Below are 273,994 nucleotides of genomic sequence, written 5' to 3'. Positions count from 1 at the left end.
GATGTATGTACATTCCATGTATGTATTATATGTCAAAATACATTCTGCTGTCATGTATGACTAAAAAAATAAAAATAAATCATATGGTAAAAAAAAATTCAACTTGATAATGATTAGTCTCCCACTATTCTTTTAGCTTCCCTGTTTGCTTTATTAAAATTACCGGTTACTGGAAGTACCACGTGATTTTTTTTTTTTTTTTTTTTTTTTGCCTAAAATTAAAGAGAATGGAGCTGGAGAAGATGGTACATGCCTGTAATCTCAGTTACTCTGGAAGCTGAGGCAGGAAGACTGGAAGTTCAAGGGCAGTCTGGGCAACCTAGCCAGACCCTGTCTCAAAAAATAAAAAAGCCTGGGGATATATCTCAGTGTTGGAGTGCCCTGGATTCATTCCCCAATACCAGAATGGAAAAAAAAAAAAAAAAAAAAAAAGGATAGAAGTCACTCCAAAGAAGGGCCAAACAACCCCTGAGAGGATAGGTTTGGGGGATGAGGTGGATGTAGCTCTCCTTTACCTGATTTTCATGGGACCCTGCTGACTTGAGATGAAGTGGCATGGGTATTTTCTATTATAAGAGCACTTTGAAAACACTACATTGTCAAAAAGAAAAGAAAATATTCTACTTCCATCCAGGTATGACCAGAAATAACTGAATTTACCCCCAAAATGGGAAAATGGGAACAGAGGCACTATGTCTTAGTACTGGATAGAACCTGAATTTTCATTTGGATACAATTCCTGTGGTTTTTTTTGTTTTGTTTTGTCTTTTTTGCTGCGGGCAGTGGTGCAAGCCTGTAAGTCCCAGCTACTGGTGAGGTTAAAGCAAAAGGATTACTTGAGTCCAAGAGTTCAAAGCCAACTTGGACAACATAGAAAGACACTGTCTCAAATAAATAAGTAAATAAAATACTTTCTTTTAAGTCTAATGGTTTGCAACTACTGAAAAAAATCAATCACAAGGGATAAAGATGATTATAGATGAGAATTTGGTTTATTGTCTGATTTTTGTTATCTGAGAGATTCAACATTGGGATAATGGTTTGGTTTTTCTGCTAATTCATACAAGACATGTAATAATAGGTGAGTATAATATAGTGCAGTGGTTGAGGGCAGGGACTGTGAAGGTAGATTGCTTCAATTTAAAACTCGACTCTGATATTTATTAGCTTTTGATCTTGAACAAAGTACTTAACCTTTTGTGTCCCAATTCATCTATAACATGATGACCATAAATAGTACCTACTTTACAGGGCTATTATGAGGATTAAAGTAGTTAATAAATATAAAGTACTTAAAGCCAAGTTTGTGATGGTGCATGCCTGTAGTCCCAGCAACTTGGGAGGCTGAGATAGGAGTATCGAAAGTTCTAGGCCAGCCTCATCAACTTAGTGTTTCACTACATTACCGAGGGCCTTGCTATCTCAAAATAAAAAATAAAAAAGACTAGGGGTATAATTCAGTGGTAGAACTCTCCTCAGTTTTATCCCCAGTATAAAAAAAAATAGTATTATTTTATATTGGCATATAAAAGTGTCATATAAGCATATACTATTAGTACAAAAAATGTAATAATGTTTCCCAGGGTCCATTAACTTTCACAAGATTGACTTTTTCCAGTAGTATATACTTACATACTTTGTATATACAAATTCTGCAATATTTTTTTCAGGTGAGCCCCCTCCACCTGCTACTCTGCATGTACTTAAAAACAAAAACACCAACCAACCAATGAAAAGGTGAGGAATCATATATCCCTCATTAGTATTCATTCCTACCTGGTATCACCAGGCTACCAGCAAGTGAATCATTACATAACACTTTGGTTTTGCATATATAGATTCCCCTACTTGAGATCCTATCTAAACTGAAGCAAATATCCTCTAAGTGGAGACTTACAAAACATGTATGATCTTGTAAAATATTTTCCACTCTATTTTCAAAGTGACATGGGAGGCTGGGTCTGTAGCTCAATGGAAGAGCATTTGCCTATCATGTGTGAAGCACTGGGTTTGATCTTTAGACTGCATAAAAATAAATACATAAAATAAAAGTTAATCTACAACTAAAAAAGAGTGACATAGAACCTTTCAGAATGGAGAATAGGGGGCTAAACTAGAGAAATGTGTGGGAAACTACCTCCCTTCAACATAACCAAACCAAAATGACTTGCCTGTGAATTAATTAGGGTTCTTTATCATAAGCAATGGTCGCTGCCCCACCTCAACATTTAAAACAATTCCAAGTAGTACCACCTCAACCTGAATTGAAGGCAGCTGGGAGCTCAGGGCATGGGCAGAAACCAGGGGAAGAAAAGTGATAGAGGCCTGGGGGTGTAACTCAGTGGTAGAGTGCTTGCCCAGCATGAGTGAGGCTCTGGGTTCCATCCCTAGCGCCAGAAAGTAAATAAGTAAATAAAAAGAAGAATAAAATAGCAGGGATAAACAGGCAGGTGTGGTGGCACCTGCCGGTAAACCCCACAACTTGGGAGGCTGAGGCAGGTGGATTGAAAGTTCAAAGCCAGCCTTAGCAAGGCCCTAAGCAACTTAGTAAGACCCTGTCTCAAATATAAAAGAAAAACAGGTGGTGGTGGCTAGGAATGTAGTACCACCTCAACCTGAATTGAAGGCAGCTGGGAGCTCAGGGCATGGGCAGAAACCAGGGGAAGAAAAGTGATAGAGGCCTGGGGAATGTGGTTCAGTGGTAAAGCACCTCTGGGTTCAATCCCCAGTACCAAAAAAGAAAGGAAGAAAGTAGTAGGGATGGTGCCTTTTGCCTGAGGAAAGTTTCAGTTGCTCAGGATGCTCAGGATCAATCAGTAGGCCTCATTCTGAGAAGTCTCTTTTAGCCAAGTTTCAGTTGCTCAGGAACCTCATTGTCCCTATAATAGGAGCCATGACCACACTTTCCAGAAGCAGGGAGCTTGTGAGCAATCCGCACTGACTCCTGTCTTCACAAGTCTGCATTTCCAGGAGATTGCCATATTTTCACAGTATCTCCCGTATCTGCCTCCTCTCTACCTCTGTGTGGACCCTGCCATGCAGGACACTGTCTCCCGTCATTTCTCTGCAGGCCTTTCTTTCTAGATTCCTCACCTTTGGCATCAAGCAATTCTCTTCACAGAAACGCTATCTTTCTCTCATTCCTTTGACCTTGTTCCTCCTCCCTTCATTACGTACAAAACCTAAAATTTTCACCTAATGTTTCAAAGTTATTTTCCAAAATTCCCTTGTTTGTAACTGCATAATGTTCTTTATCTCCTCTTTCTCCACCCGGACCCCTTCCTGTGGTAGATATACATGCTTCATTCAGTAAGCCTCATTCTGAGAAGTCTCCTTTGTGGCCATAACTTATGTAATGATTCTGTTTTCCTCAAAATGACTCCTGAGTGCCTCCCCTTACAGTAGCCAGGATTCCACTTAGATCCCACCTTCCTCATAAGAGAATCTCAGAAGTATCAATTGAGAACCAACAATTTCCTGGGACTCCAGAGCCCATACCTAAAACAACCACAGCTGCTAACAATTCTTTGCCTACAGAATTCATTTACCTTCCTCTACATCCCCCAAATGTGTTTAATTTTTGACACTCAGCTCAGTATCATTGGGTTGGAAAGAAACTGGTAATCTACTCCAATTTCCTGGAATCTGCTCTATGGTAATTCTAGTGAGGGAGTCGATGTATTTTGAAGAGGTCTAATTATTTTAAAAGTTCTTCCTAAAGATAAACTGAAATGTGTCCCCTTGAAACTTGCTCGTGTTTTACCCTGGTCCTAGTTCCATTGTGGCACTCCAGGGAACACATCTAATCTTTCTCATATGTGACAGTCTGTTAAACATTTGAAAGCTACTATGTTTCTCCAAATCTTTTCTTCCACTGTATAAGTGCATGTGCCTATATAGTTAAGTTTTTCTGTTGAATCTACCTAGTCTTAAAATGTTTATGGAGATAAATGGGGAGGAAAAAAATGTTGTCATGTATTGTATAGCATTTTTCTTTAGCTGTTGGTGCATGCAGTACTTTGGGATTTGTGTATGCTTTGTCTCTGCATTGTATTAAATCTTTAAAGGTCTATGGAGTGCCAAGTGCAGTTCTCCTTACAGATCAACATTTTAAATGCTTTTTTGGATGATGATAGTAAAGAGGAAGAAGAATATTCTTATCTGGCTGGGATAGAATAAGTCATTCTCTTTGAAGGTAAAGAGATAGATTAAATGACCTCTTGTTGTTCTTTTTAGTCCCCCAGAGTCTATCATTCAATATTTCTTTGATTAAAAAACCTTATGAATTATTAAGAGACTACATCAAACAATTGGCAAAGTGCTATATAAATGTTACCAGTAGCAATATCTATTCATTTTAAATTAATAAATTAGTACTCACTTCCTTTTCAATGGTAATAATGAAAAAGCTGACTAAACAATCCATTTTACATGTAACCTGTCACTAATTACAGTGTAATGGACTTGGAACTGGCCTGGAATTTCTGTGCAATGCTTCTATTTCAGTTATCCATTGCTGCATAACAAACCATTGGCAGAAATGTTGTGGCTTAAAACAACAGTGATTTACTGCTTCTTGTAATTCTATGGGTAATGGACAGTTCTGCTGATCTCACCTCATGTAACAATATTCATTTGGAGGGCCAACTGGGCTTGAAGGACATGATGGCGTCATTCAAATGTCCAGCAGTTGGTGCTGCTGTCAGCTGGAGTTTTTTGTTGTTGTTGTTGTTGTTGTTGTTGTTGTTTTGGTACCAGAGATGAACCCAGGAGCGCTTAACCACTGAGCCACATCCCCAACCCTTTTTATATTTTGTTTAGAGACAGGGCCCTGCTGAGTTGCTGAGGCTTCCTCTGAACTCATGATCCTCCTGCCTCAGCCTCCGGAGCAGCTGGGATTACGGGCTTGGACCACTGTGCCCAGCAGCTGGAGTTTCTTCTCTGTCAGGCCTCCTGTCATGTCTTGAATTGTATCCCTCCCTCCTCAATTCATATATTGAAGTCCTAACCCCAGTAACTCAATAAGTGGCTGTTTTGGAACAGACTTTCAAATTAAAAGGAGGTGTCGGCAGTATTGGCACACGCCTGTAACCCCAACGGTTTGGAAGGCTAAGGCAGGGGATCACAAGTTCAAAGTCAGCCTGAGCAACTTAGCGAGTACCTAAGCAACTCAGTGAGACCCTGTCTCTAAATAAAACATTAAAAAGGGCTGGGGATGTGGCTCAGTGGTTAAACGCCCCTGGGTTCAATCCCTGATACCACCAAAAAAGAAAGAAAAAAAATTAAATGAGGTCATTGAGGTGGGCCCTAACTAATAGGATTGCTGACCTTATGAAGCAAGGAAATTTAGGGCAGATGCTACAGTTCAGTGGTAGACCAGGTGCCTTCTTTGGTACTGGGGATTGAGCCCAGGGACATGGCATTTTAACCATTGAGCCACATCCCCAGCCCTTGTTTTGTTTTTTGTTTTTGTTTTGTTTTGCTTTGTTCTGTTTGACACGGGGTCTTGCTAGGTTGCTGAGGCTAGCTTTGAACTGGCAATCCTCCTGCCCAGTCTCTGGGGTCACTGGAATTATAAGTGTGTCACTGTGCCCAGCAGCATGTGCCTTTTTGATGCAGTTTTTCTTATCCTCTAGTAGGTTAGACTGATAGTGTTAGTTTGCTAGGGCTGCCATCAAATTGCACAGACTATGTGGTCTAAATGACCACTGGGAGATTTATTGTCTCATTATTCTGGAGCCCAGAACTTCAAGATCAAGATGGTGGCAGAGTTGAACCTTCTGAGGGCTCTGAGAAAGAAGCTGTTCTGTGCCTTTATGCCCTTTGTATCAGGGTACCAGTCATATTGAATTAGGGCTCACTCTGATGACTTAATTTTAACTCAATTAATCCTGTCAAGACCCTGTTTCTAAGAAAGGTTATGTTGTGAGGTCCTGGGTAAGGGCTTCTATCTGGGAATTTTGCATGAACTACAGTTCAGTGTACATCACTGAGCTCTCTCATAGCATGCTGGTCTCAGGATGCTAAGAGGGCCTGTTCAAAAGAGGTCTAGGCTCCAAAACTCTCACAGCATCATTTCTGCCATATTCTATTAGTTACAGCCAGTCACCTCTTGATAGCAATGCTAGCAAAATATTATAGCCATATTTCCAATAAACCATAGGGTTTTAACTTTTTTTTCTTTGATTAACTAGGTATATGGCCTTGGGATAATCAAAAAGCATAGACTCTTAGAATCAGAAGGAACCCAGACCAATCTTTATGCCCACTACTGAATATGTTTCCTCTACTTCCTCCAACCCCAGGTTCCTCTTCTCTTCCCACTCTCCTAATAGTTCTTGGGATAATCACTAATCTCCGTGCCATTGCTTATGCTATTTCCTCTGATTCCAAAGCCAGTACCAGTACTGCACCTAGGGTCTTGTGCAGACAAAGCAAGGACTCTACCACTCAACTATACCCCAGCTCTTCCCCATTTTAAAATATGCAGTATATTCTATTTCTAGGTTTATGTGTGTGTGTGTGTGTGTGTGTATAGTAAAACACATATGAGAAAATATGCATCTTGTAAGTGTACTGATTGATAAATTTCACAAACTACACACAGCCTTGTCATCTCATCAGCATTTAAAAACAAAACATTGCCAGCATCCAGAAGCCTTCTCCATGTTGTATCCAAATTTCTTCTTTTCATAAGCACACCAGTCATCTTGGATGAACTCATTTTAACCTGATTACTTCTATAAAGATGCTATTTAACCTGATTACTTCTATAAAGATGCTAGTACCTCATATTCTGAGGTACTAGGAACTAGGACTTTAACATACCTTTTTGGAAGACACAATTTAACTCATATAGTGGGTAATATTAGAATTCAAAACTCTGGGCTGGGGTTGTGGCTCAGTGGTGGAGCACTTGCCTAGCATGTGTCCAGCATTGGGTTCAATCTTTGGCACGACATAAAAATAAAAAATAAAATAAAGGTATCATGTCCAACAACAACTACAAAATATATTTTTATAAAAAGAATTCAAGTGGCTCAGCAGTAGAGTGCTTGCCTAACACATGTGAGGCCCTGGGTTTCATCCTCAGCACCACATAAAAATAAATAAATAAAATAAAGGTATTGTGTCAACTACAACTAAAAAATATTTAAAAAAAAAATAATTCAAGGGGCTGGGGATGTGGCTCAAGCGGAAGCACGCTCGCCTGGCATGCATGCAGCCCGGGTTCGATCCTCAGCACCACATACAAACAAAGATGTTGTGTCCGCCGAAAACTAAAAAATAAATATTAAAAATTATCTCTCTCTCTCTCTCTCTTTAAAAAAATAATAATTCAAAACATCTGCCATTTGATGCAATAATGTTATAATCTTTTTTCTGTGTGTATGGTTTTGGAGATCAAACCCAGGGCCTTAATTACACAAGGCAAATGCTCTTCCACTGAACTACATCCTCAGCCCTTAAGTTTGAGCTGATTTTCAATCATAATAATTGATGCAAAAAATTCAATCAAAATAAATGCCATAGCTGGGCATGGTACATGCCTGTAATTCAAGTGACTCAGGAGGGTGAGGCAGGAGAAGAGCAAGTTCAAGGCCAATCTGGACCATTTCATGAGACCCTGTCTCGAAATAAAAGTTGAAAAGGGCAGAGGATGTAGTTCAGTGGTAAAGTCCAATACCTAGTACTGCAAAAAAAGAAAAAAGAAAAGAAGAAAGGAGGGGAGGAGAAGGTGTGGTGTGACCAGATTATGCACGTGACTAATGTGTAATTGGTGAATTGGAGAATGGTGTCAGAAAAAGTAAGTTGAGTTGCTTAATATTTCAAAATGATTAGTAAGAAACTTTCCCACTACTAAAGATAAAACTTTAGCAATTTATGGAGACTTAAAAAAAAACACAACTCTTCACATGCAGAGATGCAATCCTTTATTGCAGTGTAAGAGCCTTGCTGAGTAAGTGCCTTTCTTGAGTGACTGAGTGACTGCCTCTTCTCCCATAACAACTACTATGTCTTTTGTGGTGCTGGGGATGGAACCCAGGACTTTGCATATCCACAGAGCTTCAGAAAGCTGCTAGTGCAGATGAAGAAGCTATTTTCCCATCTTTTCCTTTAGGAGGACTGGCCAGACCTTCCTTGGATCCTTACTTCCTCTCCAACTTCATAAGTGTAACTACATCTCTGCTAACAAAGGAAGTTGAATTTATTTGTCCATATTCCCTCTGCTTTCAATGCAGTCCCTGTCTCGTGTGCTGGGCTAACTCCTACCTACCTCCTTTCAGCCTAAACCTTTCTCTGGTGAAAGTTCCCACCTTCCTGATAACCTCGCCTTCACAGGGCTGTATTTGATAGCAACCCCTAACACTTATCATACATTGTTGTAAATACTTGTTGGATGTCTGACTTCCTATAAGCCAATGAGAGGATTGGTCTTATTCATCAGGGTATTCCTAGGAATTAGTAGAGTGCCTAGTATATACAAAGTGTATATGCACAAAGTGCTTATTAAACATTTGTGGGGGTTTTGTTTGTTTGTTTGTTTGTTAGGGGAGATACCAGGGATTGAATCAGGGGCACTCCCAACCACTGAGAAACATCCCCATTTTGTATTTTATTTAGAAACAGGGTCTCACTGAGTTCCTTAGCACCTCTCTTTTGCTGAGGCTGGGTTTGAACTCATGATCCTCCTGACTCAGCCTCCTGAGCCACTGGGATTACAGGTGTGTGTCACCATGTCTGGCTCCTTTTAATTGTACATAGACACACATTTAAGTGTTTATTAAGTTTTATTTTTTCTGAATAAATAATGCATTTCTGAGTAAATAGAGCAAGATGCGGAAAATGTTGATCAATGGGTACTAATTACAGTTAGGAGCAAGAGGTTCTGGTGTGCTATTGCACAGTAATGTGCAATATATAGATAACAATATAGATAATAATAATGCTCTGTGTGTTTCAAAAAGCTAGAAGAAAGAAATTTTAAAACTTTCATCATAAAGAAATGTTAATGGCCAGGCATACTGACATCTTCCTGTAATCCCAGCTCCTCGGGAGGCTGAGGCAGGAGGAGCACAAGTATGAGGTAAGCCTCATCAATTTAGCAAGCCCCTCAGCAATTTAGTGAGACCCTGTCTCAAAACAAAAAGTAAAAATGGCTAGAGGTATAACTGAATAGTAAAGTGCTCTGGGTTCAGTCCTTAATACCAAAGAGAGAGAGAGAGAGAGAGAGAGAGAGAGAGAGAGAGAGAGAGAAATTGACAATAAATATTTGAAGAGATAAATATGTTTAACTTGATTTAAACATTATTCAAAGTATATGTACTGACATATTACATGGTACTCCATTAATAAGAATAATTTTATGTTATTATGTATCAGTAAGATATAAATTTTAAAAATAGACTACTTGGGCAGGGGTTGTGGCTCAGTGACAGAGCACTTGCTTGGCATGTATGAGGTATAGGGTTTGATTCTCAGCACTGCATATAAATAAATGAATAAGAAATAAAATTTCATCAACAACCAAATATGTATGTGTGTGTGTGTGTGTGTGTATATATATATATATAAAATACACTACTTACCCTCATAAGTTCAGAATTAAAGTACAGAATGTAGATTTGAAATGTGATGGGGCCAGGAGAATAGCTCAGTAGTAGTATGCTTGCCTACCATGCACAAGGCCCTGAGTTAGATTCCGCAGCATCTCAAAAAAGAAAAAGGAAAAGACTTTTGTGACATACTCATATTTGGTATTCTAGTCTGGTCTATATCCTTTTGTTTGTTTGTTTGAACACTGGGACAGAGAGGGGCAGCCTCAAATGGGCTGTCAGGGCACAGGCAGGGTAAAGGAGTGGGTGTTGAGCCCAAGTGGGATGAGGAGGGCGTTCCCAAGGAGGGACAGTCTTGCAGGAGCCATGAGCATCTGAACAGAGTGAGAAGGGCAACCACAGGGAAGGAAATTCCCAGGAAAAGAAAAGTCCTAGTGGAGGTTGGGGAAAGGTGTAGAAACCACGAATATCTAAAAAAAAAACAGAGCCTGAGAGCAATACTGCTTTTAGGGCCAACAGGACGCAGCATAAATTATCTGCCTTCTGTCTCCTGGTTGCTACTGTCCCCTCCAATGCCTCAGACTGATGTTTTTTCCACCTTGATTAGTAGTTCAGGGTAACTCATCTTGTTGCTTTGCTCTGAAGGAAGCAATTTAAGCAGGCAATTTACCTATCTTGAAACAATCTGTTTTTGACTTTGCTTGTGGATTAACCAATGTGCTTTGTATCAAGATAGTGCTAGCCTAATTTTTATTATTTTGACCATGTTTTCTGCGAGTTCAAAATCATCAAAAAGAACCATTGCAATATCTAAGCCAGCATGATCTGTATAACATTATAAAAGGAGGCCAAGCAACTGTGTTATTTCAATGATAGATAGAACCCATATAACAGGATTAAAGAGCTGGCTAACCAAATTAAGCATATTGCATGATTTGTAGGAAAAAAATTTGGGATCAAACAGTGAAAGTACTGAGTTGAAGATAATCTCACAAGTTCAGGATGAGAAAGAAAAGCACTTCTACTTCATTGAAAGTCTTTTCATAGCTAGCTGCACATTCCTGTAATCCCAGTGACCCAGGAGGCTGAGGCAATGGAATGGCAAGTCGGAAACCAGCTTAGGTAATTTAGCAAGACCCCTTCTCAAAACGAAAAGGGCTGAGGATGTAGCTCGGTGGGTTAAATCCTAGTACCGTCATAAATAAATAAAACAAACATGTAAATACAGTTTTTTTTTTCCTTAAAGGCTGGGAAGTAACTCAGTGGCAAGGTCCCTTGGGCTCAATTTCCAGCACCGCCAAAAAAAAATGTCTTTTTTCCAATTCCCCAAACAACCCCCAATGCTCAGTCTGAAATAGTTGCTGCTGAATAGCTTGGGCATACCTTGCAAACTAACATGGGTCAATATACATTATTGTATTCATTTCTTGATTGTTCTATGAAGCTGAGTAAAGTTATATTTACTGATTCAGAGGGTGCAACTAAAATGTCTTGGTTGGCAAACAAAAGGGAAATATTTTGATGACAGAAGGGTTGACCCCTTAGTGCAGAGATGATTTTAAGTCCTACCAGCAATCATGCAGTCTTTTAATGATGCCTCAAATCACAGGAACAACAGCAGCAACAAAATGTTCTTTCTAGCTTTTAGAGACTTCAGATTTTAAAAAGGAGTTTTGAATCATCTTTTCCAGTTGGGTGAAGATTTTAATGAAGTAGAGGAACACATAAAATAAAATAAAGATTATTTCTATCTCATCCCAATGCAAACCAGACTTTAGTTATCTGCATATTTAGCAGACAGTATAAATGTGAATATTGGAGCTGGTCACAGTGGCAAATGCCTGTAATCCCAGCAGCTTGGGAGGTTGAGACAGGAGAATCGTGAGTTTAAACCCAGCGTCAGCAATAGTGAGGCACTAAGCAACTCAGTGAGATCTTGTCTCTAAATAAAATATAAAGTAGGGCTAGGGATGTGGCTCAGTGGTCAAGTGCCCCTGAGTTTAATCCCTGGTATAAAAAAATGTAAATATTAGAAAATTCCATTATTAATAAACATGCCTGAGAAAATAAAACTATTCTACCTGCTAAATGTCCAACACTGCAACTTCATACACAACACTGCTTTAAAAAAGATGGGAAATTGATCAAATGGTTATGTGCATATCAAATATGGCACAATGAAACCCACTATTCTGTTTAATTAATATGCACCAATAAAAATTTTAAAGGATACACTTATCCATCAATCAAAACAAAAAAATGTGCATGTTTATATGATTTGTTTACTACGATTTTGAGGCTTTCATAATCACTATAGTCTGAATGCTTATGTTCTCCAAAATTCATATATTGAAACCTAATCTTCAGTGCAATAAGTAGGACCCCACCCTTGAGAATGGTATTGATGCCCTTATAAAATTGGCCCAAGGGAGTTGTTGCCCCTTTCTGCCATGTGAGGACACAGCAGGAAGGCACCATCAATGAAACAGAGTGAGCTCTTACCAGACATGGAATCTGCTGGCCCTTTGATTTGGACCTCCCAGCCTCCAGAACTGTGTGAGTAATAATTTCTGTTCTTTATAAATTACCCAGTTTAGCTGGCATGGTGGCACATGGAGTCACTCCAGTGACTCAGGTGGCTGAGGCAGGAGGATCATAAATTTGAGGCCAGCTGTATCAACTTAGGGTCTCACTATCTTCAAATAAAAAAAATTTAAAAGGCTGGGGTGTAGCTCAGTGGTAAAGTACCCCTGAGTTTAAACCCTGGTACCCCCCCCAAAAAAATTTTAAAAATCACTAGTCTAAGATATTTTGCTATAGCAATGCCAGTAGACTAAGAACACAATAAAGGATTGCGGTGACTTTTCAGTTTCTTTGAAACATGTAAAAGTACGTAAGATTTTTTACTTCTCAGAAATGAAAAAAGATAACCTCTATAGACATGTGTCTATGACTACCATTGTTACCTGCCTTAGAAAAGATCTTAAAATGTTGGCCTTGGGGCTGGGGTGTGGCTCAGTGGTAGAGCACTTGCCTGGCACATGTGAGGCACTAGGTTTGATCCTTAGCACCACATAAAAATAAATAAATAAAATAATAGTATTACGTCTGTCTACAACTAAAAAGTATTTTTAAAAAAATTTAGCCTAACATAACATCATATTTTCAACAAATGTGACAAGAAGACTATCCATTTCTAATTTGAAAATTACATTTAGGATGAGAATGAAGAAAAGGATTATCATTTAGATGTGATTTCTCCAAAACTGATGATCTCAAAAGAGGCCATAAGGAGCCTAAAAAGGAGGAGGGGGAAGGATATATAACTACTCCTGAGTTGTTTACAGTTGTGTGTAGGTTGCCAAAAAAAAAAAAAGTAAAAAACAAATGATTCATTTTTTGGAAATAAGATTGCTTTAGAACTTGAGGGAACGGCTATCACCAGGAAAAGATAGCCAAGTTAAATACAACTTTACGTATTTCAGGACTAAAACTGTAACTTATTCACAATCCAACTTTGATTTCATAAATTCAGAATTTCCTCTGTGCTTTAAAACCACTTTTGCTAAGTAAAGGGTTTAATTTACAAATGACATCCAATGTGCTTCAGAGTGTGTAGTCTCTTTCTCTTCCTTGAATCTAGGCCAGTCCCTGTGGTTTGCTTTGACCAATGGATATAGCAGAATTTACTCTGATTTCTGAGGCCAGGTCAAAAATACCTTTTATCTTGAACCCTCAACACCTGGAAATCTATACACGCTCATATACACATACCCCTGTACTGGGAATAGAACCCAAGGCCTTGCATTTGTTGAACAAGCACTCTCTCTACCACTGAACTAACATCCCCAGCACTTTATATTTAATTTCAAGACAGGAACCTACTAAGTTGATGAGGCTGGCCTCCAATTTAGGGTCTTCCTTCCTCAGCCTCCCAAGTAGCTGGGATTACAGCATGGGTCACCATGCCCAGCTGAAAAACCCCCTCTTAAAACGTAGCTGAAAGATGTTAAACTCAGAAGGCATCCAGCGTACACTTAAGGGAAAACAAACTTCAGTTTCACAATTACTTCATGAAGTGATGAATACAATTAGCACAATTATATATGTTAGTATATAGAAATCTGTTATATAAAGATAGAAGAGATATGGAAGGAGTTAATGAAAAAATAAGTACTCTTTATAAGTTATTCAAGTTAACAAGAAAAAAGGCACTATGAATGCTAATAATAGACTTCGTTTCTTGATATAATTACACATTTAAAAATTAAAATCATGGGCTGGGGCTGTAGCTCAGTGGCAGAGCTCTTGCCTAGCATGCATGAAGCACTGGGTTTAATCCTCAGAACCACATAAAAATAAACAAATAAAATAAAGGCATTCTGTCCATCTACAACTGCAAAAAATTTTTTTTTAATTAAAATCATTTAAAAAATTCTGAACACAGCCAAGCTCTTTCCTATAATCACTGCAACTCAGCAAATTGGTAAGATCCCATTTCAAAAAATGAAAAGGACTAGGGAGGTAACTCAGGGGTAAAGCTAGGTTCAATCCCTAATACCAAAAATAAATTAATTAATTCTGAACTCTTAACTGGTGCAAATTCTTCTACTCAATAAAAGAAAGTAAGGTGGAACTGTGTACTCTTTAGGTATCAGAAAATCTCACTGGAACTCAGTTTCCTCCTGTAAAGGAGAGCTGTGTTTCCTTATTTCTGTCTGGCACTCAAACTTGTTTCTTCATTCTAAAACTCTAGAGTTAAGTATACTAGATTTTCTAAATATACAGTCATAGCTAAAGATAGTTGCCCAATGATTATACCATCTAATTTGCCTGTTTTATTACATTATCTGGAATCATAGACTTTAAAAAAAATTTTTTTAGTTGTTGATGGACATTTATTTTATTTATTTGTATGTGGTGCTGAGAATCAAACCCAGTGCCTCAAGCAGCTAGGCAAGCGCGCTACCACTGAGCCACAACCCCAGCCCCTGGAATCATGGTCTTTAAATTGACATTATTCTTTACAAGAGGAATAATGTGTTCGAATTAGAATTATAAAAAGTTAAAAAAAAATGTAGGGGCTGAGGGTATAACTCAGTGGTAGAGCACATGCTTAGCATGTGTAAGGCCCTGGGTTTGATGCTCAGCACCAAAAAATGGAAAAAAAAAAAATATATATATATATATATACACACACACACATATAGGTATGTGTATTTGAAATGAGTTAATCAGAAGACAGTATTGTGAGAAGTATGAATTCATAATAAAAAGTATAAAGATTAATTCAATAAGAAGAGAGTTCTCCCTAAGGATAACCTAGCATTATGTAGCATTATGAAATATAATTTTTTTTTTTGTACCAGGGATTGAACCCAGGGATGAGCCACATCCCCAGCCCTTTTCATTTTTTATTTTGAGACAGTGTCTTGCTGAATTTCTTAGGGTCTCCATAAATTGCTGAGGTTGGCTTGAACCTGCAATCCTCCTACCTCAGCCTCCTGAGCTTCTGGGATCACAGGCATTTGTCACCATGCCCGGCTGAAATATAAACTTCTAAGAAGATTTTTACCATAATCCTAATAAAAATCCCCTTGCAATAAGCCAACATCTACTTTCATATTTTATGTAAAATTAATAACATGTGTATAGTTTTACATGTATTCATTCATTTGTGGAGATTTCTAGTCTAGCGGAACTCCAGTTTGGTTCTCAAATGTTGTTCCTTCTAGGTTGGCCATCCATTCACTAAGTCATTTTTTAAGCTTTCACTACGTGCCAGACACCATGTCAGTGACTAAGTTTACAGATCCAAAAGGACAAACAAAATTCCCTTGTCTTCCAGGAAACCGACATCCAGTGGAGAATTCTGTCAAGAAAACAGACAACTAGACTATACTGTGTGCTAAGTGCTGAGGCAGGGGAAATGACCTAAGCGCCCAGAAGCAGGGCAGGGGATCTGGAGGACAACTGTGAGTCAGCCAGGGAAGCTGGGGGTGTTGGGAAGAGGGGAAGGAAGACCAGACAGAGACGCCACCGGAGGGAGCTGGGAAGTTGCCTATTCTTTTCCAGCATCCGCAAATACGTGCGCGGGTCTGCTGCGTGCCGCAGGAGCCACACCAAGAGCAGAGACCAACCACCGCAGGGATTACAATCTGGCGGGTGGTAAGGCCTAAAAGCTAGATTTCAACAAAAGAACGAAGCCAAGTACAAGGGAAGGCGTGACATTTGAGATGCAAATTCAGGTGACATTTTAAGCACCTTTGTTCAGGGTTTTTAGGTACTCACGTTTTTTGGTACCAGCTGTTGACATCCTGCCTCTCAGCTTTGTCTCTGCGGGTGTGCACACACTTCCCTTTGGCTGAAACATTTGAAATTGATTGCAGACATCCTCCCCCACTTCTAGATCACCCTGAAATACCTCCTCCTGCATCTTCCTAGATCTGGTACACAGCACAATGCCCTAACCACACCTGGAAAATCACCTTGGACCAGGTGCAGTGGTGAGCACCTGTAGTCCCGGGTACTTAAGAAGCCCAGTTAGGAGGATGGTTTGAGCCCAGGAATTCAAGACCAGCCTGAGCACTTAAAAAAAAAAAAAATAGAGGGAGGAGGAAGAACAAATAATAAAGGAAATCAACATTACAACTTAATCACATCTGCCAACATTCTGTCAACAGATAAATACCCTAAATTGTCCCCCAAATGTCCTTTATAACTATTCTCCTAACCCATCACATTTTAAAGTCCTTCTGTAAGTTGGAATATATTTCTACTGTACCTGGAAAAATCAATATAACCTCCTTGGGTTTGGAAAAGGCTTTGGGATAGCTGAGGCATTAAAAGCAACCTCTAGATGTCCCCCTTGGACAGAGGAAGCTTGTAGTGAGTAGCTACAGGGCAGTCTAGAAATAGCAGAGCCAAGGTTCTGGGCTGGGCTGACTTCAGCACTTGTGTTCTTATGAGTTTGGCTCTAACACAACCGTTTGTCACCTTCACGCGTGATCTGGCAGCATATGCAAAAGCATGAAGTGGCCAAGCAACCCACTTTCAGGTCACTTCCTGCCAAAATTATACTTGCCTTGTGAGTTGCTAATGGGACCTCAGTGTCATGAAGCTCTTAACATTGCAGAGTTTTTTGGATGTACTTTGGTGTTGTGGGCTGAACCCTGGACCCAGTGCATGGAAGGCAAGCACTCTACCACTAACCCCCAACAGCAGAGTTTTGAACAGCCTACACATGTTCTCAGAAAGTAGCTTTTTTTTTTTTTTTTGCAAGGGGGTGGATACCAGGGATTGACTCCAGGGGCGCTTAACCACTGAGCCACATCCCCAGTCCTTGTTTTACTTATTTTTTAAAAAAATTATTCATTTATTCTAATTTGTAATACATGACAGCAGAATGCATTTTAATTCATAGTACACATATAGAGCACGATTTTTCATGTCTCTGGTTGTACACAAAGTAGAGTCACACCATTTGTGTCTTCATACCTGTACTTAGAGTAATGATGCCCATCTCATTCCCCCATCTTTCCTACCCCCATGCCTCCGCCTTTCCTCTCTCTTCCCTTCCCTCCCCTTTACCCTATCTAAAGTCCCTCCAATCCAACATGATGAAGATTTGGACCTACTTTTTCTTCTGTTAGGCACTGGGTCTCTGGTCTAATTCCTAAAATACACACACACACACACACACACACACACACACATATACTTGGGAATCAACTTGACAAAAGAGGCGAAAGACCTCTACAGTGAAAACTACAGAACACTAAAGAAAGAAATTAAAGAACTTAGAAGATGGAAAGATCTCCCTTGTTCTTGGATAGACAGAATTAATATTGTCAAAATGACCATACTATCAAAAGCACTATATAGATTTAATGCAATTCCAATCAAAATCCCAATGACATTCCTCATAGAAATAGAAAAAGAAGTCATGAAATTCATGTGGAAAAATAAGAGACTCAAAAGAGTCAAAGCAATCCTTAGCAAGAAGAGTGAAGCATGTGGCATCACTATACCAGATCTTAAACTATACTACAGAGCAAGAGTAACAAAAACAGCATGGTATTGGCACCAAAATAGATTTGTAGACCAATGGTACAGAATATAGGACACAGAGACAAACCCACATAAATATAATTATCTCATACTAGACAAAGGCACCAAAAACGTATATTGGAGAAAAGATAGCCTCTTCAACAAATGGTGCTAGGAGAACTGGAAATCCATATGCAGCAAAATTAAATTAAGCCCGTATCTCTTTTATATACTTATTATTTTGAGATAGGGTCTTGCTAAATTGCTGAGGCTGACTTTGAACTTGCAATCCTCCTGCCTTAGCCTTCTGAGCTGCTGGGATAATAGGCATGCACCACATGTCTGACAAGAAAGTAGTTATTCCTATCATTACTTCCTCATTCATACTGGAGAAACATTCTCCTCCCACCCACCCCCCCCCCGCTTCTCCACCCCTCTCACTGTCTCAACAGGTATGACATTCAGGTTGCCTGCTGCTATTCTTTGGGAAAAGAGCATCCTTGAGAAAATGAGCTACATTGCCTACATATAATTCAAAGAAATGTGAACCATAAACAACAGGGATAGTCCTTGCCCAGTGTAATAAGCAATTGATGTCTTTCTCCCAATATCCATTATCTCTGGAACTTGCAAATATGTTATCTACATATGGCAAAATAGCTTTGGCAGATTGATTCAGTCAATGATTTATTTATTTGTGGGAGGGTTGAGGATTGAACCTGGGTGCTGTACCACTGAGCTATGTCCCCAGTCCTTTTTATTTTTATTTATTTTTTTATTTTTAGACAGGATTTCACTAAGTTGCCCAAGCTGATCTCAAACTTGCAGTCCTCCTGCCTCCACTTCCCCAGGAGCTGGGATTACAAGTGTGTACCACGGTGCCCAGGAAATGAAGGATTTTGGTTTGGGCAAATAATTCTAGATGATCCAGCTGGGCCCAGAGTCATCACATAGGTCTTACAAGGAGGGTGGGCAGGAGATTCAGAGAAAGAGGATACGTGAGGATGAGGCAGAGGTCAGGAACACAGCAGGGCCAAGGCTAGGAAGGCAGGAAGCCTCTAGCAGGTGGAAAAGGCAAGAAGACATTCTCCCATACAGACTCCAGAATTTGCCACAGCAACAGGAAAATGACACACTCATTATGGGATACATGAAGTCATGCTTGCTGCTCTGTGGTCACAGCGCAAAGTTGACCCTGGAAACCCAATCATAGCATAGCCTGATTGGTGGCAGAGTTCTGTTCTTTTCTTTGGGGGGCGGGGGTTGCTGGGGCATTCAGGGGCACTCTGCCACTGAGACACATCCCCAACACTATTTTGTAGTTTATTTAGAGACAGAGTCTCACTGAGTTGTTTAGTGCCTCACTTTTGCTGGCTGGGTTTGAACTCGTGATCCTCCTGTCTCAGCCTCCCGAGCTGCTGGGATTACAGACATGCACCACTGCACCTGGTTCAGAGTTCTTTTCCTAAGGCCCAATTTTTCTACATAGAGAGGAAACAAAAGCTTCCTAGACCTTTAATTGTGGTCAAAATTCATACTGTTTTTATCTTGTGCCAGGCAGTGTTCTAAGGACATATTTCTATTGTCATGTCATTTAATCCTTGAACAGGTAAGGCAGATGGAAGCACAGAGAGATTGAGCCTGTCTCCCTATACCTCTGCTTTCTTTTTCTCCATAATACTTGTTTTAACCTGGGTTCTCTAGGAAACAGAGTCAGAGGCAAGGATTAACTGCCAATGCTTTCTTCAGGGGCAGCAAATGCAGAGCAGTCAAGGGAAAATGAAACTTTTTGGTGCCGAGATACAGCAAGTCATTTAGACAAGATAATACAGCTGAGCAGTGGCTCTGGCTCCAGAGACCCTGCACAGAGCCACTATTTTATGCCATGCTAGATAAAAGAACTTTCAATACTGTCCCCACAGCTTTGGGTGCTCTCTCAGTGTCCTTGAGTACACATGGCCATGTAGTACATATCCTCTTTTCCTTTTCTTTCTTCTTTTCTTGTTTTTGGTTCTGAGATTGAACCCAGCAGTGCTTAACCACTGAGCAACATCCCCAGCCCTTTTTACTTTTTACTTTTGAGACGGGTTCTCTCTAACTTGCCTAGGGCCTCCCTAAATTGCTAAAGCTAGATTTGAATTTGAGATCCTCCTGCCTCAGGCTCCCCAGTTTCTGGGAGTATAAACATGCGCCACTACACCTGGTCATATCCTCTTTCAAGACTCTGGTGGTCCTTGGGAAACTAGATTTTTATTTATAATCTCCTTCAACTTGGTGCTTAAGCAGTAGCAGTGACTTGAACTCTTTAGGTATAAACGCCATAGCAAGTGTAGGATGGTCACAGAACAGAATAATAGTTGGTGACCAAACTCCTGAGAGAGCAGTTACACCTTTCTGTAACGATCCCTTCCTCCAGGCTTACACTCATCTACCTTATGATTATAAGAATTTGAAGGTTTCCTTTTCTGCCTCTAAAAATTCTCACAAAAGGATGTTGGACAACATCTCATTTAATCTACTTTAGTGATTTTAATTTTTAACTTTTTAATTTAATAAACATTTACATGCCAGTCATCAAAGTCCTTTACAAATTTTAATTCATTGAACTTGGCTGAGGCAGGAAGATCACAAGGTTAAGTCCAGCCTGGGCAACTTGGCAAGACCTTATCTCAAAATTTTAAAAGGCTGGGTATTATTAACCAGTGGTAGAGCACACCAATCCCCAGTACCAAAACAAAACAATGAAAAAATTGTAATTCATTTAATCTTCATAAGAACCCTATCAGGCATGTACTATTAATATTCTCATTTTACAGATAAGGATGGAATGACTTGTCCAAACATGACATGCCTAAAAGTAGCAGAGCTGGGATTTGAACCCAGATAATTTGGCTTTGCATTTCCTCTGCTTGTAAGGCAGCTGGTGGGATGCATCAAGCTATTATAAAGTAATGAGGTCTGATGGATTCATTTCTTTTCTGCAAAGGGAAGCTTATTTACAACATAGTCACATAACCGGAGCAACACAGAATAAAAGGCTGCTTCATCTTCAAGTGCTAGATAAATCCAAATCATTTGAGTCAGTCGAGAAGTTCCCTCTCGAGTTGGTAAAACTTCATGTTACTGTATATATGGACCTGAATATTGAAGTTCTTAGTTAAAGTAGAGTCAATTCCAAATTCTGAAGTTGCTCCTGGAACCAACTCTGGGTTTTTAATGCGTTTGAAGCACACAGGATTCCATCCGGTACAAGCTCAGTGGGGGAAAGGATTCCAGGAAGGTAGAAAAGAGAGGCCTTGGCACAAGGCAGGGTTGATTGAATTGCCATTCATCTGCCTGAATTCATTCCCACATTGTTGAAAATATTTTAAATTCAAAAGTGAAATTCAAATTTACTGAATTTGAAGTCAAAGTCGAATAAAATGCTTTGAACTTCATTTCTTTTCTAGAGGAAAAAGGATAGGTAGTAATTTTATCCCTATCTCTTTCTCACACATCTTGCTCTCAGGCTATGGTCCTCTCAATGGTAGAGTACACTTTTTGGTACTAGGGAATTGAACCCAGGGGTGCTTTACCACTGAACTACATGCTAGCCCTTTTTATTTGTATTTGGAGATGAGGTCTTGTTAAGTTACCTAGGGCCTCTAAGTTGCTAAGACTGACCTTGAACTTGTGATCCTCCTGCCTCAGCCTCCTGAGCTGCTGGGATTCCATGTGTGTGTCCCCATGCCTGGCTCATATGGACATATTCATCCCATACTTAACATCACAAATGCTTTCATACATTCATTTAACAAATACTTGTTATATGATTGATTATTATATGCCAGGCATTGGTTAAGGTAGATGGAACATATCAACAAAGATTACTGCCTTCATCAAACATATATATTGTTTCATGAGTACTACTTGTATTTCTGATTCCCTACTGTTCAAACAAATTTTCTCTGGTTGCTCTTTTACAATGTGTATGGGAAAGTGCCTTGTTTTTTAAAGTGAAATTAAAATAGGGCCTTGAGCATGCTATGCAAATGTTCACCCACTGAACTACATCCCCAGACCCTAAAAAAAAGTGTCTTTCTTTGAAGCATGTGTCTAAAGTGTATCTTCAGTAAGATTGTATTAAATTGACTGACTTGGTTTTATTTTTTATCATTCCAGCCTTGTTCTAATGTAGTGCAACCCTAACTGGATTGCCAGATTGAGCAAATAAAAATGTACATGTCCAGTTAAATTTGGATCTTAGATAAACAACATTTTTAGTAAAATTATTTCCCACATATTGCACATCCCCTACATATCTAGCTTTTCTGGAAACCCTACTTTTACATTTTGCAGAGTCTGGAGATACTTTTGGTTTCATAACTGGGGTGGAAAACTATTGTCCCTTAGTAGGTAAAGGACAGGGATGCTGCTAAACATCCCATGACACACAGGATAGCTCCCCCAACCCCCAACCAAGAATTATCAGACCTAGGAAGTCAATAGTGCTGGGGCTCAGAACCCCTGTTCTTCTGAGTCTATGATTAACAAAAGAAAAGAGATGCATCAAAGTCATCTGAGATTTCCCCTACCTGGGGCCTATCAATGGGGGGGATTTGTACTTTAAAATATCACCCACACTTAGTTTAGATATGCCCTCCAGGGCCACCATTGGTAAATAGTGATCTGAATGGGACTTGAAGACATTTAGGGAACACAGACCTTTCTTTCCTTGTCCTGAAATCTCATTATACGTAATTCTTGCCAGAATTAACATTTTGCCTTGTCTTATGAAGTCAGGATGCTTATCACATATTCTCTGTAGGCTTAAGTATGGAGGAGATATTTAACCAGAAAATGTGAGTCCTGCTTGACTGAGGTTAAGTGCTTTTCAGTTACCTTGCTCACCTTTAGGAGGGCAAAACCTCCACTGGCCTTAAGTGACCTTGTCAAGATCACACACCCACGAAAGAGTAAGCAGAGGCAGTCAGGTTGCTGGCTTGAAAGGTGAGTAGATCAACAGTGTGGGAAAAATTTTTGTGTTTGAAAATTGAAAATAGAAAGTTGCCTGACCTGCCGGGTGCAGTGGCACACACCTGTAATCCCTTGTAATCCCAGTGTTTTGGGAGGCTAAAGCAGGAGGCTCACAAATTCAAAGCCATCCTTAGCAAAAGCAAGGTGCTAAGCAACTCAGTGAGACCCTGTCTCTAAATAATTTAAAGACAAAATAGGGCTGGTGATTCGGCTCAGTGGATGAGTGCCCCTGAGTTCAATCCCCAGTACAAAAAAAAAATTTTGCCTGACCTGTTGAGCCATGATCTTTTGAGAGAAAAGGGCCTGGATCGCAGAGTCTGGAGATACTTTTGATTTCATAACTGGAGTGGAAAACTATTGTCCCTTAGTAGGTAAAGGACAGTGAATATTTCAGCCCAAACTGACTGGGACTGGGTGGTTTCCTGGGAAAAGAGGCTTTTAATACTGACCCCAGGAAAATCTCAGGCATGAGCTGGGATGAGCTGATCACCCCAACTGAAAGAGTCCTCCTGTGGCTTCTGGCTCATGAATTGGTGGATGCCAAGATCAGGGAAAACCAAGCACTAATGGAATCCTGAGTTAGCTTACCACTAAAGGAAGAGAGCCACACTTACTTAAGGGTCTGCTGTGGTCTGGGCTGAGATCAGGGTTAAGAGTGCACCGGAATCCTCTGCCGGTAGAATGAGTGCCGGGGTCATAGAAACGCCTGGTATGGTACCGTGAGACACAGGGGCAACAGTGGGCTGATCAAGTTCAAGGGCTGCCTACTTGGGTGTTTTATTAGTCAATATTATTTATTTTCTTTTTTTAAAAAACTTATTTTATCCCTTGTTTTCCAGTGTTGGTCAATCTTTTTTTTTTAAATATTATTTTTTGGTGTAAATGGACACAACACAATGCATTATAATGTGGTGCTGAGGATCAAACCCGGGTCCCGCCCATGCTAGGTGAGCGCTCTACCGCTGAGCCACAATCCCAGCCCCAACATTATTTATTTCCTTAGACCAGTTGTTCTTGAACTTTAGTGTGTATCAGAATCATCCAGCTTGGGGGATCCCGTCCCCAGATTCAATATTTCTGGGGTAGGACCTGAGAATTTGGATTTTTTTTTTCTTTTTCCTTAATTTTTTTTTTTTTTGTAGTAGATGGACAGAATGTCTTTATTTTGTTTGTTCATTTTTATGTGGTGCTGAGGATCGAACCCAGTGCCTCACACATGCTCCGCAAGTGTTCTGCCACTGAAGTACAGCCCCAGCCCTCTTTTCTCTTCCTTCCTTCCTTTCTTTCTATACCAGGGATTGAACTCGGGCACACAACCACTGAGCCACATCCCTAGCCCTTTTTATATTTCCTTTAGAGACAAGGTCTCACTGAGTTGCTTAGCACCTTGCCATTGCTGAGGCTGACTTTGAACTCGCCAACCTCCTGTGTCAGCCTCCCTAGCCACTGGGATTAGAGGTGTACACCACCATGCCCAGCAAAAGAATTTGGATTTCTAACCAAATCTAAGTCATCAGATGATGCTAATGCTATTAGTCTGGGAGAACCACACTTTGAGAACCATGCCTTAGGTGAATCTTCAAAATTTTAGTGGCTTAAAATACTCTTTCCTCTGCTAATAGTCAAGGCATGTGATCACGGATAGGTGGTTCTCTTGGACAGCTCTCCTCTGGATGGTGATGCAGCTACTCAAGTTCTATCAAGTGGTTCTGCCATCTTCAATATGTGATTTCCAAGGCTGCTCTGGGGGTTATCACCCTCTACATCACAAAGCAAGGGAAAGCATGAAGAATTCCTCCTGAGAGGTTTTTAATGGATCAGGCAAGAAATTACTGTATTACTCAAACACATGGCCACACCTAATTGCAAAGGAGATTAGGAAATGTAGTCTACTAATGTACCCAGGAAGAAAAGAACTCTGTCACAGTTCACACTTCAGGTCATCCAATATCTGTTTTACCCCTTTACCACAAGTAGAACATACTCTTCTCTTTCCTCACCCAGGGAGTCAACCCTAAGTCCCATCTCATCATTGGGTCAAGGTCAAAATCCAGGATTTTGGACTGGAGGCGTAGCTCAGCAGTAGACTGCTTGCCTAGCATGTAGGAGGCCCTGAGTTCAATGTTCATTCCCCAGCACTGCAAATAAATAAATGCATAGGCAGGGCGCGGAACACACACCTGTAAATCCAGCGGCATGGGAGGCTGAGGCAGGAGGATCCCAAGTTCAAAGCCAGCCTCAGCAACTTATCGAGGCCCTAAGCAATTCAGTTAGACCTTATATGTAAATAGAATATATAAAAAGGGCTGGAGATGTGGCTCAGTGGTTAAGTGCCCTTGGGTTCAATCCCCAGTACCAATAAGTGAATAAATAAAAGAAAAATCCATATCTCTAGGGGACATACAGTCTTCTCATTAGGGCTGAATATTTTGGCTCTTGATGGTCCAATAACTTTTTTTTTTCCTTTTTGATAAAGGGGATTAAACAGGAGGCACTTTACCACTGAACCTCATCCTCAGCCCTTTTTTATTTTTTATTTTGAGACAGGGTCTCACTAAGTTGCTTAGGGCCTCACTAAATTGTTGAGGCTAGCCTCAAACTTGCAATTGTCCCACCTCAGCCTCTGGAGTCCCTGAGATTATAAATCAGCACCATAGACTTTTTTTTTTTTTTTTGTACCAGGGATTGAACCCAGGGACATTTAACCGCTGAGCTGCATCCCAGCCCTTTTTTATATTTTATTTTGAGATAGGGTCTTGTTAAGTTGCTTAGAGTGTCACTAAATTGCTGAGGCTAGCTTTGAACTTGCCATACTCCTAAGTCTCATGAGCCACTGGGATTACAGGCCTGTGTCACCCTAGCAGCACAGACTTTTGAATTAGGAAAACAAACTTTCTGTAAATTGTTCTCCTCTCCCTTGCATACAGTGGTGGAACTAGGACATGCTATCTATAAAATGAAAACAAACAAACAAAACCAACTCCTATTCAGGAAAAGGAAGAATGGGAGATGTATTGCAAGTCCTTAGCAATTATTCAAACCTCCTGGGCAGACTCTCTGTCTCTTCTACCTTGGAGTGGGAGAATTGCCTTGATTACACCGTGATCCTACCTTCGGGAAGAGCTCCTTGCCCCTGGCTCCATCTTCCCAAAGGCTCTTCCTTGTTCATATCAGGATGACCCCTCTGCAGTAGGCCCTGAGGAATATGCTATTTAGGGATGTCTTACTAGTGTGCTTCCTCTCCATGCAAATTTGGAGTCTTGTTGTTTTTAAGTTTCTTGGGTAGGCAAAAGCCTTTATAGTCAGGCTCATGGATTCTTTTCTTTTTGGTGCTGGGTATTGAATGAAGCTCTTGAGTATACTAGGCAAGTGCTCTACACCTGAGCCACACCTCCAGCCCAGGGTTATGGTTTCTTTATCAAAATAGTCCCCTCAAAAAGTTGGTACAAGCCGGGTGCAGTGGTGCATGACTATAATTCCAGCAGTTTGGGAAGCTGAGGCAGGAGGATCCCAAGTTCAAAGCCAGTCTCAGCAAAAGTGAGGCACTGTCTCTAAAAAAAACACAAAATAGGGCTGGGGATGTGGCTCAGTGGTCTGGAGTTCCCCTGAGTTCAATCCCTAGTACCGCTCCCCCATCCCTCCACTTTCCCACCAAAAAAAAGAGTTGGTACATTTCTAACTTATTTGTTTTCAGAAAGATTCAAGTACTCGGAGATACTAAAAAATTTTATTTCTAGACCTAGAGTTGCCAGATAAGATGATATGTGTCCTGTCCAGGTATGATGGCACATGCCTGTAATCCCAGTGACTTGAGAGGCCGAGGCAGGTGGATCACAAGTTGGAGATCAGCCTCAACAATTTAGTGAGACCCTGTCTCAAAATAAAAAGAGGCTGGGGCTTCGGTTAGTGGTTAAACATCCCTGGGTTCAATCCCCAATACATACATCTATACACAAGTATATATTTCTGTATTCTTGTTTGCTAAATTTGACAGCCATATCTAAATTTAGTTCTCATAGCTGACTGACTTCTTTGCTTCTTCACCTCTGTGATTTGTTCTTTCACCTACACCTTCAGGCTTAGCAGAGGAGGGAGCATCCTTAATCTAATTGCTACATGGCTAACAATGTAATTCATTGAGAAGTTTTACTGGTTCTGTCACTTAGGCTTTTTCTGCCTTATCCCTTAATGTTTAGCGGGGAGAGGTAGTGGGGTGTGGCTCAGTGGTAGGGTACTTGGCAGGCACCAGGCCCTGACTTCCATTCCCAGTATTGCCGAAAGAAAGAAGAAAAAAAAAAGGATAGGATGTGGATGTGGTAGTGCACACCTGTAATCCCAGCTACTCAGGAGGCCGAGGAGGAGGATCCCAAGTTCAAAACCAGCCTCAACAACTTAGTGAGGGCTTACGCAATTTAGTGAGATCCTATCTTAAAATAAAAAAATAAAAAGGGCTGGGGATGTGGCTCAGTGGTAGAGCACCCCTGGGTTCAATCCCTGGTTTAAAAAAAAAAAAAGTCCAATACACTTCAGGCACCTTAGCTCATGCTTGTTGGCTTTTAAGAACACGATACATACTTTGCCCACCCACCTACCCACTCACTCTCAACAGGCTTATCAGCCTGAAAAACCAAGTGCATCATTAAAGTCATGACCCTCACCATGATTTAGTGGCTTAGCACTCAGGACAAACAACACAAAGGATAAAACTGTGGAGGAGTGGCTGGAACACCAAGTTCCTGGGACTCTTGTTCCTTGTGTGCTTTGTGCTTTCTTCACTCCCCACCTGTGTGATCTCTCAGCAGCTCATCCTTACTACAAGACAGAGGGGGCTCTATGTCGAGAGATGGCACCTGGGGCTCCAGACAGATACCCCCACCACAAACCTGCAAATAAAACCCTTAGGAAATGTGCTCAACGTCAATTAAAATTCCAGACGCTAGCCTATCCTGCAACTCTCACACACAAATAAAAACTAGCTCCCTTCTTTGTTCAGGGAGCCAGCTGGGCGCTCTCTCAGTCCATCCTGTGTCTCCCCTCTGCTACAGCAGGAAGTCACAATAAGAAGCCACAAGGGTGCCTTCCTTGGGTTCTTTATAAGAACAAACCGAGCTGGTAACATGTGGATGTCTGTCTGTCTGTCTGTCTGTCTATCTATCTGGTCATCCCATGGCCCAGTCAAGTTGACACATAGAATGAACCCTCGCATGTCCTTAAATTTTTCTGTTTGATGCATTAATGAAGATGTATTATACTATATCACTATTTGCTCTTAAAGCATATTTTGGTAAGTATTTTTTTATATAATTGGCTCTTATAGTCTGATGTATTTTATTTTGCACACTAGAAAACATTAGTCTGTAATGTGGACCACTATCTCATCAGATTGCCGGAGGGGCAGAGGACAAAAGAGGGGGTACATTTCTCTGCTTTAGAACTATAAACACATTAACTTAACAGGTATGTCTTCATTCACCTACATTATTTCAAGTGACAATTTATCAAATGTTTGTTACTGTACAACATCTGTGTCCATTTATCTATGTGTGGGTATCTCTTATTTCCCACCGATGATCCACTAAGCTGATATTACAAATTTTAGGTTTCTTTTCTTTTTTTAGAGTACTGTGGATTGAACTCAGAGGCACTTAATCAAATAAGCCACATCCTCAGGCCTATTTTGTATTTTGTTTAGAGACAGGGTCTCACTGAGTTGCTCAGTGCCTCGCTGTTGCTGAGTCTGGCTTTGATCTTCCTGCCTCAACCTCCCTAGCTGCTGGGATTACAGGAATGCACCACCATGCCCGGCCCCAAATTTTAGATTTCTATGATGATTCTCCACTGTAAGATACCAGTGTTTTGGGCTGGGGATGTGGCTCAAGTGGTAACGCACTCGCCTGGCATGCGTGCGGCCCGGGTTCGATCCTCAGCACCACATACCAACAAAGATGTTGTGTCCGCCGAGAACTAAAAAATAAGTATTAAAAATTCTCTCTCTCTCTCTCTCTCTCTCTCTCTCTCTCTCTCCTCTCTCACTCTCTCTTCAAAAAAAAAAAGATACCAGTGTTTTATATTGGTTAAGGTAAACTCTCTGATATAATAAACATACCTGTAATCTTATTGGTACAATAAAAGTGTATTTCTTTTTTTTTATTGTTGGTTGTTCAAAACATTACATAGTTCTTGATATATCATATTTCACACTTTGATTCAAGTGGGTTATGAACTCCCATTTTTACCCCATATACAGATTGCAGAATCACATCAGTTACCCTTCCATTGATTTACATATTGACATACTCATGTCTGTTGTATTCTGCTGCCTTTCCTATCCTCTACTATCCCCCCTCCCCTCCCCTCTTCCCTCTCTACCCCCTCTACTGTAATTCATTCCTCCCCCTTGTATTATTTTTCCCTTTCCCCTCACTTCCTCTTGTATGTAATTTTGTATAACCCTGAGGGTCTCCTTCCATTTCCATGCAATTTCCCTTCTCTCTCCCTTTCCCTCCCACCTCTCATCCTTGTTTAATGTTGGTCTTCTTCTCGTGCTCTTCTTCCCTAGTCTGTTCTTAGTTACTCTCCTTATATCAAAGAAGACATTTGGCATTTGTTTTTTAGGGCTTGGCTAGCTTCACTTAGCATAATCTGCTCTAATGCCATCCATTTCCCTCCAAATTCTATGATTTTGTCATTTTTTAATGCAGAGTAATACTCCATTGTGTATAAATGCCACATTTTTTTTATCCATTCGTCTATTGAAGGGCATCTAGGTTGGTTCCACAGTCTTGCTATTGTGAATAAAAGTGTATTTCTTATTCAAATAATAGTTCTTTGAGTTTGCAGCATGCAGCTTTCCTGGGTAATTCTCCTGTGCAGGGAAATGATCCAGGGATGATCCAGGTACCCAGGCTCCTTCGAGCTTGGATTTGTGTCCCTTCATCACATAGATTCCCAACTAGAAAGAAAAAGAGGACTGTGCCTGAGAGAGTTTGAGCTATAACTTAGTCACTGGCCATACCTACCTGCAAAGAAAGCCTGGAAACAAGGTGGAGCTGCGTGTGTCCAGAGGGGAAATGGGTTTGCTGGAGGATTGCCAGATGAAATATAGAACACCCAGCTAAATTTCAGTTTCAGATAAACAGCATTTGAAAGCTTTTCTGATGGTCCTAAGGATCAAACCCAGGGTCTCACAGAAGGCAAGTGCTTTAGCACTAAGCTGTGTCCCCAATCAGACAACAATTTTTTTTGGGGGGGGGGGACAGGGAGGATACTGGGGATTGAATCTAGGGGTACTTAACCACTGAGTTGCTCAGGCTAGCCTCAAACTTGTGATCCTCCTGCCTTAGCTTTCTGAGTTGCTAGGATTATAGGCATGTATCACCACACCTAGGAGACAATTTTTAAAATGTATATTATGTGTAATATTTGAGTGTTCTGTATTTTTATTTGCTAAATATGGGAATACTAGTGTCTGCCACAGGAGGGATGGCAAATGGACACTTTTGAATTGCTTAAGTTCTTAAGTTTCTGGAAAATTCAGAAAAAGATGGGAGCCTGGAGAGAAAGATACTAGATTTATTGATAATATGAATGGGACCAGCATAATTTATTTGAAAAAATAAAAGAGATATAGCAATATTTGTAGCATGTTCAGGTGGGCAGTTGGTTGCATTACTAAAGGCCTTATCTTGAGAATTTATGACCTTCCATTACCACATACCTGGATTATGGACTCACTGAAATTTCCAATATGGTGCCAAAGGAGAAAATCACAACAATTAGTTTGAAGATCTAATTAGCTTTTATTTTTCTTTAAATTCTAGAGTCAGGCACCACTTCATCCCCTAAAACAGAATAAATTTTCTAATGGGTTGGTCAGAAGAGATTGGTTTTACAGAGAAGGGCTGAGAAAAGCAGAAATAAAGAGCAAAAAGAAGATTGGGGGCTGGAGTTGTAACTTGGCAGTAGAGTGCTCACCTAGTACATTTGAGGCACCAGGTTTGATCCTCAGCACCACATAAAGATAAATAAATAAAAGGAAGGTATTTTGTTCAACTAAAACTAAATCTTTTTTTTAAAAAAAAAGGAAGATTGGGCTTTTAAAAGTTACTTTCTGGGGGTATAGCTCATTGGTAGAGTGCTTACCTAGTGTGTGTGAGGCCCTGGGTTCAATCTTCAGCACTGCAAATAAATAAGTAAATAAACAAATTAATTAAATAAAGTTACTTTCCTTATAAGGCAGAAGACAAGGAGACAAAACAATAGAAAGATAACTGATTGAGTCAGGTGACTTCAGGTTACCTGTTTTTGTGTAAGGATTAAGGCAAAAAGGAACTTCATCATCATGCCGATTAATTAATTTGTGTATGTGCATTCTGGGAATGGAACTCAGGGCCAAAGGAGACATTCTATCACTGAGCTGCAGCTCCAGGCTTTTGTGCCCATTGAAACGAGCCTGTTTGTGATCTCTCCTCAATTCTCTAAAAGTCAGAAAATGACTTAGTTTTAGTTTAATGATCTGGACCTTTGGCCTGGGTAATTCCATTTTGATTTTTAGCCTCGTCTCTTGGAGCCCAGTACAGGAGCTACATCCCAAACAATGGCATCTGTAAGTTTTACTTTACAGTGGGACATATTAATTGTTTCTAGACAATGGCTATCATGCAGATAATAGGCTAAAGTACATGGGTAGGGGTGGACCATTAAAGCACTCTTATTAAAGCATTGACTGGAAAAATCTTGTTGCACAAGAAAACTGTAATTACCCCAAGCCTGGGCAAGCCACCAGAGACATGCCCAACATGGTACATTGCAACAGGCCATGGGAAAGGCTGTCCAGCCTGTGGTGGAAATAAAGATTCCCAGAACCCGTGAGTATCACCTGGGAATGACCTTTCCATTTCCAGGAAAGAAACAAAGTTTTAATCAGGAAAAATTGCTAAAGTCTTACAAAAGAGGCTAATATTACAAGAGAACAAGTGGAGATCAATATAACACTTGAGTGATGGGGCCCTAACAGTTATTGGGGAGCCCTAACGGTTATTGGCAGTCCCTGAGTAGAAAGTGCCTTTAACTAGGGAAGTGTTTGTAGGTCCTTGAAAGTAATCGGGATGATGGGGCTGGGGTTGTGGTTCAGTGGTAGAGCACTTGCCCAGCATGTGTGAGGCACTGGGTTCCATCCTCAGCACCACATAAAGATAAAATAAACAAAATATATTTTAAAAAATTAGGTATGATGATGTACAGTAAAATTCTTTACTGGCCACTTCTATGCTAGAGCCTATCTACGTGGCGGTAGCGCGCTTGCCTGGCATGCATGGGGCGCTGGGTTCCATCCTCAGCACCACATAAAAATAAAATAAAGATGTTGTGTTCTCCGAAAACTAAAAAATAAATACTAAAAAATTCTCTCTCTCTCTCTCTCTCTCTCTCTCTCTCTCTCTCTCTCAAAAACAAACAAACAAACAAACAAAAAAGTGAGTTACTAGGGCTGGGGTTGTGGCTCAGCAGTAGAGTGTTCACCTAGCAAGGGCAAGGCCCTGGGTTCAGCACCACATAAAAATAAACTAAAAAAAAAAAAAAAGTGAGTTATTGTCCGTTTTCCAAATCCCATGGCAGGAACCAAGGCAAGCGTAGTAAGGAGTCTTCATAAATGTAAATAAGGAATATTTAATATTTACATTTAATATTTCTATGGGGCCCAAAGATTCAGAGGATGGTTATGACTCTGAGGATGAAAAATATTTGGTAGCTATTCACACTAAAAATCGATATGCACATCCTTTACATCATGTACCATTTTTTGACTACCATATGATCAAGATGCAGGATAGTTCTATGTCTCCAAAGCACTTCCCTGTCTGTGTCAACCCTTCCCCTACCTCAGCTCCAGCACTGACTGATGTTTTCTGTCCCCATTGTTTTGCCTTTCCTGGGATGTCATATAAATAGATTCATAACTTGGTGAGTCTGGCGTGTTTTGTGTAGGATAATGGCTTTGAGACTCAGTCATGTTGTTATATACGTAAGGTTTTGGACCTTTGTTTGTTTGGTGCTGGGCATTGAACCCAGGGACGCTTTACTAACCACTTTCCTAGTCATTTTTATTTTTTATTTCAAGACAGGGTCTAGCTAAGTTGCTATGGGAATTTTAGACCTTAAAAACAAACAAACAAAATGTTCAGGAATATAAAGAATCATCAAACTTCTCTGGTTTAAATAACTAAAGACTAGACTCCAGAGAAAGAAGAATCCTCCAACTGAGAACTTTTAAGACATCATACACATTTAGAGTCTGTGCTCCAAAATCTCATTCCCAGTGGATGCCATAAGAAAACCAAGCCAGCAGACACTGCTCCTAACAAAGAGCAGAGAAACAGGCTTAACCTGTGAAAACCACATTCAAGATTTTGGAGAAAGAGAAGAAGGAATCTTTTGAAAAGAGCCATCAAGGCCCACCCAAGTGGGGAAGGGATGTAGACAGTGGTAGAGCATGTTCTTGTATGTGTGAGGTCCTGGGTTCAATTCCCAGCACACACACACACAAAAGTCCCATCCTAAGATCTTAACAGCCAGTTGGGAATATTAACTACAGCCCAGAATTTTAAATAATCATCAAAACCTCTTAAAGCCAGAAGGCGCTGTCCAGCCATGGCTATGCTTTTATTTTATTCTGGAAAATATGGGAAAGCTATGTATCATTTAATGATGGAGACAGTTATTTCTTCATTTGTAAACATCATAGCGTGTACTTACACATACTAAGCCAGCCACGATGTCACTAGGTCATATAATTTTATGGACCGACCATCATTGGCCAAAGTATCATGATGTGGTACATGACTGTATTCACAGAGAGCTACACAAAGGAGAACTGTGAAACCTAAAGCATTTTTTCAAGTTATCAGAAAACTAAGGCGAACCTTAAATAGGGAGGATCTTGAGGCTGACACTGAAGTAGGACAGAAGAGGCTGGTCACCTGGGAAACTCTCAGGAAGCAGGATTATTGACTGCAGGGTTCAGAGGTGGCTCACGCCTAAGAATTCTTCCTCTGAACAAAGATTTTGGAAATTCTTTGAACTTTATATCCAGGAGGAGGAGGGCCTTGGAGGTTTTACATAACAAGGGCTTTCTGTTCCATCCTCTAGACCAGACACAGGTTTCACAAGCTTTTACCGAGAAAACAGTGATAATATCTTTTTTTTTTTTTTTTACAACAAGATTGCAGACTCTACTCTGTCACACCTTTTGTGTGCAAACCTGGCATTTGCAAGAAAGAGGAAACTACCAACTGCAATAACCTCTGCAGATGTTCTGCTGATCTGACCAGAGAAGCTTAATTATGGCAATGGTCTTCTGGGTGGGGTTCTCTGGGCAGCTTCAATACCAGCCCACCCTCCCTTTGGGCCAGGAAAGAACCTAGGAGAAAGAGGAGGCAGAAGCCGGATGCTCACAATATAATAGAAAGCAAGCAGCTTCAGGGTTGGCCACTTCCAAGCTAGAATCTAACTGCATGGCTGCTTAAAAGATTAGGTAGCTATTCATGCTAAAAATCCCAGTTTGGAGCTAACTTTGAAAGAGCCATTAAGTCACAGGAAAATGGAAACCTGCCAGGATCCCAATGAAAAAAAGAGAAAAATTATACAGATCATTGGTCCATGAAGTGGCAAATAACTTAGCACATCCTGATTCTGAGGTCCCAGGTCAGCAGTGATCCACAAGGTGGCTGGGCACATGGATGGAAGAAACACTACTGAGCATCCTGCCAGTTCTGTGGTTGAAACTGGAGCAAGACTGGCCCAGCATTCTGAGCAACTCAGCTGCCATTTTGCTGTCAACATTCCACATCATGACAACAGCAGGAAAATGTGCATGCTTACCCTAGATGCCCTACGTCCACACTCTGGGGGAAAGAAGGGCGTGAGAAACCCCAAGCTGAGTGACCAGGGAAGTAGTCTCTTGTTACCTGTGTATTTATAAAATCTCAGCATGTATAGTCTTGCACTCCTCACAATGCTTTCTTTAATTTCTCATTTAATTAAATATTTATTGAATGCTTATGTACAAAGTATTCTTAGGGCCGGTCAAATACATATTAATTCCTCTCATGATACACACACCAGTAATCCCAGTTATACAGGAGGCTGAGGGAGGAGGATTGCAAATTTGAGGCCAGCCTAGGTAATTTATCAAGATTCTGTCTCAAAATAAAATAAGAAGGACTGGAAATGTAGCTCTGAGGTAAAAGCACTTGCTTAGCATGTGCAAGGCCCTGGATTCAATCCCTAGTACCTAAAAAAAAAAAAAAAAAGTACTATCAATAGAGAGACTTATGAAGTACTACTCACAATGATCTAACAAACTATTCCATAATTTCTCTATGAATTATTCAAAAGGTCTGCGATGTAGAACAGTGGTAGAGTGCTTGCCTAGCATGTGTGAGGCTCTACGTTAAATCTCCTGAACTGAAAAGAAAAAAAATTATTTTCCCAAGAAAAATTTAGCCAGGCACCAATGGCTTGGAAGCCGAGACAGGAGGATTGCAAGTTCAAAGCCAGCCTCAGCAAATTAGCAATGCCTTAAGCAATTTAGTAAGACCTGTTTCAAAATAAAAAACAGAAAGGGGAGCTGGGGTTGTGGCTGAGTGGCAGAATGTTTGCCTTGCACTTGTGAGGCACTGGGTTTGATCCTCAGCACCACATAAAAAATAAAGAAAGAAACAAACAAAATAAAGATATTGTGTCCATGTATAACTAAAAAAATATTTTAAATAACAGAAAGGTCTGGGGACTTAGTTCAGTGGTAAAGCACCTCTGCATTCAATCTCCAGTACCAAAATAAATAAATAGAAAGAAAGATTAATGATTTGATAAGATTTTATGTACCAAATGTCAGACACTGGACTGGGCTCAGAGGATACAAAAATGAACAGGTGACCTGCCAAAGGGCAAAATTGCAAACATTTAAGATCTTAATTGGCTTTATTTTTATTCTAGAATCCGGTTACCTTTCATTCCATAAAGTAGAATGAATGTTCTAATGGCCAAGTGGAAAAGATTTGTTTTATAGACAGAGAAGTGTTCAAAAAAAAGAAGAAACCAAACAAAAAGCAAAAAACCCAAACATTACAGAATATCCATCATTATGTACAACCTTTATGTTTTTACATCAGTTAAAAATAAAAAGGAACAAGCTGGGTGCAGTGGCGTGCACCTGTAATTCCAGGGGTTTGGGAGGCTGAGGCAGGAGGATTGCAAGTTCAAAGTCAGCCTTGGCAACTTAGGGAGGTCCTAAGCAACTCAGCAAGACCCTGTCTCTAAATAAAATACAAAAAGGGGCTAGGGATGTGGCTCAGTAGTTGAGCATTCGGGGTTCAATCCCCAGTACCAAATAAATAAATAAGTAAAAACAAAAGGGAACAAAAGCAAAAATAAAGAACAAAAGATGGATTAGTCATTTTAATATTACTTTCCTTGTAAAGTGGAGAGGGGACACAATAGGAAGTAATTGATTGGTTAGTGATTACTTTAGGCTACTTTTGTAAGGATTAAATGGAAGGAACTTCACTGTCTTGCTGGCTGGCTTATGTGGGAAGTGGCTCTCTCGCCTTCTGATTTCTCTGAAGATCAAATAACAACTTAGCTTCGGTTTGGTGATGTGAAACTTTAGCCTCTATGACTCCATTTTGATTTTTAGTCTGGTGTGTTGGGAGTGCAGGAGCTTAATCTGTAACAGTGGCCCTCTGTAACTTTTATTCAATTAGTCTTTTACCCCGTGGAATATGGTCTCATGGATATATATTAATACACATTATATTCATATGCATTGCAAGATTAGAACCTTGATTGTAAACACTAGGTCAGCTTTACAAAAAGGAGGAATGGGTATGGTAAGGATAATGAGATGTGCTAATGCACATTTGAAACCACAAGGATGGCAACTGACATATAATAGGTGCTCAGTAAAACATCCATTTACCCACCAAATGATTTTATTGAAGATATTCTGGTAAAGCCAAACAGAGTGTTATTCACTACTTATGATGAAAAAAAGAAATAAAGCAAAACAAATTTCAACATGTTACAGCCTGCTTCTCACCCTGAAGGGATTTATTTATTTTTATACTATTGCAAATTTTACCTGTAAAAAGATTTTACACCCATTATCAGAAAGGGGAATTCTCATTTATCTCTGTAATTATGGGGAAACTTTTTATTTGGATAGGCCAGTCATACCTGGGTGGGGGGATTGGGTGTCCATGTGGCAAGATTTCTTTGGCAATTCTGTTCCCAAAATGCCCTGATCTCAAAGCTGCAGTGTCTTTGCAATCAGTTCCTATAGGCTCTTGCCTTTAGGTAAAATGTCATTTCAGAAAGTTCCCAGGGTGCAGTCTTAGAGGGAATGGTTGATGACCCACACCTGTTGAAACACTAGCAGTGGTTGGCCTGTCACATCAATTTATAAGGCAATTAAATATCTGTGAAGGGGGGGAGCAGGAAGGCGAGGAGCTTTGTGGAAGTTTTTACTTCTCAGTGGGAATGCACCAAAATGGGGGGGGGGGAGAAGATGCTAAAGACAAACTACATCTACTTTACGATTTGGTTTGGGGCTGCTTCATTACTGAAGGAAGTAACAGGTACTATGCAAAGTTTGTTAAGTGCTGCAGTCTGGCTGGGCACAATTCGGGAGCCACTTGTCAAAAAAAACGAACTTTATTTTTTGAATCACACACGCCAAACAAAACCGCTCCTTAGGAAAACCTTCAGAGCCCAACTGCCACCACTGGTTTCCCACAAGCCTCTCTCACCACCACAAGCCTCTCCACCTCCCACAATCCTCCTGCTCTTGAGGCTGATTGGCTGGGTTGTGTGGGCGGAGCCAAAAAAGTCCCCCAATGAGCAGCTCCGTGGTCTGAAAGGGCTGGGAAATAGCCCAATGAGCATCACCGCAGAGGAGCCAATCAGCTGGCAGCTAGAAGTTTGCTGGGGCCACTGTGAGCCAATCATCAGCTGGCAGCTGGAAGTTTGCTGGGGACCCTTCAGCTGTGGCTCTCAACAGTTAAGAATTAATAAAGGCTAGGGTTGTGGTTGTGGCTAAGTGGTAGAGTGCTTGCCTTGCACATGTGAGGCATGGGTTCCATCCTCAGCACCACATAACTAAATAAAGATATTGTATCCATGTATGAAGAAAAAAAATTAGTAAAGGTGAGGAGGTGTAGCTGCTCAGTGGTAGAGGCTTGCCTGGCATGCCCAAAGGCTGCAATGAAGCAGCATTTAAAACTTGGGTTGAGCTTTGTTTGTTTGTTTGATCTGTAAGGAATTTGAGTAAATGGATGATACATTTTTCTTAATTTTTTCTCAAATAAGCACTACCAAAAAGATATTTTAGGGGCTGGGGTTGTGGCTCCGTTGTGGAGCGCTTACCTAGCATGTGTGAGGCACCAGGTTTGATCCTCAGTACCAAATATAAATAAATGAATAAAATAAAGGTCCAATGACATCTAAAATTTTTTAAAAGATATTTTAGAATATGAGTATTAGAATATGAATATTGGATTCATATTCAGATGGGTTAAAGTGTAGTTTAAACTAACTATTGACATAAAAGAACTACTTTTTTTTCCCTTTTTTCTCTTTTCTTTCTTCCTTCTCTCCTGGTCCTGGGGAGCCACTCCAGCCCCTCTACCACTGAGCTGTACCTCCAGTCCCACCTCTGTGATTCTCTTGGCTCCTTGACTGCCATCAAAGCCAACTGATGTTTATGAGAGCAATTCTGCTGGTGTTGGGGTAAACACTAATCAGTGCCTAGAAATCTTGGAGGTAGGAAGAACTCTGAAGAACTTGATAATGAAGGAGAAGCTGGCCATTTCTGGTTGGGAGTCTCCCTGAGAACTCCCCTGGCCTTTCAAACATGGCAGTGGGCAAATTGCCAGTGGGCGGCTAGAACTCCCTGGGCCTTTCAAATAAGGAGCCCCTAATGCAACATGGCGGCAGGCAAGTTGCCAGTGGGTGGATGACAAGTTGTTTGGAAAATTTTCTAATTGGTCCTCCCGTCTTCCGTGATCGTGGACAGCTCGTGCCCCCCATGAATCTTATGCAGGGTGGACGTGCGTGCACCGTAGGTGATGATCTGACCTTTACTATGATTGGCCCCGGGAGCTTCCTGGTTTAAGATAACTGACTCTCACTTTCTATCTAAGCTAGAACCAGCTTGCAGTACAGTGCTTCATCTTTGTCACTGCTATCTGTGTGTGTGCATTTTAATCTCCAATGACGAACCTTGGCCTTTCAATTTCTGTTATTTCCAATATGTAGGTGGGGATCAAACACAGTGACCTTGGTTATAAGGTAAAAGAATGTATTAATAAAATATCCAAAGACGGGCTGGGGTTGTGGCTCAGTGGTAGAGCACTTGCCTAGGACGGGTGAGGCCCTGGGCTCAATCCTCAGCACCACATATAAACAAACAACAACAAACAAATAAACAAAATAAAGGTTAAATTCTTAAAAAAAAAAAAAGTATCTGAAGACATCCACTGGTGCAGTGGGCATGCAACCCATCCTATGGGTCACTTCTGTCTGTAGGCACAGTGCAGTCCTCCATTGTATCCCAGCTGCTGCCATGGAAGAGTGATTGAGTAATAAAATGTCCAAAACCTCTCTTGGGGTCCTCCAAGTTCTTTCTTTGAGATCAGTAAATAGCATGTGTGGGGCCTTTGTAGCCCTGGGGTTGAACAATGGGCATGGTCAGCAGGATCCCAAATAGAATGTTGACTTGTCTCTGGAATTGGAAAAGGACATGGGGCCTGCAGGAGAATTCCTGGACTGGCCACAGCCTCCATGCATTTGGCTTCCCAATCAGAGGGGTGGTGACTACTGCATGACTACAGGATGCCCTGAAAAGGCAAAGAGGGTGCTACAAGTGTGACAAGTGGCATCCAAAGAAGTCACAGGAAAGCTAAAAGAAACAGAATGTGGCTTGCAGTGGCCATGAGGCCCCCACTGTGTACATTACAATTGGCCACTCATGTCAGCTCCGCAGAGAGTAGGAAGAGCTAAAACTAAAGAAGATGCCTGTTAGCGCAGGCTGATAGCAAGGATCTGCTGTCATTGTGTTTAGAACTTACAAACACCTGCAAGTCATGGCCAGCCTTTATGTTAAATTAAGAGAACATTGCCCAGAGCCTGTATTAGGGCATTAGGACTATTAAAAACTGGGATCCTCAGACATGAGACCCATTCAGGAAGTGCACTAGTTCCAGTGACGCAAAAGTTGAGGAGGAGGGGCTGGGGTTGTGGCTCAGTAGGCAGAGCACTTCCTCACATATGTGAGGCACTGGGTTCAATCCTCAGCACCACATAAAAATAAATAAAATAATAATAATAAAGGTATTGTGTCCATCTATAACAACAACAACAAAAAGGTCAAGGAGGAGAATGAGACTATAGTGGAAGCTGACCTGTAATGACCCAAAAGTTAAAGACCCAGCAGAAGTAGCCTGAGGGGACAGATCCAGATCTGCTCCCTGCTCCAGAGTGACATGTACAAATGACCATGAGATCTTATACCCCACTGGAGCTGCTGGAACTGGGGTCCAAATTCAGGCAGAAAACAAAAGAAAGTCTACTGATGATGCTTAGCTTGTGGGACACTGGGACCTGTGGGATAATGTGACACAGTATAGAATTGTCTAAAGTGGTTCAGTAACTGCCCACCCTGCTTTTCGTCAGTGACTTTATGCTAGTGCTGCCAATAAAAATATGGAGTCAATATTAACTTGGCTGCTTCTTGCCAATTGCAAAAAATGGTCAAATTCCAGAGATATTCCTATGCCCAGAGGCGCCGTCTTTTCAATGAAAGAACTACAGAGATATTTGCAGGAACTGGGGATGAAACATACTATTTATGTGCAGTCTTTTCTGGGAGGACAGTAGGAGTTTCATTGCCAGGATGAGGGATGAAGTGTTACACATGGCCCCTCTGTCCATTTATGATGTCCTGGTATCAATATTATCCCCATTACTAGGGCAACCCCTCCAGCGACTAGCACAACTGATAGCAGATCTAGGAGAGACAGAAGATTGTGTCAGAAAATGGGAGTCGGGGCTGGGGTTGTGGCTCAGTGGTAAAGCACTTGCCTAGCATGTGTGAGGCCCTGGGTTCAATTCTCAGCATGTAATATAAATAAATAAAGTCCATTGACAATTAAGAAAATATTAAAATGAAAGAAAGAAAATGGGGGTCTGTAAAACCCAGGCCAAGCTGGGAGGCCCCCTCTGAGTCTCCCACAAATACATGTGAGTGGACTTAATAGCAATAGTAGTTCAGTAAGAAGGAAGGATGGGACTTGGTGCATGGCAGTGGGTTATAGGGAATTAAGTAAAGTGATACCTGCACTTCCTGCAGCTGTTCCCATCATAGCCTCTGTTCTAGAAGAACTAGTACTAAGTTGGGAACATATCACTGTGTGCTGGACCTTGCTAATGCCTTTTTTATGATAGATAAAGGTCCCTGAGAGTCAAGACCCATTGGCCTTCATGCAGTAAGGCTAACAGTGTTTCCTCAAGGATAGCTCCATCATCCCACCTTGTACCATAGGTATGATAATGAACCTGTTCTCCCCTCCTCATAAAAATGATCATATCTGATTGTCTTTTAGTGCTCACCAAGGTTACCCTATGCACTTGACTCATTTGTAAGGGAGAGAATGGGTTGTAAACCCTGACAAAGTGCAAGGTCTTCCTTATGGGGAAAGTCTTGGATGCTGTATAATCAGGTAAGATAAAGGTTATAACTTAGGCTGTGATAAAACTCAGGTGATTCCATTCCCAATACAGTAAAAGCAAATACAAGAATTTGTGGGGCTACTAGGTTATTGGAGGGCTTTCATTCCTCATCTGGCTCAGTTATCCTAAGCAGTACAGCACTGGACTGACAAGCCTGTGAACCATTTTTTTTTGGGGGGGTGGGGGAGTACCAGGGATTGGACTTAGGGCCATTCGACCACTGAGCCACATCCCCAGCCCTACTTTGTATTTTATTTAGAGACAGGGTCTCTACATTTAGTGCCTTGCTAAATTGCTGAGGCTGGATTTGAACTCGGTACTCTTGCCTCAGGCTCCGAGCTGCTGGGATTATAGGCGTGCATCACCGTGCCCGGCATGCTGAGCCACTTTTATATATTTATTTATTTTTTAAACATTGGAAACAATACCTTTATTTTATTTATTTATTTATTTATTTATTTATTTAAAGAGAGAGAGAGAAGAGAGAGAGCGAGAGAGTTTTTTTTTTTTTTTTGATGGCTAACATCAGATTATTTATTTTGCTTACACAAAATAAGGACAAGGGAACTTCATTATTTCGCCAGTTGAGAATGGCTGTTCTCCCCCCAATCCAGATTTCTCTTGGAGGACCAGATGTGTCAGCTTGGTTTGATTGACTCCATGTTGTTGTTTTTTTTTCCCCCTGGAATATTGTCTCTGTTGAAAAACTGGCTTCACAAAGAAGGTGGCAGCAGGAAAATTTCATAATCCAAAGCTTAAAAATAATTCTTGAGCAGCGTGGGGTTATTTTCTGTCTCTGGGAGGCATCATCCGGAGTCTGAGGCCTGGAGACAGAGGCAAAGTCCCCAGCCGCCCATCCAGGAGATGTCACTCTCAGTAGCCTCTGGTGTCCTGACCTTTGCTCGCCCAGGATGACAGTGGGTAAGGAGCAGCAGGTTACAGGGGCCCCCTGACCCTCTGGGAGACAGAGCTCTCCCTGGGCAGACCCCAGGGCTGAGGGTCAGTGGCCAGGGGAGAATCATATCAACGACTCCCTGCCTGTGGTCCCTGAGGTCCTGGGGCAGGGATGTAGGAGGCTGCTAGTGTCACAAGACGTCCCCATCCCCAGCAAGGTTGGGCGCCTGGCTAAGCTAGAAGAAAGATGGTGGCCTGACCCCTGCGCCTGGTCTCACTTCCTCCCTGGCACCACCTGGAAAGGGAGGAAGTGACACCCAGGGGAAGGCCGGGAAGTGAGGCCACCGACACATTCAAGTTCAGGGTGTGACAGCTCAGACTATCCCCTAATAGGCCCCATACTCAGCTCCCCTTCATGGGCCACGTCCCTTCTGAGAGTCACGCCCTGCCCTTTATAGGCACAAGGACCCAGAAGTTCCAGGGACACGTCCATGTTTAGGCCCTCGGATCTGGAAGTGCCTCAAGCGTGCATTTTAGGCCCCTGGATCCGGAAGTTCCTCAGACATCCATGTTTAGACCCCGGATCCGGATCCAGAAGTTTCAAAGGGGCACGTCCATGTTTAGGCACCCGGATCCAGAATTTCCTCAGACATCCGTGTTTAGGCCCCTGGATCCGGATCCATAAGTTTCAAAGGTGCACGTCCATGTTTAGGTGCCCAGATCCGGAAGTTCCTCGGGCGCACATCCATGTTTAGGCCGTAGCATCCAGAAGTGCCTCAGGTGCACATCCATATTTAGGCTCTAAGGTCTGGAAGTTCCTCAGGTGTCCATGTTTAGGCCCCCGGATCCAGAAGTTCCTTAGGCATCCATATTTAGGCCCACGGATCCAGAGGTCCTCAGGTGCATGTCCATGTTTAAGCCCCCGGGTCTGGAAGCTCCTCAGCATCCATGTTTAGGCTCTAGGATCTGAAAGTGCCTCAGGCATCCATGTTTAGGCCCCCAGATCCGGAAGTTCCTCAGGTGACGTCCATCTTTGGTCCCTCAGATCCGGAAGTTCCTCAGTCTTCCATGTTTAGGCCGTAGCAACCAGAAGTTCCTCAGGTGTGTGTCCATATTTAGCCCCCCCCCCATCTGGAAGTTCCTCAGGCACACTTCCATGTTTAGGCCCCCAGATCTGGAAGTTCCTCAGGCGCACGTCCATGTTTAGGCCCTCGGATCTGGAAGTTCCTCAGGTGCATGTCCATTTTTAGGCCCCCAGATCCGGAAGTTCCTCAGGTGCACGTCCATCTTTGGGCCCTTGGATCCGGAAGTGCCTCAGGCGTCCATGTTTAGGCTGCAGCATCTGGACGTTCCTCAGGTGCACGTCCACGTTTAAGCTCCTGGATCGGGAATTTCGTCGGGTGCACGTCCATGTTTAAGGCCCCGGGCCCAGAAGTTCCTCAGCATACATGTTTAGGCTCTAGGATCCGGAAGTGCCTCAGGCGTCCATGTTTAGGCCCTCAGATTCAGAAGTTCCTCAGGCGCACGTCCGTGTTTAGGCCCCTGGATCCGGAAGTTCATCAGTCCTCCATGTTTAGGCCGTAGCAACCAGAAGTTCCTCAGGCACACATCCATGTTTAGGCCCCTGGATACCGAAGTTCCTCAGACATCCATGTTTAGGCCCCCGGATCCGGATCCAGAAGTTTCAAAGGTGCACATCCATGTTTAGGCGTCCGGATCCGGAAGTTCCTCAGGTGTCCATGTTTAGGCCCCCGGATCCAGAATTCCTCAGGTGTCCATATTTAGGCCCACGGATCCAAGAGAGAATTTTTTTAATATTAATTTTTCAGTTTCCAGTGGACACAACATCTTTATTTATTTTATGTGGTGCTGAGGATTGAACCCAGGGCCTCGCATATGCTAGACGAGCACTCTATCGCTGAGCCACAATCCCAGCCCCCACTGAACCACTTTTAATCAGACCCAACAGACAGTAAACAGGCACAAACCCTTGAAACATGAGACACATGGAAACCTGCTGAGCTTACAATCCATGTCACTGCAGATGACTTTGGATGAGGCTTTGGGCAGCAGATTAAGGGACATAAGACCTCTAATGGGATTTTGGCCACAGTTATGAAAGGGGGTGGAAGAGTGCTATAGCTTGTAGGAAAGACAACTGTGTGCAACTTATGCCATTCTTGCTGTGGAACCTATTACCAGAGAAGGACCGGTCAAGGCTGTATAACTGGTGAAGAAAAGATGGCTACATGAAGCCCTAGCAGAGGAAATCACCACTTAGCTACATTGTAGATTAAAACATGTAAGCCAGGGCTGGGGTTGTGGCTCAGTGGTAGAGCGCTCACCTAGCATATGTGAAGTACTGGGTTCGATTCTCAGGACCACATATAAATAAATAAATTAATTAATTAAAGGTCCATGACAACTAAAAAAAATATTTAGAAAACAAAATAAAGCAACAACAACAACAAAAAAAAAAAAACCATGAAGGCCAAAAGACTTTGTGGGCAGCTGTAACCCTCTGAGGACTGCCCATAAAGATGCCAGATGTTGCTGCTGCGTGCCATACTCCTCTTGCCTACTCTCAGTGACTAGATGCCACTGAGGAGCATATCAAATGCGGGGCAACCCTTTTCAGAGACGGACTACATTGGCCCTCTTCTGTTATCAGAAGGGGCCAAATATGCTTTGACTTGGGTCAACAGTTGCAGGCTTGATGCAAGCCTCCAGCAGCAAAAGAGCCAATCAAAAGACAACCATTAAGGGGCTATTCTGGCTGAGTGCCGTGTATGGCAGCACACCCCAGGTAATTGAGAATGATCAAGGAACTCATTTCACAGGCCATGGCATAAAACAGTGGGCTCAAGACCAGAACATATGGATTCTCCATCTGCCATACAATCTAACAGAAGTTAGGTTAATCAAAAGAATGAATGGCTTGCTGAAACAAGCTCTAATGCCTAAAAATAACTCTATGCAGGGGTGAGTTGCTCTTCTGTCTGAGACACTGAGGACATTAAATAAAAATCCCAGACATCAGTGGCCCGCAGTAATTTCTATATTAACCTGCCCACCAGCATTAAGGTACAGATAAAGCACACATTCACTGAACATTTTTTAAAACTGGCACGGGACACAAATAACAGCTTTCTGTTGCTGGCTTCTCAAGACTTCACATGGGAGACAAGGAGCAGATGTCCATGGAGTGTATAAGTAAGACCCTGATGGTTTGCCCTTCTGACCCCTTGGAGGGAAGGATAATGTCTAAACTTACAAATAAATCCTACTCTGTTGGGAGGCCCTCACAAGTACACACAATGTTACCTTTGGGGTTCAGCATCCAAAAGACACTTGTTTGTTTATTTATTTATTTATTTATGGTACCCAGGATGGAACCCAAGGGCACTTAACCACTGAGCCACAGCCTTTTGTGTGTGAGCGTGAGTTTATGTGTATATGCATGTATACATTTATATGTATATATATTTATAGACCAGTGTCTCACTGAGTTGCTTACGGCCTTGCTAAGTTTTTGAGGCTGGCTTTAAACTTGCGATCTTCTTTCCTTAGCTTCCCTCGCCATTGTGATTACAGGCATGTGCTCCCATACCCAGCCCAAGAGACACTTGTATCAATTCATGGCAATTATATATATTTCAAAGATGTCTTATTCTTTCTATATCCCTGAAGTCAGATAGATTGGTATGGTATACTTGCTCAGACAAGTCTACTGTGCTGGCTACTTTACTAACACAAGATTGTAGAGTAGCCTGAATACTGACAAATGGAGCTAATTTGCCATTATTGGTGCCTATTAAACATATATTCTCCATTGCTTAGCAACAAGTAACCTATTCCTGGACTGGGCATTGGAAGTGACACATCATCCCAACCAGACTTGTTGGATCTGCTCAGAACTCCTTATGACTGCAGCATGAGGACTTCTCTTGATAGTCCAACCTGCAAATGAGCCAAAATGGACTTGGATAAAATGCAACTGGACTAAAAATACAACATCATTCATGTTTTAACCTAAATATCTAAACAAATTAATGCTATTTTGATTACCTTCACATACTTGCTGATATGTTCTTGCTCTTTGTATTGTTGTTGTAAGATATGGATGCTATATGCCTCTGGAGGCTTCCAAGGGCTTCACATAAGATGTGAAGTGGTATAAGATTGCAAGGGACATTAGGGGACTTCCAAGGCACTGAAGAGATGGGTGATTGCCTGGAAAAACTTACAGTGAAATAAGAGGGACTCTAAAGAATATAACAAAGGAAATGGGCGGGCAAACTGGCTATTTCCCTTATCTCAAATCTTTAGGTTAGGATCAAAACAGAGTGGCACTGGTTGTAAAGTAAAAGAATGCATGCATACAGCATCTGAAGAACTGCACCTGTGCAGTGGCATGCAACCTGTCCTATACATTTCTCCTGCTTAGAGGCACAGTGTGGTCCTCCATCATATGTCAGCCTGCTGCCACCAAGAGTGTATGAGTAATAAAATGTCCAAAATCTCTCTGTGGAGTTCTCCAAGTTCTTTCTTGGGGACTGGGAAACAGCATGCTTGGTGTATTTGTAGCACTGGGGTTAAACAGCTGGCTGCTGTGATTGGCATGTATTCCTTTTCCAATCCTTACTTTCTATTGCTATTAATAATAATAATAATTGTTATTATCATTTTGTTTTTGATATAAAGTTACCATAACTTTCTTACTAATAACACAAATGAACTAACAAGAAAGTAGCTGGGTGGGGTGGTGGCACACGCCTGTAATCCCCCTGGCTCAGGAGGCTGAGTTCAAAGCCAGCCTCAGCAATTTATTGAGGACCTAAGTAATTCAGCAAGACCTTGTCTCTAAATAAAATACAAAAAAAGGCTACAGATATGGCTCAGTGGTTGAGTGCCCCTGGGTTCAGTTGGTACCAAAGAAAAGAAAAGAAAGTGTAAGAAAATAAAAGAAAAATAAAGTAAAATATAAATTTTAAAAACATTGCTTAGGTTTACTGGGACAATTGGATAGCCACATGTAAAAGAATAAAGTTTGAGGGGCTGGGATTGTGGCTCATGGGTAGAGCTTTCTCCTAGCATGAGGCCCTGGGTTTGATCCTCAGCACCCCATAAAAATAAATAAAATAAAGGTATTGTGTCCAACTATAACTAAAAATAAATATTTTTAAAAAATTAAAAATAAAAGAATAAAGTTTGATACTGCTATAATCTGAATGTGAATATTGGGAGAACACATATTCTCCCAATATTCATGTATTACAAATGTAATCTCTAATGCAACATGCTAAGAGGTGGGACCTAATGGGAAGTGTTTAGATTTAATGAATTAATACTGCTCTGAAGCAGCCTTGCAGGCATATTTTCTCTCTTCTGTGCTTATGCCATGTTAGGACACTCTGTTGCTCTCCTCTGGAGGGTGCATCGACAAGACACCATCTTGTAACCAGAGACAGACCTGCTGGCATCTTGATCTTGGGCTTCTTTATGTCCAGACTGTGAAAGAATACATTTCTATTAATAAAGTATCCAGTTTGTCCTCTCCTTTCCTCTGCCATCATTGTGTGTGTGGTTGACTCTGTTCCTTGCTGTCTCTTCACAAGACTTTCAGGATCAAGAGATTTCTGGCCAAGAAACTAAGGCAAATTGTCCCTTTCTTCAGTGAATTTAGATGAAATCTAGTAATAAAATCAGGTACAACTCCAAGAAGAGAACTTGAAGAAGAACCAAGCTGGGTGTCTAAGGAATTGCACGTGAGATGGCATACATATTTATGCGAGCATAATTGAGGTCATTATCATCTTACCATATTAAGCTGAAAATATTTTCATTGGGAAGCTAGAGATGTTTTATTAGGAAAATGATTTTTCTCTTTATTTCAATGTTCTTCATTAGTAAGTTGGCTCAGCAATAAGTATGTGGAAACTTCTATTAGATTAAAAAAAAAAATCACTCAGTCTCAGGTATTCCACAAAATGGACTAAGACAGACCCCTTACCTCACACTATAGACAAAAATTAACTCAAAATGGAGTAGAGACCTACATACAAAAGGTAAAACTATATAATTCCTAGAAAAAACATAGGGGTGCACCTTCATAATTGTGGATTTGGCAATAGCTTCTTAGTTAAGATATCAAAAGTATAAATAAGGGGCTAGGGTTGTGGCTCAGTGGTAGGTTGTTTGCCTAGCACATTGGGGCACTGGGTTCAGTCCTCAGCACCACTTAAAAATAAATTAAAAAATAAATACATAAATAAAATAAAGGTACCTGGTTCATCTGCAACTAAAAACATTTTTTTAAAAGTATTTACAAAAAAGAAAAAAATAGATAATTTGGATTTAATCAAAATTAGAAACTGGAGGTTGGGATATAGCTCTGTGGTTAGAGCACATGCTTAGTATGTATAAGGACCTGGTTCAATCCCCAGCACCAAAAAAACCCCAGAATTTTTTGCTATAAAAGAATATTGATCAACAAATGGTGCTGGGAAAACTGGAAATCCATTTGCACCAAAATGAATCTGAATCCCTATCTCTCGCCGTGCACAAAAGTTAACTCAAAATGGATCAAGGAGCTTGATATTAAATCAGAGACACGGCATCTGATAGAAGAAAAAGTTGGTTATGATCTACACGCTGTGGGATCGGGCTCCAAATTCCTCAATAGGACACCCATAGCGCTAGAGTTAACAAATAGAATCAACAAATGGGACTTACTCAAACTAAAAAGTTTTTTCTCAGCAAAAGAAACAATAAGAGAGATAAATAGGGAGCCTACATCCTGGGAACAAATCTTTACTCCACACACTTCAGATAGAGCCCTAATAACCAGAATATACAAAGAACTCAAAAAATTAGACAATAAGATAACAAATAACCCAATCAATAAATGGGCCAAGGACCTGAACAGACACTTCTCAGAGGAGGACATACAATCAATCAACAAGTACATGAAAAAATGCTCACCATCGCTAGCAGTCAGAGAAATGCAAATCAAAACTACCCTAAGATACCATCTCACTCCAGTAAGACTGGCAGCCATTAGGAAGTCAAACAACAATAAGTGCTGGAGAGGATGCGGGGAAAAGGGCACTCTTGTTCATTGCTGGTGGGACTGCAAATTGGTGCAGCCAATTTGGAAAGCAGTATGGAGATTTCTCGGAAAGCTGGGAATGGAACCACCATTTGACCCAGCTATTCCCCTTCTCGGTCTATTCCCCAAAGCCCTAACAAGAGCATGCTACAGGGACACTGCTACATCGATGTTCATAGCAGCTCAATTCACGATAGCAAGACTGTGGAACCAGCCTAGATGCCCTTCAATAGATGAATGGATAAAAAAAATGTGGCATTTATACACTATGGAGTATTACTCTGCATTAAAAAATGACAAAATTATAGAATTTGGAGGGAAATGGATGGCATTAGAGCAGATTATGCTAAGTGAAGCTAGTCAATCTTTAAAAAACAAATACCAAATGACTCCTTTGATATAAGGGGTGTAAACAAGGACAGGGTAGGGATGAAGAGCTTGAGAAGAATATTTACAGTAAACAGGGATGAGAGGTGGGAGGGAATGGGAGTGAGAAGGGAAATTGCATGGAAATGGAAGGCGATCCTCAGGGTTATACAAAATGTCATATAAGAGGTAAGGAGGGGTAAGTCAAGAGAATACAAATGGAAGACATGATTTACAGTAGAAGGGGTAGAGAGAGAAAAGGGGAGGGGAGGGGAGGGGAGGGGAGGGGGGATAGTAGACAATAGGACAGACAGCAGAATACATCAGACACTAGAAAGGCAATATGTCAATCAATGGAAGGGTAACTGATGTGATACAGCAATTTGTATACGGGGTAAAAGCGGGAGTTCATAATCCACTTGAATCAAACCGTGTAATATGATGTATTAAGAACTATGTAATGTTATGAACGACCAATAAAAAAAAAGAAAAAAGAAAAAAGAAAAAAAAAAAATAAAAACTATAATCGGAAAAAAAAAAAAAGAATATTGAGTGGGCTGGGGATGTGTCTCAAGCGGTAGCGCCCTCGCCTGGCATGCACAGGGCGCTGGGTTAAATCCTCAACACCACATAAAAATAAAAAATAAAGATATTGTGTCCACCTAAAAAAAAAAAAAAAACTAAAAAATAAATATTAAAAAAAAAGAATATTGTGAAGAGAGGGAAAAGAACTCACAGAATGAGGGAAAATATTTTCAAGTCACATATCTGATAAGAGACTTCTATCCATATCCAGAATATATAAAACACACAACAGCAATAGACCAACAACCCAATTTAAAAATGGGTGAAGAATTTGAGTAGACATGACTCCAGAGAATATTTATAAATGCCCAATAGACACATGAAACCATGTTCAGTACTATTAGGAAAGTAAATATCAAAGCCCATTGAGATACTACTTCAGGCCCACTAGGATTGCTATAGCTGGGAAAAAAAAAGAAAAGAAAACCAGCAAATATTGTCAGGATGTAGACAATGGAACATCATACATTGCTGGGTAGGAATGTCAAGTACAGTCTGTGGAAGAAAGTTGGGCAGGTCCTCAATAAACTGAACACAGAATTATCACACGATGCACCAATTCCACTCTAGATATATACCCTGAAGAATTAAAAGCAAGTGTTCAAATAAAGCTTGTATAAGAATGTTTGTAATAGCACCATTCACAATAATCAAAAAGTGGAAGCACCAAGATTCCCATCAACAAATGAATAGGTAAAAAAAAAAAATGTTTATCCAGAGAGTGAAATTACATATAGCCATAAAAAGGAATAAAGTTCTGATATATGCAACAACATGGATAACCCTTATGCTAAGACACAAAAGGCCACGTGATCCTATTCATAAAATACATAAAATTTTAGAGGCACAAAGCAGATTAATTACTTGGGAAGCTGAGGTAGGAGAATCACAAGTTCAAGGCCAGCCTGGCATTTAAGTGAGTCTTTGTTTCAAAATTCAGTTCAGAGAGATTCAGAAAATTATTAAACATGTTTTCTTAAACTGTGTGTGGGAGGGAGAAGAATGAAGTTAAAACAATGACAACATTTCTGGGTTTTTCTAATGCTTTTCCTTTGAGAAATAAATATCTATTATTCTGATTCATGAGCCTCATGAAGTAAGCTGTTTAAAGATAGGCAGTTCAGGGGCTGGGGTTGTAGCTCAGTGGTAGAGCACTTGCCTAGCATGTGTGAGGCACTGGGTTCAATTCTCAGCACCACTTATAAATAAATAAAAAGATTCATTGACAACTAAAAATATATACATATTAAAAAAAGATATGCAGGGGCTGGAGTTGTGGCTCAGTGGTAGAGTGCTCACCTAGTATGTGCAAGGCCCTGGATTTGATCCTCAGCATCACATAAAAATAAATAAATAAAATAAAAATATTGTGTCCAACTAAAAAATAAATATTAAAAATAAAAAAGATATGCAGGTCAAACATAAACCCTGAAGTCTTATAAACTGTCATCAGGAAATGTTTCCTGAGATTGAGATAATAGTGGAGTGATCCTTGTCCTGGGTGTCATGCCTAAGATTAGGCCTATTACCCCACACAGAAACAAACCCAGCAATGCAGGGATGGTAATCAGAGAAGGCAGGAGGCAGTGAAGTGAGATACACCCCACAGACCAGCTAGGAACTGGAATACACCCAAGAGAAAAGGCTTTAGACTTAGGATGGGTTAGGACAGAGGGTGGGATGAGCTATAGAGGGAAACTCTGGAGTGCCAGGTAGCCACACCTTTTGCACTCAGGGCTTGCATAGCTACTGAACATTTGGGGAAGTCATATGCCTCCACCGTGTGAAAACCAAGAGCATGTGCTTGCCCACTTGAGCATGTGCTTGCCTAGAGTACCCACTGCAGGTCATATAACAGTCAACTGACTTCCGACAAGCTGGGGGCACATGCATGACCTTGGGAACATGATGCCTGCCCAGTAAATCTACTGGAGAGAGCACCGGTCCTCTTTCTGGAATGAAACATCATTTCTGGAATGTGGGGAAGGATAGGTTCACCTTCAAAGGATAGGTTTCTTCCATAGCCCCACCCACTAAAGAGGAGGGAAAATTGATGTCCTAATGGCTTGGCAAGAGGGATATTGGGTCTTCTGGGTCAGTTGTAGGTCAGGGGCCCTTTTACAACTGTCCCCCTCTTGTTTCTCAATAATGGAAGTATTCCAAACAAAATTCTGAAAGGAAAGGCTAGCTGGTATAATCAATGTCATTCTATTGTACTCAAAGACTTCCTTTAGAAAGGTGTGCTCTTGATGTTAGAAATGTGAGCCATAAATAATGCAGTCTATTCAACTGCAGGCCTGTATGTGGTTTATACTCAAAGCCTTGCAAGAAAAGTAAATGAGAAAGTCACAAACCCCAAATGACTGTATTTCTTAAGTTTCTTTCTTTCTTTTTCTTTTTTTGCTGGGGGTGCAGGGATTGAACCCAGGGCCTTCCACACTCTAAGCATAGGCTCTACACCTGAGCTATCCCTTATCCCCTAGTCTTCTTTTCAATTTTGGCTTAGGCATGTCACAAGCTAAATACCTAAAGAATAGCCAGTAAATCTGGGCATGGCGGTGCACACCTGCGATCTTGGAGTCTTGGGAGGCTGAGGCAGGAGAATCAAAAGTTTGAGGCTCAGCAATTTAGTAACCCCTGTAATAATAATAATAATAATAATAATAATAATAATAATAATAGCTGGGAGTGTAGCTCAGTATAGAGCATCCCTGGATTTTATCTCTAGTACCCACCCCTCACCCCACCCCCCTGCAGAAAATCCTCAAACTAGCCAATAAACAAATTGTATAACATAAAGAACAAACACTTGAATTTCTTGTCCTTACTGGGATTCCTTAAGTGTAGATATTATTTCCAAACTACTTCCTTACACCACATACATGCACATTGTGACCCACTTAGCTACGTAACTGGCCTTTCTGGTTTTTCTTTGGAGTTGTCAAAAGTCAGTATTCTTTAATGTTTGGCCTTTGTCTTTTTTAAAAAAAAAATTTAGTTGTAAATGGACATAATACCTTTATTTTATTTGTTTTGTTTTTATGTGGTGCCAGGGATCAAACCCAGTGCCTCACGCATGCTAGACAAGCGCTCTGCCACTGAGCCACAACCCCAGTTCCTGGCCTTTATCTTGCCTACATTAATTTAAGAGATTTTAAGTGATGGTAAAATCTCATTGACCTTGCCCTTCTGTTCATTTTATAACACAATTCCCAAGTTTATGGACATACTGAGAATATTCTCTTATAGGATCCTGGAGAAAAAAAAAAGCTTTCTTTCTATTTACATGTGTATTGTACAATATATTCATTTCACATTTAGTAAAAATTTTATATATATATATATATATATATATATATATATATATATATATATAGTAAGTCATTATATTTACGTTGATTATGATCATGGCATGATAGAATTTGTTCCATGACCTTAGTGGGGATAGCTGTAAGGCTGGGACTTGTCTCTCTCTCCCTGGGGTTTCTCATCGCTAGGCAGCCTGCTTAAACTTCTGGCCTGGCAGTGTTGTTTTAAAAGGGTGAAGGCAGAAACTGCCAAGAATCTGAAGGCAAAGGCTCTGGAATTCACATAGCATCACTTCTGCTGCTTTCCATTGGTCAAAGCAAATCATAAGGCTAGTCCAGACTCCAGGGGGTTGACTAATGGAATCCACTTCTTTTCTTTCTTTCCTTGTGTGTGTGTGTGTGTGTGTGTGTGTGTGTGTGTGTGAGTGTATGTGTGGTACTGGGGGTTCAACCCAGGAACACTCTACTACTGAGCTAAATCCCTAGCCCTTTTTAGTTTTCCGGACAGGATCTCATTGAGTTGCCCACTCCGGCCTCGAACTTTGATCCGCCTGCTTCTCCTTCCTGAGTAGCTGGGATTACAGGTGTGCCAATTTTTATTCTTTACGAAGAAAAATAGTATGAATTTTCGACACAGTGAATTTTCCTCACATCTGTTCTTTTTTACTTTTCATTGAACACATTGGCTCATCCTATACTTTGTGATATATTGGGAAATAATACCTGCATTTGTTTTGAGATGCTGATGACTTTCAATTGTCTCAGTACCTGCAGATGCTTATGATTATTTTCTTTATTTATATTTCCCTGAAGCTACAGTGAGGCATTACTGGGTTCTGTGTAGCAAATTCAATCTCAAGTTTTCTTAAATTAGCTTAAATTCCAGAAAAGAATGAAAATTCGCTTTGCATTAAATGCTTATAAAATTATTTGGAAATATAAAGCATGATGAGGATTTTAGGACTGTAAGGCACTTGGAATATAATGACTGGGATATTTCTGAGTTCTGGCTTTTTTTTTTTTTTTCCTAATGTGGTGCTAGGATTGAAACCAGGACCTTGAGCATATTAGGCAAGCACTCTACCATGGAGTTATACCCCGCCCCTCTTTCTTTCTTTCTTTTTTTTTTTTTTTTTTTTGGTACTGGGGTTGAATTCAGGGACACTCAACTACTGAGCCACATCCCTAGCCCTATTTTGTATTTTATTTAGAGACAAGGTCTCACTGAGTTGCTTAGCTCTCCACTTTTGCTGAGACTGGCTTTGAATTTGTGATCCTCCTGTCTCAGCCTCCCCAGCTTCTGGAATTACAGGTGTGTGCCACCACACCCAGCTTTTTTTTTTTTTTTTTTTTTTTTGAAGAAAGAGAGAGAGAGAGAGAGAGAGAGAAAATTTTTTAATATTTATTTTTTAGTTTTCAGTGGACACAACATCTTTGTTTGTATATGGTGCTGAGGATTGAACCCGGGCTGCACGCATGCCAGGCAAGCGAAGCACGCTACCCCTTGAGCCACATCCCCACCCCACCCCCTTTTTTTTTAAGGCAGGGGTCTAAATTGATCAAACTGGTCTCTGGCCTCCCAAGTAGCTGAGATTACAAGCATGCACCACTGCGCGCACCTTTTCCCTTTCTTATGATTTCTGTAGATTTTATTTTCTCCTCATTTCATTAATGGTAAGATGTTAAGTACAACAATATAAGAATTAGTTTAAACATCTACAAAGTGCAAGTTTGCACAAGGTAGTCTCTTTGATTCTATGGTTTTCTTTGCCATCATGGGAAACATTTGCGATTTATCCAAGTGAGTTTATTAAGTTTAATGTTGAAGAATGTTAAAGAATGTTTTGTGAAAAGTTTTCTTTCCTAACTTCAACTAGAGAAATGTTATGTGGTTCTAGTTATAAGATTCTGATTCTGCGGTTGGGGTCTTAGCTCAGTGTTAAGTGCATGTACACTGTCCACAGCCCAGTGCAGCAGGCCAGTGGGATAAGTAGTCAAGAGACCAAAGAAGATCCCAGAGGTGGAATGGGAGACATAGGGTTTACTGAGAAGTGCTTGCAAGGAAGATCCAGTGGCAATGGGCTGGCCAGGTGCTTTACCAGAAAGTGTGGTGATGATGGACTGGCCATTTCCTGGTCACCAGGAAACAGTGCCTTCATCCTTCATGATGTTTGGTTTGGGAGTGGCTGGAGCACTGTCCTCTCCATGGTGCTCTGCTCCACACCGGTTACTGCAAAGAGAGAGGTTTCATAAGCTTGGCTACAGGAGAGGTGACGTCATGACCTTACCTCGCTTTGTTCCATTGCATGACCAGCATCTCAAGGAACTTGGTATGCACACAAGCAAGCAGCTTTCTACAGATAACACTAATTTACCTAATTCCCAGCATACACAGGAGAAAGTCAGTGTTCTTAGAGAGAATACTTATCTGGGTATTCTGGCCCAGACTCGCTCTTAATGTTCTCTTAACCTGACTAGGTTCTTGGGAGTGGAAAGGGGCATTATAGGGACATAGTGTGTTTTTCTGTCCTTTTCTCCAAAGATGGCATAGCATGCTTAGCACGCCTGAGGTTCTGGGTTTAATCTCTAGAGTGCGCATGCTCACACGCGCACACACACACACACACACACACACACACACACACACATACACAGAGAGAGAGAGAGAGAGAGAGAGAGAGAGAGAGAGATGCTAGCTCCAATTCTTTTAATACTTTCTTAAAAATATCACTACCTATGAAGCTGGGTAGTGTTCAGCTGTAGTCCCAGTTACTGTGTAGGCTGAGGTCAAGAAGGTCACTTGAGTCTAAGAGTCTGAGACCAGCCTAGGCAACAGGTATGTTCCTGTTGCAAAAATAAACAAAACCTCACACAATAATAATTACCTATGAAGAGACAAATTTTTCTAAAATTTAATTATAATAATGCCAGAATTATATAATTTATTATATAATTATAATGCTGGAATAGTTTGTTCTTTAACCCAGAGTGACTTCTGTAAACTTTTTTTACCAAAAATATTATTTTCTTGCCTTCTATAGAAATGAGTAATGGGGAGGACTTGCTTTTCTGTTACACTTACTTAGAATAGCCCTAAGGTATACTAAGGTACAAGATCCAAATTGTTCTGGAAAATGCAATACGCTGAGTTAATCACACTGGAGTGTAAAAGCCTGACATTATAATGCATTTTTGATAGGGGGTAAAGTGGATCCTGGGAAATTAACATATTAGTTTGTGCCTTTTCTAGTGAAATGTACCACTGCGTTTGACCTGCATGATGACATAGCATCACCTTTCATTTGTTCCATATGTACTTTCTGGATGCTTTACAGTACATCCCAGCCAAGTATGTGAAGCTGGCAAGTGGGATCATGTCACAGGTTAGGGCTCATGGGTGTGTCTTATTTGGCTCCCGCTTCCATTTCACATTGTCCTTGGCTGTCCAAATTCAGACTTGGAATATAGGTATTGTGGGAGTTAAGCACTTGGCATCTCAAAATATGCCAACCCAGCATATTAATTATTTTGAGTGAAGTACTTGGGAAGCAGCAACTACAGGAAGGGCTATCTGAACTGCCTTTTGCTTACTCACAGTAAATCATAAAATTCCTGTGGGAAAGGTGCCTTTCTGGGCCAAGGGAAGGAAACAACCCTTATCACCGATGACCGGGATGGGTGCTGCAAAGGATTCGCCTTGGTTTGGACATGGATCGGGAACCCCCCAAAGTCCATGCATTGGGAGCTTGATCACCAGGGTGGTGGTATTGGGGAGATGGGAAGCCTTTAAAAGATGAAGCCCAGTGGGACGTCTTGGGTCATGGGGGGGGGGCATGCCCTCTAAAGGGAATAAGATAGTTTCCAGGCAACCCCTTGATAGTTCTTGAGAGGCTGCTTATAAAAGAGCAAGCCTGGCTCCTCCGGGCTCTCCAGCTTCCTGTTTGAGATGTGATCCTGTTATGCCAGATTCGTGGGACCCCAATAGACCTGCAGGAGCTGAATCCGATGCAATCACACAAGAGTCTTTATTGCAAGCTCGAGCCTGGACTCACAACCATTCCCAACGCAGCAGGAAGTGAGTGAGTCCTGGCCCTTTGTTCAGTGAGATTTTATAGGTTTTAGGGGTACTCTATGTGTCACAACATCACACAGCAAATCATTCCATACCGCAGGAAAATCAAACAACAACTCTTAACATTGATTAGCACATTCACTGGTGGGAACAAGTTGGGTAGAGGTGATTGGTTAGTACAATAGGGGGATTTGTTTGAACTGATTGATTTAAGCCATGAGGGGTGTACATGCTAAACTACTTGGTTTCCCAACATGTTATCAACCACCATAAACTACTGGGGGTCATCTGGCATTCCAGGATTTTCCCTGTCTCATGCTGATTGGAGGTTGCTAGGGGGTTGCTATGGGTCCTCTCCTAGCCTGAGTCAGGGACACCTGGCGCCACAGACTTCTCCTGTTATTTACAGACAAACAACTCAGCAGGGTGAGTATGTGCTTAGGAGTGCTCTGTGGGTTTTTCCAAGGACAAGGGTCATGCCCCCTTCCTTGGACAGGCTTTGCTCTGAGGTAGAGGCTGGTTTCTCAAAAATGGAGTCACATTAATTTCTCAATCCCTTCCCCCTCCACACACCCTCCTGCCAGGTCCTTATCAGAAGTCAAACCAGTGGGTCCTATAATCCTGGACTTTGAACTTCCCAAACCGTGAGCTAAGTAAATATCCTTTTCTTCATAAGTTAGCCTGTCTTTAGTATTTTGTAGTGATGAAAAGCTGACTAATAAGGATCTGTGTAAATTAACTAAAATAACCCATGGGCTGGGGTTGTGGCACAGTGGTAGAGTGCTTGCCTAGCATGTGTGAGGCCCTGGGTTTGGTTCTCAACACTGCATGTAATAAATAAAATAAAGGTCCATTGACAACTTAAAAAAAAATAATAATAATAATAAAAAAGAACTAAGATAGTTAAAATAGCTAGAGATGGTCATTGGCCTCCCTTAAAATATGGTAGGTTAATGGAGCTGGGGTTGTGGCTCAGAGGTAGAGTGCTCACCTAGCATGTATGGGGCACTAGGTTTGATTCTCAGCACCACATAAAAATAAAATAAAGATATTGTGTCCACCTATATCTAAAAAATAAATATCTTTAAAAAATGGTAAGTAGAGGAATTTCCAAAGAAAACTGGGCTTATTTTCAATAAAATATTTCATTGGTTTCTCAAAAGGAGGGCTCCAGGTAACCCTGGAAAATATTTGGAAAATAAATGGATTAATTTTGGTTTTGACTATACAAATTGTATGGCCCTCCTAGAACTGAAAACAAAACTCAAGGCAACAATAACAACATGAAAATTAGTCAAAATTAGTTGAACCATTATGTGTAAGATCACTAAGCACACAGGTTTCTACACATTAAAAAATGTGAAGTCTTTTGGGATATATTAACTTGGATTTTTGTAAGTTTTTTTTTTTTTTTTTTAGTTGGCGGACACAACATCTTTGTTGGTATGTGGTGCTGAGGATCGAACCCGGCTCGCATGCCAGGCGAGCGCGCTACTGCTTGAGCCACATCCCCAGCCCTTTGTAAGTTTTTTTATTTCTGGGAATCAAACCTAGGCCTTCACACATGGCTAGGCAAGTGCTCTACCATCTCCTCACCCCAAACCAGTATTTTTAAAGTCAATTCATCAATTAATTTATTTGTTTTGTAGTACTGGAGATAGAACCCTGGGCCTTGGGCATGTGAGGCAAATGCTCTACTGTGAGGTGCATCCTCAGTCCTTGAACCTGGATTTTTGAACTAGTGTGTAGTATTAGAGAGGGCACTTGATTAAGAGTCAAGAGTCCTGGTGTTCAAGTGCAATCTATTTCATTAACTATTTGAATGACAGACATTGAGCAACCCACTACTTGTTTTCAGTTTCTTCACCCATAGACTAAAAAGGCTGGGTGATCTCAGAGGTGTTTAAGTACTACAATTCTGGGATGCCATTCACCAATCTTGCCTTTAGCTCTAAATTCTATTTGGACAGTGGAATGAATCTAAAATAATTTTTCTATGTACTTATATGAATACACCATAATGAATTCCACCATCATGTACAGCCATAAGAATGGGGTCCTAACTAAAATAAGATATATTCCATGCTTGTATATCAGAATGAATTCTACAGTCATGTATAATGAAAAAGAACCAATTATATGTATATAAATAACCAATTACACACACACACACACACACACACACACATATATATATATGTCTAAATTCTAGCTTGAAATCTTTGGGTTTTTTTAAAAAGATATTTGCCTTAGAATCAACCGGCTTATGCATTTAGCAAAAGGACTCTTTGCATTTCACAACTGCATAAGCAAATTAAGAGAAGACAATTAATCCTTATCGACATATGTATGTGTCAGGTTATCCCTCTATAAAAAGTTAGGAATAGATTTGCTGTTTTAATTAGGATCACGATTTCTTCAGAATGGCCAGAGGCAAGGCTTCCGAAGCTCTGACATTTGTACAGGTGGTTTCTCACTTCTCTTTCTTCACCTCCTCCTATTTCCTCATATTACCTTTGTCCTCCTGACCCCAAGTGTCTCTGCTTTCTCAATCATTTTTTTTTTTTTAATGGTACTGAGGATGAAACCTTCATGAATGCCAGGCAAGTGCTCTACTACTGAGCTATATCCCTTGACCTTTTTATTTTAAATTTTTATTTATTTATTTTTTTGGTACCAGGGATTGAACCCAGAGGTACTCAACCATTGAGCCACATCCCCAAACCCCTTTATTTTCTATATTTTTTAAAAATATTCTTTTAGTTGTAGATGGACACAATACCTTTATTTATCTTTATGTGGTGCTGAGGATTGAACTCAGTGCCTCACACATGCTAGGGGAGTACTCTACAACTGAGCCACAATCCCAGCCCTTCTATTTTTTATTTTGAGACAAAGTCTTGCTAAGTTGCTTAGGACCTCACTAAGTTGCTGAGGCTGGCCTTAAACCTGTGATCCTTCTGCTTCAGCCTTCCAAGATGCGGGAATTACAGGTGTGCATCACCATGCTGGCCTATTCTTTTTTTTTTTTTTTTTTTTTAATTTTGAGACAGGGTCTCACTAAATTGTGGAGGCTGGCCCTGAACTTGCCATCCTCCTGACTCAGCCTCTCAGATAGCTGGAATTATGGATATGCACTACTGCCTGCATTACCTGCCACTTTCCCTTACTTGCAGGGGTCCAATATCCACCTCTTAATTCCCTCATGCCTACTTTTATGTTCACCTCATTCTTAAAATTCTTCCTTATTTACCTATAAAATTAATGTTCATTCTTAATTAGTTTCTAACTCAGTGGATATGATGAACTATTTGATTAAAAGAATTAGTATTAAGCTGGAAATAAATTGGCAGATTGTCTCATACAAATATTGGTAAAATTTCAGATAGCAGCACAGTGAAAGAACTTTAGGGAGTGGCAGGAAATCTGGGAAGGTAGAAGACACATAAAAGGCCTTTGGCTTTACTGCCTTGCTGCTGAAAGCCTGGGCCTAGGAGCAGCAGCAACCAAGCCCACTTGTCATTTGCATTTTAACAAGATAAGGAGGTGTTAGTAGTTTGCAGGCACCTTAAAGTTTGAGAAACACTCGTTTAGAGCATTCCATACAGATAAAGGCTTTCTCTCCTCTGTAGGGAAACATTAGGTCAACTGTTGTTTGCGAGAATTTTTATTCTATGACGCCCAACTTTCTGTTTCTAAGCAGCCTTTCTTGTAATTACAGACCCAGGGGCGTAACTGCCACTAATAGACTAATTTGTAATTTAATACAGTTGGACAGAAGGAGGAATTATAAAAAGCTTTCATTTAGGATTCTAGCTCAGGGGCGCATGCCTATAATCCCTGCCACTTGGGAGGCTGAGACAGGAGGACCACCAAATTTGAGGCCTGCTTTAGCAATTTAGTGAAACTCTATCTCAGGAAATAAGAGCTGGAGACCAGGCACAGTGGCACATGCTGTAATCCCAGCAGCCTCAGGAGCCTAAGACTGAGTTCAAAGCCAGCCTTAGCAAAAGTCAGGCGCTAAGCAACTTAGTGAGACCCCCTAAATAAAATACAAAATAGGGCTGGGGATGTGGCTCAGTGGTTGAGTGCCCCTGAGTTCAACCTCCCCGCCCCCCCCCCCCCCAAAGGACTGGAGATGTAGAGATGTAGTTCAGTGGTAGAGCACCTCTGGATTCAATCCTCAGTACAAAAAAAAAAAAAAAAAAAAAAAGTTTTCATTTAATGAATCATTGAAGGGAAGTAAAGCAACTGGAAATTAGAGCACTATCTATACCGGTGCAGTGATAGAGTGGCAGACAATGATTGAATAAAAGATTCCAACACATATGACTACTGAAAGAGAGTATCACTGTTAAACAAAATTTATGGGAGACCATTGTTTCAAACTGCATTCCTCAGCCCAACAGACCAAACCAAACCAAAGTAGAACCATTGGTGCTGAGTGTTAAGTAACCCACCTGAACTTTGAAATGGGCCAGCTTTCCCAAACAGAACAAAACAGGAGATTCACAGTGATACTGCCGGTTGGTTATTGCTGACATGTTGAAGTTTGATTAGGGAAGCACACCGAGGCAGGAAAAAAGGGGTAACAGACTTCTCCCGCGAGGAAGAAGGGGGCCATAGCTGGTGTCCTGGTATCCCAAGAAGCAAGGTGTTCTGCCCTTTTTATAAGTCCTAGGATTCCTTTGTTCTCTTGCTCTCTTCCCCTATCTTTCTCCTTTCTGCCTGCAGACTAGGCCCAGGGAATGCTCGGTGGGGTGGCCAAAAGGTGGGAACCAGGTGGGCTGAACCAGGAGAGGCAGAGTGGAGTAGCCAAGACTCATTAACAACCTTATAGCTCCCTGTAGGGAGGGGAAATTCCTGGAACAAGTTACCTTGGCAACAGGTGAGAAGCGGGCAGGTTTTTGATAAGATCCCTCAGGGGACAGTCTCCAACTTCCCAGACTCACTCAAAATTGGCCTCCTTGATCCGACCTGACTCGATTTACACTGACTGCCTGTCTAATTCTGGCTTCAGTAATAACCATTGGAAGGATCTTAGTTTACCTGAGCTGCATTTTAAGAAAATTCCATTTTAACCCTATGAGGGAAATCTGCTTATTTCTTCATTCTACTGTCTTCAGGCCTTCTCTGACTTTAAGCCACCCCCTCTGCCAACTCAGCAGAACACCCATTCTATTTTTTGTAGGGGGAGGGTATGGGGGTTGAATTCAGGGGCACCTGACCACTGAGCTACATCCCAAGCCCTGTTTTGTATTTTATTTAGAGACAGGGTCTCACTGAGTTGCTTAGCACCTGTCTCTGCTGAGGCTGGCTTTGAACTGGTGATTCTCCTGCCTCAGTCTCCCCTGCTGCTGGGATTACAGGAGTGTGCCAGGGTACCTGGCACACCCATAGAATTTTATAGAATGCGATTTGATTGATTGTAGAACTGCAAAAAAGCCATTAGATCTTTAAACTAAATTTGTTGTAATTTTGTCTTTTGACACAAGAACAGGATCACTACATGGTTGCCAGGCTATTATTGAAGTGTGGAGGAGGAGATTTGGTTGTATTTTTGTTCAATGTATTAATGAAGGTAGCCAAAAGAATCCAACTAATTCTACAAGTTTCTTTTCAGCTTCTGTCTCCTGTCCTGGATGAAGCCTTCTCTGACTCTTCTTATATCCCTGCCTTTGCTAGGTGACCAGCTGTTCTGATTTGTCTGCAGGGATCCTGGTTTTCTCATTGAAGGTTCTACATCCCTAAAAGCCTCTCAGTCCCCAGCAAATGCACGCCAGGACAGTTGCCCACCCTACCTACACTCCAAGATGGAGGTACCATTCCCTAATTTGAACTTCTTTAGCTCTCTGACCTTTCACCATTTATTTGTCACTTACCATATTCTGCTTTACATAGTTGACACTTTCATACAAGAAGGGTCTCCAAGAGTTGTTTATAAATTGCTTATGGAGAGAAAAGTGCCTTTCATTATTTCTTTTATCCCATACACTATCACCAGTGGCAGGCATATAGGAATCACTCAAAAGATTGAAGGAAATAATCCATTTGAGGAAAAATAACTATTGCCAATTGGAAGTATGTTGGGCATGGAATTTCAATCCACTGAATCACAAAAGTAAAACTTAGGCAATCTAAATATTCTATATTTTTACTTTTGCACTGAAGACTGTTTTAAATGTGACTTCAATTTACCTTTTTAATCTAATCTCTCACTCCACTGTGTTACTTAAACTATGAGTGATGCAAGCATGTTCAGGGGATAAAAGAAGTCATCAGATGAGCATGGTATATTTTCCCAGAGATGAATGTTTATTTAAAGATTATTTTGAATAGTCATGGATGGGGCATGTAAACTTTTTGCAACTAATGTGCTTTGTCAGATTTTTGTTTCAGGCATTATGACAAATTAGGTGTTCAGAGAACTCTTTCTGGCATCATGGAACACCTAAGAGTGCTGAAACACACACACACACACACACACACACACACACACACACCACATGCACTACATGCACTACATGCACACACAAATACATACAGACTCTTTGTGTGTGTGTGTGTGTGTGTGTGTGTGTGTGTGTGTGAGATGCTGGGGATTGAACCCAGGGCCTTGTGCATGTGAGGCAAGCACTCTACCAACTGAGCTATATCCCCAGCCCAATACATACAAACTCTTAAAAGATAAACTTAGACATGTAAAAAAAATTTTTTTTGATACCGTGGATTGAACTCAGGGGTACTTGGGGACTTGGCCACCGAGCCACATTGCCCAACCCTACTTGGTGTTTTTTTATTTTTATTTTTCTTTCTTTCTTTCTTTTTTTTTTTTTTAATTTAGAGACAGGATCTCACTGAGTTGCTTAATGCTTCGCCATTGCTGAGGCTGGCTTTAAACTCAAGATTCTCCTGTCTCAGCCTCTGGAGCCGCTGGGATTACAGGCGTGCACCACTGTGCCCAGTGCCAAAATTTTAATAAGTTTATTTGACCATTCAGCAATTCAGGAATTGGGTAGCACCAGTCTGAGAGGGGTTTACTGCTCTACCAAGGGAGGTGAGAGGAAAGACTTTCATAAAGTGTTTGTGAAAGCAAGACAAAGAAAATATATTTGGTTGGCTAAAGTGGACAGTCACTAGTTAGAGGTTAGTGGGTGGTTGGGTAAACTTGAGTTTACTCATGCAGCAATCCAAGATGCTGTGAGCCATCTCAGCCTAATGACCTACCAAATTAAAAAAAAAAAAAAATGAACAGTTTTAACAACACGGAGCTATAAAATGTCTGGCCGAATTGGTAGGAAAACTTGAAACCAGCAATGCCCTCAGGTGTTGATATTTGTTCTGGTGACATCTGTCTACATGGGAGTCCTAAAGCTTGAATTCTGCCTAATGCAGAGAACAGGGGAGAAAATAAGAATTGGCCCTATGGGGAAAGATGAGATGGAAATCCCTACATGGATCTGGGAACTTCCCAAAAAATACCAATTCAGCAAGTAAAATAGGACAAAACACCATGCGAAGGATTCATCAGGCATCCTTGTCCATTTCAATCTAAGCTTTGTTGGGGGAGAAATATGTTTTTTTGTGAAAGTTCCTAACCATGCGAAAAGCAAAGCAAAATCAACATAAGGTTCCCGGTAAAACTGAGTGTGGTAGTGCATGCCTGTAATCCCAGCAACTCAGGAGGCAGTAGGATTCGAGTTTGAGGCCAGCCTCAGCAATTTAGCAAGGCCCTAAGCAACTTAGTGAGACCCTGGCTCAAAATAAAAAATAAAAAAGCTGGAGAGAGTTCAGTGGAGAAAAAAAAAGCCTCTGGGTTTAATCCTCAATTCAAAAAAAAGATTCTGGGTGAGAATTTAACTAATTTTAAAAATTATTCATTTACCTATTTATTTGTTTGTTTAGTTGTGGTTCTGGTGCTGGGGATCAAACCCATAGCCTTGCCCCTGCAAGTCAAGTGCCCTACCACTGAAACTATACCCCCAGGTCAAAATTCAGTTTCAAGTGGTCTTGGTAGTTGCTACTGCTCCACCTGGCAGAGTAAATTCAAATACTTTCTGAAGGAATATACTTTAAATCTGGACCTCAGAAAAATACCAAAGAATATGAGCATACCCATAGTAACTCTATGTTTAACTTTTTGAGGAACTGTCAAATTGTTTTCCAAGGGGCTACATCATTTTTCATTCAGGGCAATAATGTAGGAGGGTTCCAATTTATCTACATCCTCACCTGCACTTGCTATTATTCATCTTTTTATTATAGATATTCTTGTGGGCATGAAATTATATCTTGTGGTTTTGAGTTGCTTTTTTCCTAATGTTTAATGATGCTAATCAGTTTTCATGTGTTCATTGGCTATTGATACATTGTCCTCAGAGAAATGTCTATGCAAGTCCTTAGTCCATTTAAAAATTGGGTTATTGTATTCCTATTATTGAATTAAGAGTTATGGATATGAAAACCTTTTAACAAATACCGTTTTATCTATTTTTTCCTATTGTTACTTGTACTTTTGGTGTCATGAGTTAGAAGTTATATGTAGAGGTATGATATACAAGGAAGCATCACTGACTGCAAGGTCACAAAAATATAGGCCAATAATTTCTCTCCACTGATAGTTTTATCTCTTACTTTTTTTTTTTCCACCAGAGATTGAACCCAGGAATGTTTAATCACTGAGCAACATCCCCAGTCCTTTTTATTTTTATTTTTTATTTTGAGACAGGGCCTTGCTAAGTTGCTGAGGCTGACCTCAAACTTGTGATCCTCCTACCTCAGGCTCCCTAATCACTGGAATTACAGGTGTGCACTACCACATCCAGCTTAAACATTTTTTGGTTTACACACAATAATTGGACATATTTATGGGAAGATTTCTCAATATAAGAAAGCTCAAATAATAAAAAAGTATTGCTGCATATTCTAATCATCAAAATGCACTATTAAGAGAGCAGAGGGTAAGCAACAACCAAGAAGACGTAGCTATAATATTTCACCATGTGCAAGAAAAAACACAATGGGTCACCATGTTCTCTTAAAGAAAAGGGGAACAGTAAAACATCATGTCCCTGAATGTCCTCTTTGTGTGATCAAAAAGCTAACCAAGCTGGGCATGGTAACAATACCTGTAATTCCAGCAGCTTCATGAGGATGAGGTAGAAGGATCACAAGTTCAAAGCCAGCCTGAGCAACTTAGTGAAGCCCTAAGCAACTTAGCAAGATTCTAAATAAAATACAAAAAATGGTTGGGGATATGGCTCAATGGTTATGTGCCCCTGAGTTCAATCCCCGGTACCAAAAATAAGGGAACACTGACAGCAAGCCTGGGTTGGAATGTCCAGATACATATCTTGAAGGACACTGGCTTTGTCTTTTGCACATGGGAGCTAGCTCTGTTGTAGGGACAAAGGAGGCAAGGCACCAAAGATAGCAGGAAACAGTTTTATTTGGCTGCAGCCAGGTTCAGAGGGTACAGCTTTTGCTGTAATCAATCAATCCCCTGAACCCCGAGTTCAGGGAGTTTCAGAGTTTTATACCATGTAAGGGGAGGGGCTCAGAAGTTCACAGTCTGCAGAAGTTCACATAAAAGTAGCTTTTTCTTTCACTGTTTTGGGCATGTTAACTCTTCAAGGACAACACCTGAGAGGGGAGAGCTTCTTCTCCCCTTTTTTTCCTCCCCCTGCCAGCTGTTACCATGGAGCCCATTTGTAACATATCTTAAAAATGTAGACATCTCTGTGAAGCCCAGCTCAAGGCCAGAGGCCTTGTTTGCACATTTCTACAAAGTACTATACTGGATATATTTGTGAAAAACTAGTAAGGGGTGTCCAGCACCCGGAGTGCTGGTACCTTCCTGGCCAGTGGCCAAGTAAAATAGGGCAACATGAGAATAGGAAGTTGATCTACATTGGACTCTTTCACGGAGACTCTTTTGCTGACAGTCCTAAAATCAGCCATGGTGAAGAGGGATTTTCTATGGAGAAAGGGGGTGCCACTTCAGCTCCAGTAAGTGTTATCTGTAGAAAGCTGCTTTCTTACCCCAGGGCACTTGCTGCTTGGGATAGTGGTCTTATAAGCAAAGTAAGCAAACTAAGCAAGATCATGTCACTGATCTTGAAGCTTAATATATAAAACTCCACTCTCAGTGGTGACTGGGGCAGAACTGAGGGCACTGTGCAGAGGATACGTGTCACTTGTGGTCAGAGAGCCACCGCTGAACAAAGAGCTATTAGGAATGAAGGTGCTTTTCTCTGGAGCATGCTTTGAGGGACAAGGCCCTACTGGTTCAGCCTGTGGAGCCACTGAACTCTCCTTGGAGCAGTCACTGATCCAATAAATATTTCCCCAATAAATCATATGCCTTCAACGCCATCTCTGGGCACTTTCTCTGGTCTTTCAGTAACCTACCCTTCTGACCAAGTACAACTAATTGTGGAGTTGATAATCACTAAATACATGAAAATCAGGGAGATTCAAACTAAAACCATGCTCATATTTCCTGTCACATGTGTGAAGGTGTTAAGGGACATCTCTACAGGTACTTCACTGCTAGTTAGGTCTCCCTTACAACCACTTAGGGAAACGTTTTGGTATTTACTGTTCTGGAGTTCTCTGCCTGGCTACAAACTACCCCAAACTTATTTTAACAACTTAAAACAGTGTCTGATACTTTCTGTGGGACAGCAAGTTGGAAAAAACTTAAACAGCTCTGTAATCACTTCTCCTTTTTCAGTTGAACATTTGGAGCTGGGGCAGCTGGGGACTGGCTAAAGTCTCTCTTCATGTTGTCTCAGGGACCCTCCTGATGATCTCTTCACATGGGTTGATAGAGCTCACATCACGTGGCCTTCTGGTCTCAGGGTGGTCAGAGTGCTTACGAGACACCTGAAGTTTTGTTTTGTTGTAGATGGACACACAATACCTTTATTTATTTATTTATTTGTTTGTTTATTTATTTATTTATATGTGGTGCTGAGAATCAAACCCAGTGCCTCATGTATGCTAGGCAAGCACTCTACCACTGAGCCACAACCCCAGCCCCCAGGAGCTGAAGGTTTTAGGAACAAGTATTTGGGTTAACAAAGTAGACCTGCATGACCCTTTATGAAGGAACATTTGTAAGTCACATGAAATGCCTTCTGCCATACTCTCTCGGTTGTAACAGTTGCAAAGTCTACCCAGTTAGAAGAAAAAAAGGTGTATAGACTCTACCTCCTAATGGAAGGTGTGGCAAAGTCATCTTATAAAAAGTATACATGGGATGGAAGACATTTTTATGGTGCTATAGCTTATATCTGAAATGCCCCCAAGGACCATGTGTTAAAGGTTTTTCCCCAGCCTGTGACTATTGGGAAGTAGTACGATGACAGGTGGAAATAAGTTAGGTCATTGAGGGTGTGTCCTTAAGGATATTGGGACTTTGACCGATTCCTGTTTTTCTCTTTTTGCTTTCCAGCTGCCAGAAGGTAAACAGTTCTTCACTACCATGCACTCCTGCCACAGGGTATTGTGCTGTTACAGACCCAAAGATATACAGCCAAGCAACAGTGGGCACAAACCTATGAAACTCAAGGCCAAATAAATCTTTTCCTTTATTAAGTTGATTATCTCAAGTATTTTGTTATAGTAATGGAAAGTTAGCACAGTAACCGTCTTTAGAAAATATGATCTGCCACAAGAATTGTGTATTAAAATTGAAGATTTATATACCTTTTTGGGGGAGGGGTACCAGGGATGGAACTCAGGGGCACTTTCTCACTATGCCACATCCCCAGCCCTGTTTTACATTTTATTTAGAGGCAGGGTCTCACTGAGTTGCTTAGCACCTTGCTAAATTGCTGAGGCTGCCTTTGAATTTGTGATCCTCCTGCCTCAGCCTCCTGAGCTACTGGGATTTCAGGAGTGCGCCACCTTGCCCAGCAAGATTTAAATACTATTTGACTGTAATTTCACAGCAGGTATTTGCCCTAGGGAAATTCTTTCCTATGTGCACCTGCAGACACAACACTTTGTAACTACAAATAGCAAAACAACCAAAATGTCCAGCAAAATTGGAATGGACAAATACAAAAGAATATTGTTCACAAATAAAAATGAATGATCTTCAGCTACACACATATTGATGTGGATAAATCACAAAAGCAATGTGCAGCTCAAAAGGCACATATAATATATACACTCATATAAATAATATAGAGGTCACAAATAAGTGAAGATATTTATACTACTTTATGATGTATAGTTTAGGAAGATTTACCTTTGAGATAAATAAACTATAGAGAAAAACAAAGAAATGATTGCTCAAAGGAATTTTGAGACATTGATTTTAGGAAGGGAGAATAGGCCCAAGCAGCAATCTGGGGGAGGGTATACTGGGAGCTTAAAGTTCTAAGATATTCTATTTGTTAGGTTGAGTGGCAGTTATTTAGTGGTCAGTTAATTATTAATTTTAGAAACATGTATATGTTATATGTACTCTCATATTTATAATTTCTCAAATATGAAAAACAAGTGCTTATATGAAAGACTCAGTCATATTTATGAATGAATAAAACCAGCAGAAACCTATTTATTTTATTTTATTTTATTTTTGGTACTGGGGATTAAACCCATCCACTTGGGTCACTGAGAGTAGAGGAATGTGCTAGAAACCTACTAACCAAAGTCTACTAACCAAAAATAGAAAAGTCCTCTAATGATATAAAATAATCTTATTTATTTTATTATTTTTCTTGAGGTACTGGGATTGAACCCATGCCCTCAGTTTTGCTGGCAAGCACTGTACCACTGAGCTACCTCCCCAGGCCTGGAAAACATTATTTTCATATAGTACTATTGATATGACAGAGTAGGAGGCAAAGTTTACATTCATTTTAAAGATAAAACATGAGACTTCAAAGATTGAGTGAGGGATGGGGCCAAATGCCTGAATTCTGGAGTGAGCATTCAGTTTTATTCTTTCTCTAAGCGACATGTTGACAGAAACTGTTGAGAAGCCTTGGGTTTTCTGACCTACTTGATGACTCAGTATCTCCTGAACACATCCTGTTTCTTCTTACTCCATGATATTGTTCCTGCCCTTATCTCTACCACAAACTTTTCAAGTCATAAAATTGCTTTGATAAGGCCACTGTTTCTTGCCTGGAACTAGCATGATTTCAGCCTACATTCTGTGTTGTCACAAAAGGGAGACGATCTTCTTAGGTTTGTGCAAGTTTGCTTTGATCCGAAATTGAGGACAATACGAATGTTGATCCATCCTGTTCTCGAAATGCTATAGCCTATGAGGGAACTATTTCCAGTTCATAGCTGGAATTTGTCAATCTAATCCAATCAATCAAATTAATGGAATTGATTAACTTGAATTAATCAATTGATTTGATGAAATTGCTTGCCACTTAAAATTATTTTTGTTATTTAGAAAAAGGAAAAATTATTTTCGTTACTTAGAATTATTTAGCCCCAGCAACTTAGTAGGGAATTTTAGTCAAATTTCTAACAGATGGCGGCTATTCCTTATATTGCTAAAATCAACAGAATTGTTACTTGAATTTTTACTGGTAGTTTCAACACTTAGATGCTAGTGGCATTGGAAGGTGGACTGTTAGAATATTGCAAAAAGGAACTTATAATATCCCTGAAGTTTAATGTCTCCTCACCTCTCACTCTAAAAATCATAGCAGGAAGATGTATGTCTTGTTACCACATACCAGCCAACCCAGAGTCAGTGAGTCTCTCACCTATATAAATTGCTCATTGTGTCAAAGGACACTCACTGATGGAGCAGACTGGGTGAATGGGTTCGCTATTGCATTTGCTTTCTGTGTCCTGAGGACAAGAGACTAGAGTTTCAACACCTGTCACTCCTGCTTGCTGGGTCTTGAGGCGTCCCTCCCCCTTCCCGTGTATGTGATCTCTGACATTAAAAACCTGTTTATTGAGTGCCTACCATCACTGTGCTGGACACCACACAGTGGAACCAGGAAGGGATAAGATAATATTTGCATTTAAGGAGCTTTACAGGATGGTGAGTGTGTTTGTGCATAGGTGTGTGGGAAGATAAAGTCGAGGGAGGTCAGAAAGTATATAAATAACTGGAACATAAGGCAAAGCACACATGCTGTATGTAACATTTTTGAGATTAAGAGATGAGGACAAATTGAGACCCACATGCAATTAAATCTTTAAAAGTTAAAATCAAGTTAATGACACTCTAAAAATATACCTACATAACTCAACAAATAATCCTTCATAACAACTGTCAGGTCAATGGAGGTGACTAAGGAACAAAGCACCAAGCAACTCTCCCTCAAAAGAAACACCTCTCAGGCACTGACAGAACTGCCTGTCAATCATCGGTTTTTTGTGTGTGTATGTGGTAGTGGCTATGGAATCCAGGTGTGCTCTACCAGGGATCTCCTGGCCAATCCTGGAGCTTAGCCAGCTCCCCCCGCCCCACCAACTCTAGTAGGACAAGGGACTCTAAAAACCTATTTTCCTGTTCCAAGCCCTCCTTTCCTGCCCTAAGCCCAATAAAAATTCCAGTCTGGTCACTCGCTTCTCCTCAAACCTTCTTCCCACTCTGCTGGTCTGAGAGTTCTGCCCAGGAGCGAAATCTCAATAAAGCTTCATTCAGTAGTCTTCTTAAATTTGCCTCCTTTTGGTCACCACTGCCTGATCTTACAACAACCAAATATATATATATATATGGTTTTTTATATGATGGAAAGAGAAGTGAAATGTTAAAAATGACAGAATTCAAATATTATGGCATGTTTTGGCTAAAGATTCAGTGATGTTTGGATGAGGAATAAGATTAAAACATGTAATGCATATATCGACATGTATTTATTATATAACTTATTTTGCCATCATTTCAACAACAGTCATTAATTAGGTTATCATGAAAGCTTTTATTTATCTTCTATCTAAAGCAATCATCTAAAGGATTAGTATGAAAAATGTAATAAAACTTAAAGTGTACAAACCTGAATATGTTATATTTTTTATTAAGAATGTCAATCTCAAAAAAAGAAAAAAGAATGTTGATATCAAAAATGTAAAATAAGCCAGGCATGGTGGTGCACACCTGTAATCCCACTGATTTAGGAGGCTAGGGCAGGAGGATCTCAAGTTCAAAGCCATCCTCCACAAAAATGAGGCACTAAGCAATTCAGTGAGACCCTGTCTCTAAATAAAATACAAAATAGGGCTGGGGATGTGGCTCAGTGGTTGAGTGGTCCAGAGTTCAATCCCTGGTACCCCCCCCCCAAAAAAAAAGTAAAAAAAATATTATTTTCATATCTTTTAAAAATAATCTTTTGTTTGTATGTGGTAGTGGCTATGGAATCCAGGTGTGCTCTACCATTGAGACACACCCCAGCCCTTTTTATTTTTTATTTTGACACAGGAGCTCCCTCAAGTTGCCCAGACTGGCCTTGAACATGTGATCCTCCTGCCTCTGTCTTCTGAGTCACTAGGATTGCAGGTGTGTTTCACTGCACCTACCTTAAAATATTCTTATCTATTAAAAGCTAACAAAAGAATAAAATTTTAATTAACTAATATTATTTTTAAATAAAATTATTTTTAAGTAAAGCTGACATTTAAAAATATTTTTCTTTTTGTTCAAAGTCTTAAATATAGTAAAGCACACAAATCTTAAGTTGGAAGAACTTTTACATGTGCATATAGTCATGTAATCACCACTTAGAGTGGGACACTGAATATTTATTTTTATTTTTTGGCAGTATGAATTGAACCCGGGGCTCTGTACCTGCTAAGCATGCTCCCTACCACTGAGCATGCTCCCTACCACTGAGCTACACTCACAGGCTTCCTCATGCCAGTACTTCCAGCTCAAAACCTGCAAAAGGCAACCACCGTCCAGGCTCCATGGAGCACACCTATATTCCCAGAAGCTCCGGAGGCTGAGGTGGGAGGATTGTAGTTCAAAGCCTCAGCAAAAGCGAGATGCTAAGCAACTCAGTGAGACTCTGTGTCTAAATAAAATACAAAATAGGGCTGGGGATGATGTGGCTCAGTGTCTAGTGCCCCTGAGTTCAATCCCCAGTAATCACCCCTCCCCCCAAAAAAAGTAACTACCATTCAGGACTTTATCATCATTTAAGAGGCTTTTTCTATCTTTTAAACAAATTTATTTAGATATAATTCACAAAGCATATGATGCACCTACTTTAAGAATACAGTTCAAAAATAATTTCTTTAGTATAGTCACAAGGTTGTGTAACCACAACAATCACTTTAGAACATTTTCATGACCCCAAAACGAACCCTGTATCTATGTGCAGTCACTCTTGATGTCCCTGCAGTCGTCCCAACTCTAGGCAATTGCAATCTACTGTCTGTCTCTGTAGATTTACCTATTTGGGATGTCTCAGATAAGTGAAACCATACCACAGGTGGTCTGTTGTGATAGTCTTTTATTTTAATGTATTTTTTTAGTTGTAGGTAGACACTACCTTTATTTTATTTTTATGTGGTGCTGAGGACTGAACCTGGTGCCTCACATGTAGTAGGCGAGTGCTCTACTACTGAGTCCCAGCCCCAGCCCCAGCCCCAGCCCCATAGCCTTTTTTTATTTAGCATGTTTTCAAGGTCCATCCAGGTTAGAGTGTGTCGTCACTTCTTTTTATGGGTGAATAATGTTTCATTGTATAGATGTACCATATTTTACCTATTCTTTAGTTGATGGACATTTGGGTTGGTTCCACATTTTGCTATTATGAATAAGTATGGCCTCATATTTTCAGCTCTCTTGGGTAATAACTAGGAGTAGGATTACTGAATTTTATGGTAACTCTAGGTTTAACTGCAAGGCTATTTGTAAAGCAATTGTATCAATTTTATATTTTTTTGCCATAAAGTCTATTTTGTCTGATACAAAATAGCTACTTTTACTTTTTTATGGTTGATTGCTTTTTGTATGACTTTTTTTTTGTTTGTTTGTTTTGTTTTGTTTTGTACTGGGGATTGAACCAGGGGGCACTTTACCCCTGGGCTCCATTCCCAGCCCATTTCCTTTATTATTTTGAGATTGGGTCTCACTAAGTTTCTCAGACTGTCCTCAAACTTGTGATCCTCTTGTCTCAGCCTCCTGAGTTCCTGACATTACAGGTATGCACTGCCACAGTCTGCCCCTTTTGTAAGGAAGTCTGCTAGCATTAAATTCTTTCAGTTTTTGTTTACCTGAGAATGTTTTTAGTTTGTCTTCATATTTTAAAATTTGTTTTAGTTGTTGATAGACCTTTATTTTATTAATTTATATGTGGTGCTGAGAATCCAACTCAGTGCCTCACACATGCCAAGCAAGTGTGCTACTGCTGAGCTCCAGCCCCAGCCCTTGTCTTCATATTTGAAAGAGCTTTTCTGACTGTAATACTTGGTTGACAGTTTTCCCCCACCTTGGTACCTCATTTTACTGCTTTCTTGCCTCTATTGTCTCGGATGAGGTATTAGCTAATAATCTTGAAGGAGTTCCTGATAAATTGTTCCTCTCAAGATTTTCTCTTTGTCTTACATGCTTCCAATATTTTTACTATGATATTGTAGGTGTGGATTTCTTTGAGTTTAACCTCCTTGGAGTTGAGTTTCTTGGATATTTAGGTTCATGTTTCTCAACAAATCTGGAAATTTCCAGCAACTTTTTTTTTTAAATAAATACTTTTTCTGAACTGGAGATATGGTACAGTAGAGCACTTGCTAGCATGTACAAGACCCTGGGTTCAATCCTCAGCAATGAAAAAAAAATTCTTTTCCTGTTCCTTTTTCTCTCTCTTCTCATTTTGATACTCCCATTATTTGTATGTTGGTGCACTTAATGTTGTCATTTCTCTGAGGTTTCATTTTTCTTCATTTTTTTCTCTTTATTCTTTATATTGCATAATTTCTATTATTTTATCTACAAGTTAGCTAATTCTTTCTGCTGCCAGTTAAAATCTCCCACTGAGGCCCTGCAGTGAATTTTTCAGTTGCACTTTTTAATATTGACTTTCCATTTAGCACTTTAAAAATATTTTCTTTTTAGTAATATTCTCTAATTGAGGAGATACTAACATCATAGCTATCACAGCTTCTTCTAATTTTTTCTTTTTTTCAGTGCTGGGATTTGAACCAAGTGCTAGTTCTATCACTGAACTGCATCACAGCCCCGTTTCTTTTTCTTTTCTTTTTTTTTTTTGATACTGGGGATTAAACTCAGGGGCACTCAACTACTGAGCCACATCCCCAGCCCTATTTTGTATTTTATCTAGAGACAGAGTCTCACTGAGTTCCTTACTGCCTCGCTGTTGCTGAGGCTGGCTTTGAACTCGCCATCCTTCTGCCTCAGCCTCCCTAGCTGCTGGGATTACAGGAGTGCGCCATCACACCCAACACTTCTTTTGCTTTTTTTTTTTTTTTTTTTTTTTTTTTTTTTTTTAAGAGAGAGTGAGAGAGGAGAGAGAGAGAGAGAGAGAGAGAGAATTTTTTATATTTATTTTTTTAGTTCTCGGCGGACACAACATCTTTGTTGGTATGTGGTGCTGAGGATCGAACCCGGGCCGCACGCATGCCAGGCGAGCGCGCTACCGCTGAGCCACATCTCCAGCCCCTTCTTTTGCTTTTTAAAAGCACAGTTTCCATTAGTTTTTAAAAACATATTTATAATGGCTGTTTGAAGGATTCATCTGTTAAATCTGACTTCTGGGCCCTCTCACAGGAGACTCTGCTGCCTGATTTTTCTTCCTCTTGAATGAGAGTCATGCTTTCCTATTCTTTCTAAGTCTCATAATTCTTTGTTGAAAAATAGATATTTAATCCAGTAACAACTCTGAACACTGATTCCTTTTCCCCTTCTCCTTGGCCCCCTTGCCCAGAAGTGGGGGAATGCTCTACCACCAAGCTACATTCTCAGCTCTTTTTATTTTTGAGACAGGGTCTCACTAAGAGACTGAGGCTGGCCTTGAACTTTCAATCCTCCTGCCTCACACAGCCTTCCAAGTGGCTGGGCTGACAGGTATGCATCACCACACCCAACTCCCTGGCTTGTTTTTATTGTTATTTAGTGTGAACTATTTTAATAGTCTATTCCCCTCCAGTGTGAAACTTTTTGGGTCACTCCTTAGAGGAGAACTGTCCTGGCAGTGACTTTAGCAGAGCTCTCAGCCTGTCTCTCCCCCAGCCTCTCTGCTAAGCTGCATACCTCTGTGGTACCAGACCCAGTTGTTAGACTTTAAATTACTTTCTACTAATTGTGCTATTGTTTTCAACAATACCCTGGGATATAAACTGCTACACAACCAAATATAATTAAATTCAGGCAGAGATGCTGAAGCCAGTCTTTTTGGTTTGTTCTCCTGCCAGGTAGGTTCCACTTAGCTGGGTTAAGTGGGAATATAAGGTTTTTGAGAAAGAAGTGGTGATAAAAATAGGTCTTTAGGTGAATTTGATTTCTACAGGTAGAGATGTGAGGCTAAAAGTAAACTGCAGACAAGGAAGTAGAATTTTTTAAGGCAGAACTGAGAAATCATGGCATGGTAGTCTCATTTTGACTGGCTTTGAGTATGGGGGTAATAGAAGATTTAAGTGAAAACATATACTTGCACAATATTTTAAATCTTTTTAAAAAATTTTAGAACCCAAATCAGAGTAGGGTAATAATTATAGTTTTATTCTAGGAATACCAGTCTGGTTGCAAAAGAAAAAGTAGAAGTGTGGGTATTTGTTAGGATGCAGTCATACCTACAATTACAGGTGAGAAGTAAGGATAACCTGAATTAGGACAGTGGTATGTGGGATGGAAACAATGTCCTAAAATAAACAAGTCTGGGAAAGGGAGAATTGCAGATAAAAACTTGTTTTTCCAAAAGTCATTGAAAGACATCTGCAGGAGAAGCTATGAAAATTGCTTTTCCCTAGATAAGAAAAAATATTAGAAATAGAAAACAAAAAGTGAGTTGGGTCTGAGTGTCATCCAATATTGTACAATGTGGACATAAAACACAGGGGAAAATTTGGTTTATAAATTACTTTGAAATTTCTGTGTAAACCAGGTATGGTGGTGCATGCCTATAATCCCAGCAATTCTGGAGGCTGAGGCAGGAGAATTGCAAGTTCAAGATCAGCCTAAGCAACTTAGGGAGGCCCTAAGTAACAGTAAGATCTTGTCTCAAAAAAATAAAGAGGGCTGGGGGAGATGTAGTTCTGTGGTTAAGTGCCCAGTTCAATCCTCAGTAACCCCCATCCCACAAAATTCTTTATAAAAATGTATCAATCTGATCAGAATAAAAGAAGAAAAAAAGGAAAAAGGAAAAATCTCAAAAGTTGGGTCAGCCAATTAAAAAATGAACCTCAATGTATAAAAGTTGAAGGAGATAGACCTTGGGGAAATGATACCCATAGCATAACTGGCCTTTGAAATATAATTTATAATACTATAAAGAGGTCTTGGAGTGACTGTGGACTAGCTCAGTGTTTTCTTAAAGGATCCCAAAGCTAATCAATATTGTAAAATTACACACATACACAAAAAATAAAACCACCCCAAAATCTAACCTTATTACTGTACCATTGTGCATCTAACCACCCAACCATCTGAACCTTAAAGAAAACATAATTGTCTACAAATATAGAGACAATCAAGAAAATCATGGAAGCTGGGCACAGTGGTGCATGCCTGTAATCTGAAAGATCTGGGAGACTGAGGCTGCCAGTCTCAACAATTTAGCAAGGCCCTGTCTCAAAAATTAAAAAGGGCTGGCTATGTGACTCTGTGGTTAAGCACCTCTGGGTTCAATCTATGGTGCTAGGAAAAAGAAAGACAGAAAGTAAAAGCAAACTCAAGGAGGACACTAAAGAAGCTGTAGCATGGTAGTTTCAAAAGACTGGGAAAGACTGGGAATTTTCAATACTGAAAGAATGGAAATTTAGAAGGAAGTAATTAAAGTATATGAAATGATGAAGTTTACTAAATATTGATTAAATTACTAAAATTGACTAAGGGATACCTTCTGAACTTTCAAAGAAAGACATACTTGACACAAATAAAATAAAGTTCTAATTTTTTACAGGTAATAAAGTAATTATTTCAAGAAGAGCTTGAAGTCACCAAACAAAGATATCAACATAAAGAATGAGCCCTGGGGCAACCTCTTGGGTCCCCTCTCCCTGTGAGAGTTCTGTTTCTATTCTTGAATAAATCCTACTCCTTTCACTCTTAAAAAAAAAAAAAAGTGAGCCTCAAGATAAATTGTGGATGTTGAGTAATAATCATGTGTCGATGTAGGTTCATCAACTGGGACAAATGTACCAATCTGGTGGGAGTGTTAAATGAGGAAGGCTCTACATGTATGGAGGAAGGAGTTTTTCCAATAAGCTTGTGTTATTTATCTAATAAGGAATAAATCTATTTTCCTTATGGAATTAAAAAATCCAAGTTGGGTGATTAAAGGAAACTAGCCACTGTCTTTTGGAGAATCATGGAATAATCTCTAGTAATAGGGTCAAAAAAGATGAATTGGGTCATGAGCACAGCTGTGTGGCAGCTCTTCTATTTTTACGGAGCGTACTCGTCACCAGTGATGATTCAGGAACTCTTGATGTTGTTTCCTCACGTGCGTAGTTCTTGAACTATATGACATCTATGGGGGTGCCTGGAATGTACTTTACTATTTAGAGGTTTAGACGATCCTTAGAGTCAAGATGGCATCCTACCTAACTGGGATATATGGTTCTTGCCCTTGTATATGAAGCCTTGTCTTTGTAGAAGACAAGTGAAAAACAGCTTTCAAGCTGAGTAAGTCACCAAGGGAAGGAATGAAATTGTGTCTGACCCACACCTTGCAGTCTTATACCTTCAGTTTGTTTCCTTAATTCATTCAATACATATAACACATGACATATAGGTGCTGTGTTGGGTGCTTTGGGAATACTTAAATGAGAGAGGATTCCAACTCCAAAAAATTTTAAGGAACATACCAGGCAAGTTCTGTGTTCTGATTCATTCCATTGCCTCATTCTTACTCAATCTGTTTTCTGTATGTTTGAGTGCCAGTGGTGAAGTTACACATGCTTAGGATGGGATAGAGGTTTATTGCATGTATGGTATCCTTAAGGGGGATGTAGCCCTTTGAAGAACTGAGATCGTTTGTGTTTTGAAATCTGGCTTGGTTCCCCTGCAGTTTCCCTTTTTATCTTCTCTGTAGAAGCCAGTGCCTTCTGACAGTAAAGTTCAAGCCATTGTTCTTTTCCTTCTCCCCATCAAAATTCAGTTGCATCTCTGGGTAGAATACTAGGTGGCCTTTATCTTTCTACTTTTCTTAATTTTTAAAAATATTCTGCAGTAACTATGCACTGTTGACATAACAAAAAAAATGTGAAAGCTGTTCTATTGTAAAAACAAAACAAAACTTGATTGCTTCTTGGTTAGTTCTTCTCAGTATGGACTAATGTAGCTTAAATATTAACTCAAGTAAAGCTTCTTCTTGTTCTTTTTCCAGGGCGTATTTTCTTATCTTAGCCTTAACTCCAGCCACCTAGGTTGCTAAATCCTGAATATATCCTTCACCTCCACATCCAAATGCTAATAATTCAGTTAATTATTCTTTTAATGTCTCTCAGATATGCCTTCTTTCTATCCCACTTGCTACAACTTTAGTTTAGGCCTTTATCATCTCTCACCTCTATTACCACATCACCTTTCCACTTAATCTATCCACCTCCAGTTGCATCTCCTTCAAGTAAGGTCTCCAAAATTATGACTCCCTCCTACTTAATATCCCTCACTGGCTCCCTGCTGTCTGAGAGTCTGAATCAGAATGTCTCATAGACATTGGCCTCCAAATTCAAGTCTGGACACCAGCTTTTCCTCTTGCCATTTCTCAGGAAGTATCCTACCCTTTAAAAATAATCAATCACCTGCATGTCTCCTAGATGGTTCTGGCTCTTTCTTGTCTTCTGGCCTTTGACCTTGCTCCTTTGCTTGGGCAATTCCTCCTCTCTGACAACTAAATTCACACTGGTTCAGAAAGCTGGGCTCAGTTACTCTTCCTCCATTCTGCCTTTTCTCACCAGAAGATAATACTGTCAACAATAATAATTGGTAGTATTAATTGAGTACTTCTTTAATTTTTTTTTAGTTGTAGATGGACACAATACCTTTATTTTACTTATTTTTATGGGTGCTGAGAAGTGAACCCAGTGCCTTATGCGTTCTAGGCAAGCACGCCACCTATGAGTTACAATCCCAGCCCTTTGATTGAGCACTTCTATCTGCCAGGGGGTCTGTATGTGAATCTTTGAAAGCATTAACTCATCTAATATTTACACTGTTAGGTAGGCACTGTTTCTTAAAAATCTCTTTTTATTGTTATACTTATCACATTGTTTTAAAATGGCTCACTTATTTATCTCCCCAACAGACTTATTAATTTTTCTTTGCCTGGAACTAATTATGAACGAGTTCCCTACACATGTTTTTTGGAGTATGAAGAAGTTGACATTAGTAATTAACCAGGACTTGATCTCAAGGATTGAGTGATATGAGATTTTTCAGGCCAGTGGGGGGGACATGCTTGGATTCTAGATGGAAGCTTTTGGATTCCCTCCAATCATATAATATGGTATTTGCCTTTGCACTAAATGATATTGCCATCCTCCTAGTTGCTTAAGGAAACAACCTGGAGTTACCTTGTTTACTGCGTTTCTTCACACCTGTGCCTCAGGGAAGTATCCTGAAATCTTTTAACTTGTAGTTCCATAGCAGCTCCCCTAATCTATCCCATAGATTTGTCCAATAACTTCCCTTTCTTCTCTGGCTTCTCCTTGTTCCATTTCTGCTCCCCTCCAAATTTCTCTATAAAATAGGTTAACTTAAAAAAGAAGTTTGCCTTCCCTTTGCACTTAACCAAATAATCCAAACGATATGATTAAGCTCCTGCTTAACACTACAACCTCAGTCTCATACTTGTGACTCAAAATGCTCAGTGCTCCTGGCCTCCTGTTCCTTTAGCCAGCCACAGTTCTTCAGTATCAGAGCCCTCACTCTCATTGCCCTGTCTGGAATGCTCTTCCTCTCTGTGATTGGCATGCCTGACTCCTCCTCATTTAGGTCTTAGTTCAGGCCACCTCAGAAGGTTACCTACACTTTTGTCTTCACAAAAGCTATGCAATTAACAATTAAATCTAATTTATGTCTTAAATCTGTCTGCTTTATTTATTTATTTGGCACCAAATTGAACCCAGGGGTGCTTAACCACTGAGCTACATACATGGTTTTTTTTATTTTTGAGACAGGGTCTTGCTAAGTTGCTTATGGCCTTACTAAGTTGCTGAGGCTGGACTTGAACTTGTGATCCTCCTGCCTCTCAGCCTCTGGGATCACTGGGATTACAGGTGTGTGCCACCATGCTTGGTTCTCTGAATTATTTTCTCTTTGATTACAAAGCCTCAAGTTTCCTTTTAAATTATTTGTGCATTATTTCATGTCTTTCTCTAACTACTCTGATGTGTTTTCTTCTTAACATTTATCAGTATCTGCAATTGTCTTGTTTGTTTGTTTTATTATCTATCTTCCCTATTAGAAACATAAGCTTCCAAGTGCAAAGCCTGCTTCTGTTTTATTCACTGCTGTATCCCTGGCACCAGGAAAACACAACCAAAATATTTTTTTTTAAATGAATAAATCAAACAATGAATAGACAAGTGTCTTCTTGGGGTATATATAAGATGGATATTGGAATCCCAACAGAAATGAATTCCTGTGTTCCTGTTGCTCTTAAACTGGTGGGAGGGGAGAGGTGAAACACAAAAGCAGAGAGGATCTACCAGATTCTGTTTGCATATAGTTGACAGAAGCAGCAATCCCAATTGTTATAGAAGAAACAAACAAAACTGTGCTGGTCTGCCAATGACAGCCAGTGCCTTTTCAACTCAACGCTACAGTGCTGCCTACTATGGGTGTCCAGGGGAACTTTTATCTATCTACTTTGTTCAAAGGTCTACAGAGCCAGGCTTGCTAGCAGCAAGCCCCTAATCCCAGCTATTCAGGAGGCTAAACAGGAGGATCCCAAGTTGAGGTTGGTCTCAGCATTTTAGAAGACCCTGTCTCAAAACAAAACAAAACAAAACAACAACAACAAAAAAAAAAACTGCATATGTAGCTCAGTGGTAAAGCTCCTGGATTCTATCTCTTCTACTGAGGGGAAGTCTACTGAGATTAGTGAGTTCCAATAAACCTGATCCATTGGTTTAGGGCTTCTGACCTGGAGGAGTGGCCATCTCAACAGTGATTATTCCAATGGGATAAGTTAAGGGAATGATTAGCCAGGCCAAATTGGATGATACTGGTTTGCTGGCTTTGAGTGTGATTCTTCAGTCTCTATTCCTCTTAGCATTCACTTTTAGCAATCTTTACCCTAAATTCTCCCACATCCTTAACTTCATAAAATCTAAGCAATAAACTGTTGGATCTCATCTACGTCCTAAATCTCTCTGCATCATTTTCTCTTTGATTATGAAGTCCCAAGATTCCTTTTAAGTTACTTGATTATCTGTTTATGTGACTTCTTTCTCCTTATCTAGTTCGCATGTTGCTGAAGGGCATTGTCAAGCATGATTTACAGAGCAAAAGGCTATTCATGACAAGGGTTTCTGACTAGAGTTTATATTTTGTTCCTTGACGATCAGTTTCAATGTCAATGATCCACCGTTCCAGGAGTGGCTTATGCGAGTCTACAGAAGCAGCACTAGACTCCCCTGTCCCATGCTACCACGCAGGGTGCCTTTTCGAACTTGCAGGAAGTTGTGTTGGTCACGTTTCTGTCCCACATTTGACCGCTGGGTGGAAGTGGAAAGCAAGCTGTTGTCGCCGGTGTCACGAGCGGCTAGTGCGAAGCACCGCTCGCAGGGCGCCAGCGCCAGCGCCGGCTGAAGGCTCTAGCGCCGGGTACCCGCGCGCCCGGGAAGGGGCGGGGCAGTGGGAGGGGCCTGCGATCGCCGGGACCACCAATGGAGTCCCGAGCTCGAGGACCGTGCGCGTGACGCAGGCGAGCCGGCTGGAGGTTGGGGGCGGAGGGGCGGGCGAGTCGGGCGCTTTATCTTCGTTTGCGGCCGGGCTCGCGGCGTTGCGGGCCCTGGCCCCGGGACATCTTTTGTAGCCGACCTTCCCGCCGCTGTGCAGTGACGGCTTCCCTGCCCGGCCCTCTTTGCCGAAGTCCCCGCAGCCCTGCTGGGCCCCAGGTAATGCCCATGCTCCCACCTTCCTTCTCATTTCCCGTCTGGGTCCCCCCCGCCTCAGCCCGAGGAGAAGGGAAAAGAGGTGGCCGCTGCAACTCCGGCTCTGCGGGCCTGGCCTTGTCCAGGGCTGTCCAGTCCCCGCAGCCCAGAGACCGGGAGGCTCCGCCAGTCTCCGGGAGTTTGGGAGGGGAGGACGGGAAAGTTACGGTCAGGCATCCATCCACGTTACTGGCAGTCGTTTAAACCTCGGATGCTCGTTTGGTGTCCCCCAGCCCTGTGGCATTTCTCAAGCCAGTAGTACAGAAAGTTATAAATTAGAAGGCATTTTATTCTTTAAAAAGCGAAACCACAAACTGCATTCGGGAAGTCATCTTTTTGTTGATTTAGGGGGGAAAAACTGTGAGAAGGGAAGGATGGCGCAATAAAATGTCAAAATCTGTTAGGTTGTGGGTTCGTGTTTTGTTTTTTAAATATTAGGCTGTAGTTAAGTTTTCAATCTTTGACTTTAAATGTTAATACCCATGTAATTTAAATACACGCACATATTTTTAGAAGTTATTTGCAAGAAACATCTATAAACTGTGTTCTCTGCTTTTATGCATAGGTTAAGTCCAGCTATCACTTGAATAGTTAAGTGGCTGCCCCTTGTTTAAACTATTCCCCCATCCACCCCCGAAGAGTACTTATCTTCTTCTTCTCTTAAATACAGAATTCAACTTGAAGATTTTTTTTCCCCCTCCTTGCTTGCCTTGAGCAGCATCATTAATGACCAGTTAAGGAAGTTTGTGCTGCTGGGGGCCTGGGACTGGGTTTTGGAAAGAGGTCTGATGCATGGAAGAGTAAGAGGAGTAATTGTGAAGAAAAGCACGTGTCTCGGTGTATCACATGTTTGGAACCCCTCAAGGGTTTCACATTCTCTTAGGTCTGAGTGAGCTCACTCTTCCTGTCGCCAGCTCATTGGAGCCTCTTTTTCCCCTGGCTCTTCAGACTCAAGCCACACTGGCTTTAATTTTTGTTCCTGGAAAGCCTCCTCTTTGCTTATCTGCTTGGCCTTTAATGTCTCCTTCACCTCTCCCTTTCCCCAGTTCCTAAACGTTCTTTAAAACTTCAGCCCAAATATTGTTTCCTTTGGAAATCAAGCTATCTCCTTGTCTCCCTAGCAGTCCTTAGTCTCCTTACCAATAATTAATCATTAATTGTAATGAGTATGTTAGTTAATTAGATGCTTTAATTGTTCTCTACTAGTAAATTTCATGAAGGCTGGGCTAGTTTATCTTCTTTATGTCTTCTTAGGGTCTAGACCAGCACTTGGCACAATAAAGCACTTGAGTGAGTTAGAGGAAAAAGGAAGGAACTTTTTTTGTGTGTGTGTGTATCAAGGTTTGAACCCAGGGGCATTTAACCACTGAGCCACATCCCGAGCCCCTAATTTTTTCTTTTGAGACAGCATCTTGCCAAGTTGCTCATCTAAATTGCTGAGAGTGGCTTTGAATTTCTGATCCTCTTGCCCCAGCCTCCCCAGCTGCTGTGATTTGTAACAGGTGTGCACCCCCCTGGCCAGCAGGAAGGAACTTTTGAATGAGAAACATTAACTAGGGAAGAGTGGCTGTTTCCTATGGGAAACAAAACGAAAAAGAATTTAACAAAGGCCAGTCAAGCTCGGTTTGTCAAAGAGGAGCCCCTGTTTTGGAATTTACCACAGTGGATAAGTGATTGTACTAACTGTAGAGATGTAAATCAAATTTGCCCAGGTCCTTCAGTTTTGCCAATTGATTAAGTAACCTGGTTCTGCCATATGTAAAAGTTGTGGGGTTGCACTAGGGCAAACTTGTTTGGAAGGAAGAAGGTCAAATATTTTATGTTTTGGATTTAAAATTTTATTCACAGTTGTTTCTCTTTCCCCCTACTTAAGGGTGATGTCGCAGAGTTCTTTACCAGAATAGGTATTCAGTATTTATTTGTAATGTTAGGTTTTTCTGAATGCTTTATTAATGAGAATGCTACAGGCAGCCTAATGTTGACACTTTTTTCAACACGATTCATTTATTTCTCAAACTGATATTATTTGCTTTCTGACGACAAGTTACTTATCACACAGAACATTACATAACTGCAGCGCACAGATTAGTTTCTGAAATTCTTGTTGAATCAATGTGTTGTATTTAAAAATAACTACCTAGTCAACTTTATGTCACCAAGGAGGAACATATTTGCACTTCTACTCACTGGCTGTGACTTTTTGAACAAATCTCCTGCTTATCTGAAAATAGAGTGGACATGTGAAATGGGGTGGTGCCAGCCTGTGATGCCAGCTCTGCAAAGGCTACTGGCTAAGTACACTTGATTCCTTCACTGCTCGACCTCTTGAGAGACTTTCTTTCTTTTTTTGATACTGGGGATTGAATCCACAGGTGCTTAACCACTGAGCGACATCTCCAGTTCTTTATATTTTGAGACAAGATTTCACTAAGTTGCTGAGACTGGCTTTGAATTTGGGATCCTCCTGTCTCAGCCTCCCAAATTGTTGGGATTACCAACATGCGACACTGTACCCAGCTAGCCTGACTTGTCTTATGATCACTGTTTTCATTTCCTTAACTCATTTTGCAACCCACCCCAGTCTATTTGTCATTGTTCCTGAAACTAACTATGCATGTAGTTAAGTAAATCACAGCTATTAATGTTCTCAAATTGTGAAATATCTGTACCCTGGCCCACTCTCCTTTTTTTTTTTTTTGTTATACTTTAATTTCCCTTGACCTTAGATTACTACTTCTTGAATCTTCTAACTTGATTTCCAACATTGCTTGCTCCTGGTTCTACTCTATTTTAGGCCTTTTCTTTTTATTGTTAATTCTTTTTCTCTCCACATTTTTTTGGTTCCTTATAGTTGTACATTATGATGGGACTTGTTACATATTCACTAGTGCTCACAATGTAACAATGTAATTTTGCCAGTATCCCTCCCTAGCAATTCCTTCGGCCTGCCCACCCTCCCTCTTACCCTCTGGTTCCTTTCCTCTTATTCTACTGATCTCCCTTTGATTTTCATGAGATCCCCCAACCCCACTTTCTTTTTTTTTTCTCCACTTTTTTTATTGTTGCATTATAGTTATACATATTGATGGGATTTGTTGTTAAATTTCCCTCCCCTTTCTTTTCCTTTTTCTCTCACATATGGGAGAAAACACATGACCATTGACCTTCTGAGTTTGCCTTATTTAATGTAATACTTTCAAGTTCCATCCATTTTCCTGCAAATGATATAATTTCATTTTTATTTGAGTGAATAAAACTCCATTGTGTTCATACACCACATTTTGTCTGTTGATGGGCACCTAGGCTGATTTCACAGTTGGGCTGTTGTGAATTGTATTACCATAATCATGGGTATGCATGTCTTTCTGTGGTACATTAACTTTAATTCTTTAGGATAAATACCAAAGAGTGGTCTAGCTGGGTCATATGATGGTTCCATTCCTAGTCTTTTAAGGAACCTCCATGCAGATTTCCATAGTGGTTGTATTCATTTACAATCCCACCAAGAGTGTAAAAGTGTTTCTTTTTCTCCACATCCTCTCCAGCATTTATTATTGTTCGTATTCTTGATGACTGCCATTCTGATTGGTGGAGATGAAATCTCAGTGTAGTTTTGCTTTTCCCTGACTACTAATGATGTTGAACATTTTCTTATGTATTTTTTTGCCATTTGTATTTTTTCTTTTGAGAAATATCTAATTCATTTGCCCATTATTTTTTTTTTTGGGGGGGGGAGTGTTTAGTTTTTTTTCTTTATCTGTTCTAGATAATAATTCTCTATCAGAAGAGTAGCTAGCAAAGATTTTCTCTCCTTCTGTAGGATCTCTCTTCACATTCTTAATTGTTTCCTTTGTTGTGCAGAAGCTTTTTAATTTGATACCATCCCATTTATTAACTCCTGGCATTATTTTCTGAGCTTTAGAAAGTTACTGTCTACCAATAAAAAAAAAAAAAAAAAAAAAAAAGAAAGTTACTGTCTGTGCCTATATGCTGGAGTGTTGACTTTTTTTTTTTGGAGTTGCATACTTTATGGTCTAAATTCCTAGGTCTTTGACCTATTTCGCGTTGATTTTTAAAAAAAAAAAAAATATTTTTAGTTTTAGATGAACACAATCCCTTTATTTTATTTATGTATTTTTATATGATGCTGAGGATCAAACCCAGTGCCTCACAGGTGCTAGGCAAGGGCTCTACCACTGAGCTACAACCCCAGCTCCTGTAGTTGATTTTTGTGCAGGTTGAGAGAGAAAGGTCTCTTTTCATTCTTTTACATATGGTAAACCAGTTTTCACAGCAGTATTTATTAAAGAGGCTGTCTTTTCTCCAGAGTGTGTTTTTGGTAGGATCAGATCGTTGTATCTATGTGGATTTGTTTCTGTCTTTGTCCAGAACCAGAAGTGAGTGTCACAGTAGGCCAAGGGCAGGTTCAAGTAGGCTGAAACAAAGGGAGTTTTAAGGGAAAACATGAGGCCTCTAGAAACTGTTTCTATGCTAGTACCACACAGTTTTTGTGACTATAGCTCTGTACTATAATTTTAAGTCGGGTATTGTGATGCCTCCAGCATTGCCTTTTTTGACTAAGAATTGCTTTGACTATTCTGGGTCTTTATTCCAAATGAATTTTAGGACTTTTTTTCTAGTTCTGTGAAAAATGTCATTGGTATTGTGATGGGGACTGCATTGAATGTGTATATTGCTTTTGGTAATATGGCCATTTCAATAATATTAATTCTGCCCATCCATGAACATGGGAGGTCTTTGTGTATTTTCGGGTCTTCAATTTTTTTCTTCAGTGTTCTGTAGTTTTCATCGTAGAGGCTTTCATCTCTTTGGTTAGAGGTATTCCTAGGTGTTTTTTTAATTTATTGTGGATGGGGTTGTTTTTCTGATTTCTTAGCAGATTTGTTGTTGGTATGTATGAAATCTGTTGATTTTTTTTGTAGATTTTGTAACCTGCTTACTGTTAGTTCTTTAAATGCCCCATAATAACTGGAATTATTTAATCACTTATAAGAATCATACTAGTATCTGCTCTATAGGTTGTTAAGAAGTGCTATGTAAATGTTAGCTGTATTATTTCTTAGGTCACCTCCCTGGGAGGCTTCCTGAGTTCATGTGGCTTGTCCTTATCTGTGCCTGTACTATAATTTTAAGTACTATAATTCATTCATAATGAATGAATCCTAGATCTCTGTCTTCAGCCCAGGCTTGTATATTTGGCTGGTCATAATTGCTTGGCTGGCCTGCAGGCACAGATTTTGACTTTACCTACTCCTCTCTCTTCCCCAGGTGTAATTACTTAGCATACTGGCAGGGCTGTAGCTTTAGTCAGTGAGTTATCTATGTGAACAGCTGCCTGGATATCTCAGGGACTCCTCAGGATAATGTTTGTAACTTTATCTCATCTCCCTTATCTCTCCACTCTTTTATTATTTTAATAAATACATGCCATTGAGCCTTACTTCAGGTCTTTATTGTCTTTGGTGTGTGACCTTATTGTGATCCCCATCAATCTCTCCTTTCTCTTGTATATCCTTTACTTAGGTCCTGAGTTTAATTTCCTTCAAGATAAATATGCAGTCAGTCTCTGTTTTAAAAACCTCCACTAGGCATTAGGTCTCCCTCCTTCCCTCTCTTCTGTTTTTCTTTCTGAGGCAGATCACATAGCTACACCCCTGGCTTAGCTGTTTTTTTTTTTTTTTCCTAAGTTCCAAACTTCTTAAAATAGTTCTTAAGGGCCCTTGCTTCATACCCCGTGCTTCAGCCTTATAGCTTCTCTTCCTTGGAGATGTAACCTAAACTTTCCCTCCTTCAGGAAACCTTTCCTTATGGCCCCTAGGCTCCTTGGGAATAGACTGGTGTTCCCTTCACACTCTACACCTCTGTCACTGTCCAGTAATACCAGCAGGTGTGATAAGTATGTTTTATGTCTTTCTCCCATTAGTTCCTCAATCTTTGAGAGCACAGGTTGTTGTAAACATCTTTGTATGCCACACCTGGCTTATGTTAGCTCTCAAGGAAGTGTTTGAGTTAAGGAGTCTAGCACCAGGGCCTGCGCTTTATGGTATGTTTTTCATAGAGTGCTCACTAACTTTCATCCTGTTTTAATGCCTCAAAACTTCTATTCCTTCTTTGAACTCCACTTGGATGCTACCTTCTCCCTGAGGTCTTGTTTTGACTTTCTTAAATTGTTAATTATGACTTCTTTCAGCACATTTTGTGTTTGTGTGCAAGAATAGAGAGGAGTAGGCCTCTGAAGTATTACAACATATTTATCTAATATCACCGAAGATTATGGTGCTTAATATGTGTGAATTTTTCAGTTGATTGATAGATACCTTTTAAATGTTAGAACTTAAAAAAAAAAAAAAATTCAGGGCTGGGGATGTGGATCAAGCGGTAGCGCGCTTGCCTGGCATGCGTGCGGCCTGGGTTCGATCCTCAGCACCACATACAAAGATGTTGTGTCTGCCAAAAACTAAAAAATAAATATTAAAAAATTCTCTCTCTCTCTTTAAAAAAATAATAATCTCAATGCAAATGAAAAATTTCCCCTTGCATTCTGTTTAAACTACCATAGCCTTTTTCTGATGTCCAACGTCACTAAGGCGTAGACTTCAGCTCAGGTCTGCCTTATTACACTGATGTGTTGGGAAACTAAACTTTTTGAAAATATTTTTTAGTTATACATGGACACAATCTTTATTTTGCTTATTTATTTATTTTTGTGTGGTGCTGTGGATCGAACCCAGTGCCTCACATGTACGAGGCAAGCGCTCTGCCACTGAGCTACAACCCCAGCCCGGGAAACTAAACTTTGGTGCTACATTAAAAGGCCTGTTCTCTCTCTTTAAGTGCTGGTTCCTATTTTTAAAGTGTTCTTTCTTTCTTTGTTGTCTTCTGTAGTTGTGCTACTGGCAGTCACTACTTTTTTCTATTTGAAAATGAGGACAGGGGGAGGGGAGGGGAGGGGAGGGGGGATAGTAGACAATAGGACAGACAGCAGAATACATCAGACACTAGAAAGGCAATATGTCAATCAATGGAAGGGTAACTGATGTGATACAGCAATTTGTATACGGGGTAAAAGCGGGAGTTCATAATCCACTTGAATCAAACCGTGTAATATGATGTATTAAGAACTATGTAATGTTATGAACGACCAATAAAAAAAAATAAAAAAATAAAAAAATAAAAAAAAAAAAGAAAATGAGGACAGGATTATCTACCTTGAAAGATTATTATTAGGAATAGAGGAGATAATCTATACAAAGGATTTTTTCATACAGTTTAGCAGACAGTAAATGTTCTCTAAAGAGAACTTATTAACAGTTCTCATTTATTCTAATTGTTCGAATTGTTTCAGTAGGAAAAAAAAAAATTCTCAAGTTTGAGAGATCTTCCAGTGGAGTAAGGGACATGACATTTGCCAATAGACAAACTGTAGGGATGGGTCCTGAATGGCCGATGTTGATGGAAGTCTTAAGCTTTAGAACAGATCATTTAAAATTATATACATATAATTTAAATCCCAGACTCAGCAATAACCTCATTAATTGTTCTGTTTGTTTATTTAAATTTTTTTCTTAGTTGTAGTTTTACACAATACCTTAATTTTATTTATTTATTTTTATGTAGTGCTGAGGATCCAACCCAGCCAGCGCCTCTCACATGCTACCACTGAGCCACAACCCAGCCCTTGTGTGTTTATTTATTTATTTTTGTGGTGCTGGGGATTGAATCCAGGACCTTGTGCATGTGAAGCAAGCACTCAACCAACTGAGCTAGATTCCCAGCCCCTGTGTGTTTATTTTTGAGCTGGGGTCTTGTGGTGTTTCCCTGGCTGTCTTTTGAACTCCTGAGCTTAGGTGATTCGCCTGCCTCAGGCTTCCAGGTAGCTGGGATACAGCCATGGCCTACCACACCTAGCCAGTTGTTGTAGGGTTGTAGTTTTTAGTGTTAGCATATAAAGTTACAAAGAAGTACAGTGTGTCAAGCTCTAGCTTACACCAATGTTTGAATGATGGCTTCAGGAACTTGTGGTGAGCAATCTGGTTTCATGTTCTTACTGTATGTGAAAATATTTGGTAACTATTTGTGAATTAGTTCATCAAACTGTATGAAGTGCAGAATGTGTTCCAGATACATTTTTAGATATTTGTTTAAAAATGGTGAACAAGAGAAAATTCATTTTAAAGGGATTACAGTCCTTTGGGGTAGATAGGAAATAAATAGTATAATGTAATTTGTACACAAGTGCCCTGAAGAAAAATTAAGCAGTGTGAGGGGGTAGAAGAGGAGCAGAATTCCAGGGCATTAATTTTATTTTTATTTATTTATTTTGTGGTACTGGGATTTAGCACACATCTATATCTTCCCCTTTTATTTTTATGTTTTCATTTTGAGACATGGTCTTTCTAAGTTGCTTAGGGCCTATCTAAGTTGCTGAGGCTGACCTTGAACTTGGAATCCTTCTGCCCCAGAATGACTGGGATTCCTAGCCCACTTGGCTCAGGGTGTTCATTTCAGATAGGGTAAAGAAGGAAGTCCAGAGGAGGAGACAGTTATAGAGAACTTGAATGAAGTGAAGGGGAAAGCCTTGAGGGCAGCCTCTGGGGCTTCTTCAGGAATGTTTCCCCCCCCCCCCCCCAAGAAAGGCCTCTGAGGGGGGAGCACAGCTAGTTCAGAAATGGCAGAGCACTTGTCTAGCATGCCTGAGGCCCTGAATTCAACCCCCAGCACTGCAAAACAAACAAACAAAGAAACAAACAACAACAACAAAAAAACACCAAAATCCAGTGTTTGAAGGGTTTAGGTAAGGACAGGACTTAGTCCACTTTAATCTTTTAAAAAGTTCTGTTGGTTTAACAACAAACCCCCCCCCCCAAAAAAAAAAAAAATAAAACCCACAACACTGAGTGTGGTGGCACATGCCTGTAATCCCAGTGGTTTTAAAAATGCTTGGTCTTCTGAAATCTTTCTTTCCTTTAGTCTTTTTACAGGACTGTCTTTCAGTGATTTAGCTTTTTTTTTTTTTTTTTTTTTTTTTGTTTAAGAAAGAGAGAGAATTCCAATATTTATTTTTTAGCTTTCAGCGGACCCAACATCTTTGTTTGTATGTGGTGCTGAGGATCGAACCTGGGCCGCACGAATGCCAGGCTAGTGCTCTATCGCTTGAGCCACATCCCCAGCCCCAGTGATTTAGCTTTTGACATTTGGTTTTCTCTAGAGTAGATTGATTGTTCCTAATTTTAACCATCATGGTTTCCTTTAATGTTTTATTTTTCTACAGGGTACCCAGGTTTAATATTTTTGTGTCGGTTAAACAGCATTTGTCTATCAAACTTTTTTTAGGTTTTTTCTTTTTTTCTTTTTTTTACTTTTTAATGAGCACTTCTAATCAATATGGGATAACAGCCAGAAAAAATAATAATTTATTTATTTTTTATTGTTTTTCTAAAATTTTTTTTAGTTGTTGATAGAACTTTATTTTTATTTATTTATATGTGGTGCTGAGAACCCAATCCAGTGCCTCACACATGCTGGGCAAACCCTCCACCACTGAGCTACAACCCCAGCCCCAATAATATTATTTTAGATAGCATATATAACTTTTCTATGTAATAAAAGTATAATTGTCTTTTTCATTTATTGAAGTGCTTGAAATAGATTGTGAATACTCTCTGGAGTCTAGGGGATCCCCCACCATCAATTAAGAACAATTGTAGGGGACTGGGATTGTGGCTCAGTGGTAGACCGCTCGCTTAGCGTGTGCGAGACCCTGGGTTCAATCCTCAGCACCACATAAAAATAAATAAAACAAAAGTATTGTGTAAAAGAACAATTGTAGGGCACATGAAGCTATTAACAGTGAAGATGATGCGCATTGGCATCCTCCCAGCATGTTTTCCTCTTGGTTCTGCAAGTTTAGGATAATTGGTTTATAGAATGATTCCTCTCCTAATGCATTCCTGTTGTGCCCCAGGTACTTTCCACGAGATTTTGGAAATTCAAGGAGAAAATTCTATAGTCCCTGTTTGACAAATTTAGGTTTATTGTGAGGGACAGTATGACACTGACAGATGGAGAGTGCAGTGGAGCTACAGAGGGGGTGAGATGAGAGTTGGTAGAGGAGACTTGAGCAGAGGTAGTGGGTTGGAGGCAGGCTAGTGGTAGATGGTAGGCTGTAGAATCTGATAGATTTTGTTGTGAATTCCAGTTCTGAAGTTATAGAATTATTATTTTGGGGGGCTGGGGATGTGGCTCAAGCGGTAGCGCGCTCGCCTGGCATGCTTGCGGCCCGGGTTCGATCCTCAGCACCACATACCAACAAAGATGTTGTGTCCGCCGAGAACTAGAAAATAAATATTAAAAATTCTCTCTTTCTCTCTCTCTCTCTCTCTCTCTCTCTCTCTCTCTCTTTTAAAAAAAAAAGAATTATTATTTTTTAACAGTCAGTAAATATTTAAGGAATTTCTCATGTTGTGATTTTTTCTCTGCCCCTCAAGGTCACTGTAGTTCCTCTGATCCTCTGAGATTTATCTTTAAGATAGTCCTTTTTAAAAAGTATCGATGCTAGATTCAATTGTTCCATCAGCCTGAAGTTTTAAAATTTGGACTTCTTTTGTTTCTATTTGAATTATGCACATAGATCATGATGATTTCAAAGTTCCCCATCAGAATCTCTGGGATCAACTTTCTTCAAGAAGCTGACCTTAGGATCACTTTTTAGGGTTGATGGATCTGACTAGTTTTGTTTGTTTTAGTACCAGGTGCACTTAGCCACTGAGCCACATCCTCAGCCCTTTAAAAAAAAAATTATTTAGAGACAAGGCCTCGCTGAGTTGCTGAGGCTGGCTTGGAACTCAGGATCCTCCTGCCTCAGTCTTCCATGCCGCTGGGATTACAGGTGTGTGCCACTGTGGCCTGGCTGCCATGTTCTTAATTGCCACTCTGATCCATCACACTCAGAAACAGTATAGATCTGTGGGATATACCAATGCCTAAGATTAAAAAAATTTTTTTAGGTCTTTATAGTTTTTGTTAACTGTCTTATAATTCCATCCCACCTATTCATGTGAGTAAAGCAAAACGACAAAGTTACTGTATGAGTGTTTTCAACAGATGTGTGGCTACAGGAGAAGCCCTCTTGGGAGAGATCACAAAACTGTTGGAAAATTATGACTTGGGATATATATATTAATCTAGCAATGGTACTTTTTCAAAAGGATTATCTTAAAGATAAATCTCAAACTTCAGCATCAGAGGAACTACAGTGACCTTGACGGGCAGTGAAAGAATTACAACATGTGAAATTCCTTAAATATTTATTGACTGTTAAAAAATAATAATTCTATAACTGCAGAACTGGAATTCAAATATATATATATATATATATATATATATATATATATATATATATATATATATATATATATATATACACATACATATATAATATATATTAAAACACCTCCCTAAACTACATTTTTCTCATCTTTAAAATGAGGAGAGTATTTATCTAAGGTTGTAAATATTGAAAAAATATAAAGGACTTAGCAGCACAGTTCTGGGAGGTACATAGGTGCCCCTTCAATCAGTGCTCTTGTTGATGATATTACCACTGCTGTTACTTACTATTGATATATTGACTTTACATACTTAATGCATGTAAAGCATGTAAACATGCCGAATTGGCTGTTGTTAGTCTGAGAAACATTGCACTATGCTGTATTCTGTCATAGGGCTCTGGTAATAGACTTTAATCTTGAATTTATTTTTCAGTTTTCTTACATTACTGTCTTTTGTATTTTAATCTTTTACTATATATCTTTAAAGAGTGCCTTTTAAAAACATATCTATTTTTTGCAGTGCTGGGGCTCAAACCCAGGGTCTTTCACTAAGCATGCTACCCCTGAACTAGAGTGCCCAGCAAGAGTGCCTATTTTTATTTTTTATTTTATTTTTTTTATTTTTTAAGAGAGAGAGAGAGAGAGAATTTTAATATTTATTTTTTAGTTTTCGGCGGACACAACATCTTTGTATGTGGTGCTGAGGATCGAACCCAGGCTGCACGCATGCCAGGCAAGCGCGCTACCGCTTGAGCCACATCCCCAGCCCAGAGTGCCTATTTTTAATTCCACATTATCTGTTGTAAAATTATTTCCTTTTTGAAACATCTTGTTTCCCTTTACATCTATTTTGGTTTTCTTTCGTGATTTTTGCACCAGAGATTAGTTTTCATTTCTCGCTTCTCATTTCTGATTGAGGATTAGATGCTCCATGGCTTCCTCTACCTTGGTAACACAGATGACTTTTAAGTCTTTACCAGTAGCCCCAGCCAGATCTTTTCTAGGTTCCTCTTAATCAAATATTATTGTTCTTCTGAAATTTCTTTGACATATTCATCTACTGTTTTGCATTCTTTTTCATTTGTATGATTTCAGAAAAAATTAAAAGGGAACTGATCCAGAGTTGTTAGATTTTTATGTTGCCAAACAGTGACAGCTGAAAAAGCAACTAAACTCACCATTTGCTATATTCTATCATTTCATACACAAAAGACATCTTTAAAAGTTTAGGAAGACTTGTCATCCTCCTTCAACCTCCTAAGTCTCTGGGATTACAGGTATGTGCTATTGCACCTGGCTATTTTCCTCTTCTTACTTTAGACTAATATAAGCTTCATCATTTTATTTAAAAAAAATTTTTTTTAGTTGTCAGTGGACCTTTATTTCATTTATTTATATGCAGTGCTGAAAATTGAACCCAGGGCTTCATACATGCTAGGCAAGTACTCTACTACTGAGCCATAAACCCCAGCCCTATTTTTTTTTTTTTTTAAATTCTTTTTAAAAAATTTGTTTTAGGGGCTGGGATTGTGGCTCAGTGGGTAGAGTGAATGCTTGCTTAGCATGCATTAGGCACTGGATTCGATCCTCAGCACCACATAAATGTAAAATAAAGATATTGTGTCCACTTAAAACTAAAAAATAAATATTTAAAAAAGTTTGTTTTAATTAGTTATTCATGCCAGTAGAATGCACTTCAATAAATCATATATGGGTGGAATATAATTTCTCATTCTTCTGGTTGTACATGATGTAAAATCCCACCGGTCATATAGTTATGTATGTACATAGGATGATAATATCTGATACCATTTTTATTCTGATCTTTCCAAAATTTGACATTGACCATGTTTTCAGTACTTAAAATTCTCCCCACTGCCTTCCTAAAAAATTCAAATTTTGTAGGCTTTTCTAGTTTGACTCCTCTCAATCCTAATCTTTTTCCTCATATCACTTTGTTATCAAACTTTTTTTTTTTTTTAATAGTTGCATTTGTAGTTTGGATCTCACTAATGCCACTTCACATCTGGCTCTTATTTATAGACTTTGTGGCCTTGGGCAAGTTACTGTAATTAGAAGAAAAGTAGCCTCTTGCACCCTAGGGCTTCCCTGACACTTTAGCTAGGCCTTGGTGTTACTATGAGCCAACCTGGCACTTAATAGCTAAGTCCTTTTGGTGTTCTGTTGGACACAAACAATTTCTCTGAACACCAACATCAGATAAGATCATCTGGTAACCTTGATGTATCAAGACAAAACCAAGGTTATGCATTAATCATGTCTGAACACAGAGGAAACTAAACATTGCTAAGTTATAAAAGATGAAACATCCCCCTTTCCAGGGTAATGTGAATGATTGTGCTGCTTTACCAATTAACAGTGGTACCGGCTTGTCTGCAGTTTTGTTTTCCATAGTATCCAGTTACCTGCAGCCAACCATAGTTTGCAAATATAAACAGTTCGTAAACTCTACACCATTCTTCATATTCTTTTTTTTAAAAAATATTTATTTTTTTAGAAGTAGTTGGACAACATACCTTTATTTTGTTTATTTATTTTTATTTTTTATTTTTTATTTTTTTTAAAGAGTGAGAGAGGGAGGGAGAGAGAGAGGAGAGAGAATTTTAATATTTATTTGTTTTTTAATTTTATCGGCGGACACAACATCTTTGTTTGTATGTGGTGCTGAGGATCGAACCCGGGCCGCACGCACGCCAGGCGAGCGCGCTACCGCTTGAGCCACATCCCCAGCCCCCATTCTTCATATTCTTGATGAAATCTTGAGCCATACCATCTTTTGTTGCCTGGAACATGAATTATCTCTTTCCAGAGTATCCACCATGTGTATGTTACCTACTTAATAGTCACTTAGTAGCCATCTTGGTTATCAGATCCACTTTTGTTTTGACCTTTACTTAATAATCCCCAATGCAAACCTTTATTATAGTATATTGTCCTATTTTGTTATTACTGTTGTTGAATCTCTTCTAATACCTAATTAAAAAATTTTTTTTTTTTGGTTGTTGATGGACCTTTAATTTATTTATCTGTGGTGCTTAGAAGTGAACCAAGTGCCTCAGGGAAGAGTGCTTGCCAGGGAAGCACTCTACCACTGAGCTACCACCCCAGCTCTTACAATACCTAATTTATAAATTAAACTTCATGTATGTATAGGAAAAAACAAAATATGAATAGTTTGATAATGTCCCTGATTTCAGGCATTCTCTGGGTGGGCGTCTTAGACTGTATCCATTGTAGATAAGGGGGGACTTCTGTTCAGCTGCACTCTGTTTGCGTCTACTAATTGTAGAATTGTCTTTGCTTTCTGACAGTACCTGGGCCAGAGTAAACCCTTGTTCCCTGGGACTCTTCAAAACTCTCCAGCCAGATTCCACTTCTGATCTTCTAGTTTCCTATTGTAGGCCTTCCTAATAACTCAGCTTGTTCAACTGCCGTTGTGTTCCTGGTATGGGTGGAGGGCACTGATGGTAATACTTCTTGAGCCTTTGTTTTTTCATATTAGAGGTAATAACATTTTTTTCCCCCAGAATTGTTATGAAGATTAAATGAGAGAACCTAAAGCACACAGTAAGGGCTTTCCATGGAGTAGACAACAAAGTCTAGTCTCGTTCTCTAGTGGTCTGCTTCAGTTATGGTCCCCTGAACAGGGCTTCTAAAGGTCTTGTTTTAACCCTTTCTCACACATGGAGTGTTATGTTCTCATCCTTCAAGACTCAGTCCCCAAATACCTTCCTTTCTGTGAGACTTTTATGACTTTTTCTGATATCTCCTGACTTTGAACTTCCGAGGTATTGTTTTTACCATGGATTGATTATTAATTATACTCTATCTGTGGCATCTTTGTAGCTGTAATTTGCTGTTTAATTTTTGATTTTTCATATACTTGGTGCCTGTTTGTTCAACTAAACTATTCATAGGATCTAGTTTCTTCAAGTTTGTTACAGTATTTTATACTCAGAAAATGATTAAATGTGATTAAAGGAAAACAAAAGGAAGACCATATCATCAGTTGTCACATCTCTTATGGTTTTATTCTGAAATTCACCTAAGTCAGATGCTTAGTTCAAAGCTTTTATTTTATAATTTTTTAAAAATTGTATTAGTTGTAGTTGGACACAATACCTTTATTTTTATGTGGTGCTGGGGATCAAGCCCAGGGCCTTGCCCGAGCCAGGCAAGTGCTCTACCACTGAGCCACAACTCCAGCCCCTTGTTTTATAATTTTTAATTCTTTTTTGTGTATGTGATTTTGGGAATGGAACCTAGGGCCTAGTGTGTGCTAGGCAAGCACTGTACCACTGAGCTATATCACTCCATATTAAACAATTTTTAATTGACACATAATGATTGTGTATTATTTATAGGTTACCATGATATTTCAATACATGTATACAGTGTGAAGTGATCAAATCAGGCTGAATAGCTTATTCATCATCTCAGTCATGTATCACTTCTTTGTGTTGGGAACATTCAGAACCTGTTCTTCTAGCCATTGCTCAAAGCTTTTTACATCTTCTTTTCCTAGCAAATCAATGGTGGATAAAGAGAAGATGTCTGTAAGAAACCGGCTATCCAAGTCCAATGAAAACTCTGAGAAAGATGAAGACCAGAAAAACCCTACAAAGGAGTCCCTAGAGACTCATAGAAATGGTGAGGCTTTACATTTTTTGGGATGAATTAATGAAATAATAAATTCAGTGTTCCAGAGTAGGGATTACAATTTTGTTTGTTTGTTCTCTATTATAAATGAATATTAATAGTTTTTATATCTGGTAACAAAGACATTACCTACTTTCATTCAGTCACCTAAACTACTAATAATTATTGGGTATCCTGTTATATGTTGGGGTATAATAGTGAGCAATACTGATGTTTGCTCCTTAGAGCTCCAAGTTAAGTGAATGGCAACCCCCCCCCCCAAATCACACACATAATTAGATCATTAAAAAATAACTGATACTATCAAAATTACTAATTACTCTCATAATAGATATAATGAGTAAAACTAGTAATTAGCAGAGTACCTAATCTAGGTCTGTACTGACTGAGTTATAAATCTTAGGAGTGAGGGGGAAATTAGGAAGTTCTATTTAAAAAAAAAAAAAAAAAAATTTTTTTTTTTTACTTAGTTCTTATATCCAAGTTTGCTAAGTACTTGAATACAAAGAGGAATATAACACAGTGCTTGTTAAAGTAAAGGCTTATGATTAAGAATGGTAGACTTGTAAATGTAACTCTGATGTCATCTGTTACATCAGGATATTTGTTTTTGCAGTGACATTTGTATAGGTTAGATTTCAACACGGATTTGATATTTGACCCTTGTTTGGTTAACAAATAGGGTGAAACTTTCTGATATTGTCTTTGGCATCTTGAGACTTTTTATAAAAGTACATTATTTTGTTTTTCCTACTTTAATTTTAAATATCAGTAGCTGGATTCCACTGGAATGTAAATGTTGCTGTTTAAGTTGACATAATGAAGTTTATTGACAGATTGTTGTGTTGATGATTTAAATTACATATTCTTTTTTTTTTAAACATTTTTTACATTTATTTATTTTTATGTGGTATTGATAATCAAACCAGGGCCTCATACATGCTAGACAAGTGCTCTACCACTGAGCCACAACTCGAGCCCCTTAAATTGCTGCATATTCTAATGTTATATAAAAAATGAAATTTATACAACGAAGGAGGAGTTAATATTGGGGAGAAACATTCTGAAGAAAGACAATGAAGATCATTGATTTGGTAACTTATTTACTCATTCAATTTATATACTTGTTAAATAAAAACCCACTGTAGACAGTAAATGCAGGTCTGTAGGTTATGTTTTCCAAAATCCTCCTTTAGGATCTCAGGAGAAATATACAAACAAAAGATTATAATACATAGCAGGGGTATGGGAGCATGGGTAGGGTAGAGGGAACTTTTGCAGAGGAAGTCAATATTTGAGCTGAGGGTGTAGTTCAGTGCGTGGTAGAGCACTTGTCTAAGCCCAACCATCCTGTGGACATAAAGACTATCTTTAAGTGACACTTCTAGATTACTTCTGTTTCTTCATGGAGAGCAAGGTAAAACTAGGATGAAGGTAGTTTAAGACATAATCATTCAGAGTGTTTTAGAAAATAATCAGAATTGTAAATAAATTTGAACTTCTCTAGGCAATAAAATCCTGTTAGTCAGTGCCTACACATTAGCTAATTTGATTCTTGCCACGAGTGGACAAAACATTTGCTGAAAGAACTGAAACTTGAAAAGTGGTAATTAGTTACTGCTTAGGGCTCCTTAGTCATCTTTAAAATTATAGTCACTATAAGTTCCTGACCTGTCTTTATTTATTTTTTTAATGCTTCATGAGTGGGATCAGATGATGTGGGATTTTTTTTTAAGTTGTAGATTGACACAATACCTCTATTTTATTTTTATTGACTTTTAAGTGGGGTGAGGATCAAATTCAGTGCCTCATACGTGTGAGGCAAGCACTCCAGCACTGAGCCACAACCTCAGCCCCAAGATATAGATCACGTAACAGTGTGCACGATGTTTAATTTTTTAAAATGTTAATTTTTTTAAAGAGAAATGATATTAGTTACCTTGCTTTTCTCACTGGGTTACATACGTGTGTGTGTGTGTGTGTGTATTTCTCACTGGGATATAAAGATTAAATATGTTGGGCTGGGGTTGTAACTCCATGGTAGAGCACTTGCCTAGCATGTGTGAGGAACTGGGTTTGATCCTCAGCACCACATAAAAATAAAAAAGGTATAAAAAAAGATTGCCATCATTAAAAAAAAAGATTAAAAGTGTTGACATATGATACATAATTTATTTATTTTAAAATCTTTATTATGTGGTGCTAAGGATCAAACCAGGGCTGCATGTGAGAGGCAAGTGCTCTACCACTGAGCTACAACCCCAGCCCTATATACTTTATTTTTTTAAAAAATGTATCTTTATTGAAGTTGTGCTTCATGGTGTTTGTAGTTACAAGTACTGTGTTTTCTTCTAGGAGTTGTAGAGTTTCTAGACTAATTCCTAGGTCTTTGATCCATTTTAAGTTGACTTTTGTGTAGGATGAGAGAGAGATCTAGTCTCATTTGAATAGTTAATTTTTAAAAAGAGGCCACCCTTTCCTCTGACATAGGAATAATGAAGAAAGAGGTTTACAGATAGTGAAAATTAAGAAATATAGAAGACATTTAAGAATTTGGTACCCAAAGTGAAGAACTAAAGGTTACTTAGTAGGGCTGGGACTTAAAGATACAAAAAAATTTGTTTTGCTTTATTTTTTGTGGTGCTGGGGATTGAACCCATGGCCTCACACATACTAGGCAAGTGCTCTACTACTCACTGAGCTAGCTATACCCTTAGCTCAAATATTGTCTTCCTCTGCAAAAGTCTCCTCTATCCTACCAGTGCTCCCATATCCCTGCCATGTATTATAATCTTTTGATGTATATTTCTCCTGAGATCCTAAAGGAGGAGTTTGGAAAACTTACCTCAGACCTACATTTACTGCCTTCAATGGGTTTTTGTTTAATGAGCAAGCATATAAATTGAATGAGTAAATAAATTACTAATCCAATGATCTTCATTATGTGTCTTTCTTCTGGATAACTTTGGCAGTAGATCTGATGAGGTAATAGAAGTACAGGATTGTTATAACTGAGCATTTCTAGTGAAAATCAACGAAGTAGCTGCCTAACTGGAAAGGTGCATCTCCCTGGTGCAACTATGATAGCATGCAACAGCATGTACTTACTCTCACTTAGCCTATAGCTTAAGTATGTGTGCTATTAGAATAGGATTTTTGACACTTCAAGGACTGCATTTTAAATTTCTGTTAACTGTTACATGCCTTAAAAGTGTTAGTTAACATTCATTCATGAAGATAAATATTGTAGGCCTGATTTCTTAGAAATCAGAGTTAAGGAAATAAACACAAGATTTTGTTTTTTCCTTAGGGATTTATCATTTGGTTCTCTTAAGTTTCAGTTAGAAAATAACTGACTCCTTGTGTTGTTATCAATTAGTGGTATTAGTAGAACCAGGCAGATATAGCAATAATTACATGATTCTCAGTCTTATTAGTGTTTAGTTTTTACATATTGGGGTAGTGCTATGGTTTTATATACATTGTCCCCTTTGACACTGATGTTGGAGGTTAATTCCCATTGTGAAGTTTAAGAGGGTAGAGACTTGATCTATGATGTTTAGAGCAAGGGCTTTTGTGAGCTGATTGGAATTAGATAAGGCTATCAGGGTGGCACCTCCATAACTGAATACTGGTGATTCTAAAAGAAGAGAGTAAAAGACAGACAGATGCACACATGCATACACTCATTTGTGCACTCACTCTCTCACCATTGCCTGTAGTGCCTTGGAACTGTTCCAGCAAGAGTGCCAGTGCCAAATGGAACCCCTTGACTTTGTACCCCAGACCCAGGAGCCAAAAGAAATTTTTGTAAGATTTACCTGGTCTGTGGTATTCTGTTATTAGCAACGGACAATGTGCCTCTGCAGCAAGAAAGTATTTTTCTCTTAAGTATTATATGAAGAGTTACTTTTTTTTTTTTTTTTGTGGTGCTGGGGATTGAACCCAGGGCCTTATGCATGCGAGGCAAACACTCTACCAACTGAGCTCTATCCCCAGCCCCAAAGAGTTACTTTTGGGTAAAAGAAAATTAATTGGGTTTTTAATATTTTTCTTATTCAATTTTAATGTCATTTTCAGTGGAGTCTTCAGACATTCTTAAGTGTGAACAAACTCTCTTCTCCGTTCCCAGTTCCTATTGCTGCTACCCAGTTTGTAATAATGGTTATCATGTTATTTATGGATAGGCAGTTTCTTTTTGGAAGTGATGTACAGGTGTGGGAGTCTCTTACAACGAACGTTTCATCCTTGTCCCTTGTAGTTGAAAAGAGAAGTTTGCATATTCATTTATTTATGAAATACATAGCTTAATATGAAGTGATTGTCTAGTCATAGAACTGAATATAAAGAAGTATATTCTCACAGTTGATAGAAAAATCAAATGAGCTGAACGTGGTGGTACATGCCTATAATCCCAGGGGCATGGGAGGCGGAGGCAGAAGGATTGCAAGTTTAAGGCCATCCTGGGCCACTTAGTGAGACCCTTGCTAAAAAGGGGGCCCAGTGGTAGATTGCATGCTTCTAGACACTCTCAGTTCTGTTTCATTGGCATATGTGTCCATCTTTAAAATTGATAGTGTCTTCCAACTTTGGTTTTCTTCAGGATTCTTCTATTTTGTGTCACTTGATTTTCCAGATGAATTTTAGGATCAGCTTGTCCGTTTCTACAAAGAAGCCAGCTGAAATTTTAATGAGGATTGCTTTCAATTTGTAGATAAATTGGGAAGTATTCCTATCTTAACAAGAATAAGACTTCCAGTCAATGAAGATGGTATATCTTTGTGTCCACTAGGTTTTTTAAAAATTCTGTTTTCTTCATGGCATCTTTCATTCAGTTCAGATACTATAAAGCTTGATGAAGTAAAATTTTTAGATATAATCTTTGACATTCTTTGCAATCTTTCCCATTTGGGGTATGGCATTTTTTTATAATTCTTGACACTGACAATTTCCCTGAGACTTTGTTTTGAACCATTGTATTTCTTCTTTTTTATACCTTTATTTTATTTATTTATTTTTATTTGGTGCTGAGGATCGAACCCAGTGCCTTCATGTGCTGGGTGAATACTCCACCACTGAGCTACAACCACAGCCCTGAACAATTTTTTCTTTATGATCATTTATGTTCATCATAAGACTGTATAACAATAACTCCGTCCAATTTACTCTGCAGAAATTACAAGTCAGAAACATCTGTGTGGACTTGTCACCAAACTTCACCATAGTCCCATTGGTGCCCTTTCCCACTGGCTGTTTTGTTAGATCCCTTCTGTGTTTTAACCTCTAGTATCTTCCATCACTGTTTCTCTGGGCTCTATATTAGATTAAAAACTAACCAATCAACCTACGTTTTCATTTACTACTGTTTCTGCAGATGTGTTTAGTCTATACATTCCAATTGTTTAAATTTTGTGTTTTAAGAAATCTGGTGCCTTTTCAGATCTGCTTGGTTATGTAGTTTCTTGTTCCTTGTTTATATTTTCAAGTTTCACTTTTATTTCCTTATTAAGCATCTTATTTTATATCCTATAACTAATAATTCTAATATCATTAGTTTTGAAGCTCTGAGTATCTTGGTTTTGCTTTCTTCTATTTCTCATTTATGTTGCCTGTTTCCTGGTGTATTTTATGACTTTTAACTACAAATTTCTTTTTTTCTTGGACCTTTATCTGTTGTAATTCTTTAAGAACTCAGTTGATTTTTATGAATAATCTTCCAGGGAGGAATTACATTTGCATCTGTCTGAGGATACAATTTGGGTTTACTTTAAAATAAATATACTTCTTGAGGTTTTTCAGGCCACACAGATAATGTGAATTTAGGCTGCAAATCTAGTGAAGAGTAAGGAAAATCCACCCCCCTTCTGCCTCCAACAGCATTAAAAAGAGACAGGCTCATTTCCTTACTGTTCTCTTTGTTGTTTCCACCCTGTATGGTGAGGATGTAGCCGTAGGAGTCCCAAGCTGTAAGGTAGTGTCCTCTAGACTTCCCATTTTGGGCAGGACCTAGACTTCGTAAGTAAAAACAGAGGACTGAGTGGCTGCCAGTTCTGAAGCTCAAGATTTGCTAGAAACCTTTGATAAGAATTCATATGTTTTTCACATATTTCCTCTTTTTTTTTTCATTTGTGAATTTGTGTCAGCTTGGTAATAAGTTTTAAAAGTTTTTTAGTTTTTAATATTTTCATATTATCTTAGTAATCTCAATTGTAGGATCTATTCAGGGAATCTAACATCTCATACTGTCAGAAGTGGATCTACAGCATCATGTGGATAACATAGGTATCATCTCTGTGTATATATTTAGTAGTTTTTTTTCATATTTAGTATTATTATTATATATAAAGCTCCTTCTACTTACATTGCCCATGCTGCATTTTAAATTTTTATTTGTAAATAGACACAATACCTTTATTTAATTTATTTATCTTTATCTGCACTAAGGATGGAAGCCAGCACCTCACACTTGCTGGACTCCATCACTGAGCTACAACCCCAGCTCCCATGCTGTGTTCTTAAGGCTATGCCATGTTTTGTGGTTATACTGTAGTTTATACTATTTGCTTGTCCCTCGGCCTCATAATTTAAATAGTGCTGCTAGACAGCTTGTATTCATCAACTTCAAACTCACTTTTTTCCCTTCCTTTAGGTCGAATTGACATAAAACAGGTGATAGCTAAGAAGAGACAGTTGGCAGCAGAGGCAGAGGTAAGAAACTTCCTCTTTCAGAAACATAAATGCACAGGTTTTTTAAAATAGAGTTTTATTTAGTAACAGTTTTAATGTTAGATTGTTTTAAGCATTATTTGCCTTTTTCATCAGTTGATATTATCTTGCTAAGGAACAGGAAAATAAGATCTGCCACTTTGACCTGTATAAGAGTGCATATTGCCCTTTTCTTTCCTGTCCCATCCTTTACTGTCATTTTCTGGCTCTAACTGGCAAATCTTGTTTTTTTTTTTTTTTTTTTTTTTTTTTAATAATTGTAGATGGACAGCATGCCTTAATTTTATTTATTTATTTATTTTTCATGTGATCCTGAGGATCGAACCCAGTGCCTCACACATGCTAGGCAAGTGCTCTACCACTGAGTTACAGCCCCAACCCCAAATCTTGTTTTTTAATAAGCCATGTAAAGGCTGATGTAGTTAAATGTAGGAGTGCTTTATGAAAGTATTTATCATGATTCACAGTAAATAGGCCTCCAATAAATATGGAGTCAACATCTAGAAGTAGATTCTCTGTCAGGGAAGTAGAAATAACAAAAAATAACAAAGTGGAGCCATATCAAGCAGGGAAAACTGTTTCCTAAATCAGAATTCAGTGTACCTTCAGGAAATTCTGGGGTCAAAGAATACTTAAAAAAAAAAATTGTAATTTAATACCATTTGTGCCTGAGTGTAAGTTGACTTCAAATCCAAGACAAACCTTTTCCAATGAGAAGATAGCTTTTGAAGTTTGTTAACCAATCTCAATTCATAATTATTATTATGTAGATAAAATAGACTTGTTTTAGTTATTAATTTACTTACATATATATGTGTATGCACATGCCTTTATTACAAATAATTTAGAAAAATTAAAAATATTACATAAAATCATGTGTATGAGATTATTTATATTCACTCTGATATCAGTGTCTTTATTATCAGGCTGGTTTTTCAGTTATCTCCCAAGGCTAAGGGCATAATCATTTTCCCTTTCATCTCATTTGTTTGAAACATAACACTTTCTTAGTCCAGGGATGATGCTTTCACTAGAAATATTATTACAAGAATCTATTTACCACATGAAGAAATTAACCCCGTCATCCTAGAGGGTATTTGTGATGACTACACTATAACCATCACCATATTGCTTTATAAAGTGGTATTCAAGACATGTTTGCTATATTTGAAATAGTAAGTCTAGACGAAGTTAATAAGAGTGTTAAATTTTATTCTTTTTTCCTGATTCCATTAAGTTAACTGTATGAGCCTCTAAAACTAAGGTGAACAAGGTCATTTGTGGAGTATGTATGTCTTTTCTGATTTGGAACTTTGTTGTTATAATATAAGAGACTGTTAAAAGACATGATTGTTAGGCAACTTCTTATCTGAGTGATTAGTTTGTAATTTTGGCTAAGAATATATTTTATATTTATTAAAAATTAAATATATTTATAAAATATATTTTATAATATAAGTCACATGTGTTCTTTTTCTTTTTTGTGGCACTGGGAATTGAACCAGGACCTTATGCATGCTAGGCAGACATTTTCTACCACTGAGCTATATCCCTAGCTTTTTTTTTTTTTTTTTCAATTCAACACCCACACATACACACACACCCACACATGCACATGCTTATTCGTAACTCACAAAAGCTAAATATTTTAGGGTGCAAAGTGTTCAGACATTCATAATCTGGATGAAACTACAAAGATACAAAAGAATCCAAGCTTGAGCTTCATGTCAGCTGTATCCATAGTCTTATTTTATTTTGAGACAGAGTCTTGCAAAGTTGCCCCGACGCTGACCTTGAACTTGGCTGACCTTGAACTTGGCATCGTCGTGCCTCAGCCTCCTGAATAGTTGGGATGCAGGTATATGCCATTGTGTCCGACCCATATTCTATTTTCGAAGGTTTATTCTTATGAATTTAGTGATTAAAATAAAGAATTTTTGTTTTTATAGTTTCCTAATGTGTTTCTGAGTTGTCATTCTTGTAGACAGGACAGACTCCTTGGTGTATGTCTTTTGTTCATTTCCCCTTCCCATCAAGAACAAATAGTCCTTCCCCCCGACCCAGTGAAAACATTCTTTATTGGTGTACACACATTTCAAACTTTTACACATATCATGCAAAACTGTCTCACACTTGTCTAATTATTCATTGTGATGCTATTTTTTAAAGTTACAGCGACTGTAATAGTAAAAATAATTCAGAAAAATGACTCGGCGAAATGAAAACACTGAAGCACATGTGAAAGTATTCATACATTTTGTATGCTTAATTCTAAGGTAAATCTACTTTGGAAGACTATTATACGCAAAAATGGCAGTTATATTTGTATTGCACTCCATGTAACTGATAAGAAACCAGAAGGAAATCTGAAATAATTTTACAAGGTTTGGTTATTTTTCTTTTTAAGAACACATAGTCTTTAGTTATAATTGGACACAATACCTTTATTTTATTTATTTTTTTATGTGGTGCTGAAGATCGAACCTAGCACCTTGCACATGCTAGGCGAGCGCTCTACTGCTGAGCCCCAGCCCCAGCCTTAAGAACATATAGTCTTATGCTCTATTTGTAAAGATTCAAATAGGCGAAGGATCATTCTGTCCTGTTTTTTTGCTACATGCTTTAAAACTCTAGGCACAGGCAGAGTTTGTGCCTGTGCAGGTGAGTTGGCTCATGGGCTCCATCACTGTGGGTGGGCATCTGCTTGGGAGGGAACTGGGATGTCTCCTAAGTACATCTCTGTGTTAAAATTGACTCCAGAGGAGAGAACCTATACACCAATAACAGTGGAAGAAATTGGGAAATTTATTAAAAAGCAGTTCCTCACATCAGGCTCAGATGGAGTTACAGATTAAAAAAATTCTTAAGTAACATGTGGATTCAGAAACTCATGCAAAGAGGCCATTGATCCTGTCATCTTCAAAACAAGATATGTCATAAGTGGTGAAATAAGTGGCACTGCTTGTGTGTCTACTGCCTGGCTTTGAATAATGTACCATAACCTTTCCCTTCAGAAGACCCTCTTTCAGCAATAGCTGTAAAGAATCAAATGGATTTTCAAGCTTGTGGGGCAGATTCTTTAATGCGCTAACATGGGAGATGATGCTGCCGGCACTTACATTTGGTCTATGTGAGGTCCTATCTTGCCTTCGCAAAAAAATATGTCAATGCTCCAACCTTTGCTCCAGCCCTGGTGTGGCTGCAGTGCTGCTGGGATAGCTAGGATTATTGCTTCATTGGACAGAGTTCAGATGTTGCTTCAAGACCACAAACATCAGGACAAATTTTTGAACACTTATCAAGCTTTCAAGTTGCTGAAATGGCATGGAGTTGGATAGTATTATCAAGGCTTGGTGCTCATTCTTTTTCATAATGGATTCAGCAATTTTTTTTGTGGCAGGGAAAGGGGGCAGTTCGGGGACTTCCACATCCCATTAAGGTGCATCTGCCTCCTGTGGTGTTCATGATGCTTAAACCCTTTATTTCACTTGTTATTTTTGTATGTGGTGCTGAGGATTGAACCCAGGATCTCGCATGTGCGAGGCGAGCGCTCTACCGCTGAGCCACAACCCCAGCCCTCCGAGATGCTTATTTGACCAATGATTTTATCTGTGGTGATCTGTTGGGTGCCATCTTATTTTTTTCCAGTTGATGTTATAAAAACCTACAAAGTCTTAGAGTGATGGGGAATTTTTGTCTTTCTCCAAGGTTTTGTTTTGCTTTCTTTTCTTTTTAATGGGACATGCCGATCACTGATCTTTTCAGAGGTGCCCATCTGAGTTACCACCAGTTCTTCATCATTTGTGGAATAATCAGTGTCATAGAACCTTGTTAACCATGATTTTTAAAAATATGTTTATAATGTTTAAGTACCATTTATCAACTGAATAGAGTTATGAAGAATGCAATTTGATCTGCTTCCTAATTGGCCCAAATACAAGTCCAGGCAACAGGGAATTAGGGGAAAAGCTGTTTTCTCTTAAATATCAACAAAAACAGATATCAAGGTTTTAATAGCAAAATAAATATTTTTCCACACAAGGTTACACACGGGTAACGGGAATTGGAATGGGAAGTTGAGGTGGGGGAGAAAGAGTAGAAGGAGATGGCAAGAAAGGAAAGAATGGAGTTCCTGCAAGGATCTAAGCTAAAACTTTTTAAAGTGAATAGTCTGCTTAACTGCTTTATATATTACTGAATAAAACTAGTTTGCTCAGTTAGGAGGAATGGAAGGAAAAAGAATTGAGTGAAGTAAGGGAAAAGTAGCTGAGGGAAAGGTAGACACTGGTTTAACCATATTATTTGTTACTCACATTGAACAAATGGATGCGAGGGGTGCAAAGTTGTATGAGACTTGTCCCTGCTGTTAAGAGAGGGACTGGCCTGAATATAGGTATGGAGCTGGAAAACCTACACTGTGTCTTGGAAATAGCACTTGATGAGCATCTTTGTGTAGGCTGGGGTACAATAGAAAGAATAATATAATGGGGGAAATTGGGGCTAGATTGTAAAGCATGTTCTCTCTATTTTTGAATCCTTTTATGTATAGTTCTACCTCAGATTTTTCTTTAACTTCATATCTTTACCAGTCAAAATAATGTACAGTTGGCCTTTAATTTCTAGTTCAAATCCATGTTTTTCTACAGTTTTCTAAACATTCCTGCTTGGGATTATTTCCTCTTTATACTCCTGAGTACGTACTTTGTATCCTTAATATACACTCTGTATTTAATAAAGAGTACTTTATTCTGAATAAATCACTAAATTGCATTTGGTGAATTTGTAAGATAATGATTTAGATTTGTTATAATTGGCAGTTATTTGAAATCTAGTGAGATTAAACATTCTGCCATTGATTTATTTATTTTACTTTTTTGGTGCTGGGAATTTAACCTAGGGCCATATGCATGCTAAACTACAGGGACACCCCACAACTCTGCCATTCTTTATTAATTAGAATGTTTTAAAATCAGATATAGGACCAATATTCTGATGTCTAAGCTCAAGATAGCTTATTAAGATAGTTTGGAGACAATGAGATAGGGATTATTGTGATATCTTGGTATTCTAGACTGAGTAAACGGGTAGGTAGGAGAAGGGAAGTCCTATTATAAGCCAGTCTTCGTACTAGGTGCTTCACAGACATAGCCTGTGTGTTAGCTTTTCATTGCTCTGACCAAAATACTCAGCAAGAACAACTTAGAGGAGAAAAAGTTTATTTTGGCTCCCAGTTTCAGCAATGGTTGACTGACTCCATTGCTCTGGGTCCAAGGTCAGGTGAAACACGATGGACGAGAATGGAGGAGGAAAATTGATGTCTGCCAGGAAGCAGAGAGATGGTGAGAAACCAGGGATAAAATATATAATCCCCAGGGCATGCCCTCAGTGACCCACTTCCTCCAGCCACACCTTACCTGGCTACAGTTACCACCAAATAATGTTCACGTTATTAATCCATCAACTAGATTAATCCACTAATTAGTTTCCAGCTCTCATAATGTAATCATTTGCCTCTGCCTTAGCAGGTGTGGTAGACATCTCATGTATTAACGGTAACATCATTTTTTTTTTTTTAAAGAATCTTTTTTTTTTTTTTTTTGGTAGATGGACACAACACAATGCCTTTATTTTTATGTGGTGCTGAGAATCAAACCCGGGTCGCACCCGTGCTAGGCGAGCACTCTATTGCTGAGCCACAATCCCAGCCCCAAACTGTAACATCTTATTTATTAAATTATCCTAGTTTATAAGGTCTGTAATTGGTTATATTTTTGTTACTTTTCTTTTATTGGTTAATATTTACTAACATGAAATTAATTGAGAAGACAGGTATATGAACATTGTTCATAGCCATAAAATTTGCTTGTTTTTACATATACTAATTTCTTTCTCAATTTTTTTTTTTTTTTTTTTAACAAATGATTTTTGCACTGGAGATGTGGCTCAGTGGTGCTTGCCTAGCATTCATGAAGCCCTGGGTTTAGTCCCCAGAAAGTCAGGAATCTTTGTAGTCATTGGAATTCAGTGTCATGCTCCACCACTTGTCACACAACTTCATTAGTTGGTCTTCTCCTAATATTTAAGGTGAAGCATTGGACTAGCTGTCCGCAAGGCCCTCGTTGGCACCAGTGGCTTATGTTACCGTCATGTAACTGACTAAAACTTTTGCTCAGAATTCATTGTTTCTTATTGTAAAAGGACCAGGTAGTCTACAAATCTTTTTTTTTATTTATTTATTTATTTATTTTTTTTATTGTTGGTCGTTCAAAACATTACATAGTTCCTCATACATCATATTTCACAGTTTGATTCAAATGAGTTATGAACTCCCAATTTTATCCCGTATACAGATTGCTGTATCACATCAGTTACCCTTCCATTGATTGACATATTGCCTTTCTAGTGTCTGATGTATTCTGCTGTCTATATTATTCTCTACTATCCCCCTCCCCTCCCCTCCCCTTTTCTCTCTCTACCCCTTCTACTGTAAATCACTTCTTCAATTTGAATTATCTTGTCTTACCCCTCCTTTCCTCTTATATGTCATTTTGTATAACCCTGAGGATCGCCTTCCATTTCCATGCGATTCCCCTTCTCGTTTCCTTTCCCTCCCACCTCTCAACCCTGTTAATGAAAATCTTCGTCTCAAGCTCTTCGTCCCTACCCTGTCCTTGTTTCCTCCCCTTATATCAGAGGAGTCATTTGGTATTTGTTTTTTAAAGATTGACTAGCTTCACTTAGCATAATCTGCTCTAATGCCATCCATTTCCCTCCAAATTCTATGATTTTGTCATTTTTAAATGCAGAGTAATACTCCATAGTGTATAAATGCCACATTTTTTAATCCATTCATCTATTGAAGGGCATCTAGGCTGATTCCACAATCTTGCTATCGTGAATTGTGCTGCTATGAACATCGATGTAGCAGTGTCCCTGTAGCATGCTCTTATTAGGTCTTTAGGGAATAGACCGAGAAGGGGAATAGCTGGGTCAAATGGTGGTTCCATTCCCAGCTTTCCAAGAAATCTCCATACTGCTTTCCAAATTGGCTGCACCAATTTGCAGTCCCACCAGCAATGAACAAGAGTGCCCTTTTCCCCACATCCTCTCCAGCACTTATTGTTGTTTGACTTCCTAATGGCTGCCAGTCTTACTGGAGTGAGATGGTATCTTAGGGTAGTTTTGATTTGCATTTCTCTGACTGCTAGCGATGGTGAGCATTTTTTCATGTACTTATTGATTGATTGTATGTCCTCTTCTGAGAAGTGTCTGTTCAGGTCCTTTGCCCATTTATTGATTGGGTTACTTGTTGTCTTATTGTCTAATTTTTTGAGTTCTTTATATATTCTGGTTATTAGGGCTCTATCTGAAGTGTGTGGAGTAAAGATTTGTTCCCAGGATGTAGGCTCCCTGTTTATCTCTCTTATTGTTTCTTTTGCTGAGAAAAAACTTTTTAGTTTGAGTAAGTCCCATTTGTTGATTCTAGTTGTTAACTCTTGCGCTATGGGTGTCCTATTGAGGAATTTGGAGCCTGCTCCCACAGTATGTAGATCATAACCAACTTTTTCTTCTATCAGATGCCGTGTCTCTGATTTAATATCAAGCTCCTTGATCCATTTTGAGTTAACTTTTGTGCAAGGCGAGAGATAGGGATTCAGATTCATTTTGATGCAAATGGATTTCCAGTTTTCCCAGCACCATTTGTTGAAGATGCTATCCTTTCTCCATTGCATGCTTTTAGCCCCTTTATCAAATATAAGATAGTTGTAGTTTTGTGGATTGGTTACTGTGTCCTCTATTCTGTACCATACAAATCTTATTAGACAACTCTTTTAACCCTACAAACTAGAATTGTCAGATAAAATATACTATGTCAAGTTGAATTTGAATTTTAGACAGTGACTACTTTTTAAAACCATCATGCATTATTTGAAACATACCTTAGAGTTAACAAATTATTTGTTATTTACTTGAAATTTGGATTTAACTGGGTGCCTATATTTTTATTTGCTTATTTAGCAATCTCCAAAGAACTCAGTATGACGATTTACGTGAATAAAGGATCCTATAAAGGAAAGGCATAAAAAACATTGTCAAGTGATGAGTAATCTCTTTAGTCAGAAAGGAAGTGGAATGAGGGAGATTATGACATTAGTGGGGTGAAATTAGTTGGGGTCATACAAAATTGTGTAATAGGCCTGAGTCATGGTCTTTTGAAATCCTTAGAATTGTGTTTTAACAAGACTTAAAAGTTCTTCAAAGAGCCCAGGAGATTCAAATGATTAAGCTCCAACCAACTTATATTAATAGATAAATTAGCCTTTTTGTTTGTTTAAATATTGTGTTAAATTGTTTGTTTTAGTTGCAAATAACAGACCACTATGGCTTATTTAAGTATAAAAGAAAATGTATTTGAAAGGTACTAAAATATTTCATAGAAGCCAAGGAGAAGTTGAATACTCAGCTCTGGAAGGGTTAAGTGTTTTAATAGGAAGAGTTTAGATATTTCAAAGCTCAGAAATTCAGATTTATGGAAGAGAATTCCATTTTGGACAGAAGAGCAAGGCCATTTAGCACACTCCTGGCCTGATTGCTGGGTGCCTGTTCTTATCTCTGAAGATGGTTTCTAGAGGAAACTGAGTGTGCTGAGAAGGGCAAAGAGGGTGTCTTTTTTTCAGTAGTGTTCATTTCTCAACATGAATTTTTGTAATTTGAGTTTTCTCTCTTTTCCTCTTTACTGTTAGTATTTGTGGAACTTTTATTAACACACAATTTTATAGAGGGACTGTTAAGTCTAATGTGAAAATTAAAGGGCTAAAAAATCACTTCCTATTTCTGCTTCTTAAAAATGTATGATAGTTGAGGCATATTTTGTTTGCTTTTTTAAAACAAATTTTTATTTTTAATTGTAATTGGCCACAATACCTTCATTTTATTTAATTTTACGTGGTTCTGAGGATCGAACCCAGGGCCTCGCACGTGCTAGGCAAGCACTCTACCACTGAGCCATAACCCCAGCCCTGTTGCTTCTTATATAGCATTTCAGGTATTGTTTTTTCACATCAATACTCTATACTAGTGCTCAGCCATTAAATGAGCAAATTGTAACAATAAGAACCAAACCCAGATGCCAGACCCAGATGGCATGTCTGCAAATGAGGGCTTCTCCAAGTTTTATCACTTTTTTTTTTTTTTTTGGAACTAGCATTTACCAAGGGGTGCCATACTACTGAGCTATATCCCCAGCACCCATTTTTTATTTTTTATTTTGAGTCAGGGTCTTAACCGAGGTGCTGAGGGCCTTACTAAGCTGGCCTTGAACTTGTTATCCTCTTATATCAGCCTCCCAAGTTGCTGGAATTTCAGATGTGCACCACTGCAACAAGCCTCTTTTAACAACCTCTTCTAGAAAAGGTTTTGAATAATGCTGATCTGTTTGATTTATTGGCAGACTGCTGAAGATACAAGTATTTTTTACCCAGAAATTCTTATTATTGAATAAATTAAAAGTTAGGTTTTGCTATAATAATAATAACACAAGTATATTCACCTCTTCTATAAACCTCTTCAGAGGTAGGAAGTTCAGAGGTACATGGTCTGTAGGGACCCTGGCTCCTTCCTGCTCCCTATCTCACTGTGGGTAGGCTGTCATCCTCCTCCTGCAAATGACTGCAGCCATCTCACCTGAGTTGGGGAAGAAGAAGGGCCAGGAAAGGTACCAGCTATCTTAAGGAAGTTTTCTGGAGATTTTAACAAAAGAATTCCTCCTGTATTCTCATTGGTATCTTATTCTGGGTAGTGATAAGCCTGCAATTAAAACCAGGAATTTTAGGACTATGGAAGGGAACATGGGATGAGAAGATGGATGGCTAACAGTGTCTGTTACAGCTGTCCATTTTACTTTGATCTTTTTTTGGGGGGGGGGGTACCAGGGATTGAATTCAGGGTCACTCGACTACTGAGCTACATCCCCAGCCCTATTTTGTATTTTATTTAGAGACAGGGTCTCACTGAGTTGCTTACTGTCTCACTTTTGCTGAGGCTTTCTGAACTTGCAATCCTCCTGCCTTAGCCTCCCGAGCCACTGGGATTACAGACTACATCTCACCTTCTTGAGACTATGCAAATATAACTACATTCTTATAATATTTCCTGTTCCTGCTTTATTTAAATGCATTGATGTATGAGTCTGTATTCTATTTTGGAGCTTTTTGGGAAAGTCAGCTCATTATTCTTGATGATTTTATCACTTGAAAAATTTAGGTTCCTGCCCTGTTGCTCTCTTAGGAGCAGCCCAGTTTCTTTGTCAAGCATTATGTTAGACCTTGGATTTGTCCTCATGCTGACCGAGAATACTATGCAAAAAAAATGGTCGATGAAGAACAATGACTGAACTAGTTACCTTAAAATTGTTCTTTGAAAGTTAAAAAGTGATATGAAAGCAATTTTGGTGTTCATGATAAACACTTAACATAATTTTAGAGCTGTTGAAAACCTTACAGATGATTGCTCCTCTATTTTATGGTTAATGTGAATCTAGAATATCTAAACTGATTAAGTGATGATAATCTGCATATCACTGATTGAGGAATACTCCCTTCCAAATTGCTTACTTAATATCTCTTCAATTAGAACACATATATTATACACTGTGAGGAAGGCACTGTGTTGTGGTTCAGCTAGAAACTTTTTTTTTAATAGATGGACATAATACCTTTATTTATTAATTTGTTTTTTAATTGTAGGTGGACACAATACCTTTATTTTTATTTATTCATCTGTGGTGCTGAGCATCGAATCCAGCACCTCACACACACTAGGCAGTGCCTCACACATGCTAGGCAAATGCTCTACCACTGAGCCACAACCCCAGTCCCTATTTACTTATTTTTATGTGGTGTAGAGGATTGAACCCAGTGCCTCACACATGCTAGGCAAGTGCTCTACCACTGAGCCACAACCCCAGCCCAGCAGGAAACTTTTCTTTCTTCATGCCACACAAAAATCAGGGGCATCTTAGATTAGATAAAATACATTCTTTGGAAAAAAAATGACCAAGATTTAAGAGTTTGTTTTACTGCTGTGCTATCATACAACATGTGATAGATTTATGTAATATTGCTTTAAGAGCAGGGGGAACATGTTTACTTACATAGTCCTCTCCCCCCCCCCCCCATATAGAAGTAGGGGCAGTGGATATAGCTCAGTTGGTAGAGTGCTTGCCTCGCATGCATAAGGCCCTGGGTTCAATCCCCAGCACCACAAAAAACAAAAACTGTACAAAACAAATATAGAAGTAGTATAGTCTCATTACAGAAAAAATCATTTCAAAAAAGTGTGGGTGCTGGGGTTGTGGCTCAGTGGTAGAGCATTTGCCTAGCATGTGTAAGGCACTGGGTTCTATCCCCAGCATAACATAAAACTAAATAAACAAAATAAAGGTATTGGATATTGTGTCCATCTGCAATTAAAGAAAGAAAATAGTTACTACTTCAATGCCCGTCCCCACCAGGAGACAATATTTTGGTTCATTTCCTCCTGATAATTCATTTTCCTTTTTCTGTCATAACATATGGATCTGTGTAGATATACATTGGCACATGTATGTATGTATAAGTATATCAGCAAAGCTAGATTGAATATATATGCTTAGTTTGTATATTTTCCTTTTCTTTCCTTCCTTCCTTCCTTCCCTTCTTTCTTTTCTCTCTCTCTTTTTTTTTTGGTACTGGTGATTAGGGGCACTTAACTTGCTATGTTGCTCAGTCTGGTTTTGAAGTGCTCTACTACTTAGCCTCCCAAGTAGCTGGGATTATAGGTGGGCTAATGCAAAGGACTTATAATTATATAATTCAGGGACCTAATTTTATTGCTGGTTTATCCTGAACCATTAGCCTCTTGTATCAAGGGTTATGTAATAGTTATTTTCGGGATAATTTCCAAGCACTCTGTTGAAAAAATAGGAGTTTATTACAATGCACTGCTTAGTATAAACCATTTCTATATTGATGTTTTCAAATGAAATGTCTGCAGTAGAACTAAGCTAAACAAGACTGTACCTTTTTAAAAAAATATTTTTTTACTTGTAGATGGACATAATACCTTTATTTTTTATTTGTATATAGTCCTGAGGATCGAACCCAGGGCCTCACATGTACAAGGCGAGCATTCAGCCACTGAGCCACAAGCCAAGCCCACGACTATACTTTTTATTAGATATCTGACCATTTTCACGTTAGGTATATCAGTGATTTTTTTTTTCTCTTAGCTGTTTATTTTTGTTTTCTGGGCTTATGGTACTAATTGCATGGAACCTATTTCAGATTGTACAGCTGAAGCAATATGGTGTCATATGAACTGTGGGGTGATACAGACCTGGGTTCTGATCCCTGTTCTACAGCTTACTAGATCTCTACTTGACTTTTTTAAGCCTGGGTCCCCCCTGCATAAAATAGGAATTATAATGGTTACTTCAAAGATTGTTTGAAGACTAGAAATAACACATAAGAGCCCCTTAACAGAGATCAAGAATATAGCAATCATAAAAAATGACAGCTGATAATGAGCAATAACAGTGATGATTTTTAGTACTTTTCATAGCTTCTAGAAAGAAATCAAGACTAGATAGCTTTTAAAATAACTACTATCTGGGCTAGGGTTGTGGCTCAAGGTAGAGTGCTCACCTAGCACTCATGAGGCACTAGATTTGATCCTCAGAACCACATAAAAATGAAATAAAGATATTTTGTGTCCACCTACAACTAAAAAATAAATATTTTTTAAAAAATAACTACTTTCTATGTACTTTATACTAAAAATTGAATTAAGCCAGCAAAGGAGTAAGTAGGAATTTGCTGCCAGGTTGGTTCTAAAAACTGTTTAGAAATTACAAAGTCACCTGCCAATTCCTTTGCTGATTGCTGGACATACAGTTCACAAAAATATGTATTTAAGTCAGTTGGGGAGACAAACAGGAAGAGGCCCAAAAGTAGAAATATACAGAATTTTAAATGGTATTCAGAAAAATGAAAATAATGATATGTGAGAAGAAAGAACAATATAAAGAACTTCAGAGTGAATCATCAGGGGAGACCTTTCTGAGCCGTCAGCATAGAATAAGACCTAAAACCTTGTGTTAACTGTGCCCTTGTGCTACTAGTTTTGCCCAGAAAGGTCAGGTTTCTGGTTCCCAGCCATAGTGAAGTTGAAAGGTTCTCTGTGCAAAGCCAGGCAGTGAGTCAAAAAATTCAAAGGCTAGTAATATGACCGTGTGGAGTCATATTAAAGAAATTGTGATCAAGTAACCTAATTTTTTTGAGAAACTGAAGATTCTATTATGTATTTCTCTCTCAGCCTACTTTTAAATTTTTCATGCCTCTGTACCTTTGAAAGGGTTATTTTATTTATCTATAAATTACCTGCCCTTTTCTTATTTTAAGACTCAGTCCAAAGAAATCTCTGCTTGGAAGTCTTTTTAGAAGGATTTATCTTTCTAAATTGCACATCCAGGACATGTTTATAAGTGTGCTTAAAATGTCATTGGCTTGCAGTTGTCCTCAAGATAAAGTTAAAAATTCTTAAAATGGCAAAAAAGTCTGTTGTAGTCTAGTCCCGTATTTTTTCCCCAGTCTTCTCTCTGATCGCTGGTACCTTTATTATGTATTCTTACCATGGGGTCTTTGCTTCATGGTTGTCATTCCCTCTTATCATAAAGGCTATCTAGTTCAGCTGCTTATTTAAAATAAAATGTTTTGGACTGAGGGTATAGTTCAGTGGTGGTTCACTTGCCTCCCATGTGTGAGGCCCTGGGTTTGATCTCTAGCACTGGAAAAATAAAAAATCAGCTTTCTTTAAACTCCAAATAGTGATTCTGTTTACAAGATTATCTAAGCACCCACCTTTTCTAATATCTAGTTAACTCTTCCTTCCTCCATCTTGGTACTGGGGCTATCATGGTCTATTGACTGAAAGAAATTAATAGAACTAGTAAATCAGAAAGCCTATAACCTCATCGTTTTTAGATTACTTGTATTAGACATTGCTCAGATTTATTGAGATCACTTTTGGTGGTGGGGGGCAGTGGATTACCAGGGATTCAGAAGCCCTTGACCACCTAGCCACATCCCCAACTCTTTTTTTTTGTATTTTTTAAAATTTTGAGACAGGGTTCAGTGAGTTGCTTAGAGCCTTGCTAAATTTGCTGAGGCTGCTTTGAACTTGTAATCCTCCTGTCTCAGCCTCCTGTGCTGCTGGGATTACGGGCATGTGCCACCATGCCCATTTTGTGATCACATACTTAAGTTTTAATTGACAAGTTTCATGTGACTGAACTTAGAAGAAGGCAAAATGGACACCGCTTGTACTGTATTGTTCTGCATTCCATCCTACAAAGTGAGTGACAGTAAAAAGCAGTGACTCTTTATTACCTTCACTATTAGGCTCTAAGGATTAAGGAAATATAATGGTGTCCTCAGCCATAAAGATATTTCTGGTTGTCCCTTTGGCAGCATCTTTCACAAACTTTTAGTTCCTCAGAGAAAGAGAAGAAAGGCCTTAAGAAATGAGCAGTAGGCACCTAATTATACAGGAATGTGGTAGATTTAAATGGTCACCTTGCATTTCTGAACTACCTACAAGTAAATTTTACTGCAGGAAAAAAAGGACAAGAATTAATCCTGGTAAAAGAGAAACCTTACAAGCTCAGGCTAGCTAAGAGATATCATTGTCTGAGGTGCTGGGTGTGAGGGTGTGAAAGAAACGTACAAGGACACTCGAAACCTTCCTCCTTCCATCAGTCTTCACACTACCCAGTGATTTCTTCTCTTCTATATTCTGTCTTCTTTTTGTTTTCCTGTCACTCTGAACTGTCCTTTCTTTGTGGCACTCACTGCACCATTAGTCCTTTATTTAATTTCTCTCCTCATTGTTAGATCAGAGCAAAGGGTGTAATTCATCTGAGGGTAATGGTGAGCTAACATAAATATGTTCACATACATGTACATGTATTGTAGTTAGAAAAATACATAGTTAGGAGTTAGGAATGAGCATCATGTAAATGTAGACATAATGTAGAATGACATGCTATGAAATATAAATGGTGAGTACTTGGGGTAAAGGGATTGCTTTAGAAGAAAGACTTAAATTTATGGTAATTATGTAATGGGGCTACAATATAAAAACTTTGTTTTCTAAATAAGAATGTGAAGAGAAAGGAATAGCCTCATTTTCCTCATTCTGTAATTTCGGTTCTGTGTATCATTTGTAGGATTTTATTTAGTATCTTTGGTATCTTAATTTGTGCTCAAAAGGAGAATACACTTAACAAAGAGTGTAAAATCACTGTATTACTTTTTCAGTAGACATTTCTGGAACTACAAGTCAGTTATAGAAATTATTTTTCGCTTTGACTCCTGTGAATTCATTTACTTAGTATGTCTTTCTCCTGAACCAGCTCTGTTTAAGAGAGCCCTTTAGAAAAACATTAATAACCCACATGCATATGTTAGTTTCTTATTTTTCTTCATGTGTATTAAAATTCTAGGAATTAAAGCCACTTTTTATGAAGGAAGTTGGCAGTCACTTTGATGATTTTGTGACCAATCTCATTGAAAAATCTGCATCGTTAGACAATGGTGGCTGCACCCTCACAACTTTTTCCATTCTTGAAGAAATGAAAAACAACCACAGAGCTAAGTAAGTGTTAGTTATTTTCTTTGAATGCAGATACCTACTCTGGTGAATCTCAGTGGTCAGAGTATAGACTGCAGTAAAAATGCCTGGATTCATACCCTGCCATCACTTCAATTGACTCTATGTTGCATAGGGTACGTTACTTAATCCCTTGAAGGGCAGGTTTTTCCTTCTTAGTGTGTGGATTATAACACATACATACCTGAAGACTACTGACTAATAATAGTTTCGTGCTCTACATGGAATAACCTATTTAAACCGAATAGTGTCCCTCTGAATAGATATTATAACTGTCTGCATATTACAACTTAGGAAACTGAAGCGCAAAGCACTTAAATGTTATTCAAGATTAAACAGCAGGGATTCGATCCATAGTCTGGCACCAGTCCTTGCTCTTAACCACATTATTTCATGCCTTGCCATTGTACTCTATACAATATGTCTTTATGGGGCTGGGGCTATAGCTCAGTGGCAGAGCACTTGCCTAGCATGTGTGAGACACTGGGTTCGATCCTCAGCACCATGTATAAACATATAAACATATGTTGTTCATTGAAATTGGGAAGACAAACTAGTAACAATATCTGACCTGGAATAAAGTATGGCCTGTCCCTGATCTCAGAGACTCTCTAGAAACAGGAAGACTGGTTGCCAACCTGTGTGGCAGAGAGTGCTTTTCCACAGGGGCTGGGTGCTGCACTTAGGTGTGTCTGACATCTCTCCCAACCTAAACAGTTAAGCATATACCCACCTTCACGTATTGTTCAGTAGGAGTAACTGAGATAACATGCACAGAATCTTTAACACAGTACCCAGATCATAGTGAAGGGTAATTAATGTTAGTTGTTGTAGTTAATATCATTTCTCTTGTCCATGGGATTATGTTTCTTATAATATTTGGGTTACTCATTTTATTGTATTTTTTGCTTTTTCCAGAGATTTCAGAGCACCTCCAGAACAAGGAAAAATTTTTATTGCAAGGAGATCACTTCTAGAGTGAGTAGTTTTTGCTTTTGTTTATCATTAGTTTGAATTTTCTAAAAAGCTGCCCTGAGTGAGTCTCCTGATTGTAGATTGCTTACTCTATAAATATTTAATGAATCTTTCTATATCCATATAAGTCATTAGTTTTGATTCTTCTCTTTGTACATTGGGTTCTCTTCCTCCTTCTTGCTGATCTTCTGGTTTTGGATCTAGTTTCACAAGGACAAGGGATAGAGTGAGAAGTTTTGTAATGTAGGTAGACTTCTAGTTTTGGACTTAAATGCCTCTTCTCTTTTTTGCTGGAAGACTTGGTAATTTTCTCATTTATTTTAAAACTTTGATTGCCTAATGCCTTTAAAATAGAATCTATACCATGTAAATTCATTATGGTGACTTCATTTGTGAATTGAAAATTAAAGGTGCATTTTGAGTAGGTGATGAATATTTTTCTTTTATGCCGAGTATATTGTTTACTCATTCAGTAATAGCAAATATAATACTGCTGAAATTAAAATACTGCTGAAATTTAATCTGTGTAGATCATTGAGATAGTTATTTTGTTAAAAAATTATGTTAAGTGTTTTAACATGCCTGTCTTTAAAAATGCACTGTGTTAATCAGTCTTTTATAGTGTCAAATACCTGAGAAAAACAGCTTGGAGGAGGAAAGATTTATTTTGGCTCACGGTTTCAGAGGTGCCAGTGCATTGTTGGCTGGCTCCAAGACAGGAACGTCAGTGTGGAAGGGCACGGCAAAGCAAAGCTGCTCCTCTCATGACAGTTGGGAAGCAGAGGGAGAATGAGGAAGGGGCCTGGGACAAGATAAACCCTTTTAGGGCATGCCCCTAGTGACCTACTTTCTCCAACTAGGTCCCACTGCCTAAATTTTCCACCACTTTCCAATAATACCATCAGATATGTATCCTTCTAATGGATTAATCTACTGATAAGGTCAGAGCCCTCATGATTCAGTTACTTCCCAGAATCCTCACCTCTGAATAGGGTGTATTGGGGACCAAGCCTTCAACACATGAGTCTTTAGGGTATACTTCATATCTAAACAATAACATGTACCTTACACTCATCAAAATTTACTTTATGGGGCAGAGGTACATGCCAATAATCCCAGTTACTTGAGAGACTAAGGCAGGAGCAAGAAAGGTTTGAAGACAGAGTGGGCAACTTAGGGAGACCTTGTCTCAGAATAAATAAGTAAGGGTTGGTGATGTAACTCAGTGGTAGAGCACTACCCATGTGTTCAATCCCCATTGCTGGAGGGGAAAAATCATGAACCAAATTGATCTGTACCTTTTAACTTCAACAAGAAGGCTGGAGTTTTTTAAACATGTAATGAAAAATTCAATTTCAGTGGGTTTTGTGACATGATGATTTGACAAGATTGATCTTTTAAATGATATCTGGGGGAGCTGGGTGCAGTGGTGCACACCTATAATCCCAGCGGCTTGGGAGGCTGAGACGGGAGAATCATGAGTTCAAAGCCAGCTTCAGCAATTTAGTGAGGCCCTAAGCAACTTGGTGAGATCCTGTCTCTAAATAAAATACAAAAATGGGCTGGGGATGTGACTCAGTGATCAAGTACCACTGAGTTCAATCCTCTGTGTCAAAAAAAGAAAAAATTATATATGGGGGGAAATACAGGCTTTTCATGTAAAGGGAAAATAAAATGATTGCTTTGAACATTATAATTATGATTTTAATGTTAGGATTGTATGTACTCTATGGGAAAAATAAAATGCCCCTTAACAAAAAAGAATGTTATCCAAGGAAATAGAATACATTTTCCATGGCTCAGGTGGATTTTTATTAGAATTTGAAGATCCTTATTCTAGAGATTTAATAGTATTTAGATTTCTCTAAAAGTCATTTAAAAGGTTAACTTGCCACTTTCTATAAATAAGGTTAAATGCTTGCTTTTAGTCAGATATAAAAGGTATTTGCTGGGGATAAGTCATCTAGAAGGTATTGCCATTTTAAAAGAAAAAGTTTTAAATATTAGTGAAGAGAAAGGGTGAAGCGTCTGTTAAGTGATTAAGTGTCATGAATGTGCAGGTGGTCGGTGGTCAGCAGCAGCAGCAGCAGCAAAGAGCTCAGATGTGTCAGGTTGAACATCCAGAATAGGTGTATAGCTGAGTGTGGGGAGCTAAGTGTAGTTGTTTCCAAACTCCCCATTTTCAGTGAATGGACTCTGCTTATAATGGAAAACAGTCATTTCTGGTGGGTGTTGTGGAATGCAGACCATTTGTTTAAAGATTTGGCATCATGTTGCCTTCTAGAAGGCAATATAATTTTATTGGAAAGAAAGGTTGAGAATCCATTATAGTTTTACCTTGGTCTGATCATTCATTGTCTCTGTACTTCAGGATTAATATTTTGAGGTATTTTTGAAAGGTGAATTAAGTGTCTTCTAAACCTACTTTAAAAGAAAAGTCTTTACTATGTGGTATTTTAAAATTAGGTACAGATTTCTAATTTGATTTGTTTGAACTACACTTACAGTGAGCTGTTTGAAGTGGACCACATCAGAACAATATATCACATGTTTATTGCCCTCCTCATTCTTTTTATCCTCAGCACACTTGTGGTAGATTACATCGATGAAGGAAGGTAAGAGAAGAAAGTTGCTAGTTGATGTATGAGAAGTTGGGAGTTATCACTATATTTTAGTAAAGGATAGTTTGGCTAAAAAGGGGATGATATTCCTTTCTCCTGAAAAATATAACTAAAGAGAAGGTTAGAAGTTTCTTTGCTTTTACTTTAAAAGTACTCAATTTTAATAGACCACAATCAATAATTACTAGACAACTTTCCCTGGGGATTGGGATATAACTCGGTTGGTAGAGTGCTTGCCTCACATGCACAAACCCTGGGTTCAATCCCCAGCACCACCACAAAAAGAAAAAGAAAAAAAGGACTAGGCAACTTTCCCAAACAGGAGATTTTTGTATATATGATTTATCAGTGTTCTAAGGTGCATATTTAAGACTGTTGCTAAAAATAAGTAGCTTTCTGTTTCCTTTTTTTTTTTTTTTTTTTTGTTGGTGCTGGGGGTTGAACCCAGGGCCTGGTGCACACCAGGCACTCTACCACTGAGCCACAACCCCAGCCCCTTAATATAAAAATCAAGTGTTGGGCTAGGGTTGTGGTTCTGTGGTAGAGCACTTGCCTAGCATATGTGAGGCACTGGGTTTAATGCACCACATATAAATAAAAAAAAAAAAATAAAAAAGGTTCATCAACAATTAGAAAATATTTATTGAAAAAAAATCAAGTGTAAGGGGGTGCAGTGGTGCACACCTGTTACCCAAGCTACTCAAAGAGGCTGAGGCAGGAGAATCACAAGTATTTTAGACAGTGTCTCAAAAATATAAATAAATAGAAAGGGCTGGAGGTATAGGTCAGGATTAATATTTTGAGATGTTTTTGAAAGGTGAATTATCTTATAAACTACTTTAAAAGAAAAGTCTTTACTATGTGTGTTCAATCCCCAGTATACAAACAAACTAAATAAATATTGAATATAACTTAAAAAATAGCAGTGTGGTAGTCATAGATTTTAAATTTGCATGCTTTTTTAAAAAATTCAATTTTGAAATAATGGTAAAATAGTATATTAGTTATCTTTTGGATTATACCTATTTCCTTCTGAAAAATCATCTTTTGTACATAAAAATAATTGTTACTGAATATTTTGCCACCTAATATTTTGGTTTTAAAATACTACTGTAAGAATCTGATCTTCCAGAAGTTCAAAGCCATATCTATCACCTTAGGTATCTTGAGTTCATAGCCAAATAGGGCTTTTAGAGAGTTTGTTGTTGATATGTTGTGAAGCAGAGAGAGGGTTAGACACAGGTCTCTGTCCAGCGAGCCATTATATCCAGTATAATTATGTTCAGTGTATTAATATTGTATTGTTTATGAGGATTGAAAGTTTGGGGTCTGAAAGTTTTGAATTCTGTACATATTAGAAACTAACTTCTCTATTCTTCCTCTCTGCTTTTTCCTCTCCAGGCTAGTACTTGAGTTCAATCTCCTGTCTTATGCTTTTGGTAAATTTCCTACTGTTGTTTGGACATGGTGTATCATGTTCCTGTGTACGCTTTCAATTCCGTATTTCCTGTTTCAACATTGGGCCGATGGCTACAGTAGGAGTTCTCACCCAGTGATCTATTCTCTTGTCCATGGCTTCATTTTTATGGTCTTCCAGCTTGGAATTCTAGGGTTTGGACCAACATATGTTGTATTAGCATATACACTACCACCAGCTTCTCGGTTCATTGTTATACTTGAACAGGTAAGATTTTTAGTGTTACCCAAAAGGGTGCTGTGCTTAGTTAAATAATAATAACAATAATGATATAATAGTGGTATTATTTTTAGCTGTATTAACGTGGGTAAGTTTTCATATGTGGCACTGTGTGCCAGGAGATGTAGAATTTAAGTGCTGAACTATATTATCTCATCTTTTTTTTTTGGGGGGGGGAGACTGGGGATTGAACTCAGAGGTGCTCGATCACTGGGTCACGTCCCCAGCCCTATTTTGTATTTTATTTAAGGATAGGGTCTCAGTTAATTGCTTAGAGCCTCGCTTTGCTGAGACTAGCTTTGAACTTATGATCCTCCTGCCTCAGCCTCCTGAGTCACTAGGATTATAGGTGTGCCCTACCGTTCCTGGCATATCATCTTATCTTTTAAAATTCATTCTAGCTCCAGTGTTCTCTGGATGTTAGTAATTGAAATAAATTATATTGAACAGTTCTGGATGAATTAAATTTTTTCCCCCAAATACTTTTTGTAAAAATCATCTAGATGATTAAATATCTTTGTAATTTAAAACTCCACTTTTGGGCTGGGGCTGTGGCTCGGGGGTAGAGTGCTCACTTAGCATGTGTGAGGCCCTGGGTTCGAGCCTCAGCATCACATAAAAATAAATAAATAAAATAAAGGTATAAAAAAATAAAACTCATTGTCACGTAACTATTTCCTTCTAAGTAAGAGATTTATCTCAATTTTTATTGTTTTTTTTTTTTAGATGGACATAATATCTTTATTCATTTTTCTGTGGTCCTGAGGATTGAACCTAGTGCCTCACAAGTGCAAGACAGGTGCTCTATCACTGAGCTACAGCCTCAGCCCTTATCTCAATTTTTTAATATATCCTTTAGAATTTTCTAACATATATTGTCTGTAGCACTATTTGACTAATAAAAAAGACCAATTCAGAATTTCTTTGAACAGACTTAATTTCTTTGTTTTTTGTATTGTAGATTGAACCCAGGGGCACTCTACCACTAAGCTACCCAGACCCTTTTACTTTTAATTTTGAGATAAGGTCTCGCTAAGTTGCTGAGCCTAGATGGAGATCCTTTTGCCTCAGCCTCCTGAGTAACTGGGATTATAGCATCCACCACTACCTCCATTTGAACAGACTTAATTTCTTAATTTAGATTATTTTAATATTTATATTATATTAATAATGCTGTTAGGTACAGAATAATTTGAGTAATTACATGTCCTTTAGGGTTTGTTTTTTTAATTTGCTTTATTCCATAAAAGTGAAGTTCTTTAGTGTCAATATAATCTAGTTCTGGGGTTGCTTATAGGAGATAAGGCAATGATAGAAAATTCATCTTTTCCCTCTTCCTTTTGTAGATTCGTTTGATAATGAAGGCTCACTCATTTGTCAGAGAGAATGTGCCACGGGTACTGCATGCAGCTAAGGAGAAGTCGAGTACGTAATTCCATTAGAGTTATAGGATATTTCAGCCTTTAGTGTTCACTAGGAAGACATGTTACATTCTGTAGAGATGATACTTATTTTTAAACACATTGATCAGTGCTGATTTGGAAGACTGTTTACTGATTGTCCTTGTACCTACAATTAAAAAAAAATTGATCATTAGACTCTTCCGTAACTTCTTTTTTTTTTTTAATATTTATTTTTTAGTTCTCGGTGGACACAACATCTTTGTTGGTATGTGGTGCTGAGGATCGAACCTGGGCCCCACACATGCCAGGCGAGCGCGCTACCGCTTGAGCCACATCCCCAGCCCCTGTAACTTCTTTTTTTTTTTTTTTTTTTAAAGAGAGAGTGAGAGAGGAGAGAGAGAGAGAGAGAGAGAGAATTTTTAATATTTATTTTTTAGTTCTCGGCGGACACAACATCTTTGGTATGTGGTGCTGAGGATCGAACCCGGGCCGCATGCATACCAGGCGAGCATGCTACCGCTTGAGCCATATCCCCAGCCCCCCCTGTAACTTCTTATTGTGGACTGTTACTAGCCTCATTAACAACTGTGCCTACTGCTGATAACAATTCACAATGAGAAATTACAGAAGAGTCTAATGATTACCAAGCACCAAGAGTGCTTCACACTCTGGAAATTATCTCAGTCACAGGAATAACTTAGATTGGTAATGTTCAGTTAATGCAAGAATAGGTTGTTTTAGGAGACCAAGAGGAAATAACATGGGCTTAGAGGTCATGTTTTTCTTTGTCCTGTACTTCCTTATTTCCCCCTTTTAGTTTTGCTGGGAGAAATCAAAGAGCCTCTGATTTAATACTGTTTTTTCTTTTCTAGGCATGATTCCAATACCCACAGTCAACCAGTACTTGTACTTCTTGTTTGCTCCTACCCTTATCTACCGTGACAGCTATCCCAGGTAATAGCATTATGAAGTAGAACTGTGGTGAGCACTGGAGTGAGATGGGTAGGTAGGCAGAGGCCAGGTCATGTAGGGGTACAGAGATAATAGAAGGTATCCTCATTTTTTTCTCTGATATGGGAAGCCTTAAATGGTCATTCCAGCAGTCTAACTTGGTAATATTAATTCTTGGCAGAATTATATTATAATTTTGTATGATCATAAATGATATTAAGTTAATTTTTTTTTGTTTGTTTTGGTGCTAGGGATGCAAACTAAGCATGTGCTGTACCACTGAGCTACTCCCCCAGCCCATAAATGTTATTCTATGTGGAAAAATACTAATTGTGAAGGTCATTATTTAAATTCAGTTACATACTTTAGAAAACTTGTTTTGTTTCTTCTTTCTTTAGAACTCCCACTGTGAGATGGGGTTATGTTGCTATGCAGTTTGCACAGGTAAATTGTTTAATTGCCTAGGGTGTGTTGATTGGAAAATGGGGATTCATATTTATTATAATGTAATCTATTCAAAATGGTAAATGTGTGTCAATGAGGAGCTTGAGAATGCCTTCTATTGAGACTATGAAATCTTTTAAAACAAATATATAGTATTTTTTTTTTTTTTTGCCAACATCAAAGATAATTTTATTCAGGAAAAAAAAGATAATTTTCTTCAGGAAGAGAAATTATTTTAATTGAAGTAATTCTGTTTGGTTATTTCAGTAAGCATCTATGTTAATTTTCCCCTCTCTGTACTTTGGGGTGGGGAGATATGTTTGTGGGTATGGTCCTTCACTCCATTCCCACTCCACTGTGAAAATCATAAATCCCAGAAGATCCCATTTAAATTGTTTCTAATACCCATTTATTTATTCTTTTGTTTAGCCTTCATGTAGTAGGAAAAACAGTTCTTAGATGATCTTTTAAAATGTCAGAGACTGAGGTTGTAGCTCAGTGGTAGAGTGCCTGCCTTGCATGTGTAAGGCACTGGGTTCAATCCTCAGCACCACAGAAAAATAAAGGTATTATGTCCATCTCAACTAAAAGAAGTATCAAAAAATGTCATTTGGTAAAGGTTAATAAAAATTATGGTAGAGACTAAGCTTGAGTACCTGTTTGCTATTTGTTTTGGTGGTACTAGAGATGGAATCCAGGGCCTCTCATGTTCTAGGCAAATGCCCACCTCTGTGTTACACACCAGTTTTTATTTTATTTTGAGACAGGGTTTCTCTTAAATTGTCTGGGTGGCCTCACCCTTGCAGTCCTGAGTAGTCGGGATTATAGGTGTGCACCACCTCACCCAGCATAGTAATCTTATATACCAGGGCTAACTGAAATATATATGAAACATTGGTTTAAGTGTCGCATTGGTTTAAGGGTCTTTTGGAACAGAAACATAAGCTTTATTTTTTCTCATTAAGTCATCAATTTTCTAATCATCTTTGTTTTGTTTCAGGTTTTTGGCTGTCTATTTTATGTGTACTACATCTTTGAAAGGCTCTGCGCCCCCTTGTTTCAGAATATCAAACAGGAGCCCTTCAGTGCTCGTGTTCTGGTCCTGTGTGTATTTAACTCCATCTTGCCAGGTATAGTGGGTCCTTGTTAATTCATTTGTGCAGAAGGAAAATAGCCACTGCCTCTGAGCACCTTTGGTTTTCCTTCTTTTTCCTGTAAATGTATCTACACACTTCTGCCATCTTAATTAACCTCTTTTCCTTCTATCTCAGAAATGAAGTGTCCTTCAAGTTTCAGGCCAATTTTTCTATTTATCTATTAGCTTTCACTTAAGTTTTGCTTTCTCTGATGGTGGATGTTCCATATTTATTATGTTTTACCTTCCTTTTCACTATTTAGTTCACTATTATCTTGCTCTCAGTCTTACCAGGTTACTGAAATGTCCTTTGTTAAAATCATTAGTAACCTCCTGACTTTTAAACCCAGCACGTGATTTAGCCCTTATCCAATTTGACCTCCATGATGCATGGGATATTCTGACCACATGTTGAAATCTCACTTGGTATCATTTCTTACTCTCCTTTTCTTTCCAGCCATATCTCCATCTCTTAACTTCATTTATTCCATTTATTTTTCTAGAGATATATGAGTACCTACTATATGCCAGATGCTGAGGACTTTGGCAATGAACAAGACATACACAGTCTTTACCCTTTGGGATCTTGCAGTTTGTAGTTTCCTTGACTTCTTCTTTTTCGTTCATTCATGAAATGTTTTGTTTTGTTGTGTAAGTTTTTATTAAACATTGGTAATATTTTGTCATTACCATCTCTCCTCCTTTCCCTTTCTCACAGGCTTCTTCCGGTATCCCTCCCTCACTATGCCCAAGACTTAATTTCAGTGAAGTCCACATTGTCCCTATGATTGGACAAGTATTGCATACTTGGATACCTTCCTCACCAGGCCTTCCTTTAGGAATGTGTCCTAAAGCCAGTCAGTCAATATCCTATTGTCTGGCACATAGTAGATGCTCTATAAATATTTCTTGAATAAATGAATGAGAGAGGTGGACAAGTCAATGGATGTTTTACCATGTAGTGTGTACAGCTACTATATAAATAGGGTAAATAAAGTGCTTTTGGGCTTTGTTTCATACTAGAGATGATATTTAAGGTTGAGTATTGAAAAACAGGTAGGTGTGTGCCTGCAGGGAAGAGGTAGATAGGTCTGTCAGAGAGTAGGGTGGATGCAAATGCTTGGAATGTTTTGCAGTGGCAGAAATTCAGTATGGATGGTGTTTACAACACTGGAAAGTTATTGGAGATAAGTTTAGACCAGGGTATGTTAACCTGTGACCATTAACATTTTGGGCTGGATAATTCTTTTGGGTGGCTCTCTTATAGATTGTCTAGCAGCATCCTAGCCTCTTAACAACTAGATATCAGTGGTACAACCCCTACTCCTCCAGTTGCGACAACCAAAGTAAAGGGAACAAAATCTCCCAGTTTTAAATAGTTGATTTAGGAGGACATCGTGAGGATTAGGTTTTTTTAAAATATATATATTTTTTTAGTTGTTGATAGACCTTTATTTATTTACATGCGGTGCTGAGAATTGAACCCGAGTGCCTCATACATGCCAGGCAAATGCACTACTGTTGAGCCACAACCCCAGCCCCATGAGGGCTAGGTTTTAAGGGGCCCTGGATACCAAGTTAAGCCATGTATCAAGATATTTCTTAAAAATAGACTGAGTCATCTATTGTCTGTTAAACCCACTTGGAAGGAAGTCATTGCTTTTTAAAATTAAAAAATATTAACTTTTTGGGGGCTTGGGTTATGGCTCAGCGGTAGATCGCTCGCCTCACATGTGCAAGGCCCTGGGTTCGATCCTCAGCACCACAGAAAAATAAATAAAAGTTCTTGTGTATAGCTACAAAAAATAAATGTTAAAAAAATATTAACTTTTAAAAGTAAATGTTTCAGGGGCTGGGTCATAGAGTGCTTGCCTAGCATTCGTGAAGCACACGGTTCGATTCTCAGCACTGCATATAAATAAAGATCCACTAAAAATTAAAAATGTATATATATTTTAAAAAGTATATGTTTTCATCTGTGGGATGGGTAAACTAGAATAAGAATTTGTATTTTACAGAATAATTCCGGCTGAACAAATGATGTAGAATTAATGGCTTGGTACGTGAGCTATTTGGAAAGATTCTTCATATTGTCAATCTTATTTTTAGGTGTGCTGATACTGTTCCTTGCTTTTTTTGCCTTTCTGCACTGCTGGCTTAATGCCTTTGCTGAGATGTTACGCTTTGGTGACAGGATGTTTTATAAGGTAATATACATTTGGATTCATCTTCCTCTTCCTATTTTATTTATTTCCTCATTGTTAAGTATTTGAATCAGCTTTTTGATTCAAACATTGTGAAATAATTTTATTTTCCACAAATTTTACCAGTATTAAGTCTGAAATTCTGATAACAGGTTAATTAACATAGCCTCATCTTTTCTTACGCTTCTAACATCTGCTTCCATAATATAGCATGTGGTTTCTGCTGAATCCTCTGAAAATATATTGGTGATTATGGTAGGACAGCATTTGTCCCAAGGGCATTATAAGACTTCCCCTGACTGTTCATTCATTTGAAAATGGCTGTCTCATTCTGTAAGAGTGACCTCAGTCAATTAGTCCTCAGTAAATTAGCCATTTATGAGGGAATTAACTTTTCCCTTCTTTACTTTGAAAGGTATTGATTCTGCTTATAAATATTCTTAATACTTCTGAAGTTGAAGTTAAGCTGTAGCCAGAGTGGTTCACAGTGATCCACAACGATACCCTCAAGTCTACTGCTCTTTTCTTGCATTATGTGTTGCAAATTTTAGATGTCTGATTCTGTTAGTCTGGTCTTAAAATTGGGAATAAGACATATAAAAAGGAAGGGATGTAGTTACAGCTCAGTGGTAGGGTGCTTGCCTAGGGTATGTAAGGTACTGGGTTACATCCTCAGCCCCACATAAAAATTAAATAAATAAATATAGTGTGTCCATCTACAACTAAAAGAATTTTAAAAAATGATATACAAAGGGATACCAGGACTTGGAAGTAAGTACCATGTCAGTTCTTGTGTAATTAAATCTTTATATACCACCCCCAACTTTTATTTTTGTACTGGGGATTGAAACCAGGGACATTTAAAACCACTGAGCCACATCCCCAGTCCTGTTTTGTATTTTATTTAGAGACAGGGTCTCAATGAGTTGCTTAGGGCCTCGATAAATTGCTGAGGCTGGTTTTGAACTTGTGATCCTCTTTTTTTTTTGTTTTTAAAGAGAGAGAGAGAGAATTTTTTAATATTTATTTTTTAGTTTTCGGCGGACACAACATCTTTGTTTGTGGTGCTGAGGATCGAACCCGGGCCGCACGCATGCCAGGCGAGTGCGCTACCGCTTGAGCCACATCCCCAGTCCCCAGCCCGATCCTCCTGTCTTAGCCTCCCAAGCCACTGGGATTACAGGCGTGCACCACCATGCCTGGCCCCAACAACTCTTTAATATTAGCACTCAATCTAGTCTTTGTGACCTTTTAATTCTCTCATTGTTTTAGCAAGATGGGCAAGGGTTTACTAATTGCTGTTTAAATGAACATTAGAGATTTAAATCATTCTGTATTTTCTGTATCTTCCACCATAACTCTAGAATTACTCTAGAGACTTAATCATATGTAGCACTAGAATAATGTCATACTAAACACTAATAAATAATACCTTTTAAGATTTTTCTTTTTTTAAAATTTTTTTTAGTTGTAGATGGATACAATACCTTTATTTACTTGTTTTTATTTTTATGTGGTGCCGGGGATCGAACCCAGTGCCTCACACATGCTAGGCAAGCGCTCTACCACTAAGCCACAAACTTGGCCCCCGCCTTTTAAGATTTTTCTAATGTTTGTATATGGACTAGCAATTTTTCAGAGTATGCTCTGATTCTGTGTCATATTTGCATGTTCCTTGGACTATTCCGGGGTTTTGCTTTAGAGGGGTGTGGGTGTGGGTATGAGTGTGTGTATGTGTGTATGTAATCTTATACCTTTACTTTCCCCCTCAGGATTGGTGGAACTCTACATCATACTCTAACTATTATAGGACCTGGAATGTAGTGGTCCATGACTGGCTATACTACTATGCCTACAAGGATCTTCTCTGGGTAAGCAGCAAGAGTTAGCTCATGCTATTTAAAAAATGGAGATCCTTTCCTACAAAATATTGTCCAGGCGGGAAGAAGTTATACTTAATTGCTCATAATCACCAATAATGGATTGCTTCTAATGAATCTCTTTACCAATAAATAGTCTCCTTCTAGCTCTTTTTCATTTGGTTTTGTTTCTTTGTTATAAATGAAGAAATACCTGTGTGTGGATTTTTCTGTCTCATCAATGACACATGTCTGTGAGACATTCTTGTAGTAGAATGTATTTAGACTGATGAAATGATTTTTTTTTTTCTTTTGTGGTACTGGGGATTGAACTCAGGGGCACTTTACCACTGAGCTACATCTTTTTTTTATTTTGTATTTTGAGACAAGATCTCTAAGTTTCTGAGACTGACCTCAAATTTGCCATCCTTTGTCTCAGCCTCCTGGGTAGCTGGGATTATAGGATGTACCACCATGCCTGGCTGCTGAAATGTAATCTTAACTCTTCTGGTTAACACTAGTATCTATGGATTACAGTTTTTATTATTAAATAAGGGCATCATTTAAGTGACAACCTCTTTGGTGGAAATGGTAGTGTATTTGAGTGCTAGTTCTGTTTTATGTGTGGCTTCATATATGGGATGAGGCAAGTCCCTTCTCCTTTCTAAATTTTAGCTTTAGAGAGGATGCCTGCCCTATTTTCACAGTACATGTTGCTCTAAAGATTGAAATTTGATGTCTTTGTTTACATATGAAAATTGTTTTGTTAGCCATGGTAACTCACAAATGTAAGCTCAATTAATTTAATTAAAAATTAATGTCTTTGAAAGTAATTCAGATCTTTGAACATTAATGCTTTGGAAAATGCATCATTTTAATAAAACAAGTGTTTAAGAGCATGTTTTCTGTATTGATTTTAATAGATTTGGGTTAATCCAAGGAGTAAACTTAGTCAAGTATAAATAAAATTTTGTAGGTGCCCTTAGCATATGATAATGTCTTATGTGGTTCATGCTTAATTACATAAAATTTATTTTAAAATATTACTTTTACATATTTTCTTTGTACCTTAGTTTTTCTCGAAGAGGTTCAAGTCTGCTGCCATGTTGGCTGTCTTTGCCATATCTGCTGTAGTGCATGAGTATGCCCTTGCTGTTTGCTTGAGCTATTTCTATCCAGTGCTCTTCGTGCTCTTCATGTTCTTTGGAAGTGAGTATCTGGGCATGTTTTGAATCCTGGGTATTATGCTGAAAGAGAAAATCAGGAAGGAAACTATAAAATCAATATAGAAAAATGAGAGAATAGTAATGACCATTTCAAGGCAGTGTATATCAGATTATTGGCTTTCAGTAATTCTACAAAACTCTGTTTCAAGGTGTTTACACTTTTAAGTTAGAGAAATAAACTGGTTTATCTCTTGAGGACCATTGATATACTATCAGCATGCACTGCCTGGGAAATTGACCATTTTTTGAGTGGGTATATAGGAAAAAATTAAAATGCTGATAATTTCATGTTTTAGATACTGTTGATTTCCTACTGATTATTGGTTATTAAATTTAGACAATCAAGCTTCCTTTTTATTTATAGAACCAATGACCAGAATAAAATACATATATGAACTGTTGATGCTCAGTGTAATGATTAAATGATTGCAGCACATAACTGAGGCTGCTCATCTCCTGATTTTTTTTGTCATTAATGGATTATGTTTTGATAAGTGTGTATATTTTTGTTTTCTAACTTTAGTGGCTTTCAACTTCATTGTTAATGATAGTCGGAAAAGGCCAATTTGGAACATTATGGTGTGGGCTTCCCTTTTCTTGGGCAATGGAGTCATTTTGTGCTTTTATTCTCAAGAATGGTATGCACGTCAGCACTGTCCTCTGAAAAATGTGAGTCTTCAATTCAGTTAGAATGCAAAAGTAACTTCCTTGTCCTCTGATGTAAGGGTTGGTGGGCAATATTAAGAAGGGTAGTTGTGATTATGTTGAAATAAAGAGTAAACGGTGCTCATTTATTATCACACCTTCTATGCTATCCTTGAAGTTTCTTCCTTCTTGGGTTTTCTTCACATTGAACTCTCCTAGTTCTTGGTTTCCTTTCTTCTTCTTTTCCCTCCTTTACTGCCTTTTCTTCAGCTTCTTCTAATTTTCTTCCTGTCTCCTGAAAATGTAGGTATTCTCCAGGGTTTTCCCAGCAGCATGTATGCCCCTACCATCTAAATATGTTTTTCATCTCTTTCTTCCCAAATAAACTCTTATAAAAAATGTCGGACAATATTGATATGCCTAGAATCCCATACCCCCCCCCCCCTTTTTGTAATTATGTTCGGGCTTCATTGATTCTTAGGGCCTTGTTTTTTAGCTGTATATGGATAACTTCCAAATTTTGAGGGGGGTTGCATTCTTGATATATTAGCCTGGGTGTATCTTCCACACATCTATAGCTGTGGATATCTATAATAAAATTAATCAGCTTTCCTTATGGTTCCTTTTTTTGCAGACTTTGTCTCCGTTATGTAGCTTTAATCCTCCCTTCTTATTTCCTATTGATCCCCTGTGTGCATCTGAACTAATCACTCTTGACTCTAGACTCTACCCTGGTCATGCTGCTCTTTATACTTGGAATCCACGTCAGATTTTATTCTCCTATCAAAATCTAATTTGGAAGGTCTATTTTTCATGAAGCTTCTTCAAATTTTTGTTCCCATCTTATTTCTAAAATTTCATAGTACTTAATCTGCTTCTCCTTTAAATAGTTTAGTACCTTAAAACCTTATATTATGGTCATTTTGTGTACATATTTTATCATCCTTAATCTATCACTATTTTGATTTTAGGACACAAAGTGGGATTTTGCTAAAATAAGAAGGCAAGGTGCTAAAAGGCCTAGTACCTATTTAGAATTTGGTCAGCAGACATGAAATTGTGAAGAGTTTATTGAACTTCAGAGACTTCATGTGAAGCTTCTAAGTTGAATAAATCAGTGCTATAGATGAAAATACCAAACACCTTTGTATTAGTTTCTTATAGCTTAAAGGTTTCTGAATGGCTGGGGGGCAATTTAGAGATGTATACTGTATAACATTACACCTCTCCCACCACCATAATTTATATATATGGTATACACAAATAAAACATTCCTTCTTTTTTTTTCTGTCATAGCCAACATTTCTGGACTATATCCGGCCACGTTCCTGGACTTGCCGTTATGTGTTTTAGAAGCCTGGACTATTTCCATCCTCGTCACTGAAGATAGGATATTCTGCCTGATTTGGGGACAGCTGTATAATTTGGACTATTCCAGGCTTTACAGATGGCTCACTCCATTCCTAGCTCTCCTGGTGCTGGATTGTTGGGAGTTCACTGGAATCTTTTATGCTTAAGAGGACTTTTTTCCCCTTTTTGGGAGAAGGGAGACTTATAGCTGAGGTAATGACAGATTTTTGCTGGGTCATCTCAGCTTAAGCCTTGGTAATTATATCTATTTTATTCCTTCACTTCAACCAATCAGAGACTAAACATACTTGTGTGGCCACTGAGTTAGCCAAAACACTTAGGAAGTATCTCACTTTAAGTATCTCTGGCTTAGAGTTGTTTTCATACATGTTGTTGGAAGGTATTTTAATTAAACATGCAATTGGAGAAGAAAGGAAAATAAAGATTTTTTTTTGATATTTCTTGTAGAAAAGAAAAAAATATCAATTTTCCAAAGATAAATTTGTTATACATTCCATTTTATATTTTTTTAAAAGTTCAGATCTACTCAGTTTTTCTTTCTCTATACAATATTGTGAAGCAATTAGCTGCCTTTCACCTTGAATTCTCGAGTTTATGTCAGTCACAGTATATATTTGAGGGGATCAGAAGTAGCACAAGAAGAACATTTCTTTGATTCCAGAGTAATTTAAAAAAAAATTTCTGAGTCAATGATGTGTTTCAATTATTTTATCTACAATAGAATTACATGGAAGGTTTGTTAACTTTAAGGTAATAACTTCTAAATAAATAACTTCTTTGAAGTTATTTAGAAGTATCCTTTGCTGCAATTATTTTATTTTCTAATAAACAGTGACTTCCCTTATTTTACAGACTAGTGAGTCATATATAACATAATATTAATCTCCTCAGTTAATAGTAAAGTGATCATTAAGGATCCAGAAGCTGGCTTCTGAAGCAGTTGCTCAATGGTAGCCTATTTTTAGATAAATATGTGACTGTTATCCAGGAAATGTACTGTATTATGTGATATTTCCAGGATATAAGATACTCATTCCTAATACAATGTGGTGTGTAAAATAATGTTTTTCTTTGTATGTATGAAATATTATTATGGTTTATAAAGTTTGCACATTGGAAGAGATATCAGATACCATATAGTTCAACTTTCTACCCCCCAAAAGTGAGACTTACATATTATTCAAATGATTATTGTTAGCTGGAGCAGCCACTTGAGAGATTATTGATATCCAGATAGTTTTGGGATGTCTTTTCACCACTGTTCTACAGTCATTTGAATCTCACAAGAAGATAAGGTGGAGTTTCTTAACAGTCACACCTAGTTTGGACCACAGGTCTCCAGCTTAAGATCCCATTTTGTTTACCATACCTTTGAATCAGATGAGTTGAGGCAGTTTTCAAACATAAGACCCAGTTTAAAAGACACAAGTTTACCTCAAAACAAGTTATTAAAAAATTCTGCGTATTTCTAAGAAGTAATGTAATAGGACCATAACCTCTAACACGAGTACTATATCTTGTAATTTCTGAAATATTTCTTGAAAGTTAAGATGAGTCAGTTACTTGAATCTGTCACTGCATTTTAAATATGAGGGTTGCCAGGCATGGGGACTCGCTTGTAATTCCATCAACTTGGAGGCCAAGGCAGGAGGAAAAAAAGGTCAATGCCAGCCTGGGCAACTTACGACCTGGTTTCAAAATAAAAAGGGCTGGTGGTAAAGCACCCCTGGATTCAATCCCCAGAAACAAAAACAAACCCCACTACATGTAATGGGGGAACAGACTGGCCTAAGACTTGGTTCTGAATTTGCCAATCTTTTGAAGCAAGAGAATGAAATTCTTAGTTGTGCATTTCTGTGAAATACTGGAGTCCTGCATTCTTGCAAGAGGACTCTGTTATGTAGCAATTCTGAATACTGTATTGGACTGGTCAAGTTTTTTTTTTTTTTTTAAAGCTTTCCCATTTTTTTTTATTAGTGATTTGTTTTTCTGCCTGAGATTTTAAGTAATAATTAATGATGCATATAGGATTGTAGGGTTTAGAATGCCAGCTGTACTGAGAAACATTCAGAAACACAGACACACATTAGTACTTAAAGGAATGGCCACTTTTTTGAAAGAAGATTCTTATTGCTGGCTACTTTTAGCAAAAATCTTCTTTAAACCACCATCTACATGCTAAACAAAACTAAAACCTCTAGCTAACATGTTTCAGGAAGATTCGTTTATTTTGTTTCCTATTTTGCTAATGCAGTAAGTTATTTTAAGTTATAAAATGGTACTTTTTTTTTCTTCTGAAAAGTAATGAATTTAGAATTCTGTAAGAAGTATTAATGATAATAACCATGATTTTTGTGTGGTAATACAAGAAAACTTTAGTATGTAAAGCATTTAATTTTTCATTAGACCTTTAAGTTGGTCTTGTAGTACCTTTTATGTGTGGGATAAATGTGTTGATACTTTTATTCTGAATCCTAGGTAATGAAAACAATTGTTTTTTGTTGTTGTTGGTGGATTAATGTACTAAAATTTCCTCCGTAAAACTGTTCATCCCATGTTAGAATTTAATTATAAGATAATCAATTGAATCTGCTTTTAACCTGATAGTAACTACAACATTTGGAAGCAAAAGGAACAGGGAAAATATGTGCAAGGTAAAAATTGCTAATATTGGCAAGAAAGTACATTGTAGGCATGGAGATGTAGCCCACTGGTAGTGTGCTTGTCTAGCATGCTCAAGACCCTTGGTTTGATCCCCAGCACTGCAAAAAATAATAAGTAAGATTGCAGGGGGCTGGGGTTGTAGCTTAGTGGCAGAGTGCTCACCTAGCATATGTTCGATTCCCAGCACCATGTAAAACTAAATAAACAAAGTAAAGGTATTGTGTCCACCATCTACAACTAAAAATATTTAAAATAATAAGATTGCAAGTTTGAGGCCAGCTTCAGCAACTTATGAGAACTTGTGTCAAAATAAAAAATAAAAAACTGGGGCTGGGGTTGTGGCTCAGTGCTAGAGTACTTGCCTTGCATGTATGAGGCACTGGGTTCAATTCTCAGCACCACAAATAAATGATTAAAATAAATAAATAAATGATTAACATAAAAGTCCATCAATAACTAAAACAATAAAATAAAAAACTGGGCTGGGGATGTAACTCAGTGGTAGAGCACCGTAGGTTCGATTCCCAGTACTGGAAAAAAACACTTAACTCATTTTTGTCTATATCCCTAAAAAGATGTAGTAGTTGTTGATATCTCTCATGTAAAGAAATCTTTGTTTTGTAAGGGTATAATTTTGAGTTAAGTCCAGTTGTTTTGTTGTGTGGGGGTGACATTATCACAGAAACTAACATAACTAGTAATGAGGTGGCCTGATACAGTACACTTTTGTTTCAGTTTTGGAATGTTACTCTTAAACCCAGTAGATAAAACCAATAGACTAGGGCTCCTTCAGGTTGAAAAAGGGATAGTGGGTCTGGACCTCTTCTTGCTTGGTGCACTCATTCTCTCCTACCCCAGCATACTCAGTTTGAAACCAGTAGTGTGATTTTTGAATTGGCTTTTGATTAAGATAGCCCAGTATTTATTAGCAACATGAGTTGGGGCAAAATTGCTTAATTTATCAGAGCCAGAATTTTCCTCATCTGTAAAATGGGGATAACAACTACCTCACAGAATTGTTGCAAAGCATTATCCCTGGTAGACATATGGTCTCATTATTTTCCTTCCCTAAATTTGAAACCCAGGTCCCTACTGGTGTCTTAAGAATGTGCCTCTTTCTTGCCAGGGACAGTGCTGAACACTGTAACCCAAGGGACTCAGGAGGTTGAAACAGGAGGATCACAAGTTCAAGATTAACTTTAAGAAGACCCTCAACAACTTAGTGAGACTCTGTCTCAAAATAAAAAGGACGGGGGCTGTAGCTCAGTGGTAAAGCTCCCTGAGTTCAACCCCAGTATCTGGGGCGGGGGTAGGGGTGGGTTTTTCAAATGCTGCACTTGTATTTGTCTTTTAAAATAGACCCTCAGGATGATGCGAATTGGTGCTGCACTTTGATAGATTTTCCCATGACGGAATTAACCTGGTCATTTTAAACATGATTGTTACAGGCACTTGCTCTTATTTCCATCTTTCCAATGTTGTTATCAGGTTTATCTGCTTTAGCATTATAAGGTAGCAAGCTTCTAAAAGGAAGTATTGCTGCTATTACTTAAAAAGTTTAGAACTAGTATGTCTATTTTATAGCTAAGTTTTAGAATTTATGGAGGGGAAGGAAACATTAATGAGAACTCATTTCTACCAGTGCAAAGAAAGCTTATAGTCTTGGAAGGCAGAAAAAATTTCTTAATGGAAGACAGCTCACACTTTTTGTTAATGAAGTTTAACAATCTTGTGCAAAATTTAATGTAGTTTATTTAATACTACACACACAAGCTAAGATGTGTCTTCAGCATTGTTTCACATATCTTATCTCTAGGCTTTTAGCTAAAATTAAAGACTGGGACATAAACATTTTGAGGAATACAGTGAATGCCATTAGTGAAGTTTTTATAGCAATTTGATTCATTTTTAACATCACTATCAGCTGAGTGTTGAAAACCTTTGTTGAAATAAAATATTACAGGGGCTGGGGATGTGGCTCAAGCGGTAGCACGCTCGCCTGGCATGCGTGTGGCCCGGGTTCGATCCTCAGCACCACATACAAAGATGTTGTGTCCGCTGAAAACTAAAAAATAAATATTAAAAATTTTAAAAAAATATTACAGATATGCCCAGTTTACAGAGATGATAAACTACAACTAGTCTGGCTGAAGCAAGGAGAGTACAGCCCTTCGCCAACTTAAATTTAATGCCTACTTGAAAATCAGTAGACAATAAAAATAATAGTTACTAAACTTTAGTAGGAAAGCTGTATAATCTACATAAATCTATCTAAATGCAAAGAATGCTTATATAGTTTTTTTTTTTCCTTCTAATTTTGAGATGGGGTCTTGCTCTGTTACCTAGGTGACTTGAACTCCTGGTCTCAAGCCATCTTCCTGCCTTAGTTTCCTCCGTAGCTGGGACTACAGGTATGCACTACTGCACCCAGCAAGAAATTAACAGGGAATTTGGACTTGAGAAAAAGAATGGATTAATATTGGAAGGGATCGTTTTTTTTTTTTTTAATCTAATACTGCCTGTCTTCCTTTTTTTATTTTATTTTTTTTATGTCTTCCTTTTTCCTAAATGTTGATCCTTATTTTTACATTATTACGTTGACATTTCTGCCTTTTCCAATGGAGTGCTGACCTTCAAGCTAGTGGAATTTTGTCTTGATGAAGTGGTAGCTGTACTTTGTTTTTAAAACCTGTTGAAGCGGGCAGTTCATGCATCTAGTTATTCAGAAATATAATTTGAATTTTCTTGTGCCAGTGTGCCAATTCTTGGATGGAAATGAGCCCGGGGTTAAGCTTCTCTCATTTGGGCCAGTGCAGCTGCGTTCTCTCTGAACCTCTCCATTTTAGGCACTCATCCGTAGTGTTCTGAGATAAGCAGAAGGTCACAGAAACCCAAAGTTGTTTTTAAAAGGATTTTCTATAATTAAAGACATTTTTTCTAATTCTTGTTTGCTCTTTTCCTGAATTATTCTTCCTTCCTCTCCTTGCAAGTCCTTGTTTGTCTAATCATTGTGTGATAACTTTTAGTATGCATTGTATTAACATTAATCTCATGTTTTAAACTTTAAAATATATATCTGCACACAAGATGGAAAAATACTGCATATGTGAAGAATGTGGTAAATAAATATATTTGGAAAAAATCTAGTCTGTTTTAAAAGTAACTTCTTATGATATACAAAATAGTTAATATTGAATACATAAGTGCTTTTCATCCTAATCTTAGGCAACTATTGTCTATAGCCAAAAGAGAAGACAAATAACTGAACAGCCTTTGATGTCATTTTCTTCACACTACAGATCCAATCATTTTCCAGATCCCACAGATTTTACTTTCTATGTATTTTTTGAACGTGTTCATTTATTTGTTCCACTATCAGTACTACTAAAATTTTTTCAAACTGGGTTAAGAACATAAATGATGGGGCTGGGGATGTGGCTCAAGCAATAGCCCTCGCCTGGCACGCGTGCGGCCCGGGTTTGATCCTCAGCACCACATACAAAGTTTTGTGTCCGCCAAAAACTAAAAAATAAATATTAAAATTCTCTCTTTAAAAAAAGTGTTGTAGGTGGAGAAACCCTTTGTCTTCCAATTAAAAAAAAAAAAACATAAATGATGGATTACTTCCTTCTAGTACCTAAAGACTTGATTAGCCATATAGTAGATGACACTTCTTTGGGACCTCTGATTTCCCTACTATGGTGGCTATGGCTCCAAACTAAGTGACACAGTGAAGATAAAAGAGGCAAGCTTTGGGGGGAATTACCCTTGCCTACTTGTGCTTGCCTGGCTTCTAACCTGTCACTTGTTTTGATGGTTGCCAATCCTTAACATGAACTATACATGTTCTATGATGCTGTTTTTGTGTATTTTAATTATTTGAAAAAGAAAAATTAGGGGGATAGGGGAGATACGGCTGCAGGCTAAAATGCGCAGACAACCAAGATGTCAGACTAGAAGAGTTAAAAGTGACTATGTTTCTGGTTTTGAATCCTCTGCCCATATTTCTGTTACTCTGGAAACCAGAGCCTTAATTTTATTAATCGGTTGGATAACTGTTTTGTGTTATCAAAGCGCACACTGAAGGCATTGTGCAGGCACTGTAAGGAATATGACGACTGAATACAATAAAGTTTTCTTTCCTTCTCAAAGTTATCTAGACCTTGTCTCCACGCGCATTCATTATTCATCACTGAATCCCCGCTTTAATACAAATGGCCCCTGGTTGGTAGGTAGGTAGGAGCCGAGAAGAGTCTGTCCTGAGAGCAGGTTTTTAAGCGAGAAAACTTGTGTTTAGTTTTGTTTGTACTGGGGATTGAACCCAGGAGTGCTTAACCACATCCCCAGCCCTTTTTACATTTGAGACGGGAACTCTATAATAAATTGCTTAGAGCCTCGCTAACTTGCTGAGGCTGGCATCGAACTTGCGATCCTTCTGCCTCAACCTCCGGAGTGGCTGGGTTTACAGGTGTGCGCCACGAAGCCCGGCAAAAGTTGGGTTTTTAAAACTATTTTACCTGGGTTGGCTCCTTATAAAGTGCAGCACTCCTTTGTCTTCACAAAAGAAAAAAGGAAAATGGACACAGGAAAGCCTTGCGCGTGCTCTGGGAAAGGCCACGCGTCCACAGAAGACGGGGTTACAAATGCCAGGGGCCAGACAGCTTTAGCAAGAAAACCCCGACGGATAGGAACCTAGAGTTTCCGGCTATCCAATTTTCCCGAGCTTAGCTTTTTAAAAAAAATATGCAAAACAAGACAGAATGGAGACAGCGCCGGAAACCACCCTGGCTCGTTTCCGGCGCGGCCCAAGGAGGTCGTTTGGGAGCGAGCGCCCGCCCGACTGACGCCTGCGCACTAGCCCGGTCCGCGGACGTTAGGCCGGTGCAGAGACGCTGTCGGATTCCGTGACAACAGCTCGATTAAACACTTTTGTTCTTAATTGTTAGTGAATCTATGCTGTGACTTGCACTGAAGCTCCGGGAGAGTATAAGGGACGGTTTTCCGGCTGTTTCCTCCTCCGCCGGCACCTCCGAAGGCAGTCCCGATTGAGGGTTGCTAAGGAGCGGGGTCCTGGGTTTCCATGACGATGCGCAGGCGTTCCAGGGGAGGACCGGGTGGCCGAAGGCCTGGCGGGAAACCCAATTTGCCGGTACAGCTCACAGGTGTCCTTTCCTGTGGTTTTTAGTGGAGAAACGCTGCGAGCCGTGCCTGACATTCGAGACCGTGGCGCTGTCCTGCGCGAGGGGCACTGTTTTGGGGAAGCTGGGGACACGAGCGGGCGGCGCCCACAGGGCTGCGGGCGGGCGGGCCGGCTGTGGTGGGGCTAGCGTGTCCTTCCCCGACCCTCCCACACTCGCTGGCTTCTCAGTCACGTTAGAGGACCCTAGAGAACCTCGGGGTCCCCCCCCCCCCAAGAAGGGGAACACTGCCAGGTGGATTCCAACTCCGAAATGAACACAAGCACGTAATAGATCTCTCTCTTTTTTTTTTTTTTGTTGTTCGTTTCTTTTGCCTACAGGACAATGTGACAGCCTGAAAGTCCTGGTACGACGGCCGATTTACTTTTAAATTAATTTGAGGAATATTTCAAATTACTAAAGAACGATAGGAGGCTCGCTCGCGCGCGCCCTCTCCCCTTTTTTTAAAAAACTATGTCTCTTCAGAAAACACCGTCCGCATCTCTGAACTCCTTATCATCTGAGGCCAAAAAGTCAAGAGTCTCTGTAGTCAAGGAGGAGACCGGAGGTAAACTTGAAGGATCCCGCCAACATAATCGCGATCATTGACAGAAATCACCTTCCATTCGCCATTTTTCATCAGACGTTTTCCCCTACCCTTTTCCCCTCCCTTCCTCTGAGCCCAGGGTCTCCCTGTGTTATCAAAGCTGGTCTCTGATGATCAAATGATCAAATGATCCTCAGTGGGCACTAGAGCTGTTTTTCTGACACTCGTTCAAGTAAAACCAAAAGCCATTTTCTTTTATAGTAGTTTAGAACCAGCCCTGTTTAATTACTCCACCTAAAGGCTATGTTTATACTTTTTCCAAATGCTGATGAGTTTTATATTGTTTTAAAAATTCACCCTCCTGTTTTAAATACAATGGCATCTTTTTTGGTAGTTGCTCTCTGACATTAAGGCACTTAAAAAGAATAATGGAGATAAGACAGACACATGCAAATCATACAAATTATGTATTTGTATCAAGTTTTAATATTTTTCTAAATGAGAGCGATTCTGTGAGCTTTTCATTCTTAGATGAATGCAGATCTACACTAGAATAAAAATTGCTGGGCTGGGGCTATAGCTCAGTGATAGATACTTTAGGAGCATGCCTGAGGCACTGGGTTCAATCCTCAGCACCACATAAAAATAAATAAAATAAAGTCATGCTGTCCATCTACAACTACAAAAAAAAAAAAAAAGATAAAAAAATAAACAAAAATTGCTAAAAGCATCCTCACCCTATTAGGATAACACTTTCTCCAGTCTCACCTTCAGGAGTTGTTGGGAGAGATTCTGCTGAAGTCCCACCTAACCTTTTTGTTTCCCCCCTATTTCTTCTGATATTCTATACCAAACCCTTGAGAGAGACTTGGTAGTATAAATCTTAAAAAAGTTTTGATGGTGATGAAAACATAGTACTTCTTTACTAAAAGTTATGAACAGTGACTACCAAACTACTTGACTGATTTCCTGGAAGCCTTTTTCCTGAATTAGCCCTACTACCCATGTTTTTTACTTCTGTGTGCTAATCAAGCTGAGGAGAATACTCTTCACAGTTCTTATTCTATCAGCTTGCTGAGATTATTCCACTTTTCATTTCCAACAATCCTACTTCTGCTTTTACTTTGTGTGTGTGTGCCAGAGATCCAATCCAAAGACTTATACATGCTAGGTAAGTACTCGGAACTGTTTTCCCAACCCCTACTTTTACTTTTAAACTCCACTCAGATCCCTTCCATCCTCAATTTTAAAAATATTTTTTAATTGTAGATGGACACGATCCTTTATTTATTTATGTTTACTTGGTGCTGAGGATCTAACCCAGTATCTCACATGTGAGAGGCAAACACTATCACTGAGCTACAACCCCAGCCCCCATCCTCAATTTAATACAGTCGTTTTACCTTTGAATTTACTTGAGAGAAATTATAAATAATCTGACAGATTGAAGAAAGATTTCTTGTTTTATTTGCATATCAAAGGGAAAATAGTTGATTCCCATCATCTTAAAGCTCTCCCAGTTAAGTGAAGTGAGTTAATTTTCAGCTTGGACTATTCAGGTTCAGCTTTGTATATGAGGTTTTGAACCTGTTGTTTGATGTGAGTAGGGTAGGTAATACATTTATTTTGACCAGATAATCTTTGGTGTTTTAAATATTATTTGTTACTATCCTTTTCAATCAGAAGCAATGTTTCTCTCTATTAGGAAAATACAGATGAGAATTATGAGGCAGTGTGGGAAGCCCCATCCAAAAACTTAGAATAAGAGCTTTTCTTTCCTTTTTCATTCTTAGGACTTCCTGAACTAAGGGAGCAAAAAAGTATGGTGGGTCATTCCAAACCCCTTCCTACTTCCCTTCAGAATGAGTTCATCCCCGAGGAGATTCTGCTTTCTCTGACCTATGCAGCCAATGCTGGTCCCTGTCCTGAATATTTACTGCCTCCTAAGAAAACTAAAACTCCAAAGGTGTGTAAGTTTGCATGTAGACTACTTGGGGATATTATCTCTTTGGTATCCTGTTTATTAAGTGTTAGTTGGGCACAGGTTATATATTCCAAGTGGTCTTAACTTTTTTTAAAGTAATTTTCTACATTGAAAACTCATGTTTTCACCGAAATTTCCAAGGCTTGAATATTTCTATTAATCTGTTTTCATGTTAACTTACCAAAATTACCATTACTTAGTTTTAATATTTGTAGAAATATTCTATTTTCAGTCTTTGCCCATGCTACTGAATAAGAATTCTGCTCTATTCCACAGGGTATCAAAATATAAATATTCAATTACTAAGAATAGATTTTTTGCTTGACTAGAGTGCCCTCTGCTGGATATCCATGTGTTTTTCTTTTTCCCAGGGTACTCTTCCACGCCCTGTAGACCATGTCTGGCAGCACCCTATTCGAAGGAATAAATTCAAATACCTGATTGACCATCCTGTCTCCCTGACAGGAGCTGCAAGGTAAAGAAGGAAGAGGTTCAGATAGATGCAGATTAATAGTCATTTTCTCATTTCATGTGACAGCTTTGGGAGGGGCAGGATTGGAGAACTCATAAAATCATTGATTATAAAACTTGCAGTATCTTTGATAAATCAGAATGCAATCCAAAAGGGTGGTCATGTTTTTGTTTATGATGATTATAAGTATGATAGCTGTAGGTATTGGCTCTGCATATTTTCAGTTTGTTTAAATTTATTTCTTTTTTGCATGTATTTGTATAGCTGTCCTTATACTCTCCTATTCCTTATTGCTACCTACTAAAAGGAGGAAGATCTGACAGGCAGAATGCCTTTAGAGTTTCCTGTATTTGTATGTATAGGTGTTTTTTGAATATCTTAGAGGAAAAAGCTTTATAATGTGGAAAACCCTGTAGAACAAGTGCTTAATTCTGGTTCTCTTCAAAGGGAACCCTTACTCTTTTATACTTTTCTAGGTCAAATCAGCAAATACTATTTATTGTTTTTGTATCATTCCTAAAACTATTGTAAGTGTCAATTTTTTTTCCTGTGAAGATTGTGACCCCATTTTATAAGTAAAATCCATTTATCAGTTTACTTCCTGCATACTGCTTGCTTACCTGTCATTTTTGTCTGAAAATGCTTATTGTACTTGGGTAGGTGATTTAGTCTTTCTGAAGTTAGTTTTCTAGTCTGTAAATAAGGTAATAAATAACTTAGGGCTGGGGTTGTGGCTCAGGGATAGAGTGCTTGCCTGGCACATGTGAGGCACTGGGTTTGATCCTCAGCACCACATAAAATAAATAAATGAAGGTATTGTGTCTGTCTACAACTAAAAAAATGTAACTCAGTTTTGTGTGCCTCTAGGGATGTTGTAAAAGTACAAATGAGATAATGAATTCAAGAGCACTTGTAAAACCATAAGTGCTATTCAAATATAAGTTGTTATTATTCAGTTATGTCTCAGTGCTACAAAGAGTGGCAGAAACTTAGTCTGTTGACTTTTGTGTCCTGGGGCTTTAGTGTCAAACAGCATCTGTATTTCATTTTATGCATTTAGATCATGGATATAATTATTAATAGTAATAATTAATAGTTATGAGATATTTAAAGTACTTTGAAAAAATAGCCATTTTTGAATGCAGCAATAAACTGACATTAAAGTTTTGATGTCAAATGGCTTCTGAGTCAGAATTTTTAAAATGTGAAAATCAGGTAAACAGATAATGTTCCCTTGCCCCTACTAAAATGTTCTTACTGTATTCTTGGGAGCTGTGAATACCTGAGAGACTCTGTCTCAAAATAAAATAAAAAAATTTTGTGTTGCTTAAGCTAAGTTTGTGGTAATTTGTTGTGGCACCAATAGAAATACACCTGCACACAACTAATAATAACAAAACGTAACTTGTCTTGCAACCTCAAATATCCAGAGCACAACAAAAAGATACAAAGTAGTATCCCTGAATCATATTTTTGATGGCTTTGTCAGAGTTTAGTGGAAAAAATAAACTACTCTAGAAAAAAGAATTTAGATATTTTTAAACAGAAAAAGAATTGAATACAAAATTGTTGGACGGGCCAAAGGAGCTGGTATGAAGCAGTGTCTGTTCAAAAAACTCCCAGGACAGGGGAAGCAGGAGGCAGCTACCAGGAAGCAGCTACCACCACAGGAGCTTTGGGTCTACGAGTATAATACCCTGGAATAGATATTTATCCCGAGCATATGCATTTTGATTTATTTATGCCATCTTACTCTATTTTCTCTTTGCATCCTTTTTTTTTTCTTATTTTTTGCTAGCTTAATAGAGTTTTTTTCCTTTTCCCTGCTTTTAAGTGGGTGATTAAAGCACAAGGAAATGATAGCACTCGTTCTCAGAGGTGAGGGCAATAGAGAAGGATGGTGTGTGAAGCTTCTGGAATAACTGGTGAAGTTTGGTTGCTAACTACAAGAATATTGGTTTCATAACAAATCAAAGAGAGTTTAGCAGGATATGGTGGCACACATCCATAATTCCAGCTACTTGGGAAACTGAGGCAGGAGGATCCCAAGTTTGAAACCTTCCTGGGTAACTTGGTAAGCCCTTTTTCAAATAAAATTTTTTTAAAAGAGCTGCTATGAGGCTGGGGATATAGCTCGGTTTGTGGAGTGCTTGTCTCACATGCACGAAGCCCTGGGTTCAGTCCCCACACCAAAAACAAAAGGGCTGATATAAGGTTATCCTTCTGTTTTAGCCTCCCAAGCTGCTGAGGTTGCTGGGTATGTGCCACTATACCCCACCAGGAATCAACATAAAAAGTAATGACAACTTTGACTAGTGATTTGGCATTGGCAAGAGACAAGAGGACCACTATTAAGAGGAGGGTGACCATAGAATTAATAAGTGGTGGTAGATGGCAGAATAGAGAAGTTCACATTCCTGGCTGCTCTGTGGAGTGAAACAAAGAAAACTAATAGGCAGCTTCTCAGCAAGTGAGGTACTGGAAACCTTCAGGGACACTATGAGTATACACAGTGGAAACTGCTGCCTCAGATTCATACTGTTACATGGGTAGACACACAAACAACATGAAAAAGCAAGGGGAAAAAATCACTCCAAGAAAACCAAGATACTCCAATAACAGAATCTATCAACACCACAGAAATGTCAGAGGAATTTGGACTGCATTTAGTTAAACTGATCTGAAAAGTAAAGGATGATGTAAGACAGCAAATACATGTAGCAAAAGATCACTTCAATAAAGAGATAGATTTGGGGAGGGGGGACACAAACAGAAATCCTTGAAATAAAGGAAATAATAGACCAAATTAAAAATTCAATAGAAAGCATCGCCAAAAGAGTAGACCATTTGGAAGGCAGAATCTTAGGCAATGAAGACAAAATATGTAATCTTGAAAATAAAGTGGACCACGGAGAGATGTTAAGAAACTATGAACAGAACTAATAAGAATTATGGGAAAATATAAAAAGAGCCAACAGATAAAGGCATGGAGATACAAACCGAAGGAATGCATGATCTTTTCAATGAAATAATAACAGATAATTTCTTAAATATAAAGAATGAAATGGAAAATCAAATACAAGAGGCTTACAGGACCCCAAATGTGCAGAATTACAACAGACCCACATCTTTATAATGAAAACGCCTAGCATACAGAATAAGGCTAGAATTTAAAGGCTGTGAGAGAAAAATATCAGATTACATATAGGGGAAACCAATATGGATCTCAGCTGATTTCTTAACCCAGACCCACAAAGCTAGGAGATCCTAGAATAACATAAATCAAGCTCTGAAAAAAAATGAATGCCAGCCAAGGATCCTATATCCAGCAAAATTAAGTTTCACATTTGAAGATGAAATAAAACCTTTTATGACAAACAAAAGTTAAAAGAATTCACAACCAGGGCTGGGGTTGTGGCACGGTGATAGTACACTTGCCTAGCATGCCTGAGGCACTGGGTTCAATCTCCAGCACCACAATTAAAAAAAAAAAAAACACCAAAAAACTAAATAAACAAATTAAAGGTATTGTGTCCATCTACAACTAAAAATAGTTTTAAAAAATAATTTGCAACCAGAAAGCCTGCACTTCAGAATATTCTCAACAAAATATTCCATGAAGATGAAATGGGAAAAAAAAGTAAAAACCAATGAAGGGAAGAACTACACTAAAGGAACAGTCAATCAGAGGAGAAACTAATTCAAATTAAAAACTAGAAATAAACCAAAATGACCAGGAACAAATCATATATCAGTAATAACCTTGAACATTAATGGCCTAAACTCATCAAAAGACATAGACTGGCTGATTGGATTAAAAAACAAGGCCCAGGGCTAGGGTTGTGGCTCAGCAGTAGAGCGCTCGCCTAACATTTGCGAGTCCCTGGGTTCTATCCTCAGCACCACATAAAAAAAAAATAATTAAAATAAAGATATTGTGTCCAACTAAAAAATAAATATTAAAAAACAACAAAAACAAGACCCAACAATATGCTGTCTCCAAGAGACTCATCTCATAGGCAAAGATATCCACAGACTGAAGGTGAAAGGATGGGAAAAAACAGATCACTCACATGGATCATGTAAACAAGCAGGGGTTTCTAGCCTCATATCAGATAAAGTGGACCTCAAGCTAAAGTTAATCAGAAGGGATGAAGTAGGACATTCCATACTGCTTAAGGGAATTATACATCAACAAGATATAACAATCACAAATATCTATGCCCCAAGCAATGAAGCATCTATGTACATCAAACAAACTCTTCTGAATGGGCAAGAATCAAATAGATCACAATCCAATAATACTGAGTGACTTTAACTCACCTCTCTGAATCTTCCAAACAAAAACTTCAAAACTATAGAACTAAATAATACAATCAATAATTTAGATTTAACAGACATATAGAATATTTCATCCATTAATGATGGAATGCACTTTCTTCTCAGTAGCACATGGATCCTTCTCTAATATAGACCATGTTATGTAAGCTATCACATGTGTTGGCATACAATTGCAAAATTACCTTAATATATTTTTGGCATCTGTGGGATTATTTTGATAGCTCCCTTTCCATTGGTATTAAATTGTGTGTTCTTATTTTTTCTTTAGACTTGTTAGATTTTTATCAAATTTTAGCTGTATTATTTCTTCTCTAGATCATATATTTCTGCTCCTACTCTTATTTTTCCTTCCTACTACTTAATTTGAAAATAACTTGATTGTTATTCTAGCTTCTTTCTGATACAAGTACTTTAAGTTATAAATGTTAATCTGAGTACTATTTAATCCCAGAGATCCTGGTATTTTAAGTTTTTATTATCACTTTGTTCAAAGCACTTCTTATTTACTTTCCTTGTGCTTTATTCCTTGACCTCAGAAATATTTATAAATGTGCCATTTAATTTTGAAATAGTTGGCATGGGGGTGGGGTTCTGTATATCTTAAGGTAATTGGTTTCTGATATAATAAATCATGCAGGAATTACAGTCTGCATGATGTCAAATTTTAGAAAAAGTAATGTAAATGCTTTTTTGTATTGATTGTTTTGGTTACATACATGCAAAAGCTGATCAAATTGCGTACTTCATATATGCATTTTATTGTACTTGAATTATACCTCAATAAAACCATGGGGAAAAAGAATTAATAAGTGGTAGCAGTAGATTGGATATTAGGTACAAAGGATGGGAAGGGATTGATTATAGATGTTGAGATTTTGGTGAAGAGAGTGGTGGTGTAAATTGACAGTGAATACTAGAGGGGGAAAAGAAGGAACGGAAGAACGATTTAGTTATGCCTACAGGGTAACATCTATGATAATGTGAGATTTGATGATATTGTCAAGGAAGAAAATGTAGGGGAAAGAAGAGTAAGAGGGATGAAGATGCAACTTTGTAGAGTACTTCCATTTAGTAGCAGGAGAGCACAAAGAAGTCTAAGAAAGTAGAAAGGATAAACCAGGAGCATCTAGTACCACAGGAAATTGAGGAGGAGAGTGTTTTTAAACAGAGATGATCAGTCCTAGAAAATATTCCACAGTGTAGTGGAAGATAACTAATAAGAAATTATTTAACTTGGCAGTGGGAAGTATCATTGGCTTTTTGGAGAATGGTTTTGAGGGATGTTTGGGTAGGAAATAGATTGAAGGGAAATTTTAGGAAGTTTGATATTTAACAGAAAGCAAGGGATAGATAGATAGCCAGTCAGCCATATAGAACAGTCATGCACAAGCTGGTAATGTCTGGTCAAGAAAAAGATTTTTAGAGAAAAGACTAAAATTGTAGGAAATACACAGAAATTATGATTGATGGAACAGGAGCTGTGAGGGTATGGGCAAAGATGTAATGAAGGTACACAAGTGGAAGGAATAACCATAGAAACAGTATCTTAACCTGAGATGGAAGGAAAAGAAAGAGTTTATGATGAGAATGAGAAATATCAGATAGAAAAGAGGAAGAATGCATGGCAACTTGTACCTAGTGCCTCAAGAGAGTTTGAGGTAAGGAGATCAGTTTTTCCTGACATAAATGACATTTTACTCACTGGTAAGATATGTGTCTATACTGAATATGTAAGGCTTTTTCTTGTCATCATTCCCTAAACAATTTAGCATAACAACTCTTTTTTTTTTTTAAAGAGAGAGAGAGAGAGAGAATTTTAATATTTATTTTTTAGTTTTCGGCAGACCCAACATCTTTGTTTGTATATGGTGCTGAGGATCGAACCCTGGCCGCACGCATGCCAGGCGAGCGCGCCACCGCCTGAGCCACATCCCCAGCCCCGCATAACAACTCTTTACCATCTGTATTTAGTTAGCTAGAAAGAACAGTTATTTTTTAAAATATATTTTTATATATCTGTATTTTCTATATTTTCTCATTTTTAGGGACATTTCTTTTCTGTATGACATAAAACGTGTAAAAGGAGAGATTAGAGAGAATGTAGTTTGTCCTCCACGTATGGACCGTTCATTAGAGTCACATGATGGTGCCATGGTGCCTCATAAGGTAAAGTATTTGAAAAGTCATCTCTCCTCCTTTGTTTTAAAAATAATTTCCCCCCAATATAAGGCAATCTGACACTATACCACTGCATTGTATATTTGTTTTCATAGAGCTTTCCAATTATTTCTTTAAAAGGGTAGTTAGTGGGAAAAGATCAAAGATGTTTAAGCCATTTTTCAAACCACAGTTATCTGCTTTCATCTAGAAAAGTATGGGAGACTAGGTTTTCCCCTAACAGAAATCCACATGTAATTTTGTAGAATTCTTATCCTTGGTATGTTGCTAAATTGAATTTTAAGCTTCCTACTGAATCAAATAAAAAAAGAGTTAATGAATTTCTAAATGCAGTTGGCCCTCTACACTTGAGGATTCCCCACCTGCATATACAACAAACCACAGATAGAAAATATTAGAAAAAATATTGTCTTTGTGCTGAATATAAGTCCTTTTCTTGTCATTATTCCCTAAACCATTCAGTATAACAATTTTTTTTCCATCTGTATGGGGGCCTGGACCACCCCCTGCACATATAAAGGGATGATTGTACTAGAACTAAAGTTGCTCTCTAACTCATGGCTATTTTTAACATGTGCTCTGCTTAATTTTTTTTTGTCATCTGTATTGACCCACATTGCTAATATTGTTATTTCTCTAGTCAAAATATTTCAATAAATAGTATACCTTTGGGGTATTTGTGCAATTTAATTTTTTTCATCTATTTAGATGGTCTTCATTTTCTTTTCTTTTCAGCCAAAGACATTAACAGATACTTTGATTCCTGAAGAATTTCATATCGTGTCAAGTACAGGAGTTTCAGGTTTAGAGTGTTATGACGAGTGAGTACTATGTTGTGTATTGAATATCTGAGGTGCCCAACCATTGTTCCCCCTTCCCACACACAGAAGAACCTGAGAGCAGTACATCATGTTCATGTAGTGTGAAAATATTTGGGCTAGCCACCTTAATGCAATTTAAGAAAGATGCCACAACTAATGAGAAAGACTTAAAAACGTTTGGTATTTTAGTAATTAACTCTTCTCTATCTTTTCCTGCCATTTAATTTTGAATTTTTTAAAAAATGGAACTTTGGGGAATGAATCTACCACACTGTGTATGACTAGACCATAGTAAATCCCATGTGTGTGTGTGTGTGTGTGTGTGTGTATACATATATATAAAGTTATATATTGATTGAAATAATAATAATAGTAATAATAATAAAAATACTAGAAAGGAGATGAGTAGAATAGATGGATCAGGGGAAGGAGGAAGGAAGGGAAAGGGAAGGTTTTGGGGAATGAGATTGATCAAATTATGTGCATGTATGAATATAGCATAATGAATCTTACAATGTACAATTATAATGCACCAATAAAAATAAATAAAAATGGGATTTTTTCTGAGTGCTTTTTTGTTCTGAATGCTTGACCATGTCCTTTAGGAATGGTTATGATCAATGACCACGCAGACAAAGTAAAGTAATAAAGTCAGGATTTCATAATGCACACTCAGAGATTTGATCCAGACTGCAGACCAGTCATTGATTCCTGTTTGTCTGATTGACAATGAGATCTTGCTTTTATTTTCTGAAGCAACATTTAATTGTTTTATAGTTTAAAAAACTAGAACTTTGGACTATGGTTTTTTTAATAAAACATTCAGAGGATGTCACTCTTTGGATCTTATATATTATATAATAACATGGCATTTCCTTATAAGAACAGTATTTTGAAAGTACAACTATGTGGAATACATTTTTTGGGTTACTTTCTGTTGTTTTTTATATAATTCTGATAACTGATAAAAAAATTACAAAAGTAGGACAAGGAAATCCCACATGCTCTTTATCCTGATTCATTGGGTATTTATGTTTTGTTCTGTTTGCTTTTACATATACACACATACTTTAAATGTATGTTTTTTAATCCAGGCATCAGGAAAAATGGGTTCTAGTTTCATAATAGCTTCTTAAACAGTTTATAACCTGTTTAGTAAGTTAAATTTGTTGACTTCAATATTTTTAGGATAGCCTTCTACCTTTTTTCTTTTCTTTTGTGGTGCTGAGGATTGAACCCAGGTCCTTGCGCATGTTAGGTAAGCCCTTTACCACTGAGCTAAAAACCCAGCCCCTCCTTTCACCTTTGAAATAGCTAAAAAGACATGTTTTTTTTTCTTTTATTGAATTTTATTGAATTGAAATTTTCAAATTTTGACACATCAAGGAATGTGATAAAATCTCCTTTACTAAAATGTTCCAAATATGACAAAGGTCATTATATCTAAATTTGTAGATGTCTGTAGATATTTGGTATTATCTTGTCTGCAAATGGCAGACCTTTATCATCACCTTCAAGCTTCTAAATTCCATGAAGTATTTTTCTTGAACTGGGGATAGAACCCAGGGGTGCTCTATCACTGAACTAAAGCTCCAGCTCTTTTTTATATTTTATTTTGAGACAGGTTGCTAATTTGCCCATGTTAGTCTTGAACTCTGGATCCTCCTGACTCAGCCTCAGAGTAGCTGGAATTACATGTGTGTGCCACTGTACCTGGCTCCATTAGGTTTTAATTTTATCATGTGATTTATTCTGATTTCTTTTAGTAGAGAACGATACTTAGAAACCAAGATTCTGGGTATTAGGTATGCTAATTGATAAACAGGCCAGAGTATTATCTGTACTGGGCCTTGTGCATGCTAAGCTCATGCCCTACCACTGAGCTACATCTCAAAATATTTTCTTAAAATAACATTCACTCATTTTTTAAAATTGTAGCAAATATACTACTCTCCTGACAGATAGTGAAAACAGGCTGTTACTCTTCCCATCCATGTGAGTATAATTTATTTTCTTAAGTATTTTTAGAATAATTAGATACACATATATTTCTTTTTATTGGTATTTTATTAAGTAAAATATTATAACAATAATTGCTTATAATTCTGTCATATAAACAATTTTATATGTCCAATTGTATATTTCAATTTGTTAATTTATCAACTTTATTTAAGTACTGTAAAATTCTTTTATATTCTACATTTAATCTTTAGTATTTCTCCATTTTGCTAGTTTATCTTTCTTTGTTCTTTTTCTTTTCCTACCTTGTGAGGTAACCGATGTTAATCATCCTACACAATAGTTCTATGGAATCTTTGAAGGGATAATTATTTTAAGAAAAAGAAGATCATGCTATTTGCAATTTTCTTATTTTTAATTTTTCACTGTATTACTTATATCCTACTCTATCAGCAGGTGTATGTTTAATGCTTTAAAACACCATTAATATTACATCATATATACATTTTCATTAAAAGTTTTACATTCTTTTTGTCACTTGAGATGGCTTTTTGTAATGCTAATTGTATAAGTCTACCACCTTAATCTTTTAGGAAACCTAATAAAAGAGTAGAAGTGATCAAGCTGAATGATGTGATGGATATTATGCTGGAGAGGGCTGGTATAGAAAGTGAGGAATATAGAGGACCAACCAAGGTAATTGTAAAGATCAGTGTAACCCAGAAGTAGAGCATGTACTCTGGAAGCAGAATGCCTGGGCTGGAATACTGACTCTGCCATTTATTAGTGGGTGACCTTGGGCAAATCATTTAATGTCCTTTTGCCTTAGTTTCCTAACTTGTAAATCATAGTTAATAATAGTATCTACCTCATGGGGGTTAATGTGAGATGAAATGAAATAATAACTATAAAGTACTTGCACATAGTAAACACTATATAATTATTTTTTAGTATAGTTATATATTGCTTAATAATGGGGATATACTCTGAGAAATACATTGTTAGGCAATTTTGTCACTGTGTCAGTATCATAGTGTATACTTACAAAAATCTGTATACACAACCTAGACTACTACACATCTAGGATATATGGCATATCCTATTACTACTGCAAGTTACTGTACTGAATACCATGGGCAGTTGCAACACTATGGTTAATATTTATGTATTTAATTACAGAAAAGGGCAGTGAAAATTAATTAAAATTAAAAGGTGAGAGGAATTTTTCAGCTCCATTAGGGATCATCCTCATATATGTGGTTTGCTGTTGACGGAAATGTTGTTATGCAACAAAAACATGGCTGTATTATTATTATTGTACTTCATTGAACATAATGCATCAGTGATTTTAAGACCTTTGTTAGTTATTCATTTTTACTTTTAATTGGCATAATGATTATGTATATTTATTGGGTAGGTGCAATGTGATATTTCAAAATATGTATAAAATGTGCAATGATCAGATCAGCACCTCCAACATTTATAATTTCTTTTTCTGAGAAAATTTAATATCCTCTCTACTGGCTATTTTGATATATGCATTAATTGTCAATCATAGTTAACTCTACTGTGCTCTAGAAGTCATTTCTTCTAACTGCAAGAATTTCATTCTTTTTAATGAATGAGTAATTTTCAATTGTGTATGTATACAATATTATCTTTTCAGTCATGATGAACACTTAGTTTGATTTCATATCTTGGCTGAGTTCCCCTTTCATTCTCCCTTGGCATTTCCTCAGCATTTGTTATTTTTAAGACTCTCATTATTTTATGTTCCATTAAACATATGTTTTTACCACTTGTCACTTTTATTTGTATTTAATGAAAGAACTCTCTCAGTCTTAGATATAGACTTTTTGGGCTATTTCTTTTCTGTTTTATACATTTTTACTTGCATAGAATTTGAAACAAGGCACTCTGATGTGGCCTTTACCTGGCATCTTCGTCTGTTTTCTGCTGTTATCACAGAGTACCACAATCTGGATGATTTATAAACATTAGTGGATTATTTGACTCATAGTTCTGGAGGCTGGCAAGTCTAAGAACATGGCACCAGCATCTGGTGAGAGTCTTCATGCAGTGTCATTCCATAGTAGAAGGTAGAGGGGCAAGTGATCTCACAGGAAAGAGAGAGAGAGAGAGAGAGAGAGAGAGAGAGAGAGAGAGAAGAAATCGATTGGATTCATTCTTTTATCAGGAGCCCATTCCTCACTTCCTCAATAGCATTAATCCAATCACTGCCTACAGACCCCATTTTTAATTATCACAATGGCAGTTATACTTTAACATGAATCTTGAAGGGGACATTGAAAGCATAGCACCCAGATTCTCCATCCAGTTGTTTGCATTGTACCTTATTTGCTTTATCATTCTCTCTCCTCTATATATGCAGTTTTTTTCCTTGACCATTTTAGAGTAAGTTGGAGATATCAAACCTCTTTACCATTAAATATGTCAGTGTTTACTCCTACTAACAAGAATATTCTCTTAAATATCCATAATCTAGTTATTAAAATCAAGAAATTTAACCCAAAGGACTTAAAATGAGCATACTCAGTGACACAGCCATATCAATGTTTATATAGCAGCTCAATTTGCAATAGCTAAGCTATGGAACCAACCTAAGTAACCTTCAACAGATGAATGGATAAAGAAACTGTGGTATATATACACACAATGAAATATTACTCAGCCTTAAAGAAGAATTAAATTATGGCATTTGCTGATAAATGGATGGAACTAGAGAATATTATGCTAAGCAAAATAAGCCAATCCCAAAGAACCAAAGGCTGAATGTTTTCTCTGATATGCAGATGCTAATTCACAATGTGGGGGTCTAGGGAAGAATAGAAGTACTTTGAATTAGACATAGGGGAATGAAGGAAGGGGAGAGAAGGTATGAGGGTAGAAAGCATAGTAGAATGAATCAGACATTATTACCTATGTGCATATATGATTATATGACCTGTGTAACTCTGCATCATGTACAACCAGACAAATGAGAAGTTATGCTCCATTTACGATGTATCAAAATGCATTCTACTGTCATGTATACCTAATTAGGACAAATAAAAAAGGAACTTAAACCCAAAAAACAAAAAAATGAGGAAATTTAACATAGATATTATAGAATTATCTGATGTTCATGCTCAAATTTTATATTTAATCAATTGTCCTTATAATGGCTTTTTTTGGGGTACTGGGGATTGAACTCAGGGGTGCTTAACCTCTGAGCCATATCTGGAGCCCTTTCTTATATTTTATTTAGAGACAGGGTCTTGCTAAGTTGCTTAGGGCTTCACTACGTTGCTGAAGTTGGCTTTGAACTCACAATCCTCCTGTCTCAGCCTCTTGACCACTGGGAATTCAGGTGTGTGCCACCACACCCAATCCCTATGATGTCTTTTATAGCTACCTTTCCCTCCTAGTCTAACATCCCAGGACCACACAGTGCTTTTTGTTGTCATATTCCTTTATAGACAACTTTTTTTTTTAGTTGTTAATGGACATTTATTTATTTGTTAACTTATATGTGGTGCTGAGAATTGAACCCAGTGTCTCACATATGCTAGGAAAGTGCTCTATCACTGAGCCACAACCTCAGCCTCTTTTTAGACAACTTTAATTTGAAACAATTCTTCAGCCTTTCTTTGTATTTATTGACCTTGGTTTTGAAGAGCACAGGCTTCTTTATTCTACAGAATAACTTATAGAATGTTTCTCAGTTGTGATTTGTCTGATGTATACGCTCATGATTAGATTCATGTTTTGTATTTTTTTTTATATTTATTTTTTAGTTTTTGGCGGACACAACATCTTTGTTGGTATGTGGTGCTGAGGATCGAACCCGGGCCGCACGCATGCCAGGCGAGCGCGCTACCGCTTGAGCCACATCCCCAGCCCCATGTTTTGTATTTTTAGCAGGTATCACATAAAAGTAATATTGTGATGACCTCTATGCACCACAAATAGATGCACAATTAGAGAGGTTTTTAAAAATCATCATTTTTGTAAATGTGTATGAACATGTCAATCAAGGAGTTACTAAAATTTGTTCATGTTTAGAATACTTACCTCCTAAAATGTTTTTTTTTTTTTTCTGGTAAGACTGTGATAATGCTGATTAATTTGCTTATTTTCTGCCAGATGCACCAGCTACTACATATTTTGAAGAAGGAGCAGACAATTTACAATACAGTCTTTCATGAACTTATTCGGCAGGTCAGTGTGGACTGTGCAGATAGAGGAGAACTGCTGTCCAAAATCAGGTTAGAGCTATTATTGGAATGTTCCAACTTTTGGATTTCATATTAGAATTATGTTTATATCTACTTTTGAGAAAGCCACAAAAACACTTCTCCATTGGACTGATAATGAGGAACCTAGTTGCATTTTATTATATTTTCTTTTTTAAAAAATATTTATTTTTAGTTGTAGTTAGACACATATCTTTATTTTATTTTATTTTTTATTTTTTATGCTTTTATTTATTTAGTTATTTATTTATTTTTTTTATTGGTTGTTCACAACATTACAAAGCTCTTGACATATCATATTTCATACATTAGATTGAAGTGGGTTATGAACTCCCAATTTTACCCCAAATGCAGATTGCAGAATCACTTATTTTTTGTTTGGATACAATATCTTTATTTAATTTATTTATTTTTATGTGGTGCTGAGGATTGAACCCAGGGCCTTGCACATGCTAGGCAAGCACTGTACCCCTGAGCCACAATCCCAGCCCCTTATTATGTTTTCTGTAGTTAACTCTTCATGTTGGTGTGAAATCTTGTTAAACGTGTGAGCCTTAGTATTCTCATTTGTAAGTGAAAATAATAGCTACTGTGAAAGTTTTCATTTTTTCTATCAATTCATTCATAAGCCAACAATTTTTATTGAGTACCTATGCTGTACCAAGTATTGAGAGACTTCATAGGAATGCAGTGAGGTTTTTTAAATGAGGATGCTGAAGTAGGTCCTGAATAAATATAATTATTAGCAACAAGGATGACAAATACTATTGTTACTATAATTCTTATAACTGTAGAACTTTCCAAAAAGTTGAAAGAATAATATATATCTATATTGACTTGCTCTGGGGCAAGAGGAAAATTATTAGATCTCTCTGAATATTGGTTTCTTCTAAATGAGGTATAAATCTGCTCACTGTCTGATTTATGGAAGCTGATTTTCTGCTATCTGACAGTACTGAGAAACTCAGAGGAAAGCCATTAAGATTAGATACAATAAAGTAGTTAGAATACCGTGGAAAACCCAAAGTGCCAAATGAGAATGAGGATAGGGACAACTAAGGTCTGAGTTGTCAATCTAAGAAACAAGCCAAGAGTGGTAGAAGCAGCAGGGCAAAGAACTACACAACTAACTGTGTGTAAACAGCGTTGGTCAGCTTTCTGTCATTTTCATGATGATTTATTAACATTAGTATTCTTCATTGTGAAGCTCATACTGGGAAGATCTTAACTGTGGAAACCTCAGGGCATAAGTCAGGGATTCCTTTCTGAAAAGAGAATCTGTATTTGCTCCCTCTGGGACACAGGCTTCCTGTGGCAGTCCTGTGCTTGCCCTGGTCTCCCATTTTGAAGTGGGCCCGAGACCTATCTCTGCATCCCAATGTTGATATTCTTCCTGGGGCAACTTTGATCCTGGGTTTGCTTACTGAAACACAACTATCTCCCATACCACTCGTTTCTTGTTTGTTCTTTTCATTTTCCATCCCTGGAGATTTGTATTCTTTTGGCAGGCCCAGTAATGCTTTGTAAAGTATGCGCCTATGGATATAATGGTGTAACAGTGGGGGGGATCTAGTGGTATTGGAATGGGAAGGACCTTCAGAGTGTCTAGTCCCTATATTACCAGGAGCAGAAGTCCTAAAATTGATACTTTCCAATGTTTGAGCTCTATATTGAACTTATGAGTTTCCTGTTACTTTAAGTGTTTAAATAAGGGCTAGATAATCCTTTCTTTCAGTGGGTGAGAGATTAGTCTAAATGACCAGTTCAATTAAAAGATATTATAGTTATCAGACTTCATGCTTAGGATATAATACCTAGATCACTTTTACTATCAGTAGAAGTAAGTTATAGTATTTATACTTTATCATCTAAGGTGATTTCCAGATATCTCATTTGGTTTTATTTAGAAGCAAAAACAAAAAGAAAAAGAAAAGAAAAAAAGACTTCTTTGAATTAAAGTTCTTTGTTTATTTTTAAACAGGTGTATTTTTACATTTAGTTAGTTTGAGGAAAGTGTTGTTATTTATGAATTTGATTACTTATTAAAAAAACTCACTAAATTCAAGGAACTCTGTGGATGAGTTTCTCAGCACTGTCAGCAGAAAACCAGGTTCCATAAATCAGGTACTCTGTTTGAAAGGGAAATTTGCTCCTGGTAATATAGGGACTAGACACTCTGAAGGTCCTTCCCATTCCAATACCACTAGAATCCCTACTGTTTACACAATTTTATCCATAGGCGCAAACTTCACAAAGCATTACTGGGCTTGCAAAATGAATACAAATCTCTAGGGATGGAAAATGAAAACAAACAAACAATCCTAATATAAAAAATATAAGAGATAGTTCCTTTCCCCACAGCATTTATAATCTGGAAAAAGAAATAAAAACAGGTCCTTATTTTTATTTTACATTTCAGTTATCATATTCCGAATAATTATGGCTCTGGTTATAATTTTCCACAATTATTCATTCACTTGTATGAACATGGCGGGAAAACACAGCCAAGATTCCTTTCTTTCCCTGTTGTTCTTCCCACATATGTTTTATGAATGTCTGTTTATTATTTCTTTTCTTTACTTTTTCTGTCATACATTTTCTGGCTCCCTTTTTCTTTCCTTTTGTGATTTTCCCCCCTCTACCGACACCCAGTCCTCTTCCACTTTGGGCCAGCACTGGCTGCTTTTTACCATCATTGGGTGAAAAATGAGAAATGAACTCTTGGACTCTATGGGTCCTGAATTCTGATCCCTGCTAAGTGTATGCTGGGCCTCACCCTTCCTTTTCCTCATTCTTTAGCTTCTTTGAGCCATTTCAGGATTTTTGGAGCCACTGTGGGCTTCTGCCACTTTGAAAGGGAAGTTTGCATTTTGCTTTTGCATGATATTGTGTTCCCCTTGTTTCTCATTCAGAGAGAGGTATGTGCAAATGCTTGACCAGATTGCCCAGGAGATGATTGACTTCTACAAAGACTTGGTAGCTCAGCGAATGATGGACCAGCGCATTTTAGAAGAATTGTATAATTTCAAGAATGTTATTGAAGAACTGACCAGGTAAAAAGTGTGATTATCCTAAACACACACAAAAAAGTCCAGAGCCATTTGTCTAAAGAGTAAAAAATATTGATGGAGAATAAATGGATAAAGGTGGAAACTCTTGTCTTCTTTCATGTTTAGCAAGCAAATGGAAAGAACTGGATATTGCAATAGGGGTAAGTGAAGAGAAATGAGTCACACAGGTTAATGCAGAACTTAAGATCTACGCATATTTGATAGGGAAGAGACTCTTGCTCTCTCTTCCAAGATACAGATATTTATCTTAATCAGATTTACAGAGCATTACCATAACTATGGATGTTAAGGTTCAAATTTTAAAGAGAATAAATAATATATAGCAATCAAGATTTGTGATTATCTAACCTGGTAACAAGATGACTAGTGGAAAGAATAAAGAGGACAGTATAGGCAGATCAGAGAGTGGGGTAGAGCAGAGTGGTGGCCTTGTCCATCAGCATCTGTCTCCACTTTACTTTAGGGGATACCCCATTATATCTTCTTTCTGCCTTTTCCTGCCAATGTGAGTCAGTTGCTAAACCTCACAAGATTCCATCCAGAATGCATACTAGATTTCTTGATTTGCAAGTAGATGAGAGAGCTCAGCTGGAAAAGCATTAAACTGAAGATTTCTTGATGTTATGGGATGGAAAAACTAGGGCAATACACACAATAACCAAGAAGAAAATACCTGATTTCCTGGATAGAAACTTTGTGGAAGTTTCCAACTGTGATTTTGAATTTTTTTTTGCTTTATTTTGACAGGGAACTGTGTCTGGTTCGGGCACAGGATATTAAATTAACAGAGGAAGCAGAGAAAGCCCACAAAGATTTAGCACAAGCTCTTTTAGATGCTGAAAAGAATGCTAGGTAAGTTGCTTAAGGTATATGTAAATTATGTAGGGGGAAAGGGAGAAGATTCTGTAGCTTCTGAAATAACATATAATGCTAGCTAAATTTTTAAATTCCCAAAACACATATAATTTACTTTATCTGAATTGGGTAATAGGTGGAAAGAAAATGTGATTTTTTTTTCCTTGCTGGGGATTGAACTGAAGAAAATGTGATTTTTCTCTTGTAGGCATATTGTTTGTTTTAGCCTTAATCATTTTGTTGAATGACATTTGAAGGTTATTCCTTTTTGGTTTTCTAGTAGAAAGTATAGAGAGGCAGTGTGCATAGCACAAATTCTGGAACCATACTATTTCTTTGCAACTTTGGGGAAGTTGCTTTATTTTCTTGAGTCTTAGTTTGCCCATAAAATTGGGATTATAATATCACCTATCTTTTGGGGGTTATTATGAGGACTAAAGGTATTAATATAAATAAAGCACTTGGAATGGTGCTTGGCACCTACTCAGTGCCCTGACAGTACGATATATTTTTATTCTGTTTTCCTTTTTGTAAAATTTTATAAGTTATGAAATGTTCAGACATTCAGAAAAATAAAGCATTATAACAAACACTCATGCACACTCCATCCTAATTTTCAAATGTTTACTATCATGTGATACTTGCCCCATATTGTTTTTGTTTGGGGATGTAGCTTTCTTCCTGAGCTAGGTACATCCCCAGCATTTTTTATATGTTGTTTTGAAACAGGGTCTTGCTGAGTTGCCAGGGTTGGCTTCAAACTTGTGTTCTTCTTGCCTTGCACTGTGGCATTATAGCTGTGTGCCACCATGCCCAGCTTCATACCTTTTTTTTAGGAAACAAAATATTTAAAAATTTTAAGAGCTATATCCATTAACCTTTATAGAAATATTTAAAAAATTTAAGAGCTATCTCCATTAGCCTTCTTTACTCTTCAGAATTAATTACTAGTCAGCAGTTATGTGACTTTCCTGTTTTTATGTTTTCTACATCTTTATATATTAAAACCCAATATATATTGTCATTTTATGTTTGTAAAATTTGCTTTTACCAACCAATACTACAGTTTTGAGATTTGTCCATTGAGATTCATACAGAATAAATAAATTTATTTTTACTGCTGTGTATATTAAGTCATATGACTAATAATTTATGGATCCATTCAATAGTATGAATTGATTTTTCAGTTAATAAAATAATAATCCCTAGCATTTGTTGAGCGTATGTAGTGACATCTCGGACACTATTCTAAGTTGTTTACATATGGCATCTCTTCGAGGCATTGTTGAAATGTACACTTTATAAATGTCTTTTTTGTGAGTGACTTTTCGAGAGATGTAAACCTACAAGTGGGATTACTGAGTCACAGGATGTGCATAGCCTTGCTGTGCTAGATGCTGCCAAAAGTTATACCATGTCGTTGTACCAGTGTATCAGGATATGAGAGCTCTCTCTTGTCAATATCTTTTATCAATCTGCTAGGTAAGAAAAGGTATTTGTTTTTTTTATTGCATTTTTCTAATTAGTTCTGTGGTAAATCTAGTTCTTTTTTTAGATGTAATGAATCTACTGAGGTCTTAATGTTTTTATGCTATTTCAGGGATTAGCAAACTTTTTCTGAAAAGGGTCAGATAGTGAGATGTGTTTTTTTTCCCTTTTTCTTTTTCTTTTTTTTTTTTTGGCAGTACTGGGATTGAACCCAGGGGCACTCTACTACTGAGCTATGTCTCCAACCATTTTAATTTTAATTAAACTTTATTTTTATTTTAATTTGCACCCATATTCTGTTGGTTCTTTTAACCATCCAAAAGTGTGAAAAGCAACCTGGTGTGGTTGCTTGTAATCCTAGGGACTCAGGCTGAGGTGGGTGGCCTAGAAGTTCAAGGTCAACCTCAGCAATTTAATGAGACCCTGTCTTGAGATAAAAAACACTGGGGACAAAACATGGTATAGTGCACCTGGGTTCAATCCCCAGTTCTCCCCTCATATATAATATATACATTAAGGAAAATAAAATTTAAAAAGTTAAATTGTAAAACTCTTAACTTGTGGGTTATACAAAAATACAAATGATAGGCAAGATTTGATCCATAGGCTGTAACTTCATATCTGATTACATCTTTTGTTGGTTAAAAATGTTGTGACAATCTGGGCGCAGTGGCACATGCCTGTAATCCCAGCGGCTTGGGAGGCTGAAGCTGGAGGATCACGAGTTCACAGCCAGCCTCAGTAATGGTGAGGCGCTAAACAACTCAGTGAGACCCTGTCTCTAAATAAAATACAAAATAGGGCTGGGGATGTGGCTCAGTTGTTGAGTGTCCCTGAGTTCAATCCCCAATACCCTCCCACCCCCACAAAAAACAGTTGTGACAAATATGCCTTGTAAATAATGTAAAAATACAAACAAAAGTGAAGATAAAACCATAATCTCACTACCAACTACCACTACTATAAATACCTTAATGTGTATTATTGTGGATATTTCCTTCAGTATACATGTGCTTACATGTATACATATTTTAATACTAAAACTGTTTTGCATATACTGTTTTATGGCCAGTTTCTTTTTCAGTTAGGAATCCCTATCTATTTGATACATTTTCATAGATTACCTAGATCATATTTGAAATTTCCCTTTTGTTTCCAAAATGTCTTTTATGTTGGGTTGTCTAAACAGTATTCAATCTAGGACCACACATGGCATTTTGCTTTATGTCTTTTTTAATCTAGCCTGTGCTTAGGCTTTAAAAAAAAAAAAAACTTACTGAAGAATGATTTTATTTATTTTTTAAATGCAAAGTAATACCAGTGTATATAAGATTTGGGCACAATTCAGGAGCCACTTGTCAAAAGAAACTAACTTTATTTTTAGAACTACACACGCCAAACAAAACAGCTCCTCAGGAAAAAACCCTCAGAGCCCAACTGCCACCACCGGCTTCCCACAAGCCTCTCACCCCAACACCAGCCTCTCCACCTCCCACAATCCTCCTGCTCTTGAGGCCGATTGGCTGGGTTGCATGGGCGGAGCCAAAGAAGTCCCCCAGTGAGCAGCTCCATGGTCTGAAAGGGCAGGGAAACAGCCCAATGAGCATCACCGCAGAGGAGCCGATCAGCTAGATGTTGCTGGGGCCGCTGTGAGTCAAATCATCAGCCGGCAGCTGGAAGTTTGCTGGGGCCCCTTTGGCTATGGCTCTCAACATCTCCCCCTCTCTATTTAAACAACAAGCATGTGGCTTAGGGACTGTGCCTGCCTTAGGTTGTCCAATACTACATATGGTCCTTACCCATCATCGGATGAGCTGACCTCAGGGCGTCAGCCTCCTGTCTTAGGTTGGTACCATTGTAATTGGATCTTACCCGTCATTGACTACCGGTCCAGTATACAGCCACACCTGTGGAGAGGTACCAGGGGGGGGGGTGAGGTTCTTTGCCTCACCTTTGTTGGCTCCCAAATTTTAGCTGAACGATCATGGCAAGCAGAAGGGAGGAAGATACACCAAGCCAATTGACGGCTCCTGTTGGAAAAATTGTACCACCGATGACATCATCAGCAAAAATACCCCAACACTACCTCAAGTCGCTGCACCAACAGATAGTTCACAATACATACAAGTGAGTTCACAATGCATACAAGTGACACATAGTCTAGGCAAGTTCTGCAAGCAGTTCAGTGATGGCTATTGCAGAAGCTGTAGATTAGTTTTATCTTTGTCTTCACCGGCATTGGGATGAAGATAGGAATTCTGGCAATAATGGCTAAAGAAAAAATTATGTAACATTCCAGAAGGCACTAAAATAAAACAATTTTCTTAACAATTTACATTGTCTTCACTGGCACTGGGATGAAGATAGAAATTCTGGCAATAATGGCTAAAGAAAAAATTGTATAACATTCCAGAAGGCACTAAAAGAAAACAATTTTCTTAACAATTTACATTATCTTGAAGAGAATTATTAAATATAATGAAAAGGAAAGGTGAAAGTAAACAAACAGATCTGTTAACCTCCTTTTTTGTTTACATATTAAAACAATCCTTAACAGTTGTTTACCCAATTTAAATTAAACCATTTAAATCACGTGAATAAAAAAAATATTTGGATCCATTTTTTCATGAGCGCTCATCATATATGATATATGGACATATGTACATTCAAACATATAACACAAAACACAAGAGTGCACACATAATATAATACATACAACACATAACATAATAGTAAAGGCCTTATAACTTTTTACAGGTGAAATCTCCATTGCAATGTTTAAAAACTCTATAGTCAAAAAAATAGAACTGATCAGCAAAACATTAACCTAGGTCTGTATGAGCTCAAAAAACAAAATAGAACTTCATGATATGGGAAAGGGCAATAATAAAATAGGTATTGAAAAAAGCATCCTGGTTCTGTCGCAGATGTAAGAATAGCCAAACTGGAGTTCTGGATATCAGCTGTTATGGATTTGAGCCAAATCATCTTCTTTTTGGTCTGTAGAAATCGCTTTAGTTAATTTCTCTGGAATCCAAATCGGCTGTTGTTCTCCCTGTGGAAACACATAAAGAGACCCCCGACTCCAGGCAATCTCTGGGTCAGGACCTTAGTTAATCTCTCTGGAATCCAAATCGGCTGCTGTTCTCCCTGTGGAAACACACAAACAGACCCCCGACTCCAGACAATTATTGGGTCAGGACCTTTCCATTGTCCTGTTAGAATATCCTTCCAAAGTACCTTGGGCTTATGTACATTTTTTGGACACATATGCCTTTCCGCAGCACTAAGCCCTGATGAATCCAAATTTAAAAAGTTTAGAGTAAAAAGGGTTATTTTAAGTTTATCTTTGGGGAATATATATCCCTTCCCAATTCAGTCTTTTTGCTTTAATAAGTACATTTTAATAGTTTGATGAGCTCTTTCAACTCACAGTTTTTAATTTAAATCTTATATACACTGGTATTTCTTTGCATTTAAAAAATAAATAAAATCATTCTTCAGTAAGTTTTTTTTTTTTTTTTTTTTTTTAAAGCCTAAGCACAGGCTAGATTAAAAAAGACATAAAGCAAAATGCCACGTGTGGTCCTAGATTGAATACTGTTTAGACAACCCAACATAAAAGACATTTTGGAAACAAAAGGGAAATTTCAAATATGATCTAGGTAATCTATGAAAATGTATCAAATAGATAGGGATAACAATTCAAATTATTTACTAGAATAAGAGGAGGTAACTTATTCATTGTATATACTTTTGTATATACTATTGTTTTCTGTAGCTGTTTTATCCTTCACATCTTCCTATATAACTGTTCCATAATCATTGTCTTCCTTTTTTTTTTTCCTTTGTACTGAGGATTGAACCAAGGGGAACTTTACACTGAACTACATTTCCAGCCCCTTTTATTTTTCATTTGAGACAGGGGTCTTGCTAAGTTGCTCAGCCTGGCCTTGAACTAATGGGCATTATAAGACCCCCCAAAAAAAAAAGAAAAGTCAAACAAAAAAAATAGCACTTTCTCAAATCAGAAAGGAAGAGATGAAAAGGGAGAAGGAAGTTTTGTTTTCTTTATCACTGTTGGTTCTAAAACAAAAATGTTGGTTCTAAAGTGGGATGGTTATCTTTTTGTGCGATGTGAAATTTTTTAATATTTTTTTCTCATAACTGATTTTTAATTGAAAAATAAATATAAAACATAAATATAAAATAAAGAATATCCATAATTATTTTCTTCTAAGGTTAACTGTTATTAATGTTTTATTTATTTTCTTTTCTATGCATTTTTAATAAAAATGAAATAAAACTGAATATATAATTTTTATCATTTTTTCATTTTATGCCATAAAATGAAATGTTTTCCTAGGTATCAAAGTATCAGCTGCAAGAGTGCTTTTATCATAGAACTTAATCATATTTTATCTGGCCATTCTGTCTTTTGTTATTAGATATTGAGTTTGTTTCTGAATTTTTTTGCTTTTGCTCTTATGAATTAAGATCATTAATTCCTTTTTAAAAATTGTTTTCTAACTCTCAGACACTAAAGTGCACAAATCTTAAAGGTATCACTTAATGAATTTTTACATGTATATTCACTTGTGTGAACTTATTTATTTATTTAGAGTATCTGGGATTGAACTCAGGAGTACCTGACCACTGAGCCACATCCTCAGCCTTATTTTGTATTTTATTAGAGACAGGGTCTCACTGAGTTGCTTAGCACCTTGCTTTTGCTGAGGCTGGCTTTGACCTTGCGATCCTCTTGCCTCAGCCACCAGAGCCACAGGGATTACAGGCGTTGCCACCTTACCCGGCTTGTATTTCTTATTGATTTTGAACAAATGGAAATCTCCAAATAGAAGGAGCCTTTAAAAGAGTTAATATCCCTTAGGAGGAAGTGTTCTAAAAGATTTGTGAGATACTATTTGTCACTTTAAAACTTCTGTGTTTGCATTTAATTTCAGAAATTTTTAATTTTGAGAGAAGCTTCAGTGTAACTTAGAAGGAAAAGATATGCTCTGGTAGACATGAAGAAATAATGAGTAACAAAGAGCTGTTTAATTATACTTAAGCCTTTGGTGGGCTGGGAGGAATTTCTTTTAATCTTGTACTAATTATGTATAATTTAAAATTAATTAATCACTTAGTTAATTTAGTACCAGGGATTGAACCCAAGGACATTCAACTACTGAGCCACATTCCCAGCCCTTTTTATTGTATTTTATTTTTATTAAAAATTTTTTTTAATTTTAGTTGTTGATGGACCTTTATTTTATTTATTTTTATGTGTTGCCTCACACATACTAGGCAAATGATCTACCACTTATCCACAACTCCAGTCCCCCTTTTTATTTATTTTTTTATTGGGACAGGGCCTTACTAAGTTGCTGAGGCTGTCTTTGAACTCACCCCCCTCCTACCTTAGCCTCCCGAGTTGCTGAAATTACAGGCATGTGCCATGACACTTGGCTAAAATTTAAAATTTAGAGGCTCACAGTTATTGGGATTTATGCCTTTAATAAAGAAGCCTAAGTTTATGGTCAAAGAAGCATAACAATAAAACTGCTATATTACTGTTACTTGTATTCTAATTTATCATTATATATAACTATATATATATAGTTATATATAATTAATTGGGATATCATATTGTTAAAATTTAGTGAATAGATAAAAGATTTATGAATGAAACATTTTCTTCTATTTCATTCTATATAGTATATACAGTAGATATCAATTATACCATATTGTGACAAATTTTAAAGGAACAAATTGCCTATTTTATAATAGTCCTCTTTTAAAAAATATGTCTAAATAGCTGTTTCTTAATTTTTCTTTTAGAATTGTAGAAGAATACCATGACTTATATACATTACAAAGAGGAAGGATGGAGAATGATATTAAACACTTAATGGAAGAAAGAGATATATGGAGCGCAGCTACATATGAATTGGCCCTGAAGGTTTGTTCTCTGGATCTACTGTTCTCTGGATCCACAGCTCAAAGTTTATTGGTTAAAGTTTCATTTTTCAATTTTAATCATAGACAAAACAACAAAAGAATAAAGTGTATATTTATTGATAAACAAGGTAGCTTTTGTGTGCCTTGAAAATGAAAGGTAAATTTTTTTTTCTTTTTCTTTTCTGTGTTAGGTACTAACTATTGCACAATTCAGAATTTGTTTGTTTTTCATCAGAATATATAGAGTATGAACAAGAATTCTTTTTAGTTTGTTTGGAAATGTTAAAAATTCAACTTTATGTAATAATAAACTAGAAAAGGTGGTTCTTATTTTTTGTATAATGGAATCATTAGGATCACTGAATATCACACCCTGTCTCTTTACCTTGGTATATAACAAGTGAATTAAAATATGGCAGTGGAACATGATGGTAATTCTTTAGGGAAATTGCAAAGTTCCAAAATATTCTGTATTTCTAAAATGTTTACCTTTTGATTGCCTGTTCTGACATATGGGACGTATGGGTATTAACAGTGAATTATGACCCCGTAATAGACTAAATAGTTGGTCTAGTTGGATTGCTTTGGTAGTCTACTAGTGGCAAGTCACAGTGTTCTCCATGGAGATAGCCTGCATAATACATTTATATTAGAGTTGTGTATTAGATCCTTCCTTCCATGGGAGCTTGTCAATTATTTGATGAAAATGTAGAAGCCTTCCTTGTCAAAGTTTCAGATGCCCTAAAGTTAGAGATAAATTTAATATACTGAAGGGTTTATAAAGACTTGTGTTGAGAGCCACAGCCAAAGGGGCCCCAACAAACTTCCAGCTGCCGGCTGATGATTTGGCTCACAGTGGCCCCAGCAACATCTAGCTGATTGGCTCCTCTGTGGTCATGTTCATTGGGCTGTTTCCCTGCCCTTCAGACTGCCAGCTGATGATTGGCTCACAGCGGCCCCAGCAACATCTAGCTGATTGGCTCCTCTGCGGTCATGTTCATTGGGCTGTTTCCCTGCCCTTCAGACTACAGAACTGCTCATTGGGGGACTTCTTTGGCTCCGCCCACGCGACCTAGCCAATCGGCCTCAAGAGCAGGAGGATTGTGGGAGGTGGTTGTTGGTGTGGGGGTGAGAGGCTTGTGGAAGCCGGTGGTGGCAGTTGGGCTCTGAGGGTTTTTCCTGAGGAGCTGTTTTGCTTGGCGTTTATAGTTCTAAAAATAAAGTTAGTTTCTTTTGACAAGAGGCTCCTGAATTGTGCCCAGCCAGATTGCGGCAGACTTGTTTATTTGGGAAAATTTATTTACTTGACAGAAATAATTATTAGAAATCTGGAGCATTATTGGGGACGTGTTAGAGATATTCCCATTCAAGAGAAAAGGGTTTTCTGTTATTCCTAGAATTTCGGCTGTCACTGAACTTATTAGTTAAGATAATAAAATACAAATATAACCAAGAAGTATAAATACTGAAAGAAAGGTGCAAAATTCTGTTATTTGCTAGTGATAAAATTATTTAGTCAGAAAACTGGAAAAATGAATGTAAATATTATTTGAGTTAATTAGCCTTTATTAAGGTAGCTAGATACAAGATAAATACTGTTTGCAGAACCCAGCAAATACACATCAATAATTAGCAATTTAAAATGCAGAGGCAAAACAACAGGAATAAGACCTAAACAGTAGTGAAAACTCTAAAATTTCACTAAAAGATCTTAATTAGACACAGGGTCTTGCTGAGTCGCTTAGACTGGCTTTGAATTTGTGATCTTCCTGCTTCAGCTCCCCAAGTCCCTGGGATTACAGGTGTGCACCACCACGCCTGGCGGGAAATATTAATTTTTTTAAAAAAATATTTATTTTTTAGTTTTAGGTGGACACAATATCTTTATTTTACATTTATGTGGTGCTGAGGATTGAACCCAGTGCCTCTTGCATGCTAGGCAAGTGTTCTACCACTGAGACACAACCCCAGACCCGGGAAATATTAATTTTTAAAGCAAAGTTTGAGCACCTTATGGGTCAGGCAATATGCCATATTCTGGTTGATAAAACAAAAATAATTGACAAAAACTTAAAAACTGAGAGATTCAAATATTGCATCAATCTAGAATGATAGGCTTATCCAAACAAATGAAATATTAGCAGGGATACATGTATAGATTATCCTTATTAATGTTATTAACATTAATAATACTATGATTATAACATTTAAAAGAATAGCAGCTATCATTCATTACTATGTGTCAGATATTTACTAAAGGAGTAATTAGCACTGTTTTTTCAGTGATCTCATGAAAGAGGGCCATAATTACCCTCATTTTTCACATGAGGAAATTGGGACTCAGGGAATTTGCCTAAGTTTACATAGGTAATGCCTAGCAAGTCTGCTCTAGAGCCTGAACTCCCAATTACCATGATATTCTGTCTTCAGGGACAAATAGATCAAATTCAGGGCAGACACCTAATGAGACCCAGTGTAAAAGCAACCTATGTAAGAAAAAAGTTCAATGGCATTGAAATGACTGCAAATTCACTATAAGGCAATTTCATGAGATGGTTCTTAAAATAATGCTAGATCTGACAAGATGAGAAGAAAGAAAATAGGTGGAGATAGTTGTCCCATATTCCTCTGGAATGGTCAAACCTTATCTAGGTTACATCCATCCTGATGCAGAATTGTAAAAAAGTCATTGGTAATTGTTTTTACTTATTTTTTTTAAAGTTTTTGTTGTTATTGTAGTTGGACATAATATCTTTATTAATTTTATGTGGTGTTGAAGATTGAACCCAGCACCTTGCACATGCTAGGTGAGCACTCTATTGCTGAGCCCCAGCCCCAGCCCCAATAATAATTTTTGAAAAGTAAGAAATCACATGAAACTGACCTCTGTTTTATTTAAAGTTATATACATAAATGGAAGGACTTTAAAGAAGAGGAAGGAAACGGTAAGAACCAAATTCAGGATGAGGTGTACCCTCTGAGAGAAGGGAACAGCAGAAGCTTCTAAAGATTCTGCTGCATACCTTTCACTAAAACCTGAGAAAGAAAATTGTATGAATTGTTTTCATTTGTAGTCTAGATATTGTACTCTCTTCTTATGTTTTCCATTCCAGGTTTTCTAAGGAATTCCATACTGCTTTCCATTGTGGTTTGCAGTCCCATCAGCAATATATAAGTGTACCTTGTTCCCCACATCCTCTCCAACTTTTATTGTTACTTGTATTCTTGATAATTGCCATTCTGACTGGAGTGAGATGGAATATCAGTATAGTTTTAATTTGCATATTTCTAATTGCTAGAGATGTTGAACATTTTTTCATATATTTGTTGACCGATCTATTTCTTTTTTTATAATATATTATGCTTACATTTTTAAATACCTTTATTTAATTAATTAATTTATTTTTATGAGGTGTTGGGGATTGAATCCAGGGCCTCGCATGTGCTAGGTGAGCGCTGTACCACTGAGCCACAATCCCAGCCCCCACCAATCATATTTCTTCTGTGAGGTGTGTGTTCAGTTCCTTTGCCCATTTATTGATTGAGTTATTTGGGTTTTGGTGTTAAGTTTTTTAGTTCATTGTATATCCTGGGAATTAATGCTCTATCTAAGGTGCAGGTGGCAAAGATTTTCTCCCATTCTGTAGGCTCTCTCTTCATACTCTTGATTGTTTCCTTGACTGTGAAGAAGTTTTTTAGTTTGATTCCATTACATTTATTGATTCCTGGTTTTACTGATCCACTTTGAATTGAGTTTTGTGCAGGGTGAGAGATAGGGTTTCAATTTCAGTCTACTACATATGGATCTCCAGTTTTCCCAGCACCATTTGTTGAAGAGGTTATCTTTTCTCCAATGTATGTTTATGGTGCCCTTGTCTAGTATGAGATAACTGTTTATGTGGGTGTGTCTCTGTGTCTTCTATTCTGTTTCATTGGTCTTCATGTCTGTTTTGGTGCCAATACCATGCCATATACTCTGTAGTATAATTTAAGGTCTGGTGTGGGGGGATACATCATGGGTATTAGAGTTATTGCTGTTTTTTATACTGTGCATATATTTAATTATTATTATAAATCCAATTTTTATTTATTTTTAAATTTGAAAAAATTGTTTTCTTCATTTTAATTCAATTCAACAAATGTTTATTGAGCACTAGATGAACATGGAGCTGTTGGAAGTGGCTAACCAAAAAAAATCCTTAGTATCTTTTTCGTGAGTGTGTGTGTGTGTGTGTGTGTGTGGTGTTCAGTATAGGCTCTCATGCATGCCAGGCAAGTGTTCTACCACTGTGTATTCCCCCAACCCTTTTTATTTTAACACAGGGTCTTGCTTAGTTGTCCAGGATGGCTGTTAACTTGGATCCTTCTGCCTTGGCCTCCCGAGTAACTAGGATTACAGACATACACCACTGTGCCTGGCCTTTGTATTTTTTTTTAAATTTTTTTAATATTTATTTTTTCGTTTTCGGCAGACACAACATCTTTGTATGTGGTGTTGAGGATCGAACCGGGCCACATGCATGCCAGGCGAGTGCACTAACTCTTGAGCCACATCCCCAGCCCCTGTATTTTTTTTTAAGTAAAAGAAAAAGCAGTGATGGGGGAAAGGGCCTAGGAATGCATGGTACCTTGATTTTGGTACCTAGCATCTCAGCAGCATCCTTCTCCTACTGCATGTCCTCCATCTATCTTTTTCTCCTTCTTATTTAGCAGCCTCAACTTCTCTCTCTCTCTCTCCCCCCCTCCCCCTTAATGTGTGTGTGTGTGTGTGTGTGTGTGTGTGTGTGTATTAGCTATCAATGGACCTTTATTGACTTATTTATCTGCAGTGCTGAGGATCAAACCCAGGGCCTCACATATGCCAGGCAAATGCTCTGTTACTGAGCCACAACCCAGTCCCCTCATCTTCTCTTCTACAACCAAGCTGTGGTCTTCTACAAGGGCCTGGCTTCTCAATCCAGTTTTTCTTGCTGTTCCCTCCAGTAATCATCCTCATCATTGCTTTTCTCCTCACCCCCTTCTCCTTCCTGTTTCTCCTCCCTCCCTCCACTGCTATCACTTTCCCTCCACTTCTCTTGCCTCTTCCTCCTGCCAATGGACTGCTTTTCCAGCTGGGCCTGGAGTTGAGCATTTTCTTCTTGGAATTATGGAAGGAGGGCATCCTTTGGTTCCTCATTGACCCTTGGCTTGTTCTCAATGGTTTTGCCATGGGTGGCATATCTCAAAGTGGTCAGAGCCTCTTCTACATTGTATAATATAGGACTCACATTGGCTGCTGTACAATCTTCGCATCGCCACCAGGGGAATCTGAGAGGAGCCTGGTAAGTTTTGAGTCTGGATATGGAATGTGAATGCTTTTCTCATCTACCAGGGTAGAGATGGCATTACCCAAGGCTGAAAGGGAAGGTTGATCTTTGTTGCTTCCTTCAGTTTTTTCCCTGTGCACTGATCTTGACTTGCCATTCACTGCCAACAAGATCTACCAGGTTCCCTACCTGGATGTGGTTTCTACCATCAAGACTGACTTCACTGCTCTTGATAGTGGTGACAGAGGTAGCACAAGAACATGAGCTGTGCTCATTCATGTTGGTAGCACCAAGAGATTGGTTCTGGTTCCCCACATTTATCACATCTTCTATCTCCTTCATGCTTTTGATGACAAAGGAAGATAAGTCTTTGTCTACATTACTGTGTCAGGGCTCTCTTTGAACTCAGCCTTTTGGTCTGATTCTTTGAGAACAAATCTCAGATCTCCTCCTGGTAGATCTCTAAGAAAGAAGCCCTGTCAAGGTACTGCTGATTTTGTGATCAAGAGATGTGGGTAAAGATGTGGTCAAATGAATTGGGGATTATCCCTCTTTTTTCAGGGTCACCATGGACTTCTTTCATAGTGTAGGTTTTCCCAGTCCCAGTTTGTCCATAGGCAAAATGGTCCCATTAAAACTTTGCAGGACGGAGTCCATGAGTGGTCAGAACATCTTATCATAGAATCCAAACTGCTTGGTGCTCTAGTCATAGACTGCATATAAGGCAAAGGTATTGGGCATTTTATGGGCTGTGCCTTCGGAGTTCTTCACAGACAACTTCCCTAGATTTATGTCCAGGTCCACCGCCTTTTCATAGGAAATGGTCTTTTCCTTGCATTTATGGGCCGACAGCAATCCACCACTTGGAATGTTTCTGAGCTTTTTAACTTTGATATGATGAGCTCTGACCATATCAGTCTTGGGAGCTAAGAATCTAAAATGTCTCAGGATACTAAGGTCCTATGGCCCGAGCCAAAAGCAGGTCGTAGCAGGGACGGAGTTAGCAGCAGCAAACCCCAGACTCAGTCATTGCCTGCTGTCCTGATGGGGAGAGACTGTGGCTGCTCCATCATTGACATATTCAGAGAAACAGTCATGACACTATATATGTAAGAAACAAGATTGAACTAGGCATATTAGTTCAGTAGGAGAGAAAAAAAAAAAAGACAAGTGTGCTTCCTCACACTAAGGAATTTAAATAGTAGATAACTGACCCCTGGTGAGCCTTTCTGTACAGGATTATCTTGCATTGACGGGGTGTGTGTTAGATTATCCCTAAAGTACCTTCCAACTGGAAAAATATCACCTAGAATGTTAACTCTGAAACGAGGACTTTTGTTTTTTGTTCATGGCTATATCCACAGTGTCTAGAACAGTCATTCATTAAGTGATTCTCAGAGTGTGGCTCAGGGAACCTTGGGGAGTGGGGAGGATCCAAAAGACCTTTTTGGTAGCTCTGTGATGTCAAAATTAATTTCTTAAGAACATTAAGATGTTCTTTCTGGGGCTGGGGTTGTGGCTCAGTGGTAGAACACTTGCCTAGCATGGGTGAGGCACTAGGTTCAATCCTCAGCACCACATAAAAATCAATTTTAAAAAATAAAGGCATTGTGTCCACCTACAACTAAAAATATATTTTAAAAAGTTGTTACTTGCCATTTTCACTCTCATTCATTTATGAGTGTGCAGTGGATTTTTTAGAAGCTATTAGACAAGGGATGTTGCAGCAGATTGAATGCAAAAGCAAATATGAGAATCAACTCTACTAGGCATATATTAAAAATACTTGTAAAAATGTAAAACAATAACATTTTATTCATTTTTTAAAAAATGTAGTTTGTTAAAATTCTATTTATATTAACATATAATGGATTTACTAACACTTTTAAGTGAATTGACAAATAAATATATATATTAAATAATTTTAGTTTAATTTCCAGTATAATAAATATAATTTCCAGTATAATAAATAGATGTAGTCCATACAGATAAAAGCACTTTGGAATCTTCAGTAGTTTTTTTTTTTTAAGTTGTTCTTTTAAGAGAGAGAATTTTAATATTTATTTTTTAGTTTTCAGCGGATACAACATCTTTGTTTGTATGTGGTGCTGAGGACCGAACCCGGGCCACACGCATGCCAGACGAGCGCGCTACCGCTTGAGCCACATCCCTAGCCCTTCAGTAGTTTTTTTGAGTATAAAGGGTTCTTGAGATCAAATTGTTTAAAAACCTCTACTATGTACTATACTTGAGTTTGGTTACAGTTCAGTAGTTTTAGAAAATGTGAATTTGTGATTCAATTAGTGGTTAAACAAAAAATTTTGATTCAGATAATGATTCAATGAAACATTGACATGTGAAACTACTATAATAAATTATAGTGATTTGTTAATGTTTTAGGTTCCTGATCATGGTACATTATTTTTTGTAGGTAATTGAAAGAAATAGAGTCATTTTGGCTAAAAGACTCTACCTCAATGAAAAAGGTTGGAATAAATATGCAAGGCATTTCATCATATTGCTGTCAAACAAGGTAAAGCTCAGTCCGCTTACATTATGGGAGAAGAGACTGCAGGTGTTGAGGGTTAGGACCCAAATATTGATTTGCTTTGTTAAATTTGCAAAATTTTAAATATAGTTTTATATTTGTGCTTTTTTTGTGAGTATAATGGAAAAAAATTTAAGGGAGAGTAAATTCCTCTTCTATTGTAATTCTGGTAATTTGAGCTTAATAACACTATGATGTTTTTCATAGAATTATTCTAGTAGTGTTTAAACTAAAAATAAAGTAAGTAGTTGTTTTATAGATACATTCTGTGCAAGTTTATCAGAAAATCCAATGATTTTTAGGGGGGGAGAAAAGGAAGGAACTGGAATTTAGTGTGTTTCTATTGAGTCAAACCATTTACACTTGTCATTTCCTTTAATTCTTAAAACAATTTGATGAGATATGTATTAGGGATTTTTTATAAGCACATGGATACTTTAAAATATATCTTTATTTAATTTATTTATTCTATGTGGTGCTGGGGATTGAACCCAGCGCCCTGCATGTGTCAGGCGAGCGCTCTATTGCTGAGCCACAATCCCAGCCCCAGGATTTTGTTTTAAACAGGTGTTTTTGTTTTTGTTTTTGTATTTTTTTTTTTTGACCAAAAGAACTGAGAAGAATGATGTAGAGGGGGAAAAGTTTATTTGACACTCAAGTTTTAGAGGTCTCAGTCCACGGTTTGCAGATTCCATACCTGAGGACCGAAGATGAGGCAGACTATCATGGCAGGAGGGTGGGGCAGAAGAAAGCAGCTCAAAACACAGCAACCAGAAAGCAGAGAGAATTTCATTCCCCAGGGACAAAATATAAACCCCAAAGGCACACCCCAGTAACCTACCTCCTCCAGCTACATCTAGCTCGCCTAGTTAATTCATATCTGTGGATTAATACACTGATTGGGTCACACCTCTCATAATCATTTCACCTCTGAAAATTCTTACATTGTCTCACACATGAGTTTTGGGGGGATGCCTCATATCTAAACCACAACAGGTTGCTAATTTATGGATAACAAGAATTAACTTCAAATAGATTAAATAATGTTACTCAAGGTTGCACAGCCAGTGAATGTCTAGGATTCACATTTGATCCTGTCTGGCTTCCTGGTTCTTGTTATTGCCAGTGTATCACCTGCCCCTGTGAAAGTCCATGTTTGGAAAATTTGGTCCATGTTTCAGAAGGAAGAAGTCTTATCCCTAATATTTAAAGTATCATTGAAAATTATGTCACTAATGATATTTTGAAAGAGGAATTTCTTCATAAAGTTTTGAAAAATTTGCTATGGATTGTTCGAAGTATTGTAATATTAAAAATGGCCTGGTTAATATTAATAATGTTAATAAATATTTGTTACATGAATAAGTGGATAATTAGATTCTGTGCATTTTAGGACACTGTAGACCTTGCAGTGTTACAGAAGTTGACAGTGAAATGGAAAATCTCAATGAACAAATTTAAAAAGGAGGCGGAACGAAACGAAGAATCTACGAAGGAGACATTGCAGATAATTAAAGATGGCCTTATCAAATGGCAGCAGTTCTTCGTAAATAAGTGGGTCTCCAAGAATCTTTTTTTTCTGATTTTATCATATCGCATCTGATAACTCAGTCCAATTCTCTCTATCTCTTTCTCTCCCACTTTGTAATTACTCTAACATTGATATTAGGGAAATTAACCAGCATCCCTTACTAGGGCAGAATGCTGTTACGGACCTTGAACACTTTGGTGGTTTGTAGTGCTCATTATTTCCGAGGTCCCTCTTGATCTCCTTGCCTTACTGCTGTTGCCTTCATTTAAAAAAACAAATTTTTTTTAGTTGTCAATGGACCTTTATTTTCTTTGTTTATATAAAGTGCTGAGAATCAAACCTAGTGCCTCACACATGTGAGGCAAGCACTGAGCCCCAGCCCCTGTTGCCTTCATTTAAGTCCAACTATTTTTCTTTTCTCTCTTTTTAAAATAAAGTCAATTTATGTTATTTCTGTTGGCACACTTGAATATCCAAATATCTGAATATTTGCAAATTCTGTAGCATAGAATCAATGGGTGACATTTACAGAAAGATCAATTTTGATTGAATATCATATTTTTTAATGATTAGAGTACTTATAATGGAAGAAGCTAATAATAAGTTAGTGAAGTTGAGAATGGATGAATCACTATCCAAAGTATAATGGGCATCTATAATTTGGATATAGACAGGATAATTTCTAAGTATTTTTTCTTCACCTTTAAGATACATTGTCAAAGAAACATCTTTTAGGTACCATTTCTGTGTCAAGTTGAGTACATTAGTTTCAGTTTTTCACAAACCCTAAAAGGTTTCCCACTTAGTAGACTGGAAGTTCTGGAAACGGAAACTGGTATATCTCCAGGCTGATTGCTGCTGCCATGTGCATACTTCTCTGACTCTTATCTGTGAGACTAGCACGGTTGGCCATAATTCACTCTTCTTTTTTAAAAATAGGCTTTCCTTCTGAGACTCTGGAGAAATCAAAAGAAGCTCCTGTACGTGTCAGGAATTCTTCTTATATTGATCTAGTTTTGAGTTCCCAAGGCTACAGCCCACCCTTTTAAAAAGATACTATTGTTTCCCATGGGCCTGTGACAATTGCTCAGGTTCACTTAGAATCTAAAAATAAAAATAAAAAATATGTATGTGTAAATTTAAAGATGAATGCTCACAGTGAAGCCCACTAATTTATATAATAAATACAATTTTATTATGTTAATAAAAAATAAGGATGATTGTCTATGGGGTGAGGGTTGAATCTGGAAAACATGCCTAAAAATTGTTGAGGAGAATTGTTACTGTATGGACCTATGATTTTCTTCGTTTATACCTCATTCTAAGACCTTTCTCTTGCTCTTTTTTCTTCTTCCAGTGCAAAAGACATTTTATCCTCTAATAAGGAAAATTTATGCAATTTAGTTCTTTCAGACTTCAGGCAATGGCAAAGGGTAAGACTTTCTAAAAACAGCTTGGAAATTGAAGTGTTGGTTGTAAAATTGAAACTCCTCACCTCCATCTGAGTTACAGCTTATCCTTTAAAAGTACCATTATTAGTTTTATGAAAGACAAAACAGAAAGACCACAATGATTTAAAAATATGCTTAAACATTGTAAATTCTATTTCAGATTTTGGGATAAAATAAAGTTAGGCTGCTAGTGGGAACAAAGGGATCAGATACCTGGGTAGCAGTGAGGGAGTAGTTCAGAGTCTGTCATTTGGACACAAGTAACATTTGTGCTTATTTTGACACAAATCTGGCTTTTGTCTTAAGGACAAATTGGACTTTAAAAATTAATAACATATTCTTTGCATGATGGTACATGCCTGTAATAGTGGCTTGGGAGACTGAGGCAGGAGAATCTCGAGTTCAAAGCCAGCCTCAGCAATAGCAAGGTACTAAGCAACTCAGTGAGACCCTGTCTCTAAATAAAATACAAAATAGGGCTGGGGATATGGCTCAGTGGTGGAGTGCCCCTGAGTTCAATCCCCAGTACCCCCCCCACCAAGAAAAATTAATAACATCTTTTTTACTGTAGTAAAACATACATAATATTAAATATATATTTTTAATCACATCTTTTAATTAATCACATCTTCTTTAAAAATATTTATTTTTGTTTTAGTTTTAAGTGGACACAATATCTTTATTTTATTTTTATGTGGTGCTGAGAATCAAACTCACACATGCTAGGCGAGTGCGCTACCACTTGAGCCACATCCCCAGCCCTAATTACTTCTTTTAAAATGGGGTTGACCTTTGAAAATAAGTTTCATTAATTAAATTATTATGTTACAGTAGTCTGCCCAAAACATACTAAACTGAAATACTTCCAAGGTTAATAGCAAATTCAGGATCTAATGAAATCTCATCTAGATTCCCAAGAACCCATTTTCTTTGTTTTTGGGATCACAATATTCTCATGTTTGTGGTCTATATACTATATATCTACTTTAGAGACTTTTTACTATATACCGGCAGTTTTGATATACATAGATAAAATTTTAAAAGTCATGTTTACCAGGAATAATAATAATTGTCATTATTAAAAACTTATTCTTTGTTAGGCTGAAAGTGCTTTCCATGTGTTATCTTACTTTTTGGCAACTATATGGTGCAGATCTTGTAATCCTTATCTTACATATGCAGAAATGAAAGCATAGAAGTGTTAAATTACTTAAGTTATCTATGAATAGTAAGTGGTACAGTGAGCATTTGAATCTGGGTCTAACTCCAAAATTCTTACTCTTAGTTGGTCTGTTAAAATTCTTCCTTACAGTGATTACTCTTAATAAAAGGTGGGTGATAAATCTATTTATCTGAGTAACAAATAATGACAAACTTTATGTCTAAATTGTTCTTTATTTTTTTCACTAATATTATTGGTATTTCTTGTTTAGGAGTTGGACTTGGGAGAGACCAATAAATTTTATATGAATCAAACACTTATTCATGCTAGCAAATTTTCCAGTATAATGGGGATCATGTAAACAGACGTATTACAACCTTGCTATAATAAAACATGTTCAGCTCTTTAGGACTTAGCCTGTCCCTCATAGGATTCAATATAATGATTTTCATCCTGGCAAACTGTGCATTATTTCATAGGTATTAAAATTAAGTTAAATTTATATTGCTTTTAAAAATGAAATACTTTCATACACCACTTTTTTGGAGAAGAAATGGTATGAACAATAGTAAAATGGCTATGTAACTCCAAAGTAATCAAGGGAACTGGGGAATAAGGATCTAGGTAGACTTTGATGAATAATGTGCTACTTCCTCCTCCTCTTTATTCTCTAGATGCTGGCTGAACAGAAGGAAAAGTATACTGGGGATGCTCTAATGTCAAAACATGATACCCTCAAGATTATTAAACATTTACAGGAAAACTGGGTGAATATTGGGCTTGGAATTTTTAGTCGCCATAAAAATATGGAGGGGGAGGTGCCACCAGAGCGACGGGACATGGAGGACATTTTGAAAAGCATAGGAAAACTCTACAAAGAATATGAAATAAGAATAAGTGGAGATAATGGTAAGAAAAAAAAACAATGACAATTTCTTAGGACTAGAAAGCATTTTAACAGTAATTATTATTTTGAATTTATTTAGTAGCTAAAATGAAAGTGATCATATTGTTTTAAAAACAAGCTGATTAAAGCATTGAGCATTATTTTATTGAGGTTAATTTACATATACAATATAAATCACCTATTTAAATTGTACAGAATGTATTCAGTCAGGTGTATCTGTTATTACATTTTGATTATTTATTTTTTTATCACAATCAATTTTAGAATATTTTTATCACGGTATAAATAAACCTATATCCTTTAGCTTTTACCCTTATCTCCCCATTGCTAACCTAGTCTTAAGTCTACCTCTGTCCCTATAGATTTCCCAGTTCTGGCCTTTCACGTGACTGAAATCATATACTTTGTGATCTTACATAATTATAAAAGACTTCTTTCACTTGGCTTTATGTTTTCAGGTTTCACTTGTGTTGTGGTATGTATCACTACTTCATTCACTTTTATGGCCAAATAATATTCCATTGCATATGTATGTCACATTTTATTAGTTCATCCATTGATAGACATTTTGGTTGCTTTCTTGTCTTGGCTATTATGAATACAAATGCTGGTATAGTCATTTGTGTACACATTTCTGTGTGGACATGTGTTTGCTTTTCATTTCTGTTTGATGTATCCCCAAGAGTGGAATTCCTGTTCATTTGGTAACACTATATTGAACTTTTGGAGACTGCCACAGTTTTTAAAGAGGCTGCATTATTTTACATTCCCACTAGCAAGTATGAGGGTTCTGATATTACTACACTTGTGGTTTTCTTAATTTTTTTTATTCTTGCCATAGTAGTGTGTGTGAAATAAATATCTTATGGTTATGATTTATGTTTTCCTGATGACAGATTATTTCAGGCATATTTAAAAGGCTCTTTGACTATTTGTATATTTTCTTTGGGTTAAGTGTACATTCAGATCTTTTTCTCATGTTTTAATCCAGTCATGTTTTATGATTGAGTTGTAAGAGTTCTTTATATATTCTGGATACAAGTCCTTTTTCAGATATCTGAACTGCAAATATCTCCTCCCACTCTGTAGGTTGTCTTCATTTTCTTGATAGTGTCCTATTATTGATAGCATTTTTGCTGTCATAACTAAAAATCCTTTGCCAAATTCAAAGTCATGAAGGTTTTGTCCATTTTATCTAGGTCATATAATTTTTTAGCACAGTTGTTCATGGGATTTATTTATAATTTTTTTTTATTTCTGTAGAGTTGGTAGTTGTTCCCTTTTTCATTTCTGATTCTAGTAAATTGAGTTTTCAGGCTTTTTCTTTGTAAAACTAGGTAAAGATTTTTCAAAATTTTTTTATCTTTGCAAAGAACCAGCTTTTGGATTCATTTATTCTGTATATTGTGTTTCTTTTCTCTATGTCATTATTTTTCACTATAGTTATAATTATTTCCTTCCTTCTGGTTGCTTTTGGTTTAGTTTGTTTTCTTATTTTTAGTGTCATATGATGAAAGGCTAGATTATTGATTTCTTTCTTCTTTCTTAATTTAGGCACTCAGAGCTATAAATTATCCTTTTTAGATCTGCTTTTCCTAATTTCCATAAGTATGGGTATGCTATATTTTTCATTTTATTCATCTCTAGTATTTTATGAGTTTCCTTTTCTGGTTCAGTGGCTATCTGGAATGTTATTTCCACACATTTTTGAGTTTCCTAAATTTTTCTATTATTGAATTCCAATTTCATTCTATTGTTGGTTGATATACTTGACATTATTTCTGTCCTTTTAATTTTATTGAGGTTTGTTTTATGGCCTAGCACCTTGTCTTCTTGGAGAACGAATGTTCTTGTGTATTTGATAAGAATGCAAGTTTGTTGGGTAGAGTGTTGTATAACTGTCTGTTAGGTCTATTTGGTTTTATAATGCTGTTTAAGTCTCATATTTCCTTGTTGAACCTCTGTTAATATTTTTGTGGGTAGGGTATTGGAGTCACTATTATGTTTTAATTACATACTTCTTTTATTTCTCTTAGTTTTTGATTTATATATTGTGGTGCTGTGTTATTGGATGCATACAAGTTTATAATTGTTTAGCTTATTCATGATTTGACCCTTTCATCAGTATAAAGTATTACTTTATTTTTAGTAATTTTTTTTTATTTTAAAGTTTATTTTTCTGATATTATTTGTTTTCTGATTTGTTTTTCCAATGGTTGCTATATGGTGGTATACTTTTTTTTTTCTCCTCCTGGTATTTCTGAGCTACATCCTCAATAAAGCTGTGCCTGATTTTAGTGTAATAGTAGAAGACACATTGAAGAAGGCAGTGAAGAATTACACACATCATCCCTCCTGCAATTCCATGCAGAACAGTGTGAAAAGAGATACTTTCACGTGGGGAGGGAGAGAGAATTAAGTCCACACCTTAGACTTAAAACCTAGTACCAGGTCCACCAAGATGAAACCAAATGCCAGACAGGACCCCATAGCCCCTCTCCTTGGGCCAGTACTTGCAGACTGAGCTTCTAAACCCTTCATAGCATGGTAGCCATGGGAATGCTGCCACCACCTCTTCCCCAACCTTGAGCAGAAGCTTAAAGTAAGACTTGAACTACAGGGGAGCAAGGACAGGAAAGTAAACAAGACTGCCATGGAGCTCAGAGTAGAATCTACTTCCATTAGACCCAGCACAATATAGAGCCCAAATGTCCCAATTCCTAGGCCAGTTCTAATAGAAGCCTCTAGTCCTGCCTCAAGCATCAGTCAGAGAGATATATCCTAGTAGAATGAACTCATGTTTCATCCTGCATCACTGCCAACTGTATCAGGCCTAATGTGCACCCTGGAGACTGCATATATCTTTGTGGTTGTCAGACTTAGGTGTAACCCAGCTTAGTGTCAGCCTGGGCAGCCAAGGACTTGCCTCCACCATCCCTCCTCCAACCTCAGGCAGACAGCAAGAAGTAAGACACCACTAGTAGGGGGAGTAGGGCAGGAAAGTGAACACAGAACCATGTCTTGGAACTCAGTGCCAGGCTGGTAAAACCTAACATTGGGAAGATCCTAATGGTCCCTATCCCCAGTGCCTACCCAGTGGAGCTTTTGGATCCACCTGGTGCCAGATGACTTCACTGAAGATTTCTAAAAAATATTTAAAAGATAACCAATACCACTTCTTATTAAATTATTCCAAAAAATTGAAGAGGAGGAAATTCTTCCAAACTCATTCTGTAAGGCCAGCATTACCCTGATACTACAAGCAGACAAGGCAGCAATGAAAGAAAGTGATAGGCCCATATCCTTGATGAACATAGATGAGGAAATCCTTGCCAAAATACTAACAAATCAAATCCAACAGCACATTAAAAAGATCATCAAATCATGCTCAGTAACACATGCTTGTAGTCTTAGGTACTTGGGAGACTGAGGTAGGAATATTGCTTGAGCCCAGAAGTTCAAGGCCACTCGGGAAAACAAATCAGTAATGCCACATCAATTGAAAGGCAAAAACCTTGTGATTTTCTCAATAGATTCAGAAAGGCATTTAATAAAATTCAGCATCCTTTCATGATAAAAACTCAACAAATTAGGTACAGAAGGAACGTATCTCCACATAATAAAGGTCAGATACAAGCCAACAGCTAACATCACATACTGAATGGGAAAAGTTGAAGTCTTTGTAAGATCTGTAACAAGACAATGATGCCCACTTTTACCACTTATTCTACATAGTACTGGAAGTCTTAGAGCAACTAAGCGAGAGAAAGAAATGAGGCGTTTAAATTGCATTGGGGGACATCAAACTCTAACTGTATGCAGATGACATGATCTCATATATAGAAAACTTTAAAGACTACCAAAAAACTATTGGAATGTAAATTCAGCAAAGTAACAGAGCAGAAAATTAATATGCGAAAGTCAGTAGCCATTACTATACATTGATAGTGAATTATCTGAAAAAGAAACCAATAATGCAATTCCATTTCCAGTATTTACAAAACAACACAACAATAAAAAACAAACCAAATCCTAGTAATAAATTTTAAATCAAAGAAATGAAAGATCTCTACAATGAAAACTATAAAATGGGAAAGAAACTAAAGAGAACACAAATAAATGGAAAGATACCCTCTGTTCATGGATTGGAAGAATCAGTATTCTTAAAATGTCCATACTGCTCAGAGTGATCCACAGATTTAATATAATCCTATCAAAATACAAATGAGATTATTTATAGAGCTAAAAAATCCTAAAATTTGTATGAAACCACAGAAAACAGATAGGGAAAGCAGTCTTGAACAAAAAGAACAAAGCATGAGGCATCGTAGTACCTAATTTCAAAATATACAACAAAGCTATAGTAATTGAAAACAGCATGCTATTGGCATAAAAAAGAGCACATCAATAAATGGAACAGAATACTAGAAGTATACCCATGTATCTACAAGCATATGACCTTTGATTAGGTTTATAGAACATGCATTGGAAGAAAGTCTTCTTAATAAATGATGCTGGAGAAATTGGATATCCATATGAAAAAGAATGAAACTAGACCTTTATCTCTCACTATATTAAAAAAACTCAAAATGAATTAAAAACTTTTAAGACCTGAAATGATGCCCTAGAATTAAGAATATAGAGTATATAGTTAATACAATGGCACTTATGATGAATGGATGGTGAAAAGACAAGTACAGAATCTAAGAAACTACAACAGTCTCTTCAAGTTGAGAAAGTTCCCTTCTAACAACTGGTTTCTTGAGTATTTCTATCATGAATGTTATTAGTTTTTGTCATATGTGTCTATTGAGATGATCATGTAGTTTTGGCTCTTTATTTTTATGGTGCATTACACTGGTTGGTTTTTATTAAGCCAGCCTTACATTTCTGGGATAAATCCAAGTTGGTCACATGTATAATACTTTTATATGTGACTGGATTTAGTTTCCTAGTATTTTGTTAAGAATTTCTGTGTAAATTGATAAGGGATAGTGGTCAATAGTTTTCTTGTAATGTCTTTGGTATTAGTCTCAGAATTCATTGGCAGGTGTTCTCTCCTCTTTTAATTTTGGAAGAGTTTTTGAAAGAATGGTGTTAATTCTTTTTAAATGTTAGTTAAAATTCAAATAATATCTCATCTGTTTTTAGGTTTCTTTGTGTTGTACTGGTAATGGAACCCAGGGATGCTTTACCACTAACCTATATTCCCGGCTATTTTTATTTTTTATTTTGAGACAGGGCTTACTAAGTTGCTCAGGTTGGCCTCTAACTTGCCATCTTCCTGACTTAGCTTCCCACAGGATTATCAGCATGTGCTACTGCACTTGGCTCCTAGGCTTCTCATTGTGATTTTTTTGAGTATTAAACTAATCTCTTTCCTCCTCATAAGTCTACTTTGATTTTCTGTTTCTTCTTCCATCAATCATTTCTTTTTGTATGACTTTTTGTTGTTGAATGTTGGACATTATGAATGAAAAAGTCTATAGAAAATTGGAGACTCTGGATGATGCTATGTTCCACAGAATGACTATTTACTTTTTCTTCTGGAAGGACATTTAAAATAGGGAAATATTACCTTAATTTTAGCAGGGACTGAGTCTGACTAAAGGTTTTGTGAGGGCTGATGTCTTTCTGTTCCACCCTCATCCTTAAGGTATAGTGAGTATTTCAAGGATTCAGGGGTCCCAAGTGAAAACCTCTGTTCCTTAGATTCTGAGCTTCAATTTTATCTACACCCCAGTGCCCACCCCTGTAGAGTGAACTAATATCACAGCTTGCCATGGAGATGTTAAAAATTCCTTCCCCACAAACCCATGAAAGACCTTAAAAATCCATCAAGGTACTTTATTCTTTTTTTCTTTATTTTTTGGGGGGAGTGGTACTGGAAATTGAACTCAGGGACATTCGACCACTGAGTCACATCCCCAGCTCTGTTTTATATTTTATTAGAGACAAAGTCTCACTGAATTGCTTAGTGCCTCACTAAATTGCTGAGGCTGGCTTTGAACTCATGATCTTCCTGCCTTCCCCACCTGAGGTGCTGGGATTACAGGCATGCACCACCACACCTGGCCCATAAAGGTATTTTATTCAGTGTATCATGTGTTCTTTAAGAATCCTTCCCAGGCTGGGCATGGTGGCTCAGGAAGCTGAGACAGGATGATCACAGGTTTAAAACCAGCTTCAGCAAAAAGTAAAAAGGGCTGGATGTGGCTTGGTGGTTATGTGCCTCTGGGTTCGATCCCCAGTATCAAAACAAAACAAAACAACAATCAAAAACTTCCCAGTTAAGGGTTCCAGGCAACCTTGATCCATTGACTGGCACTGATGTTCAATTTTTTTTTTTTATTGTTGGTAGTTCAAAACATTACACAGTTCTTAATATATCATATTTCACAGCTTGATTCAAGTGGGTTATGAACTCCCATTTTTACCCCGTATACAGATTGCTGTATCACATCAGTTACACTTCCATTTAAAACTACTCTACATGGGAAAACAATTATAATTTTCTGTAGCAACAATAACATAGTTTTAAAAAGAATGGCAAGATTTACCCATGAGAGTATATAGCTGGCAAAAAAAATGAATTAGCAAATTTGTTTAAAATCAATGAGGAAGTAAAAATGATGAACGATGGCAGAATTAACAGTTCATTTTGAATACTCATAAAAGATCTATGTTTACTGATGAATGCAATGATAATATTTTCATTAAGGACTAGAAAAACTATTGGTTTTTAAATTATTATATAACTCAGGGAAAAGGAGCACTTTTATTTTTTATTTTGAGGATATATTCTGTGATCTCACAATTAATCAGTCTACTGGATCCATATAAGGATCCAAACTCAGTCTTTGTTCAGGTTAAAAACTATAAACTTGAGATCCACTCACACCGGCCTCTGCAGGGCCCACATACAGAGTGGGCCAGGTCCACCCCTTTCCCAGCTGGGCAGACACTCACTGTAGCCTAGCCTCTGGTACAGGACCACCACCCCTTCTGACCCGTGCACTACCCTGAGAGCCAGCTGAGATCCAGCCCAGGCAGCTCACAACACCCCACCTGGGATCCAGTATTTAAGTAGGCCTGGTTCATTCCTCCCCCAGCAGGGCAGACACTGCCAGAGCCTAGCCTTTGGCACAAGACCACCCCTTCCTACCAGCAGACTATCTCAGGGGGTCAAGCCCAGAGGCCCAGATACACACACTTCAACTTACTCAGATCCCAGACACAGGATGCAGTAGCATCCATTGAGGGACATCAACAGGGTCTGGAAGCCCAACATCAAGGTGTGAGGTACAGAGAATCTGCACAGGTACTACAAGAATATAGGGAAGAAATTGTAATGTCTCAGATCTGCACTGCAAGAAAGGAACACACATAGAAAACATGGAAAAAAAAAAAAAGGGAGGAAAGTGCCCCCAACAAACCAGGACACTATAATAACAGAACCCATGGACAGCAAAGTTGATGAAATGTCAGAGAAGGAGTTCAAAAGGTTCATAATTAAAGAATTAAAGAATGACCTAAATGAGCAAATAGAAGCAAAAACTGATCACTCCAACAATGAGATAAGAGAGCAAATATAGCTAGCAAAAGATTACTTTGAGAGAGAGACCCTGAAAAAAAATCAGTCAGAAATTCTTGAAATGAAGGATACAATAAATCAAATAAAAAACTCAATAGAAAGCATAACCAACAGACTAGATCACTTGGAAGAAAGAACGTGAACATCAGATAATGAAGACAAAGTATACAATCTGGAAAATAAAGTTGATCACATAGTGAAGACAATTAGAAACCATGAACAGAACATCCAAGAATTATGGGACAGCATCAAAAGATCAAATCTAAGAGTTATTGGGATAGAGGAAGGCACAGAATTTCAAACCAAAGGAATGAACACTCTCTTCAATGAGATAACACCAGAAAATTTTCCAAGCATGAAGAATGAATTGGAAAACCAAATACAAGAGGGTTTCAGGACACCAAATGTACAAAATTACAACAGATCTACACCAAGGCACATTATAATGAAAATGCCCAGCATACAGAATAAGGATAGAATCTTAAAAGCTGCAAGAGAGAAGAATCAGATCACATTTAGATGGAGATCAACTCATATCTCAGCAGATTTTTCAACCCAGACCCTCAAAGCCAGGAGATTGTGGGACAACATATACCAAGCTCTGAAAGAAAATGGATGCCAACCAAGAATCTTATATCCAGCAAAACTAAGCTTTAGATTTGATGATGAAATAAAAACCTTCCATGGTAAACAAAAATTAAAAGGATTTACAACTAGAAAGCCTGCACTATAGAACATCCTCAGCAAAATATTCCAAGAAGAGGAAATGAAAAACAATAATGAAAATCAGCAGAGGGAGGGATTACACTAAAGGAAAATCTAATCAGAGGAGAAATCAAGTCACATTAAATACCAAAAATAAACAAAAATGGCTAAGAATACAAATCATGTCTCAATAATAACCCTGAATGTTAATGGCCTAAATTCACCAATCAAAAGACATAGACTAGCAGATTGGATAAAAAAAAAAAAAAGATCCATATGCTGCCTCCAAGAGACACATCTCCTAGAAAAAGAAATTCACAGACTGAAGGTGAAGGGTTGGGGAAAATCATACCACTCACATGAACTGTGGAAGCAAGCAGTGGTTTTCATCCTCATTTCAAATAAAGTGGACTTCAAACTGAAGTCAATCAGAAAGGATAAAGAAGGACACTACATACTCCTCAAGGGAACCATACACCAAAAGACTTAACAATTGTAAATATATATGCCCCAAACAACAGAGCAGCTATGTTCATCAAACTCAAGTTCAAGAGTCAAATAGACTACAACAAAATAATTTTGGGTGACTTTAACACATCTCTTTCATCACTAGATAGATCTTCGAAACAAAAGCTGAACAAAGAAACTATAGAACTCAACAATATAATCAATAACAGACTTAACTGACATATAGAATATTCCAGTCTTCAATGAGATAATTTTCCTCTCTCTAAAATAGACCATATGCTTTGCCACAAAGCAACTCTTAGCAAATATAAAAAAGTAGAGATATTACCCTGCATTCTATCAGATCATAATGGAATGAAATTAGAAATCAATGATAAAATAAGAAATAAAATCCACTCCAACACCTGGAAACTAAATAATATACTACTGAATGAAAAATGGGTTACAAAAGACATCGAGTAGATTAAAAAGTTTTTAGAAGTGAATGATACATTCACAGATACAACATATCAAAATCTCTGGGACAATATGAAAGCAGTTCTAAGAGGAAAGTTCATTGCATGGAGTTCATTCCTTAAAAGAAGAAAAAGTCAACAAATGACTTAACATTATATCTCAAAGCCCTAGAAAAAGAACAAATCAACACCAAAAGCAACAGAAGACAGGAAATAATTAAAATCAGAGCTGAAATCAATGAAATTGAAATAAAAGAAACAATTGAAAAAAATTGACAGAACAAAAAGTTGGTTCTTTGAAAAAAAAATAAAATTGACAGACCCTAAGCTATGCTAATGAAGAGAAGGAGAGAGAAAAATCACTAACATATGTGATGAAAAAGGAAATACCATGACAGACACTACAGAAATACAGAAGATAATTAGAAATTATTTTGAAAACCTGTAATCCAATGAAATAGAAAATATCAAAGGCATCGATATACATAAAATACAGAATTTAAACAGATTAGTTTCAAGTGATGAAATAGAAGATGTCATCAAAAGACTACCAAGTAAGAAAAGCCCAGGACTGGATGGATACAAAGCCCAGTTCTACAAAACCTTTAAAGAAGAACTAATACTAATACTCTCCAATTTATTTCAGGAAATAGAAAAAGAGGCAGCACTTCCAAACTTATTCTATGAAGCCAATATCACTCTAAAACCAGGCAAAGATACATCAAAAAGAGAAAACTTCAGATCAATATCTCTAATGAACATAAATGCAAAAATTCTTAATAAAATTCTGGCACATCAGAAAACATCAAAAAGGATCATGCACCATGAATGAGTGGGATTCATCCCAGGGATGTAATTTTGGTTCAACAAATGGAAATCAATAAATGTAATTCATCACATCAATAGTCTTAAAGATAAGAATCATATGATCATCTCCATAGATGCAGAGAAAGCATTTGACAAAATACAGCACCCCTTTATGTTCAAAACACTAGAAAATTTTGGGATAACAGGAACATATCTCAACATCATAAAGGCTATCTATGCTAAGCTCCAGGCCAACATCATTCTAAATGGAGAAAAATTGAGAGCATTCTCTCTAAAAACTGGAACAAGACAGGGATGCTCTCTTTCACCACTTCATTTAACATAGTTCTTGAAACACTGGCCAGAGCAACTAGACAGATGAAAGAAATTAAAGGGATTCACATAGGAAAAGAAGAACTCAAATTGGCACTATTTGCTGATGATATGTTTCTATACCTGGAAGACCATAAAAGTTCCACCAGAAAACTCCTAGAACTAGTAAATAAATCCAGCAAAACAGCAGGATATAAAATCAACACCCATAAATCAAAGGCATTTCTGTAAATCAGTGATAAATCCTCAGAAAGGGAAATGAGAAAAACTACCCCATTCTCGGTAGCCTCAAAAAAACTTGGGAATCAACAAAATAGGGGAAAGATCTATATAATGAAAATTACAGAACCCTAAAGAAAGAAATCAAAGAATACTTTAGAAGATGGAAAGATCTACCTTGGTCTTGAATAGGCAGAATTAATATTATCAAAATGACAATACTTCCAAAAGCACTATACAGATTTAATTCAATTCCAATCAAAATCCCAATGACATTCCTCATAGAAATAGAGAAAGCAATCATGAAATTCATCTGGAAAGTAAGAGACCCAGAATAGCTAAAGCAATCCTTAGCAGGAAGAGTGAAGCAGATGGCATCCCTATACCAGCCCTTAAACTATACTACAGAGTAATAGTAACAAAAATAGCATGGTATTTGCACCAAAACAGACTGGTAGACCAGTGGTACAGAATAGAGGACACAGAGACTAACCCACAAAACTACAAGTATTTTATATTAGACAAAAGTGCCAATAACATGCATTGGAGAAAAGATAGCCTCTTTAACAAATGGTGCTGGGAAAACTGGAAATCCACATGCAACAAAATGAAATTAAACCCCTATCCATCATCGTGCACAAAACTCAAAATGGATCAAGGACTTAGGAATACAACCAAAGACCCTGCGTTTAATAGAAGAAAATGTAGGCCTTAATCTCCATCATGTGGGATTAGGCCTCAACTTCTTTAATAAGACTCCTGTAGCACAAGAATTAAAATCAAGAATCAATAAATGGGATGGTCTCAAACTAAAAAGCTTCTTCTCAGCAAAAGAATCAATCTGTGAGGTGAATAGAGAGCCTACATCTTAGGAGCAAATCTTTACCCCTCACACATCAGATAGAGCACTAATCACTAGGGTATATATAAGAACTCAAAAAGCTAAACATCAAAAAAACAAATAACCCAATCAATAAATGGGCCAGGGACCTGAACAGACACTTCTCAGAAGATGATGTGCAATCGATTAACAAATACATGAAAAAATCTTCATCATCACTAGCAATTAGAGAAATGCAAATTAAAACCACTCTAAGATTTCATCTCACTTCAGTCAGAATGGCAGCTATTTTGCATACAAACAACAATAAGTGTTGGCAAGGATGTGGGGGAAAAGGCACACTCATACATTGTTGGTGGGACTGCAAATTGGTGCAGCCAATATGGAAAGCAGTATGGAGATTTCTTGGAAAATTGGGAATGGAACCACCATTTGACCCAGCTGTCCCTCTCCTGGGTCTATACCCAAAGGACTTAAAAACAGCATACTACAGGGACACAGCCACATCAATGTTCATAGCAGCACAATTCACAATAGCTAAACTGTGGAACCAACATAGATGTCCTTCAATAGATGAATGGATTAAAAAAGTGGCATATATACACAATGGAATATTACTCAGCAATAAAAGAGAATAAAATCATGGCATTTGCAGGTAAATGGATGGAGTTAGGTAAATGGATTGGCTAAGTGAAGTTAGCCAATCCCAAAAAACCAAATGCTGAATGTTTTCTTTGATATAAGGAAGCTGATTCATAGTGGGATAGGGAGTGGGAGCATGGGAGGAATAGATGAACTCTAGATAGGGCAGAGGGGTTGGAGGGGAAGGGAGGGCATGGGGTAATTAATGACGGTGGAATGTGATGATCCTTTTTATCCAAAGTACATGTATGAAGATACAAATTGGTGTGAATATACTGAGTATACAGAGATATGAAACTATGTAACCAGACATGAAAAAGTGTGCTCTGTATATGTAATAAGAATTATAATGCATTCTGTCATATAAATAAACAAATTTACATAAAAAATAGACACCAAGATATTATCAATAGCAGTTCCTATGTTGTTTCACTTATCTCTGTTTTTAGTAAACATGTGCTATTTAAGTCTCAAAAAAAAACTATGAACTTCATGCAAACCTATCAGTGACTTAAAAAAAAATGACTTAAGAACCATATATATTCTCATTTCTGTTATTAAATGTCCCATAATCACGAAGAAGCTGTTTATCATCATCACAATCGTAACAGAATAATAATACCTTTTAGGGCACGTTCTTGTTGATTGATTGTGTTTTTAATGCATTTGATTCTCTACTGAGGAAATAAGAAACTAAAGAGTATAAATCATAAAATAATTTATTAATCATACATTAGTCGTGAAAGTTCTAATTTGCACAATGGAAACTCGGTAAATGTTCATTTAGGAACTAATCTTTTCAAGGTTCTCTGCTAGGCAAATTGTAAGATAATAAAAGATGAAAAAATATGCCCATGCCCTGTTGGATTTTGGATTTTAAAGTAGCAGTCTTGCGAATACTTCTAACAGTCATGCTTTTCTTACTTTTCTAGGCATCTCTAAAATGATTCCAAATTTGGTTGGTACTCTTGATTTCTGTTGTTACAAGTTGGAAAACGTGGAATCTTTTGCTTTCTTTCTTGAAGAATGGGAGGGAGTTGATAAAAAAATTAATGAAATGAAACCTCGGTTGGATTCACTGATAAACATTATTGGCACTGTTCCACAGCACATGGATGTGGATTCTGGTCCGTAAGTTCCCATGAGTTCTCTTCCTTTTGAGAGAATGTTTTTAAAACCTTTATTGAAATATAATTCACATGCTATACATTTCACCCTTTTAAAGTGTGTAATTCAGTGGTTTTCAGTACATTTATAGATTTGGGCCACTGCAGTCAATTTTAGAACATTTTATCACCTCAAAAAGATGCTTCATATAATTCAGCTGTTTCCCAGTAAATTAGTTCATTTTCTGTTACTACCACAAAATATTGGAGGTTGGTGGCTTATAAAGAAAAGTTTATTTAGCTCACAGTTTTGGAGGCTAAAAGTCTAAACATCAAACGCTGCCTCAGGTGAGGGCTCACAGCATATGGCATCATGCAGGAGGGAGAGATCACTTGGCAAGACAGGAAGCCGCAGGGGTCTGGCTCACTTTCCTAACTACTCACTCTTGCAGGAGCTGACTAAGATTCCATGAGAACTCCGTTAATTCCTTTTGGCACCCTACTGACCTAATTGCCTTCTCCTAGTCCCCACCCTTTGAAGGTTCCATTACCATATTGGAGGACATACTTCCAACACCTGAATCTTTGCTAGACACACTCAAACCATATCCAGACCATGTCAGTATTTCCTCATGATCTTATTTCTGAAAGATCAGTACTAGTGTCCCATCTCTCATTTCTGATTTTAGTAAATTTGAGCCTTCTGTTTTTTCTTGGTAAATCTAGCTAAATGTTTATTAATCTTTCCAAAGACTTCTCTTTTGATTTCATTGATTTTCTCTAGTATTTTTTATAGTATTAATTTGTACTCTGACCATTATGATTTCCTTCCTTTTGCTTTCTTTAGATTTTATTTTACTAAAATCTTTTCCATAGTCTTACAGTGAACTGTTACATTATTAATTCTAGACGTTTGTTTCTTACCATCAGCATTTACAGCTGTAAATTTCCCTCTAAGGACTGCTTTAGTTTCAGTCTATAAGTTTTGGTAGTTGTACTTTAGTTTTCATTGATCTCAAAGTGTTTTATGACTTCTTTCATGATTTATTAATTGACCAATTTGTTGTTTAGGACTGTGTTATTTAATTTTCACATATTTATGTGGTTTGCTACTTTTACCCTATTTTGACTTGTAATTTCATTTCAACTGTGCTGCGAGTATATACTTTGTATTATTCTGGTCTTTAAATTAATTGATGTTTTCTTTATGGCCTTGCACATTGTCTTTTTACTCTGATATATGTGTAGATCTTTTTGTGTTTATCCTACTTGGATATTGCTAAACTTCTGATATGTTAGTTATTCTCTCTCAATACAGATGAGAGGTTTTCAGTCATTATTTCTTTGAATGTGTTTTTTTTTTCTTTTTATTCCTTTCTCTTTCTCACCATTTCCAGAGGCTTTAAATGGTTTGCTAAAGAAAAATAATTTTCAACAATTTCACTGGTGCACAGCCTTCCTCTTCCCACTGTCAATGCTGGAAGTCAACTTTAAAATCAATTCTCTTCATATGAGTAGTTCCTAGTGACCTGGGAGTGAATGTAAAGGTGTAAATTGTTATAACAGAGAGCTAATATTGGAGGTAAGATCTATATTGTCTGTCGTGGATTGGATATGAGGTATCCCCTGAAAAGCTCATGTGTTAGGCAATGTTTAGAAGTGAAATGATTGGATTATGAAAGTAATAACCTAATCAGTGGATCAGTTCATTTGTGGATTAATAATTTTTTTTTCTGTTCATAGTTGCTCTCATTATATCAAAGAAGACATTTGGTATTTTTTTTAGGGATTGGCTAGCTTCACTAAGCATAATCTGTTCTAGTGCCATCCATTTCCCTGCAAATTCCATGATTTTGTCATTTTTAAGTGCTGCGTAATATTCCATGGTGTATAAATGCCACATTTTTTTTATCCATTCATCTATTGAAGGGCATCTGGGTTGGTTCCACAGTCTAGCTATTGTGAATTGTGCTGCTATGAACATCAATGTGGCAGTATCCCTGTAGCATGCTCTTTTAAGGTCTTCAGGGAATAGTCGGAGAAGGGCAATAGCAGGGTCAAATGGTGGTTCCATTCCCAGCTTTCCCAGGAATCTCCATAATGCTTTCCAAATTGGCCGCACCAATTTGCAGTCCCACCAGCAATGTACAAGTGTACCCTTTTCTCCACATCCTCGCCAGCACTTGTTGTTTGACTTCATAGTGGCTGCCAATCTTACTGGAGTGAGATGGTATCTTAGGGTGGTTTTGATTTGTATTTCTCTGACTGCTAGAGATGGTGAGCATTTTTTCATGTACTTGTTGATTGATTGTATATCCTCCCCTGAGAAGTGTCTGTTCAGGTCCTTGGCCCATTTGTTGATTGGGTTATTTGTTATCTTATTGTCTAATTTTTTGAGTTCTTTGTATACTCTGGATATTAGGGCTCTATCTGAAGTGTGAGGAGTAAAAATTTGTTCCCAGGATGTAGGCTCCCTATTTACCTCTCTTATTATTTCTCTTGCTGAGAAAAAACTTTTTAGTTTGAGTAAGTCCCATTTGTTGATTCTAGTTATTAACTCTTGTGCTATGGGTGTCCTATTAAGGAATTTGGAGCCCGACCCCACAATATGTAGATCGGAGCCAACTTTTTCTTCTGTCAGACGCAGAGTCTCTGATTTGGTATCAAGCTCCTTGATCCATTTTGAGTTAACTTTTGTGCATGGCGAGAGAAAGGGATTCAGTTTCATTTTGTTGCATATGGATTTCCAGTTTTCGCAACACCATTTGTTGAAGATGCTATCCTTCCTCCATTGCATGCTTTTAGCCCCTTTATCAAATATAAGATAGTTGTAACTTTGTGGATTAGTCTCTGTGTCCTCTATTCTATACCATTGGTCTGCCCACCTGTTTTGGTACCAGTACCATGCTGTTTTTGTCACTATTGCTCTGTAATATAGTTTGAAATCTGGTATTGCTATACTGCCTGATTCACACTTCCTGCTTAGAATTGCTTTTGCTATTCTGGGTCTTTTATTTTTCCATATGAATTTCATGATTGCTTTATCTATTTCTACAAGAAATGCCGTTGGGAGTTTGATTGGCATTGCATTAAACCTATAGAGAACTTTTGGTAATATTGCCATTTTGATAATGTTAGTTCTGCCTATCCATGAACAGGGTATATTTTTCCATTTTCTAAGATCTTCTTCTACTTCTCTCTTTAGGGTTCTGTAGTTTTCATTGTATAAATCTTTCACCTCTTTTGTTAGGTTGATTCCCAAGTATTTTATTTTTTTTGAGGATATTGTGAATGGAGTGTTTTTCCTCATTTCCGTTTCAGAGGATTTGTTGCTGATATACAGGAAGGCCTTTGATTTATGTGTGTTGATTTTATATCCTGCCACTTTGCTGAATTCATTTATTAGTTCTAGTAGTTTCTTTGTAGACCCTTTTGGATCTTCTAGGTATAGAATCATGTCATCTGCAAATAGTGATAATTTAAGTTCTTCTCTTCCTATTTTTATGCCTTTAATTTCTTTCGTCTGTCTAATTGCTCTGGCCAGTGTTTCGAGAACTATATTGAACAGAAGTGGTGAGAGAGGGCATCCCTGTCTTGTTCCAGATTTTAGAGGGAATGCCTTCAATTTTTCTCCATTCAGAATGATGCTAGCCTGAGGCTTAGCATAGATTGCTTTTACAATGTTGAGGTATGTTCCTGTTATCCCTAGTTTTTCTAGAGTTTTGAACATAAAGGGATGCTGTACTTTGTCAAATGCTTTTTCCACATCTATCGAGATGATCATATGGTTCTTATTTTTAAGTCTATTGATGTGGTGAATAACATTTATTGATTTCCATATATTGAACCAGCCTTGCATCACAGGGATGAATCCTACTTGATCATGGTGCACAATTTTTTTTGATATGTTTTTGAATCCGATTCGCCAGAATTTTATTGAGGATTTTTGCATCTAGGTTCATTAGAGATATTGGTCTGTAGTTTTCTTTCTTTGTGGTGTCTTTGTCTGGTTTCGGAATCAGGGTGATGTTGGCCTCATAGAATGAATTTGGAAGAGCTCCCTCTTTTTCTATTTCCTGAAATAACTTGAAAAGTATTGGTATTAATTCTTCTTTAAAGGTTTTGTAAAACTCTGCTGTATACCCATCTGGTCCTGGGCTTTTCTTGGTTGGTAGTCTTTTGATTGCTTCTTCAATTTCGTCCACTTATATTGGTCTGTTCAAATTGTGTGTATTCTCCTGACTCAGTCTGGGCAAATCATATGACTTAAGAAATTTATCGATGTCTTCACTATCTTCTATTTTATTGGAATATAGGTTTTCAAAATAATTTCTAATTGTCTTCTGTATTTCTGTAGCATCTGTTGTTATATTGCCTTTTTCATCCCATATGCTAGTAATTTGAGTTCTCTGTCTTCTTCTCTTCATTAGCATGGCTAAAGGTCTGTCTATCTTATTTATTTTTTCGAAGAACCAACTTTTAGTTTTGTTAATTTTTTCAATAGTTTCTTTTGTTTCAATTTCATTGATTTCCGCTCTGATTTTAATTATTTCTTGCCTTCTGCTACATTTGCTGTTGTTTTGCTCTTCCTTTTCTAGGGCTTTGAGATGAAGTGTGAGCTCATTTATTTGTTGGTTTTTTCTTTTTTTGAGGAATGACCTTCAGGCGATGAATTTCCTTCTTAAAACTGCTTTCATTGTGTCCCATAGATTCCGATATGTTGTGTCTGTATTTTCATTTATCTCTAAGAATTTTTTGATTTCCTCCTTTATGTCTTCTGTAACCCATTGATCATTCAGTAACATATTGTTCATTTTCCATGTGATGTAGGATTTTTCCTTCCTTCTTTTATCATTGATTTCCAGTTTCATTCCATTATGATCAGATAAAATGCATGGTATTATCTCTACTTCTTTATATTTACTGAGGGTTGCCCTATGGCATAATATATGGTCTATTTTTGAGAAGGATCCATGTGCTGCTGAGAAGAACGCGTATCCATTTGATGATGGTTGATATATTCTATATATGTCAGTTAAGTCTAGGTTATTGATTGTGGTATTGAGTTCTATAGTTTCTTTATTCAACTTTTGTTTGGAGGATCTGTCCAATGGTGAGAGAGGTGTGTTGAAGTCACCCATAATTATTGTGTTGTGGTCTATTTGATTCTTGAACTTGAGGAGAATTTGTTTTATGAATGTCGCAGCACCATTATTTGGTGCATAAATATTGATAATTGTTATGTCTTGTTGGTGAATGGTTCCTTTTAACAGTATATAATGTCCTTCCTTATCCCTTTTGATTAACTTAGTCTTGAAGTCGATTTTATTCCATATGAGGATGGCCACCTCTGCTTGCTTACGAGGACCATGTGCGTGGTATATTTTTTCCCATCCTTTCACCTTCAGCCTGTGTATGTCTTTTCCAATCAGATGTGTCTCCTGGAGGCAGCATATTGTTGGATTTGTTTTTTTAATCCATGATACCAGCCTATGTCGCTTTATTGGAGAGTTTCAGCCATTAACATTTAGAGTTACTATTGATATATGGTTTGTACTTCCAGCCATGTTTGATTATTTATCCTTTTTTTTTTTTTTAAATTTAGTTTGTTTCTCCATGATTATTTTTCCCCTCACCCTCTGTCTTTACTGAGGCACTTCCCACTGATGGTTTTGGTTATTGTTTTTCATTTCTTCCTCGTGTAGTGTTTTGCTCAAAATGCTTTGCAATGCTGGTTTTCTGGCTGCAAATTCTTTTAACTTTTGTTTATCATGAAAGATTTTTATTTTGTTGTCATACCTGAAGCTTAATTTTGCTGGATACAGAATTCTTGGTTGGCATCCATTGTCTTTCAGTGTTTGAAATACATTGTTCCATGACCTTCTTGCTTTCAGCGTCTGTGATGAAAAATCCGTTGTTAACCTTATTGGTTTACCCCTGAATGTAATCTGCCTCCTTTCTCTTGTAGCTTTTAATATTTTCTCTTTGTTCTGTATATTGGATATCTTCATAACAATGTGTCTTGGCGTTGGTCTACTGTGATTTTGTGTGCTCGGTGTCCTGTATGCATCTTCAATTTGTATATCTGTTTCCTTTTTTATTTCTGGAAAGTTTTCTGTAATTATTTCATCCAGCAGGTTACTCATTCCCTTGGTTTGAATCTCTGTACCTTCTTCTATCCCGATGACTCGAAAGTTTGTTTTTTTATGTTATCCCATAACTCTTGGATGTTTTTCTCGTGATTTTTTACCAGCCTTTCTGAGTTGGCTACACTCTTTTCAAGATGATATATTTGTCTTCATTATCTGACGTTCTGGCTTCTACTTGCTCCACTCTGTTAGTGATACTCTCAATTGATTTTTTAATTTGGTTTATCATTTCCTTCATTTCTAGAATTATTGTTTGATTATTTTTTATAATCTCTATCTCCTGATAAAGATGCTTAACTTCTTTTATCTGTTTATGTAATTCGTTTTCAATGTGTTCTTTCACTGTTTGAATTTGCTGTCTCATATCCTCTTTAAGGTTCCATTCCATCTGTCTAAGGTGTTCCTTGAGTTCTTTATATGACCATTTTTCTGATGACCTTAGGTCCTCCTGAATATTTAGGCTGTCCTGCATTGTTTGTACTCCTTTTCTTCCTTGCTTTTTGAAGCTGCTCATGTTACTTCTTGTTCTGTTTGACTGCTGAGTTACTGTTTACTCCTATAAATTTATTTGATGCTTAGGAGGAAAGGTATTAGAAGGGAAGGGAAGAAGTCACTAAAGAGAATGAGAGTAAGCAGGTAGAATTAAAGGAAGGGGAGTAAGAAAATTGAAAAGAAATGAAAAGACAAAAGAAGAAAAAAACATAGGAAATAAAAAAAGAAAAAAAATTAAAAAAAAATAATAAAAAAAATAAAAATTAAAATTAGAAGAAAAAATTTTTTTAAATTTAAAAAAATTTAAAAAACAACAAGAAAGAAAAATGAAAATGAAAAAAAAAAACCCAAATCAAGAAAAAAGAAAAAAAAAACTAATAAATGCAATCTTAGAGTTTGATTAACTTCTCTTCCAGTAGGTGGTGCTGTGCCCACCAGGCCAAGCTTCTCCTGTCAATACGCGGGAACCAATCACTGTGCAGCAGCTCCTCCTCCCAGACTGGGCGAGTCTCCAATCCTGAGTGCCTAGGGCCTCCTCTTGTGTCTAGTCACTTCCCCACTTTTCCTCTAGCCAGGCCCCTCTCACGGGTGCCGCTCACCACAATACTGGCTACTCGCCAGGTCTGCTGCTCCCGGGAGCCCTGTTTTCATGAACGACTGGGCACACTCTCCCTGTTTGCCATTCCCTCAGACCCTAAGTTTGTAGAGCTTGGGGCTGAGAATCCTCAGAGAATTTTACTTGCCCTCCGGTAGCCACTCCCCCAGTAGCTAGTGCAAGAGACCTCAGTTGTCAGCACTGGTGGGAGCGGTAGCCGGGAGTTCCGCGGTCTGGCTATCGCGCTCACGGGAGAGCTGGGAGGGGCCCTTACGGGAGAGCGGGGAGGGGCCCTTAAGATTTCCCCGATGTGTGGAGAGGGAAGGCTAGGGAGTTACACACCTGTAGCCGCAGGTTTCAATGAAGTTACTCCTCTGCTGCAATCTGATGACGTCAGTTGTGGATTAATAATTTGAATGGATTACTGAGTGGTAACTGTAGACAGGTGGGCATGGCTAGAGGAAGTAAGTCAATGGATGCATGACGTTGTAGATTATATTTTTATCCCTGGTTGGTCTGTCTGCTCTCTCTCCCTCCCCTTCTCCTCTCCTTCTCCCTCTCACTCCTTTCTGCTTGCCACAACTGAGCAGCTTTCCTCCACTACATGTTTTGCCTCACTTCAGGTCTGCCATGATGTTTTGCTTACCTCAGGTCTGCAGCAAAGGAGTTGGCTGAGCATAAACTGAAACCTCTGAAGTTTTGAGCCCATTTTTCCTTCCTCTAAATTATTTTTGTCATATATTTCGGTTCCAACAATTAAAAGCTGCCAAATAGAATTGTCCAAGGTGGGTATGGTGCCACTTCCTCCCTACCAGGGCATTAGGAAAGCCTTCACACCAGATAATTCAAGACTTTGATTCACCTTTGCCTGAGTACTCAGTTGTCAACACCCAAGTTTATTATGCTCAATCAAATAAAACCCTTTCTCTTAGCTGATAGTTACTTGTGTACTCTAAGTTTATTTTGCCTGATTTTTCTTTCAGACTATTCCAAGAACACATATTTAACGTGATTCAACAATGGATTTTGAAGATAGACAATGAAATTAACAATGGAAACATTGAACTTCAGCGCCACGTATGTACGAATAAGACTTTGTGAGATTATTTTTTGCCTTTGCTGATGGTTTTCTTTAAGGACAAACCAGTTCCTACATATACAACTGAAGCAGGAGATTGGGAGAACAAAACAGAAGCTTATATATTAGCTTTTCAATTGATTTTTTTTTAGTTGTCAATGTCAAAATTTATTTTATTTATTTATATGTGGATCTGAGAATTGAACCTAGTGCTTCACACATGCTACGCAAGTGCTCTACCACTGAGTTACAATCCCAGCCCCTCAGTATACTTTTATTTTTTTATTAGTTGCCCAAGACAATACAATGATCTTGACATATCATACATTTGATTCAAATAGGGTATGAATTCTCATTTTTCCACGTGTACCGATTGCAGGATCACATTGGTTATACATCTATGTGACCTCAATATATTTTTAAATGCATAATGTTCTTGCATCTGGAATAGAGTTTTAAAGTTCTAACTATTAACTTTACTCTTTGCTAAGTATATTGACATTGTTTTCCTCAATGGCATTAGTCAGGGATATGGCCATTTTAAAGACTTTTGTAGGATTGTGTTTCTGTCATTCCTTCAGTCCCTACCTGAACATGTTACTAGGTGAAAAGAGAGATGCATCAGTACTGTTGGTCTGTAATTACTAGAAAAACAGAATTATTCTGCAATTGTGAAAAAACCAAAGCTTATGGATTAATAAATCCATAAGCTAGTAAATATTAAATAATGATTTCCAAGGATGTCTTAGTTTACTACATTTACTCTTACTGCCAACTCTTTTTAAAATCAGAATGTACATAGGAATCTCTTATTATAAGAGATGCAAATATTTGATCTTATAGAATCAATAAACTTAATTCATTTTAATATTGCTTAAGTTAGGAATTTGAAAGGCAGCAACACCATGTTATATGGGAACAACTACTGAAGAAACATTACAATTCTGGGCTGGGGTTATGGCTCAGCAGTAGAGTGCTTGCCTTGCACATGCGAGACCCTGGGTTCGATCCTTAGCACCACATAAAAATAAATGAATAAAATAAAGGTATTGTGTTCAACTACATTTAAAAAATTTTTTTAAAAAATTACAATTCTGTCAACTTGTTATCAACCTGTAGACACCAAGAATTGAGGAGCAAATATGTTAAGTCTGGAAGTATGGATCCATAGGATCCTTAGGCTTGGGGAAAATTCCAGTGTCTTTTGAGAGACAACAAAAAATGAAAAAGAAAAAGGGAGATGGAGTGCATGTCACATAGGTGGGACTCAATTTTTGTTGAATGAAGCTAGGAAGAACATTCTGGCATTGTTGGTGTCTTATGGTGTTGCTATATTAAACCCATCTTGGCAAAATACTCAGTTTACTATTAGGGTTTGATCTCCATGAAATCTTGAACTCATTTTTTTTTTTTGGTATTCTAGAAATTCAGTTTTTATAATATAGATAGAAATGCTTTTATATACTCATAGTATATGTTTTAATCAGCTTTATTTGCTGCTGTGACAAAAAGACCAGACCAAAACAATTATACAATAGGAAAAATTTATTAGAGGGCTCACGGTTTCAGAGACAACAGAGTCCATTCCTTAGGGCTTGAGGTGAGGCAGAACATCATGGCAGAATAGTATAGTGGAGGAAAGCAGCTCACAAGACCATCAGGAAGTAGAGAGAGACTCCACTTGCCAGATATAAAATACTTACCCCAAAGGCACATCCCCAGTGACCCGCTCCTTCTGGCCACACCCCACCCACCTTCAGCCACCACGCAGATAATCCCATCATGGATTAATTCACTGATTGGGTCAAGGCTCTCAAGACCCAATCATTTCTCTTCTAAACCTTCTTGCATTGTTTTACACATAAACTTTTGGGGGATACCTCACATCCAAATCATAACAATATACCTCTATTTTAACACTGCATTATTAAAATTAGTCTGTGTGGAAAACTGAAAAGATTGTAAGCTCCTTCAGGAACTCTGTGTATCCATATTAACTGGTACAAGAATTTAAAAATATAAAATTTGTCTTTTTTTTTTTCACTCACCAAGCAGTTTTTCCTTTCTGATTCATTGTCCAACCTTCAGTTTTATTGTTTTTCCTTTGCCCTCTTACTCTATTTAATAATCTGTGCTGCTTGGCTGTCCAAAACAGTGGCCTCTGAACATTTATTTTATTTTTTATTTTAATTTTCATTAAAAAATTATTTTAATTTTAGTTATACATGACAGTAGAATGCATTTTGACCCATCATACATAAATGGAGTATAATTTCTCATTCTTCTGATTGTACATGATGTAGTGAACATTTTTTTATCATGTAATTCTATAAGCAAAATAATCTTTGAGCGAGTAATTTGTAACTTACAAATTTTAATTTGCCTACCAGAGTTACTCCGTTGAGTTACTCCATTGAGTTATATGTCGTAAAACTTATGCCAAAAAGTCAAAAGGGATAAATGATATTTTCAAATAAGTTTTAGTAATAATTAAAAAACTGGCCAGGTGCAGTGGCACACACCTGTAATCTCAGTGGCCCCAGAGGCTGAGACAGGAGGATCTCGAGTTCAAAGCCAGCCTCAGCAATGGCGAGGTGCTAAGCAACTGAGTGAGACCCTGTCTCTGAATAACATACAAAATAGGGCCGGGGATGTGGCTTAATGGTCAAGTGCCCCTGGGTTCAATCCCCAGTACCAAAAAAAAAAAAAAAAAAAAAACCCAAACTGATGTTATTGAACAGGTTTTATAATTTACATAATTACAAGGTTACTATTTTATTGATAGTTGAAGGTCTGCTTCTAAGTTCAGTTTACTTCAGTAGTTGTTTTAAATGAGTCATTGTTGAAATGATAGTTCACAAAGAGATGAATCTAAACAAATTGCATCATTTAACACTTGCTTTTCAATTCTATTAATTGTGCAATGATTTCTTTTTTAAAAAAATATTTATTTTTTAATTGTAGTTGGACACAATACATTTATTTTATTTATTTTTACGTGGTGCTGAGGATTGAACCCAAGGCCTCTCACACATGCTAGATGAGCACTCTACCCCTGAGCCACAATCCCAGCCCTAGAATGGTTTCTTCTTAATTGACTAGTAAAATTTTCCTTCTATCAAGTCACAGTTCCTTTTGCAAACACTAGACAATGTAGCATTTCTATATCCCAGTTAATCAAAATATTTTATTTGTAAGATTTAAAAAATATTTATTTTTTAGTTGTAGTTGGACACAATATCTTTATTTATTTAGTTTTATGTGGTGCTGAGGGTGGAACCCAGGGCCTCGCATGTCCTAGGCGAGTACTCTACCGCTGCGCCACAATCCCAGTCCTTATTTGTAAGTTTTTATAACAGATTAGAACTTTATTTCTATATTTTTTAAAATTTTGGTTGTATGGACATGATACCTTTATTTTATTTACTTATTTTTTATGTGGTGCTGAGAATTGAACCAGGCTTACATGTGTTAGGCAAGCATTCCACCACTGAGCTACAATCCCAGCCCTACTTCTAGATTTTTAAATATATGCTTTGAGACTTTTAAAATATGATTTATGTATCATTTTCAGCAACAAATTCGCACCTCCCTGAGTGGCAGGGAGGAATGGGGGAGGTGCTGGGGAGTGATGTTGGCCAAATTATATTGTTATATCGTGTACATGTTCAAATATGTAACCACAAATCCCATGAACATATACAACTACCATGCACCAATAAAAACACGTAAAAAGAAAAGATGATGTCATTAAAAGTGGCTATGCATTTGATATTGACATTGTGATCTATGTTTAGTTCACTCTGTACCCGCAGATGTCATATATCATTACCTCCCTCAATTAAAAACCCTACAGCATCCTCATGAGTTTTCTGTGGAGCGCTGGAATGTCTTGATGCACCGAAGGAAATTTGGGAACTGTAGCTTTAAGGTGCTAGTATCCTTGCCAACCTAAAGAATAAGAGACTAGTTTAATGTAGGACAGTGCAGAAGAAAAGGGGGTTACACTAGATAAGTGGTGATTATTTGAGTTCCTTAAGAATCATGGGATTGTTGAAACTTGAACAGAGGTATGATCATTTCTGTTTTTAAATGTGGTATAATTTTTACCGTTTTTATTTAAAATGGGTCATTTGTGTTATGATAATTTTTAACAGATGGATGAGTTGCACATTTCTATGGTCCAGTGGATGGTAAATATGCTGATTATAATGGTTCCTGACTTTACTGACCAAAACACTCTTCCAAAATTGGAGGAGGAAAGCGCTGAGAAACGAAATATAAGAGTTATGCAGTTGGAGCTAGATGCGACTGCACTGGCAAGAAAGTTGTCCCAGTACTCCACCTATTTGATCAGGTAAAACTGTCTGGTTATTTTATTGCTGCTCATTTAAAAAATAAATATACAGAAGGCAGACAAGAAGGACAGCAAAGTAGCAGCAGTAGGGGTTATTTTAAAATCTTCAAAGAAATACTATTTTAATTTCTCATCTGACTTCGACACTCTGCCCAGTTGAGATATAAGATTTTGGTGTTCTCTCCTAGCCTATTGGAATTATTTTAGAAACAATGTTAGCATAGGAAGGATGAGAACTGTGTTTGTATGAGGGTGAGAATTAGTTTAAAATAAAAAGATCAACTTGCTTGTGTAAGTAAGATACACCTTGCATTAAATGCACATGAGACATTTAAAGAAGCTTGTGATTTTTGTGTAATTCCCTGCAAAATTGGATGTATGCTTTTGAATGTTTGACTAAATGCCACAAAATATCTCTTAAAAATGAAAAAAATATTGTTATATCTGAAAAACTAGAAAAGTCATATCAAATAAAGATGAGGTATAATCTGTTAACTACAATGAAGATGGTCAGAATGGTTATTTGAACTTTGGGAAGTAGCTCTTACAGTCTAGTCAGAGTTTTCCTTCAATTTAAGTTTGCCAATGGACCAGGGTGAAAAAAGTAGAGGAGAGGAAGAGGAAAATGGTGAAAAATTTAGGAAGGGACAAAATGTGAGCCTGTAGCTGAATTACTATGGTTAATTCCCACTGTATCTGGATTTTAAACACTTAGTGGAACCAATAACAAATAGTTCACGCTAAAAATATTTGTTAACTTCCCATTACTATAATGAAATGCCTGAGATAATTAACATATAAATAGAAAAGGTTTATATTGGCTCATGGTTTTGGAGGTGGCTCATACCTGTAATTCCAGCTACCCAGGAGACTAAGGTAAGTTTACAGTTCATGGCCCCAGTACTTTGGATCTGTGGCGAGGTGGCATGTCAATCATTGTAAGATAGCATGGTAGAACAAAACTGCTCACTTCATGTGCCAAACAGCAGAAGAGGAAGAGGAAAAGAAAGAGACTGAGGTCCCACAATCCCCTCCAAGGGCACATCACCAGTGACCTAAGGAACTCCCCTGAGGCCCCACCTCCTGAAAGTTCCACCACCTCCCAATAGTACCCCCTTAGAGACCAAGTGTTAACACATGGGCCTTTGGGGGGATACTCATCTAAACCATAGAACTGAGTGTGATTTTTCCTTTTCCCTGTACTTTGTTTTGCGGATATTATTGTTTTGTTTGGTTTGGTTTTTTGCAGGTGTTGTAAAGGGATGGTAACAGCAATGGCTCTGACTCAAGCAGCACAGTCACAAAGTAATCCTGCTAAGGAGCTTCGGGAGCTAGATAGGATGAAGGTAATACTTCTTTCTTCCACTTTGTTTTGAAGATATCCAATGACTCAAGGGTGTGCACCTTGTAGCCTCTCCTTTCAACCTCATCCTATCTCCAGGTAATATCTGGTCCACTTTTTAACACCAAAGATTATTTTTCATTTTCTAGAATTTATGTTAATGGAATCATATAGAATATAATTTTTTTGGTCTGACTTTTTTGACTAAACATTTATTTTGATATTTATACATGTTGCTTTTATCTAAAGTTGATACTTTTTAGTGCTAGTTAACATATAATAAAATACATATACACAGATATATGTTTTGTTATAGGGATATACATAATTTATTTATCCATTATCTATTGGTGGGCATTTGAATTGTTTCTAATGTTTTATTATTAAAAGCAAAGCTTCAGTGCATATTTATGTACATGTCTTTGAATAGACTTTTATCCCCATTTCTCTTGGGTAATATCTAAGAATGGAATGTGTGAGTTTTCTGGAGTGGCTAAAGCATTCAGCAGTGAGTGAGTGTCTCGGTTGCTTTATATACTTACTGACACTTATAATTATCAGTCTTTTAATTTTTTGACATTTTAATTAGGTGGGTAGTGATATGTTACTGTGGTTTTAATTTTCATTTCCTTAATGGCATTTCTTTTGCTTATTTTTCATCTTTACATTGTCTGTCATGAAATATATGTTCAAATCTTTGGCCCAGTAATGGCTTGTTTGTTTAATTATTATTGAGTTTTAGGGGTTCTTTATATATTATAAATACCAAGTGTTTTTTTTTCCAGATATATGATTTTATAATATTTTCTCCCAGTCTGTGATTTTTTAATTTCCTTCTCTTAATAGTGACTGAAAGATGGGAAGTTCTTAATTTTGATGAAGTTCAAGCTATTTTTTTTTCTTCTATGGATCTAGCTTTTGGTATTATACTTAAGGAAATTTTTGTATAACATCCCAAAGATTTTCTTCTTATTTTTTTTCTAGAAGTTTTATAGTTTTAGACTTTATACTCAGGTCTATGACTCATTTTGAGTTGAAATATTTTCATATATGATTCCAGGTATGGATCGAAGTTCCTTTTGGAGCATTTGGATATCTAATTGTTTGGGAACCGTTTGTTGAAAAGACTGTCCTTTTTTCTCTATCAAGATGCCTTTGCATCTTTGTTAAAAAATCTATTGATCATATGTAAGACGCCCTTTATTAGATTGAGAAAGTTCCTTTTATTCCATGTTTACTGAATATTTTTTTCAGTCAGGAAAGGATATTGAATTTCATCAAGTTCTTTCTCTACATCAATTTGGGATGACCTTGAGTTGCCTTTTTAGTTTGTTGAATTACATTGATTGACTTTTAAAACTTGAATGTCATAGTGACTTTTAATTACTGGAATAAACTCTACTTGATCATGAGGTATTATCATCCTTCTATGTATCACAAATTCAATTAATTAAAATTTTGTTTAGATTTTTTACATTGATGTTCACAGGGATGTTGATTACATACATTGTCTTGTAATGTATTTGGTTCTGATACCAGGGTAATACTGGCTTATTATTCAGGGTAATGAGTTGAGAAGTATCTCTTACATTTCTATTTTATTGAACAATTTGTTTAGAATTGAATATTATTTCTGCCATGAAAGTTTGATAGAATTCACCAAGAGGCCCCCAAATTTTAAAGATTTTAAAAGACAGTATCTCTAAGATCTTGGGGTAGAAAATATTTTAAATTTTATTTTTATCAAAATAAAAAAGCACTAAAAGAAAAGATTATAATTTGATTATCTTAAATTTAAGAACTTCTAAAAAATGTCTCAAAACCAGAAACAAGCCACAGATTAGAAGAATACATTTGCAACACCTATAACTGATAAAAGACAAGTATCCTGAATATGAAATGGCCTTCTGTGATCAATAATATGAAAATAACCCCATAGGAAAAAAGTGGACAAAATTTGAACGTATACTTCACAAAAGAGAAAATCCAATTGGCTAACATTTGAAATGATGCCTCAATTTCACAAGTGATCAGGGAAACATAAATTAATATCAATTGCTTACCTATCAAATTGGTAAAACATACAAAATTTGACAATGCAGAAGTGTTAACAAGAATGGGGTAAACAACAGGTACTCTGGACACTGCCTGTAAAAATGTAAATGTATGTGTTCCATTTGGAAATCAGTGGGCGTTACTTGTTAAAAGTTGGATTCCCACACCCAGGAAAGTAACGTTTCTATTTGTATATCTATAATAACTTGAGAAGATTTTGCAACAAATTCACTAGACTGGGAGACATATTTGAGAATATCCTTAGTAGTATCTCCAAAGTAGAAACAGTTCAAATATCCATAAACAGCGAATGGATAATATGGTATGCGATAACTGGCATATAGAATGCAAGTAATTTTCTGTTCTTCACCTTGTGCTGTTTAAATGAATGTTCTTATTAAATGGCATGTATGTGTGTTATACTTTTTTTTATGTATGACCAAGTTCACAGTTTTTAAACAGAGTATTATTAAAAATTATGTACATCTCAATCTCAATGACTTGGGAGGCTGAGGCAGAAAGATCACAAGTTCAAAGCCAGCCTCAGCAATTTAGTCAGGCTGTAAGCAACTTAGTAAGACCCTATCTCAAAATAAAAAAGGATTGGGATGTGGCTCAGTGGTTAAGTGCCCTGGGTTCAATTCCTGGTACGAAAAAAATTATATGTGTGTGTGTTTTGCGCGCGCGCACACGCACACACTCATACATTATGTACAATATCTTGCTAGCAAGCTTTTAAGTCTCTAGGAGATGGAGACTTTGTAGGAGAATATAAAATAAATAGCACTAATTCTGGAAGGAGAAAAGTGGCCAATTTTCAGAGAAGAAATTGATGCATCAAGTTTAAAAAAATAAAAGAAATTACCTGGACTCTGTAGACAGTGTTTTTAGACTTTGAAGGAGCAAGGGTAATCCCTGTGATATATAAACAATTCAGGAATATAGATAATGATTAAAAGATTTCCCAGTTTATTTCATATGGCTAGCAAAGTTCTTTTAAAAAATCCCAATAAGTATAGAGGAAATAAGCCTCATAAATATGGATGCTAAATCCAAATTTAAAATAGCAAATTTCACTTAGCAGAAAGTTAAAAAAAGAAAATGCTGTGTGTGAACAATTAGAGTAATGTCAGAGAGGGAAACTCCTTGAAAGTGTTTTCCTCTAGGTGTGTTTCACTTCTTATCTGGGAGTTGAATGAAACATATCCGTTTCAGTTCTGGTTCTGAGAAGCTTCAGGGTGTTCTTCACAACAGACTGATGTGCCCCTGAACCGAGTAGCCCCTTGGAGCTTGCCATCCTCATTGCACATCTAAAAATGTGCTTGGATCTTTTTAGGCTTGCTATAACCAGCCCTACCAGTACCCACCCTCAGAAATGATGGAAATCCCGATTTTGGCCGGATGGATGTGCCATGAATAGTGGTGGAGATCCACGGTCAGCTCCATGTCATACTTAATTATTACTTATTTAAAAGGAGGTAGAACTCTGTGTGGTGAGACCATGTTTCCAGATAAAGGCAATTTTAGAATAAGATCTTCAGGACGCTTTGGTGTATACTTCCCTATTAAAGTTAAGGCAATAGCAATATGAGGGATACTATAGTGAGGGGCCATTCCTAAGGGGACCTGGGGACCTGCAGACCTGCATACTGTAAAACCATCTGTATTCGATCTTGTGAAAGCACTGTACTATGGGCCATTCATTGCCCATTCCACCCAGGCCCTGATCAAAGGCCCATGACCTCATCATCTCTCTGAGGATCCACACTTCCCATTGGTACTGCTTAGGTCCTCTGTTAAGCTCTTTATCACTAACCCTTTACAAATGGTCTGTGATAAATTAGGAGAATATTATCAGATGAATGAGAATCTACTCTTATATCAGAAATAAGATTCTAACTAATCCCATGCTTGGACCTTTTTTTCCTAAAACAATATGTGCCCTGTATTTAATTCTGCAGCTGAGGTCTTTCAGGATATATAAAACTATTTAGGGGGCTAAGCAGACCTCTACTTCTCTTAGAGTGCTTTAGCACTCTAAAATGAGTGGCTAGTTCCAGTTTTTACTTTTTATTTTTTTAGTTGTAGATGGACACAATACCTTTATTTTATATGTTTATTTTTATGTGGTGCCGGGATCAAACCTAGTGTCTCCCACGTGCTAGGCAAGTGCTCTGTCACTGTGCCACTTCCCCAGCCCTAGTTCCAGTTTTATTGAAGTTATCTTAGTTTCAAATGCATTAGTGTCATCCCATGATCTCCTAGACGACCTCTATGGTATGTGAATCTTGTGACATCAGGTTCTGGGGACTCAGATGGCCCCATCTATATCCCATGAGGTGAAGAGTAAAAGATGGTCTTCTGGAGAAGCCTTGTCTAATGTGGGTATACAGTGATGCTGTGGGCATCACCTTCTAGCATTTTAAGATGTTTTTTCTAGCATTTTAAGAAGCTATGTTCTAGGGTTGGGGATGTGGCTCAAGCGGTAGTGCGCTCGCTTGGCATGCGTGCGGCCCGGCACCACATACAAACAAAGATGTTGTGTCCGCCGAAAACTAAAATAAATAAATAAATAAATATTTAAAAATTCTCTTTCTCTCTCTTAAAAAAAAAAAAAAGAAGAAGCTATGCTCTAGACCATCATCTTGAAAACCTACTAAAGGCTATTATTAGGATAACTAGTGATAGTTTTCCAAAATCTAATGTTTTGAGAATTCCTTTCCAATAAAGGAGATTCACATGATTCTGGACAGAATTCTGAAGTGGGAAGGCTTCTAAGTAAAGTTTTGGAGTTTTACTCCACTTTTTGGGCAAAACAACCTACATAAAACACAAAATTTCAAAAAGAAATGGGTAATTCTCTAGTTCTCCAAGATTACTAAGTCAGTCTAGTGACTAATGACCGTATTTACCTCCCAACTGATCCTGGCATATCCTGATCCAGTCTTGACCTCCCACAGTTGAGCTCCAGTTAAATTCAGGAGACCATTTTCCTGGAGGGCTCAGTCCCAGGATCCTTGCCTTTGTGTCTGTTTTCTTTCTTTTCTTCTTCTTCTTCTTTTTTTTTAGCTGTAGATGGACACAATATCCTTATTTATTTTTATGTGGTATTGAGGATCGAACCCAGTGCCCCACAAGCCTCAGCCCTTGTGCCTGTTTTCTGAAAGGAGCTGGTCTCTGTATATCACCTGCTCCACTTAGTAATGACAATTGTTTGTCCTTAAGGTTTCATTTGAAGCTTGGAGGCATTAAAGTGGAGTATTGGCTTCAATAAAAGTATACTGGTACTGTACAACCGGGAGTAACAGCTAAAAACATGGAAAGAGTCCCTAGATAGATAGATATCATTTAAAGTGCTTTAGGTTTGCTGGCCACTTTTAATCCCAGTGGCCAGGAGTATTGTGAATTCAAAGTCAGCCTCAGCAAAAGTGAGATGCTAAGCAACTCAGTGAGACCCTGTCTCTAAATAAAGTATAAAATAGTGCTGGGGATGTTGGCTCAGTGGTCGAGTTCAATCCCCAGTACCACCCGCTCCCAATAAATAAAAGAGTGCTTTAGGTTAACTATCTTTAATGTTCCAGTACCTACAATTAGAGTCACTTATAATCCTGGAGTTGGTTGTAGCCAGAAGTCAGTTTTAAGAGCTCCAACTAAAAGTCCTCAATTTCCTTGGTATTAGCAGGTATTTCTCTCCCATTCTTAGGTGCTAGACTTTTTTTACCCATCCTAGCCTGATGAAAGATAACTTAGAGATCCTTCCAGATCACCTGCTCTTTGCTCAGATCATGATTTCCTCTATGCCATTCTTACCCATCTCTGCCCCTCTGTAATCTATAAAGGCCATTCATCTTGAGCTGCAGTTGCCTCCTTTATGTCACCCAAGAAACTTCTAGTTCCAGGATTTGGTCCTCCAAAAGGAGTATGACTTTGAAGAGTAGTACTAGAAACCTGCTTCTCATGATGTTCCATCAGGTAAATTCAAGAAAGTTCCAGCTTTCCCTACTTGTACCCATAAAAGACTATCTCCTACAGCTTTCTGTTTCTCCTTTTTTTTGATCAACAAAAGTGGGCTTAATATTTAGGATCACATCTTGCTTCTTAAATCCTCCTTCACCCCAGGAAGTAAATTTTAATCCTTTGGCTTTTTACCAAAAGCATTTATTAACATAGTGCTGAATCAGACTTTATTAGAATTAAATAGGAAAGTATTCATGGAAAGAGATTTGTGTTTATTGATTAGGCATCCAAGCTACCTTCCCCTATACCTCATAAAGGGTGATGTTGAAGATTTTGAAGGAAAACCTGCTTAAATCTGGAAAACTTAACTCTACAGATCACTGTAAAACTTTTATTAAAAACTCCTAATGATTTTCCCCCATCAAAAGTCGTCTTACAAAAATATTTTCAATGTCTCAGAAGTTTGTAAGAGAATGACTAGGATCTGCTTCATAGTATGTACATTCAATAAGAGAATGGTGAATTAACTCTGAAGAAATAAAAACTTTAAAATACCATTAATTTTTTTAAGAATTAATAAACACAGCTGGTCATAGTGGCATGCCTATAATCCCTGCAATTTGGGAGGCTGAGACAGGAGGATCACAAGTTCAAGGCCAGCCTCTGCAAATTGGTGAGAACCTGTCTCAAAATAAAAAAATAAAAAAAGGTTAGGGAATATAGCTCAATTGTAAAGCCGCCCTGGGTTAAATTTTAAGCATGCCCCTGCCCAAAATATAAAATTAAATTAACTAATGCTTTTGTTCTAGGTATAAGAAAGAAGGTAAATAATATATTCATCGAATGTTATAGCTGGAAGAATCCTTAAAGGTAGTGGTGGAATGGAGGCTTACATGGGTTTAAAAAGAGCTGATTGTACACCTAGTGACAACATTTGGAATTAATGAATATCATGGAAATTATGATGGTGGGAGCATTCATATCATGGGAATCAGCATTTGCTACAAATCAGGGCTCCCCACCCCCAAGATGGTTGTTAAACATTTTCTAGCTCATGAATGTATAAGGGTCACCTAGAATAAACCACCAACTTCATTTTTTAAAAATAGATGAGGACTATGAAGCATCTACTAGAGAACTCACAACTAATTAGGTAAAGTTAGGAGTAAAACCCAATACTTATCATCTGCCTTGTCCAGTTCTTTTGGTGATATGCAATAAGACATCATCCTAAACCATTGAATTCAGAATGTAAGCATCTGTCCTGTGTTAGGTTTATGTCACTATGACCAAAATGTCCAACAAGAACAACTTAGAGGAGGGAAAGTTTATTTTGGGCTCATGATTTTAGAGGTTCATCCATAGTTGGCCAGTTTCATTGCTTTGAGATAAGGCAGAACATCACGGCAGAAAGGTGTGGCAGAGGAAAGCTATTCTTAACGATTAATTTCTCTAAATGGGCCATTACCATGACATTTTGATTTTTGAGCCTTTTTTTTTTTTTTTGGTACTAGGGATTGAACCTGGGATGCTTAATCACTGAGCTATATCCCCAGCCTTTTATATTTTTTGAGGCAGAGTCATATCTCAATCTGGCCTCCAGGTTGTGGTCTTTCTGCCTCAGTCTTCCAAGTAGCTGGGATTACAGGCAGGGGCCACTGTGCCCAACTGTGAGTAATATTTCTGTATTGGTTAAAACACAGACAAGGGCTGGGGCTGGGGCTCAGTGGTAAAGCACTTGCCTAGCATGTGAGGCACTGGGTTCAATTCTCAGTACTAATAAAAATAAATATACTGTGTGTTCATTTACAAAAAAAAAATTTTAAAAAAAACACAACCTAGATTAGAATCCAATTATGCTTTATACATATCCAGGATATTTAACTAGATGTTTAACTGTTATATTCCTCATCTTTAAAAAAATGAGGATAAAAATAATTTGTACCTCTTATTGAGGCTCAAATTAATTAATATATTTACATTTCTTAGAGTTTGTCATATAATTATATATTATGTAAGTGCATGTTATTGTCATGCAATCATTGTTGAACTGGTCACTCACATACAGTTTATCAGGACAGACAATTTAGAGTGTTAGTAGACCCAATAATTCTTCTGCATCTGGTTTTATGGCACATCATTATACCTTATCCTGTTATAAACCTGATCTCAAACTTGGTCAAATAAGAGATACATTCCATGTTCACAGTAAATCGCTTCTGAACCAGTCTTTGAACTGTACTAATACAAATTTAATTGAAGGGAGTTATATTTAGAAGAATTGTACTCAGTTGTTCCTCAGTAGGAGTGAATGACTGAGTTGGTTTAATCTGATATTTTCCGACATAGAAATTTTCTTGTATCTCTTCTCAGAATGAATGTTATGAGTGGATCAACACATGTACTCACCTCCTTTCTCAGATCAAAGGCAGAAAAGTGAAGTTATTGACATCTAAAGAAAAAGAGACACTACTTGAAGAAGAGGTATTTGTTACATGTTAGCATTATTTCATTTCTTTGATGCCTGGGATCTGTCATTATTTGGGTCATTATTCAGGTCCTTCTTGTATTTCATTAGGTGAGTTTCAAGCAACTTTTTCCACTGAGTATTGCAAATCCTCATTTTTACTCTATCAGAAGAGAATTTGATCAAGAGCATTGGCAACTTTTCTCCCTTTTAAGGAAGAAAATCACCTACCCAAACATCTTGCCTCAGTTTGTTGGCAGGTGGTTTTTAAAAAATTTGTTCTTTTTAGGTATACATGACACAGAGTATATTTTGACATGTTGTACATACATGGAGAATAACTTATTCTAATTAGGATTCCATTCTTGTGGTTGTACATGATGTGGAGTTACACTGGTCATATGTTTATATTCAAGGTTAAGAAAGTTATGTCCAATTAATTCTACTGTCCTTATTTTCCCCTCCCCCTCCCCTTCCCTTCATTCCCCTTTTGCTGGTATGTGGATGTTAACCCACAACAAGGGAAGGTGGGGAGGGGAAGAATAGAAGTCCATTGGATTAGACAAATGGCAGGTAATTTTTTAATCCTACTTCATAAGGGAAGAATGGCTTCCAAGTACAAGCTCCCTGCTACTTCCTCAGATGCCTGCTTGTGTATTCACCCTTCTATCTCTCCAGCCTTAGTCTTTCCACCTGGTTACTTTTTCCTTTGGACATTTAATCTCATGTCCAAAGTCTTCTCTCTTTTCTATCTATCTTTAGTATCTTTCTCTCTAATAGTTCCATTTTATCTATCTAAAAACAACCTATAAACATGGTTCATTTTTCCCATTTTTTAGAATCCCATCACAATCACTTTAATTAAAACTCTAAAACTACTCGAAGGTCATCAGTGATTTTTTATTGTCTTGTCAAAATATCTCTAATCCCATTTGCTTTTGGCGAACACTGTTAGAACATTATTCTTTCTATTAAACTAAATATAATATGCCTACTTTATCTTTTTCTACCCACAGGTCCTAATTCAGTCTTTTGGGTTAATGTAAATAAAGTGGCTTTGCCTTTCACATTACAGTATTCCCAGCATTTGAAAACAACCACATCCACTTAAGTCTTTTTCTGAATTTTCTATCCTTACCCATTGCTTTTTTCTATTTATGGGTCATTACCACAACATTTTAATTTTTGAGGCTTTCTGATATATTTTCATATCTGGTAGGGCCAATCATTCTCATTGATCTTTTTTCCAGGTATTTTTTTTTTTTGCTTTTCTTGCTTATTTATTCTTCTGTATAATTTTATCATTGAGCTCTAGAAAAATATGATTTTTTAAAAAACTGAGAATATTAAATTTATATATTAACTTGGAACACATGTTTATGATGCTGGATTGTTTTAACCAAGAACATGGGATATAGGATGTCTATTTTTATGCCTTTGAGGTGAGTTCTTTATTTTGCCCAACCTCTTTTTATAACTAACTTACTGTCTTACTGTCCTAAACCCTTATCCTTGCACCACTTTGCAAGTTTGACTTTAGAATATGATTTACTTTCTTGGCTTTAACTAAGTCATATAACTGTCAAATATCTATCTTTAGCTCAAATCCCTCCATATTTTCAGGTATTTACTGGATATATAAACTCAGATATCTCAGCAATACCTCAGACTCATATAGCCTAACCTGAACTCGTCCCTCTCCAAACCTGTTTATCCATCTTTGTTCATTATCTCTGAATGGCATCATCATCTATCTAGTGGCCTAAATTATAAACCATGTGTCATTCAAGATGCACCTTTTCCCTAATCATCCAATGTCCATCTTTTTTTAAAAAATATTTTTTAGTTGTAGTTGGATGCTGCCCCTGACCTGCGAGGGCAGCTAATCTTCAGGTCGCTCCTGTGAATTTCCAGGGACACCAAATAAAACACAGACACACACTTTACCTTTAAACAAGCTTCAGGATGGCTCCTTCGATCTCAGCCTCAAGCTCCCCAAATGGGAGAGCCAGGAAAAGTCACAAGAGGCTGGCGAGAGAGAGCAAGCATGTCTGGAAATGGGCTTTTTTATTGGGGGGACCCTTGTTCTTAGAAAGTTCCATCCAAAAAAGGTCAGGAGGGGCCGGGTTACAAAGGACAGGCGAGTGTAATTCGACCCAAGGAGCTGCAGGGCTACACACCTACCTGTGAAGGTGCGTCCTCAACTTCCAGAACCCCGGCAATGTCCAGGTCACTACGAGATGTAGTGACGGTCAAAGCCTCTCCGGGGGCGGGGAAAACACGAGTCATACAGAGTGGCCTCCCACAGTTGGACACAGTACCTTTATTTTATTTATTTAATTTTATATGATGCTGAGGATCCAACCCAGGGCCTCGCACATGCAAGGTGAGCGCTCTACCTCTGAGGCACAACCCCAGCCCCCCATCCTATGTCCATCTTGTCAATCACAAGAGTTACCTCTTAAACATCTTGAGTGCTCTTCCTCTTCATCCCTGCAACCTCTGTTGTTCATTCCTGCTTTCTGTCTTTTTCTTCTCCCTTCTCTTTCATTCTCTTCCTCTTTTCCTTTTTTCTTTCTTTCCTTTTGCCTGCCTCATTACTTTCAGGGTAAAATCCAGTTTCCATGGCATGGCCGTCTAGCCTGTCCTCTATGATTGTTCTTGTCTTCTTACTTACCTCAAATATTCTATTCAATTGAACTACTTTTATTTTCAAACCAGTTATTTACATACAAAATCCTCTGCCCAGAACCTCTTTGTGCTTTCTTCCTTCCTTTTCTTAGGCTACAAGAAAAAACTCAGACATCTCCTCCAGGAAACCTGCTTGACCAACCTTCTCTTTCACTTGGTCTGCATTAGGTGCTCCCTACTGCATGACTATGGACATCTATAGGATTTGTTGTCCACAAAATTGTAAGCTTCTTTAAGGCAGGGACCTTTCTTACCAACTTTTGTGTTCTTACCAAGGGCTCATTACCCAGTTGCAGAATTAGCACTCAATTAAGATGTATGAATAAATAATGACAGACAGTAAGCCTTGATTATAATATTGTGTCATCACACAGGAAGTTAGAAAAGACTTCATTGAACCTGAAATAGATATAGATAAGCCTTCTAAAGAGGATGAAGAATTAAGTGAAGAGACTAAGGAATCTCAGGAGAGAGTGGAAGAGGAAGAAGAGAAAGCAGAAGAGGTATGATTATTTGCTGGGGAGTAGTAGTGGGTACCTGTAGTCCCAGGTGCTAGGGAGACTGAGGCAGAAGAGTTGTTTGAACCCCCAAGTTAAAAAACAGTCTGGTAAGCATATAGGTTAAGATTATTTCCTTCATCTTTTTAAGAAACAGACATAAGCCCCATGGAAAGTAGAAGTAGACCCTCTGGAGTGACTTCTTCCTTTTTTTCCTCATAGATCTAGCCACACCCACAGACACAATTACCCTGTGTCACTCTGTTTTCCTTTCTAAATCCAGCCTTTGTCCATTAGCTGCATTCATCCCTGTCCTACTAACTGAATGAACAACCTCTTACCCTGGTGCTGTTTCTTTGTCCTTCATTGCCAGATTTTTCAAATAGCAGTTTAAATTCCATATCTCCACTGATTCAGCTCCAACCCCAATCTGCTTTTACCTTTCTCCTGTCCCAGCCCCATATTTCTCCCCGTCCTAGTCTCTACCCCTGCTGATGCGTTTGTAGTTATAAAATCCCTTCGTGGGCATTTGTATTAATATAATAAAAACACAATTGTAACTACCAATTATTGAGTTCCCATCATGAACTCTGCACATTCTTACCTATACAAAACAACATGAAGGTATAACATTATGCTCATTTATAGATAGGAAAATTAAAGCTCTGATAGGTTGACTGTATTACCCTAAACCATATAGCTTTAGTGGCAGAACAAACGTTCAAACCTAGATGAGCCTGGCAGAAGAGCACTTGCGGATTCTAGACTAACTGCTACTGTCTTCAGCTTACATAACTCATAACTGCCCAACACTGTCTCCAGTGCCTTGATTTACTTCCCTAATATTCTCTGCATATAGTTTTAACGTGGCCATGACTCCAGACCTTGTCCTGGGCCTTTTACTCACCTAAGGACAAGACAGAACAAAAATATTGTATAGTACCTAAGTCTCTTTTGACCAGCAGTTTCTGTTATTTCTGGTAAAGTTCTTGGCACATAGAAGGCAAATACTTTTCCCTTTGTTTACAGCATAATAATAATAGCTATTATTATTATGAATAATATTATTTTATAATTATATAATAATTATTATATTTTTATTAATATTATCATTGCCTGTGGACTTAGTTCAGGACTTTTTCTGTTTTATAAGCATCTGTTCAGCCTCCAAATGTCATTTTCCCAGTGAACACTTCTGGGCAGAGTTTCTGGACAGAGTGCAAGCTCCTTTTCCTGGGCACACACAGCCTTTGGGACACACTTTTATGCTAACAGTAATCATGTTGTGTTTTGTTTTATTATCTGTCTTCACTGCTATACTGTGAGTTCCTGAGGCCTGGAAGAAATCCTCTGTTTTTCCCATTGGGATCTCCCCTTGTCCCCACCCCTTCTTCCCTAGCAATTTGTCAGTGTTTGCTGTGTGACATTTTCAAAATGCTTGCTGAATGTTTAAGAAAATGGAAAATTAAAGCTTCAGACCTGGCTCCAGGTAACTTGACTTGCCATATGTCATACACCTGCTGGTTAACAGGTCCTTGGTGTTTCTGTAATCCAGATCCCTTCAACATCTACAGAGAAGGAAGAAGTCATTCGATATATTGAGGAAGATGAAAATGTTTATTCCAAACCTCTATCAGGGGAATATGTATTGGCTTCCTGGGTATGTATCTAAAACCCAACTAGGACATTTAAAACTAACAGTGTGTGAAAATGATGTGAATGTTGCATAGCTTTTAGTCCTCTAGGAGGATCAGGCACTCCTAAGTAAGGTATTACATAGATTTTCTTTTTCTTCTAGCATCATCCCTGAAAAACTCTCATTTCTTTATCTTTTCTCATTCTCATCTTTAAGCCTCATTTTAATATCAGAATTTCATTCTTTTATTTTGTCAATCTCCTGGTCAATATTTGATTTTTAGACATATTCATTTAGCAAATTTTATTTTTTTTCTGTCTTTTTTCCCCTATTTTCTGCCCCTTCCTGGGTAATTTATTTGGAAAATAATAAAGTAATTTCACTTTCATCAGTTTCAGTTATACCATGGTCAACCACAGTCTGAAAATATTACTTGGAAAATTTCAGAAATAAACAATTCATAGTTTTAAGCCACACATCATTTTGAATAATATGATGAAGTTTCATACCATCCTGCTCTGTGCTGACCAGGATGACAATTACCCCCTTTGTTCTGCATGTCTGTACTTATGTGCCACCTGCTTCAATAGATGCCCTAGTTATTAGATTGACTGTCACAGAAGCATGGTGTTTATATATAAGGACAGGCACTATTATGGTTCAGATGTGTTGAAGACCTGATCTCCGTCTGATGGCACTCTGAGGAGGTGGGAGATCTTTTAGGAGGTAGGACCTGATGGTTAGGAAGTTAAATCATTGCTTACATGCCCTTGAGGGAGATTTTGGGATATTGACTCTTCCTCTTTCTCTTTGCTTCTTGGCTATCATGAGGTAAGTAGCTTTACTCCACATGTGCCCCCAACTATGATGTTCTGCTTCACCCTAACCAAAGGCAGCAGGACCGAATGACCATGAACTGAAACTTCTGCAATCATAAACCAAAATAAATCTTTACTCCTTTTAAAAGTTGTGTATCTCAGATATTTTGTCACAGTGATACAAAGCTGAATAGCACATAATATCTGCAGTTTCAAGTATCATCTGGGAATCTTGGAAAGTATATCCCCCATGATAAGGGAAAACCACTGTGCTGTCATTTATCAGCCTCAACCAGCAGCATGTGATGTGGCTATTTTTCATTCCAGGGATGCAAACTAGTTCAACATATGTGAATCAATAAATGCAATTCAATAGACTTAAAGAATCACATGATTACCTCAACAGATGGAGAAAAAAGCATTTGACAAAATTTAGCATCCATTCATATTCAAAACACTAGGAAAACTAGAGATAGTAGGAATATACCTCACCATTGTAAAAGTTAAACCCAAGGCTATCATCAGTATAAATGGAGAAAAACTGAAAGTATTCCCTCTAAAATCTAGAACAAGACAGGGACACCCTCTTTCACCATTTCCATTCAACATAGTCCTTGAAACTCTAGCCAGAGCAATTAAGCAAAAGAAAGAAATTAAAGGGATATAAGTAGGAAAAGAATAGCTCAAACTATTGCTGTTTGCTGGCGACATGATCCTACATATAGAAGACCAAAAAATACTTTGGAATCAATCTAACAAAAGAGGTAAAAGACCTCTACAATAAAAACTACAGAACACTAAAGAAAGAAATTATAGACAACCTTAGAAGATGAAAAGATTTCCCATGTTTTTGAGTAGGCAGAATTAATATTAAAATGATCATACTCCCAAAAGCATGATACAGATTTAATGTAATTCCTATTAAAATTCCAGTGACATTCTTCACAGGAATAGAAAAAAAAGTCATGAAATTCATTGAGAAAAATACGAGACTCAAAATAGCCAAAGCAATCCTTAGCAAGAAAAGTGAAGCAGGAGGCACTATAATGCCAGATCTTATATTAAAGAGCTATAGTACAAAAATGGCACCAAAGCTGATATGAAGACCAGTGAAACAGATTAGAAGATGCAGAGACATGCCCACATCAATACAGTTATCTCATGCTAGACAAGGGCACCATAAATATACATTGTAGAAAAGATGGCCTGAAAATGGTGCTGGGAAAACTGGAAATCCATATGTAGTAGAATGAAATTGAACCCCTATCTCTCACACTGCACAAAACTCAATTCAAAGTGGATCAAGGATCTAGCATCAGACCGAGACTCTGTGCCTACATTAAGAAAATATAGGCCCAAATCTCCATCATGTCAGCTTTGGAACCAAGTTCCTCAACCTAGACTCCTAAAGCGCAAGAAGTAAAATCAGGAACCAATAAAGGGGATGGTATCAAACTAAAAAGCTTCTTCACAGCCAGGGAAACAATCAAGAGTGTGAAGAGAGAGTCTGCAGAATGGGAGGAAATCTTTACCACTTGTACCTCAGATAGACCATTAATTTCCAGGGTATACAAAGAACTCAAAAAACTTAACACCAAACACCAAATAATCCAAGAAATGGGCAAAGGAACTGAATAGACACTTCACAGAAGTGTCAACAAATATATGAAAAAATGTCCAATATCTCTAGAAATTAGAGAAATGCAAGCTACACTGAGAGTCCATCTCACTCCAGTCATAATGGCAATTTTCAAGAATATAGGCAACCATAAATGTTGGCAAGGACGTGGGGATAAGGTTCACTCATACATTGCTGATGGGGCTGCAGATTGGTGCAACCACTCGGGAAGGCAGTATGGAGATTCCTTAGAAAACTTGGAATGGAAAACATAAGAAGAGAGTACAATATTAGACTACAAATGAAAACAATCCATACATTTTTTTTTTCTCAGGTTTTAGTGAAAGGTAGTGCAGCAGCACAGTCACACACGTGAGGATGAGGCCCCAACAGGGCTTTGCTTGGTCCCATAGGACCCTATTTTGTGGCTGTCTGGCTACACACTTAAAACTCCCATTTCAGCTGTTATGTGGGGTTTTCCTTTTATTTCCCTCTGATTGGAAAAAAAAGCAGGTAGGTTTTTAAAAGCTCATACTTTGGGGAAATAGAATATTCATTTGGAAATATGCTTATATTTTTTGCCTCTAATTTCCTCTTTCACGTTCCTGTTACTTTGTTTTCAAGAATATATCTAGATTCAAAATATAGAAGTTATTTTTTTTCCTTTCCCTGACAAAAATTTTATATCTTTAAGTGATTTTTATGATGTTCTCTAGTAGGAATTTTAAAAAATATTATTGGGGGGCTGGGGTTGTAACTTTAAGTGGTAGAGTTCACGGCTTGCATGTGTGAAGCACTGGGTTTGATCCTCAGCACCACGTAAAAATAATAAAGTATTGTGTCCCTCTATAACTAAAATTTTTTAAAAATCTTATTGGATTTTGCAACATTATGTGCCTCATGAAGTAAATTATTAATAATAAGATATAGTTAATTTCCTTGATCTTTAATTTGATCTATTACAAAAACATGTTTGCCCTTCTTATTTTTTAAATCCTTGTTCCTCTCTTTTTGTTCTTATTGTGTTTCCTGCCTCTTGTAACTCATAGTGAAATTTATGCCCACTGTAGTATGAATAATTTGGAAGCTTCTGTCTGTTTGGTCACAGGTATCCTTGTTATTTTCTAGTGTTAATAACATGTGTAATAATCTACTGGACAAATATGAGGAGTAGAAAAAGAACATTCTGGAAGGCTTGATACCTAAAGAAGTAGAGTATTAACTTTTGGGACTTTCATTTCCTTCATATCATGTATTTTCTTTGTCAGAAAGAAGAAGCTGAGCAAGGTATATTGGCTCAAAAGCATGTTGAAGTATTGGCTGTAATTGAACATATGCAGGAGAAATTAAAGTAAGTATAAGGCAGAAAATGAAAGCCACTCACCAGGGGGTTATCTGAAAAATCTACATTTCTTGGCTTACCTTTGGCTGTCTTGCCTACTTTATTCTTACTAGTGTGGTGAGTATCTCCAAATCTTCTGCTAGAGGCAATAAACTGTAGTGCTCTGGAAGGAACATTTGGCCTCAACCACAGTGCAGGTAGGAGGAGTCAAAGTGTATGTATATGCTCACATGTGCATCTGTGTGTAGGGAGTTAGGAGGGTCAGTATGTTTCTAAGAGATGACTTAAGGAAATAAACGGAACTGGGAGAAATTATTGTACTTAAGAGAGAATGTTACATAGCCTAAAGAGTAGGAAGGGTAATGTAGTTAAGATGTCCAAGGATACCAACAGAAGAGCAGGCCATATAGATATATAACATGTGCCCTAATAAGAGGCACATCTCAAACTGGTTTTTGTTGCTGTAGTTATAAAATCTGGTTTTAGAGGTGCAAGAAAAGAAGGGATGCTGTTAGATTTAGTTTGTTGGATCACATCAATATGAAGTCCAAGTTAGGGGCTGGGAATGTGGCTCAGCGGTAGCGCGCTCGTCTGGCATGCGTGCGGCCCGGGTTCAATCCTCAGCACCACATACCAACAAAGATGTTGTGTCCACCGAGAACTAAAAAAAAATAAATAAATATTAAAAATTCTCTCTCTTTCTCTCTCTCTCTCTCTCTCTCTCTCTCTCTCTCTCTCTCTCTCTCCTCTCTCACTCTCTCTTAAAAAAAAAAAAAAATGAAGTCCAAGTTAATTACTGAAAGTGAGTTTCCTGACTATTGATAGATAATTTCAAATACCTAAAAGTCAGATTTTGCTAAAGAATAATAAGTATGTTATATTCTTAAATCACAGCATGATTCAACTCTAATATTAGGCCATAGTAGCTCCAAGGCCCTGAATTCTTGGTTAATCATTGATGTTCCTGCTTCCTGTATTTGCACCCTTGGGGACATGTTCATCTAACCCCACTGCCCTTTTCACATGATCAGTTTTTATCCCTTTTCAACACTTTTCATTTTGTTGTGTTTCTTTGGACATTGTACAACAGAGAGGTTGAAAGCAGAGCCAGACAGGCAGAAGAGAAATTTGATGAAGTATATGAGAAGCTTCATTATACCCTCATAAAAAATAAAGATCTGGAAGGGGAACTAGAAGAAATTATCAAGATTAGAAAGGAATCAGAAGATAAACAAGAAAAATATGAAAGAGGAAAAGAAGAGAAAGTTAAAGTGGTGGAAAAACAAAAACAGGAGGGTGAGGAGGAGGAAGAATAAATTTAGGCCAATAGAAATTTGCTCAAAACCTCTAAAGAAAGGTGAGATTTGCTTTCTCGTTTTGCTTTATTTAGATTGTATTTATGAAAGAAAACAAGATTGTGCCACAAATATTTTAAAAGAGTAGCATATCTTTAGTGCTGATCCACTAATCTATGCTTCTGATAGGCTTACACATATATTTCACTAGCTTATTGGACAATTCACGTAAAGAAAACCAAGTAACTAGAGGTAGTGGACAAATAAACATGAAATACAACTTTTACTTAAAAAACTGGCAAAAGTTTCTTTAAGTGAAATAAAACTGTTTATCATAAGTAACAGCATAATTGTTTTATAATGTTCTTATAAGTGTTTTAAATATTATATGTACATAATAGTGGGGTACATTTTGACATAATCATACATTCCTGGAATATAATTTGCTCTATTTCAGTCCTCTCTATTCTTTATCCCTCCCCTTGTTCCCTGTCCTCTATTCCACTGGTCTTTTTTCTGTTTACCTATTGATTGTTAAAGTGGTGCTTTATAGATACACATAAAAATGAAATTCACTGTGTTATATTCATGTATGTACTTAGCATAATTTGGTCAATTTTTTGGAATATAATTTGAGACTAGGGATGTAGCTCAGTGGAAGAGTGCTTGCCTAGTATGCACGAGGCCTGCCAAAAAAATATAATTTGAGAGTAGGTATGGGTATTCCTTAAAACATGCATATATTCTACTTACAATGTCACTCTTGAAAATCTTGCCTAAAGAAATAGCTGCTGTGGTGACATGTGCCTATAGTCCCACTTTTGGGAGGCTGAGGTGAGGATCCTTTGAGCCCCTGAGTTAGAGATCAACCTGGGAAACATAATAAGACCTCATCTCAGTCATCATTATCATCATCATCACCATCACCATCATCATCATCATCCTGATCCTGGGGGCTTAGTAGTGTGTTTACCTAGCAGGAACAGTTCCAGGGCTGCCCCACACCGCAACCAAAAAATCTTCAATATAGCAAAAAGTTTAATGTGCAGAGGTGTTTGGTACATATTTTTTTTTGTTGATTTTATTTTATTTTTTTAATTGTTGGTTGTTCAAAACATTACATAGTTCTTGATATATCATATTTCACACTTTGATTCAAGTGGGTTATGAACTCCCATTTTTACCCCGTATACAGATTGCAGAATCACATCAGTTACACTTCCATTGATTTACATATTGACATACTCGTGTCTGTTGTATTCTGCTGCCTTTCCTATCCTCTACTATCCCCCCTCCCCTCCCCTCCCCTCCCTTCTTCTCTCTCTACCCCCTCTACTGTAATTCATTTCTCACCCTTGTATTATTTATCCCTTTTCCCTCACTTCCTCTTATATGTAATTTTGTATAACCCTGAGGGTCTCCTTCCATTTCCATGCAATTTCCCTTCTCTCTCCCTTTCCCTCCCACCTCTCATCCCTGTTTAATGTTAATCTTCTTCTCATGCTCTTCGTCCCTACTCTGTTCTTAGTTACTCTCCTTATATCAAAGAAGACATTTGGCATTTGTTTTTTAGGGATTGGCTAGCTTCACTTAGCATAATCTGCTCTAATGCCATCCATTTCCCTCCAAATTCTATGATTTTTTCATTTTTTAATGCAGAATAATACTCCATTGTGTATAAATGCCACATTTTTTTTTATCCATTCATCTATTGAAGGGCATCTAGGTTGCTTCCACAGTCTTGCTATTGTGAATTGTGCTGCTATGAACATCGATGTAGCAGTGTCCCTGTAGCACGCTCTTTTTAGGTCTTTAGGGAATAGACCGAGAAGGGGAATAGCTGGGTCAAATGGTGGTTCCATTCCCAGCTTTCCAAGAAATCTCCATACTGCTTTCCAAATTGGCTGCACCAATTTGCAGTCCCACCAACAATGTACAAGTGTACCCTTTTCCCCACATCCTCGCCAGCACTTGTTGTTGTTTGACTTCCTAATGGCTGCCAATCTTACTGGAGTGAGATGGTATCTTAGGGTGGTTTTGATTTGCATTTCTCTGACTGCTAGAGATGGTGAGCATTTTTTCATGTACTTCTTGATTGATTGTATGTCCTCCTCTGAGAAGTGTCTGTTCAGGTCCTTGGCCCATTTGTTGATTGGGTTATTTGTTATCTTATTGTCTAATTTTTTGAGTTCTTTGTATACTCTGGATATTAGGGCTCTATCTGAAGTGTGAGGAGTAAAGATTTGTTCCCAGGATGTAGGCTCCCTATTTACCTCTCTTATTGTTTCTTTTGCTGAGAAAAAACTTTTTAGTTTGAGTAAGTCCCATTTGTTGATTCTAGTTATTAACTCTTGTGCTATGGGTGTCCTATTGAGGAATTTGGAGCCTGACCCCACAGTATGTAGATCGTAGCCAACTTTTTCTTGTATCAGACACCGTGTCTCTGATTTGATATCAAGCTCCTTGATCCATTTTGAGTTAACTTTTGTGCATGGCGAGAGAAAGGGATTCAGTTTCATTTTGTTGCATATGGATTTCCAGTTTTCCCAGCACCATTTGTTGAAGATGTTATCCTTCCTCCATTGCATGCTTTTAGCCCCTTTATCAAATATAAGATAGTTGTAATTTTGTGGATTGGTTTCTGTGTCCTCTATTCTGTACCATTGGTCCACCCGCCTGTTTTGGTACCGGTACCATGCTGTTTTTGTTACTATTGCTCTGTAGTATAGTTTGAAGTCTGGTATCGCTATACCACCTGATTCACACTTCCTGCTTAGAATTGTTTTTGCTATTCTGGGTCTTTTATTTTTCCATATGAATTTCATGATTGCTTTATCTATTTCTACAAGAAATGCCGTTGGGAGTTTGATTGGCATTGCATTAAACCTATAGAGAACTTTTGGTAATATCGCCATTTTGATGACGTTAGTTCTGCCTATCCATGAACAGGGTATATTTTTCCATCTTCTAAGATCTTCTTCTATTTCTCTCTTTAGGGTTCTGTAGTTTTCATTGTATAAATCTTTCACCTCTTTTGTTAGGTTGATTACCAAGTATTTTTTTTTTTTTGAGGATATTGTGAATGGAGTGGTTGTCCTCATTTCCATTTCAGAGGATTTGTCGCTGATATACAGGAATGCCTTTGATTTATGCGTGTTGATCTTATATCCTGCCACTTTGCTGAATTCATTTATTAGCTCTAATAGCTTCTTTGTAGACCCTTTTGGGTCTGCTAGGTATAGAATTATATCATCTGCAAATAGTGATAATTTTAGTTCTTCTTTTCCTATTTTTATGCCTTTAATTTCTTTCGTCTGCCTAATTGCTCTGGCCAGTGTTTCGAGCACTATGTTGAACAGAAGTGGTGAGAGAGGGCATCCCTGTCTTGTACCAGATCTTAGAGGGAATGCCTTCAATTTTTCTCCATTCAGAATGATGCTGGCCTGTGGCTTATCATAGATTGCTTTTACAATGTTGAGGTATGATCCAGTTATCCCTAATTTTTCTAGAGTTTTGAACATAAAGGGATGCTGTACTTTGTCGAATGCTTTTTCTGCATCTATCGAGATGATCATATGGTTCTTATTTTTAAGTCTATTGATGTGGTGAATAACATTTATTGATTTCCGTATATTGAACCAGCCTTGCATCCCAGGGATGAATCCTACTTGATCATGGTGTATAATTTTTTTGATATGTATTGGAATCCGATTCGCCAGAATTTTATTGAGGATTTTTGCGTCGAGGTTCATTAGAGATATTGGTCTGTAGTTTTCTTTCTTTGAAGTGTCTTTGTCTGGTTTCGGAATCAGGGTGATGTTGGCCTCGTAGAATGAATTTGGAAGTTCTCCCTCTTTTTCTATTTCCTGAAATAGCTTGAAAAGTATTGGTGTTAGTTCCTCTTTAAAGGTTTTGTAAAACTCTGCTGTATACCCATAGGGTCCTGGGCTTTTCTTAGTTGGTAATCTTTTGATGGTTTCTTCTATTTCCTCTATTGTTATTGGTCTGTTTAGGTTGTCTATATCCTCCTGACTCAATCTGGGCAGATTATATGACTTATGAAATTTATCGACGCCTTCACTATCTTCTATTCTATTGGAGTATAAGGATTCAAAATAATTTCTGATTATCTTCTGTATTTCTAAAGTGTCTGTTGTGATATTGCCTTTTTCATCCCTATGCTAGTAATTTGGGTTCTCTCTCTTCTTCTCTTCGTTAGCATGGCTAAGGGTCTGTCAATTTTATTTATTTTTTCAAAGAACCAACTTTTAGTTTTGTCAATTTTTTCAATTGTTTCTTTTGTTTCAATTTCATTAATTTCAGCTCTGATTTTAATTATTTCTTGCCTTCTACTTCTTTTGCTGTTGTTTTGCTCTTCTTTTTCTAGGATTTTGAGATGAAGTATGAGATCATTTATTTGTTGGTTTTTTCTTTTTTTGAGGAATGAACTCCAAGCAATGAGTTTTCCTCTTAGAACTGCTTTCAATGTGTCCCATAGATTCCGATATGTTGTGTCTGTGTTTTCATTTAACTCTAGAAAGTTTTTAATTTCCTCCTTGATGTCTTCTAACACCCATTGATCATTCAGCAACCTATTGTTCATTCTCCAAGTGATGCTTGATTTTTCCTTCCTTCTTTTATCATTGATTTTCAGTTTGATTCCATTGTGATCAGATAAGATGCATGGTAATATCTCTACCCCTTTATATTGTCTAAGAGTTGCCCTGTGACATAATATATGGTCTATTTTTGAGAAGGTTCCATGTGCTGCTGAGAAAAAAGTGTAACTACTTGATGTTGGGTGGTATAGTCTATATATGTCAATTAAGTCTAGGTTGTTAATTGTGTTATTGAGTTCTATAGTTTCCTTATTTAACTTTTGTTTGGAAGATCTGTCCAGTGGTGAGAGAGGTGTGTTGAAGTCTCCCATGATTATTGTATGGTGGTCTATTAGACTCTTGAACTTGAGAAGAGTTTGCTTGATGAACATAGCTGCACCATTGTTTGGGATGATTGTTATGTCTTGTTGGTGTATGGTTCCCTTGAGCAGTATGTAGTGTCCCTCTTTATCCCTTTTGATTAGCTTTGGCTTGAAATCTATTTTATTTGATATGAGTATGGACACTCCTGCTTGTTTCCGAAGTCCATATGAGTGATATGATTTTTCCCAGCCTTTCACCTTCAGTCTATGTATGTCTTTTCCTATCAAATGAGTCTCCTGTAGGCAGCATATTGCTGGGTCATGTTTTGTGATCCATTCAACTAGCCTGTGTCTCTTAATTGGTGAGTTTAAGCCATTAACATTTAGGGTTATTATTGAGATATGGATTGTTCTTCCAGCCATATTTATTTATGTTATTAAACATGGTTTATTTTCCTCTTTGATTATTTTTCCCCCTTTACTGTCCTGCCTCCCACTATTGGTTTTCATTGTTATTTTCCATTTCCTCTTCCTGTAATGTTTTGCCGAGGATGCTTTGAAGAGATGGTTTTCTAGCTGCAAATTCTTTTAACTTTTGTTTATCGTGGAAGGTTTTAATTTCATCTTCCATCCTGAAGCTTAATTTCACTGGATACACGATTCTTGGTTGGAACCCATTTTCTTTCAGTGTTTGAAATATGTTATTCCAGGATCTTCTAGCTTTCAGAGTCTGTGTTGAAAGATCTGATGTTATCCTGATTGGTTTACCCCTAAATGTAATCTGTATCCTTTCTCTTGTAGCTTTTAAAATTCTCTCCTTATTCTGCATGTTGTGCATCTTCATTATAATGTGTCTAGGTGTGCATCTCTTATGATTTTGCACATTCGGCATCCTGTAGGCTTCTAGGATTTGGGATTCTGTCTTATTCTTCAAGTCTGGGAAGTTTTCTCGTATTATTTCATTGAATAGATTGCTCATTCCTTTGGTTTGGACCTCTATACCTTCCTGTATCCCAATGACTCTTAAGTTTGGTCTCTTTATGTTATCCCATATTTCTTGGATGTTCTGCTCATGGTTTCTTAACAGTCTTGCTGAGCTGTCTATGTTCTTTTCAAGTTGAAATACTTTGTCTTCATTGTCTGATGTTCTGTCTTCTAAGTGTTCTACTCTGCTGGTAGTATTCTCAATTGAGTTTTTAAGTTGGTTTATTGCTTCCTGCATTTCTAGGATTTCTGTTTGTTTTTTATAACCTCTATCTCCCTGTATAGTTGATCTTTTGCTTCTTGGATTTGTTTATGTAATTCATTGTTGAAGTGATCTTTCATTGTCTGATTTTGCTGTCTAATGTCTTCCTTGAGACTCCAGATCATCTGAAGCATGTATATCCTGAATTCTTTATCTAACATTCCATCTGCTGCAGCTATTACCTCTTCTAAAGTTGAGTTGACCTGCATTGCTTGTGGTCCTTTCTTTCCTTGTCTTTTCATACTGCTCGCGTTTCTTTCTGCTTGGTGAAACTGTTGTGTTTTTGAAATTTTCCCCCTATATATTTATATTGCTCTTGTATAGTTGAAAAGTCTCCCTTGCAGGGGCGGGCGGCGGCTGTGCTCCTCCTCCAATTGGGGTGATCTGTCTACCATGGTGACGGGCCGCTGGGTCTGTTCTGCCAGTCGGTCACAGGTCTGCCTACCTTGCAGGCGTGGGCGGCGGCTCTGCTCTGCCCCTCCTCCAATTGGTGTGATGTGTCTACCACACCCGCGGACCCCTGGGCCTGTTCTGCTGGTTGGTCGAAGGTCTGCCTACCTTGCAGGCGTGGGCGGAGGCTCTGCTCTGCCCTTACTCCAGTTGGGGTGACGTGACTACCACGCGAGCGGGCCGCTGGGCCTGTTCAGTGCACGGGCGGCGGCTCTGCTCTGCCCCTACTCCAATTGGGATGACGTGTCTACCATGCCGGCAGGCAGCTGGGCCTGTTCCTCCGGTCGGTCGCAAGTCTGCCTACCTTGCGGGCACGGGCGGCGGCTCTGCTCTGCCCCTACTCCAAATGGGGTGACGTGTCTGCCGGGCTGGCAGGCCGCTGGGCCTGTTCTGCCAGTCTGTCACAGGCCTGCCTACCTTGTGGGCGTGGGCAGCGGCTCTGCTCTGCCCCTACTCCAATTGGGGTGACGTGACTACCACGCCGTCGGGTCGCTGGGCCTGTTCCGGGCGTGGGCGAAGGCTCTGCTCTGCCCCTACTCCAATTGGGGTGACGTGTCTACCACACCGGCGGGCCGGGCCTGATCCGCCGGTCGGTCGCAGGTCTGCCTACCTTGCAGGCGCGGGCGGCGGCTCTGCTGTAGTGTTTGGTATATTAATGTATATAATAGGAAAAATAGAAACAATCCACCTTTTCATTCATGGAAGAAATTTTAAATAAATCATGCTATCAATATACTTGAATATGCAACTATTAAAATGGTATTTACAGGAGGGTTTAGTAACAAGGGAAATTTTTATGTTAAATATGAAATGCAAGAAATAGGATATGACTTTTTTTAAGATTAGAAGACCAGAAATAAATATGACCAAATACTGATAGACATTGTGTCTGGATGATAGAGATTTATGGAGAATTTTGTCTTTATGTTTTGGTACTTGTTGGATTTTCTGTTATTCAAAAATTTAATTCTTCAGGAAGAGGAATTTGACTTTTCATTTCTTATCTCTATGTGGAACAGTAATCTTCCCACAAGAAATTCTCAGAGTCTTCCCTGCTGGAGACTGTTTCATTTTTGCTTTTATCTCCACCCTGTGTTCTGTTTCCAGGACAACTCCTGGTACAAGAGATGGTACTGGGAAAGTATCTACTCCTCTTCTCTGCTGTCACCCCTGCCTCACCCCCTGCAAAAGCAATGAAGTTAGCCAACCCTCACCATTCCCATCCCTGGGCACAGATTCACTAAGTGTTTGAAGAAAGAGTTTCAACTCATTTTCTCTTCTCCTTTCAACTCTGAACTGATCAAAATGTTATTTATTCTAAGTGTGACAATCCTTTAGTTTTAGGTCTTGAATATATGTGAGATAATTTTCATGAATTTAAAGTTTCATCCTCTCAAATTCTGGATGAAGCTTTAATCCCAATAATTTTAAAACTAGACCTTTTCCAGATTTAAAAATATAAGCATGCAAACCATACAAAAAATTTTCAAGTTAAACTGGAGAGGTTACCTTAATATGGAATGAAGGACTTGGGTTTTGCCCATTTTCATAAATATCTTGAGGGTTAATTTGTTTTAGTCAGCTTTACTCAATGTGACCAAAAGACTTGACAAGAATGATTTAGAGGAATTATTTTGGCTCATAGTTCCAAAGCTTTAGTCCGTGGTCAGCTAATGCCATTGCTCTGGGCCTGAAGTGAGGCAGAACATCTTGGTGACAGGCATGGCAGAAGGAAGTAGTTCAGGCATGGCAATCAGGAAGCAGAGAGTGAGCTCCATTCATCAGGGATAACATATAAAACCCAATTATGTCCCCAGTGACCTATTTTCTTCAACCACACCCTACCAGCCTACAATTAACCCCAGTTAGTTCATAAAAGTGAATTAATCCACTTATAATATTTACTCTCATGATCTAATAATTTCACCTCTGAACATTCTTTTTTTAAAAATTTTGTAGTTGTCGATGGACAGCATGCATATTTATTTTATTTGTTTATTTTTATGGGGTGCTAAGATCAAACCCAGTACCTCACACTTGCTAGGCAAGCCCTCTGCCACTAAGCTACAACCCTGAACATTCTTGCATTGTCTCACACATGAGCTTTTGGGGAACACCTTATATCTAAACCAAGTTAAACCCAGAATTGAGAAGTTTTAGTGATTTAAGTAGAGGTTAACTATATGCAGTTATCTCCAATCTGCAAACAGTAACCTACACACACACAAAAAAAAAACTGTCACCCTTACCTCTTCTACCATCAAAGTCATTGCCAGGGGGATCAAAAGGGAAAGATGAGAAGCTTTGCAAAGCTTAGGATAGCTGACTCCTAAGCAAGCCGATATCCATTCAGGCAGTTGACCTGAACAGTTTCTCCCCCAAAATCCCCAAGTCTAACATTTCTTAACATTAGCAAGTAGCCCTTTAAAGAATTCAAACACCTCTGGATCAGTCTGATACTGCTATATTTGTGTGAGTTAGTGCAAGTGAAATCACTTTTTTCCTGAAAGTTGTGCAGTAAAGGAAGGAACATTCTATTATGGTAAAGAAAAGAGCATGTGATTTGTTGAGTAAAGAAAAGACCTGGACAGAGTAGGGGAATATATTTTTTTGTATGTTTATGATTAGCAAATCACTGTAGAGTAAGTTGTGAGTGAAGAAAGGAGAGTTTACAAAGATGAATATGGTTTATCCTGGATTCCAGTGTGGGCCTGTGATTACATGTGGGGAAGACACTAAAAGCAGTGCACATGGTAAACTAAAGTGACCAGAGGTGCATTGGAGGTAGCAGCAGCCAGTCTGTAGGATTCACATTGGGAAGTGGGGAATCATGGACCCACTTTTCATGTCATGCCAGGGAGAACAGGCTTGATGCCTAGAGGCCTCTTGTGCTCATCCCTGTCTGTGCTCACAAGTCTGGAGAAAGAGGGTGGGAAACAGCAGAGGTGTGCTGAATGGAAAGGGAAGATCCTGAAGATTAACTCTATTTGAATTTTTTTCCCATTAAAATTGAGATATGTACAAGAGGATGGAGGAAATATTCTTTCTCTTCTTTGCTTCTCAGTCACATAGTCGCCTGCCCCAGGACCTAGAGTGCAAGCAATTTAACTGATCACACTTAAACTTTGGGAAATGTGTTCAAAATCTCAGTCACTAATGTGGAGTCAAACTTTTGGCACACAACTTGTCCATAGTATGAAAGTTACTCAGGCAGAATGGAATTTTTAAACTGCTATTAAAGCTAAAAGCCATCGTAAGTATAAGATATTATTACTATGATATTCTAATTGTTTTTTTCTTTATAGAGGTACAACGCAAAGAGAGTAATCCTGACGGTAAAGCCAGAATCTGGACTAAATCCATTAACAAGATAAATCCAAGTAGCATCCAAAGTATGCTGGGTGGGGTTCACAGTGGCTACATCACTGACACACCCAGATAGTACTGAGCTAAAGAGCTGACACGTGACTCAGTTGGAGGACTCCCTTTGCAACAGCTACTAGAAAAGTCACAGTATACAACCCAAGAACATTTTCTCTTTAAAAGCACAGCAGTGGCTGTGGAGATCAGTGCATTAGCTTACTTCCCAGATTAAAAACACTTCCTGCAAAAGTGTGCTAGCCTCTTCAATTAATTTTCTGAGAGGTATGTGAAAGTACCAGTTTCTTTTTTTCTTTTTTCTTTAATTTGTTATTTTTAGATACACATGACAGTAGAGTGTATTTTGATATTTTGTACACACATGGAATATAACTTCTGATTCTTGTAATTGTACATGATGTGGAGTTACACTGGTCGTATATTCATATATGAACATAGGAAAGTAATGTCTGATTCATTCTATTTCTTTCCTCTTCCTATACCCCCTTCCTTTGCTTCATTCCCCTTTGTCTAAACCAATGAACTTCTCTACTTCCCTTTGGGCCCCCTTATTGTGTGTTAGCATTTGCATATCAGAGAGAACATTTGACCTTTGGTTTTTTGGGATTGGTTTATTTCACTTAGCATGATAGTCTCCAGTTCCATCCATTTACTGGCAAATGCCATAATTTCATTCTTCTTTATGGTTGAGTAATATCCCATTATGTGTATATATTACATTTTTTATTCCTTCATCTGTTGAAAGGCACCTAGGTTGACTCTATAGCTCAGTTATTGTGAATTGAGCTACTATAAACATTGATGTGGTTGTGTCAAAAAATACCAGTTTCTGTCAAAAAAAAAAACTATACTTTTTAAAGACTTTAAACTCTGCAGAAAGGACTGTCAAATAAAAGGCTTTATTTTTTCAGTTTAGAAGAGAGGATCCTGATAATGCCTTAGGTTTCTGTAGTGTTATCAGATTTCTTCTGATTTTAGGCATTCTTAGGATTTTTCTTCACAATAACCCTATAAATAGGTGGAGAAGATAGTTATCTGCATTTCTCAGAAGATGAAACCATGGCCAAGAATGGGACTAAAAGATGTCCTGAAGTCACAGAGCTGACTGGTGTGAGCCCACAGCTCACTGGACTCTCATCTACAAGGAAGACCTTCAGAAGTGTGGGGAATTAGCTCCTCATCCCCCAGGCCTGGTTCTTCACTACATATCTACACCTACTCCACGCTTGTGGGCATCATGAGAGTCTTTCCTGCAAGATCTGGCCCTACTCATATAATTGGTCCCACTGACTTTATCACAGGAGTAGAAATATCTCCAGAGAAGGGTCTGAGGTATTCCCAGAGGAGAGGGGAGAACTCAAGACCATTGGGGTTCTTGGTATATGTGATGAAAAGAATTTCAGCACTTGTCGGTCAAACACAGAGGTTTATTTAGGAAGTAAACACACATTCAAGGGAGAATTCAGGCAGTCTTAAGAGTGAGAAGCCTCTCCTTGGGTTGGGGATCTAGTATTTACAGGGAGTCTGAAATTAGGAGCAAGACTGGAGGTAGAACTAGGGTAGACCCAGACAATTGCACACCAATTTCCCCTGCACTCTCATGTTTCCCTTATTTAACAAGGGCATGGGCCAAGGGCATGTCACTCAGGATTTCTGTGTCTCAGTGGTTCATGGCAATTTCCTTTGAGATTCAGTACAACTTTCTTTCCTGTATTCCTAGACTTGACCATGGTCAGGCCACTTGTCTAGTACTTTGTAGCTCATGTTTACTATACTTTCCTCTGGTCTTGAATGTGTTAATCAGCTTTCTATCACGGTAATGAAATGCCTGAGTTAATTTATGAAAAGAAAATAGTGATTTCTGGCTTACACTTCTGGAGGTTCCAGTCCCTGAATGAGTGGTCCTATTTCTTTGAGCTTCTGATGAGGCAGCACAGCATGCTGTGAGTGCATGGTGGAACAAAACTGCTAACTTTGTTAGCCATGGAACTGAAGAGAAAGAACACGAAGAGACCAGGGTCCCATAATCTCTTTCAAGGGCACATTTCCCATGACCTAAAGATCTTCCCCTGGGCCCCACCTCTTAAAGGTTCCACCACCTCCCACTAGTGCCACCCTGTGAAGCAAGCTTTTAGCTTTTGAAGAACACCCACTCAAAGGTACTGGACTTTCCTAGCTAGATATCAGAGACTCAGGTATTACCTGGCAAACCTGCATCTTGCACTTTACTTTTAAAAACTGCTAGCAATTCTGCCTGCAGGCTCAAAAGCTCTAGAGCATTATCTGCATATTTCTGGAATCCCAAATATGTATCTTACCTAACAAAATATTTTCACAGAAGAAGCAAAGTGAGTTTCTCCAAAATTAGAAATATAAATGCTATAGCCCTGATGCATAGGATCTGCATACCTGCAAAACGGAAATGCTTGCTGAGAATGATGACCTCTATAGCCATATTGGGAGAAATCAATGCCTAGAATTCATTAGAACTTGCATCATTCTCTCAGAAAAAATGGAGAGCTATTCAAACCAACTCTCCATAGCCTCAAGGTCATTTCCAATTTAGGATTACTCAGCAAGTTCCCTAAGCAGTCCCAGTGCAAGCATGGCCATTAGGCTTGGATATTGCTCTTGTTCTTGAAAGACCAATGAAAGGGCCCCTGCAAGAATGCAGTATCTTCTGTTTGGAGATCAACATTTTACATTTGCAGGGTTTGGGCCCTCTAGGAACACCTGATTTGGCAGAGGCACACTTTAAGCTATCTCTTTTTTTAAAAAAAATATTTTTTAGTTGTCAATAGACCTTCATTTATTTATATGTGGTGCTGAGGATCGAACCCAGTGCCTCGCACATGCTAGGCAAGGACTCTATCATTGAACCACAACCCCAGCCCATAGCTCTTGACCAGACATAAGAAATACTCCAAAAGTGTGAAGATAGGACAAACAATCCCCATGATCTACCTTGCTATGCAAACTTCTTTTTGACAGATAAGATGTCCTCACTTCTTCCGACAGCCCAGATCTTCAACAGATCATGGAGTTGACAAACTACTCCTGGTAATACATCACCCATTTTTCTACTCTGGCTATCCCAGTGATAAAGCCCAGGCAAGAAAGAGAAGATTATGTGATTTCTTCTGCCCTGCTTTTACTCTGCTATGATCCCAAATGGCTGTCACTTTGAAACAAATTTTGGTTAGCTCTTGGGCTGGGGATCCAGTATTTACAGAGACTCAAACACAGGAGCCCACATGTGCAAGTCCTGAAGCTACTTCTGTCCCAGAACAACCACTCTGGGAGTACTGGCCATCAGGGCTGCCTACCTTTAAAGCATGGAAGCAACATGTGGAGTGGAAGGCTTCTAGGTGGATGCAGCTTGACTGCTGTCACTTATTGCTACTGGGGTAAAACCAGAATAGTAGTGATAGCCATTATTTATTGAGCATTTGCCTTGTGTAATCTTTGTGCTATGCTAATATTTCATATATTTGAACTCATTTAGTCATGATAGCTTTCTGAAGTGGGCTCTGCTTTCATCCCCAAATATACTCAGGATAAGTAGCATGCCCATATCACCTAACAGCTTGTTAGGTGACAAAGCTTGAATCAAATCTAGTATATCTGGCAGCAGGGTCTAAGATCTCAGCTACAGTGAGAGACGCTCTCAGCTTCTCTCTGAACTCAGAGACCAGTTGGTAACCCATCTTTCAACAGACTTGACTTCCACACATCTGCTTAATTCTCAGCTTAACTACTGAGCTAGTGTGCTGACAAACAAGCCAGAATTCTAGAGAACTTGGAAATCATAGTCCCAACATACCTACCGCTAAAGAACACTATAAACAGGAGCAGTCTAACAAAGAGCTGTCCACACATGGCCCCCAAGGATGTGGAATGCAGAGGCATTGACAGAATGACCTGATGGGTCTTCCAGATAGGGGAGTCCCAACTACAAAGCCTCTGATATACCCTGATACTGCTGGTGAACCAGGGTGGCCCTTGAAGTTCTAAGAAGGGTCTCCAAAGCCTCCTTGAAATACTTTTCTGGTCATTTCAAGCCCAATAGCATTCAACTTACCAGCTCTTAAGCCACTCATCCGCACAATAAACAAATCTAGCCTGACCAGTGGTTAACACCTCACTGTAATCCCCAAATGCTATGCAACACCATTGTCATAGGATATGCCATAGACTTGTCCCGCTGTCATGACCAGTCACTTTGGTTATAGTGGATTCCAACATTGAATTGGAACATTTTTTGACCCCTTTATCAGCTTACTGGCACCATGTTAATATAAATCCCAAAGAAAAACTGTTAACCAGACATGTCACAGTTTTGGATTGGATTTCCAGCTTTTCTTTCATTTATTTCAGGGTCAGTAACCAGTAAGAATGCAGCACCTGGGTCTCAAAAGAGAAGACCAGCTGCTTGGCCAGCACTGTCAGCTCACCTACTCTCTGAAGAATCTGTGCCCACATATGATCCTTAAGAACAGGAACTGGGGAGACTTTCCTTTTAATGAAATATGAATATAGAGGCAGTTTTTGAAAGAGAACCAAATAGTGAGGCACTCGGGTTCCCACCATATCTGCATCAACAACATAGAAATTCCCATTACAGATAACATTGTACTAATATTATTTGAGTAATATTAGTAACATTTTGTAATGTTACTGATTTTTTAAATTTATAGAAAACTTGCAATACACTTAAGTTTGCCTTCTTATTTTGTTGGCTTATTTTTCTATAGATATGCATTTCTAATTGTGTAAGGCAAATTAGTGGGAAATAAGACTTGTATTATAGGAATGTATATTAAGAAATGTCTACGTAGGGAAATAGTTCTGAGGACATGTATAGATAATACATTATATCTGCTTAAAGAAATAAACAATCTGGTAAATTCTATACTGAAAATACATTACTCTCAGCCCCTATTTAGAATGATTCTTCCTCTGATTTGAAGCAATATATATATATCAGATAAATGTTATCCTTTTACTTATTTTTATTTTCGAAAGAACCTCCAAGTAATTTTAAAAATTCTTTAATTGTGTATAAATTTATATCCAATCTGTGCATCTCTTTTCTTTGCATTCATTCAGAAACATTTAGGTGTCACTAAGGTGCAACGATCAGAGTTAGGCTCAAGGAATATGGAGTGGAGCCAAAAGACTGAGGGTGGTGGGTAAAGGGTGTTAGATGCCCCTTTGAAGAGCCAGTAGTAGAGCCATAGAGAAGCTAACACTTTAGGTCCAGGGTTACAGCTGAGTGTAGCAAGCATGGGGATGGGGCTCAGACAAAGGGCTGCAGGAGCTGCAAGACCTTGCCAAAGGGGCCAGAGGAAAAAGGACATTTGATCTAAATCTTCAGATATCAAAATTGACAAACTTATTTCCAAATTATCATGTTGACCAAAGCTCTTTCCCTTACCTACTCTGCTTAGATGACTCGCCTAAACCTGTTAGATGCCTCCTGTACTGACTTCTCACTTATGTGGCTGCATTGCAATGCCATGCATTCAAAAATCATTCCATGTGGCAGTGGAAGAAAGGAATTGAGGACTGAATGCCTCACTGAGATGTGGCTTTGAATAGCAGGCCTCTTCACAGCTGCATTATCCTTTGTGCACCCACCCCTATAACATGGGAGAGTCTTTCTTCTTGGGATTTAGTGGCTCAACGGGTTTGGAAGAATTTGGGAAGGGGATGCTCCCTTGAGTTCTATTGCTAGGAGAAGACAGGAAATTTAGCAGGTCAAAAGGCAAAGGTAAAACTATAGTGGAAGGTTTCTCTGTGGACAAAGACTGAAGGGTGTGGAGGTATCGAAGCTGAACAGCAGCTGGGGTTCCTGACAGAATCTCAGCAGCCATCCTCAGGGACTCAGAAGCAGCCTTTTCCCCTTCCGCAGCAATCATCTAGAAAACAAATGTGGAAAACACAAAGTGATTGTGCTTCTTGGTTCCAAGAGGGCTGTCAGTGGGACCCAGTGTGGCAGGCACTGTTCACAGGAGAACAGATTCAGCTGCTTTCTAAAGACTGCTGAGCTAGGGAAGACCCATTAAACTACTAAAATGTAACGTGAACTTGTTATAGACCATGAAAAGTATAAACAGAGTGTTAGGGGAGTTCTTGTCTGGTGGGCTTGAAAAGATTAGTAGGAATTTGCCATACAGAAGAAAAATTGGCCAGCTTTCCAGGCAGAGGCATGGGATTACAAAAAGGGTAACTTTCAATTTGGCCAAAATAAAGGACAAGCATTTCAGAAGAAGAGACACCAAGCTCATCAGCCAAATGCCACCTGAAAGCAGGCAGACAGGACTATGCTCAAGGATCTAGAAGCAACTCTGCCCAGAGGACACTTTTCTCCCCTTCCCCCTCCTCCCCATTCCTCTCAGGTCCAGTTATTAATCCTCTTATGCAGTTTGGGCTTTCCTTCACCTAATCCCTGTTCTTTGAAAGAAATCTGCCTCACTTTCCTCCACCTCAATTTGAGGAAGCTGTGGCAGCCAGATCTTTTCAGCTCCCTGGCTGCTGAGAAGAGGTAATGAGCAGCACAGCCTTTTCTTGGCTCCAGCAGGGAGGGAACTGGGCTCTGACCATGATTGTGCCTTCATGCAGAGCTCTGGTTATAGGCCTGGGATAGCCTAATGCCATTAACCTAGAGAAGATATGTAACTGAGATGCTAGCACAAGAAAATAGGGATGATGAGGGAGGAGCAAGCATGAAAGCAAGACTCAGGAAGAAGACAGGCACAGTTAGCAGCCGCTTTGGTGAGAGGGAGGGGTGCAGCCTGATTGAACTCATGGGTACTCAATCACTGAGCCACACACCAGCTCTATTTTGTATTTATTTAGAGATAGGGTCTCATTGAGTTGCTAGTACCTCACCATTGTTGAGGCCAGCTTTAAACTTGTGCTTCTCCTGCCTCAAACTCCCAAGCCACTAGGATTACAGGCATGTGCCACCGTGCCTGGCTACTAACACACTCTTAGAGCAATTTAAATAGCATGTCGGGAACCAAACCAGATTCTACTGGGCGTGGATGAAGGGAAGCATGGAAAGAAAGGGGAAATGCTCCTTGCCATGGTTCCTGCTCTGGGTTCTCTGTGCTCCTGGAAGAGCAGCCTTGGTGGGGGGACACTGTGCTCAATGCTGGCTCACCCGCACTTTGGCCTGTCTTTGCGCTTCTGCCTCCACAGCCAGCGAGTGCTGAAGCCCAGCTGGCAGCCGTACATCCTTACTGCAAAAGAAAGAAGGTGAGCGTGTAGATGTGCAGCCTTGGCCAGACTTTTCCTCAGGTTTGCACTCTCTCTACAGGAGAGCAAATGCTGACAACAGTGTGCTGTCCCCAGAGCCCTAAGGTGGCAGGGAGGTGGAGAGAGCACATCCCATGCGGTGCCTCCAGTGTAGGTGTGGAGCACTAGTGTGGCTGCAGAGGGACTACAATGTCCTCCTCTTAAACATTTTGTGTTCCTAGGTTGTAATCATTTTTCCCACTTAAGATTTAATCTAACCACCAGTGGTTAAATTTGAATATGGGGGGCTGGGGATGTGGCTCAAGTGGTAGCGTGCTCGCCTGGCATGCGTGGGGCGCTGGGTTGGATCCTCGGCACCACATAAAAAATAAAATAAAGATGTTGTGTTGGCGGAGAACTAAAAAATAAATATTAAAAAAATTTGAATATGAAATACAGCCTTGAAGAGCTAAAAAATTAATAACGAAGATAAGGGGCATTCATCTAAGTTTATAAAAGAGAAAAAATTGATTTTGAAATGAGGAGGATTGATTAAATAAGAACAATCTTACTGTATCACATCAAAGATACAAAAGTATCTCTTTATCCCAATGATAACTGAAAAATTCATATATGGAACCATTGAGCAGTTTCTCAAAAGATTTATAAAGTTAGCATATAACCAGTAATGCTATTTCTAAGTATATAGCCAAGAGAACTAAAAACATATTCACACAAAAACTTCCAAATGAAAGTTTATTGTGGGGGCTGGGGATGTGGCTCAAGTGGTAACGTGCTCGCCTGGCATGTGCAGGGCGCTGGGTTCGATCCTCAGCACCACATAAAAATTAAAAAAATAAATATGTTGAAAAAAAAAAAAGAAAGTTCATTGTGGCGTTTTCCCTAATAGCCAAAAAGTGGCTGATGGATGGATAAACAAAATTTTGTATAGCTAGACAATGGAATTTTATTTGGCTATAAAAGAAATGAAGAACTGATACATACTACACCATGGATGAACCTTGAAAACATGCTAAATTAAAAGAAACTAGACACAAAAGGCTCAACATATGATTCCATTTATGTAAAATGTTCAGAATAGGCATGTCCACTGAAACAAAAACTAAATTAGTGGTTGCCAGGGGATGAGGAGCGGGGAGGAATGAGGAGTTCCTGCTTAATAAGAACTGGCTTTCTTTGGGGGTGATGAAAATGTCCTGAAATTAGATCAAAGGGACATCTGTAGGACTTTGTAAATGTCCTAAAACCACTGAGCTGCACTTTGAAATGGCTAAAAGGGTAAATTTTATCTTTTAAAAAAGATTTTTTTTTAATGCATAGCAAAAAAACCCCATGAGACTAATTTGCCCAAATGTCATAGTGGTTGTATTTTGGCTGCAAGATGTTACATAATTTTCCCTCTTTCTCTCTAAACTTATACTAGTATGGCTATATTACTCAAAATAATTTTTCAAGGAAAATTTTTAAATAAAACCAAAGTATTTCCTTTTATCATATTGTTTATCATGATCATTTTCCTACCCACATTTCTATTCTCTCCACTTTGATTCCCCAAATACAGGTCACTGAATCCAAGGCAACCTGTGGAGGGAAAAAGATGAAAGGTCAGCAAGAGCCTGCAGGTAAGAGCAGGGCACACCTGTGCCCCGATGGCTGTTGTTCTGAACAGAGAGAGCCCATTTCCTTTGAAAGGATGGTACTGGGCCACTTTGTTTCATTAAATTCCGCAGTATCTGGCATGGGGCAATTTGACTTGGACAGTGCCACTCAATAAATATTTGTGGAACTAAAGATGGCATGGTAGGCTGAATAGTGGCCCTAAGGATGTGCATGTCCTAGTCCCTACAACATCTCACTGTTACCAAGAGGGACTTTGCAGAGGTGATTAAATCAAAGGTCCTGGAGATGGGGAGATTATGCTAGGTTATTCATCTCAGCCTGAAATGTAATCATATGTGTCCTTGTAAGAGGGAGGCAGAGGGAGATCTGATACAAAGAAGTTGATGTGACCAGGGAAGCAGTTTGGAGTGGTGCATTTTGAAGATGAAGGAAGGAGAGGAAGGGGATGAGGAACATAGGTAGCCTTAAATGTTGAAAGGGCAGGAAACAGGTTCTCCTCGAAGCATCTCCAGACAGAATCAGCCCTGCTGACATCTCAGCTTGAGCTCAATGAAACTGATTTCAGACTCTGGTCTTTAGAAATGTAAGAGAATAAGTGCATGTTGTTTTAGCTACCAAATTTGTGGTAATTTGTTACAGAAGCAAAAGAAAAGCAACACAAATGGTATATTTGTTCAATTTGTTTTAAAATGTCTTTATTATTTTCTACTTAGTCTCCCTGCCAAGTGGTTGTCATTGATAGGGCACTCTGTATTCCTCACTGCTGGGAGACATCAATGTCCTCCTGCTTCCCAGTCTCCCCTGCCCTCCACAGTTGAAGCTAGAAACAGGAGGGGGAAGAAAAGCAATTTGGATTGTAGAAAGGAAGGGTAGGACACAGAGCCCTCCATGTTGGCCTGTTTATCTTTTAAATTACACAATGTCTGATTTTATGGAAAGCAACACACCTGTCTTTTTCTTTGGCCTTCATTTTCCAGGCAGAGATATTCTTTCACTTATTTGAACAGTCTATGTGTGTAACACCCTTTGGACAAATCTTATTACACTTTTGTTATAAATGGGTGTGTTTCCATCTATGGCTTTAAAACACAATTTTTACATTTTACTCTCCAGTTATCAGGCATTGTCTGAGAATATAATATAGCCATTAGCAAAGAGACCTCCCCTAAATTCTGTTTTGTTTTTCTGTATTGGGGATTGAACCCAGGACCTAAGTAGGTTCCAGTGTTAGATTCAGTGGGGGAAGGACGGCAAGAGCTGAGGCTGTAACAGTTGTGTCCCTTCTTCATTCACCCCCCAAAACGTCTGCTGTGTGACAAGCCCCATGCCAGGTCTGAGGCAAAAGGATGAATAAAATATGGCACCTGCCATTATGGAATTCATAATCTGGGAAGACAAATGCATGGACACATAAATAAACTCAGCATAATAAGAGCAAGCTTGAATGTCAAGAGTCTGGACTCACACTACCCTTCAGAGGAGAGGGGTGAATAAGGGGAGGCTGAAGGATCAGTTGGGGGACCATGTCAAGTGGCTTCTAAAATCCAGAGCAGCAACTCCCGAGTGTCCCTCTTCTTTTTCTTTTTCCAGGTTCTCTTATTTTCAGACTTCCCTTTTCCATCAGGATGCAAATCCCAGGTTTGTTTGTTTGTTTTGTTTTATTGTTGCTTTTTCTTTTCTTTTGTGGAACTGGAGATTAAACCCAGGGTTTGGCAAATGTGAGGCAAGCACTTTGACAATCCCAGTTTTATCAGTAACAAGTTGGACAAGTCACAGACATTTGTACCCTGCATTTTTTTTTTCAGATTAGTGACTGCTCAGTTTCCATAAAGCACAATCATCAATGCCTTTGATTCTTAGGGTCTTCCTATTTGAGGTCCTCCTTCTAACTAGGTCTGATTTGCAACCCCCTAATCCAATTCTGGGCCTGGCTGCCCCTATGGCTTGGATGACAGACTCAGTGGTAACTGCCACCTAGCTGGCCAGCTGCCTGGAATCCTGCTTCATTCTTGCTTGTCTTCTTAGTACCTCTTGCCAACTCGTCTTGGTAAGAATCAAGGGCGTCCACCATGGCCATGAATAAGATTCCTGTTTGCTACCTGTGGGCCAGATGAGGCTGTTTGGGAGGCAGCTTTTACTCTATTCTTCCCTCTGCTAATTCTAAATCAATTAAATCTAGACAGTTGATTGGGTAATTAATCATGATAGGGTAGGAGACCTTCCCTCTTCCCTCTGAAAGTACATAGCATCATTTCATTTTGTGCACACTGTGCTTGTTTCCTCAGCTAGGCAGGAAGCTTCGAGGAATCATGTCTTATCCTTTCTGTATACCACAACCTCTCCCATCCATCTCTACCAGCGCTGCCAGCAGCCTCTCCCAACACTTGGTACTATGTGAGAACTTCGCAATGAACTTAAAGTCACTGGGTAGCTTTTGGGGAAGAGTTGAGAGCAAACTGTTCACCAGGACTGGTGATTATAATTGATTCAGGTCACTTTGGCAACTTCCTAATTAGCTATAAGCTCCTTAGGGATGGCAACTTGAAGAGATTCAAGTGTGGCACATGGAAGATTTAATAAGTGGCCAGTGAACAGATGATTAAAAGATATAGTTTAGAGCTGGGATTGTGGCTCAGTGGTAGAGTGCTTGCCTAGCATGCATGAGGCACTGGGTTCGATCCTCAGCACCACTTAAAAATAAAAAATAAAGATATTGTGTCCACCTAAAACTAAAAAAATAAATATTAAAAAATATACATTTAATATACTCAATATTAAACTTAGTAAGTACCTTTACATCTTGAGCAATGCTCTTCCTCTCTAGAAGAATTTCAGTGAGGGATCGGTGTGCCAGAAGACGCTTCATGGTGGTTTGCACAAGGAACTGGACAGCCTTAGACACATGAGCCAGGCTGCTTAGGAGAAGAGAGGCATTTTCCATTCGGTAGTAGCAGATGGCATCTATCTCCATTATAAACATGTCTTTGGTTACAACCTAGGGAGAAAAACAGTTTGGATGACAGACTCGATCCGTGGGCTCTTTTCCTATGTGGAGAGAACTAAGTGTATCTAAAGTGAATTTTCTCAGAGTAAAATTATACCAAGAAAAAAAACCCAGCTGAATTATCTTTTATTCAAAATATATATGGTTTTGAAAATTATGGAGTTTTTTTATTAAATAAATAAAAGAACTCACGATTTAAAGGAATTCTGTTGTAAATCCTTTTGTAAAGAAAATCAGGAATAATTTTCTTATTTGAAAACACTCAATTGTTTTTATAGGTCTTTCTAAACTGATGCAAACAAATCTAATAACAGAGAGGCATGTTCTAGGACATAAGTGCTGTGAGCTGTAACGTGGTGCTTGCTGGAGTGTTCCCTAGAGGGCAATTTGGTGATGCCCATTAGTCCCCACCAAAAGCCTTAAAAGGGGGAGGGAGTGGAAGGGAGGGGCCATAGGGGTAGGAAAGATGGTGGAATGTGATGGTCATCATTACCCTAAGTACACGTATGAAGACATGAAGGCTGTGACTCTACTTTATGTACAACTAGAGATAAGAAAACTTGTCCTCTATATGTGTAATATGAATCCTAATGCATTCTGTTGTTATATATAACAGATTAAAATTTAAAAAATAAACACAGCTTTAACAGTAAAAAAAGCCTTAAAAGGTGCAAGTTCTCAACATTTGCATTTTTAGAAAACATTTATCAAAAGGACATATTTTAAATATTTAGCTGTAAGAATTGTTACTTATACTATTACTTATTGAAATAAAACACTGGAAACAATTTATCATCAACAAGAGGAAATTGGTTGAGTAAACTGTGGTATGGCCACACAATGAAATGTTATGTGTCCATTTAAAATAAAGGGCTAGGAGCTGGGGTTGTGGCTCAGCAGTGGAGCACTTGCCTTGCACATGGGAGGCACTGGGATTGATCCTCAGCACCACATTAAACAAAATAAAGGTATTGTGTCCATCTACAATTAAATATATGTATGTATATGTATATATATATGTGTGTGTGTGTGTATAATCACACATACACACACATATAAAATAAAATAAAGGGCTAGAAGCATAGCTAATATATGAAAAGATGCTTCTATATTGTTGGGTAAAAAGGAGCATGTTATAAAAATCTTACATAGTGTGATATCTATATATACACCTATCTGTGAATATAACCACATACATAGAAAAGTTTGAAAGGATATACTCCAAAATATCAACAGTTGTCTAAGGATTAGGGGTAAGTACAGGTTTCAAATGTCTTTGTTGTGTTAAAATACATGTAACTTTCCATCTTTAAGCATATACTTCTGTGGTATTAAATGCAATCACAATGTTGTGCAACCATCACCACCAGTAACCTGCACTATTCTTTTCACCTTGTAAAAGTGAAACTCTATGCCCATTGACAACATCTCCACACTTTCCCCTCCCTCTTGTTCCTGACAATCACCTTTGTACTATATCTCTATCATTTTGATTACTCTAAATACCTAGAATCATACAGTATTTGTTTTTTGTGATTGCTTATTTCAATTAGCATAACATACTCAAGGTTCATCCATGTTGTAGCATATGTTAGAGTCTTTTTAAAGCTGAATAATATTCTACTGCATGTACATATGACATTTTGCTTATCTATTTATCAGTTTATAGTCAGTTATTTTGCTCTTATGAATAATACTGCTATGAACACTGATGTACAAATATCTCTTCAAGATTACAATTTTTACTTCTTTCTTTCATTCAATTTTATCATCTAAAATAAGCATTTTTAAAAAACAAAGTTTCTATTTCTCAAGAGAAAGAATGAAAAAAAAAAAAAAAACCTCAGGCCAAAAGTAGGAGACTACGTAGGAAAGGCTTATAAATTTGAATCACCAATACAGATAGTAGCTAGGAGCACCGGCACATGGCTGTTATCCCAGCAGCATGGGAGGCTGAAGCAGGAAGACTGTAAGTTTGAGGTCAGCCTTGACAACTTAGCAAGATTCTATCTCAAAAATTAACAAAGAGGGCTGGGGCTGTAGCTCAGTGGCAGAGCACTTACCTAGCATGTGTGAGGCACTGGGTTCAATCCTTAGCACCACATAAAAATAAACAAATAAAATAAAGGTGTTCTATCCATATACAACTATAAATTTTAAAAATAATTTAAAACAGTTAAAGAAATATATGAATATTATCTTTACTTTTAATTTTATAATTTTTTTAATTGTTGAAAAATATACATACATAAAATTTACCATCTTTGGTGTACAGTTAAGTAGTACAACTAACCTCTAGTACTCTTTTCATCTTGCACAACTGACAATTATTGAATAATAATTGTCCATGCCCCCTCCTCATATCCCCTAGGAAGCAACATTTTACTTTCTGTCCCTATGAATTTAGCTGCTCTAGGTACTTCATATAAGTAGACCCTTAATAGTTCTTTTTAATTAATTAATTAATTGATTTTTTTTAAAAGAGAGAGTGAGAGAGGGGAGAGAGAGAGAGAATTTTTTTAATATTTATTTTTTAGTTCTCGGCGGACACAACATCTTTGTTGGTATGAGGATCGAACCCGGGCCGCACGCATGCCAGGCGAGTGCACTACTGCTTGAGCCACATCCCCAGCCCAAATTAATTGATTTTTAATTTTGTTTTAGTTGTAGATGGACACAATGCCTTTATTTATTTATTTTTATGTGGTGCTGAGGATCGAACCCAGTGCTCACACATGCTTGGCAAGTCCTCTACCACTGAGCTTCCCCAGCCCCAGTACTTTTAATTTTTATTTTTTGGAGACTAGATAATTTCATTTAGCATGATGTCCTCAAGATTCATCCATGTTTTAGAATATGTTAGAATTTCTTTCCTTTTAAAGGCTGAACAAATTCCATTATGGATTATATGCCACATTTTTTTTTTAATTTAAAATATTTATTTATTTATTTTAGTATTTGGTGGACACAACATCTTTGTTTGTATGTGGTGCTGAGGATCGAACCCGGGCCGCACGAATGCCAGGCGAGCACGCTACCGCTTGAGCCACATCCCCAGCCCTATGCCACATTTTTTAAAAATCTGTTCATCCATCAATGGACACTGCTTGCTTTGCTATTGGCTATTGTGAATAGTACTGCTATGAACATACTTGTTCAAGACCCTGCTTCTTTTTTTCTTTTTATTGGTGCATTATAATTGTACATAAGTGGTATTTGTTGTTATTTATGCATACATGCACACATACAACAGTATAATTTGGTCAATTTCATTCCGCATTATCTCCCCTTTCTCTCAACTTCTGCTTCCCCCGGTCCCTTTCTATTCTACTGGTCTACCTATGCTTTTCATGAGACCCACCCACAACCTCTTTTCTTTTTTTTCTTTTACTTTTTTCTCTCTAGCTTTCACATATGAGAGAAAACTTACGACCCTTGGCTTTCTGAGTTTGGTTTAACACTTAACATAATGTTCTCAAGTTCCATCTATTTTCCTCCAAATGACATAATTCTGTTTCTTTATGGCTGAATAAAATTCCATTATGTGTGTATACTGCATTTTCTTTATCCATTCATTGGCTACAGACACCTGGGCTGGTTCCATAATTTGGCTATTGTGAATTGTGCTGCTATAAACATGGGCATGCATGTATTGGATAACGCAATGACTTCAGTTCCTTAGGATAAATACTGAGGAGTGGTATAGCTGGGTTATATGGTGGTTCCATTTATTATGACAGGTAATCTGCTGTACTCAGAGTCTACTGATTTAAATCATAATCTCATCTATATAAAAAAATTACCTGCACAATAACATTCCATTGTGTTTGACCAAATGTAGGTGAAATTACCTTAGGCTAGCCTAGTTGACACATAAGGTTAACTATCATAAAGTCCTTTGCCCTTTTTTTAGTCAGCATGTTTTTTTAAACTATTCACTATCATTACTTTTTTTTAAGTCAGTCATTTTTTGTATTAAGAGGTATGAGTTTTTTGTACAGCCTGGATATTAACCCCTTGTAAGATAGGTGATTTGCAGATATTGTCTCCTATTCCATAGCTTGCCTTCCACTCTGTAGATTGTGTCCTTTGATTCACAGAGTTGTTTTTTTTTTTTTTTTTTAATACTGATGAAGTTCCATAGGTCTATTTTTCTTTTCTACTATTGAGCATAGAGATTTTGTCCTGGGCTAGAGTCAATAGCTAGACTGTGGAAAATGTAGAGAAAGCAAAAGCCACCCTTTGGCTTACCTCATGGAAGGGTATCTCCAAGGTCTGGAGACGAAGGTCAACTTTGTGGTAGGTATCCAGGCAGGGCAAAAAGAAGAACAGGCCTAGAAGGTGGGGGGAAAGGAACAGGCAAACAGAAAGCACGGAGACTGTTTGGGATTCACCTTTTCATGTTCAGGTTGTACACTGCATTGCTTTTCTTAGCTTGCAACTATACACAGATCATTGGGAAATCCCACTAATATCCTACAGCATCATTGTCGAAGCTAAGTTTACCACCATCAATATGAGACACTTGAGGGTAAGTTTACCACCATCAATATGAGACACTTGAGGGTAAGTTTACCACCATCAATATGAGACAATTTACTCCAGGTTAACAGGTATAAGCAGGGATTTAGTCATGATGCTAACCCCTCCAGATCTCTAGTATGTCTGTCCCTTCACTAGATTTGAGCTCCCTAAGTAACATCACATACATTATTGTTAGCCTTAGTGTCTCTGACTTGGTGCCTTTTAGGTAATCTATAAAATTGTTTTTTAGTCTATGAGTGTATCCATATGTCAAACTTTGCAGCCAGCAACCTCCACATGGTATTTCTTAAAACGTGAGCCCCAAAGATAATCATAATAGCAATATCATAATACTAGCTTCTATTTGGCAAGTTAGTCTTCACCTATCCAATATAATATATAGTAAATAATGGGCAATAACTATCTGTAGATTGATTATTGAGATTTTATCAAGAACCCTGGATGTTGCAGGCTCTTGTAAGAGCCACAGTTTGTTGGAACCAAAAGCACTTCACAGAGCCCATGATCTATCTGGGGAGCCGACCTCCTGCTGTTCTTTCTTGGCCCCAATGGAGAAAGTTCCAGAAAACAAGGAACACAGCAAGATCATCCATGTCCTGGAACTACAGGATCTAATTCTGTTTTTGTGGGAACCCATCTACTGGATTGGGTTTTTCAAACTCTGATTGGTGTCTTTTAGTCTTGTCTCCAATCCCTACTTATTGCTGCAGACCAGGATGAGAACTCAGGCCTCTCCAATATATACACAGTGGGACTTTGCTCCTCCTCATGACTTCCAGGCTGTCTTGGACCTCCAAACCCTAATTACGACACTTTCCAGAATAACCATACTTCTCTCTATACCCCATAACCAGCTTTGATTTCTGAACATAAATTCCACTAGATTTTAAAGCCCTAGAAATCAGAGACCATGTCTTACTCAGGCATTTTTGTATCCCTGGTAGTTAGCAGCATCTAAAATACAGGACTGGTTCAATCTCTGTCTCTTAAATTTCAACACTAAAGACCAATTTATTACATAGATGCCTCTCTTCCTTGCTTTAGGCCCCCTGGATTCTCAACTAGCTCAGCTTTTCTCTGAGAATTCACAGGACTCTGACTGTACACATGTAGTACTCAAACCAGTCTCCATTCATGGATCCTAAGCTGATTTCCTATTGTAATCAGAATGCCCTGATGTGGGACTCCATGTATTCATCTTATCCCTTGGCCACCTGTCTCCTGGTAGTAGAAGTTCTTAATGATCTGCATTGCAACTAACAGATTAGAAATGCAGATGAATCAAGTTACTTCATTGTATCTAAAGTCATTATTATAAAAACATAAGAATTGAAATTGGCCAGTTGAGGGGTGGTGGAGATGGTGGTTTTAAAAAAAAGTGTGTGTATATGTTTCTTACCAGGGCCTTTGGGTCTTCCAGGAAGCAGATGTCCCAGTCGGAATATAATTACTCTCTCGTACTCTTGTACAATCTAAATGGAAATGTAATACTTCCAAATCACTCTAAATAAGAATAATAAAGCATTCAAAAGGCCTTAAAATGACAATGAAGAATAAACTTCTATTGATATTCAATGTTCTAAAATTTATACTTAGTGTGGAAAATTAGAAACCAATGAAAAAGTATATTGGCTATCTGAATTTTTGAGCCCAAGGATAGAAATTTGATTAAAAACTCATTATCATCTAAAAAGTAATGTTTCCACTATATTCAATGTTTCCTAAATCAAATATGATCAGAGCATGTTTAATCTTGTAGTTTTCTGTGACTTCTGCCTTATCAAGCTTTTATATGTATCACTCATTAACTGTTTAACAAAAAGATGGAGTATATTTTAATACCACTTGTGATACTTTGTTTCACAAATAACACAAAGTTGTGATACTTTACAATTTCTCTAAGGCTGATTCAAAATGATCCAATTGGATTTTAATTAGTTAATTCTCATGAATCTCAAAAAATTGAATGTACCCTGAGCATGTGTAGAAATATTTTTAAATGACAAAAAGGAGATTCACTGTGTAGAACAGAACATGAAAGTTACTGCATATTACTTTAAAAAAGATACTTTCTGTTCCAGTATCAGAATCTGAGTTCTGTTGCTTGTTTTTCATTAACTTAGTTGATGAGTTTGTTTATACATATACCTCACAAGACTCTGAATTCCTTGATGATACAGAATTGATTTTTTTCTGAGTGCCTAAAAAAATGCCTGATACATAGCAAGTATTCAGTGAATTTATTCATTTAGTAAGTGGATAAAGTAATGATTTGTGACTGTTGCCAAGTTTATTTTCCTTTGCTTATTGGAACAGTGAATGAGAATGAATGATTGGGTTTGGTTCCTAGAGCATACCCCAGCAATTCTCAGCTGCCTAGTTCCTACCATTACTTGTTTCTTTGTTGGAAAAAAAAAAATTCCTCCAGAGATTAAGGGAAACCTTGCTTCTTCAAGCCTTGCTCAAATGTAACTACTCAATGCTGCTTTTGTGTCCACTACCTAATTTAGACGGTTCCTAAGGTTTACCTTTGATGGTGCTGGGGCTTGAACTCAGGGCCTTGTGCTATGCAAGCACTCTACCAACTGAGCTGTATCTCCAGCCCTGCTAAGGTTTACCATCTTAACTAACTAAACCCAACAGCCTTTTCCATAAACCATGGTTGAGTCAGTACTGGACCCTGTGATGATCATGTAGGTGCTCAGATCACACCTCAAGAAGAGCCTGCGGCCTTGCCTGGCCTGCCTGAGGCTTTGGGTTCAATTCTCACTCCAACAAAAAATGAAAAGTGAAAAGGAGAGCCTGCTGCCAACTGTATGCTGTCTCAAGGAGACACATTTTATAGTCAAAGACGTAGATAGAAAGTTTAAAAGTGTTAAAAGACAAGCCCAACTCTCATTGAAGGTTTCCCCTAAAGCCTGCTTTTGTTCTTTCTCAATCTCACCCAGGCAATACCTCCAAAAAATTCTTTGTACTTCTAATTTCATCTTGTCATGTGCTTCCTGAACTGACACAGATCTTCATTTGCTTCAGGGACTGGAGTTGTATGGGCCAACTGTGGGCCAGAGACAGTGGCCCCTCATGGTCTAGGGCAGCTGCTGAGAAGTTTCTGGCAGTGTAAGGAGCGCATGAGAGGATGTCATGACCTGTTCTGGGCTGGTCTTTGTGTTGGAGTGGGAATGAACCAGTGGAAACCCTTGAAGGGTCTCCATCTAATGGTAGAGTTGATCTCAGCAAGCATTATATGTATGGTACGGGCTAGAATGAAGTGAAGGCCGAGTGATCAGGAGCACAGGGAAGGGAGCGACAGACTAGAGGAGTCGACGAGGCTTCATGGTAACATTTGAGCCAGGTCTTGAAAGAGGACCACCTTCTGGAGGGCAAGTGGGCATGAGGGCATGGCAGTGGACCAGCAGCAAGTTCTAAACACAGAGCATGACCCAATATGATCAGAAAGAGGCACCAGGAAATAAATGAACTGTTGGGTCCTCATGGAAACTCACCTTTATGCAAAACCAGATAGAAAAAGGGAATGTCAGGATGATGAAGAGCAGGGAGGCAAGGACAAGAAGCCACTCACAGGCCCCTAAACCAGAGGACTTGGTACCTAAAGAAAGAAAAAAATATTGAAACCTCACCATTTTAACTGACTAGCACTTGTCAGTCTAGTCCTTGGTATTGAGTCAGAGCAGCTTGGAGACATTGCTGGAAATATTGGAATGAACCAGACATCAGGGTGGTCAGAGTTCACAGGGCCTGGGGTCTGCATGGAAGGTGGTACAGGCTCCTGGAAAGGCACTGGGGTACCGGGGACCAGAGTACCATGGGTTCCCATTCTGGCTTTCTCATTTCATGTCCATAGATAATTTTATGCAGGACACAGGACCTCTTCAAATCTCAGTTTCCTTACCTGTACAATGGGAATGTTTGCTATATTGTAAATATTGCACAATAACTAGCTCATGAAATAGATTTCATATCTATTTCAGTGTAAGGGAGATATGAAATCTCACATAAAAACACTGAACTGTACTTTACGTGTGTCGGGTTTTAATATTCAAAGTGTCCAGAGTCTTACCTTCCATGAAATAACTTTCCTACTCACTACCTGCCCTAATGTCTGAAATGCCTTTGTTAGAGTTCCTTCATTGGACTGAGGTGATGCCGCCTGGTCCTTGAACATCCCCTGTGAACAATAAGGAAGGATGCAGAACATCCAGGATGCTTGAGTGGTAGTAAAGTGGCGTCAAGGAAAGTCGGCCTCAGGAATACAAGTTCTTCTGGTCCTGTCGTGTTTACATTGCATCTCCAGTGCCTGGAATAGTGCCTGACACAATGCAGGTGCTCAACCATTGTTGAATTAGGAAGGAAGGAGAAGTGGATAGTGAAAATGACTTAAATGTAATGTAAATCTGAGTTGTGGAAATCTAAAGAATTTTATTTTCCAGGTACTAGAACACTGGCCAAAAGGATACTATTTGCCAGTTTAAAAATCCCACAGAGAGGAGCTGGGGCTGGGGCTCAGTGGTAGAGGGCTCGCCTAGCACGTGTAAGGCACTGGCTTCGATCCTCAGCACCACATAAAAAAGTAAACAAATAAAATAAAGATATTGTGTCCATCTACAACTGAAAAAAAAAGTATGTTTAAAATAAATCCCACAGAGAACTAAAAGATGACTGAAAGTGAGCAAATGGTAAAAAGCCTATTTTTAAAGGATCAAAAGGAAATGGATACTTAATTGGTAGGTCTAAAAATTCAAATTCCACAGCTAGGCACAGTAGTGCATGCCTGTGGTCCCAGCTGCTCAGAAAGAGGCTGAGGCAGGAGGGTCACTTGAGCCTAGGAGTCTAGGCCAACCTGGGACCAGTTTCTTAAAAAAAAAAAAAAAAAAGTTGTTTTTCTTGAAATTGAATTCCACGTCTGGAAAGGTCTTCACTGAGTTACTTAAAGAGGACACATGTGCAAGCTGCACCAGCACTAACGCCAAATCTGCCCTAGTGTGGCAATTCCCAAAGACCTTTCCATAAAATACCAGTCCCAGAGTGTGCTCCACAAGGAAAGAGTTTTTGGGCAAATGGATTTAGAAATATTGGGTACTGTATCCCATTCCTGGTATTCCCAATGTCCATCAACATCTGGAAGCTATGAGAATCCCTATAGTAAAAAATCATTCTTAGCTTTGTTTACTCTAGTGATTTCTAAACCTTTGACAAGGTAATGTTTTCTCCAAGGAACACTCATTGATGTTCTATGGAACTTATTTATCACCAACCCTACATTAGAAAATGCTGCTCTATAAACAGTGTTAATTTTTATATTCTTATTCTTCAATGGCAATGACTAATAGTCATTTTAGTTTATATTTGTATAAATGAATTTCAGTTTATAATTGTATTTCAGTTTCCAGTTGTCACAACTATCACAAGTAAAAATCAAGGCACATTTGAACAAAATTATGTTTTATAAGTGAAAAAAGTTCTCAAAAGTTCCTTCACTCAGTAGTTAGGAATGTGAATAGAAAACTAATTTGTATACTCAAAACTTTATCCACAAAATATTTTTCTCTTGGAATGAGTTGCTTGAACATCCAAATTGTTTGATTTAAGTGAATAAGGAAGCATTACATGTTAAAGCAGGAAGAGTCTTTAGACATATCCTGAGAATACCCAGTTGTGGTAAGGTGACACCCCTTTTCAATTCCCTCAAGTCCCAAGAAGTCTGCCTTTGGAGTGTGGTGCTAAGTCAGAAGAGAGAGGAATGCTGCGTCGTGTTCCCACAAACACCTCTCAGGCAAGGGCTGCCTCATCTTTAGTGGTCTTTCTCTCTCACTGCTTGGGATCTTCTGCTCTAGCCACTTTCTTATTGGTGAGACTAAGGCCCACAAAGGTGAATCAACCTGCTTAAAACCATAGCTAGTCGGTTTGAGTGCTGGGACATGATCAGAAACCAAGAGCAGGCTATGTGAAGGTGAGTACTTCAGCCAAAAGGCCTTATTCTAGAAGTCTAGCTGTTCCACTTCCCAGCTATTGGTGTGTGTGTGTGTGTGTTACTGGGGATTGAACTCAGGGCCTCATGCAGGCTAGGCAGTGGCTCTACTGCTGAGCTATATGCCCACTCCTTTTTATTTTGAGACAGGGTCTAGTTACATTGTCCAGGTTGGCCTCAAACATCTAATCCTTCTTCCTCAGCCTCACAAGTAGCTGGGATTACACATGCCACTGCCCCAGGCTCCAGCTATAGATTTTGGGCAAGATATTTAATTTCACAGAGCATGTTTCCTCAACTGTGCTAAGAGGATAATGAAGTACTAAATAAGTAAAGTAAAACACCCGGGTGTGCTTGGTACATAGAAAGGGCTCCATAAATGGGTGCTCCCTTCCTTGCCTACCCCTCTAATGATCTGCCACACAATATAAGATTACATGCTGGGCTGGGGTTGTGGCTCAGTGGTAGAGCGCTCACCTAGCATGTGTGAGGCCCTGGGTTCAATCCTCAGCACCACATAAAAATAAATAAACAAAATAAAGGTATTGCGTACAACTAAAAAATAAATATTAAAAAAAGATTACATACTATTCTTCATTTGCTTCCCTTTAAACATCTTTCATCCTACTGCTTAAGGTATAATGAATTTTTTTCCCATTCATTATGAAAAGGATTGGCGGTAGTTAAATTTGTTCCTAAGATTTGCTTTCTCTGCAGAAGGGAAAAGGAACACCTTTGTTTGCATTCCCTCCTTTGATTTGATGTTCCTCTCTTTTAGCTTGCAAGGATTCAGCTGAAACTGAGCATGTTCTTTGTTCTAGGCTTTGTGCAAAGTGTTTGGGAGCTTTTGCTCATTTTACCCTCACAGCTGCCTCTAAGGCAGGAATTGGGATTATCTGATCCATGGTGGAGGCCCTTCCTATGATCACGTGGCTAGCAAGCTGTGGAGCTGATTCAACTCAGGTCTGGCTCTTCTTTACTTGGCGATGCAAGTAGAGAAGGCAATGCCTTTCAGAAAGAATGATCATCCCAAAGAAAGTTTAAAATGCTTTTACATAAGACTGAGGGGAGGAAAATAAGCCATAGTTGCTCAGAGCCAAGGCTCAGATACGTTTTTATTTATATCAGGTGCCCATTTGCCCCTCTGTGACCACAAAAACCAACTTCATTGTTCCTTTGCCTGTCAATTGGTCCCCAACCTGGACCACACTCCCTCCAACTTCCCATCCCTTTCTGCCCCCTGAGATCAGCTGGTACCTGGATGATGTTGCTATTTTTATTTCTTCTGATGCACTATGGTCTCCATCTTTGGGGGGGGGGGTGCTGGGTTCCTAATGCACACCTTTCATTTCCTGGAAACCCCAGCCTTCAACAATCTGCTCTGGCTTTGATGGTTTTCACTGGGGTAACATTTCACCTTATCTGACATCCTTTGGGTACCACTTGGAAAGCCGGCTTTCCTCCCGGATGCCCGACCTGCACCTCAATACCTTCCTCCAGCCGCTCGCTCTCCAGCAGCGCCATCACCTCGGTGCCTTCTTCACCGGAGCCCCGGACCTCGTCCACGTCCACCACGGTGGCAGCGGGCGCTCGGGGTTCCTCTGGGTTCCCCGCCCGCCCGGGGCTCCGCCGCTCGGACCTGGCATCCCGCCGCCCGCGGCCGCCGCCCCTCTCGCCCTTTGCCCTCTTGCTCTCCTTGGGGGTGGGCCCGCCGCCTCGCCTGGGGCCCTCTCTGGAGGAGCTGCGTGCCCTCCTCTCCATCCTCACGTCGGCGGAGTGCTCGTGCGGCCGTGGCGGACGCCCCGAGAGCAAGCGCGGTCCTTCGGAGTCACCCCGGGAGTCGCTCGTGGAGTGGGTGGACTGGGCTGCCAGCGCTGGCCCTAAAGACACCCCGAGGGGTGGGCGGGGCGAGGGCCCTGGGGCGGGGCTCCGTCCATCTGGCACCCCCACAGCTGCTGCCCACCCCCAAGCCCTGGTGCCACGTTGACGCGATGGGGCCGCGGTGGCTCCAAGCCTGCGTCGCAGAGGAGGGTCTGAGCTGCAGAGATGCAGTCGCCGGCCCCTCCAAGCCCTCAGATTGCTGAAGGGCCGAGGGCGCTCTGCTTTGACTTGTGAAGACGGTATGAAACAGAGTTTGGGGTCCTAGGTAACGCTGGAGTTTCAGTCATCAAATTAGGGTGACTTTAAGGTAAAATTAGGCACTTCTCAAGTGCCTTCCTACTTTGAGAATTCACAGCGTGTGTGTCTGTCTCTGATTTCTCATTTTTCAGTACTGGGAATTGAACCCAGGGGCCTCTACCACTCACCTACGGCTCCAGCCCCCCTCCCCTTTTAAATTTTGCTAAGTCTCTGAGGCTGGCCTATAATTGCAATCCTTCCACCTCAGTTTCCCTAGCAGCTGGGATTACTGGTATGCGGCTCCAGGACTCATATCTCTCTTATTTATTTTTATTAATGCATAATCCTGTTGGTGATATAATGCTTCTTGAAACGCAGAAGGGAGGGGATCCGTTTTAATTTCTGTTTTGTAGGAGAGGGTCTCTTTTGTCTCTGTCTAGGCCCTATTTCCATGCTTCCTTGAAGTTCTGCTTTTCCAAGGTTTACTGGCCACACTGCTTTCAACAGGAAACAGGGGGGGCAGTTCCACCTGCTTTGGAGGAACTTGAAATATACAGGAGATTTATTTCTCTTTTACTCCATTAATTATTTGCTTCTCATGGGTGGGTGGCTGGTCTAAATAACCCTTCAAGCAAGATTTACTATTCTTCTCAAGTAGCTCAGATCCTATGCTAATAGAAATAATATTCATTTATTCTTATTTTTCAATTTTTTTTTGAGCTCACATAGTGATAACTTTTTCTTTCTCAAAAACATTGTTAAAGAATGAAGATCTAAAGTAAGTTAGACAGATCTGGAAAATCTATCCCACTACTTTCCTCCTCTGGTCCAAGTTAGGCTGTTGGGAATACAGTAATTAAATGTTTAGTAACAAAATAATTTAGGTTTTTGTTTTGTTTGTTTTACTCTCTGAATCTGATTATTACATGGACTACCTCTCAAGTGCTGATCTCAAATAATAGTTCTTGTCCAGATGCTACATTGAGAAAAACTCTGAGGCTACATTTGGCCCACAAAGGAAAAATGATTATAATTATTTAGTATTTCTCCAAGTTAATATTTGCTATTAAACATAGTTTCTTCATCATACTATAGAAATTTCACTATTCGGAAAAGCACGAATTTTGTTTTGTTTTGTTTTAATTTTTTGGCTGTGATGTAGATTGAACCCAGAGTCTCAGGTATACTAAGCAAATGCTCTACCACTGAGCTTCATCCCCAGCCCATGTAACAATATTTGTGGCACTTGTTGATTTTTTTCTTAGCCTTTGATTCTGTCACAAATAATTTGATCTAGACCTCTAGCTATAGACTCTTACACCAAAAATTGCACCTCAATTTTTAGTCAAGAATGAGCAGGGAAATGACCAAATGATAGTCTTCAAATAAGACAGAGAAACTTACAGGAGAAACTGTGAAAATGCGCCCTGCTAGGCACTTAGTGTCAGTCCTCTTTACTCCATGGACTTCTGACAAATTATATAATTATTGCTTCATTTTCTATATCCATATCTAGAGCAATGTAAGCACCTGCTCACAAGTTTGTTGGGATTATAAATAAACATGACAAATATCTGAGAAAAGGCATCACATTCCATGGTAAAAAGGCCAACATAGCATCTCTGGAAGGTGGAGGAGTTGGGAGGGAGTGCTGAGTCAGCCCATGTGCCCAGCAGACTGGCCTCCTCTGTCCTTATGGTCACACTGATGTTTTCTTTTAGCTTCCTTTTTAATTGGAAGTGTTGCTTATCCCTTTGCTGAAAATATTCTATGTGCACATTTTTCAACCCTTAATAATTTACTCCTTGTTTAGATGTGTTAAGAGATTGACATCTGTGGTACTAAAAGAAGGGGAGGACTAATTAACATTGTTGACTTAGGAGTTTGTTTCCAAGATGAAAGGTCAAGAAAGATTGCAATATTTTCTAAATCATTATACTTACCCCATTTCACTTTGAAATATTATGTCCATAATGATAAGCAAGGATGAATATTGATTTATTTGGATAATTTAATGAAAATACTAGAATTTGTTGGCATAGATAAAATTGCACTTATTATTTTAGAGCTGAAACCCATAAGGATTTGTTAAATTTGACTTTCTCAATCTATAGACAGAAGAGAGACCAACTAGGAGAGCAGAGTGATGGTCTAGGAAAGTGATGTTGCTGAGGGCCTGATGCAAGGTGCTAGCCCAGAAATGGTCTGGGTTTAGGACATCTCTCAGTAGAATGCATTTTGACACATCATACGTAAATTGAGTATAACTTCTCATTCATCTGGTATTACATAATGTAGAGTTACACAGGTCATGTAATCATATATACATATAAGGTAATAATGTCCAATTCATTCTACTATCATTCTTACCCCCATGCACCCTCCCCTCTCTTCCTCCCCTCTGTCTAGTCTAAAATACATTTATTATCCCCCCCGCCCTTATTGTGAATTAGCATCCACATATCAGAGAAAACATTCAGCCTTTGGTTGTTTGGGATTGGCTTATTTCACTTAGCATACTCCAGTTCCATCCATTAATGAGCAAATGCCATAATTTAATTCTTCTTTAAGGCTGAGTAATATTTCATTGTGTATATTTACCACAGTTTCTTTATCCATTCATCTGTTGAAGGGCATCTAGGTTGGTTCTATAGCTTAACTATTGTGAATTGAGCTGCCAGGAACATTGATATAGCCATTTCACTACAGTAATATGCTGATTTTTAAGTCCTTTTGGTATATGCCAAGAAATGGGATAACTAGGTCAAATAGTGATCCCATTCCAAATTTTCTAAAGAATCTCCTTATTGCTTTCCATAGTGGTAGCACCAATTTTTAGCAGGACCTCTCTCTAAGGGACAGAATAAACAGAATCATGGGGTTATGGAATGCAGCTCATGAGGGGATAGAGGGCTTGAGAAAGACTGAGGTTTTATCCTTAGACATAACTGCTGCTTCTTTGGCAGATCCATTTCCCCCTAACTAACCAACCCGCAGCATCCTAAATTCCTGCTCCCTTTTCCGGGAGAGGCAGGTATTGCATAAAGTGGTGAGATAAAACTTACTTGACTTTTCTCATTAATTCACCCTATAGTTACTTAGCAAACATTTTCTTCATGGTTAGCAATGCTCATTGCTGAGGTGTAGATGAAAGAAATTCTGCCTGCCCTCCAAGAACTCACAGGGAGAGACATATGTAAACAGTTAGGTGCAAGAATGTGTTGTCCACTTAGTGATAGAGAGGATGTATCAAGGTTTCTCTTATGGACATTTTGGGCTAGATGATTCACTGTTGTGGGGACCACCCTGTGCAGTGTAGCATCTTTAGCAGCATCCTTAGCCTCCCATTAGATGCCTGTAGCACCTCACAGCTACTAATGTATGACCACCAAAATTGTCTCCAGCCATTGCCATGTGTCTTGTGGGATCAAAATGGCTCCTGGTTGAGAACTTCTGATCTATACTGTACTGTGAATCCACAAAGGAAGAAATTGGTAGTTCTACCTGAATGGTTTCAGAGGAGGTCCAGTTTGGGTCATATTAAGAGATGTGGGGGTGACCCTGTACTTAACTTTGAGAGCTGGGCCTTCCAGTCAGAGGGATCAGAACAAAAGACAATACCAGGCAAATGGCTAGTGAATCAGTGGCTTGACAGATTGGTGAAAGAGAACGGTGGTAGGCAGTCCAAGAAATGAAAAGCTTTTTACACCATGTAAGAAATTTTGATTTTATCTTATAGGCAAAAGAAGCCATTGAAGCATTTTAAGAAAGGAACAATATGGTTGGATTTGTAATTAATGAGTAATGTTGTGGACAAGGTGAAGTTGAATGGAAATGCAAGTGGAGCCAGAGAGACCAAAAAGAACATTCTTGTGGTAATCCGGATGAGAGGGAGGATGGGTTTAGAGGAAAAGGTGCTGACTTGTGGGACTGCAGTCAAAGTAACCGGTGAACAGGGCTAACATCCAACAGAGGGAATACAAGAGAGGTAAGGAATTTTGTTTAAGGGTAGGTGGGCACATAAATTCAGTTTTAGATGTACTGAGTAGCTAGCAGTGTCTACAGGATGTCTATCTGGAAACATTCAGTAGAGCACTAGATTTTTAGGTCTCTGAAGCTCAGATAGATGGTGTTTCTGTAGCCCAGATCCTAAACCTTTCACCAACTGCCAACTGAGGCTGTAGCATCTTCAGCTGGGAACAACACATGCAAAAGTGTCCCTGGCCAGCTGTGGCTCTGATATATCTCAATTTAAAATGTCTGTTCCTGCGGCTGGGGTTGTGGCTCAGCATGTGGGAGGTGCTAGGTTTGAACCTAAGCACCACATAAAAATAAATAAAATAAAGACATTGTGTCCAACTACAACTAAAAAAAAATGTGTGTTCCCATCACTAAAGATATATTTCCTATTCTTGGTGGCTTGTGTGACCCTGAGGATTCTATGTTGTCTCATCCATTTCAGTATTATGGAAGAGACAGAAAAAATATTCTTCCAATATTTTCCAATCCTAGAGTCTTTTCCCACCATGGCAAACATGTAAAATAATACTATTTAAATGGTATATTGGAGGAAACTTGAGGAGACTTAAGAGTATCTATATGGAAATTGATGAGAAAAAAAATATATATATATATAAAATTTATTTATTTACAGTGCTAGGAATCAAACCCAGGGCCTCACACATGTTAGGCAAGCATTCTACCACTGTGCTACACCCCAGCCCTTAATTATATGGGTGAGGGTTAAGAAAGTATTAGGCATTTAATATTGTTAGATTAAATGTTTATACAAATACTTTCAAAATTTAAAATAGTCTTGACTTTGTTTCTTCAAATATGAATTTTATGTTTGAATGGCTACATGAAATTCCTAATCGATTTTTTTTTAATGTTTAGCTGTTAAAATATTTTGTTACCATCAATGAGAGATGTGTTCACACAATGTAAAATTTTAAAACCATTTTTGTAGTCACAAATTTACAACGGATGAACTTAAAGAAGGTTAACATCATCCATTCAATAGACTGCATTTGTATATACTCATAAGTCTCTAACAATATTTTCCCTTTGCTTTAGTTAGTGTAAAGACAATACTTTGTATAAGCTAGCAGTGTATGTAGGCATTACTAACCTGGATTCAGGATTCTATAGAATTCAAGGGCTTTGTGCCTGGAGAAAATCAAACTTGTTTTTGTTGTAAAGGTCACAGTGGTTATGGAGCTCCCAGATTTAAAGGTACAGTTTTCTTTTTCCCTTTCCTGATGGTCTCCTTTGTACCTAGCCTTTCCTCTGTCCTACCTTACTAGGATCACATCTGGCACACAGTAGGAACTAAAAGGCATTTGTTTCTTGAATGAACATGTCTTTTGAAAGGCACCAGCCAAAGCTAAAACGGTGAAAAGGTCACCCAGAAAGAGGGGGAGGAGTAAAAAGAAGAGCTAAGGACAGACCCTCAATTAAATGTACATGTGCATTTAATGGAGCAGCAGAAGTAGGAAACAGGATAGAAAGCTGGGAGCAAAGTCCATATGGCATCATCATAGAAACCACCAGAGGAGAGATGTTTGCAAGAGTGAACAGCAGAAATCAAAGATTGAAAAGTCCATGTGATTGGCCAGTGAGAAGATTTGTCGTTGATTTTGGTAAAACTTCAGAAAGATGCCCTAAATAGCACTCATTGCTTTGTATTAAGTGGTAATGGAGGGAAAAGTGGAAAAAACTGAGTTTGGACTGCTTTTCAAGGATTTGGCCAGGGAGAGGAGAAAGAGGGGATATAGGTCAAGGAAGTGTTTCTCTCTTTCTTTCTCTCTCTCTCTCTCTCCTTCCCTCCCTCCCCCTCTCTGCATGTCTGTATATAAGATAAAAAGGATCAGAGCATAATTTTATGTTGCAGGACTGTAAAGGGATGTTGAACATCCATGATTGTGTAATAATGACCAAAGGACAAGGTTCGTGGTCTAGAGGTGTTGGGGGATGGGATCAAACATAGGATGGATGACTCCCTCACCCACTGAGACCAAAAGGAAGGACGGGAAGATTTATAGGCCTGGACTAGAGTTGAGGGGAGTCATTATGAGAGCCTCTGTGGGAGCACAGCCATTTTCTAATGGTGGGGCAGCAGTGGGACAAGAGTGGTGGCAAAGGCATGGAGTAACTGCTGTGAAAAGGGACTTGAATAAGGACATCAAATGGCCCCATATTGGGCACAATGT

At 38.1% G+C, this 273,994-nt stretch overlaps 3 protein-coding genes, 1 long non-coding RNA gene, 1 other non-coding gene and 1 pseudogene across 7 annotated transcripts; 2 read left to right on the top strand and 4 right to left on the bottom strand.

The window, feature by feature from the left end:
• Nucleotides 1-64,327: 64,327 nt before the first annotated feature.
• Trnav-cac (transfer RNA valine (anticodon CAC)) lies at nucleotides 64,328-64,401 on the bottom strand. Its single transcript has one exon. It is a non-coding gene; the product is annotated as a tRNA-Val (tRNA).
• A 19,460-nt stretch (nucleotides 64,402-83,861) lies between these two features.
• Soat1 (sterol O-acyltransferase 1) lies at nucleotides 83,862-139,412 on the top strand. The gene is made up of 16 exons (XM_026388481.2): nucleotides 83,862-83,979; nucleotides 99,913-100,037; nucleotides 106,696-106,754; nucleotides 122,314-122,465; nucleotides 123,399-123,458; nucleotides 125,963-126,070; nucleotides 127,478-127,760; nucleotides 129,119-129,197; nucleotides 130,048-130,129; nucleotides 130,525-130,570; nucleotides 131,571-131,700; nucleotides 133,815-133,912; nucleotides 135,682-135,780; nucleotides 136,842-136,977; nucleotides 137,518-137,663; nucleotides 138,936-139,412. Exons 2-16 carry the CDS (start codon nucleotides 99,920-99,922, stop codon nucleotides 138,990-138,992), a joined length of 1,653 nt encoding a protein of 550 aa, XP_026244266.1. The 5' UTR covers nucleotides 83,862-83,979; nucleotides 99,913-99,919; the 3' UTR covers nucleotides 138,993-139,412.
• Nucleotides 129,043-146,440, bottom strand: LOC144256900 (uncharacterized). Its single transcript, XR_013344307.1, has 3 exons — nucleotides 146,192-146,440; nucleotides 136,837-137,015; nucleotides 129,043-129,341 (listed from the first exon to the last, which is right to left on the bottom strand). It is a non-coding gene; the product is annotated as an uncharacterized LOC144256900 (long non-coding RNA).
• Nucleotides 146,441-147,325: 885 nt separating this feature from the next.
• Nucleotides 147,326-233,269, top strand: Axdnd1 (axonemal dynein light chain domain containing 1). Its single transcript, XM_026388475.2, has 24 exons — nucleotides 147,326-147,419; nucleotides 149,192-149,364; nucleotides 149,754-149,857; nucleotides 156,241-156,361; nucleotides 157,109-157,194; nucleotides 159,133-159,189; nucleotides 159,747-159,849; nucleotides 163,300-163,421; nucleotides 166,322-166,462; nucleotides 167,228-167,332; nucleotides 174,665-174,785; nucleotides 182,522-182,623; nucleotides 184,032-184,192; nucleotides 185,527-185,602; nucleotides 187,457-187,691; nucleotides 200,686-200,884; nucleotides 209,079-209,172; nucleotides 213,331-213,530; nucleotides 214,780-214,876; nucleotides 223,258-223,368; nucleotides 226,417-226,545; nucleotides 228,095-228,199; nucleotides 231,880-231,962; nucleotides 233,044-233,269. The coding sequence occupies exons 1-24, from the start codon at nucleotides 147,326-147,328 to the stop codon at nucleotides 233,267-233,269; spliced, it is 3,045 nt and encodes a 1,014-aa protein (XP_026244260.2).
• Nucleotides 177,788-181,340, bottom strand: LOC113182522 (kinesin-like protein KIF3B; annotated as a pseudogene).
• A 15,619-nt stretch (nucleotides 233,270-248,888) lies between the features above and the next one.
• Nucleotides 248,889-267,425, bottom strand: Nphs2 (NPHS2 stomatin family member, podocin). 3 transcript variants are annotated; one of them, XM_026388521.1, is made up of 8 exons: nucleotides 267,147-267,425; nucleotides 263,182-263,277; nucleotides 261,078-261,150; nucleotides 259,385-259,467; nucleotides 254,921-255,124; nucleotides 252,035-252,090; nucleotides 250,415-250,493; nucleotides 248,889-249,167 (listed from the first exon to the last, which is right to left on the bottom strand). In XM_026388521.1, exons 1-8 carry the CDS (start codon nucleotides 267,423-267,425, stop codon nucleotides 248,889-248,891), a joined length of 1,149 nt encoding a protein of 382 aa, XP_026244306.1. The 3 variants fall into 3 exon arrangements, with proteins under 3 accessions (XP_026244306.1, XP_026244305.1, XP_026244307.1); XM_026388520.1 differs by having other exon boundaries at nucleotides 263,182-263,285; nucleotides 267,155-267,425; XM_026388522.1 differs by lacking the exon at nucleotides 254,921-255,124 and having other exon boundaries at nucleotides 263,182-263,285; nucleotides 267,155-267,425.
• Nucleotides 267,426-273,994: the final 6,569 nt, after the last annotated feature.

The sequence above is a fragment of the Urocitellus parryii genome, chromosome 9 (genome assembly GCF_045843805.1).
Source record: "Urocitellus parryii isolate mUroPar1 chromosome 9, mUroPar1.hap1, whole genome shotgun sequence".
NCBI classification, from domain to species: Eukaryota; Metazoa; Chordata; class Mammalia; order Rodentia; family Sciuridae; genus Urocitellus; species Urocitellus parryii.
Note: the sequence above shows the minus strand (reverse complement) of the source record. Positions and strands in the feature narration are given on the sequence as shown.

Excerpts from the sequence above, each read along its gene's own strand:
- Axdnd1 (XM_026388475.2), top strand. The coding sequence starts at position 147,326 with ATGTCTCTTCAGAAAACACCGTCCGCATCTCTGAACTCCTTATCATCT. Across the intron at positions 156,362-157,108 it reads GTGCCATGGTGCCTCATAAG|CCAAAGACATTAACAGATAC; the intron begins GTAAAGTATTTG and ends TTTTCTTTTCAG. Across the intron at positions 185,603-187,456 it reads ACTTCAGGCAATGGCAAAGG|ATGCTGGCTGAACAGAAGGA; the intron begins GTAAGACTTTCT and ends TTTATTCTCTAG.
- Nphs2 (XM_026388521.1), bottom strand. The coding sequence starts at position 267,425 with ATGGAGAGGAGGGCACGCAGCTCCTCCAGAGAGGGCCCCAGGCGAGGC. Across the intron at positions 261,151-263,181 it reads CTATCTGGTTTTGCATAAAG|ATTGTACAAGAGTACGAGAG; the intron begins GTGAGTTTCCAT and ends ATTTCCATTTAG. Across the intron at positions 250,494-252,034 it reads AAAGTGGAGAGAATAGAAAT|TAAGGATGTACGGCTGCCAG; the intron begins GTGGGTAGGAAA and ends TTTCTTTTGCAG.
- Soat1 (XM_026388481.2), top strand. The coding sequence starts at position 99,920 with ATGGTGGATAAAGAGAAGATGTCTGTAAGAAACCGGCTATCCAAGTCC. Across the intron at positions 123,459-125,962 it reads GCAAGGAGATCACTTCTAGA|TGAGCTGTTTGAAGTGGACC; the intron begins GTGAGTAGTTTT and ends CTACACTTACAG. Across the intron at positions 127,761-129,118 it reads TCATTGTTATACTTGAACAG|ATTCGTTTGATAATGAAGGC; the intron begins GTAAGATTTTTA and ends TTCCTTTTGTAG.